This window comes from Pangasianodon hypophthalmus, chromosome 24, assembly GCF_027358585.1.
Source record: "Pangasianodon hypophthalmus isolate fPanHyp1 chromosome 24, fPanHyp1.pri, whole genome shotgun sequence".
Classification (NCBI taxonomy): domain Eukaryota; kingdom Metazoa; phylum Chordata; class Actinopteri; order Siluriformes; family Pangasiidae; genus Pangasianodon; species Pangasianodon hypophthalmus.
This window is the reverse complement of record NC_069733.1, coordinates 9293358-9581715: the sequence shown is the minus strand read 5'-3', so window position 1 is coordinate 9581715 and position 288358 is coordinate 9293358. Positions and strand designations below refer to the sequence as shown.

The following is a 288358-nucleotide window of genomic DNA, read 5'->3' as shown; positions in this document are numbered from 1 at the left end:
GTAGGCTGTAGACAACTAGACACTGACATACTGGCCTTTTATCGTGTTATAAATATTTAGTGCTTTAATAGATGTTGTTTTTAACATTTGTTTTTGTTGCTTTAAATTGGATGTTGTTGGTATTTATCACTATTACAAATTGCATATACAGTATCTGAAGGTTTGGGTATTTATTTTATTATAAAGCTAAAAAAAAATTACTGGTCTTTGTTGGATATCTAAGATTTTAGACTGATAGGTAAAAAGATAAGAAGAATTAGTCATAAAGGAGAAAATCAGTTCCCTTATTATGGATTAGGTTGCTCTGACAAATCCTAGCAGTGGGATATTGAAGCAAAAGTCTTCCCACAGGAACTAGAGAGAATGCCTGATATCAGTTCCCTTAAGAGAGGACAAAAAGGAGAGGAGGGTGGATGATGGGCCAGTGTGTATGTGTGTGTGTGTGTGTGTGTGTGTGGTGGGAGGAGGTACTCATGCAGCTATCCAAACTCATTTTAAAAATCAGAACTTCTTTTTCTTAAGTCAGCATTTCGAATCAGACCGTGTCTGCACCCAATTAACGCGCCATTTTGTAAAACGATAAATTTACAAATTCGACATACAGCCCCTTTTTCTCAGCAGAGATAGGGCCTAGCATAAGGGAGAGAAGAGCGAGGAAGATTTAAGAGCATTTCGCAGTGTCAAACATCTAAACCCATCGGGAACCTTGGCACAATTAGACTGGGGTGAAGAGGAGGAGGAGGAGGTGGAGGAGGAGGGGGGTGCCAATGAGAATGTTCATGCGGGCGGCCTTATTTCTCTCTTACAGTAATGTGGTTATCGCGGGTGTCGCGGGTGATCCTTTTAAACGGTTTGTTTGCGGGGATAAAAAGCGCATGGAAGAAATAAACTTAGTTCTGGCTTAAATCTGCAAATCCTCGCTGGTCATGGAAGATGATCCCAATTTGCTTCTGAGCAGTGCTGTCAGATCTCACAATAATAAAAAATTAAGATTTTAAGCACCAATTATGTTCGATTAATGTTGGAGTGCACGGACTGTGCAACAGCAGGCAGATGTTTGGGTTCTCTTGATCGCTTGTTTCACCTGATGAAGTGTATACCCCATGCAACAGCCATAAAACATTGCTTAATCCTTTCCCATGTTTACTTGTATCTGCAGTGCAATCACGCCATAAAGTGATTATCACAGTGACTCAATTGCCATCAAATTGAAATCTTCAGACTTGCATGACATTTGCCCTAACTGCAGTTAATTTTAATTCGACATTCTAGACATTATTTATGTAAGTCAGTGAGCATGTTTTAAGAGTAAAATACTACTGATTAGGTTACGCTCTACTCTGGATATAAAATTAGAAACATCGGATCTGTTTCCAACCAACAGATCAAGTTAGTTGCTAATAGTTCGTCCATAGTTCATCGCAATCCACCTCCATTTCAGCATACTGATGTACTCTGATTGTTTATTAAATATTTTGTGTAAGATTTTTTTTTCTCAAAAGTTAACAAACTGGACAATATGCTAGTAATAATAATTATTTACAACTGAAAACGGACTCTTGAAAAACTGATACCTTAATAACCGCTGAAAACTGTTAGCTCTCGCTAAGAGGTTTTTTTTAGTCGTCTGTGTCATTTTTCCCAAATATTTGCTTCATACAGCTTCTAAATTAACCTTAGCTTGGCAGCCAACTTGCTAGCTGAGAGCTGAGCTATTTTTGTGCTGATATCACCAGCTAGCTCAGATGGCTAAGCTAATTTTGCAGACAATTCAGTAACAACTTTAAATTCTGTAGCACTGCATCCAATTGTTGCTCTCGATGGGCTTTAAAATTGTGTTTTTGCATTTTAATTGTCTGAAAGATTTAGTATTTGAGCTGATTAATTAATCTAATGAATTAATAATATTACTTCACCTGATTAGACCCTTTTCTTGCTACATACAAAGCATATATTAGAAAACCACAAGAAGGCAATATCATAATTTTTTTTATCATCAACTGTAATGCTATGGATGAGAAGCATCTATGTTTTCTTGTCACTGATATTTCTCCAGCTTATATATTAACAGAAAGACCTGACACCTCAAACTCATGTGCATGCATGAATAATTCATATAATAAGCTCACATCTCAAATGGCCGCCTATATACTACATACATCTATGTTCATTGCTTAATGACATTATAGACACTTTGTAGTGCATTAAATCCAATACCATTTCATATTTGGCTGCAGAAATAGAAAATAAAGGATGCCAAAAACGATGAATTTATTTAAACCCTTTTTCTGAATGGAAGCATTTGCCTAAAAAGTTTATTAAACCTAAATTTCGAAAGATTGCATTAGGTAGATAAAATAGTTCATGGGATATTAAACATCCAATTTTGTAAGGAAATGTCATGGAAATTCATTTCGACAGACACATTGTTACTGTGTTGATCATTGTGTCTACTTCTAAGGAAGCTAACAAATGAAACGGAAGTCACACACACACACACACACACACAAATAAATAAATAAAAGTACAACTTGTGAATCACTTGTGCATTTGAAAATAAGGTGAATAAAATGAAATCTTCTTTCTGGTCACTATTAATCAGACTGATTCATGATTAGGATCAGTTAGTAAAGTTATAGCAATGTGAAAGCATGTCCTGTTACCTTGTAAGCCTTTATTTGTTGCCTGTACAATCATTACCCGATCCCACGGAGCCCGAGCATCCACACTGACAGCTCCGCGAACCTCTCAGCATTAGAGCTCAATGATAAACTACGCCTCAGAAAAAAAAAGATTAAATACTTTGACAAGATTATCCCACTGGCACCATGAGGAACATAGCAGCTGTGCTGTGCAGTAACAACAGCGCAGCAGAAACAGCGTCTCACCTATTATTTCACGGCATTTTACCCACATCCCTCTGATCAGCAGCACAAACAAACAGGAACACATGGAGATAAGGCCGCACAGCCAGAGCACAATGTGGTCTTGTTTGTTTTTCCACAGTGTTGTTTGTCTTCTCCATAGCCTCGTGTTGATCTTTTCGTTGTGCAAAACTTTGCCTTAGATGACAATGTTGATGTCAGTTTTCCTCAATGTCATGATGAAGTGCATTAGACAGTTCGGCAAATGTGAAATTAAGTGTCTTGTAAATAGGTGATAAACATTATTCTGATTATCTCCTACAATTGACGGTATAACAGTGAATATTTGAATAACCAGATAGGATAAGATATATTGAGCTTATTACAGGAGTTGCTTTAATACTGTATACTGACTTTTGCTATTTTAGGTAAAGTGTAATTGGTTATTTGGTCATTTCTGGGGGCTGGACATTAATTTATCGATAACACAATAACAGCCTTGACATGTCTCTCTTTTTAACACTGATACATTATCCCTTATGGAAAAATCACATATGCGTCACATGTGAACGTTTTGACATCATGTGAATAATACGTGATTGCATATGATAAAGAATCTGAAACATAAACCCACATGTGCTACATATGTAAAACAAATGAATTGTGTGAGCAATCACATTTGAATAAATACACATGCACTCTATATGTGTGTATATGAAAAGTCCCCATGTGAAAAATGTGTGAAACGTCTAAAAGACACATACTTAGGTAATTATTCAGATGTGTTCAAAGTTCATGTAACTTTGTTGTAGGGTCAAGTCAAGTTTTCTTATTGTCATTTCAATATACAGCTGGTACAGTACATGGTGAAACGAAATAACGTTCCTCCAGGACCATGGTGCTGCATAAAACAACACAAAACAACATGAGACTACACAGAACTAACTAAAGACTACACAGACCTACACAGGACTACAGAAAGTGCACGTGTGCAACATGTGCAATCAGTGCATGTACAAATTTCCTAAAACAGGACAATAGGCACAGTAAAAGACAGTGCAGCGCCGACTAGTACCCAGTTCTAGTGTGGATAAAGTGGACAGAGTGTTATATGTAACAGATAAGATATAACAATATAATAGCAAAAGGCTGTGAATGTAATATTGCATATAGCATATATAGCAATATAGCATATTATGACACTGTATTAATGATTAATAGAGTGTTAGCAGTAAGAGTGCAGGTGGTACGGTACAGCATTCTGTGTACGGTTTTTTAGCAGCAGTTTAAGAAAGCGGACATCCAAACCTGGTTTTACTTTAATTGACACACACAGCAGTAAGTTTTCAACTTTTCTTGGTGTGAGTTTCATAGCGCTTTACACTCTGGCACTCACTTTCACACTAGGAAGATGCTGAAGCTTTGAGAAAATAGAGGACCAGGCATACAGTGGCATACAGTCTTTTCATTTAATACTGGAAATAAACAGAAAATGTAACAAATAAATAAATAAATAAAACAAAAAAATATAAGTTACTGTATAAATATATAAATAGAAATATGTAAATAGAAATGTAATTATATAAATTTCACCTTATAAATTTAAGCAAGTTTTGTTGGATATGATCCAGCATGGATTTTGTGTATTCCACAGTGTCATTAAAGCAAAAGTGGGGCACACCAGATACAAAGAAATTCTGAACTTCTACTTTTCATTCAAGTTATTGCTGATAATATAATTTGTAATGAAGATTTTTGTGTAGAAATTAAAAAAGAATACAAAATTGCAGCATTTTCAGTAGTGGTCTCTCTACTGTATGTAGTTGCAAACTCATCAAAAACAAATCAGGTAACACTACAAAATGTGATATAATTAAAAATATGAAGTTCTTGGGTCCTTTCTTGGATCCTCAAGTTTCTTTATACATGTAAACTTGAGGCAGAAAAAAGTCACATCAAGCAAAAAGTATTGTGGACATGGAGCAGTTACCTATTAACACAGTTTGGAGAGAGTCATTTAATAAATCCCAGTATTAGCCCCAGGCTAACAGCTGATGTAAAATGTGCATTAAGTACCTTATGCTAAACAGGAAAACTATATCCAGTGAGTTTACTGCAAAAATGATGTGGTTTAATTTCTCCTTGAGCACTCTGTAATATAAGACACAGAAATTAATCATTGTTTCTGAACAAGTCCTAATGTATGCATACTGCTTATTTTACTTTTAAGTATCTTCTCTTCTAGCTGAATGTAAAGACCCTCTGAAGAAATATTGATTTTAATATTAAAATTTAATATTTAAAATGCCAATGGTACTAAAAATATATTAAATAAAGTATTTTAAAATATTTAAAATCAGTCAGTATTTAACAAAAAAAATTAGTCATGATTTAGAGTTTCAGCTATAGTAATTATGATATATACAGTACTTACTTGAAGCAATAATTTGAATAAAAAATTCCCAGGAACCTCATCACTTTATCGAAACAACAGTCTACTCAAAAATACTTAAAAAAAAGCATAAGAGATGGTCTAAAACAGCACAATCTTCTACCCAAGCAAAGACATTAAAAAAAATCAAGCTATCACTGTCAGTGCATGCTCCAGAAGGAAGTGTTAGAAATACTTCCCTGCATGCATTTGTAAGTTTTTTTGGCAGCAACTCGTGTTTGCCTTGAAGAGTCCCTGGCGCTGTTGAAATGGCAGCAGGATGCTGGACCCACTGGAATCCGCGTTTGAATGCCTGCATTCAAAAAGTAGCGAGCGCCCTTCACATGGCATCACGATGGCCACGGCCAGTCATCTGACTGCTGGATCTCCATGAGACAGCTGCTGTCTTGTGTGGTCTCCTACAGAAGATGGCATCCACATATAGCCATGTGCTGTCCACCTATCCGCATATTACTGGTAAAGAAACCACTGGCCTGCCAAGCGGATAGTCTCTAGGTTCTGGTGGCAGAAAAACAGGTCATCGTGTGATTTTTTTTAGTTTAGTTTTGAGGATGTGTTGAGACGTTATGTTTATGTAATAGGAGTTGCGTATGATTTAATGCGATTTTAAATCATGCTATTACAAAATGGTTTTCAATCATTTGCATCTTGGTGCATTTTGATTCTGCATGTGGTGGCTTGTTTTTCTTTTCTTTTTTTCGTTAACTGTGTGACCACTTTTTATTTTTAAAGCATAAAGTTAAATGATGTACCTTGGCTCCAATGCATGCAGCACCAGGTTTTCAACAAAGGTGTAAGGCCTATTTTCTAACTATTTTACAATGAAATGTGAAACTGACCGGATATTTCACTTTGCCCTCTCTGAATTATGTGGAAACTTTGCACTTGCTTGATGACGATTGGTGATTATGCATCTTTTTTTTTTTTTTTTTCCCTATCTTCTCCCCAATTGGATGACCTGCCAATTCCCACCCACCAGACAGCTCTCCCCTATCACACATCAGCAACCAGCTGAGGAAGATGAATGCTAACACATGCTTCATCCGAGACACGTACAGCCAGCCAGCTGCGTCTTTTCGAACTGCTGCTCTTGCTGCATCACAGGGCAGCATAACACCCTCGGAAGAAAGCGCTATCTGCCCTCTTCCGTATACATGATCTCACAACTGGCTGATGTCATTGTGATTGTCAGGGGTGAGAGAGTATGTCATCCTTCCCACACAGAGAGCGTGGTCATGGAACTTGCTACTAGACCTGTGGTAAGAACTAGACTTGTGTCAAGATAATAAATTTTGGCCAAAAATAACTGTTTATTTAAGACTTGATTCACATTGTATTTGAATTTGATATTTTATTTTATATTTTATATATTTTAAAAATCTGATTATGGATATCTATGAATCCATGCAGAATCAAGAGAGAATCAAAATGCTCTCAGAATCTATTTTTTTCTCACCGCTACTATGTAATCAGATCATGATGCCAAATTTAATCACAGACGCTATGGAGGAAATTATAAATATTTACCCCGTGCATGCAAAACCAAGGTGTACCAAGTGGTTTTGACAATCATTTGGATGATGTATATTTGTTTTTTCCATGAATGAAGCTTATTTTTGTATCTCACTGAATTTTCTGAAAATTTTGAAATGTGTTTTTCTGCTACTCAGTGGGTTTGTATTCAGCCCTCAATCTCCATGGTAAGAAACTGGGAGCTCTGGTATGATACCACTGGAAATACGTCACATACTCAAATACCTCAAGGAATTTTATACTGGGACAATTTTCAGAAGAGTGAAGGCACTAAGTTGAACGAGTTTCCAGTGAGATTTTATTCCCCCCATTCTATCTTAATATGGAGCAACCGTTGTGCAAGGAGAGAAAAAAAGACTTTCAGACATGTCTCGCAGCCATATAGATGGGTTCAGCATATAAAAGTTAACATAGCATATAATTCCACCACTCCCCTCTCCTCTCCTTCCCTGCGGGTGTGTGGAGAAAATAAGCGTATTATCAAATTCAGCATAATTTCTTGTATGCGTGAAATGGCCACCTCTTCTGGGAACACGGGGCCTAATGATGAGTGGCAGCCTTTTTGGCTTCTGTGGCACGGACAAGGGCCGAGCCAAAGGAGCACGACGCACACCAGTCCCAGATGCTGCTAACATTTCCACCAATTAAAAGCACAGAGGTGACTGTCTCGCCAAAATGAGCACCAAGCACCAAGAAAAAAACAGTGGCCTCGTCAAACAGAGTTTCTTTAGAAAAAGTCTCTTGAGGGACACCAGAGTCTGATGAAGAACGGAGGATGGGGGAAATTACAGGGTCTTGTTGCTTGGTTACTTAGCAATTTGGGAACTTCATCAACTTCCAAGAAAGAAAGAAAAGACACACGAGGGGAAAAAAAGATTCCTCCCAATTGCCTCGCACAAGCTGGGCACATGGCACTGTGCTGGAAACACACTATCCTTTGTGTGACACTGTAATGTGTCCCTCCTATTTCCTGTGCTGAAGCCACTGACGCGTGTCCTGCTCTCGCTGCCTCTTCCAGTCTGCTGGAAGTACTTATTTGTCATTTCCTCTCCGGACTGGGGGAGACTCAATTCCATTCTCCTGACAGTTGAGCAAGTGAAGGGTAAAATGATGAGGGGGTTCTAAAGTAAACACATTAACTGACTTTTCAGACGAGAAAAAGACCCTAAAAAAACTGCCACTGTCTTCCTATGCATTGTTAAAAATGAGTCCCTTGAGGAATGATGTTCATTTCTACCAGGGGGCATTCATTTTTAAACAAATAAAAACACTGCTGAACACAAGGATGTGGTTCAAGGTTACTGTAGATTTTTCTTCTGACTTACGGGAAGTCTTTATTGTGTGTACAAATTTGTGGGGATTTTTACATAAATGATGCATTGTTTTAATATAATTCCTATTCTTTTAGCATTTTTTAACAGGTGCAATGCCTTTTTCCAACTAACAACATTTCTGTGTAATCACTATCCCTCGAAATACAACAAACAACATCTCAAAAGAACACCGACCCATATTGTTTAGGCCAGTCCTTGTTTTGCAGACAGGACATTGTTAGAGTTGTGAAATTCATTGTGGTCTCGCTGAGGCCTCCTCCTCTCCATCGTCCTCATTAGGCCTGGAGCAGGCTTTGGGATAATGAGAAAGCAGAATCGAGGGTGGTGGCGTGGATTTGGCGGCCACTGCGAGGCAGCTCTAACGTCCACATCCTGACAGCTCTTTCTGGATGATGGGCTGAGCGTAATTTGACGGCCTTGTGTATAAGTACACCATATTGTTTGGGAATTAAGTGCAGCGTCAAGGCCTGTAATTACACGCTTACAATAACGGGTTTTCAGAGATGCTGGAAATAGCTTGCAGGGTTCCGGCCTATGTTCCAGCCGCCGGCGAACTTCATAGCAATGGGCCGTGCTGACTTTCAAATGTCAAATGGTTCTTATTTTAGAAACAAAGCGCCTTCTTTTACCGCTTGCTGATGTGGGAGGGCAGAAGCCTATTGTTTAAGTGTTTCCTGATTACATTTACAACAAGAGACACAATGTGTGATCATTGCCACAGGAACTACTGTGTGAGAGGGAAGGGGCTGGGTGAATAATATTCCACTAGGCAACCAAACACGGAATCTACAGTTTAAACATCTGCTCGGGAAAATGTCTTAATAAGCGCTTTTGGAGTCCTTTTATATGCGTTTATTTGTATTTGAGAAAGGGGGAGTTATAAAACAACAGAAATATATGAAAACGACAAATGTCCTGGCTGATAAGTAGACTCATCTAGTAAGGTGATGGAAGAGGGTGGCAGTCTAGGTGTGTCGTCTGTCTGTGTTGTCATTGGCTCGAGTGCTTCTAATAGGCTCCCCAGGCTGTACTTCTCCCAGAGACATAATCAGTCAGCGAGCGCTCCTCTCCCCTCGGCCTAGGCCAGCGCTGCTTCAGGCCAGAGAGAGGCGGCTCTGTCCAGTCAAATGGCCTGCTGGGACGATCCACACCACCCCCGTTTAACAGGCCGCCTACGGCCCTCAATGACTGGCCAAATTCAAGGACATATAGCAGTAGACACAGAACAGCTTGTCTAACTTTACCCAAATCAGGTGCACTGCTCGCATTCTTTCTAAGATATACAGGTGAAAAATAAGAGACTGAGTGTAGGGACAAACTTAACACAGCCACGTTCATTCCAACAACCATTACATCCATTGATGAGATTGATGTCTTTGTAACATGAGGTAAATTTAGGTCAACCTGACGGAATAATTCATTCATGTTCTACATTATAATACTCTCGTATAAACTGCAACAATTCTAGTCAATTCCCCTGCCTTGATCCAATGATGATACTCCACCAATGCTCATTATTCCATGATGATGTAGAACTATTCTTGGAGGTAACTACTAATGCTACAAAATAACATGCAATTTGACGGTTCTCAGTGGCGTAGTGGTGTGTTCCTGTCAGATAGATCTCAGTGCACCAAGGTAACCACATAAGGAAAGGTGGGCGTCTGACTGTAGAGCTCGTCACCGGGTTCAGAGAGAGTTCATGTAACCACACTGCAGAGTCTGACCTCCACCCTCAGTCTCATTTTAAATCGAGACCAGTAGAGACGTGTAAGCAAACAAAAAGCAAACAAAAATGATTGATCTTGATACCTGTTATAACATTGTGAGAGCTATAATGGTATATGATTGGTACATTTTTTGTAAATTTTTTGAAAATCTTGGTCAGGATAAGGGTTTGGTCTGTTAGACAGGGAGTGCAGTGGGCATTTTTATTTTTCATATTTCGTAATTTTTTTCATATTTTTTCATATATATTTACAGACTAGACTGTAAAACTAGATAAACATTAGTCAATATTTTATTATTTTTTAATAATTGAGTGGAAAACTTAATTAATTCCATGTTTTAATGTGTGCCAAGACAAACAGAAATAAAATAGAAACCTTGTTTTCCCATTTTCATTTTGAAATGAAAAACGAATGAGCACAACATCCACAGACCCAGACTGTGTCCCCAATACATTTAATAGTAGGGCACTCATCTATTTAGTGTGTACTTGTGTCTTTTATATCAAGGCTTGTGTAACCAAAATCAAAATGTCAACATGACCTGTTCTTTCTTCAGCCTCGGATTAGAGGAAAAGGAGGGTGATACTGCTCCGTCTACATGCTGAGAAATGACTTACATAGTAATTATATACTTACATCATATTTTTTTGTTGATTCGCCAATGGCAGGGGTGCCTGCACAACTGCACCACACAGAAGATCCATTTCTCCTCGGTTGGGTGATGGTATGAACTCAAGGAATGGAATTAATTTACCAAATGTGAAGTAAAAGCCTGCAGGCCCATTGCAATTTCAAGCCTCTGAGTAAACTTGCATAGACACACAGGCAAACGTGTACCAGGGTTACATGGATCACTTGTGGTTTCCTCACTACAGGAGGAATCATGGTGGATCAACGTAATGCAGTGATTCTTCCCACAAAAACCCTTCATCATCTTAGAAAGGCTCCTGTTCATTCAGTATGTATTGTCTCTCTTTTCAGAGTTTACAGTTGTTACATATAAAGTATGTGCTCTAGTATTACAAGTTTATGTACATATGGGAGCATTGTACAGCGGTCAAGAACAATACACCACTGAGAAATTCGGTCTACTTGTATGTTCTAATTATTATGCCACTAAAGTCCACCCAAATTTTCTTAGTGTCTACTGGAGTGACTCATGCACTTGGCTCTAGAATGGACATGGCCATGTACTTCTGTCAGGAAGGTCGCCATGTCTGAAAAGTGGGTCAGCAGTAAAATATTCATGTTGCGGATGGTTCGGGACCAAACCTCTAGACCAGAAACCTCTGATCCTGGAGCCAGGGGCCCACTCATTAGGCTTGGCTTGTCATATGATCACGTTGTCATGGGATCAGGTGACAACAACTGGGTACACAACATATTAGCTTGTTTTTTTCACATGAAAAAGAGCCACTTGTCTGAACCACAAACTGCCATAAATGATTAGGTCCACTATTTCAAAATTGTGTGTACTATAAGGGAACTTCATTGGTCCTTCATTAACGTAGGCAGGGGTATTTTTAAATGCCCAGTAAAGCAATTGTATCCATATTTGGTTAAAAATAAGTTTTATACTTGTGAAGACTATGCTAAGATTCTGAAATATGCACTGCTTTAAAGTAGAACAGATATTGCTACTAACATTCTTAACAACTTTACATGCATTCTGACTATAACAGTCTCAGGATTCAAATTAGATTCATCCATATATTTATGTTCTTCCACCTACCAGATTAAAATTCATGTGCTCATGTATGACATATGAAATGCAATGTCTTTAGTCAGGGGTCTGAGAAATTATTTTTAAGTGAAAGTATAGGTCAGGTAGTCAAAATCAACTACCTACTTTTCAATGCACTCTAGTATTAAAAAGTAAAAAGTAAATGAATTTAACTGGTGAAATTAAATAATGTCATGTTTTCATGTGAAAACTACCAATTTAAACCTGTTATAAGCGAGTACTGCCTGAAAACACCATTCAATCTCTGTAAGTTTGCTTGTCATATGTATGACTAACACTACGTAGTTGCTATTGAATTAATCAGGAGTAAAATATCGTGTAAATAATCAATATTTACTATATACAAAAATTACTGCCTAGTCAGTTACATTAGCTACTGAATCCATGCTAGACTAAGCTAGAGTTAGCAAAGAAAATTGGCTAACTCCGTTAAATATAGCCAGTTAATGTTCAAAAAATTAAGCATATTAGCAAAACCAGGCAAAGAAGACACCTTATTATATATGCTTACTCCAATATATTCCATATATTCAAGTTCCATACTGCAGTCTGGGAGCTTATCCATCCTCAAATGCACACGGATAACTATAGCATTAACTACAGTGTGCAGCATGAGAAGGTCACAGCAGATGATGCATTGGAACATTTCTTTATATTTTTTTTTACAATGATAAACTTGAATGCTTTAAACAAAAAAAATGTATTTTTGTTTAAAGCATCCAAACCCATTCCATTGACGTATAGCATACAGTCATTGACTAGATGAAAGACCTTCAAGATCTGTAACGAGTACACTGAAGGTCTAAATAAAAATTTAATAATACTAATGTCAAATTAATGAGTAATTTCAAATTTTTTCTTGGAAATGTAATTAAGTAAGAGTACAAATATTTAATTTCAATAGCACTCAAGTAAACTATAAATACAGCAAAATAATACTTAAGTATAATAATAAAATACAATTATTTAAGTATTTTCTACCCCTGTCTGTAGTTTACTTTCTTACAAACGGCTTCCACACACTCTAAAAAAAAAAGATGAGCTGGGTTTCAGACTGAGTAATGCCAGTCTTAAGCTTTCTGACTTCTCACTTGCTAATGCTAAGCACTCGGACGTTATCACAGAAAGAGCTTTGACTTCATTGGGTCACTAACAACCTTCAGCTCTTTGCCCCTCGCAGAACGGTACTGTTGCCTTGCAGGGAGTGCCTGGAGGCAAGTTTGGCTCTTGTGTTGGAGAAAGTTTGCACTAAACCTACTTTTCCAAGCCTATGGAACACCCATCCTCAAACCTGTTTACAGGAAAACGCCACATCACAGAGCCCACTGAGGGGTAATTTTGGAAGCGACCAAAGGCGTGCCATCAGCGTGGCGTTCCCTGCCGTTCTCTGAAACACTCATAATGAGAAGCGAAGAAAACATTTTTTTTCCCCGACTCTCCTCCCTACAGTGCCATGAAAATGCAAAGGACTCCGGCTTTAACGCGATGCTGCACAAAGCCCGCGTTCTATCTTTCTGCCGTGAGAACACAGAAAGCATAAAACAAACAAATGCACTAAAAATACTAACTTTGCCTATGCAAACATTCCCCCTTAATGAGACACTGCGTTTAGAGAAAGTGGCAATGCTTGCTTGGCTGTCGGGAGCCTGTGGTTTCACTATAGTGAGACGACCTAGAGGAGATCAGAGGGGGGTGGTGGGGGGCTGGGAGGGGGGTTGTAACACAGGCAGACAAATGAAAGAAGTAGAAAGGAGGAAAGGAGCGAGAGGAGGAATCAAACAGCAATAGCAGGAGTGTGTGCATGTTTCTCATATCTCAGAGGGGAGCTGGAAAATGGGAAAGGGGTTGGGGTTTATAAACTTGGGGTCTTGAGTGCTCTGGAGCATCCTATCCTCTTTTAGTCACACCTAGAGGCCTTGCATTTCCTCTCTACAGGAAAAGCAGCATTGGCAAACCGTGATCGCATGTATTGTTCCAAAGCTGCTGTTCAGGGTGATTTGGCCTCAGGGCTGAGTCTGGAGAAGTGTTGGCAAGATTCCTCTCTTTGTGGAGGAAGCTCAAGATATGTTGTGTTGACTGTCTTAGCTTTCTACCTTATTATTATAGCTGTTTATATTACCAGTCAGATATGGAATCCCCAAAAATAACAACAACAAAAAAAAAAATCTGATGCTATCTGATGAATTAAAATTACAACTGAATACAAAAAAGTTATATTTATTATTACTCCTCCATTTCTCATTTACTGGTTCTTTTCACTGTTTTTTATTTGTTAATATTTTATTTTATCGATTCCAGCTTATGTATTTTAGTAACATCAGTTTACTAGCTGAGAGGCTTTTTATTGTTAAGAACATTAAACAGACTAACAAATGAGAAAAGAATCATAAAAGAAATAATAAAAAGAATCATATGTTTGTATCTATATCAAGTACATTATATACTTCAGTAGTCATTCATGCAAAATTGGTAATGTGGCCAAACATAACAAGTACAGAACTTACAGCATCCTGTGGCAGTTGAAATAGTGAAAATATAGAGTATTATGGGTAATTAACTGAGATGTACCTCCCGGTGGAAAAGCTCAAGTTGCTAATATTCTAGCTGTGGCTATGGTTTAGAATATAGCTAAGTAAAAAAAATAATAATAATAAAATAAAAAAACTAGGCACTGATAATATAGTAAACAATAACTTGATTATATATATCTTGAGTAAATCAGTAGGCAATATTTCTAAAGTTTGCTTAACTCTTATAGCTCACATTCACTATTATGTAATTTAACCCATTAGCCAGTTTCACTCACAGGCTAGCCAGTGTTATGATAATGCACCATTTGGAAATAACTGTAATAAATCATCTGGTCATCTGGTGAAAAACTACTTGAGTGATTACTTTACCAGTTCCCTTTTTACATGTTTACAATCAACACAACTAATCCCAAAAATGTTCTATATCTGAATGAATTTTTGAACAACTATACTAACTAACCAAATGATCTATGCTTAAGTTAAATCCACCTTGATCATCAACAGTCTTCAAAGAAAGATAACCTTGTGTCGCTAGCTAGCTTAGCTAAATGCTGTTGGGGTTTCAGGGATTTTCAATGCTAGGCTCATTAACTTCTAGCTAGCTCATGTTAATTCGTACATGTTTCTAGCTACATAGTTAGCTATCTAGCAAAGATGCCGCTTACACATTATCCTGAGTGTTAGACAGTAGCAGCACTTATATAACACAACAGGACAGCAGCAGATATATTTAACACAACAGGTGATCACTACAGAACAATGTAGAGATGTCTTCGTTTAATACAGTGCTTATCAAAAGAGCTGGTTAGCTCGCCTAGCACACACAGGTAGCTAATAGGTTATCTCCACAGGTTTTGGCTTGCATAATTTGCAGATAATTATCATGTTGTTTCCTTTAAAGCATGTAAAATATAAGACACCTTATAAAAATGGGTCAGGGATGCTCATCTGTCTCCACTGTCTCAGATATTGCTGCTGTTGACTAAGTATTTAGCACCTGAAGTGTAGAGGTCTAGCAGAAAACTTACTTACATAAAATTAAAAGTTTTAAATTAGGATTTAATTATACTACAAAACTACCATTACAGTGAATCATGTGCTCAAGTACTGTAATGAGAGTCCATGTACGGTAGCTTGTCACTTTCTGGTCATAGGCCATTTTTATAAACTAAACTGAATGCTAACATGTGAATATAAGACAAAAAAATGGGCAGTGTACTCATCTTTCTGAATTCTCTCATGACATGAATGTGTCATTGTCCAACTTTGCTAACAAGTCTTCGCTCTCATGCTTCCAGATTGGTGGCTGTAATGCGCTACGGCGTAGGAATTTGGAATGACTAAACTGGGTGCAAATCTAGTACATTATTTTTTTTCTATTTTTACTCAGGTGCAAATAGCTTCTGCATTTAATATATCTCCCTATTTGCGTGCATTACCTAACTAAGATACTTTGTCTCGAATAAAACGCTTGTTCAAACAAATAGAAGGTAACATAAAGATGAATGTATTTACTATAACCGCATATCGGGAGCGCTTATTTGGCTGGATGTTGTTCACATTCTGTGGTCCACAGCATACATAAAAGAAACATTGAGCAAAATCTGCTCACTCACAGGGCAGCGCATAGACGGGGCAGTATATTGCAGCCATATACTATAACATCTCCTTACTTGCCAGCTATATACTGGCCAGATGTCCTGGCAAAAGTGTTGTCGACCATCATCCTGCAGAGAGTCCTCCAGTTCTGTATGCTGCTAGGGTGCACAAAGATCTCAGACCACTCTTGCTTCCTGAGCTCTTTAATCCTCATTCAACTTCTGCTGTGGGTTTTGACTTCATTACTGCTTGCTAAAAGGCTGAGTGTGCACTTAGGGACCTGCAGCCCAGCCCAGGAGTGTTTCAACCTAAAAAACTTTACACACAGCTGGTTGAAACAGAACATTTAGTTTACAGCCACGTAAAAGGTGGCTACAGTGGGGAGGTACCTTAATCAAAGCTGATACCGCTTTTTTTTTTTTTTTTTGGCAAAATATATATAGTGTGAAGCTATTTATATCACTGCAAAATAACTGTCACAAAAGATAAAAAGCAGTGAAAATTACAGGAAAAGTAAAGAAAACTTGCTCTAATACAGATTACTCATCCAGCTAGATGCTTCAAAGCAATTGTGAAAATGTAAACAATTAACCATTGGACTGGGAATATGTTCATAAATAATGTATTCCCCTTTTATTTTTCTCTTAGAAAATAAGTTTCGAAATGAATAACCTTATATAGATCGAAAAGTTTTCCTGCTGTGAATTGACACACAAGATATTAGCCTTCCCCCAAAGGCCAACAGAAGAAACGAAAAAAAAAAAAAAAAAAGAATAGCAACGACATCCGTGCCTAACTAAACAGACAGGCAATTACTGCACAAAAGCTGTGCACCAAATGTGCAGAAATGAATAATAAACAAATTATTAGTATTCTTCACATTGAAATTAACATTAAAAAGATATGCAAAAAGCCATGAGACACATCGATTAGAATTTTATCATTTAAAAACATGTACCACCTGTTATTTCAGAAAAAAAGAAAAATAATTGACAAAAAATTTTTGAATATTACTGTAGATTTAGACTGCATTATTTGGTGTGGTTGAGGTTGTAAAAGTTCATAGTGATTACAAGCATTACAATATTTTTTTTTGCCTTCATGATGATACTTTTTTCATGTGTGACTGACTGAAGATGTTACGTCCCCTGTTTCTTTGTCCGGAACGTCTAACTTTCCTTCCTCACAGCTAAAGGTTAAGGCGTCTCCTTGCAAGCAGCACACAGCGTATAGAGCTTGTTAGCCAGACCACCTGGCACTGATTAGCTCGGCTTTACAAAACCCACTGTGCACTTTAATCCGAGGCCTGCTACTAGGCTTGTGCGTGCTGAAATGTTTAGCTGGATTTTCAAAGAGACACTTCAAAAGCTCTAAATTGATCTGTTTTATACGGTATTGAAAATAACATTTTTAAAATTCATGTTCTAAAGATTTAGTCGACAAACTGGTAGTTTCTGCCTTTATGAAATGGTGTTCATCAGTTTATTTAACGTGAGTGATAAGACATGACAGGTACCTGGATGTCAGTGACTTTTAGAAAAAATTTGCAGTAGATTTTATCGCCATTGCAGGTTGAAATGGGACGATTCCCACAATTTCCACTGTTAAAAGTATTTCCTGTTTAAACCAAGTTTACAATGCACTATTTCTTTGTCCTAAAAAACTGCACATTGTAAAATAATTATTTGGTCACGAATTAAGATTGGGAGTCTTAGAATGCATAATGTGAGAAAGCCGATTTAGTGCCATGTCAACCAAAAATTCTGGTAGGTTTTAATTTACGATTAAAATCTTGTTAAAACCTCCACTGCTATGACGCTTATCTAAAAACCACCAATAAGAGGATGACAAAGGATTATGCGAAACTCATGGAACAGCTACAAATACGATATTGGTGATGGCAAAACATAAACGAATAGACTAATGGATAGAACAATATCTTTATAACTTCATGCTGGCTGTTTATGTTTTGTTCACTTGACCCCATTATGCGCACAAGCCAGGATCTCGCTGAGTGATGATGTAAGCAGAACCTACTGTGTTCTGTAATGACATGACATGGAGAAAACATGTTATAGAATTCGACCAAGAGTTTTACTAGGTTACAAGTAATAATCGTAAAAAAATTGCTGTAATCACACAGCATAAAACCAGCTTTACAGAGATAGACTGATACAGCCGTAATTGCCTTTTTTGGCTCGCTAACTTGCAATCATTTCTTTGACTGTTCTTCAGCACTTGTTGACCAAAAACTTTCCATCATTACATATTTGCTGATGATTGTGTATATTATTACGCATAACCTCTGTAACCCCTATGATGTAATGGTCAGTACTGTATGGGATAATAGTCGCTACTGAATTGTCTAAAGCCAATCACTCAGAGCATTGAGGTCTCCATGTGCTCGACACTGCCTAAGCTGAGGTCTCTTTCTTTCTCTCTCGCTCTCTCTCTGATGAGTCAGCCCATTCTCCTGCTCCTCGACCGTCCTGTTTGTTTGGGATTTGTGGGCTCGGCCAAAAAGAGGGAAAAACAGCAGAGCCAGGAGGGAGGAAAAAGAAGGTACGGATGGAGAAAAAAAGAAATGTTGTTCAATATTTGGAAGTCTTCTGCCTGTCTGCTTAAATATTGCCCCGTGGCCGTCGGGATGGAGCCGAGAACAAGGGCTTCAGTAAGGCTGACAGGGAGATCTCTGTGGCGATGAGGCCGAGTGTTTATCTGTCTGTCTGATGGTTTATCGGACTGTCAAATTATCCTTCTCAGCAAACACCATGGCTGCCGCGTGAATGTAAATATGTGCCACGTTAATCACGTGATTTCGGCAAGTGCCAGTGCCTAATGTAAGGCTACTTAATAACACTGAGAGCCTTTTGACTACGTTTCTTAAATAAGTGCAAAATATGTTTTTCAAATAGGTCCTAAATTACATACATAAATGCACCATGTTCCATACACTCCATATTCCACTATGTTCGTCCCCACAGAGAGACGTCTCATAAATCAGTATATGCACATGCAAAGTGAAGGTGTGAACTTATATACAGTGTGCAATATTGCTAAATGGATTTAGAAAGAAATATAAGAAGCGTGAAATGAAGTGACAGAGCGGCATTATTTCTAACAGGCGCATAACAGTCGCGGCTGAAGTTCTGAATGGACCTGGAGCTGAAGCGTTTCAAGCAGAGAGAAACGCTTGCTCAGCCAAGAGCAACATCTTGACGGGCCGCCTGTCAGTGTAGCGTCTCTCTCAAACATTATGAGACTTGTTCGAGTTGCAAGTTGCTACAGTTAATAAACCAAATTGCACAAAGTGCGCTCCCAGATTGACAGCAACTTTCATTAAAATCAGATCACGCCGTATGAAAATAATCCTCCGTTGAAAAATTCTGATTCCACACGGGTTACCCAGTAAATAACCTGCAAACAAAAATAAATTGTCTAGCAGTGGTATGATTCATAAGCCTGGAAATCATCATCTTGGTTTGTGGACTCAAATGTCAATATGTCTATTATAAATCACCGAGATGTGTGGCACAAAAGGAGGATATCGTAAAACCGCTATGAGATATCCAAAGGAATATGAAATACAGCCCATATAAAAAGGACTTCACGGTGATTAAAAGATTTGGCAACATAACCGAACCAGGATAAATTATTTTTATGCTTGGTGCAATGAAGTCGTGCCCGGCTGTGAGTGTTGGGATCCAGCCAGAGCATGAAATTCACTTCCATTTAGCCTCAGAAATAGTTGCTAAGGAGTCAGTGTATTGACCAAACATCTCACATGCTGCCATTCAGACAACTGTCTTAGATTGTCACAGCCATGTTATTTATTGCTCTTGACACGCCTGGTAAGAATATATAAGCAGTGAGTTTGACAAGTGTAAACAGACACGCTACATGCTAAACCAGAAACCGTTGCAGTCACTTTAAACCCCAAAAAATTAAAAGATTTTCCACTGGGTTCATTCATCCCAGTTTGGTTTAACATCGGTGTCAGTCATATAATCTACTTTTGCAGCACTGCATGAGTCCACGTCCATGTGTCTTTGAATACTTTAATCTATATACAGGCCGTCTGATGTTCTGATGCCTATAGTTTCCTATAGTACAGATCTGTTTAATACAATCATTAAATTGTTTCATAATCTGCACAATTAATTCTGTTTTATTTTTTTTAAGTGTGTTCTTGAGAATAATGGATGCTTAAACCTTTAAGCTCCCAGGACCTGTCATCAGGTGCCTTCATGGTGCCTTGTGAGTGGTAATTTGCAAGTTGTAATAATGACATTTCCCACCTCGACATGTTCGAAGTGGAAAGTGGAAAAAGAAACATGGACACCTCCACGAAAGCCTGTCTTTTGTTAGCTCTGTCAGAGCATGTAAAGCTCATAAAAAGCTACTTTAACCACACTTTTACAGTTACAGACATGAGGAGCTATTGGTGGTGTGCTACTGTAGTGACCTTCAAACATTCATGCAACATTTTAGACTGAAATTGCAGTACAGCAGCAACAGAGAACAGTAGTGAATAGTTTAGCAACAAGCTAGCCAGCAGACAACAGCAAGTAGCATTAGCAACAAACTAGCTGGCTAATGTTACTGATAACACTAACGTTGATGATTACTTTTTTCAAAACAGTGTTTACTATGATGGTCATTAGTATGGTCAGTGTTATAGATTTAACCAAGTAGTGTGTCTGTATATTAACTGGTCTAAAGCCAATACTGCTGTAAACTAATTTAAAAGTAGAGAAGGGGCACTTTACACAGTGTGTGGCCGTGTTGATTAGATGCCAATCCTTAAACAGAGAAGTAACCAGTAGTTGAGAAGACTACCCCGAGTTGACAAGTTGAAATTTCACGTCGGGGGGGCTTTTTCAGTAGTTTTTACCAGTTGTAGGTAAGGAATTACAAGTGGGAACTTCACCTCAGATGCATTGTTCCTTACTCGGTACCTTTTCTGGGTCATGGTTGATCCAGAGCCTATCCCAGGGAACACTGGATGTGAGGCGGGAACACGGGATGAGATGCAAGTCTATTGCTGGACACTCATTCACTGCTAGGAAGTAGCCAGTCCACTACTGGGTAGAACGAAAACCAGAAATCCCAGAGGAAACTCACACAGGCACAGGGAGAACACGATAAACAAAACACAGACTGTAACCAAAGCTCAGGATTGAACCAGGGACCCTGGAGTTGTGAAGCTGTGAGGTAAGTAGTTTGATTGAAGGTACTGAATAATATGCATTAGGATAAATAACTGACTTTAATAAAAGTAACTGCTTGAAAGGCAGATTGCAGAGATTTGCTTAGGTAGTAAATATATTTTGGACAAAATGCCTTAAACTAAGTTTAGTATCAGGATAAGTTCTGTAATTCTGTAAATTTCCACATTGCCCATTTTGATGACACAACATGCTCTTGGCTGGAAAGTGTCACACCACTGCGGCTAGCTGTCTATGGCCATTTGGTTCCAACATCAGATACAAACACGACATCCTCACATAGGAAATTTCCTTCGTATTGAAGAGTGAAAAGGAGGATAGGGGTACCCCATACCACAGCAACATCAGACCACATCTTCAGGTCATGCCAGGATGTGTGGATGCCATCACTATGCAGCAGAAATACGCCCAACATCTGATCTGTCCTTTGGTTTCAGACAAGGAGCCAAGTCATTTCTGCAGATCCCGACATGAGACACTGTCTGCGTGTCCTTTAATAACATGTACTGTATGGTTGTGTTATTCTGGGATTATCGTTGCTGTATTTGTGTCCATGGAGATGAAAGTTGTGAAATAGCTCAAAGAGTTAGAATCTGGAGTAGATCTTACTGCATTCCAGATCTCACTTTAGATGTCAATCAGCCAAACTTTCATTTTCTTGTTCCAATAACCCACATGATGGCCTGATGCTTAAAAGGGCATTTCTGTGTCCTGTGTGTATATGTGTATATGTGTGTGTGTGTGTGTGTGCTGCTGGTGTGGAGACTGAAATGAAATAAGAGGAGCTTAGTTTATGTGTGTGGGTCTGTCTTTTGAATTTGTAGGTGGAAGTAATGTGTGTGCATGTGGAAAAGCTGCGCATCCTGCCTGGAGCTCCAGCACCCGCTGGCCGTGCCAAAGAAAACTGTGGTCGGAAGAGAGCGCTAATAGAGCATGATGCACGTCACCTGAAACTAGAATCATCGGCAACTGAGAAACCACAGCGAGCAGCCATCCTCCTGCTAACGCTGGCCAGGAGCTCCTGTTCCAGTTCCAGCCCCCTGATCTCCCTACACCATTAGCTCAGCTCAGCTTCCAATCGCGTGCCTGCTTCCCCCCTGCTAGGAGCTGGCCAACAACGCTGGTGACGTCCGGCCTATTAACACTTCCTCTGACTTCACCCCTTTGAATCTCCCAGAGCTCCAGATCTCGAGCTTTAGTGAGGAGCTGCTGCTGTGCCAAAGCCATCTGCAGCGAACCTTCATTGTGCTGTGCACTCAGTAGCGTTGGTGCGTATCTCCTTGGACCTCTTCATGGTCTAAAGATAATTTAGACTGGGGCTGCTTAATATGAGCCAGCTATCTTTTGTGCCAAAACACTGAGTTGTGGTTTTTATGGAACGTGCACAGGCCATTCAAACCGCTTCATGAGTTCCCCTACTGTCTGGACCTTCTGGGTCCTGTCAAAGTCACGGTCATTGCTCTAGTAATGAGCCCAGAATGGGAAGAGTCAAAGCATTGGCAGACATTTCTCTCTGGAGGAGAGGTAATGTGCACAAAGAGTTCAGAAACACAAAAAATCTGGCTTTCTTTTACTTTTTCAAGGGTTGTCAAACACAATAGTCACTCTGGGTATCACAGTATATCTGTTAAAGGTGCACTGGTCAATATTTTTATAGTTCTCACTTTTACAAGTAATGTGGAAATATCAAAGGAACATTACAGCATTATTGTTGAAACAATCTGATCAAAAATTCTATGAAGGCCATAAGTGCATATAATGACCCATCAATACATTCACAATATGTTATAATACGTGCTTTTATGAAGCATTGCACACATTGTTACTGTTACTTGTAAGAAGGCATTAGAGTTTTAGCAATGTTTATAACCCAGTATTGGGCTGATATCAGCAAAAAAACTGTGGATCAGATATCGGATCCTGTAACAAACAGCAGAATTGAATTTGGAAAAGAAATTTATTTTTGCTGCTTAGAAATGCAAACATAATTAAATATTATTTTGGGGGAAAAACAAAGAACTAAATCTAGGAGCTGCTTAATTTGACATAGTTTTAGAAACCTGCTGCACACGTAAAGGGAATAAAGTTAGACCCCAAATTAGCTACATATATCTTGGACAGTTAATACAATAATTTAAGTTATAAACTGGTATAATGTTTGGATCAATGAATGCAGAACCAATCAGTAAATTATTTAAAGTGCCTTTATTTCCTGTATTTATATAACTATATTCATCTCCATCCATACATGTCCTTCAAACACCCAACTTCCATCTACATCTACATTACATAACGTTACTAATTTATTTTAGTATTACAATTTAGTATTTAGTATTGCATTTATTGCACATTGCACATGACATCCCACAAACAGCACATACCCCCTTTTTTTTTAAATCCCTTCATATATTTTTTGTGTATATATTTTTTTTATATTTAAGATTTTTCTTTATATTTTTAATATATGTTTTTATGTATATATTTTTCTTTATCTTTTTATTTTTAATATTTTTTTAAATTTTAATATTTTTCTTTATATTTAATACTTTTCTAGATTTTCTTTTTTATGTCGGTACAGCTGTATAAAGCATTTCACTGCAAGTCGTACTGTGTATGGTTATGCATGTGACAAATAAATTTGAATTTGAATTGAGTTTGAATTTGACTTTGTCATAATTGGATGAGTACAATGAGACATATAGTGCTTATAAACTAGTTAGCCAGATCAGCTAATGCCGGAAGATCCCAAAGGTGCCTAAAATATACTGAAAACTTTCAAATCTGCTGTTCTCTTAGCCATTCAGAGTAATTCTTGCATCAACGAATATGTGTTAGTCAGTATTTTGAATGTTTATTACTAAAATTGTCAAGTAGAATGAAATAATGGAAAGTTAGCCAGGTGGATAAGCAGGGGTAAAATATACCCTGTTTTATTGCTTATATTGTGTGGATGCGGGTTCTTTTTGGCTGCTGTGAGTGTAGCAAGAAGTCTTCTGCAATGCGAGACTGAAAGCTGCAGCACAATGTCATCATTCAAAACGAGTTTTGGGGGAAAGCCATGGGACAAACACACGAGGCATCATGACACGTAGAGCCCTCCTACATCATATATCGAATATCTGTCTGCAAACGTGGGCGTAAAAGATGTTCTACATATCTTCTACATTTTGAGAAACTTTTTAAAATTCCACATGGAATCATGACCTTTCTTGAAAGTACGGCAAACTGAAATTACATTCCAGAAATAGCTTCATGAGCTTGTTGGCATTGCACCACCCCCAGCATCTTTATACTGGTATGACTGTGCAGGCTAGACGTTCCAGTTTCTCTCTGTCCCTGCTCCTTGCACACACGCGCATACATACACACACACACACACACACAAAACACACTTCAGTTCTCCTGATGACAGCCCGTGGGTGGTGGAAGAGACGAATCGTGTCAATAGTGTCCATTAAAAAAGGAGCCCAGTCTCTGGTCACTAGCTCCCTTAATGATGGATGATTATCTCAAAGTGTGACAGGTGTGGGAATTGTACAGGAGCATGCCTTCTCTCTCTGTCCTGGGTGTGTGTGTGTGTGTCTTGTCTCTTTGCCAGGCTTTCTTGCATTTCTGTGTTTATCTGTCACCCCCTCTCTGGCCCATGAGCCTCTCTCTCCATCTGCATGCTCTCTCTCTCTTTCTCTCCCTCTCTCTCTTCCTCAACTTCTCTTTAGACTGCTCACTGGCATGTTTGTAACTGTTTGTAATCCACATGAATGGATGTGACTAATAATATTAGACTAGAAGACTAGACACAAGCTCAGGTGTAATCTTAACCACCCTTCATGGCTCTATCTAAAACTTCCAGTCTTTCAATCAGGAACATTACCTTCTTCTTTCTTTCTCCTCCTCCTCTCTGTGTGTAGTGACACTAGGCAGATAACTCCATGGCTAATGAGGCTGACTGTGTGTCCTGCCGCCTGCACTCTGTCTCCTCACGGTCCAATCTCGCTGTCACACTCAGGAAAGTGGCCTATCTGAGCCATTACAAGCCAGCCATACGGCAAATCTGCTCAATACACACTCTCACACTCTCACACGCAGACACATAGTCTATATTATTAGCTTTATGGGACACTTCCATGGACTTATACATTTATTCTAGCAGGTCCGGCAGCAGGTACCAGACGCAGTTATCCTCTTCTTCTCTTCCTCTCCTACAGTTCCGGTGGAGCTCAGAAGCAGGGCTGTTATGAGGATTGAACCTGCTCTCAAGTCTCTCAAGTCAGCTAAAGGTGGAAATTTCAGCAGAAATATCTCACCAGCCTTTTCTCCTAACCTCTTCTTCTGACTTAAGTATTCACAAATCTCTTCCAGCACAGTTTTTGCAATTTTTACACAATGAGCAACCAGTTTACAGGAATTGTAACATGTGAAAGCGATTTTGTTATATTTCATACAAAATAAAAATGCAGTGCGTACTTTTCCCCCCAAACCTTTATAAATTGTGTTGGTCATGATTATATCCTTTCAAGGCAATTATTAGGAAAATTGTCCATGCAGCTATTTGGGTGCATTCTTTTAAGGAACTGGGGGGAAAAAAATCACTGGAAAATATGAGCTTAAGGAACAAGTGTTGGAGCATTAATAAAATATGACGAGGCATGTAGTTATAGGAAAATAATCAACAACAAGGTAGTGTTTCCCTACAACAGCACATTCTGAAATGCGTTATTCCACGTATACCACAACAATTTGACTGGATTAACAATTTCTATTAATAACAGAATGACATGCCATATGTTTTATTTGTTTATAGTCACATTTAATGTTGTGGAATATAGTTAGTTTCTGTTATCACTTATGTAATAGCAGATATAAAAAGATATTTCATCATCAACGTCTCTTTTTCCTCTCTCTTCAAGTTAAGAAGACTTTCCGTGTCAGAAATCTTAAAGAACAGCTTCACCACTGATTGTAAGAAAGTGCTGACACTGAAGACTCCTTCCAAAAATTTTTTACCTTATCAATAATTAAACACTTTTCTAGTTCACTTATGTGGTTCATTCACCATAGAAGTCCCTGTACATGTTGTTACTATGGAAACAATAATGTATTAGATATAAACTGTGCATTGATGCATTGATATAAACTGTGCAGCCAGAGTACTGTCTGGTGTGGTGTTATAGAAAATTAATCAATATCTTATGACCAATCAGAAATGAGATGGTAAAAAAATAATAAAAAATATAATAAAGTATAAAAACTAATCATGTTTCAATATGTAAATGTACGACAGGTAAAGTTCTTCTGTTCAGTGTCAGTCCTCGCTCCCTCATTCCACAAACTCAGAGTCTCGTTTCAGGCAAGATGCAGTAAATATGCCTTACTCAATGCTTTTGTGCTCCAAATCAGCATCCATAATCATCAATGTGTGCCACACAGCTTCAGAACTGAATAATTAAATTTAATACTTTTTTGGACTTTGCCACTTGGACCTTTTGAACAGTAATTTATTTGAAATTCAAATAAAAAACAACTAGGCATTGTGTGCAACCATGGAATAAAAGTGTAAATAGTTCCTTATTTGGGAGGTAGAGATGCCAAAGGCCTTGGGCATCATAATAATATAAAAAAAATTAACATATATATATATATATATATATATATATATATATATATATATATATATATATATATATATATCTTATGACCAGAAATGACATGGTAAAAAAATAATAAAAAAATATATATATATATATATGTATATATATTATAAATCAATGACCTAAATTAGTCATGACAATTCTGTATAGCAAAAGTAAAATGAAATAATATAAAACATGATGGGGAGACTTTCCAAAAGATAGGGGTTATGCCAAATCTGCTAGATCCCAAAGAGTTGCAGTAATAAATTTAAAACAAACAAATATATAAACATATATATAAAGTATTGTAGTGGGAAAATTGTATATATACATATATATATATATATTTTTTTTTTTACTTGGTGAGAGTTATATGAAAAAGTTTGATGCTGAATGTCTCTTACTATGTCCCTTATTCATTTATTGTAGTTATAATATGAATACTGAGAGCCAAAGCTTAATAACACTGAACTACCAAGAATCAGTACAGTTTCCCCCATGTTGTTGCCTTTTACAAATCATGAAGACTTGCTCAGAATAATCAGCCGTAGTAAAATACATTGCCCTATTTTATCAAAAACAAAAAGAACAAAAAAAAGAAAAAAGATGGAAAAGAAATGAAAGCATCCAATTAGCATGAGGGAATGCCTAAAATAAAAATATATACAATACATTCATTAGACAATGTCGAATCATGTTTTTTAAGGAAATTGTAAAAAAAACAAAAAAAATGAAATCCCATGATAATACGGTTTTTCATTAAATACATGCTAACGAGATATCTTAGTCATAACAATAATCTGAATTATTAATATTAATGTTTGTTTTCTGTATTCCTGGGTGTAAAAAAAGTTCCTGGGTGGAAAAGCGGCTCATAACACACAAGTAACATACAGGGGAGAAAATAAGAAATTCCATAGCCTATATAGTAATAAAAATAGGCTTCACATCCTAAAAGTGCCTAAATCTGGTTCATCAAATAATTCTATGTATAATTCATCATAAAACAATCAATATGAACTTTTAAGGGAAGAACATCTTGTCCTAGACTCACTCACTTCAATTCTCAAGGTACCAATCTGAAGCGCTCCCATGATGGCCTGATTTTGGAGCACTTTAACTATGTCATATACACAAAAGAAGATTAAATAAAGCTTCTGCAATGTCCCCTAAATGATGATTCATCTCTTTTCTTAGTTAGATAACTGTTTCTGAAGTTTTGAGTATGATAATATGCCTTATGTTTTTTATGAATAATGAATAAAATTAGGTTGAAATTAATTCACATATAGATGGGGACAGTAGTTATAGACTATAAGGAAAGAGCTGTCATTTCTCTCAGCAGTCCATTTCATCAGTGCTGATACTTGAAAGAAAGTAATAGTGCATGCCCTCTTCACTTTATTCTGTCATTAGAGCTAAACTATAAGGACAGGGTGTGAAATGACTTGTCCACCCCTCTGCCCGTGGGCACATGGTATCTCCCTGCTCATATCACTCCTCCTAAACTCACTGTGAAATGACACTAAAAGGCATTGCAAATGATAAATGATAAAGAATTAAAATAATTAGGACCACATTACTGTAAAGAAACTACTGTTTCATTCTCACTCTGTATTAAAAGTAAAATTCAAACTGATAAACCCGTTTTCTCATTATGTGATGAGAAGGGTACTAATGATACGGTGCAAAAGATTTAAAAGCTAAGAAATTGACTGGAAATGGCTGTCATTTTTCTCAACTTCAAAGCGTACCATTGTAGCTTATTGAAACTGTCATGTGTCTTCCATATAGCCTAAATACAGCAGTGAAGATCCCAAGCAAATTTGGATACAGTCTGTCTCAAATCCCTTTTTCTATTTGGACAAGAACTGAAATAAAGCCGATCATCCTGAAAGCAAACTATACGTTCTACATTTGCGTATTGACCTGAATTAATGAAGTCACATTTGACCCCCTCTTCACTATTCACCTTATTTGAAGGCCTACATAACACATACATAAGCGCTGCATAATGTCTTTATAAAGCACTATTGGAGCATTTATGAAAGGCTTATGTCAAATCTCATGAGGTGTCATAGAGGTTTTATGTACCGTAGCATGACTTTGTCTCTTTCACAGAAAAAAGTGGAGACTAGAATCCTCCATTATCATTACAGAAATGTTATATGCTTGTAAGTTACTGGGTTATTTTTACCAACAGTGCATTCATGTAGCTTTGAGACAACTATCCATTCCATTCCCATTTATTCAGTTGACATTTTTGTGGCATTCTGGGAAAACCCATCGGATGTCGCTTGTGGATGAATGAACTACATGCATTCAGCGTTACGACGCATTTCGGTTTTGAAATAGTGCGGTTCTCGCATTTCCATCAGCGTTCTTTACATTCGTCAGTACAGTGAGACAGCAACTTGTCCTTCAGATTTCTCTAACAATTATCCCTATATTTATATAATGTATTTATATGAGTTTATATGTATTTATACTGTATATAAAATAGCTACGTAAAATACTTATGTATGCATGACTAAGCATACATTTTGAAGACTTTCTTCAGCTTGCTAGAAGGAGCTTTGCAGGTATTCTTACATATCTTCAGCAGCTCTTACAGAAACCAACTGTAAAATATCTCCACTGCAATGTAGTGAAAGAAACAGAAATGCAGGAGCAATACAAAAAAGAACACACAAGTTTTTGTGCAATTAACCCTTTCTGGAAAACAGCCGAAAACTGCAACAAAAAAAAAAGGTTTTAACCAAAATGTTTTCTTTTCTGCCAGAAATACTGTATATTTTGACATCTCCAGTTTAAGAAAACGTAAGTATCTTTTACCAAAACTTCACAGAAATGTTTTATTTAGGTTACTTTCTAACCTTGTCTTGACTATCTGCCTGCAAAGATCATGTTGTGTAAAGAGGCAGTTTAACAAATGTAGTGATAAAAACAGTCATTCAGCCTGATAGTGTCTTAAACCTTGATAGATAAGTGTTATTTTCTCACATAACAAATGTCAGGCTTTGAACAAGGTTTTACATAACCACGTGCCATAGTAAAATAAATTACAAACATCAATTTGTAATCAGATCGCAGCTGTCAAAGTGTCCATGATCCTCCTGTCATCACATTGTCATCAAAAAGAGAAAAAAAACTCACACACCTTGTACAGTGGACAGCGATGATGAAGTTTGTGTTGAAGTGCTTTGAGTGAAGTTATAATTGTAGAGGTCAGCCAAGCATCTTTCGGTGGAATTGGCCTGGACTATTTGAAGGCAATTTTCTCCCTTTTTGGGGTAACCAGAATTTAAAAATGCTGTAACATTACTTGTGATTGAGATGTGAAAATAAGACACCAACAAAGGTCGCTGTTTGGGTTTAAATAAGCAAATACTTAAGAGCCTATGATTGGATCATTACTGCAGTGATTAATATGTTTCAGCTGGTAACAATTCTTTTAACCTTAACTGATGCAGTGTGTAGCTTCTCATTTCTTAAACAACCATGGCAGATTACGTATCCCGTGGTTGTGGAAAAGATGTTACTGAAGGGGAAAATGGTTGGCCTGCATCAAGCAAAGAAAACAACTAAGGAGATTGCTGAAATCACTGGAACTGGGTTATGAAATGTCCAGTGCATTATTAAAGCCTGGAAGGTTAATGGTGAACCGTCAACTTTACAGCAGAAATGTAGTCGGAAAAAAAATCTTGAATGATTTTGATCGGAGATCTTTAAAACGCTTGGTGATGTCACATCGTAAAAAATCGACAGAACTCATGGCTATGTTTAATAGTGAAAGTAAGAGCATTTCCACACGCACAATGTGATGAGAACTTACAGGATTTGGACTAAACAGCTGTGTGGCCACAAGAAAGCCATTTGTTTGTGAGGCTAATCGGAAAAAATGACTTCAATTTGCTCTGGAGCATAAAGACTGGACTGTGGAGCAATGGAAAAAGGTCATGTGGTCTGATAAAATCAGATTTAACCTATTCCAAAGCAATGGGCGTGTCAGGGTAAGAAGAGAAATGCATGAAGTGATGCACCCGTCATGCATAGTGCCTACTGTACAAGCCTCTGGAGGCAGTGTTATGATCTGGGGTTGCATCAACTGGTCAGGTCGAGGCTCAGCCTCATTGTGCGGCAATAAAATGAAGTCAGCTGAGCACCTGAATGTACTGAATGAGCAGGTTATCTTCCCTGACTTTTTCTTCCCTGATGGCACAGGCATATTCCAGGATGAAAATGCTAAGATTCATCAGACTTAACTTGTGAAAGAGTCATTCAGAGAGCATGAGGAATCATTTTCACACATGAATTGGCCACCACAGAGTCCTGACCTCAACCCCATTGAAAGTCTTTGAGATGTGCTGGAGAAGACTTTACGGAGTGGTTAGACTCTCCTGTCCTCAATACAAGATCTCAGCCAAAAATTAATGCAACTCTGGATGGAAATAAATGTTGTGAAGTTGCATAAGGTTGTTGAAACAATGCCAGGATGAATGCATGCCGTAATCAAAGTTAAATGCAGTGCAACAAAATATTAGATTGTGCAACTTTTTTTTGGCCAGGCAGTGTATTTGACTGATTACAAAATAGATTACAACTTTAGTTTGAAGATATTTAAATTTATTCATTATGACATACATTATGGATTTTTCTTAAATAAGGAAAGTTATTTTGGAATGCAGATATATACTTAAGGAACATCTCAATCAAGTAAATCTACCTTTCACAACAACCACGTCTGGGTCACTTCCTTGGGGGCAGTCGTGGCCTAATGGATAGAGAGTCGGACTTGCAGCCCGAAGGTGAACCTGAAGGTCGTGGGTTTGAGTCTCAGGTCCAGCAGGGATTGTAGGTGGGGGGAGTGAATGACCAGCGCTCTCTCCCACCCTCAATGCCACGGCTGAGGTGAGCCCCTTGAGCAAGGCACTGAACCCCCAACTGCTCCCCGGGCACCGCAGCAAAAAAGGCTGCCGACTGCTCCGGGTGTGTGTGTGTGTGTTCACTACTGCGTGTGTTCACTTGGATGGGTTAAATGCAGAGCACAAATTCCGAGTATGAGTCTCCATACTTGGCCACAAGTCACTTCTAAAAAAAAAAAATAAGATGATGAGTGAATACTTTAGAGAAGATACACTACATTGGCCCAATGTTTGTGGACACTAACCCTAACCCATATGTGTGTCTTCCCCAAACTGTTGCCACAAAGATGGAGGGACATGATTGTCTAGAATGGCTTTTTATGCCATTAGGATGGAAAGTGAAGGGACAGTGCCCCATGCAGAAAGTAAGTTCCATAAAGACATGGTTTGCCAAGGTTGAAGAATTCAAGTGGCCTGAAAAACGCCCTGACCTCAACTCCACTGAACACCTTTTACTGCACCCCAGGCTTCCTCGCACAACATCAGTGCCTGATCTCACTAATGCTCTTGTGGCTGAATGAGCAAAAATCCCCACAGCCATGCTCCAGAATCTAGTGGAAAGCCTTCCCAGAAGATTGGAGGTTATTATAACAGCAAAGGGGGATGAAATTTGGATTGGGATTTTCAAAAAGCACATGAGGATGTGATGGTTAGGTGTCAACAAACTTTTGGCAATATAGTGTATCTTAAATCAGGAATATTCTGCTAATTAACTAACGATTTGTAAAAATAAGGATAAGAAGTAATTAACGGTTTACTTATAATGATATATAAGGCTACTTCTCTTTTTCATGTAATGAGAAAAGCCTTAAATACTCCAACACTGCTTTACTAAAAATTACACAGTGCTTATGAATGTGTTATGAAGGCTCTATGTAGGTACCATTTAAATAAACTATTACTGGGTAGTTTCTTAAATCTCACAACTTTCATGATACATTTCAAATATATTTATATATTTTTATTTTACAAATTCACATCACTGTAAAAACAGACCGGTTGACATCAGAGAACAGTCCTCCTGACAGAAATCAGACTCGTCCTTGAGATTATTTCTAATTTAATTTTTAATTCGGTAAGAAAGCTCACTCTGAAGTGTATCCCACTCTTTTAAAGTATTGCATATGGTTGAGTTTTCTCCCTGTTTGACGCGGCTTTGGAAATAAAAAGTAGCAAAGAAAAAAAAGGAGCAGAAATGATGAGGGAGGAAAAGGAAAATGTGAGTGATTGATTGTGAGGGAACATTACACTGATTATTTACATCCAGTTTGGAGAAATGGTGCAAGCCTAAAGCCTTAAAACAAACAAAGAGCAGAGAGCCCACATTTCAGAGCAGCCTTTTCCAACACAGGGTGAAAATCCATTATGTCAAATTTCATTTCCTTCCTAGCAATACGAACGGGTTGTTGTACAGAGAAATGGCTAAAATGTGTAACTTTTTTTTTTTTTTTTTTTTACAAATGTTTTTTTAAAAAAAATGCAGCTTCCTACTGAGACCACCTGGGAGAGTGAGAGAGAGAGAGAGAGAGAGGTGCTTTTTATTTTTATTTCTCTCCACAGCTCGGTTGAGAAAAAAGCAAGGATGATTATCCTCTCTGAAGTTCTACACTGGAAGTTTTTAGTCCTTCAGTCTTTCATATGTTTGGATTTTTGCCAATATCCACACACACACATGTATATATGCAGTTAAGTGATCCAAATGAGACAGTCAAGAGCTCAAATTTTCTGGGTGTGCACATCTGTCAAGGAACCTGAAGGACTCCTGGTTTTCCTCAGCTGCTTAAACCACACTCTCTGATCACTGCTTGCACCTATGTTTAGTTTGTCTCACTTGTGATATGAGTTGTTGTGATATGACCCTAGTCAGTGTGTATCTACTCCTGTGCTTGTCCTTTGCCTTGTGTCACTTTGGGCTCATGATTTCCAGGAGCGCTGTATTCTGTCTTCAATATCTTCAATGTGTTCAGTCTAAAAGTCTGCATTTACTGTGGACCTCATCTGGAGCCTGGAGCTTCAATACTGTCTCCTTATATATATATGTGTGTGTGTAAAACTCATCAGCTAGTGATACACCACTATGAACAATGCTGACTAATTGCTGAGAATACTGAGAATGAAAATAAATAAATAAAATCACGATACCCAAAATGATGTTTCATATTTGTGGCTACACTTATGTAAGATTACACCACACTTAAACCAAGTTTACCATGCTTTTTTAACAACATTCCCTCATTCCTCCATCCAAAAGTGATTTCTTGAAAGTATTCGACTAACTGATCTTACATCTTTATATTTAAAATTGAAAGAACATTTTTTATTTGAAAATTGATCATCTCCATTTACACATAAAGTCTAAAAGAAAAAAAATGAAAATGCACAGAACATTTAGAATTTTGAAACAAATTTAAATTTATGACAAATTTATAGAAATTGGAATGAACAGAAGTGATGTTGAATTTTTAAATTCCTAAGAAAAGATACAAACCCACGCTGACAAGTTGTTTGAGAAGCTAGAAAGCATAAAGTTAGAGTCAGGGTGGGTTTGTATCTTTCTGTTCATTCCAATTTCTACAAATTTGTCATGATGTCAGTTTGGCTTAGCACATAATCATGCATCTTTTTCTTTTTTTTTTTTTTTTTGGTAGCTGTCCAATGCACTGGACAGTTCAGCAGCGCATCCCTTTTAGCAACATGTTTACTATCTATATACAGTAGAATATATTCTAGTATACTCTGGAATACTGCTATTTATAATGGTTCATTATGGTTATGCATTTGTTCTCACAGATGGCCAAATATGATTTGAGATGCAGGTGTGTTTAAAAAGTTAGGTCATTTAAAAAAACTTATTTTTTACAGTAAATAAGCAACAAATGTGTGTCACAGATCTTTGAAATGCCAAGCAGTATTTCATGATCTGAGCCACCTGATTTTGGACCACAGCATACATAAAAGATGCACAATTTGAACGGTGAAGTTGTTCATCAATTCTTTTTGTTTCATATCATTATTTTTTGTCCTGTTTATGTTTCTTTTTTATTATAAAGTCCTTCTTGCACTGATACAAACATATTAAGACTTATAGCAGTCATTGTTAACCAAAAATCGTGTTATTATGTGATTTGTAAAAAGCAGTCTTTAAAGTTTTTAGAGCATCTGGGAAAAATATAATTGAACTTGTTCAGGTTTTAAAAATGACATGGATATTTTTAGATTCATGTGGAAGTTGGCAATAAGAGTAGTGTTTTTTTGTGTAGAATCTTCACTCATTCTTCACTCAGAATGTGTTCAGTCTGACTGTTTAACTCGCCATAACTATATGATCCTTACCCTTGCAAACAAAATTTGCACTGTAGTTCTCTGTTCCTTTATTACATTGTACTGTACAGCATGAATTAACATGCTTGATTAAGATATAAAATGTTTTATATTAAGATGTTCAGTCAGTAATAAATTCAGAGTTTAATTCCATGGAGAGAGAGCGGTACTGAGCGAGACCTCACGTGGACAATTAATGATGTTAACAGCTGACCCCTGTGGCCTGAACAGTGGCATTGTTCCAGCGTGTTCCGCGCATAAATCTCACAACGGCCAAATCAACTTTTTGATAGTTCACCAAATAGAACTAATGACCTTGAATAAGAAGCAAATTAGCAAACACACAGAGCCATCTGTGTGCCCTGCAGGCAGTCAAATTAGTTCATCTTTGCCAAGGTAACCTAATGAATCTCGTACATTTTACATGCAAATCTTGAACTAATCTTGCTCTTCTCCTCCGCCAAACGTCGGAGGCAAATAAATATATAAAACCCAATTATGATTTAATTAATAGAAATCTCTTGTTCCATGGAATGTGTGCCTTAGCTCAGCTGTTCTGACATGGACATGGGTTTCGGCTTCATCAGCCCATGCTGTTTTAACAAGCGCAGAGGTTCAAGCATGGCATATCTGAGCAATGATATTTACCCCTTGACCCTGTGTGTATGTCCAGAGGGACTGCAGGGGTTCCAGGCAAGAAAGTGCCATTATGTTACCCAGATGCCTTTTTTAAAGATTCAATAAGATGAGCCAACTCTAGAATAACTGTATGAAAGTTATGCTAGCTCAAGCTTCCCAATTAGATAAACCATCATTACGTCACATACTACGATATAAGAGAATACCTTTGCTAAGGTTTTCAGAAAATCTATTTTTTTTTATTTGAGCAAAATGACTAATTCGACAAAGAAACCTAGCTAAATAATTGACATCACATGCTCCAAACTGCGTTCTGACTCCTAGCTAGCTGCTTGCTTGTCAAAAATGATGTTGGGCTAGCGTTACATTACTTTATGGCTTAGCCTACAGTTAGCCTTAGTCATTGTTAATTATTTTATTATTAGATTATCTCAAACATTTACTACAGTTCTGCTTCCTCTTCTTCATGGTTTCTCTTTTTTTCTGGCTTCCAGACAGGAAAGTTCTGTTCATTTTGACAATTCGAATTAAACTTGAACAAGTCCCACATGCTACTAAGATGGGGGTCCCTTTAGGGTGGCTCCTGCTATAGTGCTGCACATTAACCAGCAGAGGTTTTGGACATTTTCATGGATTTAGTGTCGGCCTTCAGAAGGCCCCCTCAAAACTTGTGGTCCCAAGCAACTGCCTGCCTTGCCTGTCCTGTCACTAAACCTCTGTGTATATGTGTGTGTGTGTGTGTGTGTGTGTGTGTGTGTGTGTGTGTGGCTCAAAGCCTCAGATATGCCAACATTACAAACAGTTGCAATGACTTAATGTTTATTGGATTGATGCCGGAAGCACTAACACCTCATCACTCAATAAAACACCAGTTCAACTATTTTTCCACACATGGGCTACAATGTGTTGTCAACCAATCAGATTTTTGCCAGATCTGTTATCCTTTTCATTGGCAACCTCTAAATGTATGAAGCTGTAGCAACATACACTGCAGACTACTCACTGCATGAACACTGCATGAACTCACTTTATGATTGTGAAAATATGCATTTTATAGAGTAACTGGGTATTTTTACATGTAAAGACATGACGTAGTATGAGCAGCAGTTGCGGTGGCTAGCTTCATGTGTCTGGGATGAAGAACATGCTATCCTTCACCCTTATCAGTTGTGACATGACAGGAGAGAACTAGCAAGTGGTTGAGAACTGGCCCATGAACAAATTAGCAAAAAACAGGGTAAAAATTGTAAGAAAAAAAAAAAAAAAATCCTTTCCGGAGTTACACACATGCAAGGGGTGTGTTTAATGTCAACATTTCCATATTAATGAGACACATGAATTCTGTCAGCTCACTAATTCAGCATGGTAGCAGTGTTTAATTACACTGTTAGTGTTTTTACCAAGTCATAAACAATAAATATTCTTAGTGAACAGACTCAGAGACAAAATTTGTAATTGTTTTTACACTCCATATACTGTACATTTTCCATTTTTGTTAGCCAAAGCTTTCTTCGCTGAATGGTGAATATTAAATTCTGAGCTAACTTTACTTAATGAATTTGCATAGATATAACATCACAATTATTTAAATTGTTTAAAATATTTGTGATGTTATACGTGGGATGCAAATTCATTAAGTAGCTGGACTTTTAAAAAGTAGTTGGTAGAAAGTAGAGACATTTATTTTGAAATGTAGTGAGTAAAAATGTATTAAGTGAAAGACAAGTATTTACAGTAAATATTAAAGTACAGCACTTAAGTAAAGTAACGAAGTAATTGTACTTCATTACTACCCATCTCTACATTGTGTGTATGTGTGTGTGTGTGAGTGTATGTGTGTGTGTCCACTCCTGCTCACCATGTCTCTCTTTTGGCTCTACTGTTTGAAGACACACATCATTAGGCACTCAATGACACTGTGTTCTTGCAGCAAGTTCCTACTGTTACTGCTCATGTAATCCCACACTCCTGTAGACCCACACTACTGCACAAATTCACATCCTGCTCTAGCAACTGCATCAACTTTGAGAGTTGGACCAAATGGATTGTCAGTGTGGGCAGTGAGGTCAGGCACCTCTTATGAGGCAGAGCCAATTTTGCCTTTTTAACACAGAATGCTGTTATTTTTGCCCATACAATCCACTAGCCTCTGGACAAGCAAACTACTTACTTTGCTACAAAAATGCAGTCACTGGAGTGTAACCTTACATGCACACACATATGATAGCAGCAGTCCCAGTCCACATCTTAATTCTGAATCGTTTCTTCCACTTTGCAGCTTTGTTGGCATGAATCCTATCCAGCTGGAGCAGTCCTCCACTCCTGGAGTCAAGTGCAGCTTCTATACACAGCAATCCCACAACACACCTTCATTACACATCAAGGGCACTAGGCCCATTAGGATAAATACCCTAAATGTCCTGACTTTACTAATGGCACACAGCATGACAGCTCACTGATTGACTTGGGGAGATGACTGGATACCTTTGCACTGCTTTGTCCTTTTGTCTAATAGTTTTACTACTGAATTAAGTATGATAGAAGCCTTGAGAGATGACTGATTATTATTTAATGTAGAAATTCTCTTTTTTTCCATCCACTTTCCTGCTTTCCTTCTCACTTTCTCTCTCACACACTCTTGCTTTTTCTCTCTCGTGCCACTCAAACCCATATACTTGATGTAATGGATCCCCCCCCAGCCAACCCCCAATTGAGCTGAAAGATATGAGGAGACATGGGGCAGGTGGGGGGTGTAGAGATACACCATCCAAGTCTAATCCCCTCTCTTCTCCACTCCTTACAGGCTGTTAGTCGAGGATCTGATGACTGATAAAGACAAATTTCCCAAGGCAGCAGGTACAGAGGGGAATCACTGGCTGCTATCAAACCCTGTCAATTAGCCTCATGCTAGCACGATAAAAGGCTCTTAATGGGCCCTTCATATCAGCACTGTGACTTGGATCTGTCCCATGCGCGACAGAGAGACCGATCCCCCCGACGCCTCCATCTGATAACAACAGTTCCCCCTGTCTAATGATACAGTGCAGGGTTCCTTACTACGTCTTATCTTTCAGACACCTCCCAGGAACCCCAGGCATTCAGCACACCCACACAGACACCTTTTATTCTCTATAATTCTATTGTCATGGGTGTAAATTACAATTAATACAACTGATTTCCTTTTTATTTCATAGTGGAGATGGGTGAAGGTTGGTGTTCCATATACTGAATGTATGTCTGACAAATTGATTATATAGATACATATAGAGTCCATGTGTTTAGTGTCCTCAAGAAATTTGATTATTTCATATAAGCCATAGATACGTTATATTCGCTTGCAAATGTGTCTTCAGGACATATGTGCCATTAAGGGATAAAAGCATTCCCAGTAGCATTTGCTAACATCTCACTTGTCAAACTCACTCTTTCCAATTAAGTTCCAGCATTTGTTGGTTAATAAGCTGTTTTCTGTTTTGTTTTGGGTTTTTTTTTTTTATTATTATTTCTTTTTCCACTCATGCACCATAGAGACAGATAAACACCTTCCACCCACTCTTACTGTTCCCACTTTGCAGCAATTATTAGGAGCTAATAGATTTGCAAAGTTGCAATATGCTTATCCAATTACGGGATCTACATTAGCAATTAACTTCCAGCTAAAAATAACAATAATGCCAATTACATGCATACAAAATCATATAATCAGCATGCACTGTCACTACACAATTATTGTGATTACCCCTCGGTATATGGATTGCTTTGCCAGAAGGGTATGTACGCAAAGAACATTCTCATTTTCCTTCCACTTATAAATTACCAATTTCATTTCCCGCAAAGAGCACAAAGAAAAAAATGCAGACAGCTAAAATACCCTGAAAATGGACATTTATTTAGTGTTAAAGTGAGGGCTAATGGAGTAGTACTTTTCTACCAAAAAGTCATTACCAAGGCGAACATTGGCCTAACAAATCACACTGAACTGCAACAGGTAAAAATGACTATAATTGCCTCAACCTTAACCTTAGCACAGTCATCAAATGTCAAAGTTTACACCAGTAGTGCTACATTTTACTTTGGGAGCATTGGGAATTTTTTTTTTTTCTTCAATTTTTTTGGAGCCCAGTTTCCTGGGACTGGCACAATGGTTTCCTCCATTGGCAGGGAATAGAGTGCGGCCTGCAGGGATGTCTGCAGTCAACGTTGGTGGTCTGAGAATGGTAGCGGATGGAGTGAATGAGTTTACTGTATGCTGGGCTGCAGGGTGGAACGAGGACGGGGCCGTAGGTGCACGGACACCTCATGAGCTCGAAAACGTTTATTTATTATGAACCCATTGTTATGTCTCTGAGATTTTTCACCAGCATACACTTTGTAGTTTGTAGTAAGTGTGGTAGAGCATTGGGCTTAGATTCGGAAACACTAGCACATAGTTTAAACATACAATTACTTTGTTAATATATTTGCACACTCTTTTACGTATTCATTAAAGACAGCAACAGTTTCAAATGGTGGCTGGGGGTCTGGATCTGAAAGAGTTTTCTCTGGCTCTAATCCATCCTCCAACACATTTTCCATTTATGTTAAGTAACTAGAACACCTATAATAAAGATGGACTTAGCTGTATAAGTACATATAAGCGAAATGAACTCTGTCTTGCTGGAGACGTGTGTGTGTGTGTGTGTGTGTGTGTGTGTGTGAAGGTGACATGAGAGTAGGACTGCAGAGCAAAAAAAGGAAAAGAGAAAAAAAACACTCATGTGAACAGCCAATAATGCTATCGTTAGCTATTAGACTGAAAAAGATGAGTGCTGTTAGGCCCAGTTTTTCGGGGAAAAAGTAAAAAAAAAAAAAAAAACAGCGAAGAGCGAGAATGTAAGTGAGGAAGTAGTGAAAAGGGGAAGAACATCATTAGCAGGCCCTACAGTTTTAAATGAGAAGACCATCCCAGTCCATCAAAGTTTTGTGAAAAAATGTGTTGGGCATTGGTGGTTTTTTTATGTATTTGTAATAGTAGTTTTAAATGAGATTACCTTTTAATGTTACTTGAGTAAAAGTAATGACTGAAAAGTAAAGACCAAACAGTATTTCCTCTTTGAGAATTTGACCCCATGTTAAATCTAACTGATGACCACTGCATTAAAGCATGAGTTCATTTTAGGCCAGTGAGACAACTGGAAATGTGATACCCAAGTGAGTATGCATACTCAATTCGTGTGCACTATATATATATTTTTTTTTTAAAAGTTACAACACAAAGACCTGCATTGTCTATTGTAGTCATATGACTAGCTTAGTCACTGATACCAATTTGAATAAATCTCATAAAAATGTGCATAGTATTAATGACACGTGATTAGATTCTTTATTGTGAGACTTTAACCGATGTGGCCCCATCTCTGGTCTAAAAAGTTCTGAAAAGTGTTTTTCCTTTATTATTCAACCTGATTAAATATTTGTTTAAAGTAGAGCCCATTAAATTCACAGCTTAATATTCAGGTATTCATCTTAAATCATATTAGTAACTGCTATGAATTATTCAGAAACTACACTGAAACTAATAGGGAAAGAATGCAGTTATGAAAGTGAGGAATGTGAATCTAGACGCACCAAAGAGATCTGCAAGGTAAAAATGATCCAAGCTCCTCAGAATTAGTCAATAACTGTACACAAGAAAATCTAACCAGTGCTACCTTTCCAGGCTACATGTGATACCACGTGATAAAAAAATCTAAATAAACCCTCCCCTATACTTCTAGTACATTTTTGCTTTGGCACTGCACATTAGATTCAACAATTAAGTGTACAGAAAAACACTAAATTTTAGCTTAGAAACTACCATATACTCCAAATCAGACTTCTTTTAGAGTAACAGCAGTCCCCTTCACTGTGTTACAAGCAATGCAGTCAATAAAACATACCTAATATTGTCTACATGCATTTTATTACACTTCACTATGTATTTTTCTTTGATTGTTGTCTTTCTGTTTTGGTTTATTATGTTTGACTTACACAGCAAAAAGACAGAAAGTACGCCAGTAAATACTGCCAGCAGAGAAAACACAGCCTAAAATACCTTGCTAACAACAGGCTTAGAGAACTCATATTCCTTGGCCCACTTCACACTAATTTCCCTTTGAACCGGGGCCTTGTGTGGCTGTTTGGATGGACTGGGGAATTTATCATGGTCCTATATTTTAGGTGATTAAGAACTATGCCTTGGTTCCTCTAAGTAGAGTAGGAGAGTGGGCTGAACTGGCAATGTTGACAATCAGCCAAGTTTCTGGGAATGCTTAACATAAAATGACCAAAGTTTAGCTGTTTTGCCTCTGCAAAGAGTATTAAAGCTAAAGAAGTGGCCTTCTTTGGCCAAGCCAGCGTACACTGAATGTGCCGTCTGCTCAGGACACTCTGTCATTCAAAAGGGGAAGGTTATAAATAGGCAGTGAGCAAACAGTCAAGGTCTAAAAGTTTCCTACGGCGGCAGGCCTGGCTTGGATTACATAATGGGATAATAACATAGTATAGATTATAACAGATCCTCTTTATTTATCTATAATAATGTTTGCCTGACTTATGGCAAATGAGTCACCAGTGTCACTCAAACTGAGTGGCAACATGCTAAAAGTGTGTCATCAGTGCATATGGTCTTATGGAGTTAAATGAATTTTGGACTTGTGCTTGTGATAATATTGTAATAGTATTGCACTTATGGCCGTATAGTAAAGCAGGCACTAGTGTAAGTATATCAAGGATAAAACAACAACGATAACATTTGAATCAGGGTTCAAACAATGAGGGAAAACAATTAGGAGTTAAGACAGTGCTGGAACATTTATTGTGGCCATTAGACATAAATCACCTTATGCTTCGCACAACCGATTACAAAGCACAGTTGTGCTTGACCACTACTAGTTCTTTTTATAAAAACTCGACCTTCAATTGTTTCCACAAGAATTAAAGGAATTTACCACCCGCACAAAAGTCATGGATTTGTTGCAGTTCATATAATTTTGGTTTTGGCATCACGGTAATTTGCAAGCGCACACTTCAAATGAAATGGTTTCGTGCAAAGGAGCTGCATGTTGTGTGCGGTGGACGCTTGTCTGGAGTCATTTGATATGCACCATTTGAAGGTCCAGCCCTTTCACATAACACAGTGTTCTGACATGTGCAAGAACCCACGCTATGCCTCCTACTGACTGCCCTTAAATGTAGTTCATGCTCTGAGCACTGGCTCTGAGGGTGAATATTGTGCTGCAGTTGTAATATTGTAAGTAATTGCCCTGATAGTGTTTGTGTTTGAATATATGCGATTATTCACCTGACTCACTACATTGTCCTGTATGACTAGAGAAGAAAATGGCCTTGTGTAATGAGCAGCTTATCGTTCCCATTCCTATAAAACACCAACCACAGACACACAAGCCCACAGTTAGCATTTTAACAATAGCTAGCCTACATCTATTGTCCTCATTATTGCATCCATTTTAGTTCTTGAAGCTTTCTTAACCACAGACCTGCACCCGCCCACCAAGGAAGTCTTGAACTTTAGGCTTTGAATCAGCTGCATTCACAGACTGAGAAGACAAAAGAAGATGCACCGCACCCCAGCATGGGTTCATCCTGAACTTCCTGGCTTGTCGTTTGTGGTGGCGGTGGCAGACGGCCAGTCTCTGGCTCCAGTCCCGTAGTGGACATGCCCTGACATGGGGTTGAAATGGATATTTACCCATCCTTAGTCTCATAAGTCTTAACCTTGTACAATTATAGGGTTACAATGCACTCTATTGTGCTCTGGACATGGAGGATGATGGATATAAATGGACTAAAACTTGACCTGAGAAAACAAATCAAACTGGTCTGGTCAGTGAATGAATGTCCAGCATAGGCCACATCCATGGATAAGATTTGGTTTGAAATGCCAACGCAATCTCACGCAACTTTTACGCAAATTCTACCAAACAATAGCAATTTAATTGACTTTCAGAGAAGTCATAAAAAAAATCTTAGACCCCACTGAAGGACTAAAAATAATTATTTAGAAATGTTCACATGAATTGACACATGTGAGATAAAAATAAGCAATATGGCATAAGACTAATTTGACTCAAATTCAGCTATTTTTTTTCTCCCAGAGAGATATAACAACAGTTTAGTCCATGATAAGGACAAGGATCTTGTCCGGGACTCATGATTAATATAAACTAAATATTTATAAACAAATACTGAATGGGAAAACTGATTTATTTCTTATATTTGCACAGTGCACATTAATGATCCAATCCGATTCCTTAAAAAAAAAAAATGTAATCAGGATCAAACATACACAGGGCTATAAGGTGACGCAGTGGATAGTGTTGCTGCCTCACGGCTCAAGGGTCCCTGGATCGATCCTGGGCTTGGGTTACTCTCTGTGTGGAGTTTTCCACATTCTCTCCATGTCTACATGGGTTTCCTCTGGGTTCTCCAGTTTTTTCCCCAACTCCCAAAAACATGCCAGCAGGTTGGCTAATCTTGGTATGTCCCTAGGTGTGAATGGTAACCTGGCATCCCATCCAGGGTGTATTCCAATCTCATGCCAAGACCAGGACCAGGATAAAGTGTTTACTGAAGATGAATTAATGAATGAAAGTGCCCACCATCAATGACAGTTAAAGGTGATGGTCACTTCAATGTCTGCTACAATGAGACTTTTCTAATGATGAATACCACACAGTAGTAGAAGTTCACTTCCTAAACAAGGCTGTGCATCAACAGAGATTATTCCTTCCTTTCACATTTACTATTCGTCTAGACATTTTACTACAATTTTCAGTTGGGGGGGGCCGCGCATAACGCTCTACTATGATATCGCTTTGACTATGGTATGCCCTCATGAATGGAAACAATGAAAGTTGCTCTCGAGGTTGTTGTGAGCAGAGATGGTGCAGACAATGGGGTCCTGAGGGTTTGAAGGGAATTAGACCATACTACACGACTGCCCATGTGTGCCACAGCTATGTCACACCCCAGACGCCGCTCTCATGTGGCATCACCCACAACTGTCCGCATTCCACTGTGTCCAAACATGTTGACCACTCAAGTTGTGCCAGTCCCTATGCCACCACCCACCGCTATAAAGCCATAGTGATTCCACTTGATGTCACTTCAGCCACCTGTGCACTGACTAGCATATGTTTCCCATTAAGCCATGGTCACTCAAGCATGTTTTCCATTTTTGCTAACCATTTGCGTAGTTACCATTTGTTGTTCGGTGCCAACTTTGCGTAAACATTCCAAACAAACCACAACTATGCAGTAATTCAAGCTTCTTACTTGTGTCTGATCAAGTCGCCATAACACAGGAAGGCACAATATGCTGCCGGGCTTTGTGTTCAGCCTTGAAGAATAGTTTTACACTTCTTTTCTCCGTCTTTAATTTGATAGATAATCAATGACGCCTTCGTGCAGGCCCTGGTGAGAGCTCAGAAGAAGGATCCTAATTGAATCTGACAATAATTTTCACATCGTTCTCATGCCCTGTCTCCGATGCCATTAGTGACATTACTGTGCTAATGGTTGCCATGACAGCATGAGCAATGCTCATTAATGGCCTCAGTGGCAGAAATGTTCAGAACAATTTCTTTTTCCTTTTGCACTCTCCTATATTTCTGTCACAACTTCTGATTTTTGAGATCTTGAAAATGCATCAAGGGAAAGTTCAGGTACAAAAAAAGATTTGGTGCCAGTACCATCCAGTCCTTTTTGCTTGTGCTATGCAAAAAAAAGTGGCTTATATTCGCATTGAGACAACGAAAAGGAATTTTTGTTTCTTTCGGCTTAGTCCCTATCTTTATCCTCTCTGCTCTCGCTGTGCCTGCCTCCCTTTCAGTTCCCTTTGCTTGCTTTCTTGCTTTCTATCTTTCTCATTGTGTGTTAGTATTGTCTCAACCGCCTTGCCTGCTTCCCCACAGCAAAGGGTCTCAAATGGACACAGTGGCTATTCTTATCAAAATCAGCAGAACCATGCAAAAAAGAGACAACATAAACAAGCATCTGTTGCAGATGGGCCGGCATTTTTCACCGTGGTCAGGCTTTGTTTAACAAGCAGCACCGCTCATATCCCACTGAGCTCTTTCTGAGGAAAAGAGCTGCGTTCTACTCAGGACAGAGTGCTCCAAGAAGTGTGGCATTCCCGTTCTCGATGGTCTGTAAACAAGCTGAGCTGCCGTGCCCAAAGTCACATTTCACATTTGGAAGACGAGAAAACAGTCAAGCACTGGCTTTTGCTCAGGAACAAGCAGCTGGACTGGAACGTAAATTTTCACACAGCCCTGGAACACAAAGCCTTCCTTACTGTGACCACTGGCTGAACACACACAACCCCACCCCAAACATCTTGGACACATTAGAGCCAGTAGACTACATGAGACAAGTTGATGACAGACAAAGTTTTCTCGTTGCAGCTCATGCAGATTATCCACATAATGCCCTGTAGGCGGGTTTCGCACAGTTATACATAATCAACCTCTGATTTCTTCATAACACTTAACCACCGAAACATACCACATCTACACTTCCTGTTGTTGTTCTTCTGAGATGGAGTACTCATCAGCTACATTTAACAGCTGTGTAACTCATGCCAATCTATTATAAGTTAGTTTGCTCTCCGAGTGCCTTCTGCCTTTAACCGAATGCGATACATTATTCAGAATGAACCTATAATGTTTAATAAAAAGATACAAATACAGATACGTTTTTTTTTTTCTTTTGGAAAGCTTGCCAGGAAGCTTCACAGGGCATCTGCTTGAGACTAGAAGTGTGCAACAAGGGGCTAGGGATGCAATAAAAAGTTAAGCTAGTGGAAAATTTTTACTTTCATGCAGGTGAGCAGACAGATATGAAGCTCATGGCCAAGAGTAAGTGGTCAGATGTGAAGCTGAAGATACCAAAGGAAATCACACATTAAGGTGAACGTGTGATGCATTTACAATGTTCATCCATTCATCCTTAGGAACTGCCTGGTCAGGGCTGTGCTGGTTTAAGTTAGGCTGTCAGTTTCTTTATATTTGCTTATATGGCTCATGCACATCTCTAGTTGAGACCAGTTATGAACCTGAGTGATGTAGCTGAGATTGAAGGAATATTAGAGCCAGAATTCACAGACCACACTGACGGTGCCAGCATGTCTATCTTCTGGTTCAGGCCACACCTACTTCAGGTTTAAATCCAAATATTTGCTGCACTAAACAGATACAGATAGCAGCACTGCATTACACCCCTGGCCTGTGCACATATTTATATAGACTTTATGATCACTCCTTTTATGACTGTTCATATTTATAGAGCTACATCATAACACTGATATTTTGCTTAACATTATTAATATCTTTTAAATTATCCTTTATATACAACAAGTCACCAGCCTCAGCCATGAAAATGTGTGTTGCATCCACCTCACTGTTTTAGAGTTATATCTATCAATACAGCATTAGATACTTTTTAGCCAGTGAGTTTTTTCTCTTTTAGAAAAAAATGGAATAATAATGCACAATGCATTCCTAATTGTTAATTTACCATACCATTTATCATTAATAATTAATAATAATTAATAATTATACCACAGTGCTGTTGAATTCTCAAATCTGATTAGCTGGAAGATGTTACGTTTCTATAACAGCAGCTCTGTCAGTAGCTATAAGGCAAGTTATGGTCTATATTAATGCAATTGTTCTAATATGGTATGTTCTATAGTATTCTATGGTAACAACTAATTAACTGTGGCTAATAAGACTGATGCTTACATAATATAAGCCTAATAATAAATGGATTTAAAGGAAGGAGCGTTTGTAACAGTCAGAGATAAAGTTGTTTCTTCACAACATGAACCGTCTTCTGGACGGACAAATATGGCAAGGTACTTTTTTTTTTTTTTTCTTATTAAATACAAGAGAAAGAAAAAATGAAGCGAGGCTGGTGGGGGAATGACTGTTTATAGCTGTAAATGATAACAAGGTCTCTCAGATAACCACAACATTAAATGTAGTTATAACCTGTTAAAAAGTCCAATGTGTCGCTCCTCAATGAACAAAAGATGGCAAATTGCTATGGTATAAAAGGTGTAAAATATTTTATTTTTTTTATTAGTTATAGCAAAATCACATTTGGGGTGGTAATGCACCACATCACCCCATCAGTGATTATTTTCCTATAACAGCATGCCATGTCAAGTTTTATTCCTTACACACAGAACCCAGATAGGCTGAGGCTGATAGGTTTCCTGTATTTTGAACATCAGATCATGGTAAAGAAGATATTTAAGTATTTCTCTGAGGTTGTCACTGTGGTTACAGGTGGTTATAGGTGGCTAGTGAAAGATGAAAGCTGACTGACAGCTGGTACAATGGTGCACTTTGGTGAGGCAGGCAAAGTAAAAAAAAAAAAAAAAAAAAAAAAAGTCCTCGAGGGTGAATGAATAAAAACTTGGGACACAGCATCCATTAACAATACACAGTTCCACTAGCATTCCAAAAGCCTCGCTCAACAGTCACTCCCATTAGTAAATCCAGCTATAAATCCTAAACGGTGACTGCATGGATGTTTATGAGCCTGTGTTTGATTATAAAACTGGACTAAACTGCCAATACACTTTGCAGTAGCTTTTAGGTGACAGTGTCTTACATTCTCACATGTAGCCTGTTTAGCTTAGTTTTAGCCTCATCATTCACAAAGAGCCAATAGGAAAATGAAGCTGTACTTTTCACAGAAGAGATCATCAACAGTCTATTTCACACTCATCTTCTGTGCATGAGAATAAAAAAAGACATGATGGAAACTATGGTTGGCTATGAATTTAAACTGTAGTAGTGAAAAGAAATGCAATTTCAGACAATTTTCAACAATATTCAACACAGTATATAAAAAAAAACACTATGGGATGAGAATCTGTAATTGGGATGGACAATTCACACCAATCCAAAAAAATCTCCCCCAGAAATCTGTGCTTACGTGTTATTTAACCCCAAATCAGTTCATCTTGCTTGCTTTTAATATGATATCAAAAGCACATCTAGATGTCTTGTTCATTTTAACTTCTGAGATTATGCAATTGTCTTTCCTCTAATGCACCAAAGCCAGCTTTCATAAAGCTTCAGACCGCAGACAAGAACAGATTCAAATATATAATCACTTGTGCTGGCTGAAGTGTAAGGTGTTATTAAGTTATTTATTAAGTTTTAATAATATATTCATTAAATGAAACCTTAAATCAGAGTGTAAACTACAGGAAGAGCAGTTAAACCCATGAGATGAGACACGAGACATGAGCAATAATGAAAATAATATTAAATCAGCACTACTTTCTAAGTCATTCTTTTCATCTTTTTTTAAATGTTGTAACATCACCCTGTTTTACATCTTGGAGACAATAATGTAATGAAGAGAATACTTTTTATGAGATGCAGCAGTGATGCTGATATATTTGGGCATGCTTTCATATTATGGAATATGGATTTAATTACTGTTAGATTTCACTTTTTCATTTTGTTAATAAGCATGCCGGTGACTGACAGTTGGTTTATTGCTGGATTTGGTGAAACGTCTCTTTATTTCCGAGTGACTTTATTGCGGTTGGAGAGGCAGCCGAGTGCTTTGGCTTGGTTAGCTGCCAGTAATGGACAGATGCAGATGCCAAATTGGGGAAGTGAAAGTCCTGCTTTCTTTCTCTCTTTTTCCTCTTTTATCTCTCGCTTGCTCTCTCCATCACTACAGAGCCAGTAGAAGCACCAGACCACACACACGCGCACGTGCACACACTCTTGCAAGCACCTCACCCCATGTTAACGAATCCCTGACTCGAACCCAATGAATGTAATCAACTGTCAGAGGTTTGCGGGTGTATCTGAGCCTCAAGGGACTGTTTTGGGGAAAGACTAAAGAGACAATAAGACTGTGAGCATGTTGTTTATTAGCAAGTCAGAGTATGGTTGCAAAATGTTTTGTAAAACACACAATATCTGGAAGTATTTGCTTGAAAATCTTGTCAGAATTTATTAACTAAGATTCCATCTTTTTGCTTCTTTCTGACATTTTGGTTCAGGAGCAAAACTATGTCTACCATATAATGCTTCTTTATTAAATATCCATCCATTCATCCATCCATCCATCCATCCATTTTCTGTACCGCTTATCCTACAAAGGGTAGTGGGGGGCCCTGGAACCTATCCCAGGGAACTCAGGGCATAAGGCGGGGGACACCCTGGATGGGGTGCCAATCCATCGCAGGCACAATCGTCCAATGTCTTTGGACTGGGGGAGGAAACCAGAGTACCAAGAGGAAAGGCAAATGAGGTGTGAGGCAAACATGCTAACCACTAAGCCACTATACCTATTGAATATTTATTTATTTATTTATTTAAGACTGACAGTACAGTTAAATATTGTTACGTAGAATACAACGGATCTGATGTACATAGCACTTCTAGCAACAGCTAATTTGCAGCCCCTGTCTATGGTTGAGCTTTTAAGACAGCAGTTGCTAAGTCTGAGTTAAGACATTGTTTATTAGCTTCTCTTGTTGAATATGGTCATACCATCACAAACTCTTAACTATCTTTTCCTCATACCTGTTTCTGACCTGAAGCATCTGCCTCACTGGACAACCAAGTTGCATAACCCATAAGTTAGTGACGTTTCACATTTGAGCTAATTAACATTACCTAGAATTCACACTGGATGTGATGTGTGCGTAGCGTACACAACTTTCTGAACACTCCGCACTGCTTACAACACATTTGTGTTCTCTAAAGGCAACCAGTGGAAACCCCAAATGTCCAACAGTGCCAAAGCAACATGATGGGTCTGTAATTACAACCGAGTTCACTTCAAAACATCACATGAGAAAAAGAAAGGAACAGCAAACAAACAACATAGTTGTGCTTATTTTGGTATAATGAGGATCATTACTGTACAAACACTTGCACTATGCTCTGCAACTACAGGTCAGAGTAATCAGAACCATGTTTTAAACAGAGGTTTCCGATAAAGTTGAAAGAATACGTGGTTTGAATGGATCACTTCATGTATCTATTCTGTGACATGGACAACAACGACAAAAAAAATGTTTAGAAAAGCATTTGGCCTAAATGCACATCTAAATCTACATCCAGATTTCTGTAAAGCTGTTTTGTGACATGTCTTGTTAAATACAATTGAATTCAATCGAATTGAGTTTCTGGAATGGGTTAATGCTAATGACAAACACAGAAAACCCTACAAACAATACATTCATGCAAAGTAGGATGGCCAGTTTACTCATATAGCTTGAGTGAGTATACATTTGACCCCATGTGCAGAAGACATCAGGGGAAAAAAGCCCTTGATGCTTTGAAATTAGTTGACAGATTCCATCAGTCTCCGTCCTCTGACATGCACATCCTGGTGAATTAAGTTTAAGAGAAGGCAGAGCGGGTTTTACTCTGCCTGACTGAGCCAAGCACCTAGAGGGCATTTTAAGGCCCGCAATGTGATTAATAATTACAGGCAAATGCTCGCTTGCAAGCGGCCACACGCACAGAGTAACACACAAAAAACACATATACATGCATGCACGCATGTAAATAATCACACATATGGTAATGAATAAAATGTAAAGACATATTTATTTTACATATAAATGTAAAAAAAAAAAAAAACACACACAAGAAGTTTATAGATATATGCATCAATGAAATAAAATATTGCACACTCCAAAAAATTTCATGTAAACACATTTTTGTTCAATCAATGTAAAAGTACTTTCAAGGATACAACAAAGGTCCAGCTATGTGCCTTAATGTTCCTCTACAATTATGTTCCTCTGAAAGTACAACCCTTTAGAGAGACCACTCAGTGACTAGCATTAGTACCTTATTTTATTTTAATTAATATAGTATTTACACTTATTGTCATTCACTGGCTTTCAATTTTCTGACTAAACCAACAAGCTGTACATGTAATTTAACAAAACAGAAAGCATATATTGTTGCCTTTGCCAATAAGGTCATTTCTCCTGAAAGGAAGTGAGACAGGAAGTGTCCCCGGCAGGCAGTTTAGAATGAGTGTGTCCTTCCTGCATGCAGTGGATTACACAAACGTCTTTAGGAGAAAGAAAGAAAAAAAAATAGAAAAGGCTACAAAAAGTCCCATGTATCATCACTGTATGTTTCATACCCATATAAGACAAGATCTAAAGTTCGACCACATTGTTGCAACCACAGCATGTTTTAGGAATGTATTACACAATCATCAATGTAGCTAAAGAGACTGCATATATAATGTGTGCAAGTCAGTGTGTATTTCTGCAAGTATAATGTTACCAATCACCTGTAAATTACCAAGCACATTCATGGCACAGTCGATTCGCTTTTAGTGATACCTACAAAATTCAAAGGCAAAGCTCACAGAGAGCTGAAAAACAACACATTGTTGACTAAACAGTGAAAAAGCACTTCTTCTATTTGCTTAGTGTCAGCTACAATAGACGCACACTCACTCTTCCTCCTTTTATAGGGTACCATTTCTTTGGTTCTGATTGGCTAGTCTTATTTGTGTTAATTTATGGATTCCGTTTGGATTGCTTTATTTCAAGTCACTAATATGGAATGACAATACAAAATATTTATTAAATTTGTATGCTCAGTTGAAACACATATTTAAACGGAACGTAATTTAATATATATATAAATCAAGGTTCACATTACGGTCTGAAACCGTAAGGTTTCCATATACGTACATTTACACAAACTCAGGATAAGATAAGTACTAACTGATTTTCCTGTATCAGTGCCGAAACTAGATTGCTTCTGGCAATAATTGTCTCACACACACACACACACACACACACACACACTGGCACATTTGTCTTACTAGCCTTGTCAGGACTTTCCATTGGCAAAATTATTAATCCTATGCCTACACTCAGTAACCAAAGGCAACCTTTTGCCACATTTTTTTCTTAATAAATGCTGCAGTTTTGGTTAAAAAAATCTCTGTACCTCATGGGGACCAGACAAATGTCCCCTCAAGATTCTTGTGGGGATATTTAGTCTCCACAAAGACATAAAAACATGCCAACACACACACAAACACCCACACACACACCCACACACACACACACACACACACGCACACACACACACAAAACCAAGTGAAATAGTCGGGGGAATAGAGCACTTAGATCAATGAATCTAAAATCATCCTAGATTATTGTATTACTCTCATACAGTAACCCATTTACTGCCAGATCCTCTTTCCTTATGCACAAACACAGGGTGTAAACTCTACCTGACAGAATGGGGCCACGGCGCTACCCAGGGAATTAAGGTGTTGCTCAAACGCAATTATATAATTATAAACTTCCTTTGTTGTGGGCTCATCAGATGAAATCCAGCAGCAATCACGGGAACTGCAGCATCGTTTAAAAACCCCTGACATTCTGTTCACTTCTCACGTTTGTTTGATGTGGTCAAACAATTACATATATATATGTGAGTGGGGTTCACTCACGTCTCTGAGAGTGAAGCCAGTGTTTAAAGATTGCATGTTGTCACTACAGTGTAAGTTTTGAATGAGTTGAGTGAAAGCTGAACTAGTTCTCTCTCTCTCTCTCTCTCTCTCTCTCTCACTACAGTTTCTTGGACTACTTGAAAATGTCATGCAGGAGAATATATAGTTCAAAGCAGGGAGAAAGCGTTTGTAAAACGTAGAAGGAACTTTTATATGGCTGCTGGTGGCATTTTAAAGCTGCAGTCTGCAGTGTGTAATAATCTACACTATTAGATTTGTGGGCATTTTGAGAAATTGCAACAGGACCTCGTACTTTATTATTTTTGCATAGTTGTGGTACAATATTATTAAAAGGGTAAATTATAGCACTGCATTATATGCACCTGCTGGAGTTTAGGCACTGTGTGTGCATTTTATGTGAATTTGAGTAAGTTACAAACTGTAGGATAGTACAGTTGAAAAGTTTTGATTTCATACTGTTATTACTGTTATTAGTGACCAATGACAGTAAGTGTCATATGCAGTATTTTACAAAGTTACTGTTACTATAAAATATAGATTATATATGTCCAGTGCCCAGGGAAAACACTCCATATTTGGACATTTTCTGCTATATACAGTTTCAAAAACTACAGGTTTTTGATATTTTGCATGTGTCTCAACCAGAAGTAAAGTTACAGTATTTTAAAATCTGCTTACTTCCAAAAGTGAAATTAAAAAATTTGGACGCATTATCATGGACAATTGATTGGCATTCACTAGGTGAGAAAAATCACATTTAGCTAGCAGGTTTTACACATTTTTAGGTTAAACTGACTCCTTACACAGCATGGTCTTTGCAGAAGGCAAGGTTATTTAGTAAATAAAAATGATGAAATACATTAATGTTGCCTTATAATTTTGACCAAAACCTGTTTTTTTTTCTTCTTTTTTTCTTTTTCATTTAAATCAATTCAGACACAGTGACATCTGACAGGTTATCCCAGGCTGACCCAAAAACAAACACACACATGCACACATTATTATTATTATTATTATTATTATAATTATATGCTAATTATATTATTAGCACAAGGACCACTTTAGAACTTGAAGAGATGATACGATTCCTCTTGCAATGCCACATGCACATGATTCATCTAAGATCCAAGTACATGAGTAGGTGTCTTCCAGTACAAAGGGAACATGAGCAAGACATATGGATACTCCAGCATTGCTGTTGGCTGAGACATTCTTTGGACGTGCGATATTTCACACTTGTGTGAGTGCACAGATTTTATCCTCTTAGGCCAGACATTGACTGAACACTTTTAATGTTTGACAATGGAAAGACATAAAAAGTTTACTTTAGTGCATATAAAGCACACTTGAATGTGTGTGTGTGTCTTTATATACACATGGTTTTGTCAGTGGAAGAACTCCAGCACTGCTCTATGTCAGGTATTTACTTTAAAAATAAATCCTTTTTTAATCATTCAAAAGTCTCACAAGCCAGACAAGGTATACTCTCACTACCCACGTTGTGCAGGTCAGATTGGTTCTGTTTCATTAAAGTCAGCAAATTGAATATCAGGGCCAGAACAGGAGCTGCATACTCTCTTAATTATGTCTAATAAATCTGGCTCCTAATTGCCCCCAGGGAGAAGAGAGACTGCTGGGTAATGGAAGGACTGGAGTGGCACATTAGGATTTGTTATTCTACTCTCACAGATGAAGCAGACAAACTAAATGTGGACGATTGTCAAGGCGTTTGCTGTGTTTGTTTATGTGCTCGTTGCTGGAGGGGACTACCATTCTAATAAAGCGCTCGCAAATGCATGCTAATCTGACATGTTTGCTTAGCACTGAGCATGAAGCTGCTTCTGTTTGCCTTGCTTCAAATGCATGCCAGAGACTGTGAATATTTTGACTTCAAGTGACAAAGAAGTAGATATGCTTCATTAAAACTATAGTTAAGTCACAAAAATGAAATTTACACAATTCTCTCGTACCTTAAAGTTGATCAGTCAAGACATGTTTGGTGTCTGATATGTGCTTCTTTTGTTTTGCACTCGTGCTACAAGGCTAAAGTTGCTAATAATGAATGGAAGTTTAAAGTTAGCAGTTTAACATTATGCACTGCATACTTGTGTCAGAATAGTTTGGCTAAATCATACAATTTGTAAGTTGCTGCACACACATCTCACAGTTAAACTGCAATTATTCTAATCTGATTCACTGAACAATCCTTCCCTCAAACTTTCAGCCACACTCCTACGGGAATATGACTCTAGCTTGGAGTGATTCTGGCATCAAAATGGCTGCTATTACTATTTTTAGCCATGCAACATCCTTTGTCCATTTTTATACTTGCACAACACTATATAGGGATATAAAGCTACATCCATTTTTTTCTGTAAAGCTGCATTGTGAAAATATCTGTCGTTAAAAGCGTTACACAAATGTGTAAATGTGTGATGCGGTTTACATAGTGCTAAATTGGCTAACTGCTTGTTAGCAACATTAGCATCAGAGTGGAAAGCGGAAAAGCAAGTTTACATGCTTGCTTTTACATTTAAACAGCAAACATGTTTTTGTACACTTCTCCTGAGTCTCGTTTTATATTAACCAGCTATTTTAGCTTTTACAGTAACCTTCTTCCTGTTTCAGACCTTTCTTTCCACATATAAAATAAATATTTTTACTTCGAAATTGAAGATCGTGGTATGTCAAGAGTACATCTTGCATTTTGTTGTATTTGGAGTTGATATTTACAGGAAACTAAAACTGCAGTATTAGATATGCACACTGTGTACAACATATTAGGCGGCCAGACCTAAAGTCAAGATAATCAACCCAACCACAAAACAAACTGTTATTCCCTTTTCTTTTGGATTTTCCATTGTCGAGTTTGTAGATATTACTGTTCCCCTAAACCAATCTGTCTTCCTCTGACCGCATATGAGTCAACGCTTTAGTTCCTCATCTCAGCCACTGTCTAAAAGGAATCAATCTCCAGTCTGGATTTGACTCATTAGGCTGTGGGCTACTGTGTGCCTTTGTTTACGCACATGTCTCGATGCCAAGGGTTCCTTATCATTAGAACCTGCTCTCAGGAGCTGTAATGATAAAATAGGATGTATTAGCAGTAGTTACTCACCGGTGACTGCCAAATGAATCAGGATGGCTGCAGACATAAGGAAGGGGTGGGATGTTGGGGGAGAAGTATTATGTGCAAAAAAAAAAAATGTGTTGCAGCTGTTGGTCAAGAGTTCAGCTTTGCCAGTAATTGTAAAGAAGAGTTGTAAATAGATTACATTTTAGCACCTATTTACCCACACACTTGTAAATGGATTACACTCTTTGCAACCATCTGTAATCAATGTTTATCTGATTATGTGTGAATTCAGTGTGGAACTTTTGCAATATTGGTTGTTCCCTGAGTGCATCCCAGTGCGACTTTTCTGTTCTTTTCCATCATGGCATGCCATCTGTATGTTCTTAAAGCATTCATTCATTCATTCATTCATTCACGCATCTTCAGTAACCACTTTAGCTTGGTCAGGGTCACGGTGGATCCGGAACCTGTCCCGGGAACACTGGGCATGATTTGGGAACACACCCTGGATGGGATGCAGTACACAACAAATTCCTAAAAGCCATACTTACAATTTGAGACTTCCTACTTCTACAGGATGTTTAGAATGAAGACAAAGGAAAGTACTAAAATTTGCTGTCAAGTTGCATCATCTTTTTTCATTTCCACAAAATAAATAAATAAATAAATAAATAAATAAATAATTTTTTCTTTCAGGACTCTTTTCTGTAGAGTCCAATAAGTAAAAATCCTTTTATAAACTACCTCAGGGTTAAAAATCCAGTCATTTGAAAGTATGAAACTGCAGGACAGGAAGCAGAGAAATATTTGGGAAAATACTTTCAATTTTTAAAAAAAGTACATTAATGCTATACCATAATTTGTTCTTCCATTTTGTATGTGTCAAAAGACCCATAAGGAAATTTCTTTTGAAATATTTTTGTCCATTTTATTTCAGGATTGATTGTTGCATTGCTTAGCATGTTTTTGGTATATCATTCATGATTTTGAACTACACCAGTACAATACAAAATATGAGTAACAATATTATTATTTAGGCTAAAATTAGCTCAATGGTATTTTTCCAGTTCAGTGATTGATTCTGTGTCTCTGTGTTGTTCTTAATCATACTGATTAATGCTAAACATATGGATATAGAGGGTTTAGATGGATATGTTTATAAGCGAGTGATGTGGAGAGGCTTTATGTGCAGCCCATCAATCATACGATCTAAGACAAGAGTAATTTCATTCTTACTGATGTGGTAATTTGTCTCTACAGTGTCTTGCATAAGTAATCACACCCCTTGAACTTTTCACCATTTTGTAGTGTTATAATCTGAAAACGAAACAGACGTAATTGGGATTATATGTCATGAATCTACCCAAAATAACCCATAATATGGAAGTGGGAAGAATAAATATAGTTTGCAAAATAGTTTAAAAAAAAAAAAAAACATAATCGTTGTGATTGCATAACCGTTCACCCCCACTGGTGTGATACTGCAAAATTAATTCTGTGCCACCACTTACCTTCAGAAGTCATATAATTGAATGGAGTCAACCTTAGTGCAATTAAAGTGTCATGTGATCTCATTATAAATATACCTGTTCCTGGAAGGCCCCAGAGTTTGTTAGAGGAAATTAATCAGAGAAGCAACCTAGAGGCCAAGTACAACTGTCAGTATGATGCTATCACCACCACGCTTCAATGTTCTCACCTTTGCCACCAGCCAATCTTAGAGCTAGTTGACTCTGCAAGTACAGCAATTTACACAATGAAGATGATGTAAATATGATACTCACACCTAACCTTTAATGTGATCATTTAACAAGACTATCTCTGGAATGATTTTGTAGTCTCTTATTTTAAATGTTGGGCATGAATGTGGCAAGCAAACACTTGGGAAGTACATTATGTTGTGTGATCCAAATACTTTTTTTGATCCTTCTTTGGATGCATTTCATACAGAGTGTGTGTGAATTCATCTCAGATTTCACGAACCTCACTTTGACCCAGCACATCAATAGGATCTCCATCCCCTCTCTGCAGACTTGGGCCAACACGAACTCCCTCTGTACCTGTGAAAATAAACGAGCCCTCAGGCTCCTAGGCATCCCAAGCACTGTTAACACTCCAAACATTCAGAGTCATCGACCGTGGACCCAGCCACACTCTTTAAACACTTGTTAAACTTGCACGTTTTTCCTGCAATGTCAACAGCTCCCAATCACCCTACAGGGAACACCACGGCAGCTTCTAGGCAACAGTGCAATGAAAGCAATCGAATAGAAAAGGGCATGTAGGGAACGTTCATAACGGAAGTTTCTCCCCCTTCCTTCTCTCGCATGAAGGGTCTGATTGAGAGACGAGACGAGAAAGCTATGCAACCACGTCGACTTCCACATCACCAACCCCACAGGTGAAAAGCCCCAAACTAGACTACAGAGACTAGAGATCAGTGTACCCTCCCAGTGCCTGTGATACATTGGCAGCACCCCACAGCCCAAATGGAAACCCTGGGCAATAAAACGAGCCAAGCCTGTTTGCACTTTCCCCGCAGATGGATGGTGAAAAGCAATATGAGACGGTCATGGCAGCCCCTAACGTTTCCTCTGGAAAGTGTAGTCTGCTCAGTTTTCCATTGTCGGAAGACTAAGAAATGTGCAGACCACCATCAATGGTGTCTAGATGCATCACTGTGACGACCCCATGTCACTCCATCCAAGTGGCCCATAGCATGTGAGATTCTGCAGACTCTCATGCATTAAATGCCTCTCGCTTGTTCTGGAAGAGTGTGTGAGAAGCAGAATGGAGGAGAGCTGTGTGCTGCTGGACTTCCCAGAGCACAGCATATTACTGTTCCATTGCATCATTGTGAGCCCCAATTCTACCCTCATTCTATTGTGCTTTCATGAGACCAGCACCAAAGACAGGCAACCTAATTGGGCATATGTTCTCTAAATGGTTACAAGATTTATTTCTAATGGCATGGAAGTGATAGTCCAAATTCTACCTAAAATACATATTTTATTAAATCATGAAATGAGCAAGACAAACAACAAGGATCCTACATCTTGAATAACATACAACAACATGTAGCCAATTTGTCTTGTTTGGTGTTCAACGAAGTCATTGTGATTGCCAGAGGTGTCAGAGAACGATGGAGAAGAGATAGAGTTAGCCCTGCACTTAAATAAACAACAAATAAATTGACTTCTGTTTTTCAAGCCTTTAATGATGTTTTTCGCCTTTCCCAACATTACCAGAGAGAAGAGTAATTCATTCCGAGATCTGCAATAATAAAGCACTCCTTGCCTCCCTCCAGCTCTCTGCCAATCGTGGCCGAAACAAACGAAATCATTCTAGAAGAACAGGAGTGGTGAACTTAATAGAGGAAATCATTTAGACATTACAGTCATTTTAATGTACTTATGTCTGCTTAAAATCACCCCGGAACACCATGCTGTTCCAAGTCACACAGTATTAAAACAGTCAGAAGCTTTTGAGAAGCTGACGGCACAGGTGGCTGTGAAAGATGGAGTTGCCACTTTTCTCCCTCGCTAAATGTCGCTAAATGCTGGAGAATGTTCCTAACCCAACTCAATGGCAGATGACTTTTATAGCTATTTTTTCTTCCCTGTGAGAACCTTGAGAAATGTTGAGTGGAGTGTTAGATTTGAACTCTTAAAGGAAAAATCTACCCTGAAACACATTAAATATGTTTATATAGAAATATTTCTGATGTGCTTAATGATTGTAATGATTCCAGTGCTGCTAATTTGTTGGTTGGCAACATTGCTAGCACAGTTAAAATGACCTTTAATAGGAGAAAAAAAATTACACAATCTCAAAGATAAGTGATAACGATCAGGTTTCACTGTTAGCTCCTAAAACCAAATAGACAAACATAGTGATGAATGAAAAACAACAACAAAAAAAAAGATCATGTTAATTATAAAGATGAATATTCAAGTGGATTTTTCCTTTCTTAACTCAAAGGCAAGACTTGTGTGGCTGTTAATTTCCCCATAACCTTACTTAACCTGTATTCAGGAATAGCAATGCATGGCCATTGTGTTTGCACTCCAGGTTTGCACTGTGAATTTTACACAACAGCATCACAAACCTGGCGGTACTGATGAATGGCCTGCCAGGTTTTCAGCCAGTTCTTTGAGTCATCATAAACGATATTTCTCCAGCCGAGCACACCATGCAAGTCATCCGTCCTCATATTAGCCTGGACTTAATGCTTATTCAGCACCATATATTCATTTTATTTGTCAATTATGAGTTCAGGGACGAGAAAAATAAAGCAATTAGGCATCTACATTAGCTTACTCACTACCCAATTTGGGAATTGTTTCAGTACAACCTTTGCCAATAATAAAGTGGAAGCCAATCAAAGCAAATAGCCCAGTGGATCTTTACCATATAATTGGGATACATGTAATCATTAACCTTGGTGCAGAGCAAGAGAGTTAATGAAACAAATCAATACTTCTCTCCTCTGATCCATAATTATTTGAAAAGAGATGAAAAATTAAACAGACCCGGCCTGTGAGGTTATCATGCCATGCAATTAGCTTGCCGGAGGGAGATTATGTTACCTAGATACCGTCGGGAAAATGTAATTTCTCTTTCAGACTACAGTTTTTTAATGAAGAGCACAATTACCTAAATAGGTCAGCAGAAGACATGCAGGCAGTTTTATCCTTACCTGTAACGGAGAGATGGGGGTTGTGCTAGAGACTGGAAGAAAAAAAACGCTTCCATTAGTAAAGCCTAGGAGTTATTCCATACACACCAATCCCGCCACCCTTCTGATTTTGTGCTTATGTTAGAACTCATTATCTTTTCAAGTCACTGAATGTGCAAGCTACAAAAAATAATGTTCATTATGCTGCAAAGAAGTGTGTGAAACAAACATAGGTTTTATATTTATACTAATTTACTTGTAATTCATATTAAAAAAATAGGCCACAGCTATATTTTCTGTTTGTTTTGATTTTTTTCATATACTTTAGTGAAAAGGATCTGGTTTTGCACTGTAAAGTATGCCAACCTTTCTATACCTTCTACTATACCTTCTATACACACACTGTATACAGTGGCTTGAATGGGGAGGGGGGTGTTATCATGTTTAATATATATTAAGAAGATATGTGTTTTGAAATGCTGTTCCCTGACTATAACATCTATAACATTCCCTCATCCTCTCTCTCTCTCCCGCTCTCTCTCTTTCTTCCCCCTCTACTGTGACCCTGCTGTTTGCTGTAAGGGTCTGTCTTTGTGCTACAGATTAGATCTGGGATGATTGGCGCTAGGAACAAACACATGACAAAAGGCAGTGCTGGTCAGCAGCTGGTCAGCGTTGATGTGGACAGGCACACATACACATACACACACAGTGGTCTAAACTAGGTCAGACAGGGGTATCATCTAGACTGGCAGTTTCCTCACATGTGACGCCTTTCCCTTACATGTTGTCATTATTTTCCCCAAACACTGTCAGAATCAATAGATTCAACAGCACAGCAGCAGAAGCATGGTTAAAGGCCTTTATAGTTGGTTGGATCTTTTTGAACATTGTGTCAAACACAGTACACATCTCACATCTGCAAATTTGGCAGATGAGATCAAGACAAAATCTAAATCAATTAAAGGAGGAAGTAGCTATAGTAGGAGGAAGTAGTAGGATAAACTATGTTTGTGTGAAATATGAAATCGTGACGGGACTTTTTATATGCTCTCATACTTGCAAATTTTAGGGCTAGGATTAAGGTGTGGTTTAGCATTTTTTACAATTTGTATAAAAAATTAAATTCAATCATTTCAATCATTATTTTGTCTGAATTGTAACAATATTTCTTATATATATATATATATATATATATATATACATATATATATATATATATATATATATATATATATATATGTATATATATATACATATAAGAGCCAGCGACAGTGCAAAGATCCATACTACTAACCATACAGGCTAATATGAATTTGACTGCATGTTTTAAACATTTTGACTGATTGAATTACAACATACTGAATCGTGGGATTTGTAATGAATATTTGGAAAAACTAAATTAAAATCTAAGGCGTAAAATGTGCAATGTTTTTGTTTTCATGAAAATGTAATTTATCAAGAGTTAAAATTAATTTTCAGTAATACCCAGGTAGAATGATAATATGTAGAATAACAATGTTGAATTACTTAAGCATTGTCCACTACTGCAGATTGTATAAGTGACAGTAGCTCCAGTTTAGAAATATCATAAGTAGTTGAACAAAATAATAAATGACTTCAACAAAAATAAGTATGCAAATATATATTGAAAATGATATTTATGGAGGGTTTGTTCAGCACTGTATAGGCTTTTGTGTTAACCCATGCCTCCCTCAACCCTCACCATGCAATCTGCATGAACTACAAACACCCCCTTTAATTCCTATGTTTTATCTACATGCCTGTGATGGATTTACACTTTCGAAACATTATATTTTTCATTATATATTACAAACCATTGCTAATGGTCCATCTAACTATAGAAGCTCAATACACTGGCCTTCATAATACTGATATTGCATTCTGAGTAACCTCAGACCTTCGAGATGAAGGGTGTGATCAGTGATCAATTGAAGCACTCACATCATAAACAACAAACAAATAATTTTGTCCAACATAATACATCAGACATCAGAAAAATAAGACATCAATGGTTTATTAACCAAAGTTAAAACCATTTAATCCAAGGTGCAAGTTATATTACGATATGCAGCAATGTAGTTGCAATGTTATTTTGTCTATGGCAAGATGTGTGTAGTTGTTTAGGACTTTCTGTTCTAGTTTACTCATCTACTCATCCAGTAAGCAGGGCATTCAGGGCAGAATGCTCAGTGTCTCGCATTTAGGCTAACTTTAAAGATATAAATGTGCATAACGGGATTTCTTTGAGATGGTCACTTGGTCTAAATTCTCTGGCTGCACCTAAGGAATTGGACTTTACACCACATGTTTGTAGAAATCCACCCAGGACATGACATTTCCTAAAAGGCAGTTGTGAATCTGGCTTCATATTTTTTAAACTAGAGGTAATTAAGAGCTTCATATTTTTTTCAATTAAGATAATTAAGGGGAGCATTTCAACCTGAGTTGCTGCTGTTGTAGTCCTTCCACTGCTTTCAGTCTTCATTAGCAGGAAAATTGAACACTTTAGAGTGTCGCAATATTGCAAAGCAGTTTGGATGACAGCTAAAATGATATTCCATGTTCACTCTTTGCACCCCATGGTAAACATATCTTTATTTATCAGCACTTTTATATATTTCATGTTTTTTACATTACACTTCATTTTAAATGCAATCCCTGGAGCCACAGCAAGAAATTCAAAATAAAAGTCTCAGTGTCAAATCAGTCAAAAACAAAAGCCACGGACGTGTCAATTATCTCATATTTAGTCAAATTAGTTGGTTACTCTGTTTGAGAACTGAACGCTTTTATGTGGAAATAGCCTAATAATTGCAATTTAGATTCTGATTACTTTCTACAGCTCCAATTAGGTAATACACCTCATGGAGGCTAAACTCTTCTCAGCGGGTAGCTAATAGTATGAAAGTTGAAAACAGAATGCATGTTTTAATGATGCAAAGACCAGAATTTTCAAAAAAAGCTTTTTCAAAACATGTTTGCAGGGAGTATATAACAAAATCCCATAAAACTGTATAAGGCATAAACAGAACAATCAAGCCTATAGGGTATACAGTATACAGCATATATACTGTCGATTTCAATAATGCATGTACATTACTGTCTTCAAGTACAGCCCATGTATTGAGGAGCACAGTTAGTAGAACTGCAAGTAATACTTTTTCAAATCATTTCGTTGCTTTTTAATAACAAACTAATGAAAGTATTGGTTTTTACAAATATCTAGACATGGTATATAGTCGTATAGTATAAAAAAACAGTGGAACTTTTGTTTATGATCTATTAAACTTATAGGCAGCGATGTAAATAAATGTTATGAGTTGTGTTATTCCTGGAACATACATCCCCTGTTATATGGCAGCATAAAGACGTTAGGGTTAATGTCAACCTGCTTGCGTGGCTCCCCTCTTATTTTTTGAATGGCGTGATTGCCTGGCATGTATTCCCCTCACATACAGTACACATTCCATATGAACCATCCGACCCACCAAATGTTCTCAGTTTCAGGTTTGCAGTATGGCAGGTGCTTCAGACTTTAAGACGTTGTGCCAGCAAGTGTTGTTTTTCCTCCTGAAACTTGGCAGCGAGGATATGACAGACTCTCGAGCTGTGACTTTAATAACAAGAATGCAAGAAAGTAGTCGGAAAGGAAGCTTTCAGGGACATGGAATTAGCGGGGATCCGTGGTCCGTCTGTGCTCGGAGCGCACTGTCACAGAGCTGGAGACGCTCTGGGAGGCCTGGGAGCAATGACGAGGGCAGCACATTCAGCTCGATAGACAATTCTCTCCTAGAGCAGATGTGTCAGCCACCCACACTCTGAAAGATGTGGACTGTGTGTGTGTGTGTGTGTGTGTTTTTTTTTTCCTTGCCAGAACCTTTAATTTAGCTTTGACTTTGTATGGCATGTTTTGAATTCTGCCTACATGTCAGGTGACGACAGCATGATCAGTTCAGTAATCTAATCTTCAAATGCGACCAAATTGTCTCTTGGATAAAACGAAGCAAGAAATAGCTAGTAAGATGACACATTAGTGCTACAAGCTATAAACTTCATACATTAAGATACTTTAATGAGCATTGTGACACTTTTTACTTCCTATTTCTGCCTCCCTGCTGTCTGGTGAAGTTTTCTTGCCCTTTTGAGCTCCTGTGCAGCCGCAGAGGCCCTTCCTGAACAGGCGATTAAAGGAAAGACTGCCCCCTACAGAAAATCTAGGGCACAGCCCTCAGGGCTGACCCTCCTCCCTCCGTGTCCCACGTGTCCTCCCTCTCCCTTTGCTGCTCTGATCCACCCTACACCAGGGAGCCAATGAGACATGACCAGGTGCCTTCTCTGAGGCAGCACAGCCGTGGGGTGTTTCTCCTTGGAAGCTTTATTATCTTTAAAACCGAGAAAAAACTACTCAAGGAACTGACAGAGGCCTTCAAGAAACATCCTGAGCTCAGTGCAAGAAGCAAACAAATAAAGCAGCGGCACATAGAGAAAGAATGGCTTGCACCTTGCTTCGATTCCATGGCTGGAGCAACATCACACGGCTCTTGCCAAAGCAAGGCTGCACTGACTATTGACAAGGGAATCTTTAAGAGCGTTTCTTGTGCAAAACTTGACAAAACATCCCCAGATTGATTTTATGTCTGACTTCTGCTGCCACTTAAGAGACAGGGCGGTTTTGTTTCGCAGCTGAACCCCACATGCCGACTGCTTTTCCTTCAGGGCATTCTCACTGTGTTGCAGGCAGGGAATGAACTCTTGGGCAAATCTATCTTGTGCAGAAGAAGCGCACAGCTCAAAAAGTGCAGGCAAAGCGTAATGAAGTGAAAGGTGGAGCGAGAGCAAGTTTCTGCCGTTTTTCAAACACCCTCAGCCATCAAAGACCTTGTGCTGCTGCACGCTTGTGGAAAAGTTTTGCATGTTGATTCCATCTCCAAGGCAATTTTTTTTGTTTGCTCCTCTCTCTCCCTCTCTCTCTCTCTCTCTCTCTCTCTCTCGATTTCTCTCTCTCTCTTTCTATCTCTCTCTCACTCTCAAATGTTTCACTGTGTAGGAGTTTGACTCTGAAGATGGCAGGATGGCGTGTCTCGTTTTGGAGTTTTGTCAGCTTTATGCGCAAGCGCGGCAGCCTACTCCTTTGGCACTCAGACGCATGCTCTCACTTCCTTCTTTGCAAACATTTGCCGTGGGTGGGTTTGCTTGGTTTGCACCGGCAATGATCTATCATTATAAGGTGTGTGAGCTTGGTGGCGAGTGTAAACTTGGCGAGCTCCTACTGTCGCGCCACCAGGCCCGAGCCCTGTTAGCTCAGCGATTTCTGAGTGGTCAAGTCGTCTTGCCACAATCGCATGCTGGCGCCACAATCGCGTAGCCCAACTGCAACCCTTTGACTCGGTAATGAATACATGCTGAAAATACACTCAGCCGTCTTGCTCTTCCCCCGCTGCTTGCCGGTGACCAGAGAACTGGACCATTCTAGCAGGATGAGCCGCAGGCTTGGTCACCTGGACCGTGTGGTCATGGGACTAACACTACTACACTGACAAACCGGGCTAACCGCTGACCTGCAAGGAGACCATTGGCCAAAGCATGGGGTATATGAAACGATACCATGGAGAGGGGAAGAATGGCGATGAGTGTTGATGGCGGCCGTTCGTGTGTGTACACACATATGAAGCCCCTAACCCACAGGCCATAAATACATTTGGTTAAAAAACCTCCTCAAGCCTGCTGGCCACTGCAGGTATCATCAGGCCAGTAATTTTCCATAATATCTTCTCTCTTTTTCCCTTTACAGGTGCTTGCTGCTCATTTTCACCCCAAACATGCACGTTTGCTACAAGTCATTAACAAAATCATAATTACAGGAGAAAATTATGTCATAAAATATTCTTAAATAACACTTATTCTTGATAAGATAACCACAGAGCATTTGTGTTCACTTATTAAGTGGAGTTAAGTAGACAGCTACACATAACAATGCTGCTGATTTCTCCAAGTGCAGAGTGTGTAAAGTGATTAAAATCAACCGCATGAGATATTACAAAATGTGTTAACTTTAGAGCAAGGTTCAAGGTTTTTTTTATGTAGATTTTCTCACCATACTGGAATAACTATACCATCTGATACTTTATTTACTAATGCAGATTCAGGCTGCTGCTTTTTATGAGTAGGAAACCCTACACTCAAACACTTATTTTTCACTGTTTAGCAAATTTTTAATTTGAAATTTTTCAATTTTTTTCACATCTGATATTTGCCATACTTTATGAACTATACTTTAATTCACGTACTAGTATTAAATGTTGTGCATAGGACTATCCACTTAAAATGTATATAATGCAGAGAGATATGGATGAAAAGGATGAAAAGTTTCAACAACAGAATTTTTCACAGTTGTGATAAATCATCCCTTTGACTCCATCACAGGGTGACACTGGTCCTCTCCCAGTTTTTGCAGTGGTTTATAGACATATAGTGAACACCTTCCTTTTCCATGGCAAGACCTATTGCCTACTGAGCCACTACTGAGCCACTGAATGCTGCAGCAGTCTATGTCTGTGCAAAGAAACAAGAGACATGCTGTATGAACAGCACTTCTGATTTATTTAGAAGTAAAAGAGGAGAGAGATGAGGGGGGAAAAAACCTTCCATGCCAAAAAAAAATGCTGACCAAACAAACACACCAACAACCAGATTGGCCACTTGTGGGTATTTATAGATGGCATTTGGCGGCACTTGAAGGCAGCCCGGAGATTTTAATTGAACGTTGCTATTCCAGTCGCTGCATCAAGATAGACGTTTTAGTTCTCCCTACTCGCTTTAGTCTTGGAATTTGCAATTGTGCTCTTTATGTTTCTTACCAGGCCAGAAGAAATTGTTTTGCAAATGTTCCCAGTAATAATTGGGATACATCTATAATTGGGAGATGTATAATTGAATTAGGACCTTTGTACAATTATACAATTGAATCAGCTGCCTTTAGATGACTTATCAATTAGTGTGACTTTTGTCCTAATTATTGTTAGTTTAAACATGGTACTGGCATATATATTATATATATATATATATATATATATATATATATATATATATATATATATATAAAATAAGAAGCATGTATTTCTCAACACCTTCTATGACATGGCAATTAATTTAATCTAACAATAAACAATGATCCTTAAGTGTGAGATTTTGACTTCTGATAAAAATCGAGCGAATTTGATTTGTTAAATGTCAACTGAGAGTTTGATATTTGCACAGAAAACAGGACAGTTTAGCCATTAAGCTGATATTCCTTATGGCATTTTGAGCTTTATACCTCCTTCATATTTGTAAATGACATCACCTGAAATGACAAGCAGCAAGTTTTCATTTCCAAGTAAGATATAGATATAGGTTTGGTGTCAAGTGCTAAACAGCTGTTGGGCCTGAAGACATAACACTTCGTAGCTGTTCACAACAGTTGTGGAGGACATGAATATGATGTAGACTCCCCTACTGTTCTGAATTTAAATTGATACTGAAAGGGTGGGTTTTTTTGGAGTTTGCTTTTCACCAATAGGTTCAAGTCTTCCACACCAACACGGGAGTAATGGAACACTCTTTCACTCTTAGTGTCTCTGGTTTTCCTCTGTCTCAGTCTTTCTCTCACTTTATCATCTCTTTCAGGGGACCCTTCAAATTATTTTCCCGTCATGACGGCAAGTCCTTAGCTTTGAAGGTATGGGAAACCAGAAGTTACTGTAGTGCTGCATTCATGATAATATGCTTGCAGTGGTTAACATCGTTCCCGCCTTTCTTAGTCTATAGTGAGCCTGTTTTTCCTTATCCCACTTCCTAAAGACATTCACATGCATGTATTGTATGTTTTGGATGTTAGGGTGGGAAGGTGTGTGGCTTGGGTTTGTTTTCTCTTTTTTTTTTCATCTCTTTTTTCAGTTGATGCAGCATTCCCAAATGGGGAAACCTTTTTTTTTTCTCTTACTCTATGAAAAAACATTCACATAAGAACATGAAAAACAATAACAAACAAAGCAAGGGGAAGGAGGCGTACGCATGCCTGTCTAGGTTAATTAGCTACATGTTGATTAAAATTCAGTGCTTTTGAACCTTGTGCTCTTGATAGCTCTAACTTGCATTGAGAGTGGATACATCGTCTTTATTCTTAATTGCAAACCAAAATTAGCATTCAGATTACTTAGAAGAGAAGTGGTGTGTAGACTGCGAGGGAAAATAAAGGCAGCGTCAACAAACGCTGATAAGGAAGCACACATGGTAAGAAGACTTACAGGGAGGGGTTGTAGGCATGTCCTAATATGACTAAAGCCTACAGTGGAATCAGTGGCTACTTGGAAACAATGTGGACTGAATATATTTATGATTCATTTTATTGGTAATGAGTTGGTAAAAAAAAAAAAAAAAAAAAAAAAAGAATTACAATCTATACTTTTGCCTAAACATTTTAGAGCATTTACATTTACATTATACATTCCCACAAATTAAAGATCTGGATAGTTTTTTATTCATTAAAGTGCATAGTGTTCAATATTATTTACCTTCTATCTTCAGTGTGTACAAAATGTGAATGACATAAAGAATGGGTGCAGCGTGTGACACATCCGTGGCTAGCGGTAATGAACGACAGCCCTCACAGAACGCTGCTCCAGCCTCAGCTCTGACTCACTCAGCCGACTAATAAAGATGACACCTGACAGCTAACAATGCTCGTCAAAATCCCTGCGATTCCTCCGGAAGACAAGAAGCTGGGCGTCTGCCTGCTCCTTCCCTCCCCACATCTGTCCGCCAGGCCTCTTTCTCTCTCTTTTTTTCTACTCAATCCTTTTTCTCTTCTCTTTGTCTCAGAGAACAACTTGAGGAGCATAAGCCTTGTTTTTCAAGCTTGGCCTTTGACTAATCCAACCACTTGGTGTATTATCGAAAAGCCCTGGCTGTTTTTATTTCACAGCTCCATGACTGACAGCTGTCACACTTATTTGTCTCCTGGAACCACTTGGGATGGAGATGGAGAGTGTGGTGCAGCCCAGTCATACACAAGCCATGGGGCACCTGTCGCCGGGCATGTCTGCACAAGGGCAAACAATAAACAGTGAATAAAAAAAAACTTGAGGGGTGGCTGTTGCTTCAGCTTTCGTTTTTTTTTGCCCCAGTGCTACCCACTCACGCCCCCGCTCCGTATGAGCGCCAACCCCCAGAAATCACTACTGTGGTTGGCCACAGGGCCCTACCCAATCTCGCCTGCCCTGAAACCACATGAGGGTGTGGTTCCGGCTGGGGACAGGGAAGCCATTTATTTTGGGTGCATCTCTTCTGACTGACTCATGTGTTGACTGGAAAATTGGCCTCGTGCCTCCAAACGAGATCAGCGTTCAATGGGATATCAGTCCATTGCCCTTAGAGGCCTCTTCTTCACTGTTTTGTTTAGTGTAAACTATCCAATACCTTCAGCCTGAGTGTGACAACACAAGCGATAAGTTAGGGATGCCATGTATTATACATAGTGTATTATTACAGTGTATTAATACAGTACAACCTATCAATATTAAGCATGCCCATAATGTGTAAGCAAAAGGAAATAGATTACTATGCTAAGTTTGCTTGCTCTTAAGACGAAAATGAAAAAGAGAGTTTAGTAAGATAAAGAATGTGCAAGAGTACTGTGAGAGTGTGAATAAGTGCTGTGGGTACCATCAGATGCAACAGCAGATGCTGAAGGCTTTGTGCTATCTCACAGCTTTGACAAGCCTGCTGCTTTGGCCATGAAAGCATGTTCCTCAAATAAAAAAGAAGACCCATGGAACTGCATATTTTTGCTTTGCTGAGCAGTTTTTAAATGGATCTGGATAATGAATCAAAGCAAAGAAAAAAAAAACTGCGTTATGGCTGATGCAATCAGTTTAATTATCATCTGACATTTGCTTAAAAACATAAATGAAATCTTTTTTTGTATTAGAATACAAAATACACTTAAAACACATAATGTGTATTTCCATTAATGGTAGCTTTCCAGAGTAGAATCGATGTCAGTAGATTATCCAAAAAGCCACGCGAGATATTCTGGCTTTGCTTTCTATTCTCATCACCGCGTGTAAAAATGTTTGCTCTGCATCAGCTTCACAAACGTTTATTCTACGTTTTTTGTGTTCCATGGGTACTAGTCTGGAGAACATTAGCTCTTGAGAGGCACTGACAAAAGGTCTTAAACATAAAGCTTCACAGCTGGAACATTCCAGATGGCGGGAGCAGTCAATAAAGAGAGGGGTGAGAGGCTCATAAAAACACATAAAAACATAAAACTCACCACCATAAAAACAGAGCAAAAACTCTAACAAGGCAGTTATTTATCTGCCTGGCAAGCCAATACTGGAGTGTCCATTTAAAACCATTGGCCTTAAATTAATTCTTCCTCAATATAATGTTATTAGAGGATGGAGGCTTTTTTTTTCAATTTTGCATAAATAACCATCCACTTTTGTGTGTGGTAATTCTATTGTTATGGAGCGATATGGCAATAATGCAATATTATTTAAATTCTCAGGAATGCAAGGAAAATTATACAACATATCCAGAGCAGTGCCATAGGCTCCAGTTGAAATCATGTGATTCATGGAAAATAAACACAGGAGACATGGGAGACTGCATGTTTGATGTTGGGCTATGATGGTAAAATGGGCGGGGGTAGGTTCCTTTTCCTTTGGTCATATTGTCGTATTCTATCATACATGTATGAATGGCTTCAAATGGCTTCACTTTCCCTTATGGAAAATGTGGCAGCAGCAGCTCTACATGAATTATCATTCCACGGTCTCGACAGTGCCGGGCTGATCTTGCACATCTTTTGGTTGGGGGAAGGCAAGCCTGTGCAGAGATGCACGCTTACCCATCATAGACAGGCTCTCCCACTAACAAAAGGCAGACGCTCTTTGCTTGCCTGTCCCCGCGCCTGGGACATGTGGCACGCTGACATTCCCGGCACCCACACTGGCAGGGGAACGTGCCAATTAGCGGCCATCTAAGAGAAGGGGGTTGCTGGCTAGGGGAGGCTCTGCAGAGGAAGGCTGGGTGGGGATGTATGGGTGGATGGATGGAGTTAGAGAGGGGTGGAGCAGTGGTACAAGCCCAGACCTCAGGAATGCCTCATGCTTAGACAGAAGGTGTAATTAGCCGGCTGTCCTTGGGTGTCCGGGCCACATCAACGGAAACCCCAGCCCATGGGTTTAGTGGCATTGGTGGACAGGGTTGTGACCTGCAGCGGCTCCACCCGGCACAGTTGAGACACAGCAAAGGCGACCAAGTCTGTGCTTCTGAAAGAGACTTTGGGGAAGGCTTTAACCAGATCTATGCAATCTTTCACTGTCAGAGTCCCAACACCCACTCACTCATCATATTTACTCCCTCATTCATGCTAACATGCTTGGTAAATGCACAGATATATGCAGACGCACTTTGCTTGACAGACCACCTCCCTCCACCACCATACTACCCTCCACACCTCCCCAGACTAAATCGCTGATTCTCCCTTGACAGCTGGTAGACAGTCCTTTAGGAAGAGAGCAACCAGGGTGGGGGAGGCTTGGGCAGCCAGGCTGTCTGCTCAAGCTTCTGGGCAAAATACACAGAGAATCATAATGACGTCCCTGCCTGTCTTCCCTTGTGGTGCAGGTGCCCTAATGTGGGAAAAGCAGGAGATTGGGGTGAGATGGGTATTGCATGTGGGTGGGACATGGATCCCCTCCAATTACTCAGGACATGGCCAATCCACAATGTTCTCCAAAATCATAACCTATGAACCTCATTTTGTCGCTAAAAAAAGGACATGGATATATAGAAAAATATTAGAGAGAGTAGGAGCTGCAGATTTAGAGGGAGAAATAAAGCAGAAAGATGAGAATTAAGTGTAAAAACAGTGTGACAATGATATGATGAAAAGGAGAAATTAGCTGGTGCTCAAATGGCAGTAACACAATTAAACATTGATCATTAGCAATGCACCCAGGTATCAAAGACAATTACTGTAAAATTGGTACTTATTGAAGTACTCTGTGAAAGATGGGTAATTATCCACATAATTGCACTACATACTGGAATTGTAATGTAATTATAATATAACCCTGGAAGAATGCCACCCAAAAGCAGTAGTAGTGTCTCACTGTATTGGCAGTTAGTTTTAGCAGTTGAACTGTTGTGAACCTCCTCTGCAGCATCCGCTCAACAGTGACCTAATTGAACAGCTGCTGGCTTGGCGGTCACTAAAGACATGGACCAACTGGGACAGATGTGTGCTGTGAGACTGGTGCCCAGTGCCTGGAACACAGCTCCTCACGTGTCCCTAAAATGTCAAGTACCATCGGTACCACCAAAAACACCACCAATAACGTGGTGGTGACTAAAGCCAACCATGCTAGGAAGCTGAATTGACAAATACAGGACTATATGACAGACATGTATGATAAATAGCATAGCATCTGCTGTTCATGTAACTGTACTTAATTTTAATTCAGCTTCAGCAAATTAAGAATGCCTCCATACAGGGTTACAGGATCTTATGGTGCAGGCAAAAGGAGGCTTTAGAGGATGGCTTGGAGCGAGGAAGACAGTTGTTATTGACCAAACAGCCACCATTCCTCTCATTAAGTTCTATTAATCCATTTACCCTTCACCGGTGCCTGACACAAAGCTTCTTACTGCTCACTCCTTTCCGAAGCTGAAATGACACAGGCACTGCAGGCTACATTGGAAGCCATGAGGTCATGTTGCTGATGATGGTGTTGGCTAAGGGTTTTGAGAGGGGATGGGTAGCGCCTCAAGGGCTGCAGACGAGAGAAGAGGAGAGGAAAGGAGAGGAGTGAAGGAGCAAGCCAGAGGGATTCAGGAGTGTGAGATATTCATTAGCAGAGTCAAGCTGACACACCCGCCCCCTCATAGCTTCTACCAAGGAGCCTGATCTGGACCTGTTATCATCTGAGATCAGCAGTGTGGGAGTGTTCATGTAGGTAAAGTAAACTAAGGCTATATGTGTACAGTATACAATAATTTATAATAGTTCCCCCATGCCAACTCATATCAAAAGTTTGAAAGAGCAAAGGTTAGAACAAGGTTTAGCAGTTGTATGATTTGGTTCATATAAATTCAGTGAAATCTCTCTTACTTAGTATAATTCAAATACATTTTTTGTGAGTTACCATGTTGGCACATACACTATAGTCACTATTCATTATTTATCTCTGCAAGACTACCATTGTACTGTATAACTATGCCAAAACACAAGATAAAATAAATAAATAAACACACTCACACACACGCACACACATGTAGGACTGCACATGAGCAGCTAGTCTAGCAAAAGCTTGTTCAGCAATTGAAGACAAATGCACCAGACCATCCCTTTGTGCACTGCCAAGCCACATCATTGTTATAAAACCACACTTCTTTTTTTATTAAAACCTTTACACAATGACAGAGGCTACAAAGTCAATTGCTGCCTGATTATCCTTTAGCAGCTTGCCAGGGTGCTTGTTAACACGTTCTAATGAAAGTTGGAGATTGCCAATCCGAAGAAGTGAGAATACTGTTATACTTTCAATATGAATTTCCAAATAGTCTTATGAAAACAATCATGTTGAAAACACTGCAGCGTCCAAGCTGAGATTTAGATTCAATAAGCAATGAGCCAAGCTTTGTGGAGACTTAGTATTCTGTATTAATTGTGTGTGACAGTGTATTTTGAATGAATCTGAATGGTTCAGCAGAAGTAGCAAGGTACATTAACTCTGCACTTGTCAGGCTTGTTTTGGCCCCTTAATCTTCAGGAAATACTTGCATTTTTTTAAAAATACCAATCCTCTATAAATACCACTCCTCTATGTTTTGCTTAAATCTTCCAGACTTAAGCAAAGAACTGGTCATTTGAATGTGGCTTTGCATTATATTGATTTAAGTATGGGATAAAAAAAAACAATAGGGCATGCTGTTATATGAAAATAACAGGATAACAAGATCAATAACAGGATGTTCTGAAGTGTTTTATACCTCTTATACAACAACACTTTGCCAACACTAACATTTTTTATTTATTAAAGAATGATATCATACATTTTAGCCATTTATAGTTACATTTATCATGTAGAACATCTGCAAAACATGTCAGTTGCTGTCATCACTTATGTGACAGCAGCTACAATAAACAGGCATTTACTCACTAGCCTCTCTTTCTTGGTCTCTCTTGAAGTTACTAAGACAAAAAAAATCAGTTTGTCATGTTACTGAAAAACCCCAAAGTCCTCTGACTTTCCTATGTCAGAAAACTTAAAGGAACTGCTTTACTTCTATTACAAAGCACTGACACTGGAGACTCCTTCCATTATCAACAATTACACATAAAATTAGAACATATTAGAACATAGTAACATTTTAGAAAGTAATGTATAGAATGCATTAATACTATATATTGTAGCCAAAACGTCTATCAAAACTGCTGTTATAGAAAATTAATCAGCATCTTCTGACAAATTAGATTCAACAGAGCTATGATAAAGTAAGTATGATACTGAAATATTCTCTGAAGAGAATTTCCAGACAATAGAGACTTTTAAAACAGGCTATAAATGAGCCGAACATCATTAGCTGTACCTATGCCAAAACCACACGCTTAATACACTAATTAGACTGTTTCACCATATTCATCATTCAACTTAGTTGATGTACAGTCGACCTCCGGCATATTTGGTGTGTGATGAAGTCATTATGAGCTTCATTGCACTAATTTAAATTTTTTGTCCAAGGTCAAGCTTGACAAAGATGTAATGTGACCCTTGCAGCCTGGGAGACAAAGACATGGATCACAAACCTCACACCTGATCATGAAGGACTAGCCTGACACAGCCAAAGAGGCCAACAACATGCATTTCTCAGACAGAAAATAGACTCTGCTGATATGAATTCAAACTGATTTAATCCACAGACTTATTTCCATTATAGAAGGAAAGGGTTTTTTTTTTTTTTTTTTTAGGATAGCTTGATCCCAGTGATAATAATGCTTATACCCAAACACCTATAAATATTACAATTAGCCATTAATATATTTGAGATTTAGATTCTTTAAAACCCACAGTCACTGTGCACTATAACACCCTCCTGCAAGCAGTTCCATTTCTTCCCAGTGTGTAAGAATGTAGGGCGCTCCATGTTTTATGCCCAGCCCTGGTACCTCTCCTCTTTGCGCTTATCTGGTGCTGGGGACCATGGGGAAGGACAAGTCCTGGCTGTCCTGGCTCTTGACAGAGGAAATAAATCACGGCGCACACCGGAGGATATCCTTCCAGGCTGCAATCTGGGAACTTCATTATCCCGCCCCTGCCACCAATATTCCTATGCATATCGGCTGTGATTGGGCCCAGGCCCCGCCGTAGTGTAGCCTACTTCTGTCAGCAGCTGAAGAGCGGGAAATCAGTCTTCCCACCGCAGACTGATAGAGCGAGGGCTTTGGAAAAGGATGACTTTGAATGAGCCAGGAAATCCTCTAGAAGATGCTGTACATGAAGAGATGTACTTGCAGAGGGAGATGGGAAAGACTGAGTGGGGTGGGAGCAAAATGTGATTTGAAAGAAAAATCCTTACTAAGCTTGCTGACTGTGGTCCTGTTATAAGTCTGTTTTATTTGTTTGCAGAGTAGGCAATGCTAGATGAGTTTAAACATACATTTTTGACCTCCTACAGCATGTTTTTTTGGCAAACTTATAGCCAAGGATTTGTTACACAAATTCTGATCATTGTAAGTAAATTCACATACTTATTTGATTTGTATTACGTTATAATGGTGTTCCATCTCTAACCACTTACCACAATATATATGGCGCTTTTCAAAAGTTCGTGTTTATGTGTGTATATACCGTATATCTGTGTATGTGAGTAAGAGAGAGAATGAGAGAGATCGTATTGTGGAACTCTATCATTAAAGCCTTTTGCATTACATTTGAAGACTTTAAAATGCAGCAGAAATTCCGGGCAATGTTCTGAGTGGATCGACTTTTGCTTGTACTCTACAGCTATTGATTGTATGCGTGTGTGTTTATGCATGTGGATGTGTGCTTGCTGTTAGTTGGCTCTATAAGTAGCGGGTAATGCTGTTGTTAAGTATGGAATAAAACATGATGTGGCGTGCTGCAATAGGAAAATAATCAACAATGGGGTAGGGTGATGCAGCTTGACGCGTAGTGGAGAATCAACTTCGGACCTCCCTGAAGTTCCAAAGTTACATTTATAGCTATTTATAGTAACATTTAATATCATAGAACCTCCATAGGACAGTTTATACCCCATTATCACTTTCATTATAGCAGATATAAACAGTGCAAAGTTCTCTGTCCTGAAGACTCTCCCATGGTGGAAAAATTCCTAACGGTTACAAAGACTTGACGGTGGAGACTCCTTTCATAAATTTTTAATAAACATGCTGTCATGGTGCAGAAACCTTCACCACATTACTGACTATATGTTTTTCTTTGTTAAATAACAAAACATTTTTATTTGTTTATTATTAAACTTAGATTATGTGGAGCATCTGCCTTACAAGTCCCTGTGAATTAGCTGTTAATATTGACACAATAATGTATTAGAACAAGTGATTAATATAAAATTGTCATTTGAATTACTGCCTGCACTACTCAGGGCTGCTGCTATAGAAAATTAACCATCTTACCAATCAGATTAAAGAATTCAGTGGAGCTGCAGTATAATATACAATAACATACTGTATACCAACTAAAATTCATGCTTCATTTGTAAATATCTGTTTGGCATGTACAAGTGAAATAAGAATTAGATGTGACCAAGAATATACAGACTTGCACAGATGAGAATAAAGGAAGAAATATATATATATATATATATATATATATATATATATATATATATATATATATATATATATTACTGTGTATTTTTCTTTTTCATTTCATCTTCACTTGCAGAATTGTTAGTCCAGCAGAAAAGGCTTTGCTGGTCTTGACTGTTCATCTGTGTCTTACTTTAATGAAAAATTGAATGATATTAAAAAGACAGAGATGGAATGGATTTATAAGTATGAATATGTCATAAAGTTTCCTATATAATTTTGCACTACCTTCCGTATTGCTGACATTAAAATAGTTTTCATTTGAAGGCCTAGTTCTCTATTGGAGAAGGAAATGAGCAGAGACACAGACAGGAAGATATTAATTTCACTGTAATCCATGAAGCTTTTTTTAATAAAGGTTGTGGGTGTCAGAGAGGCCTTGCCTTGCAAAGAGGTGCAAAAAGCTGAGATCAAGTATCATATTTTTCTAAAGTGTCTATTAGTCCTGGACCAAGTGTTAAGAATGGAGATTAAGTATAAGTTTTTGATTTTGAGATTTTGCAGGTTGGACCTAACAACAGGTACCAACCAGTCAAAAGCTGCATTACTTGTCAAAAACTTGTTTACTTTATTTACTGGATCTTCTCACAGACTTTGTGTTCGGACATTTACCATACAATATGTCAGAGATGACTCCACTTTATTAGACACATTAAACCTACACAGTAGCAACAGGAAATGACTCATTACGCTTAATATGAATAGAACATGTAATATATGCAACAATGTATTAATTTTGAACACATTCCCACTAATGACTGGAAAGTTCACTACTATGTGATTTACTGTACCTGATCTGAACAGCTTGCATGACCAAAGACTTCATACAGTTTTATTCTCCCACACAGCAAACGCCAACTTCCATTCAAGTACGCTCTGTTGAATATGCTGTTGTGTTGTTGTTTTTTTTCCTATAGTGCCTTCTCAACTTCTTTTTCTGTGAAGCCTCCTTGACTTCTTTTCCATAGCCCTCTCTGTGATCTTTATTCTTGGCCATTTTCATAGCATCAATTCCACAATCGCTCACCCAGAGGCCACAGGAAGAGATCAATCCAGCCACAGGAGAGCAGTAACCCAATCACATCGACCTTTTTCTCCCTTTGCCTCCCTCTCCTATTGGCTCCCTCGCCAAGCGGCCCACACAGGACCGAGCCAACACCGGGAACACATCTCTAAGGTGGCTTTTGGGTCAATAATGTTGTCAGCAGGAGGTGTGTTTGGTGTGCTGAGGGGGTGTTAGGAGAGAGCCATGGTTAACCTGGAGCTAAGAATTAGCAGGTATTCCGGGAATCTGACTCAACACTTACCTGGATCACATGACCTGCGTTCCGGGAATAGAAAGTCAGATGGGAAAAGGAAAGAGATGTGTGTTTGGGGAGGGAGATAAAGCTAGGGAGAGCATCAAACAGCCGAGCCAGGTATGGTGTGGGGAATCCTTTGGGTCTGGATGGGCTAATTAGGGTGAGCATTTGAGAAAGAAACACAGGTGTTTTAGCTGGAGCTGCTCGCCATATAGAGTAATGGCTGCTCCGTTACCCTGCACACCCCCAGTCATTTGTCGCCACTCTGTGTAGCCATGCATCTCGCTGCTCCATTTCCGTATGCGTTTCATTAATTCTTTTTATGTGCCTATTCATTCTTGTTATTTATTGCCCACACAATGTTAACACCATTAGCGGGAGACACAACCATGACTTTGCCTCTGTAGTCCTTACCTGAGCCATGGGGAGCCCACATAATATGGTTTATTGGGTCAAGGTGTTGTGTGAGGCAAAGACTCGGGACAAGGGTGTGTGTGCGTGTGTGTATGTGTGTGTGTGTGATAGAGAGACATGAACACAGTCTGCACTTATGGAGTGGAAAAAAGTCCTCATCACTTAGTAGTTAATTAAGTATGATAAAAAAAAATGTTTGTGTCATAGTGACATTTAAATATAATAACACTTGATTCCAAAGATCACACTTAATAACAGCAAGTTCTTTTCTATTCTGTCGCTGACAAAAATTCCCTTTTCTCCATACTTTCGCCAGTTTAATAATGAATAGCACATCTCATGTGATATTTATGCCCACAAATCGACAGAGGGTTGAGAAAGAGGGGAAACGAGAAACACACACACATACACACACAGTGAGAAGTGCATACAGACAAACTAACTCAAGAGGAAGGATGCAAAAATGTGAGAGGCAGTGAAGAGAAGACGCAGCGTGTGTGATAGGTGGAGAGTGTGTGTGAGAGAGAGAGAAAGAGAGAGAGAGACAGACAGAGAGAGAGGCATAAATGGAGCTTAAGTGCTAGTGTTCAGGCAGAGAAGACGAAAGAAGAACACTCAGAGAACAGAAAACACTCTCTTCGATCAGGCCCTGTTCCAAACACTCATCCAGTGCTCACCTTAACTAAACCTTTAATAAAGAAATGCCTCTTCTGAGTCAGCAATATACAGTAGTTCTACATTTTCATTTCATCCGCATTAGCAAAAACGAATGCTTACAGTGCGTTCCAGTTGCAGGACAGCTTCCTAAGCAAGCAGCATTTTTATGGACCCACTGAGGTGCTTTATATTGGCCAAATTTTAAATCAGTGTAGGCAATCCCACAATCACTAACATAACACAGCTTATGAAGCTATCTTATGCAGCTAACACACAGTAAATTAGCCAGCTAGCTGTTGTTCAGTAGTACTCTGGTTATGTTCTATACAGTTTGAGTTCGTCATGTTCTCTGTAAATAGTTTGTTATTAAGCTATAGCTTGTAAAACTTCTCCTCTGTTTGTTTTTTCTGTTCTCAGGGACCAAATAGGCTAGCAAAGCCGTTATAAAAGCACAGGTGAGGGAAAAGAGCAGTTCACAGTGGACAAATACTTATTTAACCACAAAATATCAATACTGGTTAAAATATAATAGTTTTCTTATACCTTTAGAGAGAGGGTGTCTGACTGTGTTGAGGGACAAGTGAAATAAGCTAAAATAAGCTAATATATGCTAACTAGCCAACTTGTTAGCAGAAATGAAAAGTAATTATAATGTGGTAAACATTATAATTACTTTTCATTTCTGCTAACAAGTTGTAATATGTAATATATATGGAATATACATGAGTATATACAATACATCTTATTCTTAAAATGTTCCATTCTTCCATTATCAATTCTCATAGCAATGTCAGCAGCAGACACATAGCTCCTGTCGGTTCGAGATTCATCCTGAGGTCATTTAGCGAGTGATGTGCCTCACTAAATGATGTCTAAACTATGTTCTAAACACAGTGTCTGACAAGAATTATTTTTAGCTAAAATGCTGTCCAGTCAGGCAGTTACTTTATAAGGATGGAGGTACTAAAACAGCTGCATTCACAATGAAATGAACCTGAAGTTTGACTCAGTTGGTAAAACAAATCACCTTTTAACTATTTGATATATTTTTAGGAAAAGATCCTTTTAAAAAGATTCTAATTTTAATATTTTTTAAATTTTAATATTTTTTAAAAGATAAATCTATGAATCAGAATTTTAAGACATCAAATACAGCATCATCTTGTAAACTGTAATCAGTAAAAGAATATAAACAGTCATCATCAATATACTGCTTTATTGTTGTTTATATTACAATTAAATACACCAGTAAATTCCAAAATGAATTCAAATTCTAGCAACAGTAGCTAAATTTGGAATCAATCTTACTGTTGTTTTCTGTTCAAATGAATCAACGTCTGGAGACAGATGCTAAGGAGCCTAATGGTGTGCTATTTTCTGAGTAAAAAGGCAAAAGGTGTATTTTCCGAGTAAAAGTGCAAAAGGATAAATATAATGTGACAACATATAATAATTTTAAACTTTTTTATACAAAAGGTTTTGAGCTGGTAGCACTGTGGCTAGAAATATTGAAATTGTTGTAGTACAAATTAAAATAATGAAAGCCTAGCACTGACAGAAAAGTCAATAATAATAATACTTCCAAGTGTTAAAAAAGTGTTAATCTTTATAAATGGTACAATTCGTCAATCTAACTGTGAAAAAAAGATTGCTGTGAGACACAGGTGTAACTTTTTTCTTGGTTTTCCTAGTTTTCCTTCCTGTACACTGACACATTGTACAGCCCTGAAATAGGTCTTTTCAAAAATGTTTGTCCTTCCCATGCCTGTGTGGGTTTTCTCTGGGTTCGCTAGTTTCCTCCCACCTCTTAAAAACATGTCCGTTGACAGATTGGCTACATTAAATCGTCTCTAGGTGAGAATGAGCCTCACGATCAGTGTTCATGGGATAGGCTCCAGATCCACTACAAACCTGACTAGCATACAGCACTTACTGAAGATGAATGAATAAATGTATGCATGATTGCTTGCATGTACTGTATATATAGAATTAATTCTGATTTGCTAGTATACAGTATAATCTAATATGTGAACTATATAGCAAGTGTGGTTTTATTGATTAAGCAGACTGGAATATATTAAATTGCACAGCTCAATTGATTTGAAAAGTTACAAAGGATAGGGTTAGAGTTAGGGACATAGTTATTGATTATACTTCTCACAACTTCATTCATATGAAATCAAACAAAATTTAACCACATTGTCCTTACTAGCTCAAATTCAAACTTTTTCATGAGATCAGGGTGTAATCATCATTGTTTGATTTTTGGTTTCGTTTGCAGCTTGCTCCATTTGGAGCACACTTCACAAACCCACGTTGAAGAGATGTCTATAGAAAGAAACACATCAGACGCTCCTCAGCTGCACCTTGACTACAGTAACACGTTTAATTGACATTCAGTAATGGTGTCAAAAGCGCTAGCAGGCGCACAATTACGCCAATGAGAGGTCTGAAGCTTCCTCCAGTCGCAGGAGTTGTGACATCTTGACATAGCCCCAGCAGTGACACAGTGCTGATCAGTAGGTATTTCATCTCCCCGGTGAACACTGTTCATTTGCACCCCATAAGAGTGGGCTTGGGAGGGGAGCATCAAGCTGCTACCAAACTTTACTTTTATTTCTGAGTTCACTGAAGTCAGCTGTTTCATGCTTTTTTTTTTTTTTTTTTTTTCATCGCACCATCTGTGGTTTCTAGAAGTAACTTTCTGGAAGGATACAGAACTATCTGGACAGTTTAGTGTTAATCTGAATCCTGAATTGCTGTTTAGTTCAGCGCATCCTTTAAATTATAAAAGTATGTCAACTGTCAAATTATTTAAAAAAAACTGAATTTGAAATATTTTAAATTCACCAAATTTAAAGTTAGAAAGCTACTTTGAATTGATGCTTTTTGCAATGTAGAAAGTTGCTAATATAATTATATACTATATGCTGTATAGTATTTGTTTACTGCTAGTCCATTTTTACATTTCTGCCCATGCTTCCTTATATTATTAATGCATATTTCAACTACTAATCAATTAGAATGCATGATTTAAACACATCCATTGCTGCTGAAAAGCCCGTACAACCTGCGTTAATGAAGTGTCTGATCCTTCTATCACATTTATCATCAAGCATGTTAAGTGAACTATAATCAGTGAGGTGGCATCACATCAGGGGTGCTGAAGCTCTGTAGGTGAGTGAATTGGTGGTAATCAAAAACCAGGTGTCACTTTTTATTATCCCTGCACATAGGTCATTCTGGAGAGGAAGACCTCAAGGTGCATTGAGGAATGCGAGAATAAAAGGTGTGCTTCCTTTCATGCAGCTTACGCACCCACACATTCAGCATGAGGTTGCTGGGTGTTAAACAATGTGCTGGATCAATGATCAAGCAGCATTGGATGATGTTATGCATATAATTCCATATGGTTATAAATTGTTCAAAAGTTTTTGAACACCTGGAGCTTCTTATGTTTTATTACAAGTTAAGCATTGTTATTGCCAGAGACCACAAAAAATAATACAGAGTAGCAATTAATAAGGAAATCTAAAAACTTATTAACTGCTCACTCTCAGATCCTAATGAGACTTTAAATGAGTACTGTATTAAAGATAAGCGCATTTGCAGGGTAAAACCGTTAAGCCTACAGAAAAACAGACTCAGACAGTGCTAGGAATAACTCTATAACATACATGTTGGTGTGTGCCAGTGCTTAATTAGAGTGATTTTTGGTCTTTTCTTTCTTTATATTTTATTAGATTAGATCTGTTCCAAAAAAATAAAGTCTTTGATTCACCTACTGTATATCTCTTCCTTTGTTAGATTTTCACATTTTAGGAGAATTTAAATTGAGGTCATGTAAACAAAAATGTTAAAAAAGAATCTAGGGTGTTAAAAAAACTTTTGACTGAAACCTCGTTAGCAGGATTGGACTGCTGAAAATTTGTCGTTTCTCAGTTACTCAAAGCTGACTTGTCTGATTTATTGTAGATTCATAATCTCAACCTTGCTCAGAAGCAAGCTCATTATAGACAAGATTTGATCATCCATTTACACGGTTTACTTTTAAAGTCCTCCATTTTGCTATTTCAAGATGGCAAATTTAAGAAACAGTTTGGTTTAATAACATTTTGGTTATTTGTGTTGTACAGTATATTCACTAAAGAAAACATGCCACACAATTGATTCGATAAACTGAGTAAGCAGGTTGCAGCTTAGTTCAAGTAGTTGAAGTTCTCCAAGTACAAGTCTCCACTATGGATAGAGCCGTTTAGTAAAAATGTACTCTGTGTTGCACATATATTTTGAATTTTCTATAATTGATAGTCAACTTTGACTAAAACTTTCACTCTTGCACTATAAGACAGTTTTTTGCACACTACTCTCCTCTAAAAGCTGCTAAGCATTCCTCCAAGCTGCTAAACATATTTTTACATATAACGTCCATATTTTGTCAACTAGATTCTATTCTATTTTTTTTCCTATTTTATTCATTATATTCTGCTTTTATTATATTCGGCTTTTATTATATTCTGTTTTATTTTGTATCACTGTTGCACTGTGGGACAAAGCACTAAGGAAAAACATTTCACTACATTAATACATCACATGTATGTAATGTTTGTGACAAATAATGAACCTTGAACCAACTTAAACTAAATCACACACACACACACACACACACACATACACTATATTACCAAAAGTATTCGGTCACCCATCCAAATGATCAGAATCAGGTGTCCTAATCACTTGGCCTGGCCACAGGTGTATAAAATCAAGCACTTAGGCATGCAGACTGTTTTTACAAACATTTGTGAAAGAATGGGCCGCTCTCAGGAGCTCAGTGAATTCCAGCATGGAACTGTCATAGGATGCCACCTGTGCAACAAATCCAGTCGTGAAATTTCCTCACTCCTAAATATTCCACAGTCAACTGTCAGCTTTATCATAACAAAATGGAAGAGTTTGGGAACAACAGCAACTCAGCCACGAAGTGGTAGGCCACGTAAACTGACGGAGAGGGGTCAGTGGATGCTGAAGCGCATAGTGCAAAGAGGTCGTCGACTTTCTTCACAGTCAATTGCTACAGAGCTCCAAACTTCATGTGACCTTCAGATTAGCCCAAGTACAGTACGCAGAGAGCTTCATGGAATGGGTTTCCATGGCCGAGCAGCCGCATCCAAGCCACACATCACCAAGTGCAATGCAAAGCGTCGGATGCAGTGGTGTAAAGCACGCCGCCACTGGACTCTAGAGCAGTGGAGACGTGTTCTCTGGAGTGATGAATCACGCTTTTCCATCTGGCAATCTGATGGACGAGTCTGGGTTTGGAGGTTGCCAGGAGAACGGTACATTTCGGACTGCATTGTGGCGAGTGTGAAATTTGGTGGAGGCCCCTTAGTTCCAGTGAAAGGAACTTTGAATGCTTCAGGATATCAAAACATTTTGGACAATTCCATGCTCCCAACCTTGTGGGAACAGTTTGGAGCGGGCCCCTTCCTCTTCCAACATGACTGTGCTCCAGTGCACAAAGCAAGGTCCATAAAGACACGGATGACAGAGTCTGGTGTGGATGAACTTGACTGGCCTGCACAGAGTCCTGACCTGAACCCGATAGAACACCTTTGGGATGAATTAGAGCGGAGACTGAGAGCCAGGCCTTCTCGACCAACATCAGTGTGTGACCTCACCAATGCGCTTTTGGAAGAATGGTCAAAAATTCCTATAAACACATCCTCAACCTTGTGGACAGCCTTCCCAGAAGAGTTGAAGCTGTAATAGCTGCAAAAGGTGGACCGACATCATATTGAACCCTATGGGTTAGGAATGGGATGGCACTTAAGTTCATATGTGAGTCAAGGCAGGTGACCGAATACTTTTGGTAATATAGTGTATATATATATATATATATATATATATATATATATATATATATATATATTTTTTTTTTTTTTAATCTTTTAGTGTTCTCCTGTAGCATTGTTCTTAGTCAAAAGTCAAATGCTGACTTGCTGATCATAGTTTTGAGTCTTGATATATTTATCATTTCCTGTTAATACAGAAACAAATATCTCAGTCAACTCAATCCACTTATGTGGATCCAGTTTACATCTGCAACCAAGGAAGCAAATTAACCCATTTTTAATTGTCACAATTTCCAAATCTGGTATACGTCATCTCATCTCATATTTGTTAAAAGATGTATTAAAATTGTGGCTCTAATCTGTTTGGGCCTACTGTGGTTAATCTAGTATTAAATACGTACATAAATCGTTAAATACAGAACTGTTTTGGAATAATAGGTACACGTTGAGTATATTTGTTTTGAGTAGGATCCCACTAATGCCACTCAGAGCCAAACCTAATCCCATCCATTTAGTGTTAGTGATGTGCCCTATTTACCCTTAATGGCAGTGGATGTATTGTCCATTTTGGCAATGAGTTTGATGTCCCAGCTACAACAGGTTGGAAAAAATAGAGCCTCTTGAGTTGGTCTTCCAGCCACTCAACAGTAAAGGGACCTCATTTCTCTCCAAAAGTGCATCACACAAAAAGTCTAATCCATATACTCTTAAAAGCACTAAGCAATATGTTGACCATTCTGGCATGGATTTCCATGAAAGAACGAAAATTTTTTAATGTGGTTTAAATAAATGAAAAATAACAGTTCATATAGCTTATTTAATGTTATTTCTCTTCCTGATAGAATGGAAAAAAGGTTTATGACCATTTTTAATACAACACCTACATATGGCATTACTTTACATCTGCACAGGTACATTTACATTTTTACCTTATTATATTTATTTTTATGATGCTCATTAAATTCAGTAAATGTTTTTCTTGTCAGAATGGATTCTGTCAGTCCTTCCACACTCCTCTGCTGTGGAACTATCAAACAGTCTTCATTTCAACATTCGAACATAAATCAAAGCGCTCTGGCTAAGGCTTCCAAAAGAACTTCCACAAAATGTCCATTTAGAGGCACAGAGCCCATGTTTGTCTGGTTAGGACACATGCCCAGAGGCTAGCTGCCTCCCTTAACACTGGTGTTGTCTTGTACGGCAAGAAGAACACTCTGTACCCACAATTCATTTCCCTCTGAGTCACGCCACCCTGTTGGCGGCCTAGCCAGTTTGGCATTGACACGAACAGTCTCCCTGGGCTTTCGCTCAGCGTGAATGGACATCTATTTTAGCTTCTCAGTGGACCTGCCAATTCACCTGGGCTTTAGATCTCATTTTACCGCCGTGCTTTAACGTGCCAATGTCTGTCATTTTACTGACAGAATACTTCACCAAAGAGGCAGTCCTGTATGTTTCTCTATGTCCACACATGTTTCTGACACCTGAGGAGATGTTTTGGTGGGATTTCTTCAGTCGGTTTGATCCTCAGCCACTATTCAAGAACTGCAACTCATCTTCCAGCACACATATACTTCATGATGGAGAAAGAAAATCTAGAAACAGTTGCTCAGAAGAGGTGTGACATTTTATTCTACCTACACGCTGAGCACAAATAGATCTAGAGTATGCAGTTGCTTGCTAGCTACCATAGTTGTGGTGAAAATAGTTAACAGATGAATACGTTTGTGTAAAACGAGTTTATCCTAATTTGTGTAATTTCAGAACTTTGCCCATATGTCATCATTTCTGAACAATAATACAAACAACGGATACGAACGGATTCGTAAATTCATTCGTAAATCATTCGTAGGAGCATTTACACAACAAATTTGGTATTCATGAAAATCCTGTAAGTTCAGAAAAATGCTTGTATCTTTCTCATGCTCCTGAGTGTATGTATATTTATACATAAGAAGACTAATTAATGTAAACCTCAATCGATCAGCTTTAAATTATATAATTTCAATGAGTTACTTCACTTTTATATGCGAATTATGTGCGAATTAATTCAAGTTTAAATTATTTCAATTACACACACAAAATATTAATGTAAACCAGTCATTTCATATGAACAGCATTAACTAAAGAAATAATAAATATGAAATCATTCAAGAAAGCAAGCCAACACAAAGCCATAAATTGAAATAAATAAGACCAGGCATTCAATTAAGAAGAAACACAGCTGTATAAAAGATAAGGATGACACACTGCAATGGCTCAGTGTATAAATTGAGTCTGAAGATGCCACTGCATCTTCTTTTAAGTGCAACACTTCATTTGAGCCAGCACTAGGTGACCGATAAGTGACCGATCTGGGAAGTTGCAAGCTGCAATCTGCTGTATAGTGCTGTGTCTCCCTAGTGTGGTGCGGACCATCCACTTCCTTATGACACACGCCTTTCTGCTTTTCCAACACAGCATCGGGGAGGGCACGAGGGATTTCTCACTGAGAGTCACTGAGACATTTTCATCAACATACGCCCGCAAGTATGAAAACTTTTGCAAAACATTCCAGCATTTCCAAAACTTTTGTAAATCCTGCAGACATTTTTGGGTCAATTTGGCTTTCACAAGCATTTACACTCAACTTTATTAAAATATTGATAATTGAGGCCCAGTATAATTAAAATACATTACATTTCTACTCAGACAGAGCTTAGGCAACAGGCCTAGATATGTGTTCTTGCACTGTGTTACTGTCATTCTCACTACCTTTCAGCAACCACTTTATCCTGGTCAGGGTCAGGGTAGATCCAGAGCCTATCCTGGAAACACTGGGCAGAACACAGGGAACCAGTCCAACGTAGGATGCAACACACACACGCACACACTGATGGGCATTATCTTAGCCAATCCACCTACTGGCATGTTTTTGGGAGGTGGGAGGAACAAAGAGAATCCAACCAGAAACCCATGCAGAGCTGGGGAGAACATGCTCAGAAACTCCACATACACTGTCACCCAAGCTCAGAACCAAACCCAGGACCCTGGAGCTGTGAGGCATTGATGCTACCCACCACTGCACAGCCCAAATTCTTTTCGAATACAAGCCAAGACCACACCTTCCACAATAAACAAATTTACACTTTAGGTCATTTCACTGATGGAATCTCTTGATTTCGAAAAGATTACATGCAAATGAACTATGACAATCATGATTGAATAAAGAGCTTATTGGTCACATGCATACTCTAACTTTTCTGCCAAGAATCACGACCAGATGTGAGGTTTCTTTGTTACCCAGGTGATAGTGCCACTTAAAAATGTGCAGGGACAGAACATCTAAATATAAATAGTCATGTAAATAAAGGAGTAGAAAAATTGTCATTTTCAAGGTCTTCAAGCTTCTGTATCTTATATCAAAAACAGCTTAATTAAGAAACAACTAATTAGGTCGCATTTACAAATACCACAATGTCGACAAAAATGGCCTTCTTTACGAAACAGTGATTATTTTGAGCAGCAGGTCCCTATATGCAGGAGAACAGGAATTTTGACTTGACCTGAAAAGTACTGGCTTAATTTAGCTCTATTTAGCCATTGGGCTCTTTTAGTTGGGGGATTTCCAGTTCTTGGCCAGCTCCATTAGCTAACGGGAGCTCAGGAAAGATGGTGGTCAGGAGGTTAATAAGTGGATGACCATTCATGTTTACTATTCTCATATCCTTTGGGATCTCTGACGAGGAACTCATCCACGGTCCCACAAAAAATCCCAGTGAGATCCACTCCTACGCAGCAAAAGACTTCCCAACAGAGTAAGATTTAAGACCAGGGCCATTATGTTTCACTCCCTCTGCCTTGAAAAAAGAAACTATAGTACACTTTTAAAGCGAGATAAATGCTGATGCATTTCAGTTCCATTTTTTAAAAACAACTATGTGGATCAGTGTATGAAAAAAATCCTGCACACTAAATTAGTAAATACTTACATCAAAGTAAGACAATAGTATTTAGTTAATAAGGCGTTTGAGGTATTTGAAGTAAATCACAGTCTTATTATTCAGCAGTTGCACAATAATGAGTCTGCTTTTCTTTTTATTCCATTCCAGTTTTGCTGCCGAATACGGAACAGTTCCATTTATTCATTTCGATGATTTGTTTAAAAATAATTTCAACCGAGTTCTAAAGGTTTTAGATTAGCAGAAAGGTTTCCGAAAGTTTTCTGAACTTTTGATGCCTGGATGTTCCGAGAACGTTTTATATAACATTCCTACAACACTGATGATCTATTTTTAGTTGTAGGAACCTGAACACATATATTTAAATATGAACACTGTATGAGCAACATTCTAAAAACATTGTAAAGCAATGTACAATTACATCATATTTTCAAAACATTGCAGGAAAGTTATTTTTGTAACAACCTAACCTTCTTAGAACCTGTCAAAATATGCCTGAGCATTTGGATTATGTTCTTAGTTTTAAAACTGTGAATGACTCTACATTCTCAATTTACACTATCACTATCTGTTAAATTCAGTAGGCTGGCCAGGAAATAACACATATTGAGAGTTATTCCTGTCTTTACAACAGTTCTGCTGGCTGCTATAATACAGTTACAGTTGACCTAATATGTTTGTTGCTGTGGTTTTCCTTATATGGTTCAGATAAAGTCGTGTAATATGAGTGTGTAGAGTATGTGGATTTCTCACACACAATGTTCAGTCCTGATTCTGATCAGATTTTGCACAGTGGGCTCCTGGCATCTCTCAAATCCAGTGTAACTTGATAAATAGTTGGCTATTTGTCACAATGTGGCGCAGCGCTGATATGCAGAAAGTCTCTGCCGTGGCCTCCCAGTGTGCCCTTCTGCAAAGCTCGGGTTCATGGGAATGGCTAATGGGAAGTAGTGCGGAGCCACTTCCCACAACCATGAAACAGCTGTAATCCTTAACCCCCTAGACAAACACACACACACACACACACAAATAGTCATTTATGACTATTTTCTGTCAAATATATAAAGTATTTGGAGATTTATTAGTGGATCAATGTGCACATCCTAGAAAAGGAAAAAAAGACAATTAAAAAGACACAGCATACAGTACATACAATACATATAAACTCAGTCATGCTTTCACATTCATACACATACACACACACATACACAAGCCCAAGCATGCTCTAACACGGGTGCAAAATTTATGACGCTTCCATTGCAGTGTCCTAGATCGGCTCAGTGCATTCATCACCTGAGCCCTGCAAAGGAAGTGCTGAGGCCACTAGTCGTCATTCGGCCTTGCTCTCACTTCACCATGGTACTGCTGATAAAATAAACAGTACTGGACTGGGAATGCTGGCAAAAGAGCCAACCTTCTCTTGTTCTCTCTCTCTCTCTCTCTCGCTCTCTCTCTCTCTCTATCTCGGCTGCTGTGCTCTCAAAGGGGCTGTAATCCAGAGAATTGGGTTGCTGGCTTAAATGAAAAGAGGTCGAGGGTTGTCTGAGCATTCACATCTCCGTGGACTAAGGCTGAAGCCGAGACTATTGAGAGGAAGTGGTACCAACATTAATCTCATTAACTTCAGCGCCGTCATCGTTTTGCACCATGCTTATTCTCTACTCTAGCTCAAAGCATTACGCACATAGAGCTGAGTGTTGTAGAATGTGTGAATGTTGAGAATTCAGGCTTTTTATAATTGGGTTCTGGCATTTCACTATAATCCAGGATGGACAGTACTTCTGATATCTGTATATTGTAATATGTATTTAATGGTTGGGATAAAATATGTATGTAATATGTAGCAAAATGCTTTTGTTTTGAGTATGTGTTGTTTTAAATACTCACTCAACTGATTCTGGTGAATTTTAGAGCAATTTTAAAAACAGTTCTCTGTTAGCACCTTTATTGGTGAACAGTCCATGTTTAAAATCAGGGAGAAAGTGTAATTGGCTAGCTAGCCTTACCTGCTAGCTAGTATCCAGCTCACATGCTAGCAAAAAAACTCAACTCAGATCAATCAGTCAGTGTTGGAACAAATCAGTCAGTGTTGCTCTGCTAGTACCTTTGTTGGTCAACACTTTATTGACTAGTTTGTTTCCTTTACATCTGAAATACTGCAAAAAAAAAAAAAAAAAAATCACTGGTTGTTATTGAATGTATTATATGTGTTCAAAAGACTTCACATGGTTAGTAATGTCATTTATTACTAATAGTGTTTGCTAGCTAGTGAGCTGGATGCTAAACCTCTAAGATATTGCGGCTATGCTAAAAACAAAGAACAAAATTATTACAGTATGCTAGCATTCATAGAACAGCAATACATTAAGAACCAAAGAGACAGTATATGATCCTTTTATGGTTTACCTGACACCTAGTGTTAGCATTAGCTTTCCACCAGAATGCTAATATTTCCATTCTGTGCATTACCTCCACTACCTACCAACTGAAATGGATCTGTTGTTTCTCTAACAACACTTATTTAGTTTTTAATACATTTTAAGTTGCCTTTTTTTTTAGTTTGATGTATTTTTGCGCAATGCTGACAACAATAAACTAGCAGCATGTATGAGCTAAATTATCAAAATGGGTCAACACAGCACCCTGTGAAATATCTAAAATACCCTCTCAAAGGCAACCTAAGCATATTTTTCAGCCAAATTACAGATGGTATCTGCTCTTTTGACTCTTTTTCTCTACAAAAATAAACATACAGCATCTGTCCACTCTAGTCATTCACAACTCTGAGTCCTAGGTGCACGATCTCTCCAAACAAATGTGGCGAGGCATGAGACTCATCTAAGTTGTGTCATTAAAGATGGTCAGCAGAGAGGAGCCCCGATGCCACCCAGTGTGAGTTAGTCACAGCTGAGAGAGCTGGAACCGAATCCCCTGCTGCGAGCGACATGTGTATAATGAGAGGTGAGGAGAGTGAGCTACACATCCAGCCTGAGTACCACAGGCTAGAGACAGGCTAAGGTAATTGAGTAAACACCATCAGAGGCAGCGAGTGACACTACAGCCCTGAACCCTGCATGCTGGAGATCAAATGACAGCAGGAAGTCATTTAGCAGTTGTATTATATAACAAGGAGGTGGTAAGACCCGGCTGTGAACATGGTGAGCTCGTTATATCATGATGTGTGATGACTGGCCGCTTCTGTGAGGATACACACAATATGCCTCCCTATCAAACAAAAATTTCACACAAGCTTTCCATTTCATTCATTCATCTTCAGGAAGTGCTTATCCTGGTCACGGTCATGGTGGATCCACAGCCTATCCTGCGAACGCTGGACATAAGGAAGAAATATATCCTGGATGGGATGCCAGTCCATCCCTGGAACCATGGAGGGAGGTGAGAGGAAACTGGAGAGCCAGGAGGAAACCCACTGAGACATATGGAGAACATGCCGAACTTCCTACAGACAGTTACCTGAGCTCAGAATCGACACAGAGACCCCGGAGCTGTGAGTTGGCAATGCTACCACCATGCTGCTGACAAAATAATGTGTTCTGAACCGCCTCAGAGGACACTATTTTGTATTTAGTAACCGTTACAAAGGATGTCCTTTCTGATGTCCTCAGAATGTTCTATCTTGCTGGGAACATTTACGATACATAAGACCAACACAAAGCCAAGTGTATATGTTGTTAAGTGTCCTCTCAGTATTATAGCGTATCAGTAACATTCATAAGACTACCAGTCTATCTAATATTTTCTGCATAACTTTATGCAGCAGACGAAAATGGACATTTGTGGGGATTTCCCTATTTCACTGGGAAGGTCGTCTGGGCAGTGGCTTTGATACACCAACATTTGATCCATAAAGTTTGACAAAAATAATCTTTTCCAGCCATAACTCACAAATGTCACTTTCAAAGACTGCTATGTTTATAGACCATGGAGTGTCAGACTATAAATGCCCATCACTGAAATCCTTCTTAAAAAGCACAAAATGCTTGAGTCAAGCAATGTTTTGTCAGCTCTGATGTCAGGTCCACCCCTCACTTGCATGCTTCCCACTTCCCACTGTTTTGGACATGTTCGTGTCTAATAGCATTTGTCTAACAGCATTAGTTTGTTAAAAAGAAGGCAACAGAACCAGCATTCCTGAGAGCAGAAGACTTAATAATATCTTCATTTTGGCTCTTTAATACCCCAAGAGGAGTGCAAGTTCTGGTTCTTTTCCCATCATATTGTTTGCATGAAAGGAGCCTTAAGGTTGTGCTGCCTACACGTGCACACAAAACACACACTTTCTCATCCAGCAGCAATGTGGCATCAGACATGGAAGCCGTGAAGCTAGGTGAGTCAGACTCTGAGGTGGGTGGCATGAGGCATGAGTGGGTGGATGAATACACTTCCATCCCCAGGAAGCGCTTGTGTCAGGACATAATCCTGATACGCAGATCAAAACACCTCAGCCTACATCAATAATGTCTTTGCAACAGGTTTCTTTGTGAATTAAAGCTATTAGACGCCTGTGTATTAGCCTTAATTATAGCAAATGAGGAGGCATTGGGAGGATGAAGCAGGAATGAGCTGTAAACTGAAACAGGGAACGTTTTAGAAAAATTCTAGTCTGTAATGCAAATATCACTTTGAAATACGTAGTTCAATTTAGACACAAAAAAAACCTCCATTGCAGTTTCCATCGAAGATTAGAATTGCAAAATCCTTTAACAAGAGGTCTTAAAATGTCTGACTTCATCCAATTGCACAGAGACACACAAGATAAACAAGTTAAACTGAATTGGAGTAAATAAACAGCCTGTACATAAGGTGTAAGCTTCACAAGAGAGAATGTAGAGAGAGCACTGACAAGCGAGTGCGCAACACATTTTATATCTGTTAGAGTCAGAGGGATGACAGCAAGAGTCACGATTAAATCAACCTGACATTGCATTTGCTAACCTTTAGAGGTAAGTAGGCCCTTTTTCCAGCAGTGAAATGATGATGTATGTCCTGGCCCTTTTTGTAAGTAAAGAGACTCGAACATGTGCCTGTAGTGATGGATTAACAAGGGTCTGATTGTTAGGAACAGAAATGTGCTCTGACAGCCTAAAGTGACTAAGTAACATTGCATGCGTGCAAAGCAGGGAAAATGCATCAGGCTAATCTTTTGAACATGATTAGCACATAATGTAGCTGTCCTAGAAAGAGTGATTCACCATTTTGAGGCAGAATATCTTAAGGCCATGTGATTTTTCTTCCGTTCTAAAAACACGGACGATAAGGGTTCGCTCTGTGAAAGTTCCCTCTTGACATTTCAGGTATGAAAAGAATAAAGGTCATTGATAGTGCGTAAGCAGTGATACCAAATCAAAACTCTTATTATAAGTCAGATATTTCTCATATGCTCTGTGAGCTTGCTTGAGATCATGTTTTTAATGAGAAAAATTCGTTTTCTAGCTCATGTATTTGTATGTATGCAGGGTTCAGTCTATTTTCTAATGAGTTATTTTGCTAATGAGTGACTACCAGAGACTAATGGATGGCTAATAGAATGGCATGACTAGGAAAAATAAGTCAGGATCTTGAAATTATAAGGTTGTATCTTTTGTCTTTTTCTGACTCTTTTGTTTTTTACTCTGACATTAGTGCTGGGTGCAAGACAAATTGCAGGTGTATATGTTCATTCTAATGCATCATTGTTTCTATGATAACATCTAACTGACAGGGACTTGTTGTCAGGCAGCAGATACAGACACAGATGCAGGTAAACAAAAGCTTTATTAAGCAAGCTTGCAGGCTAATCCAAAACGTGAGACAAAAACAAGGTCAGTGAACAAGTAAAGGTCAGGCAATGTACAAACAGCACAAACTAGGCTAGGCAAAGAGCAAAGACAAGGAAACCAGAAGAGACTTTGACTAAATATAAGGCTTGGTAACAACTGGTACAAAAACACAGCACATATACTTCAAATGACTTGAATGACTGTGTGTCCTTATATACTATGGATGAAATTGAGTCCAGGAGTGCATGATTAGTAATCAAGTGAGTTTGAACATGTGTGATTGGAATTGGAGTCCTTGGCGGCCATGTTGGTAGACCACATTGTTTTATGGGTACTGTAGTTGGACGCTGATTCCTGCGTAGACATGACATTTGTATGGTGGATGCTCCACATAATCTAAGCCTAATAATAAACAGATTTTTTTTAAAATGTGCTGTTATTTTCTAAATTAAAATTAAATTAATGTCTAATGTCTAATGGTTGATATGGTGAAGCTTGCTGTAAGGAGATGTTAATTTAACATTTATATAAGGAGTTTCCAGTGTAACTAACAGTAACATTGTAATAGTACGTTTTCTGGAACATGATCAGCTGCATTTTTTTTTTTTTGTCTTATTAACTTCAAGAGAGGAAAAAGAGAGTCTGGGGAGGGACTGACTCAATGTTTATAGCTGCTATTACTTAAGCAACAAGAGGAACTAAGGTCTCATGGACGTTCCACAGCATTAAATGTAACTATAAAGAGTTGAAAAGGATGATGTTGTTCATTAATAAATAAACAATTGTAATTGTTGCCAAATTGCTGCTGTATAAGAGGATTAAAGATTTCGTGTTGTTCTGTTGTAAGAAAATAAATCAGCTTCAGGATGACAAGGGCCTTATCCACCCTTGATTATTTTCCTATAACACCGCAATATGAAATTTTCTGTTCCTCACTAATTTGAATGCCACCATATAAATCATAAGGGTTCTACACCAAAATATTGCTTAAAAGTATTCTCCTTTGACCTTTTATTGGGGACCAAAATATATGGCTCATTATATTAAAACCAGAATAGGAGCTTATAGATACTACTATATTACTAAATCTAAAGAAAAGCATAGCACCTTCAACCTGGCATCATGACATATTCATATAAATTCACAAGAGAAGGTGATGCGGTCATATTATGATCAATTTCATACAAATTAAGAGGCAAGAAATGGTACACATGCTAATCGTATAATCCTGACCTGATACAGATGGTTGTGTGAATTGTTTTGATTATTAAAATATTGCATATGAAAAACTATGGCCTTCTTTATGTTGGTCTGTCAACAGATGTGTATATTATTTATGATATTACTTGTTTTGAGGAATATAATGCCAGGACTTTTCCTTGGCAAAACTGCTTAGGTGGCACATTTTAGCTCAGTCTGTGCAGCTCTGCTGTGCCCTTTTCAACTTTTGAGCACTTACATGGGAAAATGCCATTCCTCTGAGCACATGATGAAAACATTACCTCGAAGAATGACCCTTTGCCCCACACTCCCGAAAAAAAAAAAGGAAGTAAAGGAAAACATTTTAGGTCGCAGGGAAAATGGCCACTCCACTGTGAGAATATGTACAAAAGTAAACAGCAGAATGTTTTTGGCTGGCTCTGTTGGGGTTTCAGCCAATCACATTTCCATAGACTTGGTGTATGGATAAGTAAGACAAAACACACAAAAGATTGCCTTTGCCAATTACGTTAATTTCACAATTAGCATGTCAGTCATTTGTCGCATTTCTTGTAAAAGATTAGATGTAAAACAGGTTTTAATTAATCTTTAATCAGTAGGAGGTTCATGTAAATGAACAGTTTATGGCCCCTCCCATAAATTAGCTGTTTTGATTAATGACATTCATAACAAAGGGATAATTTCAGGGTTCATTAGACTTCTCATGATGTTCTAGTGAATTAACCGAGAGTGTGTTTATAGAGCCTTGCTATTTGTTCAATATTTTAATATTCCATATGTAATTACAGAGAGCTACACATCACTTTACCTTGTAATCATGCATTTACTTTCTAACCAGGGCTCAGTGTGAAGAGGAATGTGAGGGCAAATTAAGAAATGGCAAAAAAAAAAAAAATTGTCCACCTCCTAGGATTATAGATGTTATGCATAATCACTGCCGATTACCGATATTGCAATTGCACACTATTTGAGGTACACACCATATTGCTGACAGTGAAGCAGAATTTATTCTAACTAACAGTAAAGTGAGGATTAGTATAAAGCATGCATGCACCTGCGGAGGAGGCCGTTATGTAGAAGTCAGAGTTGCCAGATTTCAGAATATTTGCACTCCATTCTTTGAAACATTCTCATTCAGTTTCACATTAGAGCTAAATTACTTAGAATTTAAAGTAAATCCACTAAGGTTATTTGTGCCCAAATGGGATTAAGATGAGTGGTGGAGCTATTAAATTTTATTTGCAGTAGACCAGCAGACAAGTAGTTTCAACAACTAGAGAGAGAAAGAACTCTTATTGGCTTTGATATGTATGTATGTCTACATGTAATTCACAGATGGTGTAACTACAGTGGATATAAAAAGTCTATACAGCCCTGTTAAAATTGCATTTTGTAAATCATGTCAGATCATTTCTACCTTTAATGAAATCTAAGTGAAAATAAAAAAAAAATCAAGTGAAAAGCAAACAGAAACTTTTTAAAAAATAATATATTTTTACTAGGTTAAATCACGTTTTTCTTGTAAGACAGCACTCAGTCTTTTAGATTTGACAATTTTATTACACTCTTCCTTGCAAAAATGATCCGGTTCTATCAATTTGCCAGGGAATCTCCTGTGAAGTCATTCCACAGGTTTTCGATAGGATTTAGATCTGAGCTCTGACAGGGCCATTCCAAAAGGTTGATCTTCTTCCTCTGAAGTCATTCCTCTGTTGACTTGGATTTGTGATTTGGGTCGTTATCATGCTGGGAGCTGAATTTTTCTTCATCTTTAGCTGTCTTACAGAGGTCTGCAGGTTACATGCCAATATAGATTGGTATTTGGAGCTATCTATCATCCCCTTTATCTTGACTAGAGCTCCATTCCCAGCTGAAGAGAAGCATCCCCACTGCATGATGCTGCCACCACCATGCTTCAACCATGGGTATCGTGTTCTTTGTGTGATAAGCTGTCTTGTTTTTGTGCCAAACATATCATTCATAATTTATCAAAAAAGTTCTACCCTGGTCTCATCAGACCATAACAGATTTTGCCACATGGATTTGGCAAAACATAGGCAGGCTTGGAAGGGTTATTTTTTTTTCATGAGAAAGGGCTTCCGTCTAGCCATCCTACTCCATAGCCCAGACATGTGAAGAATACAAGAGATTGTAGTCACATGCAAGGAGAGACCAGTACTTGTCACATATTGCTGCAGCTCCTTTAATGTTGTCGTAGGTCTCTTAGCAGCCTCCCTAGTAAGTTTTTGTCTCATCCTTTCGTGAGCTTTGGAGGGACGTATCACATTAAAATCATCAGACATAATTTATCTTTGTTTCATTTTTTACATCACAAAAACCTGCAATTTTAACAGGGGTGTGTAGACTTTTATATCGACTGTATAACGTGTGCTTCCAAAACCCAAGTTACTCCAAGTAACTTGCTGCACTACACACATCAGCTGAAGAGTGATCTGACTATACATCTATCTGAGTATACAGATTAATTAGTGTGTACCGATAGCAGGCAATCTTTTCTGAATCAGGAGCACACAGTATGTGGAAACACTGATGAAATCAAGCACAATAAAGTCCAGAGCAAAGCTGTCACATAACTATAACAATGCACACAATACGTCACCTCACGGATAAACATGCTGAGAGAAAATAAAGACTCTAGGCAGACTGCAATATTATTTTTATATGTGATGCAAGGAGAAAACAACACAGGTCATAGACGAAACATTTGCCAATGACTTTTTGTCAAGAGCTACATCAAAAGCTCTATGGCTAGACACTCTGCCTCTCCCTGGGAATTCGTATATTCTTACATATTCTTACATAGTCTGGATTAATGCCTGTTACTAGCTGACTATCTTGCCATTATTACATTACATTAGCTACCAATTTTTAGCCTAGTCAATGAGGTGTCTGGGCAACCAAAACATGTTCACTCTCTTTCACTCTCTCACTAAGTTTTTTTCTAGTCACTTTATTCTCTCTCTCTCTCTCTCTCTCTCTCTTCTGATTGGTGATGGTGTTTGATGTGTCAGAGCTGGTGTTTGACATATGCATTAAAAAATTCCCACCAATTCCGAACTGACACCCCCAACACAGCCCTCATTTTAACCCACTGTCTTTTTTTTCTTTACCATTGCTACTAAAGAGGGTGTTTTCTTAAACTGTAACTGTCTGTCATCCAATTGTTGTGTCTGATTCTACAGAATAATGGATCAAGAAGGGATAAAGGGCAAGATCCTTCCCTTATGTTTATTGCATGAATCAACTCATTGAGAATCTGACACTATTTCTAAAGTGTGTCAACAAATACTGGAATATTTCTACTAACTGTTAGAGCGATTCCACTTCTCTTGTGCTCATAACTGAACCGTGCTTCACAAGGCCATAATTCATCAAGCACTGGCTTTTATCTCCCCAGATTAGAGAGTGCCTGTGTTATTAGCAATGGGTAAATTGAGATGTAGGTATTATCTGCTGTGCGTCTGACCCTAGGGGACCTGGGCTCTCAAAGAGGTGCATGTCAAACCCTGGGGGCAAACAATAACGAGCCTGTCCTGAACCTGCAGGGGATAAGGAGCAAGAGCATCACCCATGTCATTTCAGTGTCCGCCCTAGCATCGAAGCAGAGGGGCTCCATCAAGCCCCACCTGACAACAGCGACAGGGAAGGAGGTGTGGAATGGCACACTCTCTTGCACACCCGCACATGGGACTGGTATCCCAAGGAGCTGTGGAACCATAATCATCATCATTGTGTTGAAGATGTGTAATCATTGACTCAGGATGACATAAACGGAAGCCACTTCAAAGTAGCACACTTGGTTTGGCCTCAATCGTTGTGGAGGAAGAAGACTTTTGGAGGAGAGTCAAGAGGAAATCTTATGTAAATTTATGTGTTGGTGTTCATTGGTTTTATGAGTTCTGTACATAACACCATCAAGGTGTTTCAGTTTTCAGCAATAACAGACCACTGACCCATACAATACCATCTTCTTTTGGCTGGATATAACTATGTTAAAACAATGCCATGCATCACTGTGAAAGCAGCATTTAAATTCCCCAGATTCACATTCATCAGCACTGCACCAGCACCCTGGGTCAACACCACTGGGATTTCGCCATGCAAACAGATGGGCCTCGTGAACAGGTATTATATACATAAGAGAGTGTTGCTCCTAGGAGATCTTTAACTCCAGCTCAAAGAGATTGAATGTGGAAATATCTTTGTGTACTTCTTTGCCTCTAAATCAAACTATCACTACAGTACATGTAGCACTGAAATACAGATTCTCGAAGTCACTAGCTTTGCAAGTTATCTGGATAATTCTGCATGAATGCCCCAAAAGACCACAACTGAGATCATATACTGTATTAGTAAAGTTAGTTTAATCAAAATATTTACTATTCAGTTTACATAAGTGCTGACTACTACATATATAATCTATATGAGAAGCCTCCACTTTTCCATGAGCAGTTCTAACACATGTATTTAAAATAAAATAAAATAAAATAAGAATCTTGAGAGATGGCAGGCCATGTCTAGCGCTGCTAGGGGGATGACGTGGGAGGACTGAGGGATGTTGAAAACAAGTTGTAGACCTTTATTCTGCATCAGTTTTAGAGGTCAAATCACAAGCAAGGGAAGATGCACCAGGAGCAGGAGTTGCAGTCCAATCTCAAGATGGCAAGTGACTAACCAAGCAACTGAGGGGCCTTCATGGCAGGATCCTCTTGATGCTGTAAAGGAGAAACCTGCACAATTGAATCAGGTTAGCAACATGAGGAGAGATTGATAGTTGGTAGTCCAGACCTACCACACAGTTGGATGCGTTGTCAGGTGGTGTGATCCGAGAGTTCTTCAGGGAGATCACATGATCTTGACATGGGAATGCAACTCCAGGGATATACAGAAACTCAGTCTTGCTAGGATTTAGTTTCAGGTGATGAGCTGTCATCCATGACAAAATATCTGCCAGACATTTTGAGACATGTGAACTGAAACATTAGTGTCAGAAGGAGGAAAGGATAGGATGGGTTGAGTGTCATCCAAATAGCAGGGTTATGAAAAACTATGTGAAGGTATTACCTCACTAAGAAAGTTGGTATAAAGGGAGACTTATGAGACCCCAGAGAGACTGCATGGAGCAGATGTAAATCTCCTTCATATCACCTGAAATGACTGTCCCTCCAGGTAAGAGTGTTTTGTGATTGACTGATTTTTATCATTTTTATCATTTATATCATTTTGTTGAAATTTCAGATTTATTTAAGATGCATAGTAGTTGGCAATATTATAACAACATATTAAAACAACAGTATAACTATAAAACTGTAGCAATTTTTTTTTCAGTAATATCCTTATCAATACAGTATGTAGGCCTGTATATATACATTTTTGAACTCTATTTAAAAATACAGTTCAATGTGCCATTACTGCAAGCAATTATAAGAGTATGCATGTTGTAAATATTAATTACAGTAACTGCCTGGCAAATCTGATGCCACTAAGTTACTGTAAATTCACTAGGTAGGTTTTTTTTTTTTCATGATGCATGCACATCATAGCAGCTGTCAAACATGTACTGACTGTGTATGTACTGAATACACAGTTCTAATCAGTATGTTGCCAAATTGGTGACAGTTGTTACTAGGTGTTTAATAAGTGTTAAAGGGTTTCACATGATCTGCATTGTCCTTTGTTATTCATCCTGCTTTTGCTAGTCAGCAGAGTGAATCCTAGCTAGAACTTGTAGCTGTGTAGAGCTCTTGCCAACACATGGGAGATATATAACAGCCCATTAATATTTGTGGTCAGTAAAACCAAAACAATAATTGATTGACCCTTTATGATTTATTGCATACCAATAAAGTGTGGTTTTGAAGAATGTCTTGCATTAGTGTTTTTTTTTTAATACAACTTATTGTGTTTGATTTTTTTTTCAGTATTTTGTACTTTATTTTGACACATTTACTTGCGAGGTACTTTGTGTCAGTGTATTAAAATGTAATACATTTGATTTGCCCATCCCTGTTGATGTATGTTAGGATGTTCCAGCAGGATGCCTTACAAAGCATCTCTTCAGGATTGGCATAGGTAGCAGATTCCTGCTTCAATCAGACAGCTCTTCTAGCTCTGCTTTTTTAGTATTTGCCAAGGAACATATGGAGAAGCGGTGAGATCTGGCTTCAAGAAGGGCTCTCTGACCTTCAAGTGGCATGCCGCCCATAGCCCGATGCTCCCACTCAACATGATTGGTGGATCTTGGCTGAATCCATGGCAGAGATAATTGCGCCTTGTGTCCATGTGAGAGAAAGATGTTTTTAAGGACCTTTTCTCGCGACATTTCCACTGTACTGACAGAACAGGCATAATCATCTCCACGATACCAGCGGATTATGAAGGCTTCTCACTTATGGTTGGGACCATAACAAGACCTTGTTATATCAATTTCCACATGTTCACATAAGATGACAAAGACTGTGGTCTACATGCTGTGTCTCCTCTGTGGACACAGGGAATGTTCCTGTAACACAATAGCACATGATTAAGAAATATGGTACAAAGGAACACATAATAGCATTTTTATTTCTAAGCTGCAATCGAACTACAGAATTTCAGATTGGGACAAGGAGCATTGGCACCTGGATCGGCAGATGTTTTCTCACCAGATGTTTTCATTTTGCATTAATATTGCATATTCTTGTTGCATTTGTTCCTAAGTGTCATGTTTTATTGTATATCTATTAGCAAATCAAACATTGCCTGTGTACTTAGGAACTTTTAGTATAGTTTACATGATAAAGGTAAAGGAAACAGTAGCATCTTTATTGCTTTTAATTGCCCATCTGGCAAGTTGTATAACTTTCAACTTAATGGATGGCAGTCAAGAATCCATCTAGTTGCAGAGGAGCAAACATTGCTAACAGAAAATCATAGCAGGCAGAGAAGAAAAACAGAATGCATACATAAATAAATAAGTAAGTAAGTAAGTAAGTAAGTAAACAAATAAATAAATAAATATTTAGAAGTTGAATTGTTATTAAACCATAATTTACCAAAAAAAAGTAACTATTACTTTACAGATAGAAAGAAACTATCAGAGAGTATACAGTTATTCTATACAATTATTAAACTAGGCAAAAATAACCACAAAAAATGTCTTTCATGCCCCAAGTCCTTTCACCTTTCCACTCAGCCAAGTTTATTCTCCCTACATTATTTACAAAAATGCACATTTTACAGGTGTCTTCCAAATCACTGTAGCAAATGGTCAAACATCATAAATGCAAACTGCAGATGTTGGCACTTCTCTATTCGTGTGAGACACTCACCCTACTGAGCCTATTGTTTTTGGAAGAATGAATTCATTTCAACATCATCCATAGGCTTAGGCCTGAGAACTGATAGGACAAACAAAACCAGGAAACATGACATAAAGAGAGTTTACCGACTCATTAACATCCAGGAAAAATACCCTTTCAGCATCCTTGTCTATCCATTATACTGAGAAACAGCCACAGTATACTGAATACAATTAATGAACTCATATCCTTCGGAAAGCACCTTCCTACTGTCATTCATGTGTGACTTTTCTGAGAAGCATTGGCCAGATATGATCTCTGAACCCGCTGTCTACAGAATCATTTTAGAGAGGCAGCATTGCAACAGTAATTCGGGTAAGAATAAATGTAATGTTTGCAAGAAATACTGCTACTGGATCACAGTATAACACACAGTTTGCACAAATGACATTAAACATTTAGTACTACATCTCAGGCATACTATTTACATCAGCATTTCAGCCAATATTTAAGTTGCTGCTTGTTCTTTGTATGATTTAATATTGAATATTTACGTGGAGGCACTAGTAGCGTACATTGTGTACTTTATGATTTCAGTCACAGTAGCCTGATACCATCATATCACCAGTACATAACATTGTTATGCATTAAAGTGCCTGTTTGGATTTATTGTTATGGTGGGTGTATTATTGGACCTTTTTGGTAGAGACTACAAAGCACTGAATAAGTTGCTATGGATAAGGGCATCTGCTAAATGCTGTAAGTTAATAATTCAGAAGAAATTCAGACAATAATATGATTCGTCTCCTGCCTTGTTGCAAACATTGTTTGCCAAGGAAGAAAATGTGAACCTGATGTATTGGACTCCTGAGTCAACTGTTTATTTACAAGATTGTATTAAAAAAACACAGACTGTGAGGTTTTATTAAAGGTGCTAAGGATGTTAATTATTATTACTAGTTCTAAGTTTTCATGAGTAGTCAATCAAGTTATTGAAATGTTATCCAAATAGCAAATCTTGAATTAAAGGGGCTTAAAAATCCTAAGAAGAAGAAGCTTAAATCCTAAAGAAGCTTCTTAGTAAAAAATCCAAGAAGGTGCATGGAAGAAAAGAGAGCAGTGCATTGTAAGATTAAAGAAACATTAAAGAGAGGAAACGTATATATAATGATAAGTGCATGAAGGTAGGAAAGCTCTAATGTATGCTGCATTATGTTTGCTGATGAATGGAACATGTTTGTAGATTTGTCACTGAGCTAATCCAAAAGGATGAAAAATTACAAGTGAGGGCAAATTAGGAAAACAACTCCTTAAAGCTAAACTAAATCTAAATGTTTTGGTATCAGCTGTACACTGTCTTTCCAGAGAGACAATACCTTACACCTTAATGAACAATGCACCCACTGAAGGAATTGAGTCATATACATATTTAGGGGCAGAAATAGATAATAAACCCTGGTGGAATTTACCACTGCAAGGGCAAGAAAGAAGAACAGTGAATGTTTTCCCCATTTTTCTCCCCAGTTTGGTCACCTGCCAATTCCCACCCATCAGACAGCTCTCTCGTATCACATGACACCTACCAACTGGGTGAAGGCTAACACGTGCTTCCTCTGAGACACGTGAACTAGCTAACGGTATCTTTTTGAGCTCATGATGTATCACAGGGCAGAGTAACACCCTCAGAGGAAAGTGCTGTCTACCCTCTTCTGTATATATGAGCTCATGGACACGTGTGATTGGCTAGTGTTGCTATGAATGACGGGAAAAAGAGAATAATGCCATCTCTCCCACCCAGACAGCACGTCCAATTGTGCTCCCTTGGCTCCCGGTCACAGATAGCTGTGGCATTATCGGGATTCGAACTTGTGATCTCCCGGCGGCAGGGAAAAAATACTTTTCTGTTGATTAATTCATTTTAGAAATATTTTTAAAGGCTGTGCTTCAGAGTGTACTGTATTTTGCTCTGATTTGTGTTTTCACTATCATGTGTCTATTATTATATGTCTATTATTGTATTAATATTAAATGTAAATCAGTTATTTAGCTTCAAATAAGTAGCTGGAAAAAGCTAAGACCATGAGGTTATAACTCCTTTGTCCTTGTTATTCATTTACTCATCTTAAAATATAGTATTCAATAACTAGTATGAATTATTCAGTAAATAGGGTGTAACTAAAAGATAATGCATGTAGTTGCAAGAATTGTAAATGTAAAAGTGTTGACCTATGGCAGGTCTTGGAATTATAGATATTATTGAAGAGGTTGAAAATAGATATGAACAGAGGCTCTTAAGGGCTGTGTTTTATTCTGAATCTTTATGCATATTGTGGAGTGATGCATTATATTACATGTTTGTTTATTTATTCATTAATGTATTAATTTTAGCCGTTTACTGTTTACATATGTGCAACGTTGTTATTTTGTTGTGTTGATATTATCTTGGTCATGCACTATGATCATGTAAATTTCTATATTTAGGGATAATAAAGCTTACCAAAGTTTGCATCTTGACCTTAATTGCTGAGAACTTAGTTGAAACCTCCTTACCCAGGTAACTTTGGTTATGCCACAAACCCATGATCACTTTTCCTGTTGCCACGATTCCGTACAGCCCTTCTGCGCGGACAACAGCAGCACGTGTCGGCTGAACAGAGGTCAGGATGAACCCTGTCATTGTGGAGTGTGGAGCAAATGAGAGGTGGCTATTAGGTTCACCCCTGGGTGCCCTCTCTCCTGATGAAAGCTCAATCAGCATCGCTGCCCTTGTATCTTCATTCACACTCACAACACTCATGACTAACACATCACAATTAAGCTGCAATTATCTTACACAAGAGAATCAGACCTCAGCTGGCCTTTATGATCGTTGGCAGACGTGCTGAAATTGTAAAACTGCAGCGTCTTGACCTGGCACACCTCATTTAGTGCAGCATATTCCATTCATCTGACATGTACGAGTGTTCTGAAGGATCTCACATGGCCAGCACATGTGAGCATGCTTCACATAATAGCTTTGTTTGAAGCTGTCAATCAGTTTCAAGTACAGAAAAGACTTGACCTCAAGCGAAGCACTGGCCTAAAGGCAAGGAATAAAGAAGTTATTGTTGCTCCAGACATTTACTTAAAGCATGTAGAATCTCCATAAGACGTGCACACATCAGCCACATCCACCTACTCACAAGCAGCTGGTAAATCCTTGCAGGCGATGGCAGCATTAAACCCTTTTCTTCTCTGAGCTGAGGATAGAGCTTTATTGTGACTGACATGAAAATGTTCTCATATGAGGGTCTCCTTGGTAACCACATGCTTCCTCTCGAAGGCTAGTCTCAAATATTTAATCACTTTAATCACCCAAAATTAACATGACAATTAAATCAACAACACAAACATTTAAGCAGGGAGTTTGTAATTCGCTATCCTGCTTTGCATGGCTGATTTCAAGCTTAGGGAAAGAGGAAGATGTCTTCTTCAAAGAATAGAAAACAATAGGCGCCATCTGCAATGCCTCAACCTGTGCTTAAACCAAGAGTTTAATGTTCCAACTGAAAACCACTAGCTAACAATCTTGCATCCCTTAGGGAAAAATCTAAAAAGAAATTTACTTATTATCTTTATAGTTTCTCCAAGACAGCATTGATGTGAAACGGAAATAAAAAGGAGATGTCTGCTTAAGTCTTCTGTCTCTCAACTTTTTCTCCTGAGACAAAGGACCTCAGTAACCTCACATCTGTCTTCTCTTGAGTTTCAGTAGAGATCGCAACAATATCATGCAAGTGAATTAGGTTCATTCAAATATACTATCCAGTTTACTACAGGTGTACTAATGTATATTTGGAAAGGTTAATTTTTGATATAATATCATGTCTAAGCATATTTGAAGAGAAATACACCTTTCTTTATTCTTGATGTGCTAGTTTAATTATTTGGAGAAATGTACACTAGTGTCCTTTTATTGTGTATGCTAGTATTTCTATGTATACTTGAAGTGAAATACACCATTTCCAAATATTATTGTAGTTGTAAATGTAGTAATACTGGTATAAAAATTAAACATTTAAACATTTTAAATTGGATTTGGAGAAGAGATTTAAATTCTGTTTTACTTATATATCATTTTTCTTTTTGTTTTTTATTTATTTTACTGTACAGCTCTTCGGCCAGCATCTGAAAAATAATTTAACTCGATTATCTAACCAATGAACAATACACAGAAAAAGGTTTTTTTGTTTGTTTCTTTTTTAACAGACCAATTGGAGATCAAATTGTCCCATTCTGTTACCTAATGAATTTTAGGAGAAACGTTTGTGACAAATTTGATACCTAAATGAACCACAAGTGAGGATCCCATTTAAATATCCTGATATATTAAAGAGAAACCTTTAATTTTCCTCTGGGATCTCACTAAGCACCCAAAAACTTTTAGTTACAAACTATGTGGTCTTGTGCTCAACTTCTCCTTTCTCATTTTGACTTCTTTTTTTTTTTGGCCTAGTTAACTTAGGCACTAATGACAAACATTCCCACTGCAGTGTTCTACAGTAGGCAGTCATAAATATTGCAAATGTCAAGTGTCTGCAAAGCCATCCCATTCAGTCGCCACATGACTAGTCATTTTCTTGCTCTTCTTACTCCCCTGTGGTGAGCAAGGCCTTTGTTATCAAAAAGCACTTGGCTACCATATAAATAACCAGCACATCTACTTATGTCCACTGCAGTGTGCTGGAGAGTGCAATCAGGCCTAATGGCATTTGTTTCTGGCGGAACTGTAGGCAGCTCAGCCAGCATCAGCTCTAATGTGTACCTTGGCCAGTCCGGGAGTGCAGTTAGTTTGTCCAGTGCTGCCTGATGGAGGGTGGAAATCAAGGCAATAATTGGGCTTGTTTATACTGAGAGGGTGGCAAAGAATCATGTTTAGGTCTTCTATGCTGAGGACAAGCAGGACCCATTTCCAGTGCTTGACATTTAAGTTTGTCAAAGTGAGCTTTCATCTTCTACAAAGAGTAATTATAAAGTGGTGCTAGTTTATTCATCTGCTTATAACAATCATAAGTGTGTAGAAAGCTTCTAAACATGAAGAAAATGAAAGTCAAAGTGATGAAACATCAGTCTCTCAGCATGCTTCAAAAGATGTGTGTGCGGAATGCCGCTGTGTTGGTTTGGCACACTGTGGAAAGCCGATGTCAGCATGTGTCAGTACATCTCAGGCTAGAACCTGTAAAAGTCCTAATTAAACATCCCTTCAGGTCAGATTTTCAAAAGATCACCTCCTTTGTGACAGCAGATGTGTGCCCTGTTTCACACAAATATACTGGAGGATTGAATTGCTACTGTTTCACAGTGCCATGCGTGTAGTTTTGCATGTTCTATGCAAGTAATTAACCAAAATCACAATGCTAGAGAAGCAGACATTATTAATAGCAAATACATCTTAGAAAATACATCAAATTAGAAATACTTTTCATGGCCAGATGACTGGTAAATCCAAAAGCCCAAAAGGTTGATCTTTTTGAGCAGAGTGTACAGATGAGGTGAAAGAGCTGGACAGACTAAATTAATACAGCACTGCTGCATTGCTCTCTTAAGGCAGAGATGAAGCAAGGGCTGATTTCCATGGGCAACATTATCAGTATCTAGCTTAAAGGCATAGAGGTTAATGTGGTAACTAAAAAAAGGCAACGCATTTTCACTGCAATGCCATTGAAAATCACTTAAAATCATTGAAAGTTGTTCAGGGTTGAATTTTTTTAGACAGATATTTAGAGTTTGAGACAACATGAAAAGAAATGGCCTAGAAAATACATATACCTACCTTTGACAGGCTATAACAGAATGTGTTGGTTTGAGTTTATTCAGAGCTACAACACTGTTGGGTTTTTGGATCCCTTTGGATCCCTGTGTTTCTGGAACACCGTGCCATGTAGTGCACATCCAGCCATTGGCAGGATTGCAGGTTTGCAAAAACCACTAATTGATGAAAAAAGCAAAGGAAGTAAACATAAATTGGTCACCCTGGTGTGGGCTACCAATGGATAATGGATGCTTAAAAATGGGATCCTTTGGTAAACATCTCGTGAGTTCTAGCACCAAAGCACTGCTTCTAAAATATTGAACCTACCAAGTGTCTTCTAGCACTCTGAAAGTGGGCAACTCCTCCTGGGTCTGCTGCCCAGAGGCTCGAAACTTGTGGTTTAGACATGTACAGAGGAAATGACCTAAACCAGGCCAACTAAACATCTTGCTCTCAGGACCTGTGGGCACTAAATTCTGACCTATTTTCTGATTGACTGCTTTTTGAGAACTGAGTGCCTATACAGTTACATGCACAGAGTTTTTGCATCATTCTGTACATGCAGGACCAGCTAACACATCGCAGCTAGGCTCCACAGGGATCACCTGGTCATGTGCTTGTCCTCCAAGCCACAAGAAACCAATGAGTCATTGCTTTGGGTGGAAGCCAGGGCAGATCCATTGCTCTGCACATGATACGGCAGGAAGAGGTTTTTTGACAAATGCCTGTGTCAGAATTCAGTTACATTCCCAAGGGCCACTGTCCTAGTCATGAAGGCCAGAGTGTATAGAGTCAGTCTTTGTATTTGATGCCTGTGTAATTACACAGCACAGAGTAGAATGATACAAGTAGGTCACCTCAGAGGGTGACAGCAGAGGAAAGATTGGAGTTCATGTAAATGTAATATTGAGCTCCAAGACAGATATTATCAACAACTTTTCAAAAGATAAGCCCTATGTTTGTTGATGAATGTGCAGGATATGGTATTATTGGGAATGGAAATGTTCATTGTCCTATAAATGATGACAGTCCTAACAGGAATGATTTTTCTTGCTGATAGTGAGTAACGGGACAACAGTTATAATGGTATACCATATACAGCAATTGAACGCCCCTCCTCACAGACGTGCCCATACACAGTAAATTCCCACAATCCACCAAAAAGCTCATAGGGGCTTGATAAAGACATCTGTGATTCGTGGGTCATGTGAGCCTGAGGAGCCACGTGTGAGCAAGCGAGGGTGAAAAGTGTGGGAAGGAAATCAAAAGAGGCTCTTGAAGAGGCCCATCGGCTAGCGTCAAGTGCTCCAGCCTGCTGAATTATGAATAAGCCACTGATATCCTGTGACTGGGGGTGGGAGCGAGTACTTCCTTTCGGGCCAGAGTGGAGCTTGAATACCCGTGCATTATTCATGGCCCAAGTGCTCCTGTTAAAATGACTCGATATTGGGAGTCAAGTATGAAAATATTGCAGCCTTTTGTGGCAATAGACTTGAGAGATTGGCAACACAAAGGACCATGTGCAAGAGGAAGCAAGTGACAGATGTATTTACTTAACTTTTGTTCTTCTTTATTGATTCTGTGATTTCGCCAGTTATGTACTATGCTGCAACACTGAAAAAATTCCTTCAAGAAAGAACTAGGATTTTGTTATTCCTATAATAAGACTTGCAGCACTAACTGGTGTTCATTTCAGTTATAGTTCTTATATGAATGAAACTACCTCCCCAATATAAAATTTGTAGCCCTCAAATATCATCTCTGTTTTATTAATTAAGTATCTACCTTTACATAAACGTGGAAAAATACTCTCAGCACCTGTCTACATACAGATCAAATCCCCAGGATTGGATTATGATGTGTTTACTTTTTATATATAGTCAGTTGGCTCATGGATAGGTGGATTTTGGGCCTCTGACAAGATTAACTCCAATTTGACACCAGGTCAAGCTTAAGAATATCTGAAACATCACATTTCCCAACTGCCCCAGCTCCCTAGCTAACTGTTAATCCATGTGTTTGACACATTAGAAGCTTACCGCTTACTTTATTCAAGGGGGGGGGGGCATACTGGAGCTTCTTCTGCTCAGTCTGTTTTCTTTTTTCTCTTTCCCATCTTTTGCAATCCAGAAAATTATATGGGAGTCCAGGGGATTTGTCTAATTGGGTTTAATTAGGCTTGTGTCAGGGCTAGCGAGACTGGAGTAACTTAGCCATAAAGGAACTAAAGAGATAGCAGAAGCCCCTCCAGATGTACCCAGACCTCCTTTGCCAGATGCCTATGATGCTGACAGGCCAATTAGAAACACCAAATCACACAAAGCTCTTTTTTTTTTTTTTTTTGGTTTTTCCTTGAGGTAAAATCGATTACCACAAGCTTGAGTGGACCTCTGCACTCTTTCTCTACAGACATATCTATTACTCACAGAACTAGCAGTCGAGAGCCATAACTAACAGGGCCATTGGTTAGGCTTAAGCTGAATTGTAGGTCAGAAAGTCTCTCCTTCTGCTTGATATATCCCAGCAGACATCAATTCACCCGCTGACGAGAATTAGCATAGCCTCACGCTAGGCTTAGTACAGGATTAAGTGAGGCACAGTGCTGTGGGGTTGGTGGCTGGGAAGAGATGATCAGTTTCATACGCTTCCATTATGGATCATAGTAGCTTGGGATTGTGGGCTAAATTTGATGATTAAGCCAGGGTAATGTAAATAGTAAAGACTTATAAAAGGACATTAAGGCAGCTAGAATGCCAGCACAGAAAATGGGGATCTTTCGCAGACCACATCAACCATGTGTGGATTTTTGATTCGACTGCCGAACCCCATAGTGTGCATATAGAATAGCATGGAAAAACCTGAATACATCAGAGCTGGACTTACTGTACAATTATAATTGCTCATGCTATACGGTTAGAAAAAACAGAACAATAACCCACTGTTCAACAGTAGCATAACTTCATGCAGGACATCAGTTTCTGGCTCCTCACATGAACATTGGAAACAGGGTTACGTAAATGTTTAGATTTCTGGAGACTGTGTCAGGTTCTCCACATAATTATGCTTGTATAGTCTTACTCTAGTGTTTAATTTCATAATAAAGAGCATATTTTGAATTAAAAAAAAATCAAGTGAGTAAATACAGTGTATTTCAGTAATAATTAGCCTACAGAGGTGGGAAGGTTTTGCAGAACATCACTGTTTCTCAAGAAACTTGGCATTCCTTCAATGGCAACGTCTTTATTTATTATGAATATAAGATTAGGTTCATGCAGAAAGGAAGGAACAAATAACATGGTATTGTAATTTATATGGAGGTATGATGTTAGAGCTACACAAGACAGGCCTGCAAAAAGTAATACCCCACTCACAGTAGTACTTAAGAGAAGATACCAACTCCGACTGTGCTTCAATGACCAATTATTTAAATCCAAGATGAACTCAGTCATGGAAGGCAGTAATTACAGGCCAATGGCTCAAAATGCCACACGATGAACAGCTAAATAATAGCCTTGGATCCACAGTAACATTTTGAAAGAAGATTATCTATGTAATATCTTATACCACAACACAGAGACAGGAAATCATCATCGTACGAACGTTAAGGAGTTAGTCCCTTGTGAAAATGAGAGCAGAAAGGAAGAGGGATTGCTCTGACCACTATTTCCCTGACTGATGGATTAATGCCATTAATACATTATGGTTCACTGTCAGCAGATGCACCATGACCCAGTCTATCCATAATGCTATTTAAGCATAGAACCAATTTGTGTTAGATGTCTACCTGACCTAATAAAGCTGATTGTTGATTATGATGGATAAGTAAAGAACATTCTTACAAATGGTTAGGTGCAATGCTTTATGCTCCAGGTACATATTTAGCCTAGGTATGGTATATTTGATATATAGTTTCTTTTTGTTTAGTTTTGTTGTTTTGCCTAGTTTTTGTTTGTTTGTTTAGTTTTGTTGTTTTCTCTAGTTCTGTAGCCTTGTTTTGGGGATTTATTTTAACATACGGTAACATGACCTATGAATCTTGTATTGTTAATGCATTATACATGCATATGGGAGGTGTTATATAGCATAATACCTCATTGTGTGTAACATGTAATTTCTCATAGGAAGTTATAGTTCCACACATACACTTTATAAAATTTATGAATGTCAGAATGTATAATGCAATATACTGTAATATATGGTTGTATAATCTACTATAACACAGGTTGTGGTATAGGATCTGTACTGCAGGATATAATGCAGAACATGTGTGGTGGTCCAGTGGGTAGTATTGCCTCCTTCCAGCTCCAGGGCCTCTGGTTCAATCCTGAGCTTGGGTTACTATGTGTAGAGTTTCACATGTTCTCCTCATATCTCCTCATATCAAACTGGGTTCTCCAGTTTCCTCTCATCTCCTAAAAACATGCCTGTAGGTGAACTGGCTATGTTAAATTGCCCTTAGGTCTAAATGAGTGTATGGATGTACGGCGTGTTTGTATGGTGCCTGACAATAGCCTGGTGTCCCATCCAAGCTGTATTTTCACTTCCACCACCACCAGGGTAAAGCGGTTACTGAAGATGAAGAAGTACTGTATACTGTATATGTTTACACAACACTTAATTCGGACCGTGCAAAAACTGTAACAGACCAGTATATCTGATAACAGAACAGTTTTTTCATCAATCTGTATCATTCTACTGACTACAGGTAAGCAACAGCAACTGTTGTGTTACTTCAAGATGTTTCTAATTGATATCCAGCAAAATGATAAAAGATTAAAAAGTATTAGAATAGATAATATATGACTTGCATGACACGTAACCTTCTTTATTCAGATTCAGAAGATGAGTGTGACATTATTATTATTATTTTTTTAAACCAGTAGCACAAGCTGTAACTGAGACCATGTTATAACTCAGTAATAAATGTTTGTATCTGGGCTCCAAAACAGCCCACAGCAGTTTTAACTGTCCTTTTAGAAATAAGTTGTTATTATTAATACCATTAATAATACAAGCACAGTTTTTTGTGGAATTGTTCATAAAAGAACAACCAGAAACCTGATATTGTTAAGTTGTTACTTTTCTTTCACCATAATTAATTGAAATTAGTTAAAATAAACACACCTAACACACCTAAAACTCTAAATCCCTAAAACTATTAACTGGATTTAATCTACTTAAAGTTCACAGGTCAGAGAGTCCACAGGCTTTACTGAATTTGTTCTGACCAAACTCAGATTTTCAAGATACATTCCAACACTTTCTATTATTCATAATCAAGCTGAAAGCCTCTGCCTGGTACACCATTTGTCCATTTGCATCCATCGTCAGGATAACTGTCTATTCAATCCCTCACGTTGCATTTGAAAGGCTAGTGAATATTCCAGACCAGGCCTCCTCACTTTAGGCTTTATGCAATGACCACTTAATGATTTAGATGATTATCATGCACTTTCTAAACAACTTGTAATAATATTAGATTGTTATATATGATTAAAGTTTTTTCTTTTTCTTTTTTACAGGTATTATGTATTTTATGTGAAAGTATTGTGTAATAAACAGCTAGGTTCTAATGATTTTGGGCCAGTAATAATGAAGATGGCTTTGAGGGAAGAAAATAATTTTTATTGTTCTATGTTCAACATTTTTACAGATTGGTGAATAGGTCCAAAATGGCTGGACTAATTTCTTTAGAGGGACTAATGTCTTTAGATGGATTAAATGTTTTAAAAAGTCAAATGGATATGTTTGAGTTTGTGTTCATAAGAAAATGTAATTACCAATAAAAATTCATTGGCTGTGGGTTGGGATTTGATATGTACAATTAGATCCTCCATTTCTTTAGAGTTATAGTAATTATATTAACTCTGTATGTTGAATTAAGGCCAAAAAAGTGAGTTCAAACTTCTGAAGGTCATAAATCAAAAGCAACTGGTAATCTAGGTTTTAGCTTTGGTGAAGGTTTACCTTACAACCTTGTTTCAAATATTCATAATCAAGTTTGGTTTTTTTCCTTTTTCATTTTACTTGGTTTTATTTCATATTGGGTTTTTTTAGGATTTCTATTCCTGCATCTCTGATAATAAATAAATAAATAAATAAATACTTTGATGATAACTAAATGTTAATAATTTTTTTTTTATTACACAATAACCCTCATTTTCATGAACTCCAATTGCCAGAATCTTTAACCATGCCCAGTTTACAACTGCTCCAGTTCACTGGCTTTATTCAGTTCATCTGTATCTCATTAGAATCTGTGTACATATACTCCTCATGTTCACCTGCTCTTTGCTATGTCTTGTTTATATATCTTTACCCGCATTACTAAGTCTTTTGCCACTCATGATCAGGGCTGTGTTTTGGGGTTTTTCTCTGTTTGCCTCATGAATAAACCTCATTCTTATTTTTATCATGTGTATGTATCTGCTAGCCTGATCCAAGCCAGACAACTTTCAGTAGCCATAACATCTTCTTTTCATGTATCTCTGTTAAAACCCATCAAACCAGGTGTGGTATGAGGCATGGCCCAGAGGAGAAAATTCAGGTCCCAGCAAAAGATATTCTTGACCCCAGATTTAGAGACTTCCACCATTCTCATCCTGACAAACCTGCTTCTTGTCCTCAAGGTCATTCTTGTTTTCGGTCCCATCCCCATTCTCTGGGAAATCTAATTGCCAGAATCTCCAGTCTGAACCCATGCCCACTTCCCCTAGTCAGGGAAACTATAACTGATTGAGTTAATTAATTGTGTGGTGGTCTGGGAAAACCCATCAGTTGTATGTCACTGTGGCTGAATTCTGGGTTTTTCTGAATTCCTGCCTATAACATGCTTTGACACCTGTACTTTAACAAAAGATAAATATATTTCACTAAAATAATGTAAAAATGGTTTAATTACTTATGTTATCTGCCTGCAGTGCTTTAGGTACAGAGACAGTTTAACAGCTAGGGGCATTAAAATGGTTTGCCCAGTGATTTCTGTCAACCAAATGACTGCAAATATTCTGCACCAAGGTTCTGCATGACTAGTTTCTGATCTACGAGATGATAAGTGCAGTGGCATTGATGGCAGTATAAGCATGAATGACCATCAGCAGGTAGTCGAACGGCAATGTGGGTAATGTAGGAAACGACTAACCAAAGTGAAAATAGACCAATATGTTGATAAAAGAAGTTCAAACCAAATAATCAACTCATTAGAAAATAAATCTTTCATACCAGTGATCACATATTGAGTATAACTGCTGATATACGAGTTGTTCAGCATGTTTTTTTTTCTTTAATGCTAACCAGCTGAAGGTAACAAGACAGGATTTTTCTAAAATGCTTGTTTAATTTCCAGGTCAGCAATTAGCACTGTAAAGTCTCAGGTATAAAAACATGCTCTAACTTTGACATGTTTGTTCATTACATTTCCTTCTCAGATATGGAGGAGACAGGCTGGTGTCGCCTATAGGCTTGAAAGCGTGTGGTTGTTGACCATTCAGTACATGGATCCAAATATGAATTTATGTTTTTTTTTCCCTAACTATTTACAGCCATATGTTTCCTCATCTCTCATCTAGAGACAGCGTTCCTTCCATGCTTAAGAAAAACATCCATTTTATTACCTAGTGCTAGTCTGCAGTATGGTGTCTTAGATGTGGCCTACAGAACAGAGTTTGAAAGTCAGCTTACAATCAACATACACTTTGCAAATTTCCCTGCACATATTATCAGATGCAGATCTCGTTTATTAAACTTGACCATCGCTTCAGCTGAGTAATACGGCTGGGCCTCCAGTACACAGTCACACCATTGAGACCTGCGGTGACCTGCGCTCTGTAAAGGAAACAGCACATGTAATTTTGCAAGGCAAACGTTCGGCCGACCTGCACAGTGTCCTCAGAGCCCAGCCTTTAATGGCTACAACAGGGCCCCAATTTTGTTGTCATCCACAGGAAGCCTGCGGAAAAAACAACACGGACTCTTGACAGCCGTGAGGACACCTAGACTGTTATTATTAATAGTAGTGTTGACTATGACACTGAACAGACTGAGCCCTTGTATGGCTGCCTTTTATTTCCTCAATCCACCTCATCCCCCTGGTTTATGAAATATGCACAACGCAAACAGAGGTGGAGCTGATGCACAGTCCTGTTTCTACAACTACTAACCACTACATGTCCAGGGCTATTACTTATTTATAATATACACCAGGTAAGTGCCAAAATTGGCACTCGTTTTTATTCCCTCCCTCCCTAGTGCCCTATAAGGGCACTTTTGTAATGCTGTGTTTGCATTAGGGCACTGCTAAAGCGATAACACACACAAGAGCAAAGAGATGAAATTAGTTACACTGTTCAGGGGCAAGGGCACAGCAATTACCATAAATATTTGGACATGTCATCAACTGAGACATAAGTTGCGGTACTGCTGTGAAGTGTCTGTGGTAATGGTGGCCAGCTAGTTGTTTTAAGGAATTACTTTTTAAAACCGATTTCAGACGAAAGGGACCTGGACATTACCAAACTATTACAGGGTGTGTGTATGAGTGCTAAACTAAACACATTACTTACTTTGAACTGTACCACAGCTTGAAGGTGTGTAGTGAGATAACAATATTAGCCCATTTAGGTGTCACATTTAAAACCTGTGATTATTGGACCCTCTGTTACATCAATTGGACCATCTGTTACTCAAGACACAACTGACCTCACTGTAAATCTTTATGTTAAGTTGTTTGGGGAGTTTCCTAACTTCTGTTAACTAAAGTAAGTACATCTTCTTTTCAATGAACCAGTCCAGTTTTCATTTGAAGAGCTGCTCTGGAGCACCTTAATATGTAATGGTAACAAATCATGTTGCCATATCAACAAAACAGCCTTCCACTTTAGTCTAGAGACAAAGGCATCATCAGCCAAATCCTCAACGTGGAGTGAAAAGTCATTCTAGGTCAGAATAGGCAAAGCTGTTTGGCATATGTTAATTTGGTTGCCCGGAGCACACTTTCTCCTTTGGAAAGCAAACAAAGATTTATGGCCCCTTCACTCCATACAGTTGTGCCAGAGATTGGCTCTTCAAATTGTCAGAGTGCATCCTAACAACAGAAGCCCAAGGGCTCAACCTTTCAGCAGGCTAATACAAGACTCTCACAGATTTGCTTTAATGACAGTGATGTTTCCAATTTCTCAGCTCAGGTCACTAATCTGAAGGAAACAGTGCAGAGACGATGCCCTTATGGCCTATTTTGGTCATTTCTATGTCTTAATGCATGAGCATTAGGGGTGTAATCCAATTCCACTATATGTATGTGTATTTATTTAGTGTTCCAAGTATCCGTACCTGTATTTGTATTTGTATTAAAAAGTGTTCATTCCTCAACCTCAACTACATCACTTGAGTTCAGTTAGAATGTACAGAACTGTTTTTTAATCTCAATCATTCAGTTTTTATTTGTGTACACCTCTGTTTATGATATTTTCTAACAAATTGATTTGGTTCTGCTTCTCAAACTATAAACAACTTATTAACCAAATAAATGACTGCAACCCATGCACTTACTAAGGATGCTATAAATGCATCATGCGGTGCACCACATTCATGTTGTTTGTCCCATGAGCTTCGTATCTGACTTCTCGCTCATGTCTGCATGAAAGTAAAAGCCTCCCACATGGGTGACTTTGTTGCAGCCCATGGAGTCCCACTCTCAAAGGAGACCTTTAGTTTCAACCAGATGTCCTGTGAACCTTTCTGGTAATCTTCCAAAAAAAAGTGAATAGTTTGCCTCATATTCATATTTGTAACCATTCAGAACACATTATCTGTTCATTCTGAATAATGTATTCATATTTGGTTGGTTTCAACTGGCATTGAATGGTTATAGGTTTCTGCTGCTTGCAACAACTTCCTCTCATTATCTATTCTTATGACCTGAAACTAATGAGGCCAACGTTGTTAGATTGTATCATAAAAAAAGTCATAAGAAAAGATACAAATATGGCCCTAATCCTAATTTAACCTTTAACTTTTTCTAACTTCTGGAAAATTATGTGTGCAATTTATGGATTCACCTGATCTTTGAGCAGTATAGCAGATAGTTCCCCTTTAAAAAAATTTGTAAAAGTATCCGTATATAGCAAATGTGAACAAAGTGGTAAATGTGCCTCCAAGAAGCTTCAAGCCCCAGGCTTGTTTAAAAATCCTTAGAAAATAGTCAACAGCCACAGTCCTTAATTGCTTAAGAGGCTCTGTCTATGCTACGCTGTGCGTTTCTCACAATGTAGGTCAGTCTTTCCTCACCAGTCTCCTCCAGTCACTTTAAACCTCATGTACTGTACATTACTAAAATATGGAAGTTCCACTGCAAGCTGTTTCTTTGGTTTGTAAAGAAAGATACCTCATTCTTATTCTTATTTTGTTTTAAAATGCCCAATATTTCATATTTAGCACTTAAATATTACAAACAAAATAATTTACAAATAATTAAATCTTGTAAACCCCCCCCCCCCCCCAAAAATCCCTGAATGTACTGTTTGTAATATATCTATGATCTTTAAAATATTATATATGCTTATGCAAGAAATTCAACCAAGCGCATGAATATTGTTTTTTTTGTTTTTGTTTTTTTTTTTGTATTTTACCACTTTTAGTGAAACATTAAAATCCCAAATGTCATCATGATATTTAAACATACGTTAAGTCCATCCACCAGCAAACACCATCATTAAGAAAAAGGCGCACTCCGTTAGAAGCCCTGCCAGTATGCTCTCAGACAGGATTCCACAACGCAACCCTCCCTGGGCAGCACTGCCACCACCATGCCAGGCTGCTCGCATTGGCACTCAAGGAGCATCTACTTTGAGAGACAGACAGACAGACAGACAGGGAGGGAGGGGACTCCTCTCCTCCTCTCCACGCCTCCTCCTCCACCATCTGTCTCCGGGACAAGTGAGACATGTGTCTGCCAGAGAAGACGCGGGACGTCCCGAGGAGTCGAGGAGCACCGTCTTAAATCACTGTCGTGGCCTCCTCCTCCGTGATGGATCTGCTTCATTTAGCAGGAGCACAAGACGCACAGGGAGGCAAGCTCTTCGGCCCGCATCGTACAAAAGCACAAAAAAGCTGCCAGCTGCAGGAACAGTAGGGTTCTCAATTCACACACATTTTTATTGTCACCGAGAACACTAGGGGCCAACATGCAGGCTGTCACGATTTTGATTGCATTAAATTCAAAACAAGGCACTCTGTATTTGCTGTCATTATTAAAGAACAGTAAATTGCTGGATTACTATCTGTTGATCACATTTTCTTTTGTAAAACAGGTTGTCTTGATACTTCTGATTTCTTTTAAGCCGTAACTATGATAAGATGTCACTATGTAACACAAGCCATTAAATAAAACGCATACTGGAGTGGCATATCTACGCTAACATTTTCAAGCTCTTTTATCTTTTGAATTGCTTTCTTGTCTCTGAGTAAGTAAAATGTAGAGATTGCACTGGTTGAACTGTCCAAATGAAAACAATTTTCCTTACAGGAAGTGGTCACAGCTACAGTTGCTATTTGGGGTATTACATCACTTTCAAATGAAGCCAGACGAGCAAGGTTCTGACTTCTCAAAGCTCTCCTTTTTAACAGGCTTACTGTTAGTCTTTGGAATTGATCCTCCAGTACACTTTTAACTTTTTACTTAAAGAGAAAGACACAAACCACATCACATCCATAGTTTCTCATTCTAAGAGGTCAAAGAGAAATGACTGCTCCCTATTGTAGCCCCCTATATGAGCTGCGGGTGGTGGGTAGGGCATGATTTATGGTTAACATCAAACCATTCTTTTTGCAAATTGTAGTGGCAAAAAATGTGAATCCAGACCAAATGAAAATCTTTTATCCAATAGAAACACTAGAATGACCATGATGATAGCCAATAAAAGTTTCTCCACAGGGACCAAAAGAAGAGCTCCACATGTTCTGTGTTTTTGATGTATTATTTAATCATAGTCCTAAAGACCACTTGCTACACCATCACACTTATGGAAAAAGGGTTCTTTGGAAAGTTAAATGTTCTTAGATTCCTGGGGGAACCCTCTCTGATAAAACATTATGTTGTAATGTTCTACATAGACCCTTTATGGTTTTTCTGCTAAACAAACAGGCCAAAGAACCATTAAGGGTTCCAGATTTAACCTTTCTTTGGGTGTCATGGCCTGAATGGAAAAGTACCACTGTTCATGCAACACTTCTTTAAGGGTTTTTGAGGGGTTGGATAGATAAGGGTTCTTAGCAGGGTTTCACTAGAGGTTTATGGATCAGAAGGCTACGTGTCTACTAGGATGGGTCTGGAAATACCACGTTTGACCTCGAAATGTCTGTATATCATCAATATTTAAAGTAGCAACAGGCATAAAATTAATTTTAAAAAATATATATATGTGGCCATTTGGTGAATCTGGCACATAGTGGATCTGTTTCTTCATACTATCCATCCATTAACAGACACAAGTCAATCCATGCCATCTCCTCTCTTTTAGATAAGTTGAAGGCCCAAAGTATGTTATTGAAATACGCAGACTTTAGATACTATATATGGTACATATTGTATAGTGCATTTAGAAAGTGTGTGATATTGCTCTATAATAAAGTGGTCACCTGTTTAATATCAAGTGACAGAATTTCAAAGGTTATAGAGACATTTGTCAGCACGAATATTAAATTTTCTCAATTAAAATGTTATTTATTCTCACAAATGTTTTATATATTAGGATATATTATAGAGAATAATATATCTACAAATAGAAAAAGTCCACTGCATCCCCAGCCAGAAGACAATAGAGCTGTTAGCTATTAGTCAAAAAACACCAAATCAATCTAAAAATAAAAGTCCTTTAGTTTATGCCTAGTAGGAGCCATAGGACTATGCCTTCAAATTCAATATTAATTTTAACTGAAAGATGAAACAACTCCCACTCGCTTACTTCTTGATCACGAACCTCAATCAGACCTGCTCCTTCAGCTGTCAGTCTGCTTTAGCTTCTTTCTCTCAATCTCCTTGCTTGTCTTTAGTCATATGTTATTTTTTTTATTAAACTCAGATTTAAGAACACAAGGCTTGATGAGAGGTCAGTCAGCTACAGTTTTTTTGTCTGAACTGACTTTCTATAAAAGAAATTTCATATATCCATTTATAGTTTGAGGAATTATAACATTTTCCTGACATTAACTTATTGTAAACAGCAATCTGTGACTATGATGTGATGTACTGAATACTGAAGAGATACACAGTATGAAAGCAAAAAATGCTGCCAGAAATATTATTTCTATCTATTTCACTCACTGACTCTCACTATCTGTGGTGGTTCATAAAATTACTGTTAAAATAGGCTAAAATGGTGGGCTCATCAGCTAGCTAACTGTAAATGCCCCATTCTTTACCTCACATAAACGTTAGCTAGCTAACAGCAAGTTAACAATCAGGTAAAACTCGAAAGCTAAGTACTGTATATTGAACATAACTTCCCACAAGTTCATATTACTACCTATTATTCACTCCCAGTATGATGTATTTTGAATGAAACCCAATGCTTTTTTAATAAACGTTTAGCCTGTGACAACTTGCGACAATGTAGTCTTGTTTTTCAGCAAGAGTAGCACAGCCAAGGCAACACTGAATTAGAGCATCAGCAGCCTCCCCTAGGTTCATTTTGAGATGTCATGGTGGTTGAAATATGAAGAATGAATATGAAAAACTATTACTGGCCTAGCAACACTCCTGTTTCTTAGCATAATCCAAAGAAATGTTCCAGATTCTGGGTTTAACTTTTTTGTTAGAGTGAACAATTAGAGGCCTTTATCATTATGAGAATAGTTAATTAAAATATTTAAGAACAAGTTTTCTGTCTCTCAGGTCACATTCCTGCAAAGAAACAAGAGATATTTAAAAAGGAATCAACATTATAGCTTGGGTAGTTTCCAATGGGCCAGCCAAATGCAAAAAATAACCCTAATCCTAACCCCTGCTTAATAAGTATATACAATCAGATTCTTGTATGCAGCCAACTCAACACCATGCCAGAGGAAAGAATTTCTGGAAGTTAAAGCTCTGTTATGCTTTTGGTCATCTTTCCTCTTACTCTCTTTGACACTACACCCACAACCACGCAAAGCCAAGGAAAAAGCACAATGCCCCCTCCCGCCCTCCAAATTACGTTAGTAACAGCCTTCATTCCCTCACTATTCGAGTAGGTGTCATGAATTTGAGCCAAATAGCTTAAGACACTGTAGGGCGTTAAGAACTGTGTGAGAAAGACACAAAGTTTTGGATGTAATTTGATTACAATTTCAAGCGTTGTGTACATGGACTCACTCTAACACTGTACATAAGCAATAAAACATATAATGAATGTGCTAGGTCACAGCGCACGCATCTATTTCTCAAAAAGTTAAAAGGTGAGACATCTGTCCCTTAGGTCCAAAGGTTTTTTTTTTTTAACTAGAAAATCAATTAAGAGATCCATGTATGGAAACTATTAAAAGCTAAATATAAGAGTAATAGTCCACAGTTTTAAGTTGAAACTGATGAAATCAGAATAAAAATTGTGAAGAGTTCAGCTTGCATAAGATCTGCCAGTGCACGATAATTCAGATTAATCTGCGGCTGTTTTATTTCAGTAACATTAGCATTTCATTCAACAACTCAGAGCAGAAACACAGCAAATCCAAACCCAAATGTCAATCAGTAAGAGTTGACTGCACTTCATCATCCTTTCCTACCTTCATCATCTCTGTTACCCCCCTCAAGCTCTACTATAATGAGAGGGTTCACTTTGGAGCTGCACAACAATCAGCAAAACTACATCATATGTATGTATTTCTCCCTCACTCTCTCCTGCTTTTTTTTTCCAGACGATTAAAATAATGTGAAGAGCGAAGCGGGGAGCACCCCGCAAGGCTCAGCGGGAGGTATGTTTAGTGTTGCAGCAGGCGAGCTGGAGAGTTGAGTGTAGAGAGGACGCAGGCAACGGCTCTGGGTTGGGAGTGTTAACGAGATCCGATGGGCCCCTCTGTGGGCCTGGCCTGTATTAATCCATTCCAATAAATAATTAAAGCAGCCTGCTGCCTGGGTTATGGCTGCATTATCCTGCTACAGAAGCGCTGATGTGCAAACAGCATTGTTGTTTTTCCACATGGGAAAATAGAGCAGGGCAAAAGTTTATAGATTTTTTTTACTCATTTTTCGGCAGCTAATGGAAACACTAAGGGGAGCTATCACTCTCAATTAACAGCATCACATACAGTGGTCCTCTCAGCCTGCCTGAAGGAAAGCTATAAAACTCTGGCTTTTAAGCTAAGAAAATATTATTTTGTGCCTGTTTTCTGAGTAGATGATTGATAATTTTCAGTACAAACATGTAAATAGCATTTGAGTTCCAGACTATTTAAGCTGTTTGACTCCCATTTTAAGGGAAATTTATAGTGAAAAATAGAGCGCATGTAACATTACAAGGGGCCTAACCTCCTTCTCTTGCAACACGCCTGAAAATTACATAGGGAAGAACAGCAAAGTGCTCGTGTCTGGTCGGCTAAATGGAGGGACCAGTCGAGCTCCTTTTTAGCGCTCAGTTCAGCCACGCAAAAACACTGCCAAGATGGACCTCAGTGTTTAAGTGCAGCTTTTTTGCTCTCACCATGGAGAGAGAGAAAGACAGAGACATGGAGGGAGTACGAGGAAAAGGAGGGAGTGTTCAGAAAACTGTGCAGCTATATATGCTACAGACTTCATTTCAGACATTGCTTTCCTCTCCTCCCTATTTATAAACTCTTCACTGTATCATTCCGGCCCTAAAAACAACTTTCATTCATGTCTCCAATGAAAGCCATCTGCACCATTCAAATATGCAATTTTACTCCGTTTTGTTCATTGTAATACTACCTAGCGTTCCGAATGCCCAAATTCACCACTTAGAGGACTTAAATTAGGAGCGTAGGATTGTAAAGATTCAGACATGCAGCCTGCCAGGTCCTCCTCTCACATATTGCTGAAAATCTGTTATTTTGGACATTTTTAGAAAAGGCACCAACTAAAACAATGAATAAACATGAAATGCTGTTTTTCTTTCTTTTTTTGTCATTTATTGTGTCCTTCTCTCAGTACTGTAACATTTTACATTCAGTATCAGATGGAGGGATTTTTTTGTTTTGTTTTATTGTAATTCTTCCGTAAACTAAAAAAAAAAAAACAGCCAAACTATCTGTGGCTTATTTTGAAATGCTTTTTGAAAAATAGTTATAATTCTAAATCCACACTGAAGTAGAGAGAGAGAGAGTGTGTGTGTGTGTGTGTGTGTGTGTGTGTGTGTGTGGTCCCTAAACCCACTTCCCCACGCAGAGATAATAAGCTGGCTTATCAGTACAGGACATGGCCAGCCCCCCTGTGGAGTGACAGGTCAGAGAGTCCAGGCTACCGAGGATTCTGTAGATGATAAGGCGAGAGAACGAGGGATAGTGAGACAGAGAGAGACAGAGAGAGACAGAGAGAGAGAGAGAGACTCGGGGAAGGAGAAGCTCAGGCCCCCAGAAAGCAGAGGCAGCTGCTCAAGCCTATCAGGTCCACCAGGAACGCTCAGAACTCATTAGCATAAATTCAAATGACAAATGTGGCCGGCACTGGCAGAGACTAATTAATTCACATAGGGGGAAAAAAATCACTGGCATTAGACACCAAATCCTCCACCGCCAGAGGACTGAACAAGTGTTAAAGCGCTATGGCCGGGCTGGGCGTCTCTCTCTCTCTCTCTATCTCTCTCTGTCTCTTTTTCTCTGTTCTCCGTTTCTTTGTTCAGCTCTTTTCCTTCTTTTCCCGTGGTGGCCCTAACAGTCTGTGAACGCAGAGAGACAAATTCAGAGAGCATGCTATGTGTCTGCGTGAGAATTACTGACATATGCTAAGAGGTTGTGATCGCTTGCATTCCATCACACCATTACCCAGAGTTGTTGTAGCGAGGGAGGCCACACAGCTGTACACAAAAACTCATACAGTCCTGCTGTGTACAGTTCCTTGCACGGGACCAGTGTTTCTCTCTCCATGACTGCCATCCACATCACAGGGGAAGGATAAGGGCACCCCCTTGTGTTCCTCTAGAGCAGAGAGTTACCCTGAAACACGCACTCATATGTGTACTATACAAACATTTAGCACAGCACATGTACTACATGTACTAAATAAAATTTAAAAAGGATACTTAAAGTAGAATTACAGTGTCTGTACTGTATATCAAATATTGTTATATTTCAATTACATAAAAAGGACTCTCTCTCTCTCTATATATATATATATATATATATATATATATGTATATATGTATGTATATATATATACATATACATACATATATACATATAATGTAATTGAAAAAAAACATCATCCTCTATTTAAGGAACATCTTTCGAAAGTGATTCCCGAAGTGACGCGCATAACCGATATGACTGTAACAATCTGTTTTGCTAAATACAGTCAGTGTGGATGAAAAAAGGGAAGAGGATAATGTTTCTGAGGCCATTTTTAGTGATGTATGGCCTTTTTTTATCAAGGGAATTTAAGAGAGCAGCCAGCACTCGCGGACTTCCCCCTTGGGGCTTTTGTGATAAATTTCCAAGCAATTATTAATAAATAGCATTCAGAGTATGTAAAAATTAGGCTAGGGGAAATCTGTCCTTTAGACAAGAGCTACTGGATTGGAAGCGCGACTGAATGTGATTACAGAGTTAACTGTCTGGTTTATGTTTTACCAAGAAGATCATTTCATTGTGTTTGGTTTGGTATTTACAATATCATCTACTGCAGATCTCAGTGCAAAACTCATCGCAACATCTGGATCCTATCAAATCCATGTTTTTTTTTACAATATTACAGGGATTAGACTGTAATGCATCTCACTTTCTGTCTTTCCACAGTGTGTGTGTCTGTGTGTGAGTGTATGTGTGCTTTTGTTTATTTGTGATTCATCCAAGCGCAGTACTTACTCTTAATCCTTCATCATCATTTTTTATTCTATTTCCGCTTCTTTTAAAAGACTGTAATTTTCATTTGTACTTGTACGTGTAAGTTTACTCCACTGTGTCATCTTTATTTTAGGGTCAAATATTATTTCATTTCATAAGTATTTTTAAAACTGGAACATCACAGGGACGCATTGACGCTGGACTGCTTTCTATTTTATCCAATACGCCAAGCAACACCTGCAAAATGCATTATCTTTAGCCAAGTTTTAAATACAGCAGGAAGGATCCACTATGGTGGACAGTTAGACTCCTTTGAAAACAAGGCCATAAATGTTCTGAAAAAAAAAAAATGTCAAGCTATTATGTGATTACCAATCATTTTAATATGAAGACATCATCCTTTCCACATTTGTATTATTCCATCAAAGAATGACCTTTTGACATGTACGTGCTTTACTTTACAATGTCTCTGATGGTCAATTAACTTGGTCCTGTAGTGTCTTTTAATGTCTTTGGCTGCCATGGCAATGGCATAACATGTAGTCAGGCTAGCCTTCTGAGTTTAAGTCACTTAGCTAACGTGAAAATAATTTACAGAAGCAATGGTTTTCATTGCTTCATTGTTAACTGTGGTTAATTTAGACCATCCACCAGAACTCCCAACACACACACACACACACAAAAAAATAATAAAACATGATGGAGGCTGCTGCAAACAAACAGAAATCCAAAGAGATAATCATATCGTGTATTGAGGTTTTTTTTTTTTTTTTGGTCCTCAATATCGTTTCACTTCACCTGCCTGCAAAAAAATCTATCCACGTTGTCTGGGGGAAAAAAAACTAAAGTGCCTAAGAGATAGAAAGTGAACAGGACACGAACCAGGGCAATGTTACAGTAGCAAATGACAAAAATAGTGCGCAGAAGGTTGGATTTTTAATAGTTACAGGGTTGTGTTAGTGATTGCGGTGTCACCGCGGTGTCTCGTCATGACGTGTGTCTAATCAGTGACAGCACAATGCAGATAATCTGATGCAAGAATCTTGTAAAAATGTAGATGTTGTAACCTCTGCAAATGGCTTCATTAAACAGTATGATGTAAAAACCCATGCACATCCAGTCATTTGCTTTCCCATTTCTACAAATAGGGAAAACATTCAATATTGTTCTCAAATCAGTCCATTAATCTTTTTATACACTTATATTAAAATTAGAAAAAAAAGATAATGTTTCAAAAAGGTAAGAGGATCCCTGTATTTATTAAATAACAGAATGTTATCTCTTATCGCTCTGTGAACACTGTCTACGAGTATGGAGTGTTTCCCTGAGCGCAGGGTGAGGTGGTCTGTCTGTGTCAGAGATAAGCCCAAAGTCCTGAAGTGAGGAAGAGAAATGGTTTCATGGCTGACCTGACGGTTTGTATTAGCATGTCTGAAATGTGCATCATCTGCTAACACTTGGACATGGTGTTGCTGTGGCTCGTGGTCGGGCCCCATAATGCACCAGCCACAGGCACCGGGGCCTGTCACTCTGATGGACGTCTGGCTAGCCCTCACAGGCTTCAGTCTGCCAGTGACGGGAACCGATGTGACAGAACGCAGCGTGTCCTGCTCTCATCTGGCAAGAATATGAAAAAAAAAACAAAAGCTCTACTGTACAGCCTACTGTCAAGCTGACAAGTTGTTTCTCCATTATATCTCTTTCACTGTAGTTTCAGAGGGTTTTTTTTTTCAACTTAATTGCGCTTCTTAAATTTCCTGATGTCAGCATGTTCATGTATATGTACAGTTTGTTTAGAGTGTTGTAGGTATATAAAATGGCATATTTATACATTATGCTCATGCAGTGAAAGATCACAAGCTTAAATTCTGTCGATGCTGTAAAGTTAATAATAATTATCATACATTTGTATTATAAGACACTGAAATAACTGTACATTTTAAGTACTATAATTATATAACAATACATTATTGTATATATTACTGTAACTGTTATGCGGTATACTTCTGTAAATAAACAGTAGTTTTACAGGAAACCATCATAAAACCTACATAAATTTACTGCAAAACTGACATCACAGTTTACTTTAATTTTAATTTAACTCAAAACTGCTATTTTACATCTTTTACATTGTTGATTACTACAAAATTCTATACATGAACACTTTGATTTTAAATAAGATTAACACTACTAGTTTAATTTTAAACTTTCAACAGGAAAAAAAACAGATGTTACTTAGACAAAAAAAAAAGACAATAATGTTTTTATATCAAAAAATTACAATTACCATTTCATCATACACTTAAAAAAAAAAAAGCTCATGGAAATTACGTAATTCAGACATCAGTTCCACTTGATTGAATTGGGTAACATTAATAGAATTTCTTTTTGTACATCCAACATAATTTGATCATGTATTCTCAATGCCCTGAATAAAACCCGAATAAAATATGTGAATTGATCACGCTCACTCTACATCTAGTAATTCAGTTCAATCTAATAAATAGAAACCTGTTTAAATTAAGTTTAGTATAAGCAATGAAATCACAATTTGATGAGAAACTTTATATTTTCATGTAAATTCTAAGTAATATATTCTTTTTTTTCAATAGCTAATAGCAATTCAAGGTACAGCAGCAACTCACCAACTTCTGAGCTGAGCTAGCTAACTCAGTAAAATACACAATAATACAGGGATTCCCAAAAGTTTCCATACATGGGGGACTATTTATGACAGCACCACGTCAGTTGTGCCTTCGTCAGTGGATGTTCGTGGACGTCCACTTCTCGGTTGGTCTTTTTGAACATTTCCAGTCTTTTTGAATTTGTTAATAAGTTTGGCAACTGTGTCATGTGTGATGTGCTTGCCGTGTTTCCTGTTAAAGTCCATTGCAACCTTGCGACAGCTTCCTGATCCAGCTTTGAGAATGATTTCAATACATTCTTCTTTTGTCAAAGGCATTCTTAAATGCCTTTTTCAAACAAACCCCCTTCTATGTGAATGACAAAGTACACTTTTTTACACTTTTATATTTACACTTCTGAATTTGCAGCAATTCGAACATCTTAATTCATATAAAAAGGTTAAGAACATGAAGGTTATGGTTAAGGGTGGAGGAATCGGACATAACTTTTTGTATGAATTCATTGATAAAATGTCAGAAAATCCAATCACATCACTGCCGCTTGTTTAAGTTCTCATGGGATCTGGTTCTTTTTTGCCTCTACAGTCATTTTGAGGTGTCTTGATCATACACTGATCATGCCATGGATAAAAAAAAAAAATTCATACTTTTTTTTAACAAAGTAATCACAAAAGCCTATGCATTATAGTAGCTAATCTTCTCTACACAAGGACTAATGCATTTTTTGCTGTATTACATGAAACTTTTTTTTAAAAACAAAATTTAAGCACTGATGTAATGATGTCACACAATCTGTAATCCAAACGTCCTCCTCTTTGGCCCTGTCAAAAATCTCCTAAAATACCTGCGTCCATGCTGTTAGCCGGAGATATGCTCCAAGGCGCCCATTATATTCACCCGCGCCAGTTAGAGCAGCAGAGGATCATTATTTATTGGCATGGCACTCTTTTGCGCTCTACGCATCTTACCGAAAGTGGATTTGAGGGGCTTCGGCTCCAGTTTATCAGTGTTTACACTGCCGCTATCGGTCATGTTCAGCAAGCCGCCTCCGTGGCAAGGTTGGCACCCTTGTCTTTTTTTCCCTGTCTGTGTCATCGAGGTATTAATCATTAGCTGTTTGCCCCCTATCAGCCAGCTGCATGAGAGAGGGTGACATTTCATATTTCGCTACAGACACGGTTAATATCTGCCTCTCAACTGTTAGTGAGCGTATGCGATGAGGTTGAGACGGCGCCATTTTCTTTCTTAAAATGATGAGAACATCTTTTTGGAGTGGCTTGAAGACTAAAAATTAGCTGGCCCACTTGTGACAGTATTTCAACATATGAGAGTTCTCAGTACTGACTGCTCCAGATCTTAAAAATTCAGAAACCAAGTACTGAGATTGCTTTGCTGGAATCACCAGTAATAAGAAAGGGATTATGAAATAATAAGTAATAATATGTAAAAGTACCATTAATCATCAACAAGCCCGGTTCCATCTCGCATTCGCTTATGTGGCTTCCTCGCCTGTTTTATGGAGGGGCTACCATCACCATGCTTCCTCTATTACTCACTCTCTTGCGCGAGGCCCTGTGGATATGCCTGAAAACACCTCTTCATTATTTCCACTTGTGAAATTTGTCTGTTTGGTGGAAGGCGCAGTAGCTGGCAGCAGAAGCGTTTGGCCCTCGAGCATCCTGACATCTCACGTCCACACAGCGCCAGGAGTGATGATTGCTTTATTATAAGTGCAATTCCATATTTCTAAAATTGTATCTGTTAGGCAACGTTGGGTCATTACCAGATGCTCTGGTTATACTGGTCAAAAATGTCTGTTCATACTCAAATCACCTGAAGGTCAGTATTTTATGCTTACAAATATATTTCAGAAGACAGACAAGGCAAGTTTGAAGAAAATACGTAAATACAAGGCAAATCAATGCCATAGAGATGTTTCTCAGAAGACCTCCTGCATGATTTCTATGGAACCTGAAGATTTTATTACAGTAATTTGGAAATTTATAAAAAATAAATAAATAAATAAAAAGCAAATGAAATGGGTGGCATGGTGGTACAGTGGGTAGCATTGCTACCTTCAACTCCAAGGTCTCCAGTTCAATCCTGAGTTCGAGATATTGAGAGTGTGGAGTTTTGTGTCCATGTGGGTTTCTTCCAGGTTCTCCGGTTTCCTCCCACCTCCCAAAAACATGCATGTAGGTGGATTGGCTAGGATATGAGTGAAAGTGTGTGTGCATGGTGCCCAGTGTGTATTCCCGCCTTACACGCAGTGTTCCCAGGACTGGCTCCAGATTCACCGTGACCCTGAACAGAATAAAGCAGCTTCTAGAGATGAATGAATGAACAGTTGAATAAAATGAAATCAAAAAAGGCTTCTTGAACCAAAAAACCAAAAGAAACCCATCAGAAATTAAGGTGACGTGATGTCTGATGGTGGAAAGAGAGAAATGGTATCATGAAATCCCTCAGTTATGAAAATCACAACAGGGAAATCCATAAGCTGAAACTGTGGGCAGCTTTAACAAACCAGTGGAATACAATCTCTCTCTCTCTCTCTCTCTCTCTCTCTGTTATTTTCTCCAAGACAGACTGGTTGTCTAATCCCTTAGTCTCATTGTTCAGTCGAGCCAGGCTCCAGTTGAGTGAAATTACTTTTCAACAGCAATGGTGCAAAGAGACCAGGTTTGAGAGTTTCTCTTGTCAATACACTGCTCTTGGGTTACATTAGACAACATAGATGAATAGATTTTTTTAATGGCTAACCAAGAAATCCGCATGACATAATTCTGCGTTTTGTTAAGACTCCAGTAATTGGCAATGAACTCCCAGTCTGTCAGCTCAGTTCACCGGGTGGATACAATAACTGTCATTCCTCAGCAACATTAAACACCATTTCTCATTTAGCTGAAATTTGCGCATGACTAGCCAAAACCAACCTCTCTGCTAAAATCAACAGATTAACAGGGGCCAAAAACGGTGTTTACTTTTATGAACAATACAGTCCTATTCAAGATACCACCCCAGTTGGAGACGTTAGCGACCCAATGAAAATCACGTCGCATATAAATCACCCATTTTTCTGACAACAGGCACAGCCCCTGTATTCTACAGTGGGCTGATAGGATTGTCAGCCAGGGTTTTGAGAAAACCTCCCAAGTGATGTCATTTCCTCTGTTGGAAGCGTTCTGACCGAACAGGCTCTACTGCAGACGCACTGTGGCTAGCCGTCTGTCTTTCATGCTCTCTTCAATGTTTAATCCATAACACTTGTCGCATGGCATTAATCCAGTGAGCACCACTGACCAACCTGGCCTGGATTCAGCTGGCCTATAAAAATATTATTGGTCCATTTTAAGATGATTCTGGTCTGCCTTGCTCCAGCCCCTAAATATATGTCCATAACTTTTTCGTCTTGTATATGACCACAACATTCGCCTACATCAGTTCTAATCTTTAAAAGATTTCCACTCTCTATATATTGCCTCAGGAATACTGAACTAAATGTTGTTTTTACATTTATTAAATGTCTTTGTGTTCACTGGAAAAGATGAGCATAACTTTAAAGGGGGTATTTATTCTTGATCTGCGACCAGTTTTGCTGTTTCGTTTCCTATAAGAGTTAATGGAAAAATCTACTCTGAGTTCATTAGATATTCATCACTATAGTTAACATGTGATCGTCAATGGCATTCAGGAGTTACTGTGTAATGAGTAAATTCTGAGTTGACTAGTTTAGTTTAGATTTCTATCATCAACATGTAGTTTTTTTTTATTTTACTCTAGTTTCCTACATTACCCACAATGCTGTTTGACTACCTGCTGATAGTGGTGCCAGTGGGAATTAGCTCTTGTTTCATCTCTACTTTAAGAAAGTGATGCAGCAGCACTTTAGTCCTTTATTCTGTCCAGCTCTCTCACCTCCTCATCATGAAAGTTTCAACTTTCATATTAATCCCGCAATCACCACCATCATGCTCTTCATCTCGTAGATCACTAACCAGCTGAGTTGAACTCAGCAAAACTGTCATATAGCTGCAGTGCATTCTGGAACTTTAAGTCCAATGTTTGCCTTCGCCACTACATCTATGTCAGATTTTTCAGTAATATGACATTGCACACTTCTGGAACTCTTTTGTTTTTAGGAGCTAACAGCAAAACTTGACTTTATGCCCTTATGTCACAAGACTAATGAAACTACATCACCTACCAATGAAATAGCACCAGAATGTCTAAGCACATCCCAGATGTTTCAGTATAAACTTATATAATGTGTTTCAGGATGGATCTGGACCTTTAAGATCAGGATCTGTAATTTCTACAGAATGCTGAACACTCAGGACATGCGTGTAGATGTGATCCTTGTTTTTGCAACGTGACCTGAGGAGCTGGGTCAGATTACAGCTCGGTTACGGTCCTCTCACTCCAATAACCCCACCATGATTGACACTTCCCTCCTCTGCCTTCACCTTGGCCCCTTCCCACACTCGTCACGGCGGGCACCAGCGGGCACACCGGGCCTGTCAATTAGCAGCTAATGTAGGGTGCAGCTGTATGTCAAACAACGCTTTCCCTCGTGGCCAGCCGCGCATCAAATGTCCATCTGTCTGCCTGTGGGATTGCGATGTCTTGTTACTGAAGAAGAACGGAGGGAAAAAACAGCCAGCGGGAGAGGAGGACAGACGAAGGGAGGCTGGCGCATTAGTCACTCGCTCTCTAACACTTGTCCTAACACAAAGAGACATCACAGTTCAATTGTTTTCAGAGCTAAGCTTGTGTGAAAGAATGATGAGCTTGGATGTATTGGATTCTTCCTGACCACTCGAAAAGATAATGTTTTATAGAAAATTCCAGAATGTTTTCATTTTGTGGTTGATTTCTGTTTTAAGTAGGACTAGAAATTAACAAAACCCTTACAGATATCTGTATCTATCTGTAACGATATCTGTGTTAACTCTTGGTCTGACCAGCTGCCAAAACACAGGCTGAACTGATCAAACTGGTGGAAAGGAAATAGTTTCTGAATTAGTGCTACTAATGTAACATCGCAGACAAGTTTTTTTTTTTTTTTTTTTTTTAAGAAAACAACACAGTCATAAGGAGATTAGAAAATCAAACATTTAGACAAGTAATAAGGAAGCCTGAAAATACTAGCAGGCAAGGATAGTGTATGAATTTGGCCTGCTTGGCCTGTGTTTTGGCAGCTGGGAGCTGGTCAGACTAAAGATCCTTAGACCAAATATTTAGCCAACTTTGTTTTGAACCACTCAGGATGAGAACATAAGCATTCGGAACATATTCACATTTATCTATTAAACTTTATTCCCCATACTTCTCTCACATAAACTAACCAAAATCTCACTCATTTCCCTCTGTTCTCCTGTGCCTTTTCTCCCTGTAACACGATCATCATTTCATAAGAGCCCTATCACCTTTTAAAAATAACAGTAATTACCTCTCCCAAGGCAAAGCCAGACAAAGAGTCCCCTGGATATAATTAGTCATCTGTCAACAGCCATCAGTTTCTCCTGACTGAGGAGCGTGTCAGACATTATACCTCTGAATTTCAGCCGATATGTGCTTGCCAAACGCACGCACTGCAGTCGCAATGCCAGAGCTGCAGTTTGCCAAAAATATTTAAGGAGTTTAATAAGAAAATTACGCATGTCATACCCTATCAATCATTATTAGGGAATTGGGCTTGCGGTTATTGACAGGTAAGAAAATTTCAGCTTTTAAAAATGAGAAGCATGCCAACTTATAAATGTGAGGAATTAGATGTGTAGTAGAGAGCCAAAGCACACTGCCTTTTGTCAGACAGAGGATTGTTTTGATCATGGTGTGCTCTTTCATGGAGTTAGGTTTAGGCAAAAATAAGGTCAATGTCACCCTCTAGTGGTAGTGAAGTGACAGTGCAATGTAGCCAATCGGAGACTCTTAACTGTTGTCCTTATTGAAATGTATTGCTCACTGACTGACTGACTGACTGACTAAATAAATAAACAATCAGACAAAACAGGGAACAAGTAAATACTAACAAGCAAATATTAAGCTGGACAGTAAGGAACATGGAAAAATATATAGCCTATTGAGGAATGAGAACTTTAGAGGAAGTAGCAAACAGAGAGATCTCTAAAGGGCAACATAAGAAAAGAAAGAAAGAAAAAAAATGCACCCAGCTGCCTGGCCTGTTAGTAGTCTTATATCCTTATATTGATTATCATTTGTAAAAATGTTCATATTATTATTATTATTGTTGTTGTTGTTGTTGTTGTTATCATCATCATCATTATCATCAGTAGTAGTAGTAGTAGTAGTAGGAAAATACTAAAAAAAAAAATTACGAAATACCACTCCACATCTGCACTTTATAAAGCTGCACAGACACTTTATGGAACACTAAATATATCGCTGCTACCCTACAATAGTTTAGAGCCCATGTCCTGTGTATTTATTGCTGTGTATTTATTGTCGTGCGGTCATCTCACACCGTTGTGTATTTAGACTTTATGTAGTCTTGCGTACTGTTACGTGTTGCATGGTCCTGGAGAAACAACATTTCGAATGAGACAATTAAAAACCCACTGGTGGTAATAGTAGTAGTAGTAGTAGTAGTAGTATTGTCTTTGTTATGCATTATTATGATGTTTATTTATATTGCATTTTTTTAATTCAAAAAAGTTATATAGAAAGTACACTATATTGCCAAAAGTCTGAGGACAACTGATCAACACACCCATATGTGGTTCTTCCCCAAACTGTGAATTGTACAGTATGTCTCTGTATGCTGTAGCATTACAATTTCCCTTCACTGGAACTAAGAGGCCCAAACATGTTCCAGCATGACAATGCCCCTGTGTACAAAATGAGTGCCATGAAGACATGATTTGCCAAAGCTGGAGTGGAAGAATTCGAGTGTCCTGCACAGAGCCCTGACCTCAACCCCACTGAACACCTTTGGGATGAACTGGAACGCTGACTGTGTGCCAGGCCTTTTCACCCAACATCAGTGCCTGACCTCATTAATGCTCTTGTGGCTGAATGAACACAAATCCACACAGCCACGCTCCAAAATCTAGTGGAAATCCTTCTCATAAGAGTGGAGGTCATTATAACAGCAAAGAGAGAATAAATCTGGAATAGGGTGTTCAAAAATGACATATGAGTGTGATGGTCAAGTGTCCACATACTTTTGGCCATATAGTGTATTAGGAGGTTGGAACAAACCACCTATTAGATAAATTAATGTAATAATCTGTAGTTACAAATGAGCTGAGTATTGATAATTGTTGATTGTTTCAATACTGTACTTTGATTTCAGCTTTTGAATAGTTTCAGCATAAATCAGTTTGATTGATTGGTATAAATGTATAAAGATGAAGATATTATGCCTATTTCTTCTTCTTATTATTATTATTATTATAATTATTATTATTATTATAGTAGTAGTAGTAATTGTAGTTGTAGTAGCTAAAGTAGTCTTGTCTGCAGTAAAAATTCTTGCATGTTAGAAAATATTAATTATAAATGAAAAGAAATCGTGAGCACAACAATTCAGAATAGAAAGCCAGTATATTGTACATTGTTATACAGGTGCCTGTGTATTTCACCAGCTGCAGCTACAGCAGTGTGAGGTATCATCGGTGTGTTAACACTCAGAGAGGCACTAAATATAGTGTTGGTACAGTATAGCTCTGCTCGAAACGCCTGATTTTATATAGGATTCCTGAGCAGCAACCCAGTCCAAATATACAAGCTTACAGCAGCATTAACATCAACACCACACAGTAACACTACACATGTCAGTTACTCATATGCATATCTGGCAATGCAAATGCCACTCGTTCTCAGAATTATGCCTTGTAATAGATTACTTTGAGGTATAATACAACATGAAGAATGCAGCATACAGTAAATCCATGACTTTCAATCTCAATATGGCATGGCATATACCCTTCCATGGCCATGCAAAAGATCTGCAATGTTTTAAACCAGAGACAGAAACAATGAATCACAAACATCATCATATATCCTTATCCTTGCAAAACATGTGCACAACATCGAGCTAAACTGGATGTGTGTTCAATTTCTGTTCAACAAGGTATTTGCATGGTAGATGAGGAAGCCTGGTTCATCAACACTCACACTATCTGACCTTGTTTTTTTTTTTTTTTCTTCAAAGAGACACTGCAAACAAAAGGAAAAAATGCGTAACACTTTCTATGAAGGCTGTAGAAATGATATAATGATATAATGATATCATAGAAATGATATAATGAACATGTTCATAACATTACAATGCATTAATAAGGCATTATACACATTGTTATAATTATTTATGAAAATGCATTACACTTTATAGCAATGTCCATTATGCATGATGAATTATTACATTAAATGTCTCACTTTACTTAGAGCTCACAAATACTATTAATACGGAAATTATAAAGGTAACAATTTATAATATAAAGTAGGAAAAAAGAGAGAAATAAAAGAAAGACAATACAGTATGCAAGCTGAGTTTCTTTGACACACATGATGTGTTATGCACACTACTTATTCATAATGCATAACAGGCATTACTATAATAAAAACACTATGTGCAACACCTTATGAATGTATTATAACTATATAATGTTATGAATGTATGTACAGACCATTATAGATGCTAGAAAGTGAAGAATAACTGAAAAATGTTTGTGCTTGTAGAAGGAAAATAAAGTGCAGTTTCTGCATCGCTAAACACACGTATACCATGTGTGGATGAAGAGTGAAAAACGAAAAGAGGAGGAGAGAAAGAACTTGAATCATCTTATCGAATGTTCAATATTGATATAACAGTCCAACTCAGCGTTAATTAATCACATTTAAGAACACAAACAACATTATAATATTGTTATTCATCACCAAATTTCTGACTCAAGATTCATTTGAATTTTTCTGTTAGTGTCTGTGCTTTATAAGTGTCGCAAAATGAACACAACAATCTGCACACCTTACTCAACTCTGTATTCAACAACTCTACCCTGTCTCTATTTCAGCTAACATTTACTATTTACATGGAACTTCCGCATTAACTAGGTTTCGGAAAATAGTGATGGAAGATTTTCTCCATGTCAAGTGACAAATTGTTGTAATCTGATTACTCCGTTCACCTTTTCAACCAAACAAGCTTTAAATTCCTCACACATCACATATCATTTAAATTACCGTATACAGTATGCTCGTACTCAGAGCATGCTTTAACAGAAATACATTCAGTTGGTACATAAAATGTGTTAATATTAAGCTACATCTACTTTTTTTCCATCTGTCAATTCATATTTAAGTCCAAAGAAATTTTCTGTACATTTTCAAATCCTATGATAGAATCATAACACTTTCGCAACACTTTCGGGATTATCCATCCATATGTGATGATGTAACTGTTGTAGTCTGCATGTCCTGCAGATGTTCTGGATCTATTAAACTGCAAGATACTCAACCGAACTGGATTAAAGATGTATATGAGGCTCACACTGAAAATGTGACACAAACACCAGGCTTTTTCTTCAACCATTTTCAGTTATGAAGTGAAGCAGATGTTCAGTTGGATTTAAGAAAGACTTTACATCATTCTTTAGTCTGACGTAACTGACTAGAGACACTGAAGGAGTCTCCAGTGTCAGCACTTTGTAACGGACAGTATTAAAGCTGTAAATTTAAGTTTTCTGACACGGGAAGAAAAAAAGAGAGGTTGGTGATGGATCAACAGGTTATAGCTGTTATGACATAAGTGATAACAGGAACTAACTTGTCTCACCGATGTTCCACAACATTAAATGTAACTATAAACAAAAAACAAAAAGTTGTTAGCATTGGCTCTCAACTGACACAACAGAAAAGCATTCACCCTATCATCTGGAGATTGTGAGTTTGAATCTCTACAATCCCAATGTAAGTCCAAGAAACAAAATTAGCTCTCTCTGGGTGGGAGGGGTGTCATACTCTCTCTCCCCTGTCAATCACAACGACACTAGCTAATCGCGGGCATCTGTGAGCTCGTGCATGCGGAAGAGGGCGGACAGCATTTCTTCCGAGTGTGTTAAGCCGCTTCACTGAGCAGTAGGCAAAAAGATGAGCTTGGCTGGCATCACATGTATCAGAGGAAGCATGTGGTAGCTGTTGTATGATAGGCGAGACCGGAGGGGGGAGGTTAGAGGAGTTGTTATCTTTGGAAAAGTGCTGTAGTGTTACAGGGATAAAAAATACTGCTACACACCATCCCATCACTGATCATTTTCCTACAATATCTCACCCTGGTGTATTTTATTTCTTACGTGTTCAAGAATTAACAAGCAAGCTGAACAACTGTTCTGTATTTTTGGTTAAGTAGCATTGTTGAGGTGCAAGAAAATAACTAAAGTGTATAGGTCATGTTGATATGCAAGGCTTTACGCTGTAGCGTGTGCATAAATTGTGGTGAAAGTAGTGTCTTAACTAGCTACAACAGCAGTCAGTTATTGAATATAGAGCAGTGAAGAAAAGTAAATGCATCTCAGTAATACCAAAACTATAACACCATGGCTGATAATCTATGCTACACTCTGTAAAGAGCTCTTAGAACATAGTTTCATAATGTAAATAAGAAATAATGCTTCATCTTAACCTAACAGGGAACAAATCTTGGTTAACATAAATGTTACCATTAACACTCAATACCAGTACGTCATCCTGCTGACACTTTAAACACAAGGGGCATTATAAGTGCAGAGTTGCGCCTCTAGTGATCTGGCAGAATGGGAAATTTCTAAATTTCGTACAAATGCCATTTTGCCCTAGATGCATGTCAGCTTAACTCTGGACTTGACCTTAATTGGCTGAGTTTTAAATAATAATGTGATGGACTGAACAATATCTATACCTATGCCTTATAATTATCTTTTCATTTTTAATTCCAATCAGGTGAGTATCCAACAAACACTTCCTCCATGCTTACGTCTCGGAATACGGACGATCCTTTTTGCTCAGTGCTGGATTTGTGCTGTACATTGTTGCATATAGTTCGAATAATTAGTAACAGGCACAGCAGGAGTTGGAAGCCCGAAGTGCCAGGCTGGCTACAGACTTCACTGCACAGGTTGTCAACCTGTGACACGTTCCCGCGCTGGAGATGTAGGTGGAGGCCAGCCGGTGGAGCCTCTTGGCCCCGAAGGCGTTATAGTGGCCGGGCATGACCTGCTCCACCTCTTCCTTGTCCACCATCTCTACAAGCCTCTGGCAGCTGCGCACATAGTCGCCGACGGCGCTGTAGGGCAGCCAGTCGATCATGGAGCCGTCGTAGACCACGTCTCCACTGAACAGTATTTTGTTGTCCTTGTCATGGAGGCAGATGCTGCCTCTGGAGTGGCCTGGCATGTGGAGCACTGTCAACTGCCGGTCCCCAAGGTTGATGACATCACCTGAAAAAAATGAGAGAAACAAGGTGGTACAGAAACTGGATACGAGACTGCATTGCAGCACTGACACTGCATAAGCTGTATTGACCAAAGCACAAATTATTAGGGGAAATGGAAATCAGGTGACGTAATGCAACACAGCTACAAACAGAGACAATATGTTCCATTAATTTTGCATCTATAAGTAATAATGGTATAGAGAGATTGGAAAGATCCTGAAATACTGCTTAGGGGTTGTTATAATCATAGCCTGATTATTTTCTTCAGTTTTTAATCAAATTTAAGAATTTGACAACATTTGGAAAGGTGTACACTGCTGCTTTAGGAACAATACAAATATGCAACTTGCATCTAATGACTCCAACCAATATTGAAATAATAATACTATAATATAATAAATAATAATGCATGCAGTGGGGAAAAAAAAAAAAAAAGAAAACACTGACAGTGCATGTTTCAGTGCATGTTTCTGTGCATGTTCTCCCCAACAAAAAACAAAAAACATGCTGGTAGGTGGATTGGCTATGCTAAATTGCCCCTGGGTGTGAATGAGTGTGTGAAGGTCTGTGTCTGTGTGTGTGTGTATGGTGCCCAGTAATGGACTGGTGCTGCATCAAGAGTATATTCCCACCTCACACCCAGTGTTCCCAGGATAGACTCTGGATCCACCTCAACCCTGACCAGAATAAAATGGTTAATAGAGATCTGTTCTAAATTAAAAAAAAATAAATAAATAAATAAATAAATAAATAAATAAATGCAGACCTCTTGACTACGCTTTACAGATCCACTTTGGGAACCGCTGCTGGTGGTACATGCTTGTCACATGACTACTGCAACCCATATATGAATCTGGCCACAGCTACTATCTGTCCCTTGGGCCCAATTCAGTGCAACATCACTCACCTCTGCTTCTGATAGTAAAATTACATTACATCAGTGTCGTCTCTGGAGAACTGCTTTTCTAAAGACTTTGGTATCTGGTCTTGATAATCACCCTTATTGATGAGGTGAATGATGCATGTGGAATTTGGGCTGGGACTGAATTCTGAAAGAAGGCTGATAACCAGTGCATTAGTATTACTTCATTCTTCAGCATTGGATCCTAACAAAATCAGGCGTGCTCTGTAATGTAGAGAGCTGGTGTAATTGATTTACTGACCATCCTGCAGTATAATTGTATAGCCTACCGTCTCAATACAATTCAGACAGATGAGAAAACCACATTAGGCAGTGGGCTTGGTTCTCTGACCACGTCCATGCTCCTTTAATATTACTGTAATTCAATTGAGTTCGATTCTACCATGGATCAAGCAAGGGTGGTCAAGAGCCCCGGCGTCCAACTGGAGGAACGGTAAAACTACACTCACAGCAGACAGGAAGGGATTAAAAAAAATACAGAATTTGATATTTTTAATCTCTTTCTTTATGTTGTAAACTAAGGTGGCATGGTGGTGCAGCAGGTAACATTTCCGCAGTCTCACAGCTCCAGCTTCAATCCTGAGCTCCGGTTACTGTCTGTGTCCAAGTTCCCTAGTTTCCTCTCAAAAACATGTCAGCAGGGAGACGAGTGACTCTAAATTGCCCTAGGTGTGAATGAGTGTGTGAATGTGTGTCTGTACGGCGCCTTGAGATGGACTGGCATCCCATCTCACTGTATTCCCACCTCACATACAGTGTTCCGGGGATAGGCTCCGGATCCACGCATCTCCGACCAGATATATAAAGCGGATACTGAAGGTGAATGAATGAATATAATCTTAACTACACGAATAATGGCAGAATAAAGAAGATTAGAGACAACTTTCCTTTCAGCAAAAATGCAAGCGCTATGTGTCCGTATATTTCCTCAGAGTATTAATTAATTAATAATAATAATAATAATAATGCAGTCAATGGGTGAAGGCTTAGGAACAGTTAAAGCCTATAAGTGACATCATCTGACAGAGATACTATAGCTACTCATAGGTAGATGATTATAGAGAATAATTTGGGGGAAAGGCGTGTATTATCAATAACACCTAACTCCTCCAGTGTGTAATCTGGTGTCGTTATCACACAGGAAGCACACGCCCGTGGATTTCTGAAGCATCTGCAGCGTGCCGGTGATGTGGCTCTGATGCTATTGGTTCACACCTCACTGCATCAGCTCAGGATGAAGCACAGCTGAGCGCCAGGACCGCGGCTGCACCGCCATGCATTACACCACACACCACACTCTACACACCTTCCTGCAGGATGTGGGTGGGCTGCACGGGTTTCACTCTGTACTGCCTGGCCGTCCAGCCCGGGCACGGATTCTCCACGATCTCCCTGTCAGACAGCCATGTCACCGTCTCGAAGTTGTCTCCGTTGGCCAGGGCATCGACCTCAGCCTCGTGCACGCCCACCTGTTGGAACTGGTGCAGGCCGCCCGAGTGGTCGAAGTGCACATGCGTCCCGATAGCCAGAAGCGGATTTCTCCTCTTGGCGTCGTCTCCCAGCAGGCCTTTCGCGCTGATGTACTCGGGCAGACTGCGCAAGCCGAGGCCGGCGTCGATCAGCACGTCCTGGTGAGATCCGCGAATCAGCCAGATGTTAGCTCTGTTCCCAGATTCGTAGAAACGCTCCTGGATCCAAAACAGGCCGTTTTCGAGCGACTTGTGCGCATACCAGTCGGTCGCAGACATCACAGTGCATGTACGTCGATGGCGTTACGAACAGAGACGGATTAACCCCAGATACTGGAAGACAAGTCCGCTTCACGGGTCTAGCAAACCGTAATAGCACCTTTTCCGTAAGTGGCGCTTGGTGGAAGCTGTCCTAGTGTGACGCAAACAGGAAGTGAAATATTGATTGGCTGAAAATTACAGCAGGCTCCGCCCACACGAGGCGCTGAAGTATATGACCGCCAGGCGCGGTCTGAAATCCAGGTTCAGGAGTCTTTTATGTCTTGCTCTATTTAGAAATAAACCAGTCTGTTAGGTTTGTTTTGTAAACGTGACAGTATCTTGTATCAGCAGTCTCAGTAAAACAGTATTGCTCTTCAGAGTAAAGAGAAGTATGGCAGGGAAAGGCAGAGGCATAGCAGCTTTTACATTCAGCATAGAGGCACTGGGTATCACCAGAGGATCCATGCCTGAGACTCAGCGTGGTCCACAACCCTTATTTCCTGTGAGCTGTTCAGAAAATTCTACTTTGTACTAGTTTCTTGTGGGCATTTGTGAGATTGCCTGTATCTTAATATTCCAGTATTAGGATATGTTTGTTCCCTCTATCATTGTATCTCTCTTTGTGGCCACACAGTGTGATGGATCATGCAGCAAAACTAAACTGTATTTTATGTGTTCAACAGCAAATGGAGTTTAAACCAGTGCCTCTAAAGGCTGGTGAGGATGAAGACTACATGTTAGCTTTGAAACAAGAGATTAGGGGGAGAATGAAAGGCCTACCTTTCAACATAAAGCCATGCTCAGGCAGGAGTGGTGGGTTGTGTCCTCGCAGATTAAATCACACTAACACAATGCGCCATGGCTTTCATTAGCAGCACTTAAGATTGCTCACTGACCCACACATGGAACACATTAAGTCGGATTGGTGTGCACACCCCTAAGGATATTAGCCTCCATTTTCATTACAGACTTAAGTGAAAAGATCTCAAGTATTTTTGCAACAATTTGAACAAAAAAACAAAAAAGAGTCATGGTGCTTGTCATTTTTTTTTTCAGATGTGGAACGGTATAAAGAAAAATATGTAAGAGAATGCCAGAAAATTGAGGATGAAGAATGGACACCAGGTAACATCTCTACTATAAGTGGAGCTTATGATGTGATTTTGTAATTACACATTTAGCCTAAATTTGTTTTGCAGACTGGAACCGTCTTCCAAAGGAGCTAATGCCCCAGAAGAGGAAAATAAGAAAGAAAACTGGTAAATTTCCAGATGAATACACATTAATGGATTTGTATGTCATTATTAAATAAAAATGGAAAATCATTTACAGATCGTAAGAAACCTAGAAACGTTTCGAGCAAAGATCAGGAGGCTTTGCTGTCTAAACTAGATGTAAGTTTATGATTATTTCCAATTCACTTTTATACCAAACCTACACTCTTAGAAGGGAAAACCTCAGAGATTTAATACTTTGTATGCTTCAGTAGCCCTGAAGTCTGAATTAAATTAAATATTTCTTTTATTCATTGGAGATCTTTAAATCCAAAGCTGAATTAATGTATTTATGTTCCCTATTCCACATTTGGGTTGTATATTTTAAAGGAGCTTGAGAAGAAGGGTGATAAATCAGATGATGAGAATGAAAAGGAAGAAAAGGAACAAAAAAAGGGTGATGAGGAAGAAGTTGAAGGGGACGAATATGATGAAGAAGAGCTTGAAGAGGTAAAAGAATGGTTAGATCTTACAATGAACTGATAATTCAGACATGAGCAAAAAGCAGACTATAAACTGAGAAACACATATGACGATTAATAATCTGAGCTTAAACATAAGGAGATAGAAACATAAAAAAAAAAGAAATTCTATGCCTGGGACTGTCTCTTATGGCTGTGAAAAACAAAAGGCTTTTACCTATAGTATCTACGCTCACATTTATACCCAAGGAAAATGGGACATTAATAAAGTCATTGGCCCCCCGAGAGCTATTAAAAAATCTATAGAGAAAATACTATAATTAGGATTATTGTAGAAACAAGTACTTTGAGAATGATTTGGATTTCTCAAAATATGAATCAATTTTGCCCATTCTTTTGAAACATGCTAATAATTTTGGAGTTGATTGGATGGCACAGGAAATAGCCAATGCTACACTATATAAAAATATTGGCTAGAGTGCTAGTACAAACGTCTTAACAGAGTGTCAAATCCAGCCATTTACAGCAAATCTACTCTAAATTTTTATAATGTTCATCCTCAAATTTACACTCTCACCAAATCTCATTTACTGCTTATTGTATTAGGAGAGCAGAAAGAGAGCAGCACTCTCGCAGCACAGTAACTTTCGGCCTGTAGCAATCCGAGGGACGAATGATACACACACACAGCCCTGTCTGATTTTGCACTGAGTAATTGTATAGGAGCATTTGTTTTTTTTTGCTCTATTTGTATGTGATTTTTGCTTTGGCAGTACTGTAACTGCCGTAACTGTCAGGCCAATAAAGCTCACTGAACTGAGTATAGACAATAGACAATATTAAACTCTGGCTACTATTATTAGCTAATCACACTCTACAAGACTGTATATTGGAGAATACTGGTCACTTGGGTAATGATGTCTTTTTGAGAAACTAAACTTGATATTCTTTTGTCAGGAGAATGACTACATAGATAACTACTTCGAAGATGGTGATGATTACGGAGCAGGCAGCGATGACAATATGGACGAAGCCACATATTAGTTTATGACCAGAGAAGATACTGGCTTTCAAAGGAGAAAGGGAACTTGTAAAATATTACTGGTGAAGCACTTGATAATTTAAATATTACCACATCCTATATCTGTGTTCTGTTACCTACAACTACACATTAAAGTACAAAAAAAGGTAGTAAAATATAATTCATTTATTTTCAACCTGCAACTACATTCTACAGGCTGAAGGCACATACTGCTCAAATTCATCATTTAACAAAAAATGGTCATGGCTAAAGAGATTACAACTTGAATTTCCACAAGTATTAAAGAGTTCACATCACTTTGTCAAGAGTTAGAGATTTCAGCATTGTAGTTGGCAAACAGACCTTTCAAGCAAAGTTAAAAAGAAATCACCATCAATACTGTTTTTGCAATTATGACCATTTTCTAGAATAAATTAGTGTGTGTGTGTGTGTGTGTGTGTGTGTGTGTGTGTGTGTGTGTGTGTGTGTGTGTGTGTATACACATCCCTGACAAGAGAGACAATCAGTCATCCGTGTGACGTTCTGAATACACATTTGTGCTCAATGCTGAGGCAAATATTACGTTTAATACGGTTTCGTCACACACGGGGTAAAAACTGTGCAAAAAAAAAAAAACCTGTGGAAATTACCTAAAGGACTGAGTCAGGTAGAGCTAGTTCACACTTTGTGCCAGAGCAGTTCCAATGGCACTGTTAATGCCCAATTAAGTGCAGTTATGGCATGGCAGCTTGAGACTTGCATCACAGAACATGTATTCATTTCATTTCAAAGGATGAATTCAATAGATTTGAACCAAACGCCCAGGCGATTCACAACAGGACAGCCCTAATGCAAAAAAGTGGACTTAAAGCAATAATTATCTTCACAGCTACAGCTTGTTCAATCTAATAACTGAATTATTTTGAGAACATTATTTTTAAGAGTTTGATGGTGATGAGAAAGGTCTAGACCAATTGTATTGGTAAAATAATATGCCAATACCAAGACGGCATTACTGTGCATCCATATATTTCACTGAGGATACACTTTTCATCTTCTCCAGAAGCTTACACAAGTAGTTAATTTTAGCCTTTTTAAGTAGCGCACGTCAAGCACTTGTTCACAAAATCACTGCTTCGTCCGTAGTGAAGTGGTTCAAAAATATTGAGCATGTCCTTTTTAAGGTCAAACATTTATCACTACAAAAGTGGTTTTGTTTACAAGTCCTTAGAAAAATCCTCAAACTAACACACTGGTCCACATCATCCCTCTCTACGTTTTCTGTTCCTGTCCCAGAACAGCTGCTGGATGTTCAACAGCTGGATGTATGAGGGAATCTTGGTGAGGAACAGCCTTAGCTGCTGGCAGAGCAGGCGCACCACCAAAGTTTGAGAGTGTAGGCTCGGGCCTGATGGACTCTGTAGTAGTGTGGTGGCTAACGTCCGCTTTCATCAGCACCTCGTAGTACAGCAGGTAGAACACCGGTGTGACGATGCCCACCACCAGCATAATGGCTACCGCAGTCCACCACCTCATACCCCAGTCCGCTCCGTAGTACGGGTCCTTCCTCGCGGATGACCTGCGCTCTGCCTCTCCCTGAACAGGCTGCTGGGAGCTCAGCGAGGACACCACCTCGCTCAGACTGCTTCTGGACGGGCTGGAGTATTTGACCAGAAGCTCAATGTCCTTGTCCTTCTCCTGCAGGAAGCACTCCACGCTGTCGGTGGAGGAGGAAGAAGACGGAGGGAAGTCTGTGGAACCTGTGCTCGGCGGGATCTCCAGGACTCTGCGAACACCGCTGGGCGAGCTCGTTTTGTGGGGAGCCGTGCTGTGTGTTTCTGTGAACAAGCTAAACTTCTTCACGGGGATTTTGATGGACCTCAAGGCGAAGAAGTCCTGCTCTGTCAGGAGATTGTTGGCTCTCTTTAGATCAGCGACCTGAGACAATGCAACAAACCAAGTCACTTACAGTCATCACTAGGGATGCATCGATACCAATTTTCTCCGCAGACACAGTATGCTTTTAGTACTCTTTAATACTGATACTGATGACAAAATCAGTAACCTACTTAGTATTAAGCAATCGGGGCATCATGGAACATTTTATTTAGCTCTCTGTTTATGCTGTGTGTTGCTAGCAATGTTTAAGATGTTATGGCTTTTAAACAGTATCTTTAATGTGGCCGATCTGAGCATGCAGAGCTGTATCAGTGAGTGGCCATTAATAATGTGCGGAAGGTGCCATGAACTGCACCTTGACTCTGGAGCAAAGTGTAGTCCCTGGCAAGCGAGGGTGTGTCTCGGTGCTCACAGAACTCACAGAATTCTCTGCGTGCACAGAATTCATGGCACCATACGCTCATTTTAATGCCCACACTCACTGATACTGCTCTGTGTGCGTGCAAATCGGCCGCTCTCAAACCCTCTCAAAGATACCAACAGCAAATGTTTTATTATTTTACTTGTATTGAAGGAATATGGTGTAGTTCCTCCTTTTGATACTTTCTCAGAGTCGTCTGTTCATTAAAGCTTATACTAGACTTACAGCACACATGATACTGGATGCTGCTATCAGCCTGCGAGTACAACTATCAATGTATCAATATATTTTCTACACAGAAAAAAGAAAAAAAAAAAAAAAAAAAGACACCGTAGTGTTGACTTACAGAGCAGAAATACTGCAGTGAAATGCTAATCAACGTGTCCCCCTCTTTAACATCCCTCATCACGTAGACAATGTCATCCTTTCGCTCTCTGGAGGTACTGCGCCGGAGCCTCTCCCTGCCTCTGGAGCGGAGCTCGTAGCTCTCGCCATCCTCCTCAGAGCACTCCGTCTCTGAATTGTTCGCGAAGATATAAGTGTGACCCCCAGTTGCAGGCTGCATCGTCGTAGCTGACTGGAAGCCATTATATTGGTTTCTTCCAGTCATTTTCTCCCTGTTTGCAAAAGCATAAGCGTAAAGGACCATACACACACACTAGAGATGAAATTTACATAATTAAGACAATGGTCAAATAGCATATATTAAGATAGACCACAGAACTGTTTAATTGTGCAATTTGATTGGTCAGAAGGTGTTTTATTTTCTACAACGGCTGCTCTGACAGTAGTGCCAGCTGTACTTCCAATCACAAGCTTATATTAATGTGCTCGTTCTAGTATGTTACCGTTTCTTTCCATTTTCATTTCTACTGGTTTCTTTGTATCATACACTGTGGGGTTTTTGTTGTTGTTGTTTTATTAACTACAAGACCGAAAAAAATAGAGGTTGGTGAGGGAACGACTGTTTCAGTTTCTATTATATAATTGTAACTAACTTGTTTCACAGACGTTCCTCAACAATAGAAGTAACTATAAATGGATAAACAGTATGATGTGGTGGTGTTAAATAAATAAAAAATGTAATCATTGACTAATTTATGTGGTATAAACCAAATAAACAATTGTTACTGGAAAATAATCAACACGCCACCCTGTTGTTAATTATTTTCCTATAACAGCATGTCTTGAAGTGTTTTATTCCTTACTTAATAGTTAAAAAAAAAAAAAAAAAGAAACTGATTTCTCTTTAGAAACTTTGCATCTCTCTTTTCTAAATGTGTTAGAACTGTCCTTTGATAATTCTAATAATCTTAACCGCCTTCATCCACTGAGCAGCTTTTGGATCCTCTCAGCTGTGAAATTTATCACCTCAGTCTTCCTGACTTATCTGTTCGAACGCTGCCAAATTCCTTGGCCAAAGTGGGCCAAATGTTCTTCTTCACATTTGCTGTAACCAGTTTTAAACACTGATTTAAAGTAAACATGGAGAGAGTTTTTGTTACACAACCCAAAGTTGTCATAGACTATCTAATAATCTACCAAGTAACAGGAAATGACAAGCTGTTCTTCTATTTTATCTTCTCTCTCTCTCTCTGCACACTAACCTTAACCTTTATAACTAAAAATGTGAACAAATTTTGAAATAGAAAAAAATATATACTTCATGCACTCAATTCTTCAATGCTGGATACTGAGTGCTTCATGCCAAATCTTTGACTTCTCTTTTCAGACAGTTTTTCAGGTCACTGCGCCGTATGTTTTGGTTATCTTGTTACAGAATACACCCACATGTCCTAGCCAAGAAAACATAGGAAATGCAAACCTTTGCACTTGGCTGTGCAAGAGAGGATTTCTCACCAGGTTTATTCCAGATCTGTGGGTTTCAGCTCAGTGTCAGTTCATATATGTAATAACTCACATCATCCAAGAGTTTGAACATGATAAAACATAACCTTTGCTTTTTCTCTCTTTGAGTGTTTAGCAAGAGCAGCTCCGTTAGTTCTGGGTCCTAGATAGTACATCACAATAAACAAATATTATTTACTAAGGGAAAAGATACTAACCCTGACTTTGGTCATTAGTTGAATCTGGACTAATTGCTCCAGCAATAAGGAATATTAGTTTACTGTTAGTTTCCGTTTATTGATGTTTCATCTACGGCAACTTGCAAGACACAAGCAAGCATATAACTTTAAAGATCTGACAGTAATGCAGAACTGTTTATTAACCAACTGACCAAAAACAAACGCCAGATAAGTTTAGAAATAACACAGAAATAAAGAAGTAAATAAAGTGGTTGGCTAAACTTAAAGTCACAGTGTCACAATAATGATAATAATAATAATAATAATAATAATAATAATAATAATAATAGCTAAGGACTAAAACATGTCAAGGAATGCTGTTACAGGAAAATAATCCACAATGATTCGGTGTGATATGGCCTGATATTTCTCAAAGTAATTACACCAGAGCAATTTGTCAAACAATTATATTTACATAAAATTTAGTAATGAATGACAAACCATGCTTTTTAACCGTTTATAGTTACATTACTGTTGTGGAATATCCGTGAGACAAGTTGGTTCCTGTTATCATATATGTTAATGCGGTGATTGTGTGATTTGAATTACTACTGTCAGAGCTGTGCTGTTAGAGAAAATCAATCAACACCTTCACACCAATCTGAATTTAACAAGACTTTAACAAGGCTGTGGTATAAAAATTAATACCAAATAAGTAGCACTGCTTTACTTTAAAGATCTCATACCCATAATGTAAGAAGGGTCAAACAGTGTTAATTAAGAAATTAATACTAAAAAATTAAAAATGATACCTCCCTTTGTAAATATGTTATATATTATAAACACCCTCTAATAACTTGTAAGCTTACATTTTATCTTAATTGCCTTGATCCACTGAACAGCTTGAAATATTGATCAGCTCAGTCTTCCTGATGTAGCTGTTCTAGCTTTGCCAGAGTGCTTGGCCAAAGCTTAAAGTATTCTTCACATATTTATTTATTTATTATTTATTTACATGTCAGAAAGAAAAAGGTAGTTCTGGAGGAAACTATACAGGGATTAATAAGAGAGAATGTAAATTTCAGCCCAGTGGAGTCCTTGTTTAAAGTTCAGTGTGGCGTCATAACGTCTGCTGACGTCGTTAAGAGCTGAACTCAAGTTTAAAACAAAACCCCACGTAACACCCGTGATGCTCTAAAAACAAACCGGAAACACAATCCAACGCGATTCAATTCGTTCATGTTTGCTAACGAAATCTAGGCAAATCGGGTCTCATGAACGGTGCATTAGGTTCTACAGCTCTACAGGCCCTCAAACCTGTTTAACCCAGCAATCAGCAACCCTGTTACTGTAATTACATTTACATACAGATTAACACCTAAGAGAAATATCCAGCCACACACTAGCCGCACGCTAGCCACACACTAGCCGCTGCACTTCGCTGCTAAGATCACTAATTCCGTCATGCAAGTTTACTTTAGCTCCACAGCCCCAATATCCCTAGCTAGCATTGTTAGCGTTAGATTATTCAGCTTAGTTTACTCACCATCAGAACATTTCAACATTATAAACCCTAATTTACACAAACAGCTGCTGTGAAACATACAAACAAATAACTGGTACCTGATACAGTCAGATGAATTCACAGGTTTTTAGCTAAGCCATTCTTCTCTCTAGTGAAAGCGCCGAGTGTGCATTTGCTTAGCCGACTAGCTTTCTACGCCACGTCAACACAATCCCGGCGTCATGACGTATGGAGCAGTGGGCGGGGCCGAGCACATGCTGCAGGTCAGAGAGGATGTGTGAAGGTGTTACACAGACAGACAGATAGACAGATAGATAGATAGACAGATAGATAGATAGTCAGGAATGAATTTGGAGGTGCATAAGGAAACATACCAAATAAAATCACTGTGTGATCTTGGGTGGATGCCACACAGTAGTAGAAGTTGTGGTGATGGTAAGAATTAGTTATTTAGCCTAATCTACTAAGACAGGACAACCAATCTTGCCATGTTAATAACGTTACCATAAAATACCTTTATGCCACTTCCACTAAAAAAGGATTAAAACAACATACTAGTAGCTACTGCAGGGAAAATTACATTTTATCTCATAAAAACAGACGTACCCTTCAGATCTCTGAGCTCAGAGTGCATCTAGCTGATTAGTAGCTTTCAAACAGAGACAGGGAAAATGCATGATTCTGATTGGTTAATTCTGTTTCTCACCATGGCAGCTGGCAGCTAATAAAATGTGACATAAATAAGTAAGAAAACAAATAATAATATATAATAATAATAATAATAATAATATGTCTTATTTCTGACATTTTGGTTCCAACGGTGCTTCCATAAAACTAATAAAAAATAAAGAATGCCTCAAATGATTATCAGTAACACCAAACAGTTAACATTTGGGGAGGTTAAATAGGTTATGAAATCATAATGATGACCTCCTTTGACCTGTATACTGTGCATGTTATCCATCCATCCGTCCATCCATTCTCTGTGCTGCTGATCCTACACAGGGTTGTGGGGAGCCTGGAGCCTATCCCAGGGGACTCGGGGCACAAGGCAGGGGGACACCCGGGACGGGGTGCCAATCCATCACAGGGCACAAGCGCACACCCATTCACACACTACAAACAATTTGGAAATGCCAATCAGCCTACAACGCATGTCTTTGGACTGGGGGAGGAAACCGGTGTACCCGGAGGAAACCCCCGGAGCACTGGGAGAACACGTGCATGTTATTTGTTATATAATGTTATCTGACTGTCAGCTATGTTTGTTATTTGCTCACAAGCAAACCTTATTAAAATCTGGATTAAGCTCAGGAATGCATAAATAAAGGCACCAAATTCTTACAAATCTGCTGTTAAAATTACACCCTGCCTATTCTGTAGTGGATATGAAGTACTTCTCATCTGCAGAGGAATGGCAGTATGCGTTTTATTCAGCTGTAATGATGGAATGTTCCACTAGGGGGAGGTATTGGCACACGCTACCTTATACACGTGGGTCCTCTGGGGCTTAGATTACAGACAGAATACAGTAAAGATAAGATAGGATAAAATAACACTTTATTCATCCCAAGGGAAAATTAGAGTGTTCCAGCAGCATACATAAAAGGCAAGGCACAAATGCACATAAGAAATAAAGTAAGAATAAAATAAAGTAAAATAAATTTTGAAAATATTGAGAAATAAAATAAAAAAATATTTTCAGTATGAATCAATACCTTGCAAAATGTACATGTTGTGAGGTTAGAGAATTTAGGTCGTCATTCCGAGCTCGGGCATAGACCAGACCTAATAATAACTACTATCTGATCCAACTCATTCATTGATTCATCCATTCCTTCATCCATCCATACATGGAACTGTATCCTGGTCAGGTTCTTGGAGGATCTGGAGCCTGTCCCAGAAACACTGCAATCCAGATGGAAATACACCCTGGATGGGACACCAATTCATCGCAGGACCACATGAACACACACACACACACTCATGCAGGATCAATTTAAAACACAGGTTCTCAACCCTGGCCTTGGAGTACCCCTTGTCCTGCACATTTTAGTATTTTCTCTGCTCCAACACACATCTAATTCTACTAATCTGCTAATGAACAGTCCTTCCTGAGTTGAATTGGGTGTGTTAGAGTAGGAAAACACTGAAATGTCCAGGAAGAGGGTCGACTGGAACCTGTGATTTAGAGTAGCCAATCCACTTTCTGACATGCTTTCTTGGGAGGGGGAGGAAACCAGAGAACCGAGAGAAAACCCACACGGACACCATAAGGACACCACACGGAAACTCAGACAGTAACCTGAGATCAGGTTTTATGATTAGGAAAATGTGTAGGCCTATAATTAACAACAACAACAACAACACTACACTGCTGGGCAAAACAAATGGGCCCAAAATGGCAAAATATTAAGCTTTTAATGGTCTTAACAACAAATCATTGCTCAGAAAATTAGCAAGAAATAAACAAATGCACTCTTAAGACCTCCTGTGCCACCATTTTCTCGTTTACTTTTGCTGCACTGACCTGTTTTGGGAAAAAGAAAAAACAGGGAAATTCATTTATATACTCTTCTTGTACGCAAAGGTAAAATCATGATAATGATTAAACGTTTTGATGTAAAATTCAAACTAATGTCTGGGTGTAGATTTGGAAATTTTGGAAATCCCAAAAATATCTTCTGGGATTTTTTTTTTCTTAAAAGATTTCATTATTTCATTATTATCTGCCACACCTGATGCAGCCCATCAAGGGCCATAAGACTTAAACATATAAAGAAATAAAAGGGAAAAGCTATCCCATGTTATCCCATGTTATTATTATTATTATTAGTAGTAGTAGTAGTAGTAGTAGTAGCAGTAGTATACACCTGGGCAAAATAAATAAACAAGGGCCAAGCCTGATGCAGCCCATCTAACTTCCTTTATCTATTTGTTTCATTCTTGCTAATTTTCTGACCAATGATTTGTTGTTAAGACCATTAAAAGCTTAATATTTTGCCATTTTTGGGCTAGGCCCTTTTTAATTATTTTTTATTTTATTTATTTATTTATTTTGCCAGGAGTATTATACTACTACTACTACTACTAATAATAATAATAATAATAACATGTCTTATTTTATTATTATTTATTTTATATTATTTGGGACATTTTGGTCCCATCCGTGCTTCCAGGTATTCTGTAAAAATAAGGAACACCTCAGATGACTGTCAGTACCACCAGACAGTTGAGGTTTGCTGATAAGGATGAGCTTGAGCACTCTGGCTGGAAGGGGAAGTGCGCTCACACCAATCTGTCGGCAAAGTTTTGAGCTAAAAATGTCCCGTTTCGGGAGCGGTGCACCACAGTTTACTGTCTCTTCCCAAACCCTGGGCTGAGCGGGACGCGTCGCTGGGTGGAGCTGTAGCTGTGTGTAGCTGTTTGAAGCTGTTGCAAGCTGTTTGGTGCTAATGCGATTAGCACGTCTCCGTGTGTGAGCAGACTGCGCTGCTGAAGTGCGCTCCGAGTTCAGTCCGGAGACGCGGCATGGCAGCGCGGCTCCCACCACCTTCCACCCGACACTTACACACACCAAGGAGTCACACACTGCCAACTATCCTTCCTACTCTCTGTCCTATTTGGACTGGATGAAACTTGGCTTCTTTTTTCTTCTGCCTGGACACAGCACACGCGTTTGGCTGAAGCGCAGTGAGAATGCGCGGATGATCCGTGAGCTCACGCGCACACGGACACGCGCTTGTTTTGGTGTGAGGACCCCCATGCACGCTGAACTCCTCCACATCCTCTGCTCTTCACCTCGGATCGTTAGTGCAAGGTATTAGGTGAGTACCCATAATTCATCATCTTATGATAGCTGGATGCTGAACAGGTGTTTGAAGAGGAATGCACTTTAAAAGCAGCGCGTCATGACACTATTCCTGTTTCAGTACCCATGTGCAACACGTAGTAAAGCCTCTGAGCTCAGCCTCTGCGTCCTGTCTGAACACACACTGGTTGCATTATTATCATCTAATGCTGCATTGCATTGCATTGCATTATTCTAATCTAATGCTCTCAATGCCATAAGCTGCAGTTTACACAGTGCATGCAATTACATAATAAACAATAGTAGATGCACGTGATTGTCTCACGTGCATAACATGCATCTTTCTTTCTTCCTTTAAAGCATCATATTAAATGAACTCTTACAGTAGATGTATATAAAGAGGTATATCCTTGGCGAGCAGTGTAACTTTGGGTCACCCATGGCGAGGCGCGTGAACCCGAGGAATAGAATAATATTGGTGATGGAAGGCCATCTGATTGGCGTTTCCATGGTTACTCGGCGGCGCCCTTGCAGGGACGGTGCGCTTTGTGCGTCTCTCCCCCGCGCGCCCATTCAACTAAAACAACAGGGAACCTCCTTTAAAAACACTCAATTGTCACACCATAAACCGTTTAGGTCATGTTCAGGCGTTTTGATTTACACTCATGGAAGAGTTTTAGCTGCTGAATCCACTGAGTGACTTTCTGAACACGCACCTGTTTTCCACACAGGGTTTGAGGCGGCTTCTCTTTGTCCCGTTTCCTCCATTTTAGAGTGATTTAGGCGCTAGTGTAATCCTAATAGCTGCGCGCGGGGGCAGGACACGGGGTCATAGGTCACACTCGTTCCTTATCACAATTTTTTTTTTATTTATTTATTTATTTTTTTGTTATGCTGGTTATTTAAGACCAGTTACAGATGTCTTTTCTTTTCGCTTTTTTTTTTTTGCTTTTTTTTTCGACAGAAATGTCCGGTTGTGTTTACTCTTTTCTTTCACTTTTCTTTCTTAAAGACAGCCTCTGTTTTTTAAAGCCTTGTTAGATCATATTTTGCACCAATCATGAACACTTTTACAATTCACATTACAATTTGAAGTTTTACAGTTGTTTTTGTTCACAATCCTGCATTACTATTAATGGCTTGCCTGCCTCTAAACACTCCTTATATCACCAAGAGAGGAAAAAAAAATAATATGAACTAATAATGTCATGATTCAGCTGCCTATCCCCTGTCCTCCAGCTACTGTATCATCGACTAATGATCTGAACCTGTTTTACTGTGTTTACTGTTTCTATAAAAGTTGTTAGCGTGTGGAGTTTGTACCTACGAACTTCTGCTGTGATCATAAAGACTGTCCTGTGCTCATCCCAAGAGTCCTATTTACAATATGCTCATACTGAACGTCCTTTCAACACATTTGTTTGACAGTTTTATTTTAAAAAAACAGAGTAATGATTTATAATTCCGTTATCTGATGTCGCTCAGAAGAACCCTTTTTAGTTTGGGTCACCTCAAGGTTTCTTCCTCCCGTCGTCTAAGGGTTTTTCGTTGCTACTGTTGCCTCTGGTTTTCTCATTAGGGATCGACATCTACATCCAGATTCCTGTAAAGCTGCTTTGTGACATTGTCTATTATTAAAAGTCCTATACATATCAAATTGATTTGACTCAATATGATGAAGCTATTGCAACATACTGTATATATGTAGGCCTACCGTACAATGTTTAGTATCTGTGACAGTTGGTTACGACAGTGGAGTAAGTGGAGGACCTGGCTTGAAAATTTAAAAAAAAGTCCAAATACCAGTACATATTAAACCACAATGCTTCCTGAAGGCCATAGTAAGCTCGTGTTTATATGCTTTTGGGGGAGAATTAGCTAATATGTTCAGTCTATGTAGTTTATTCAGTTTGTTTAGAGTCTGCGGTGGTGTTGTTACTAGCAGGCGGCATGGGTTGTGAGATACAAGAACACCTAAGTGGACAGCTTTATTTTCTCAAAACCTAAAGCTTTGGCTTTTAAGATTTTCAGAAAGTCATGAGTTGAAAGCAAGACCCGTAATCCTCTACTCAACAATTGTGTTTTGTCTCCGTTGTAAGTCACTTTGGATAATCATCAGCCAGTTACGGAAAAGTAACATGGTCAGTTTTATTTATTAGCTTTTAACAGGAGGTTAGCATCACAGCTCCATCATGAGTTGAAACAAATGACTCAATGTTAGTGAAGTTAAATTTATTAGCAATACCGTTGTGCTAGCTTGTTACCTACTGTTGTCATTGGTTGTGATCATGTGCTTTTTGCATGTATGTGTATTACTGTAACTACTCACTATTTCTCGGTTTGTCTTGAGCCATTGAGTTACACTTTTGTGCTATAGCCAGAGTGTGACATGCCATAAACAGCACCCCCATTGATGAGGTGCTAAGACTCTGATTGATGTTTGTGGGACATAAACAGACCACACAAGGGCCACACATGATGGAAGAGCAGCAGGTGTACTGAAACAAAAGAAAGCGCTGTCTACACAGCACAGTAGCGCAGGCTAAGCTAATGGCTCCTCTTCGCTTGCTGTGAAGTAGCCAGTTTGGGCCGTCTTTTACCAAGGCTAGTGTAAGCTCCAGCACTGTGGAGGACAACAGAAATTTCTTTAAGATGTTTTACCTATTCACCAAGCTGACTTTCTATCTCCTCACCACCTCTATTATCCTACATCAACTACATGTTTTTTTTCTTTAGCGCTAGTTTGGCTAATCCTGCCCTGTGATGGGCTGGCCCCCTGTCCAAGGTGTCCCCCGCCTTGTGCCCCGAGTCCCCTGGGATAGGCTCCAGCTTACCGCGACCCTGTGTAGGATAAGCGGTAAAGAAAATGAATGGATGGATAGTTTGGCCAATCCATATGTTTAAGTCATTATTTGAGGGAAATTAAAAGTGAGGCTAAATGTGATGTCTGTTGAGTTTTTTTTCTTGACATTTATGAGTAAAATAGGAAGGCCATTTATGTAGAGATATGATAAAAAAAAAAATAATATCTCTACACAGTTTTTAATTTAAGCCTTCACACATGCATTTATAGCCACATGCCTATTTAATAATGCAGTATCATAGTATAATAGTCATAGTAGTACCATAGTGTCAAATTATTTTTTTCTTTTTTCTCCACATTAATCAAACTCAAAATGACACCTTGTCAATCTCTGATGTAATGAGTATGAATTGATGAATAAATGACGCAAAACCTCACATCGCCCAAAAAGAAACAATTCAGAAACTGACCGCACTTTCAAGTTGGCATTAGTTCCAGTCTGGTTGAGATTTCCACACCTTCTGAACCGAAATAGCAGGGTTCCAATCTGGATCCTCCTTTCCCACCAGATTGGGGCCTCCGCTAAAACAAAGTGGCCACGCAAGGCGCTGAGCTCTGGGGAGAGGATGAATTCAGCTGGTGAAAATACTCCACAAAGACCGTGCACCCGGAGCAGAATGGCGACGCAGTGGGAATATGCCATTGAGCTTTACTCTGCGTCTTGTTATTGAATACACAAGCAGCATTTTGTGTGAAATATCTATATGATGAATGTTAAGTGCTTGACTCCTGAATATTTGTCACTGTTATTATTTTTGTACCTTTCCTACTAAACCTGTGCCATGCTAGCTATCACAGACCATAACACACCAAGTTCCTTTCCTTAAGACAGTACACTTTCAATATTTTTATTTTTCCAAGTGCCTCTTAATGTTTTAGAAGCCGTCTTATTTTAGAAAGGGTTTAAATATATTAGAAAATGTTTATTCCCGAAACAGTCAAGTGAAGATAAAAGAAATGAGAAATTATCATACAAAGCTGTTCAGTTTATTTAACTGTAGAATAAAAAGTTTAGTACTATAAAACTTAGAAATGACCCAAAGTTGTTTTCTTAGAAAGTGCATGTCTGATTTAAAAGAAAAAGCATTAGGAATGAAAATATTGGTTGGGAACATTAAGTGAAGAGATCTTTCCCAATCCCTTCTTAATGAGTCATTCTTAAGCAATAGTTACTGAGTTTGTATAGTGACCTGAAGAATTCCTTTAAAATATTTGTGAAGGGTCCAATGAAGGATTTTATACAAATTAATTTCCACTTACAAAATCAAAGACAGCCTAGTCATTAGTCTTAGTTAGACTAGCTTAACTTTTTTACATGTCTTTATTGATATCATTTATAGAGTTCATTTGGAAGAGTATTTTCCTCTAAGTTTAGAGTCAAAAAAAAGGAAAAGTCAGAAAATGTACAAAAAAACTGATTTCACTGCAATCATTTAGTAAGGTTAATAGAACAGAATGTATTAAGCGTAAATGTTAGTACGACTTCGAAATATAACATGTTACAAATCATTAAAATTGTCAGAAATAGTCAGAAATAGAACTGCTAATTCCAGACACTGTTCCCTTTGCTCTCCTCCAGCAAATATTCAAATCTTATTAAACATTTCATGGTACTCACTAACCGATTGAATATCAGTCACATTTTTCACTACCTTGGAGTTTGTTAATTAAGTTTCATACAAAAACATATAAATGAATATTTATATAAAAAAATCAGTGTACATATTAAAATCTACATATAATTAATGAAATTGTAAACAGAAAGAAAGAAAGAAAGAAAGAAAGGCAATTTGGTTTTGATACGGTGTGCCCTGAATTTTTATTTTAGGGCATCTCAAAAAAAAAAAAAAAAAATGTCTTTTATACCTAGAGCACTGACCTGTGACCTGTGACATCAGTTGAAATGAAGCCATGTCCAGCAGCAAGCAGGATTTCTATTGAGCTTGATCACAAGTGTTTACTCATAGTAAATACACAGGGCATGGATTACTTTCCCTTGCCTTTCTTTCTTCTGTTGTATTTCTGGGAATAAAAATGTTTTCTTAGCATTTCTGGTCTATGCACACAGTTACATTTTAATTATTTGGCTGATGTATTTATCCACAGAGACTTACAATTGAGACAGGATACAGCTGAGCAGTTCTACAAGTGATCTAACAGTGGCAGCTTGGTGGTGCTGGGATTTGAACTCATAATCTTCTGATGAATGGCCCAAGAGCCATCTCTTCCCACTGTTACTTAATATAAGTGTACATAAAGCTACATAAACATATAAATCTAAAAAAAAGTACTTTTGGTGGTCATTTTGGTGGTTACCTTACTGAATTTCCCTTTCATGAATAAAAAGCATAGTAATATTTTCAACATAACAACTGAAGTATATATAAATCCAGGTCTAGGGCAGAACAGTAGCACAGCAGGTTGCTATGCCACCTCACAGCTCCAGGGTCACCGGTTTGATCCTGATCTTCTGTGGATATTCTCCCCATGTCTGCGTGTGTTTCCTATGGGTTCTCCATCTCCCAAAATATCTCATTAGGTTGATTGGTTACACTAAATAACTAGGTGTGAATGAGTATGTAAATGAGTGTGTGAATGTGTTTGTGCATGGTGCACTGCAATGGACTGGCATCCTATCCAGTGTATTCCTGCCGTGCACCCAGTGTTCCTGGGATAGCCTCCAAATCCACCATGACCCTGAGGGATAAAGCTGAAGATGAATGAATAGTGGAAGTCTAGATGTACTCTTCTCATATATTTGTACTTGTTTTTCTTCACTCTTCTCCACCATGTTCTATGCAAAACTCATAGTTGAAATGATTCAGCTGGATTTCAAGAAAAGTCATAAGGAGTCACTATCCTCCCTTATATAGAACCCTAACCGTAACAGGTTTAGTGTCCTAATGCAGAGGGGTGAAGAGGGGGTCATGAAGCCAAACTTGTTCTGGCCCTCACCTTCATTTTCTTTTTTCATTTATTTGCCATCACAGGGAAAAGGGCATTATCCCTTCAGCCACAAGAGGTAAGTTCTGTAGTGAAGGGTACAAACGCCAGTGATTTGGAAATCTGCAAGTATGGATGGAGGGCTCAGGGATTAGCGAACCACAAAGCTGAAACTGTTATGAATCCACAGAGATAAACAGTAAGCTCAAAGGAGAGGTTGGATTCTTTTTTTTCCTTGGCATTGTCCCTTTTTTGCTGTGGTATCCACAGCCACTCTTTCTCCATCCTTTCTCTATGGCTCTTTCTTCTTCCCACCACGAGAAAGGTTCCTCCCCATTGTGTTTCGTCATGGTGAAAGAATTTCTGAAGTGGAAGGATTTGAACTGAATCCGGGATCATGCAAAGACCCGCGCTGACCAGTGAGTGCTGAATTCAGTGCTACTGCCTCCTCTGACAACACATGTTAACAGAGGATGACCTTCTTTATAGAAAGGGATAGTCATTACTGGTGAGTCAGACTAAATGACAAAACAGGTGATGGCATTTCGAGGCAATAAAGGAGTGTTGACTTATTTCCTCAGTCATCAAGAAGTTATCCCTGATTTTAAATCAGCTCAGAGGGCTCCGCTTGCTCAGGCATTTTTTCCCATCCTCAATCCAGCCATCTGTCCGAGCGCTGGCAAACTCGCCAGATTGAAGAGACCACGGCAGGAATTTCCCACACCTCTCCTCTGCTGAAGGGGTCTTGGAGGGGAGACGGAGTGAGAGAAAGAGACCTAACTGTCTGAATGGGGGTTTGATTCAGGCTAGGAGGAGTTCTCGTGTGGAAAAAAGGGGCGTTGGAGTGGAAAAAAAAGAAAAAGAAAAAGAAAAACAATGTTGCAAGAAAAGAAAGAACACAACAGTGAGATTCTTGGTTTAAAAAAGAAGGAAAAAAGTCTGCACGTTTTTGTGTGGTGGTCAGTGAATCGAGTGCTCCCTTCTACTCCGCTGATTCTCTCTGTCTCTCTCACCAGACACACACACACATACACACTCCACACCCATCGCTTCTGTGTGTGCAGCTACAAAGAAAGGCAATTAGCATTTCAGCCAGGCTCAACTGGCTATGTCTGATGAAGTAATAAGCTTTATAATTTTTTTTCCTCATGCAGGCTGCCATTTGTGAGGCTGGCCCTTGTTTAATCCTATAAAAGTAGTTTTCTCTTCCCTTCCAGACATTGTTTGTCACAATAGCTAATCAGTCATGGAGCTCTGCGGCTCCAGGAGCATTCGCAATGTGAAATTCAATGGGATCCTTTCTTGTGTTCGCAGCTCACAAATTGAGAGCAAAGAAAAGTCATTGTGTTTTTGGGAACAAGAATAGGAGATGCCTTTGGAACAAGCGGAATTGGGCAGAGAGCAAACCAGAGACAATCCCTTCAAAATGTAGCCTGTATTTCTCCCATTCCCCTTCGCTTGATTGGCATTTAGTCCTTACAAAGGAGGTGAAACACTTGGATAAAAAGTACCATATGACGATATATGACAGAGTTGTTCATGCATTTCTAGAAAAGATTTTTGTTCTCTTTCCTCCCTCTTTATGCCCCTCAAACAGAACGACATCTGCTCCCACTCAATCCTCTCAGCACTCCCTGTATTCAAACGTACACAAACACACACAAATGCACTCACACTTTTTTTTCCCCCTTGCGCTCTAATTCTAGGTTCTCTATATGGTCCAAAAATAAGAATGTTTTGGGCAGGGTTCTGCCAAATTAGTGTCTAACTGATGAAACCTTAGGGGTTACAAAAACTCTTTCACTGGTTTAATGATGTATGTTTTAGCCATAGTCCATTATTAAATTTCTTAATTTCCCCCAAACGCAAGATGCCCAGTACACCAGCTTACCTAAAAATACATTAGGGGAAGCGTGAGTGGCAATTACTGGCTTCTGAGACCTCCATATAGATCAGCTCTGAGGGTTGCCAGAGCCCCCCCAAAAGAGGCTGGTTACTGAGGCAACAGAGCGTGTCATGAGAAATGAGAGTGTCTTATTTTTGTTATATATCCAAGAGTTAGTGCACAAATGTTTCAGTGGTGTGGTTTCCATCATGTAAATTTCAAGTAAGAGCATGAGAAAACCTGGATGGAAATAAGAGAATGAAAAAGGCCTAGATATCACATAGATTGAGGGAATTGAGGTGGTAGGTGTCAGAGGTGTCAACATCTGTGGTATAATTGTAAAATTGTTGCTGAAAAGCCAATTCACTGAAGGGGAAAGGACATGCCATTTGTAAAAACACACAATTCCTTTCATTAGTGGTTATTTTCACCTTGCACTGACTTTGTCTAGGTGAATTTTTGACCTGTGAATTCACAAGGGGCTGTTTTCTGAGCCGGTCAAAAACAAGAAGGCAGGACTGTGGTCTCATTGGTCAGTAAACAAGGGAGGAGCTGATTATTATTAAATAGTGGTCACACCAGACTATTGCCTTGCTTTTTTTTTTTATACTGTTGCTTGGCACAAAGCTCTGGGAAAAAATGTCCACCAACATACGCTGGAGTTTTTGTGGTAAAAAAGTTTTTTTTTCACTGCCTGTGAGAATTTTCATGGTTAGCAGTGTTGGCATCCCTGAAGTACAATGACTCGTATTGTCTTTTGCACATCTTTCTAAAATTTGCTAAAAATCTGAGCAACATTTGGATGTAAGACTGCCTACTGCCTTCAACTTTCCCAGTAAGAAGTAAATTAGTTGCATTCTCAGGGTTTGATGGCACAGATGGAGGTCAAACCTGAATCCCAGTTGATTTTGCCACATGGTGCTTTATACAGTTCCAAAAGCTCAGCGATATTCAATGGTGGATCAAGATGCCAATGTCCTAAACAGCCCCAATTGTATAGACTTTGTCATGCTTCAATTGTATAGACTATGTCTTGCTTATAGTGCTATGAATCTGCTTAGCTCTCATCAATTTCTAATCAGAGGGATACAACAGCAGGGATAACAATGTTCAGCTACTACAGGCTGAGTCAAGTAGCCTCTAGTTGCTGAGTCACCAAGGATCAGCTTTGACCAACATAACCTTAGAAGACCTTGTGCAAGGATTAATCGCCAGAGATCAACTGGCACCTCAAGCTACAATAATATTCCACCGCAGACATCTAAGCATTTTATGTTATTTTGTCAAGATCTGGTCTGTACTTTGGTGTTTCACTTACCTGATAGACCAACCACTTGTATTAATAAAGCTTGACTCTATATGCCTGCTTTAAGAAAAAAAAACATAGCCACAAACTCCCTTATCATTGCCGAGTCTCACGCGCAAGTCTCAAGATTTGGCGATTATGGGTTCCATATGCACGTTATGCACTATGACTTATTTGACTCGTCAGTTGCTCAAGCTTGCCACAGCCTCATCGGTCAGGTTTTTACAAAAGTAAAGACACCATGAGATGAAGACGTCTGTAATTTTCATTCTGCAAAACACTTTAAATCAAGATTAAGCGTGATGTGGCATTTTTATGGAATTTTATGGAATTTTTATGTTTCTTGCATTTGGTTGTATGTGGCTGAACTGTGCATGATCATTACAGTATCAAAGCATATCATCTGACACTTGCATACTATTATTCTGAAGTCAGGGAGCATAATCTTGTGTCTGTCCTTTACAAGCATGCACACCCTACCTGAAGTGAGCAGCAGCATCCTGGAGCATACCCACACACATGGGTTGCTCAGCACTGGCTGTGAAGGCTTAGTGATTGAATAATTGATGCTAAGATTACAGATCCTAGGGGTAACCCAAGAGGCAGGCACTGGGCTACAGAGCAAGGTCGTAACCATACACTTCATCACATCTTCAGCCAGCTGATCTAGTGTAATTGCTTAAGTCTCAGTTACATTACGGCCGTGGCTGCCATTTGAACCTGCTACCAAGTCACCCTCGAGGGCCCTAGGGTCAAGGCCTTCCACTGTTTATTACGTAGGATGGCAATATTTTTTTAATATATATATTTTATGTAAAAATCAACCCCCTAGAGTTACCCAGAGGGGTGTTTTCTCTGCAAACTTTGATCTGCTAATCTTCTGAATTAAGTAGCTTAATCTGCATTAACAAAAAAGTGCTGAGGCCATTGTAATCAAGTTTCCTGGCATGAGCAAGCAGGCATTTTTAAAAGAGGGTGGTAATTCCAGAGCACTGTTTCTGAAAAAAAAAGAAAGATATAAATCTTCAGAAGCATACGGCAATGGAAAGTGAAGGACGTAGAGGAAGCTAGAGTAATTTGTGCGGCTGTGCATGAATGGTTGTCTCTTAGCTGTCAAGAAAGAAAGAAAAAGACAAAGAGAGTGAGAGAGAGATAAAAGAACTATAGTCTCAACCACCCACCCACTGAATAGATCTCCTCTGTTGTTTGCCTTGGTCTTAAGCATTGATTTTGTATTTTTTGACTGTCTGCAGACCTGTAGTAGCCCACAGCCATCAAATAATTGTACAGCAGTGTTTCCCTATCCCGGTCCTGAGGTAGACCTACACTGATCGTTGTAGTATTTTTCCTACACCCACCACAGCTGACTCAGCTCATCAGCTTTTTAACAAGCCCTTCTTGAAGTTATTGGGTGTGTTATAGCAGGGAGAATACTAAAATGTGCAGTGCAGTTGTACTCCAGGACTAGGATTGGGAAACAGTTGTATGGAAAACAGCTCATGCCACCTGTCATACTTGCTTGTGAGGGACCATGTTGACCTCACTTGTTGGCAGAAGCATCTCAGGAATTTTCTCATACACACTAAGACATCTGCACAATAGCTGGTCCTGGGGTCAGTCAAAGAGCCAGGCTGCCAGGTTCTTGGCCACTCGAGGGCCTCCTGGTCACTGATAAAGTGTCTGATGTGACTCTGGCCAGTATGTCCTGTGGTGGGCTGGCAGACGATGAGGAGATCCTCACAGAGTCTTTATTTATCAGTGTCAAGAAGCTTTGGTGAAGCTCCCATGGTGACCTTTCTGATGAAGAATGGCTTGGTTACCTCCAGTGAACCATTACAAAAGTGACAGGACTGAAATGTCTCGTGATCTTGGCATGATATAAATATGTGACATTGAGAGACTTAAAGACTGTTAAACCATTTGAAGATGCACTGATCATTTCATTTTGTTTTATGGCTTTGTTTAGGCTTTTATATAAAAAGGTCCAGTCTATTCCAGAATGTATACCCCATTATTCAGACAAAACATAAGCACAGAGAAAATTTTAGCGTCTCTTAACATATTCATATTAAACACATCAGCTGAGGTCATGATACCATTTAGCCCCTTAACCAGGATTGCAACGAAATCTGTCAAATTTTGGGCATGAAATCTGACTGAAATGAAAAATGAAATAAAATGAAATAAAGGCTTTAGAAATTGGTTTACTGAATAGCATTACCAAAGTATTACTGTTATTATTACAATTATTATTATCATTTATATTGCTTTTTGGAATGTCCATCCTACAGCATTAGCTGTACAGAACATCTGCTCGCTTAAACGAAATGAAAAGCACAGAACAGAAATCAAAAGAAAAAGAAAAGAAGTGCAAGATTGGCACATTTTCATTTAGCGACATTATTTAAGCTAACCAGCTACCTAAACACGGCGCTGCACTAACAATCATGTCATTAAAGCAATAGCAAGCTAGTAAACAGTAGGCTATTATATTGTGTAAACCAGTAGTCAAGTTCCATAACTAGCTAACTAGCTAGCCTTGGGCTTACTTATATTGTTTAAACAAGTAGCTGATTGCATTTGCAACATTAAGCTAGCTATTATGTAATTAAACTCACTAGGATCACCAGGATCCTTATGATAGCTAACTAAAGGCTAAATATTACAGCCTGGATCATCAGATAGTGGCCCATGGGATGCATCCAAGCGAGTTTTCTCTGACACCAACCCATTCTCCAACACACCTTCAGTTTTAAATAAGATGACCATCTCAGTCTGAATGTTTCGTGTAAAAAGTGTTGCACAAGTGTCATGGATTTTCATCAGCATGGATTTTACATTTTACATGGTGTTACATTCGGCTCTGTTTTTCCACCACATTTTTTCTGTGGCCGAATATCAAATGTAATGTATTGGGTAGGATGTGCAAGGCAACTATACCTATTGCTATACTTTCAGAAGAGCACATGAAATGGAAGCTTGGTCTGTTTTTCAAAATGAAACATTTCAAACCATTGAATGTTGATACCCTATTACAAATACATTGTTATTTTCAACCCTTGTAATTAGCAATGTTAATGTGTGTGATGTGCAGCAGAGGGTGATAAGAGGATACGAGTGTCCAAGAATTAGCAGTGTAAATGTGGCCGTCTGTTTATGTGTTAAACTATGTGAAGTATTGAGGTGTTTAGTCTGGTGGGTTGGTGGGGGTGGTGGTACTCTTTTGTCCAAACAGTATTTGCTCCATAAGAATTTGACCCCATGTCAAATAAAAATGATGACCCCTGTATTACAGTATATATTTCTGCCTTAACATGGATGTAAATAACTTCTGGCTATCTTTTTTTCACCCCAAAAAAGAAATATAGATATTAGATGTAAATTACAGAGTTATGATACACTCAGTAATCATATTCAAGTGACTACTCAATAGGAGGCTTTTCTCTCTAATTCTCTTCACTATGTGCTGACCATAATCACACAGAACCAAATGTGAGATAAATAAAATATCAAAATATGGCTGCAGTTAGTCATCCCTCTCAATGGTAAAGTACCTCTACCAGTATGTCTAAAATCACACTAGTTCTATACAAGATAGCATAAGCAGAATCATCTAGCACGGCACCTTGATGAAAGCCCCTCGGCTTTGAATACCCTTGTGGCCTAAATTAGCCCCAAATGATCTACCAGCAATGGAACATATGAAGAAGTGGAGATTTCCAAAGTCCAACTTTCCTAAGCAATCTCCCTGCTGCAGAAATAAATAAGATACATGCACTCATTCATACCAATGCGAGCACATGAATGAGGAGATGCCCACAAATCAGCCCACGAACGCACACACTTTTTAATCTGTTTGTTTTGCTAGCCATGACAACTGCCGTGTAGCCGCCAAATATACTAGTTAAAGTAAGAGAGAAACCCCATCATTTTTTTCCAAACCAAATGAGGAAAAAGATCCCACTGACAGATGAGACGTGATTAACTTCTTGTCTTGTACAGAAAGAAAAACCCACAATAAACATGACCAGGCTGTAGCAGGTCATGCATTCAATGACCTTGTTATAATCACACATAATAAAGCAAATAAGAGATGCTAGTTTAATCTTAAATGTGACTTGAATAATGCTTCATGGAATGGCCACATGATTATGATAGTCCTGTCCAATTGTAACTAAACCCAAATATTACCATTCAGTCCAAAAAAGGTTTAAAATTCTCCACAAATATTAGCACCTTTACAATTCATTGTAGTTCTTATACACTGATATGTACAGTATGATAATATGCTTTTTAGAAAAATCAGATTAAGAATGCTTAATTTTGTTATAAATATCTAAGTTTGCATTATAGATATTTACCTATAATGCAGCTATTTAAACACCTGTATGCCTCTCCATTTTGCAGGAATGCCAGGGGTCCTGGCTCTAGCTGGCTTATTCCTGGTGCTCCTCTTCCCCGGTGCCAGGTCAGAGTCTGCAGAGCTGAGGTTCCAGGGCCAGACGGAGTTTGTGGTGAATGAGAGCAGCAGAGCTATAGTACGCCTAGTGGTGGAGAGGGTCGGAGACCCCATCAATGTCACTGCTCTAGTCCTGGTAAGCTCTTCCGAACCGGATCGGGTTTTGCGAGAAGTAATTCTAGCTGTAGTAGTAGTAGTACGAGTAGTTGGTGCTGTCTTGTAGAAGTGAGACTTTACAAGTGTAGGTGTGAAGGTGTGGTATCAATACTGGTCTCCACACTGAATAAATAATAATTATTTAAGACGTTATCACATTGAGGTATTTTAGAGCAATGCTCAGACTGTTAGGAAAACAAAAGATATAGGAACTTTCTTTGTGTCCTGCAGTAGTCAGGAAGATCTGATCTAGGAGTCTATTTATTCACATTATAGATAAAGTAGAATGCAAAATTTTGCATACCCTCAGTAAAGTGTTCGTGATTTCTCCACGATGCCACAGCTATCTGTGGACAGGAGACCAAGAGAGCATAACTGGCTGTGCTGTCTGGGTGGGAGGATGACTTACTCTCTCCCGTCTATCAGAGTGAAACTAATCAATCGTGGATGTCTGTGAGCTTTTGTATGCAGAAGAGGGAGGTTCTTTCCTCCAAGTGTCTAGCTGTGTAGTACTGTAGCATGAGCAGCAGTTCAAAAAGATGCTATGGGAATTGGCAAAATGACCAAATTGGGAGACAATGAGGTAAAAAAAAAAGTGTGATAGGTTCCACAAATGTTCCTTCATTATCACAAAAATGGTGAAATTGTCTGTTAATGTTAAACATTATGTCTTAAAATTATTATTCTCTTGATTTTGCTCGCTTTGGGTTGTTGTCTAGTAGCAGATACACGCACATTTCATTGTTAACATCTTGAAATACTATTTTGTTGTAGAGAAATTGTAAAAGAAATGTCCCAAAACCCACTGAAGATGCAAACAGTCAGACTGATAGATAAAAAAATAAGAAAAAAAGATTATTGGTCAAGAATAAAGCCATGCCTAAGACTCGGATCAAATCAAAAGTGTGACAAGGAAACACAGAACATATATAACACTAATAAAGATAATGACGGTTTATTTTAAGTTTAAAAGATAAAGTAAATAAAGATAAAGCCTCTAAAACTAAAGGAAGAGTATTCATATAAAACACTCATTAAAAGTTTATTTCTATAAGCCATTCAGGTCAATGGAAGAATGAATGCAACCCGTTTGAGGCAGCTAAGTTAATGTTCAGCAGTGACAGTGGCATGGTAGGCAATGTAACTTATAGATGATATCAAAGCAGGCTCGAAATTTATGAAAAAACAACTGGCTACATAATCCCCATTCCCATTGGGACTACAACTGTAATTCCACATAAATATCACCTCTCGATGGCAATTTTTACAGTTGAAGACACAATTCTTTGAGCAAATGTGAGCAAAGTGTTACAGAACTGTGCTAAGCAGATGTGCATTACCAGCAGGGTGGATTTCCACACCCAACCATCTGCTTGCTTCTAACGTGCTAGCTGACTGCTGTGCACATCTGGCCATAATTAGCGTAACAACGCAAATCTGCCTACTGTTCAACAAAGAGTGCTAAATGTCACGCTAAGCATCCTAGTGTACCTCTTCAATCAAATCGTTCATAGCGTAACAAGAAGGGAAGTTGTATGACCTTTTTTAAAGTGAGTTTTATTGGGTGGCATTATTGTAAATGTTAACTGTCATCCAGATGGAACTGTTCTATGCGGAGAAAGCTTTCAAAAATCAGAGAATTTCCCACTCTCTTTGTTCTTTAAAGCTGAAACTATTGCTTTGCACGTCACACGTTAAGTAATAGTTATATCTCTGCGAGGCTGTTTAGTTCAACACTGCACATTGATTCAAATGAAAATGGAGATTAGTTTAATCCATTTACAGGATTCTTTTTTCACCAAACATAGCCAACTGTAGATTTATATTTGGTGTGTAGACTTATTTACAATGGGTGTCCTACCTAGACCATGAATGTAGACTACATCTTTGATGAAATTGGATGTGACGGTAGTAAAAATGTGGTTTGTGGTGACGCAGCTGCAGGGTGAGGACACTGGAGACTTTGAGGCCACGACTGCAGCTGCTTTCCTTCTGTCCTCCGAGTCAAGCAAAACCATCTTCATCGCCGTGAAGGATGATGATCTACCTGAAGCCGATGAAACCTTTGTGTTTAACCTCCGACTCCAGGTATAATTTCGTGGATGTGTGCTTTTTGTCTTAATCCAGTAATCTAGAACAAAGTCATTTTTCACAGTCGACTCCAGAATTATTGGAACCCTTTGTGAAATTGAGCATAAATGAATGTATAAAATGAATAAGATTGAATTGGTAATATTTTTAGCTTAGCTACTTGCATATGGGGATGCACTGAAGTATCAACACACCTATAAAGAATAAAAGCATCTTACAGTAATGTCTAACATAGTTGGAGACATTTTTAAAGGGATCTATGGCCAAGTCCATACCTTCTGGCAGAGGCAACCAGGGTTTAAGTGTCTTAAGCCTGAAACACCAGCCCCAAGGCATCAATGATCACCACCGTATCTTACACTGTGTTTGTTGGCTTTTTTTATGCAATTCTTTTTTTTTTTTTGACAAACATGCTGACAGTGTTCATCTGATTAGCGCTACACAATTCTTGATGCAGTAGGAATCATGATTTTTTTGGCTTAGAAATGAGATTACAGTACTCACTCTATAATCTTTGACTATTTTTGAAAGGAACAATATTTATTGAATTCGTACATTACTGTAGCAGACCATGGTAGCTACATTTCTTAGTGGATGTTTGTGCATTTTCAATTACTGACTTATTAGCAAATTGGTACTGCAATAGCCCATATCCTGAGCAAACAAAACTGCTATTCATTATTAATGGTTAATAATATTAGGGTGCAAAGAGCACAATGTCTTCTTGAAAAAAAGAAGCCAGGAATATTAACCACTGCATAAATTATTAGTCATGGCAATATTTCTGTATTTCTGATAGCCACTTGTGGGCAAAAATCTATCTTGATAAAAGTCCTCTATGCATCACTGGCAAATTCGGTGCGTCCCATTCATTTATTTCATACACTTATTTGTTGTTCAAATAGATCATATTAAACATTTGTTTAGGACAAATTTGTTCCTTCTCACTACAAGTGGATGTTTGGGTCATTTCAAAATTCACTCACAGGTTTCCAACGTTGTTTCTCCCCTTTTCCATCTGTAAACTCATCACACTTCAGGTGCATGTGTGGTCATGTGTCATCATCTTGGCAAGATTATAACGGTTCCAAATGTTTTTAAAAGTTCCTGACCATCTGTCTCTTTAATATTGATGGGTTTTCCCCATGATGATAGATGATAAAAGGACTTTGCAAGTGTGCAACCTCATATTTACATCCCAGGGAAACAGGACATGATCATAGGTTCCAGGAGGCTGGAGAGCAAAGCAAATTAAGCAAATTAAAAACAATTTAATATTGTTAATAATTTAATATTTTTGAATAATTTCATAAATTAATGTTTGTTTGCTTTTTAGGAATACAAATAATTTTTTTTGTAATTTTTGTAGTTCTTTCAAAAAGCATTTTTCTTTCAAAAGATAAGCACTTTCTCTAGTAGTTTTGAGTGAATTATTATTTTTATACTAATTATGTTTTGCCCATTTTCTTGAAAGGTGCCAATAATTCTGGAGTTGAGTGTAGCGCTGGTTGCCATTCCTCTCTTTGGGAGGTCTACGTTATGAATGATTTCTTTCTTTAGTTTCGCATGCATATGTGACCATCTGCATGCTCTGTTTTTTTCAGACTTCCCTCTTAAACTCTAGCTAGCGCACTACAGATCTCTCTTGTACTCTTGTTCAAAACAGAAGAATCTCAAAGCGATTTTAGACACGGCCTAACTGAGTGCTTCTCATTTGTTCAACTCTGGTCAAAGGAATCATAATCTCTAGCATGGCCTTTGATGTCTATTCTGTAGCTCCCTTTTCAGGTTTGAGTCATGCCACTTCAGCAGCACGACTGCCTTAAGCATCATCTTCTTGTGAGAGGAAACCCATAGTGACAGGCAGGACTCCTCTGACTATAAGATTAAAGGGAAATGATGCACAGCAAATCAGTATGAGAAAAGCACTGGCCTGGAATTAAGCTTCCAATGACACACAATGACTGAAGAAGAAAAATATAAATTCTGAACAGGAGTGGAAAAAGTACTGAAACAAACTGGAAGTATAGATAAGGTGTCAAAATCTTACTCAATTAAAAGCATAAGTATCCAGCCTAAAATGTACTCAAGTGAAAGTCAAAAAGTTTGCTACTTTTAAATGTACTCAGGTATTTAATACGTTTTTTTTATGTTTTTAACTGATATTTTTATTGTTAGAAGATGATTTTCACTCTAAAGCAACTATGCTGTTTTGCCTAAAACCATCGTTCAATCTCTGCAGGTTTGCTGGTCATAACTAACGATACATAGTTTGCTAATAAATTAATCTGACATAATATATACATAATAAATAACAAATATTTACTATTCGCTACAATTTGACTTGCTGTCTAGTCAACATACTGTATGATAGCTACTGGGACTGATGCTGGAATTAGCAAAGAAAACAGGCTAACTTAAATATAGAAAGTCAATGGTAGAAAATTAGTTAATTCAGCTCAACATGCTTTTTCAAATTAGATGGAGTCCATGCTTTCTAGGGAAGCAAAAGAGACACCTCATTTTATACAAGTCTTTGCTTACTCCCGCATATTGAAACATTTAACTGAGGTAGGGCCAGGGCGCTCATCCTCAAGTTCCACACTGCAGTGTTGTGGCTTATCCATATTCACATGCACATGGATAGCTATAGGATTAACTATATTGTGTAGCACGAGAAGGTCACTGCAGATGACAAAATGGCACAATTCTTGACAGTTTTTCTCCATTAATGAACTTGACTGGATGCTAAACTGAAATGATTGGATGTTAAACTGAGCCCATTCAACTGTACAGTCATTTGCTAGATGAGAGAAGAAGAAACCTTTGTGATTTGTAATGAGTGCTTTGAAAAATATAAGGTCTAAAAAGTATATTTTTGTTCTTGGTATGCCAAAATAATACTTATGTATATTAATAAAGTACAATTACTCAGGTATTTTCCACCCCTGATGCAGAATACCTTCAGCTATGGAGAGGCTGCTACTGTATAATATCATGTTAAGGGCAAACTGTGTATTGATTCTTTAGGATCCTTTACACTGAAGATGAAACTTTGTTTGTAACATGAAGACAAGTATTAGAATATTTGCACATTGCGCTACATGTGTCTCAACAGAGACCCTGTTCAGCATGGTTCCATTAGCAGTTGTCAGGGTTTGATTAATGATATTATGTCTCAGTTTCTTGGTGTTCCTGTCTGCTGCTGACAAATGAGCCTCAGACTGGAACAGAAAAGACAGAAATCATTTAAAGAAGGCAGGGGTCCTCTGGTATCGTGAGCCTTGTCTTGGTGATTCATAGTAATTACAGTAATCGACAACATCATGGTAAACTTCTCATCAAATGAGAGTTGGTCGATTCTACAGATCTCTTCCATACCTTTTCCACACCATTATTTCAAGTTCAACATTAGTATCCAAGTAGGAATTTGATTTGGTCTATGGTGCAACACTCCACCAAAAATACACAATAAATGGCAACTAAAAATCCACCGTCAAGTGCTTTTCAGCCACCCTCGCACTTAGACACACATCCACCCACACACACATGCACATGAGAGACTTCACCACCATAAGATTTCTAAAATGTACTAGTTGATTATAAAATATGATTGTGAGTTTTTTACAATAAGGCATTTGATTAAAAAATTATTAGGACATACTATATTACAGTTAATTCTTTGTAATATACAGAGAATTATAGAGGTGAATAGAATAATTAAGGATGCTCATGTAGGATCATGTCATTATATTTGGGGAATATGTAGACCGGAATGGCTTTGAGGAAAGGGGGCCGAGCTTGTGGTGGCGCTGTGATTGAAGTCATGGTCGGCAGAATGGATTGTTTGAGTGTATGTGTTCAGTGTCTATGTGGACTGCTGCAACAAGAGCTTAGTGCCTGAAAGAAAGCTTTGTTACAGCTGGGAACAAGCCTCACTGAATTACACAGCTGAATGCAGGGGTTTTGCCACTAGGGTTAATCACAGAGCTGTTTTTTTCTCCTCTCTTTGTGTTTTTTTGCTCTTCTTTGCAAATCTATCATTTGTACACACAAACACATATACTGCTGTTTTTCCTCTCTTTGTAGTCGCTTAATACTGCTAGACTTAGACCAAATCCTGACCCTATCCATAACCACAGAAATGAAAAAGAATCATACAGCGCCTTTTCATTTTTGAAAATAAGTTGCATGTTTTGTAAACGAAGATTTCCATGACGCCACCACAGTATAACATGATTTTTCATATTTTCATATCATTGTGGTGAAATTTAGCCCAAACAGAGAAAGAAAAACACACGCGCTCGCACGCACACATACACACACACACACACACACTCACACACATACGTTTTCTCTTGTGATGACCTTCCACTGACTTGATGAAACTAACCCCTAACCTTAACCTCAGTACGCCAAAGAAAACCTTTTGGCTCTTTTAGTTTTAAATAAAAAGCTGCAGGTTTTGCAAAAAAAAAAAAAAAAAAAAAAACGTTTTTTGTGTGGGGACCAGCTAAATGTTCCCACAAGGTCAAAACTGTCAGATATTTCTATCCTTGCAGGGGCATCCCACACACACACCACGCACACTCACCCACACATGTGCAACTAAACTAACCGAACCAAAACTAATTTCTAGACCTGACCAGAGTCCTATTAAAAGAGGTTGGTTTGCTGGGTTGAGCTTCCCAGACCCACTGCAGGTTAAAGGTCAAATTTAAATGGTAGAACAAATTAGAACCTAGACTTGTTACAATTTACACTTAACACTATCTGTACCATATTCTAATTCTCTTACTTTTTCATACATTCTAACCCTACATCACTCATGTAATTTCAGAGCTCGTCGAACGGTGTGACGGTTGGAACTCCAAACACAGCCAGGATCACCATCTTATCCAATGACAATGCCTTTGGAATTATATCCTTCAATTCAGTAAGATTTTGGCATTATAACATTCTAACAATTATAATATTATATGTAATATATATTTTTTCTGCCTTTACATACATAGGCAAGTAACCAAAATATATAACTGCCAGCTACAGCTGAAAGTTGCCACGGTGACTCCTGCCCAGAATTATTTTGCATGTTTATTGAAGGGTAATTAAAATCTAAGGGGTGGAGGGAGATGAGGAAATGAGACTTGGGGGAGTCAGCATAGTTGGAGGGAGTGGTTGTGGGGTGGAATGCCTTTGCAGAGGGGTTGCTCAGGTGGGAGACTATTGGGTTGCTAGGGTGAGTAAAAATACACACATGAGCAGTTTACTGACTGGATTAACTTGTCAATGGAAGTTTAGATATTGTCATGAAATTGAGTTGTTCTGCCAAGGAGCCCCCACATTTTTTCAGTCATCCCTTTGATTTGATTGTCAGTAAATGACCCGGAGACACAGCAACACGCAACATTTGAAATGAGAAGTCTAGGCAATTTAAGTGTGACTCAGTAAACTGATAAATCCAAGCAACCAGCTCCAGTTTCAGTTCCTCAAAAAGGGACATAAGTCACTCTTGCATATTAGGTTTAGCAACAGTATAAAATACATTTTAAACAAAAGTAACATAGTGATGTGTAAATCTTACAGTAGACAAGGACAGCCGTAGCCACAGCTAGTACATGCTAACAGTACTAACTCAAGCTCTGTAACATTGTATGAAGAAAGGTGCTCATCATGCATGGAAATACATTCACCAAGGTAGAAGAGATGGGAGTCTGTCCCCCACTTTGGACTACAGGATATCTGTCGATCCAGCCATAGCTTTAAGCTGCTAAGCAGATAGCTCCATAATGTCTATTATTATTCTGTGTTCTGATGTGTATGAGGCGAGAAGAAGAAAGGAAAAGATGAACGTATTATTAGACAGAATCTAATCAGTTCAGGTCAACATCAACATATTCAGTGCCTAAATACTTATTTTGAGAATTTCAGTATTTAGCTTTTCTTTTTCATTCCCCAGACCAAGTTGATCACTGTGGAGGAGCCAAAAGGCAGAAACCTATATGTGCCTCTCACCCTTATCAGAGAAAAGGGAACTTATGGATCAGTAACTGTGAATTTTGAGGTGAGCCCCAGGAATACTGTCCTATACTTTCTCCTTTATATTTCTAACTGATTTAAAGAAAATAACTGAGGACAGACACATAACAATAAACCATTATAATGAAATATTGTTTCCTAATCTTGTTTTCATACTCTATTAATGTCATTTCATGATGAGAATGATTCACACTGACAGATCTTTGGAGGACCAAACCCAGCCAGTGAGGATCTGAGTCCAGACAGAGGAAACCTCACTATTCCCCCTGGTCAGGCAGTGGTGGTCTTTAGTATACTGATCCATGATGATAAGGTAGTGTTGCTTTTATAACTTTTTTTTGTTGTTGTTGTTGGACAATTTGTAACAGTAACATTTAAAGCCTACACATGCAAGAAAATATATAAGCAAACAAAAATTAACTCTAAAATGCTAAAATCATACACAGGGTTTAGACAAGAAAATATAACACACAGAGACTAAAATAGTATTGCAACATTTCTTTAGTACATGAGAACTGTAACAACTGTGACAATTAAATATATTTAATGACTTGATTGACTTCCAAAGTTTAGGCAGATGTCACTTATAATTAAAATGCTGGTTGGTGCCAAACACCATTTTAAAAAACTGTCACCTCCAAATATTTAATACAGCTACCGAAAACGACAAATAAATACAAGATTTTAATGCCATATTTACAGTACAGCATATTTATGACTGTTTTTTTTAAATATGGCCATTACCAGAATCTAACAATAAAAAGACATCATATCAACTTTGCGTGCCCTTTAGGCAAGTAATAATAGACTTGTGTTTTACACATGCAAACTTCATTTTTTTTTTTTTTTTGGTGTTTAAGAGTGAAAATAGCTCTACTGTATATGGCAGATTACTATTATCTAATATTCAGTTTATGCATTATGTATTACTAATTTTCAATATTTATTAGAATTTTGAAAGACAAACATTAGTTTATGTTAACAATGTTACTTTAGCAGAAGTTAGTATGTTTTTTATAGGTCTCCATATCTATTCTGTCACCTTTGCTGACGTTGCGTCTTCTTCAAACAAGGTTCCAGAAGATGATGAGATCTTCACCGTGCAGTTGACTGGAGTAGCAGGAGGTGCCTTACTAAACCACAACAGTACAAGTGTGCAGATCAAAATCTCTCGTAATGATGCCCCTGTGCGCTTCTTGCAACCCTCTTTTGCTGTGTCTGAAAGTGCCGGTGTAATAAATCTCACTGTTACCCGTGGAAGAACTGATGATGGCTTTCTCATTGGCTCTGATGATGGAGAAGTGTCTGTCATGTATGCTATAGTAACTGGGAATGGAGCAGCCAGTGCTACACTGTTGGAGGATTTTGTGGATCTACAGCCCAAAAGGGTGGTGATTTTCCCCCCAAGGATTTATGAAGCAGTGCTGCGTTTTAACATAATTGATGATAGAGTTCCAGAAATTGCTGAATCCTTTCAAGTGGTTCTTCTGGAGGAGACGCTGGTGGGTGATGCAGTCCTGGTGTCTCCTAGCTTTGTGCAGGTGACTATCGAGCCTAATGATAAGCCGTATGGTGTGCTGTCAATCAGCAGTCCTCCTCCAACACAACCTGTCATGATTAATGAAGACACAACTATGAGGTAAGGAGATTTTTGCATAGTATATTTTACAAGTTCTTGCATCATTGCCATATGGACATACTGTTATTTTTCAGTTCAAAGACCGTTAGATAAAGTTGGAGTCAATACAAAATGGCAATATAAATCTTTATGATTTACCTTCTTTCCCCCAAGGTTTGAAGGCATTACCATAGTGAGAAATGGAGGAACCCATGGTATTGTCTCTGTGAACTGGACTATAACACGGAACTCCACAGATAAGACCCCTGTTTCTAGTGACTTGTCCCCAGTCTCTGGAACATTGGTTTTTGCAGAAGGGCAAATGAGTGCTATCCTGCGATTAAACATCACTCAGGATGACCTCCCTGAAGAAGCAGAGGCTTTCCTGCTCAGACTGATCCCTCAATCAGTGCAGGGTGGGGCTGAAGTAGATGAACCTATGGAGGTAATTGAGGATGACCATAATGTTTTGGTCTGGGGTTCTCTTAATGTCCTAACTCTGATAAAGGTAGTTTAGCAGGAAGACTGTTCCATGCATATGCATAGACAATGATGGATAGATCGTTAAGGGTACTATGATATGAAAATAGGTTGTCATCTTTTCTTTGTTTTGGTCAGACTGAGTGTGATGTTTATTATATTGCACATGAAATTACATGAAAGAGGCCAAGAGCTTTCAAAAGAACTAAAATGACTGCACAGGAGGGGTTTTCCATGGGTTTTACATTGTGGCTCCCATCCCAGGGGGTAAAAAGTCTAAATTCTGGGAAGTTATACCACCTGGGAAGTCACCACAAATCCTTTTACCACAGGAAGTCATGTCAGGCACATGGCTTTTTCTTGAACCCTTTTGCTGAGGTCTTTAAAGAGTAGACCCAGGATCCATTTCCCCATCAAGTTAATGTTTCAGATGAGAACTTGAGTGGTGGAAAACTGTTTTTAGATCAGTGGAAAACTTGTAATCATCTGGATCACACTTACTGCCTGCAGAGGGATGTGGTCTGAGAACCATATGCATCTGTCTGGCACAGTGACATCAATGCAGTGTTGGGTGCATTAATAGTCACCTGTCTGTTCCCTTTATGTGGTCCTAATGGAAAATAAACCTGCCAGATGAGTGCAGAAGGCAACTGCGTGTGTTCTGTCCTAACTTTATAACTGTTGTACCCTGATTATGTGCGAAAGCAGTGGGTAGATCAAGTCCTTGTTTACTTTTAAGCCATTAAATTGCACTAGTGCATAAATGTGGTAGTTTACCCCCACTGATACAACACTGCTCTGCTGTGCATATGGCTGGCAGGAATTGACTAAGCAACATGTGAGGGCTGAATGTAAAGGAGCAGATTATAGCTTGTATATGTCAAGCACCCGTACATTTACTCCGAAAAATCATCCCAGCAAGTCAGAAAGCAAAATATTGAGACAAGTCTCTTGTCTTGTTCTAAAAATGTCTGGATAAATGACTAAATGGGTAATAAAGTGGTTTGTGAATGCTATTTTTTTACTCTGGGGCCTAATGAAAGAGGGAGGCTTTATAAGATTAGTACATAAGTCTTATGCAGATGAACTTACATTAGATGTGTGTTAATGTGTGGAAGAGAGAAACTGCTCCAGCTTTGAAAAGTGCAAAAAAAAATTCATGCTACCAAGATTATATTATTGGTATGACTGATTTCTTTTTCCAATAACATTTTTAATAGATTTATTGCTACTGTATGTCTAAGTAAGATCTTCACTTTGTCTGCTATCATCCCTAGATGGTGTTCTACATCCAGGACAGTGATGACGTTTATGGGCGATTTGGCTTCCATCCACGTGAGAGACAGAGTATTCAGAGCCAGCCTGAGGGGCGCTTCCTATCCCTTAGCTTCCTTCGTGAAGCGGGCACTCTAGGGGAAGTGCGCTTGGCCTTTACAGCCCTCTACGTGCCTGCCGGGATCCTGGATCCTGCAAGGGCTCGGGATGGCGTGCTGAATGGCACCAGTGCCAACAGTCTGCTGTTCAGTTCGGGTCAGTCAAGAGTTCAGCTCACCCTGCCCATCCGTAATGATGCCTTCTTGCAGAACGGAGCCCACTTTCTCATACAGGTACTTTCTCAACAAACTACCAGTGTGAAAACATGGCTGAATACCTTCGTGTTTTGCATGGCACTGGCTTTTAATGTTTGTCTTTATAGCCCCTGTTTATCTTTCCTGTCCTTTCTGGGTCTCCCAAGATTTGAGACTTGGGACAGCCTCAAGTGTCTTAACAATTTATTGTTCTCTAGTACAAGAGACTCTCGATCAGCTTGTCTGGTAATTAGCAATCTTGAGCTGTGGTTATTTAAGTGGTTTGGCTTATGGCCATAGGATTTGTATTGGTGCCCAAACAAATAACCCCTTCTTCGAGCAGTGCTGAGAAATAAACACGACACAAAAAACTGGCACAGTAGGAACTAATCAAGAGCTCCTTCAAGGACACAGACAATATACACATACTTACACACATATACACAGGAGTGCTGACTGACACCAAGAAGCAGCTAGTGGAAAAGTCCCACCATGTTATGTAAGATCTTGTTAATTGATGTGATGAACATGAGACAACACTGGACGAATACCAGCTTGATATACTATAAAGCAACTCCCTTTTACATATTGGTGCAAATGTTGTAAATTTTGTTCAAACTAACAGTTTTGAATCAAGTAATTTCAGCAATGTATATTGTTTCTTTCTCAGCTGGACAGTTTGCAGCTGGTGAACATCACTCCTCCTATTCCTTCAGTGAGCCCTCGCTTTGGAGGCGCTATCAACATCTCCCTGATTATCACACCTGACATTGCTAATGGAGAGATCGGGTTCACCAGTAACCAGACAGTGGTGGCAACAGAACCTGAGGAGTCAAACACCAGCATGGTATATCAGATCGTTTGGGAAAGAGTTCTATGAAAACAATTCGATTAGTTAACTTAAATCGATGACAGGAATGTATCATTGCAAATGTATCAGTGTAAAAATATATCAGTCCAAATTTTTTTAATTCTTGGAAAGGCAAACACTTGGAGGCAACAACTAATCTCAACTCATTTAACCAAATGATATTAAAGGTGCAGTCTGTAATGTTTAAAAGTGCTTCCAGACCTGTAATAATAATATAATTTACTATAGTATAATAATTTATTATAATATACATATAATATATAATTTAATATAATATAATATAATTTAAATATACTTTAGATATTTTGAGTGGCAAAATTTGCATTCAGCAAATATATATATATATATATTAAAAAAAAATAGCTCTGCCTCTAGCTGGGACAGGGATACTCAATTCAGCTCTGTTTCTTCTGTTTAAAAAGAAGTTCACAAAGCATACATGTAGGTTGGGATTGGATTGGAAAGCTTGCCATTGTTTTTCATTACTATGAAATTGCAATTCACCACTTTCAGGCAGCAGAGGGCTTTAAAATGAACTGATGAACTGCTCCTTTAATTTCAAACTACTCCATTCTTAAATAGGTCAATGCATAGAAAACTTTTATTTGACAAACTTTTATCAGTTTTCCTTATTATTCCTTAAATAAGTCTCAGAGCTCAAGAGACATATATGTACATCTCCTTCTGAGCATATTTTGTTCCTTTCTAGATCATTCTTCCCTTGAGGCGAGATGGGACAGATGGGCAGGCTGTGGTCTTCTGGAGTGTCCGACCTGTTGGAGAGAACAGAGCTGATGTTACCAAAAATGACCTTTCACCTTTCACTGGTTCAGTCACATTTTTATCAGGACAAAGTGAAGCAAACATCTCCATCACCATCATGGCAGATAATGTTCCAGAGATCAATGAGACAGTCATACTTTCATTAGACAGGTGCTGTGCGCTTCTTACATTGACCATTTAAGAAATAACCACTTGTTTTCCTATAACAGCATGTTCTGAAGTTTTTATTCTCCTTATACCACTGTAATTTACCAGCAATTACAATTTGTAATTACAATGTTTAAATTAAAGTACAACGTTAATTTAAACACCACCCAAAAAACAAATTAGTTCCATTTATCACTGATCAGTTTATCACACTTTATCAGCTATAAACTGTCACCGGCGCAAATTCTTTTGTCCTGAAGACTTTCCTGTGGCAGAAAAGTTATTGACTGTTACAAAATGCTGACACCGGAGACTCCTTCAGTAAATGTTCAACCAATGTCTTGTTAAAGAAGGCTTCACCATATCAATAAACATTCATTGTATTTTGTTAACCTGTTTATCATTAGCCTTAGATTATGTAGAAAGTCTGCAATAGAAGTCCCTATGAATTAGTTGTTACTATAGAAGCAATAATGTGTTAGAATGAGTGTATTAATATAAACCTGTGATTTGCCTCGCAACCAGAACTACTGTCAGAATTGCTGTTATAGGAATTTAATCCACATCTTCTGACAAATCAGAGCTGAGAATTTAACAGTGCTATGGTGTAAATTTCATTAGCGAACCCTAAATCTGTGTGGTTCTGTGTTATTTCTTATTTATGGCCTCAGTGTTGCAGAAAGTGTTGACTATAATGTTGATGTTTTGTCTAATTTCAGTTGTTTGTGCCACATTTTGTCTATTTAAAGTGTTTTATTTATGGTAGTCTATATGTATTGTCTACGTACTGGAACGTTTCATGTCAGTTACCTCAGCCACATATTTAGTTCTGTGTAGACAAATATGAGACAAGAAGAAGGTTCCCACAAAAGGTTTCCATTAATAGCCGTAAGACATGAGTGTGGTGACTTAAGCGCCCCATTCGTCGTTTTCTTTAAGTGAAGACCCCTCTCGTATTAATGAGTTCTGACGGGAACGCTCCTTCCCCTTGCCTCCCACTCTTCCCTTGCAGGGTAGAAACTGCACGCTTTGTAGTGTACTTCGGGTAAGTGTACACTGAAGAGATTTTGCCCTTTTGTTTACTGTGAATCAGCACTTTGTGTGATGGACCTCTTTGGACTATGCCTTAACATTTCGATGGGTGAAGTCTCTTTCATCAGGGTGTGTGAAATGAAGAGAAAGGGTGTGTGCCTGTGTGCGTGCATGCAAATTGTGTGAATCAGTCAGGTCCAGACCATTGCTCTCTTTTCTCATTTAGCACCTAATTTACCCACTTCCTTTATGCTCTGCTGTAAAGCCATCAGTGTTTGTATGCATGCGGTGCATCCTGTGAATACGTTTGTTTGGAATGCTGCTCCCTGTCTAGTCTTTGTCTGCGATTTTACTAATTATCTGGAGCTTCAAGCATTGGCGCAGCCCAAGCCAAGCTCAGTTAACACACTGGCCCCCCTGCTGGGTGGATCTATGCTAGTAGGCTGCTCCAAAGCATGGCTAGTCAAAGCAGCCCCTACCAGCACATCTCAGAGATGGCTGTCTACAAACTACACAACACACAAACTACTCTAATATCAATTTTCACACTAATGTTCTCTATCCCTATGTGTAAAGGTAAAATCTCTGCTTCTCTATCATGCAGGACAAATGCAGAGAACCAGATTCTGAAGCCTGGTTTCACCAGCCAGGAGATTGTCATACTAGAGAATGATGACCCTGGTGGAGTCTTTGAGTTTTCACCAGTGTCTAGAGGCCCCTGGTTTATCAAGGTAAGAATAAACTACCCTTGGTGCACCAGTCTCATTTTGCTCTTTCAGCTGTACTTACAAAAATAGCAACACATTTCCTCTGTATCTGTACTCTCTACAGGAGGGAGAGACGGTGGAGCTGAGAGTTATCAGACAGCAAGGCCAGCTGCTGAACCAACTGGTGAGATACACAGTGACGCCCTCCGGAAATGAGGATTTTTATGGAGCCACAGGCATCCTCGAGTTCCAGCCTGGAGAAAGGGAGGTGGTAGTGGCTCTTGTAGCCATACCTGATGGGCTTCCAGAGGTAGGAATTGTTGCCAGGCTTGTTGTGTCCGAAGTATTTTGGAGTTTCAGATCTAAGATGGTCAACAGTCACTCTACGAGTCCCTCGTGGGGGTAGTGGGTTGATAAGGATCCTGCCACTGACAGAGCTTCTTCTTTTTGTCTTATCAGCTAGATGAGATGTTCTCAGTGGTTCTCAGCAGTCACAGCACTCCGGCTAGTCGCCTGGGTAACAACAGACAGGTCAACATCACTGTGCATAAAAGTGATGACCCTTTTGGGGTCATCCAGTTCATACAACCACAGCTAATGTTCTCCATCAATGAAAGCAAAGGAATGGGCATTCATTCAGGTATCTACCTGTGTTATCTCTTTACAATACCAGAATTTTAACAATAGGAGAAGTTCGAATTATTCAAAATGAAGTGCAGTCTGGTTACCACTAGACAGACCATCACTGGTTTCATTCTCATTTTTGGATCTTGAAAAATATAGTGTGCTTACCTTGATGTCTTTATATTTGGAGAGATCTATGATGATTTTTCTATTACAGCATCCTACCCCATTGTGAGGGAGAGGGGCCGATTTGGGAATGTGTCAGTCCTCTGGATTCTTGAGCCCACCTTCTCAGGAGATGTCACCCCAGTCCAAGGGGAAGTGGTCTTTACTGCAGGAGAGTATCTGAAAAACCTAACTCTTTTCTCCAAGCCTGATGAGGTAAAATTCTTCAGAATATTTGTTCATCCCTAACTCTTTTACTACAGATAATATAATAATACTAGAGGTGTGCACGGGACTTTTTTAATCCAACTCCCACCCACTCCCCAAGGAATTCTGCCCTCCAATCCTGCCCTCTCCCACTGTCATTATATTTATTTATACCTGTCCGCAATATTTCCTAATCAACTTAGGTGGTGCTATTTCCTAAAATATAAACACGAGTAATTTAAACCACACCAGCCCTGACCAGAATAAAGCATGTACTAAAAATTAATGAATGCATGAGCAAGACACTGCATCCAATCCGCTTCTCCGTTAATGAGCAAGCTTCATACGGTATCTGATCACCCGCTCCTGGCTGTATGAAACTAAAAACTTCTGCCTGTATGAAAGTCTGTTCTCATGATTTTATTGTTAGGTTGAACAGGTCTACCGGGATCCCAATCCTGATGCACACCTCTGCATCATACTTTAAAAATAAATCTATAATTTTCTGTCAGGTGCCAGAAGATGTAGAAAAATTCACCATCACACTCATCAATGCAACTGGAGGTGCTAGACTGGGAAATATTCTAAACGCATCCTTACAGATTAATAAGAATGATGATCCCATTTACTTTGCAGGTATTATTTTAGAGCATTTTTTTTACTAGAAAGAAGTTGATGTATTTCCTTTTCAGCCACTATTTCACAAGATTGTGTCATATTGATCTGTTTTAACCTAGAACCGGTCATACAGAGGGTCAGAGAGGGTGGTGTGGCAAATTTTAGCATTCTGAGAGCTGGACTGGCCAATTTCGTAGCTACAGTCATGTACCGATTTGAGTTTGGAGACTCATCGCCAGGAGACTTTATCCCTTTAAGTAATAACTCACTGCTGGTGTTTGACTACGGGGAATGGATGAAGAACATATCAGTCGTTGTACAGGATGATGACATTCCAGAGACAGATGAATCCTTTTATATTGTGCTGTTCAATGCTACAGGTATGTTACATTCCCTGCATTATAGACCATGATGAGTACAGTGTTTTAATGTATATTGCATTTGGCCAACCATGTCTCATTTAGCAACTGAAATAAACCTTCTTTCATAGAGCGTGTTTCCATCTTTGCTGTGTTTATCTATGTTGGTGAATTGAATGTTTTAAAATACCATTCAGAGAATCAAATAATGCACTTCATTTCCATCTCTTTCCTGTACAGCTAATTAATCCAGTGCATTTGACATTTGTTTCAATACACAGAGAGATCTGTTGATTAGGCCTGACTGGCCTGACCCTGAAAGCCTTCCCTAATCCATGTATTGTGTAACACACACACACAGTAGCAGGGTGGAACATTGTAGGATGTTAATTACAGACACTGAACTCTTTTTCTCTCACTCTATACATCACAAAACCAACCCACCCAAGAGCTTTTATCTTTCTGTGGCTTTACTCCTGCTCCCAAAATCTAGGCTTATTCTTAGAGAATATGTAAAGATTACTACAACCTGCAGCTGTGCCATTGTTTAAACTGCTGTCTTTATTGTGTAGTTTGCTATATAACAAGGTCTTTTGTATTACAATACTGGTGGGACATTAACAATGCTTAGATATTGACCATATGTGTGATATGTGTATACATTGCTTAAGAATAATATGAAAAGGATTATGTACTCGTCATTTATGATGTTAAGTATGAATTATTGGTTGAATGATATGTCTATTTTGTGTAATATATCTTTTCGCTGTTTCAAAACTATCTACACTACTGACTGGAGACCTGTGTGTGACCTAGTGTGTATTTGCGTGCAGGAGATGCTGTGGTTTATGGAAAGGATACTGCCACAGTAGTGATTCAAGCCAATGATGATGCCAATGGGATATTCTCTCTGGATGCCACTGAGAAGCCTGTGGAGGAAGGGAAGTCCAACAACTTCTAGTGAGAAACATAATTTTTTTTGATTTTCCATAAACTCATACATATACACACAACTCACTGGAGTTAATAACATGCACAAAATGAGGGCAATGACATAATTCTACAGCATTAAATTCAACCTTCCCCATCCTGTCTGTTCTCACTGTTATTATTTTATCCAGTGTTATTAGGAATAGAGGGCATTTTGGCAACGTCACAGTCTTCTGGCAGCTGTTTGCCAATTACACCCCTCTTGAGCCGAGTCAGGAGTTTGTCAACACATCTGGATTTATAGTTTTCACCGCGGGAGAGAAAACTAAGCCGATAGTCCTGGAGGCCATCTCAGACAAACTCCCAGAGTTCAATGAGTTTTTTGAACTGCGCTTAATGAACATCTCAGGTCAGCACCAGTCAGCAACTGAATATGTGTTTTTGGAAAAGCATGGTTAGGAAAAAAAACATATATCTTTCATCAGTGTGATACTGGACAAGTATTTCAGTGAAGTCAGTGAGAAACTTTTCTTGGCATGTATTTGGTTTCCAAAATATTTTAATGACACTACTGTTATTGCTTCCTTTGTCATACTGTTTATACCTAACAGTATTTAATGTTTTGTTCTATAGGTGGTTATCCTGGTGAAGGTGGCAAACTGGCTACAAAAGACCTCAACGCTTCTGTCCTCATCCCTTTCAATGATGACCCTTTTGGGGTGTTTGCTATAGACAAGGACAACTTGGACCATGAGGTGGCAGAGGACGTCTTATCTGTGGATGATACATCTTCAGTTACGTCCTTCACTATCCTCCGCCAGCAAGGAACTTTCGGAGCTGTCCGTGTGTCATGGGAGATCCTATCCGAAGCCTTCCCACAAGGTCTACCACCGATGCAGGACTTTATATTGATGGCCACATTCCCCGAAGCCGTCAAGCTCCAGCCCCATGCGAGAAGGCACCATTCTGGAACGGATGCCTTCTTCTTTTCTGGCCTCCCTGGAAGTTATGGAACCATTGCTCCAAAAACTCAGCCTGAAGATATTCCTCACAAACTAGCTAATTTCACATTCTCAGCCTGGCTAATGCCCAGACCCAACACGGATGGGTTTATTGTTTCAAAGGGAAATGGCAATGGAACTATGTATTATGGAGTAAAAGTCCAGACGAACGAGTCTCATGTTAGTGTGATGCTTCATTACACAGCCATAGGCTCTAACAGCACCCAAGTGGCAAGAGCTACAGCAATGAAATTTGTGGAAGATAATGTATGGGTTCATGTCATCATTGCAGTGGAAGATGGAATTATTGAGTTTTATTTGGATGGGAACCCAATGCCTGGAGGAATCAAGAGTCTCAAAGGAGAAGCCATTATGAATGGTGTGTAAACTGGGTCTGTTTTAAGGTTAGGATCTAGTACTAAACAATGTTCTATCCCATGGTGATTAGGACTGTTGTATTGCTTCATTTGTCTTCATGCAGGTTGCTCAAAATTGGCACATAGCACCAGAAGAAGAGAATTATGTTTTTTCTAGCACATCCAACCTTTAAAGTCTTTCAACATACTGTATTATTTCCAAATGTGTCCTTGGAATTTAACACCACCAATCAGGATTATTTTTCTCCTCACCACTTTATACTTTATTATTGCGAGACCTGTCTAGTAGTCAGTCATAACAAGTGTTGTTTAGCTTCTCCCAGTGCCTGTGGTCCACATCTGGCAAGAGTCTGTTGTGCAAATCTGGTGCTATTGTCTAAAATTTCACAGTGCTCTTATGCTTGAGCGAGTATGTGAGTGCTACTGGACATTGTTAGGCACAGATGAAAGCAGCTAGTGGTCATCCTCTCAAGTAATGGAAAACAATGTGGCTTTTATAATATAGTGAAGTTTCCTAGGGAGACTCTCTTGACATATCTTTTATTAGTTTCAGTCAAGTGGATAGACATGTAAACTGTTAGCATAATTGACATTGTATTGGGTTGATAGTTTAATGAACGGTAGCAGGCTTTGTATAAGTGTTTTGTCAGCGCTCAATCAAGCATATTTCCCCAATTTGTACAGTCACTGTGAAAGCCAAGAGATATTTTCTCTTACATTAATAGCAGTGCCTGGTGAACCTATTCTGACCAGATTTAAGCCTTCAGAGGATTGCATTTTAGGTGTTTTTGTATCTGTGAAGTGTTCCTTTGATTGCATTTTATACTATAAGCTAAACCTATTGCCACTAGTAGTACTACAGATGTCTGTTTCTCTAACTCACTCCAGCTGCAGCTCCTGTAAGCATTGGCTCTGACCCTGATGGCCACCAGCTCTTCACAGGTCTGCTGCAGGATGTGCGTCTCTACTCTATACGTCTCAACCAATCAGAAATCCATGAGCTCCATGGCCAGCCTGCGAAGACTGACTTCCGTAATGTGGCTGGATACTTGGAATACTGGCAGGGAGAGAAGCTCAAATCATTTGTTGTGGAAACACGCGATGACCGGGAAGAAGAGGGAGAGGAGGTCTTTTACCTGCAGTTGGTGGCCGTTCACGGTGGAGCCCGGCTGCCCATGCCTCACCCTACTGCCAGGATCAGGATTATGAAGAGCGACAATGCCAACGGGCTGTTTGGGTTCACTGGAGCATGCATTCCTGATGTAAGCATGTAGTGCATTACTGTACTCAAACCATCTACTAATATATGAATGTATTGCTTTTTAGAAATTTAGATTTAATATTCTGAAAGTCATTTAAAGCAGATGCCAAATTTTCACAATATTTAGAAATGTCTTTGAAAAAAATGTCTCCCTAATATATATTTTGACTTTGCCGCAAATAACTACTGTGCCAATGTGTCTTGTCTCCAGTATCCTTACGTAGCATCCCAGAGAATTAGTTGATTAAATAGTCCTTGCTGGTTCATCAGTGTTTGGTTTGGCTCCCTAGAAAGCATGTAACGCGACCCCCCCTGGTTGTGAGCGCATGTCCTCATGTATATTTGATTTGTCTTCACGCCTGGTTGGAAGGAGTTCACATTGGTCTCTTTAGATTGGACTCATGGCATCTCCGATGGCTGATTCGATTAACAGGACAGATGGCAGCCCTGGACAGAGCATTCCTTTACAAGAACTACTTCTCGCTTACTAACAAAAGTGACACTATGGCATGTGGCCTGCTGATGCTTTCGTTAACATAGACACATAGCCACTTTTACAGCATTGTTGGAATGTTTTTGGTGTACTTGGACTACATCCTACTCTACTTTGCATATTACATCAGAACAGAATTTTAAAAAGAAATGATATTGCTAGTATAAAGCTAGTTTGAAAATCAAATGCAGTAGGTTGAACTGGCACCAGAAAGCAATTAGATCTTTTGTAGCAAAATCAGCTGAACCAAGAGGCTCACTAATTATCTTGATTTGTGAATTCAGATAGAATTATAGCAGAACTATTCCACAGAACTATTCTATAGAACTATTCTGACAGACAGGTTCAACAGTCTAACTCAGGATAATGTCATGTCAAGGAGTTTTTGTCATCTTATCACTGTCCTTGTCACCTCTGGCTTGCTCATTAGTGATCTAAATCTCCATCCAGATTTCTGTAAAGCTGCTTCATGACTATATCTATTATTAAAGTGTTTTACAGATAAACTTGAATTGAATTAAATTAATATTTCAGATAAGTTTGAGTACTCAGGACTCAGGCATACTGTATAACTTTCTATCCTATCTATCTTATCTTATCCTCAGATATCTGAGGAGGGCTCCACTGTTTCCTGCATAGTAGAACGCACACGCGGTGCTCTGGACTCTGTCTATGTAAACTACACTGTGACACAGCTCGATTCTCCTGCTAGGGCACCCAATGTCTCAGACTTTGCCAAACCTGCAGGCTCCATCTTCTTCCTCCCAGGCCAACGCTCTGAGGTAACATGACTGATGTCAGTTATTTATTATTAATGAGCAGGGGATCTCCTGTTGGGGAAGCGCTTCACTGAGCATGCTCCACGTCTGAAGAAGAGGTCAATGAGGTCTTACAAAGTTGTCGATGTAGTAACTTATAATTTAATGCCCATCTGTTTTGTGATTGATGTTGTATCTCAGCCAGGTTGTAAGCAACTAGCTCCATCTAGTGGGTATGTTTGCTCTAGCTGACTATGTTTGCTCTTGTCATGGGTTCATTTAAAGGACATGTATACATTAGGGTTGTAACGCAGTGCAACAATCTGTATCTGTGTTTGTGTCTGCGTAGTGCTCCAGATATTTGTGTCTGTATTTGAAGCTGAGGTGGGCATGGCTTAAAGCTGAAGGGAATTCTTTTTAATTTAATTAACAATGAACTTGGAAACACTGGGCAAAATTGTAGCCTAATTTAAACCACTGTCACCATGACCACACAAGGATCCTGTATGAATCCTGCAATGCCATCCTGTTAATAAACATATTTTTTTTTGACCACTCACTCGCACCTAAATGAAAGTAAAAACTTTTTTGTTGAGTCCCACATGATCTAGTCTTAGCCCGGTGCCCTGTGAAACTTTCTGGAAAGTAATGGGATTAGCTGTGAACCTCTAGGACCTCACATCATTCTTCTGGATATTACAGGTTTTGAACCTCCAGGTATTAGATGATGATCTTCCAGAATTTGATGAGTATTTCCAAATCAAGCTGGTCTCAGCCCAATCAGGAGATGGGAAAAGAGGTTCTACCCCAACCAGTGGAGCCAGCATCGATCCTGACAATGCCATCAATAATGTTACCATCAGGGCCAGTGACCATCCTTATGGTATGCATGTCCGTACTTACATTTGCTATTATTTTCTACATCATAATGACTTTTTGTAAATATACTCAAAAACACCTGCTGTCTTAGGTCTACTGCAGTTCCAGACTGCTCCTATCACTCAGGCGATGATCAGACCAGCTCTAGAGGAGGCCCATATAACTGTGACAGAAGAGGTTGGTGTGGTCGGACTACCGGTGGCCAGAGCGCAGGGCCTGCTGGGAAGAGTGTTAGTGGCCTATCGCACAGTCCCAGTCACTGCCATTGACTCAAAGGACTATGAGGTAATCTACTATCTGCATGCAAAGCAAAATAAATTCTTCACATGAAGTTGATTGATTTGTTGCTCTTTATTTAATGGAAAGAAATGGAAAGCCCTACATTAATTTGTGCCCCTTAAATTTGCCACAATGTTTTCTTCTGGGTTAGAACGCAGAGGGGTTGCTGGATTTTTTGCCAGGTGAAAGGCTCAAATATATCAACATGAGTATAATCGATAACTCAGTGCCAGAGCTGGACAAAGTCTTTAGAGTGGAACTTTACAACCCACAGGGAGGAGGTAAGAGACCTCACAATCCAAGCTTTCATTGCACATCATCTATCACTAACATAATGGGACTGAATAGTTGGTAGTCTCCTATTCTAATTAATAGGCTGTCTATACATTCTTCTGCTTTAAAAAAAAAATTTGCCAATGTTCCGTTCTCAGAAATGTGCTGCCCTGGCCATTTTCCATGAACTTTGCAGCTATACATATTCCATCCATGTGGTCTGAACATGATCATGGAAAATTAAACATCTGTTCTTTGTGTGATTCCGTTTACATTCTGTGTGAATCCTGTGTGCTTCTGCTTGCTGTGTGGTGATTAAGTGGACCTGTTCTTTGGGAGTGGGGACAGTGCAAGTGGAGAGAGTGACACTGATTTCTTCCTTCCACCCTTTCACTATCACCCTGGTAAGGTCCCTGTCTCTGTCTAATGTTCCTACTCTGATATCTACCCTGAAATGAAACTAGACCAACTGCATTCCCAGCTAGGGCTCTATTATTGTCATCATGGTACAAGTGCAAAAATAAGGCATACGTTTTCATTATTATATATTTTACATGTTTACAGCATGTAAAATGTGGGTGTGGGAGTACTTACATTTAACCAAATGATCAGTATACTATAAATTGTGCTTGCATTGTCATGAACATAGAGCCCCTAATGTCAGAAATGTCCAATGTCATTCACTGAGAAGTAAACACAAACTTGAATACAATGAACACATTTCTTTTGAGTGTTTTAGAAGTGATGTTGTCAGGTTGTGAACAAAACATCATGAAGTTTATTGAAATCAACAGTGTTACAGCTGTCTTTTTCCAAGTGTCTACCATTCATGCTTTTAAGTCAACCCTGGCTTAAACTAAGCCATGTAGCTGCATTTGGTGTTTTGACAAAAGCCCAATTAGAGTTTATGCTAATTTGCTGTTTATTGCACCCTTGGTTGATTTTCTGGACACTACCGAACAGCTTTCAAATCCGAGCTCTTAGTTTGTAAATTCCAGATTATGAGCTGTAAATGTTTGGAGACCTTTTCCACATTGATGCCCAAGTAAAACAATCTTTTTTGGACTTTGGGGTTTAGTGGCCTCCTGCAACTTCAAGCTTAGTGTCTACTTCGCTATTTACATTGCACTAAGGCCAATGAACACTCAGAGGAAAAATGTGGGAAAAGCAAATATCCATTATATTGAGAGGATAGCAGCAGTGGTGAGTGGTTTATTGAAAATGTCAGGAGGTTCATTTTTCCCATAGGGTCTCATTTCAAAACATGTATAGTGTGCTCTCTTTAACTTGGTGTTAATGGCTGGCATTGGGCAAGATACTTTCAGGTCTGATTTACCAAGCTGTCAATATATATGTGAACTGTTTCACATGTAACACACGTGAACTGTTTCACATGCAATCATTTAACCGATCATTGAAAATTTTTCTGTAATGGTATGTGTTAGCTGTTCATTATACCCTTTGCAGTTTGATGAGTCACTTTCCAAATTGAAAGATTTATCTTGAATGGTAATAATATAGATTTTTTTTTCTCTGAAGCTAACCTGGGACTTGCATCGCACATCACTGTGACCATTTCTGCTTCCGATGAGGCTCACGGGGTCTTCCAGTTCAGTAATGATTCTATCTCAGTGAACGGTACTGAGCCAGAAGAAGGTTGGAGTAATGTAATGCTAGAGGTCAGGCCTTTTTATGCTAAAATAATCATTCAACAATACAGCAAAATGTTTGGCCACCAGAGTTTGGTGTGTTTGATCTTAGACTTATTTCCTTTCCCTCTCAGGTTATTCGTACTTTTGGCGCTCTCTCCAATGTCACTGTGTACTGGCAAGCAGATGCAGACTCACAAGGAGAACTTATCAACAGATCTGGCAACTTGACCTTCACTGTAGGACAGACCATTGGAAATATTTTCCTTCGTATTTCCGAAGACGATATTCCTGAACTGGATAAGAGTTTTAAGATCCGTCTGTTAAACGTTTCTCATGGACGGCTTGGGAGCCAGACTGTTTCCACACTAACTGTACTGGCTAGTGATGACCCCTATGGGCTGTTCTTGTTCTCAGAAAGTAGCAGGCCAATCAGAGTGGCAGAAGCAGACACTCTGGTTGTTTTGACAATACAAAGGAGGAAAGGACTAATGGGAAGGGTGCGAGTGACCTACAGGACACTGAGAGATACAGATCCAGTGCCCTACTCCACACCCGGTGTGGGCAGGGCAAGTGCTGGGAGTGACTTTGTACCCATTTTGGAGTCAGTAACATTCTCAGCCAATCAGAGTGAAGCGAATGTGACTGTGAGGATTCTGGATGACAGGGACCCTGAGAGGATGGAGTCTGTGTTTGTTGAACTCAGCAGTGTCACACTGGTGGAAGGTGCACAGACACGACCAGGTGAGTAGGAACTCTCTTTTAATGCACATACGTTGCTCAGTGGCTAAGATTTTGAGCTAAATGAAGAATTGTAATTTCATGATTTTTGGTTTCTACAGTTGCTCTGTCACCTCGGCTTGGCCCGAGAAATGTCTCAGTGGCTCAGGTCATTATTGAGGCCAGTGATGATGCCTTTGGTGTGCTCCAGCTCTCTTCTCCAGCAGTAAGTGTGCCTGAGTACTATGTAGGACCCATCATAAATGTAACACGCACCGGGGGGATTTTTGCCGACGTGTCAGTGAAGTTCCGGGCTGTACCCATGACTGCACGAGTTGGTAAGTAAAAAAATATTTAAAAACATATTGTAAATGCCAAGGCAACTGCTGCCATAGGACTACAACTTTAAATATAGCCAATTTGCTTTTTAATTATGGGCCTAGACAGCACAATATAACAAAATGAATATTACACTTTGTAGTGTTTGAAGCAAAATATAGGCTTAAGGGTATCAAGGTTTGCTTACAATTGAAGATATAAAAGATTGCAAATTAAGATCACTAAATTGCTCAAATTTAGTACCACCTTTTTATTTGCAACCTTTTATTTGAACCTGAAAAAACACCAGAAATGTTAATTCACCTATTCATTTGTATTGACATGTTATTGCAGATAGCTTGACTCATATTTCTTATTTGGACTACGATTACTGACTATGCCTATAGGTGAAGACTATAGTGTGGCCTCCTCCGATGTGGTCCTTCTGGAAGGAGAGAGCAGTAAACCAGTCCCTATCCTTATAATCAATGACATGATTCCTGAATTGGATGAAACCTTCCGCATTGAGCTTCTTAACCAGACGACTGGGGGAGCTTTCCTGGGCGAGCTCACTCAGGCAATCATCACTATCCTGCCTTCTGATGATCCATATGGGTCCTTTGGTTAGTTGAAATGTCCAAAGTCATGTTGGCATTGATTAGATTAATTTCTCCAAAGGTTTGATAACTTGATCTTGTTCATGTTGCTCAGTTTTTCAGGCTGCATCAATTACTGTAGAGGAGCCAATGATGAATGCTTTTGAAGTATCTTTGCCCATTGTGAGGAATGCTGGGACTATAGGTTATGTTAGTGTCAAGTGGCGTGCGACCATCAATGGCAGGCCTGCAACAGGTGACCTTCAACCTCTGTCTGGAGAGGTCAGCTTTGCTCCAGGTGAAACTATGAAGACACTAAAAGTAGAGGTTTTGGCTGATGATGTGCCAGAAATTGAAGAGGTAAGTACTATTTTTTTCAGCTGTCCTAGGAATTGTGAAGGATTTCCTGCCCTTTTTTAATGAGTGTATAAATCTATGTTTTAGATCATCAAGGTAGAGCTTACTGGTGCCACAAATGGTGGAAGCATCGGTGTTGAAAATGTGGTGAACATCATCGTGCCTGCCAATGACAATCCCTATGGCACAGTGCACTTTGAGCAAGCGGTATATCGAGTACAGGAGCCTTTAGAAGGCGCGTACCTTGCCAACATTACTGTTCGAAGAAGGTGTGCAATGATCTTACCGAATTTTAAGGTATATGACATAAATTTATATCAGTAAAAGTCCTAAAAGATTTTTTTTCTTTTCCAGTGGAGGTAATTTTGGTCTTCTAGAGATTCTGTATAGCACCTTTGAGATTGATGTGGTGACTATCGCCCAGAGGAACGGCCATAACTTCCTCATCTATTATGATTCCCCCTTGTCCGGGGCACCCTCTAGTGCCATACGAAGGCCTGTCAACATCACCTCAGCCAGGGACCCTCTGAACTCCTGTGGAGCCTTCTGCCTTAGGGAACGTGCCTGCCAAGCCTTTTCTTTCACTAACGCCTCCACTGCAACGTGCTTCTGGGTAACCACATCCGCAAACCAGCTTTCCACTGCTGCCCAAACATTCACTTATATAAAAAATACCACTGCTGCTGCTTCTCTCTTCAGCTCACAGGCGACTGCCGGGAGTGACTATGTAACCGTGATAGGGCAGACAGCAACCATGCTGGATGGCTCAAGTATTGCCAACCTCACTGTGCCAATTCTGACAGATTCTTTGCCAGAGATGGATGAGAGTTTCATGATACAAATTTTGAAGGTTAGCCTGGTTAATATGACTGTGGCTGAGAAACACTTGCCCACCATTAGACCGCCAGACACCGCTACAGTGACCATAGGGATGAATGGAGATGCATTTGGGGTGTTTAAACTATACAGTATAAACCCCGGCGCTACTCAGAATGGATTGTATCTGGAGGTAAGAGAGGAGCCTGGGACTAGAGTGCTGCTGGTCATCGAAAGGACGGGAGGCAGTCTAGGCCGTGTTACAGTGGAGTGGATGAATGTTGGTGGCACTGCAAAGCCCAATGCTGATTTTAATGGCACCGGGGAGACTCTCATCTTTGCAGAAGGTAGGTCTGAAGAGCAATACCTGAATTTGTCTTCCTCATTATTCTAAATCTTTAGTATAGATTTAGTATCTACAGTTGAGTACAAATGTTTGCATCCCTTATGGTTTTTGAATGGGAAAATGAATGTACCTCAACTAAGTAAAAAATGCAGCGTGTAGGGCAACAGAAGATCTGTCTATTGAGAGTTTGAATGGCAATGATGCTACAGCCATCCATAGTTGTGAGCCAAGGGAACAAAATTGGCTGTGCTCTTTAGGTAGGAGAGATGGCATTACTCTGTCAATCACAGTGACACTAACCAATCGTGGACATTTGTGAGTTCTTGTATGTGGAAGAGGGCAAATAGCGCTTTTCTCTGAGTGTGTTATGCTGCCCTGTGATGCAGCTTGATCAGCAGTTGTGTTTGGTTGAAAAGATGTGTTTGGTTGTGTGACATGTCTTCGAGAAAGAACTTCACTCTCCCTTGTTGAAAGCTGTTTTATGATAGAGGAGAGCTGATTGGTAGGTGGGAATTGACAGGCAGCCAAAATGGGGGAAAATCCAGTATATTTCACTGTGTTACTTTTGAAACCATGGTTTATGGTTCTTTTGCAATTTGAGCAAAGCAGGAACTGAAATCAAGTAGCAATTGAACGTACTGAGCTTACTCCCAATTTACTGAAATTTACTGGAGCCAAACATTTTAATTTGTTGCAGTGAGAAAATTTTAATTCACCTGTCTCTGTGCCACAGTGTTGCTGTGCCACTTACCACTATTGTCAAAGTTAAAACAAATTAGCATTATGATCTGTAGAGAAATTCTGAATTGCCTTCAATACATCTCCTGTGTTACTTCCCCTCAAAGGTGATGTAAAGAAAACAATTGAGTTCCTCATCACAGACGACACTGAGCCAGAGGACAATGAAACCATGCAGATTGGTTTAGTGAGGACTGAAGGTGGCAGTCGTATCCTGCCCAGCTCAGATACCGTCACCATCCTCATTCTTGCCAATGACCATGCAGCTGGCTTGGTGGGCTTCCACCCAGCCTCGCGATCAGTCATAGTTAAAGAGGGTGAGTAAATGGTTTGGTTGAATTTCACGTCTATAATATACCATTACACATTCACTAGCCCCTTGATCTCAAGTGACACATTCTATTAATTTGGGATTGATTAATTATTGATTTTGCCTATCCTGTAGGTATATGTATAGGTATTTGAAACCCACCTGTGCATGATCAGGTATCAGTTCAGCACTTCATAGTGACCAGTGACTGTTACAGTGAGAGTAGAAGAGTCTTGTAACAGCTGGCACATTGGAACATGAGTTGTTAAAGATGCATGATAGAACACGGATACATTCCTGTATGGATCTCAGTATTGTAGCTTATACCACAGTGCTGCAGAGTTCTTGATTCTGATTGGTCAGGTGTTTTTTTTTTTTAACAGCAGCTCTGACAGTACTGTCGGCTTCAAGGCAAATCACAGGTTTATGTTAATGCACTCATAATACGTTATTGTTTATATGGTAAGAACTCATTCACAGCGACTTCTATATAAAACTATAGTCCACATTATCTAAACTTAACAGTAAATAGATTAAAAATGTGCTGTTATTTAACAAAGAAAAATGTATAATCACTGATATTGTGAAATTTTCTGTAAGGAGACATTTAGTTAACTTTTTTGGAACTTTTTTGGAGTCTCCAGTGTCAGTGCTTTGTAAAGCTGTTCCTTTAAGTCTTCCACCATGGGAAAGACTTCAGGATAGACAATTTTCTATTTGTGTTTTCTCAGTAACATGACAAAAGGCACTTTTTAGTCTTTTTAGTATTAATTTCAAGAGAGAATTAAAGAGAGGCTAGTAAGGGAACAACTGTTTATAGTTGCTGTAAGGTAAGTGAAAACAAAATAATGCATATAAATGATATTAAATTATAATATATTATAATATCAAAGTAATAAAGTATCTGAACATTTTGAGACTAATGCTATACATCATATAATGAACACTGAGAAGAATCCTGTCTTTAGATCTGTGTTTTATTGTATAACAGGTGAGAGTGTGCCATTACTTGTGCAAAGAACTGCTCCTGCAATAGGGAATGTCACTGTGGAGTGGAGAATTGAAGGTCCTCAAGCCTTACTTACATTTGTGGAAACCTCTGGTGTTCTGTTCTTCACTGAGGTAAGAAGAAAATATTAAAACATGTAATATATAGGAATGCCGAATGCCTTTTAGGACACTGATTAGTGCTTTACTAACGGTTGGTTTTGTCCTGTATTCTATTCTACACTATAGCGTATGTTGAATGACACTATAGTGCTGCAGCTGCTGGATGATGGCACTCCTGAGGATAGAGAGGAGTACAGAGTTTTCCTCTCTAACATTCAGACTAAGGGTAAAATACTAAATTGCCACACAGCAAATTAAATACTCAAGCTTACTTTATTATTGTTTTTATGGTTACATACTATTAAATATGTCATTGTTTGTATTTTGAGTATACCCTTAGGTATAGTAGATAGAAAAACGATGTATGTTCAGCATAGCTGATTAACTTCTTTTTCCTCTCACAGGTGTAACAGCCACAGGTGAGGCAGCTTTGGACGCTGAAGGTCGTGAGGCAGTGGTCAGCGTAGCGGCCAGCGATGAGCCATTTGGTATGCTGAGGATTGCTCCATCCTCTCTCAGCATATCCACTGAAGAGAAAGACACCAAGCTCAGGATTTACATTAACAGAGAGTTTGGAGCCTCAGGTGCGTCCCTATGAAGAAATTATGAAAAAAATTATGAAAAAGGCTTCCTGTTCCAAAATATACATATATATATATATGTATATATATATATATATATATGTATATATATATATATATATATATATATATATATATATATATACATATATAATGTAATACAAACTTTTAATGTTCGCACTTGCAAATTTGTAAAATTCATACTCATATGAAAAAAAAATATGAAGATTGAGGTTCATATGAAGGTAAACGTTTATTTGATTTTGCTACTCACAAGATTGTTTGTCATATGATGTTCATGTGATGTTCATGTGTGACACATGATTTGTCACATGATATCACGATATATATATTTATATATATGTATATATATATATAATAATATATCACCAATGCGTGGTAATAGTTCTTTAACTATTAATTCAAGTTAATGTGGGTCACTTAGTATCATGCACAGACTTATGCTCGCTTCATACTAACTAACTAACTAACTAACTAACTAACTACCATTGTTTTCAGTGCAAAGTATATAGATGAAGTATTCCTTTATCTGGCCTATAGTCTTAATAAAGCAATGACAAAAACTCATTTTGAAACACATCAATGTCAAAAATGTTGAGATTTTTATTACAAAGGTCTTTTGAATGCCACTTGAATTTGAATTGATTACATTTCCTATTAACTCCATAGGATCAGTGAACATCAGCTATGAGACAGTGAAAGGTTCCCTGCAGGACCTGAGGCTGATTGAAGCGGCTCTGGCAGAACCTGGTCAGGATTTTCAGCATGTGTCCAGCTTTGTGGTCATGCAGGATGGTCAGACCTCTGTGTCCATCCCAATCACAATTATAGATGTAAGTGTTAGTCAGGAGCAGGAGCCATTTTGTGGTCTGTTTGAGTTTCATTAAAATTACAGCTCCTGAATGGTGGAAATTGGTTTGACACATGATTTTACAATATACATTTAAGTGTAAAAGTTTGCATACCTTTAGGACAAAATGAAAAAGAGAGGGAAATTTAGTGTGTTAGGTTTAACAGTGTTCCATCATTATCACAAGCCACAAAAAAGGGTTCAACAGTGTATATTACATGTTTGTTCTAACTCTGCTTGTCCAATCTTTGCCTGTTCTGTTCTAACTCAGATATCATCCTTTTTCAAACCTTTTGGATTGTTGTTTCCAGACAAATCCATCTTAAAATTCTACTTCTTTACAGATGACTTGTAAAAAAAAAAGTATATTATCTTTGTCCCCAAGTAACAAAGCATGGATGATGCAACCTTTGTAAAATATTTAAGGAATAAAACATAATGAGGTGTGCTGTTATAGGAAAACAGTCAATGAGGATGTGAATAATCCCAAAAGAGATCATTTTCCAATAACAGCACATCCCAAAACGTTTTATTCCTCTTATACCACATCAATTTGCCAGCGATTACAAGTTTTTAAAACTTAATAAAAGAATGACACGTCATACTTTTTATCCATGTATAGTTATGTCTAATGTTGGGGAACATCTGTGAGACAGGTTAGTTCCTGTTATCACTTATAAACAGTTTATAAACAGCAGCTATAAACTGTCATTTCCTCACCAGCCTCTCTTTTTTACTCTTTCTTAAAGTTAATAAGATGAGTAAGAGTGCTGGAGACTGGAGACTATTTCCATGTTAAATAAACGTCTCCTTACGCAAAGCTTCACCACAGCAACAATTTTACATTTCTCTTTGTTAAATAACAGCACTTTTTAAAATCCATTTATTAGTCAAACATTACTACTTGGAGCATCTGCCAGGCAAGTCCCTGTGAATTAGTTTAGAAATTACTATAGAAATGATAACATATTAGAATGAACATATTAATATAATCCTGTGATTTGCCTTGCAGTCAGCGCTACTGTTACAGAAAATTAATAAACAGATCAATCAACGTTCAAGAACTTTAAAGTGTTAGCGTTTATTGTGCTGTTTCTATTTCCTATTGTGTTGAAATATCAATCTATGTGTTTAAACAGGATGACATCCCTGAGTTGAAGGAATTTTTCCTGGTCAACATAACATCAGCTGTTCTGATAACTACACTCCCAACTGCCCCTAAGCTAGGTACACTGACAATGTCATATCTCTGATCCCATAATCCTTAATACTTCAACGTATCATGCAGTTATTCATTCCTCATCAATCACCTGTATACTTTCATCTCAACATTTTCTTCTTTCATTTCTTTATATCTTGTCTTCACCTTTCACTAGAGGTGCACTATACTTTAAAAGGTAATGCTGAATGTCTGCTTTCCTTCCTGTTGTAGTCTTCTTGGAATTCCTTCAACCTATAACTGTAATCATATTGTTTATTTTTAATTCAAATACCACTGAAGTATATTTAAAAAAGAAGTCTAACTTTTTGTTATTGGACTGAATATGTAAACAGATACTCAAGGTCTGGTGGCAGAAATTAGCATTAATGCTAATGATGGAATCCAGGGTATCATCAGTTGGCAAAGCATAGAGTAAGAGCACTAATTCACAACACAGGTCATTTATATAATGTCATATTTAGATCATGGGTCATGATTAATGCATGTATGTGTTGTTTTTTTCCACAGTTATGAAGTGAATGAGACAATTGGAATGTTAACTTTAGTGGCTTATCGGGATGCTGGGACATACGGGAACGTCTCCGTCTTCTTCTATGCTCAAAATCTAGAGGCTCAGTTGGGTCTGGACTTTAATGCTACAGCTTCAGTGAGTCATAAGTGTAAATTTATTTTTTATTGTCTAGTGTGCATTTTGTGAAATTGTTATGATTTGTTCAGAATAGTAAATCAAATATGATTCCTTTGTTCTGTAGGTTCTGCATTTTGTGAATGGAGAGAGGTACAAGTTTGTAGAGGTGGTGATCTTGGATGATCCTTTTCCAGAAGGAGATGAGAAGTTCCAGCTTATTTTAACAAACCCATCACCAGGGCTCGAGCTAGGAAAGAATGTTACTGGTTAGCACAAATTAAGAAGAAGAATGTGTTGAACTATTGTGATCATGAGTGCTCATGTACAACCTCTTACATGTTCCTTCTTTTCATGTTTAATAGCAACAGTGACCATCTTAGCCAATGACGATGGCCACGGAATCATTTCCTTCAACAACAGTGAGCACTTCCTGTTGCGGGAGCCTACCTCAGTGTCAGGTCTCGGCCAGAGTGTGGCTACTTTGATCATAGTACGAAATCCGCCACAGGGGATATTTGGGACTGTGACTGTGCAGTTCTCTATTAGTGATGCCAATGGAACCCTGTACACTGAAGACCTCACACCCTCTGAGGGCTTTGTAGTTCTGGAAGATGGGGTCAAATTTAAGGTAAGTAGATGTATGCATACACTACTGTGCAAAAGTCTTAGACAGCCTATTTTTTTATTTATTTATTTTATGACTTTTACATTATCGAGTCAGTACAAAACATTTTAGATTTCCAAACGTTAGTTATCCAACAAAAAATTAAATGTTACAGAAAAAAGTTTGTATGTAGTTGGGCAGATGTTAATATGTTGGACTTCTGCTCAGAAGGTCATGAGTTTGAATCTCAGTACCGCCAAGCTGCCACTGCTGGACCCTTGAGTAAGGCCCTTAACCCTTGACTGCTCAGTTGTGTAAATGAGATAAATGTAAGTTGTTCTGGATAAGGGCGTCTGCCAAATGCTGTGAATGTAAGAAAGTAGCACATTACAATGAGACCACTTTTTAGACAAAACACATAATGAAGGCTGCTGGGTTTTGCACGCAAAAATAAGAAGTGCGACAAAGTCTCTAGAAGAACTGTGGCTGGTTCTGCAAGATACCAGCTTTTTTTTTTTTTTTTTTTTGTGAAAATAATGGATCGTAACTCCAAATATTGACTTTGTTTAATTTATTATTATTTACTGCTCTTTATAGTAATTTTTTAATGGAGAAACATTTAATTTTATATATATATATATATATATATATATATATATAAAATTGTCTATTTACTAAATCTGTTTGGTAATAATTTGGCATATAATTTACTGACTGTTTTTACTGCCTCCTTACACAACATGATTTTGTAGGAAGAGGCAAGATTAGGCAAGGCAAGATTTAATAACAAATAAAAACATTTTCACTTCAATTTGGTGAAATATTTTTATGATTTCTGTGAAGTTGAGGTGCCATGTTATGCTAGTAGTCAGAAAAACCCGATTTTGACCAAAAACAGATTTTTTTTTTTACCTTTTTTGACACATTATATGATTTTATTATATTATTTGTACATCTTATTCCTTAGCTAGTGTTTTAAATGAATTCTGTCCTTGGTTCTAGACTCTGGAGATCTGGGCAGTTCTAGATGCAGAACCGGAAATGAATGAAACCTTCAGAGTGTCTCTGTTCAACCCCACTGGAGGAGCACGACTCGGAGAACCTACAGAGACCTTTATCACTGTGTTACAGAACCAGGCTCCACTGGGGCTTTTCAGAATATTTCCATCTAGCAACAGGTATATATATGTACAATATATATATATATATATATATATATATATATATATATATATATATATATATATATACACACACACATACTCCCCTTTAGTCAAATATCATTTAAGTACTGGTTTACAATTTTATATATTGTGCCATTGTGGTGTGTGTGTGTTTGTGTGTGTGTATGTTTAGGACTCTGAGCTCTTTAACAGTAGAAGAGACTGTTGGGACTGTGTATTTGACAGTGGCTCGCAGTAATGGTCTGGATTCTGCAGTCAGTGTGGAATTTGAGACAAACTCAGACACAGCCTTTGGCATGCGTAAGATCATTATTTCAACATCTACTTGCTTTCTTAAGGCATATGTCACACCACAGTTTAAACACTGGCCACAAATCTACTGTAATGAGTATCTATTACATTCTGATGTACTTAGAAAAATAAACACTGAAAGTTTGTATTGAAATAAACTTTGTATTGATTTGACAGGGGGTGATTATTCACAGCTAGCTGTGTATCAGCGCTTCAGGGACACCTGGCCTGTCGGATGGTGTTCTGTGTTTAATGGAGACTCCCCTCTGGTTTTGATGCTCATGCACGACCAGGTCACTCTCTACAGGTGGCAAGGAGTATTTGTGTCCATTCAGGTGTGTGACTTCTAAACCACTGCATGATAAATAATAAGAAAGCATTTGAAAAGAACGGTTTAAAAAGCCAGGAGTTTCAGTATTTCTTTTTAAGTCAAAAATCATCTATAATTTGGGATGCACTCTCTCTAGAAGATGTGATGATCTTAATGCAGCAACACTACTGAGAAATTAGGCCCAAATCTTTTCTTTTAATTTGATTGAAAGTAAATGTGGATGATGGGAAGATGAACCAGTATAAATGTTTGAAAGAGACATGAGAAAAGCAAATGCCTGTGTCTGTTTTGCTGTTATAGAATGTGAGTGTGCAGAAGCCGGGCTCTTGTGTGGCTTTTACAGTAAATGGCACCACCTATGTGGCAGTGGCCCATGAAGACACCACGAAGTCGCTTGCTGCCAATGTCAGCATATTCCGCCTCCAGCCAGACCTCAATCTTACTCTAGTAAGTCCACTGGTGTGGCTGTTTGTGTGTTCACTTGCCACCATGCACCAACAATAGCTCTCCCTCCATTCTGACACATTAAGATGCCTCAGTCCTTTTTAAACTACTTCAGTCTTGGTATATTTGTTGCTTACTATTTTTCCTGGTTCTCTTTCTTTTCCAGGAGCATACCAGGGCTGTGGGAAGCCGTGATGTTAAACATTTCTCTGGCCAGACTCTGGAATATTTCATTGCACTCAATCAGGTTAGGGAACTTTCTGCCTTTCTTTATGTGATATTACATTAGTGCCAGATTCAAGAAATGGTATGCTTATTACAGATGTGCAGAATGGCATGTGCATAATTTTTTGGGCAAATTTATTTTGTCATGCAAATGATAAACCCAGTGAGGCCTAGTTTATTCATGAAAATGAGCAAATATATAATTATTTTTGCTCATTTTTATGAAGGGTGCCTTCATAAATTTTTATTTTGGGGCGCATTGTATTATAGGCATATTTTATAAATGTTCCATGAATGTTGCCAATGTTTCGTTGTATGCAACTGAGTTAAATTTTTTAACGAAAAGTTTGGTTCCATTTCTCTACTTAACATTAAAAAAATGGAACCGAGAGTGACGGTGAATTAAAGGTGTTAGTAAAATGACTGGTATTTAAAATTATGAAACAAAAAAATTTTAGTCACTCATTTTTAATATATTCAGAAAGCTCAAAGAATACAAAGCAGTGTGTTTTGCTCTTTAGAAAAATATTGTTTTGCCTACTAAAATAAAAATAAGATACCTTGTTTATTTAGAAATGACAAATTGCTAATCTTTCCTCTGTTAGATATTTGTGTGGACTGGAAACTCTCTCTCCCTTCATCACACGCTGGAAATTCAGGACATCACTGCACTCTTTCCCTTTACCCAAGCAAACAGGAACATCCAGCATTTAGTGGCGTGCAGAGGCAGAAATTCATCCGGCTGCCTCGTCTACCAGTGGATTAACGGCAGCTTTCAAAACCCCCAGCCGCTAGCAGTCAGTGCCAGAGTCAAACAAGTGGAGTCCATACACACGGGAGGGGAGACATTCCTGCTAGCTGTTACAGAAGGTAATTTCATTTTGAAATGTTAGGAGAAGAAACTGCTGTGTAATTTAATGGACGATTGAACTCAGAACTAACAAGGTTAAGTGTAGGCTATGCATTGTTTAGCGGCTGAACTCTCTCTGTTTGAAGTTTGAGTGATGGTGTACAAACCAAACATGCACTATGTTCTCAGGAAACACCAGACATGTAGGCTCCAATGCATATTTAGAATTGGGTTACACAGAACTATAGTGAGGCACCAGAACAGATCTTAAGCGTAGTAAATGGCTGATTCTCAGCCAGGCTTGTTTCTAAGACCGCAGCCAATCGAGAGGTTTATAATTTTACTCGGGGGTAGCAGTGTCAGTGCAGCCCCAGTCTGAACCACAGCTACACTTGAGGCAAACGGGTGTGTATGTGTGTGTTACACTTGTAATAAAGCTCTACTTTCACCTCTAGCCTGAGTATGTCTGACTCAAAAATGTTTCTTTTTTTTTTTTTTTTTTTTTTTGCCGAAGGCCCAAATCCCACATGCGAGGTGTTTTTATGGAGTTCTCAGAAAACCTTCTTTCAGCCAGCACAGTCCATTCCTTTCCCAGGCCTTTCTTCAGTCCACGCTTTCACCCCTCCATCTGGCATACGTATGTTAATATATTTTATCACTTTTGCTTTACATGTTGTCATATGGCATACTGGATTCATAGAAATGGAGCAGTTATGCAGCATACTAACAGTGTATGTATTTCTTAGCGCATCTCTTTCTCGCTGGAACAAACGACTCGGCACTGTACATGTGGAAACCTGAACTGATCCAGTTCACTAAAGTCCTAAAGTCCTCACCAGCTCAGCAGTTCCTCTATCTGTCTGTCCTGTCCCTTAATGTGACAAAGAGTCTGATCATAGCTACAGAAGGATCAGACTCTGTCATATATGAGTTGATCTCAGTGTCCAACCAGTCCGACTTCATCCCCCGGTAAAGTACATTAAGTAACTTCTTCACCATAGCTATTGTATTATAACAACAGTAATATGCATGCATTGCTAATGAGATATAGCCTTTCAATATAGTAAACATTATTATCTTTTCTGTGTTGACATTTTGACTTGTTGTTGTTAGTAGTTTTTACTAGTTGAATTACTCAGTAATTCAAAACAGCAGTCGAGTATTCATCTGTTATGTAATTAAAGCAAAAACTGATTCAGGACATTGCTAATTTTAGGCTATTTCATTAGAGCAGTTAAATGCTGATAAACAACAGTTGTTGAATAAATAAATCAGTGTAATATTCAATTCAATTCAATTCATTTTTATTTGTATAGCGCTTTTTACAAAGGTCATTGTCTCAAAGCAGCTTTACACAAACAAAAGTAAAGTGAAGTGTGTGTGTGTGCCGTCTCTGATGAGCAAGCAATCAGATTAATATGTGTATTAGGGGTGTAATGCAGTGACACTAACTATATCTGCATCTGTTTAGTGCTCCAATAGTCCATATCTGTATTTGGATTTTACCAAGTGGGTGTGGCCTAAATCAGACTTTTTTTTATTATTATTGTTAATTAAATATGAACCCTACCACTATGTCCCTGAAAACACTGGAAAAACCCAGAGGTAGAAATGCCAGCACTGTCAGCATGGTGTGTGAATTCCTGCTGTGACAGTTCCTCAACCTCAGCTACATCACTCGAGTTCATATCTAACCACACGAAAGTGAAAAACCTCCTGCTCACACAGGAGTTGTTGCAGTATGCTGGATGCCAGTCCCGACGCTCACCACTAATCTCAACCAGATACGCTGTGAACAAATTGTTGTGGCAACAAAATAATAATTATAGTATCTTTTTTTGTATCTGTTCAGAACACATTATCTGTTCTTTGCAAATAATGTATTTATATTCAGTTACATTCCTACTGTGATGATATTGCACTAGTTAAGGACATACCAATTCTTGAAGTGTGCTCTTGTGAACGAGCTAGTGGCTCAGCTGAAATAGTTCATTCTGAAACTGAGAGCGTGGAGCATGGAAGCTCATCAACAAAGCCCTCCTTAAAGCACAATAACCAGTCACGGAGGAAGGATGCTATTTCTATAGCTGCATCTGGGAAATCTTTCCATGCTGACTAGTCAACAAGTCATCCAGTCTATGCAACCCTTAACTCTTAGCTTGTATGCATTATTAATTGTACTTGATTCAGTTTTTATGTCACTATAAGAAATTAAAAAAGTTTTGTTTTGTTCCCATTTAGTTCTGCTGAGCTCTTCTTCCAGCCTGGAGTGAGTGAATTAGAGATAGCTGTGAACATAATCAATGATGATACGCCAGAAGTGGAAGAACGTTTCCGTGTGAGCCTCAAGAACCCTAAAGGAGGTGCTGAGATTGGCTTTCGTGGCCAAGTCACTGTGATCATTCCAGCTAATGATGATGCCTATGGCATTATTGGCTTTGCTCAGGTATTACATATTGGGATCAAACAATGCATACTGACTTAAGATAGCTCATTTATGAAACCTTATCAATAAATATACATAGATTATAGGTTAGCAGGTTTTAGACAGCTGTCTTTGTATGAAAAAGCTAAGGCTATCAAATAATAATTTGGGGATCACAAAGTCATATAAATATGTAGTCAATAATATACATAACGTCTAATTCATGCAGTAATATAATCTTAATGAAAAAAATTTAGATTTAAAACTTAGATTTTGAACCCTAAGGCATGCTTCAGTTTGTTTCACTGGACCATAAACATGTGGCAGCCTGAGAAAACCCTTTGGATGTCACTGTGGCTGAATTCTGGCCAACAGCCAGACATGACAGAAAAACTGGATTTGGCCAGAATTTAGTTTTTCAGCCTATAGTTTTCAGAACTATATTTTGTACAAAATGTTACAATTTCATGTTTTCTCTTGCCACCATATAAATGTTGTCTGTAGAACCATAGAGCAGTGTTTCACTTTCATAAGCCTCAAATAGAACCTACTATAAAACTAATAAATACAGGTTAAGGAACCTGTATGAGTGGGATGTGGTTCTCTATATGGAAATGTGCATAATTTTCATTCTCTGAAGACTGATCTGATTATTGTACTTATTATTCACTATTTATATATACTATGTAATAAGTTATAATACTATGGCAAATCTGGTTTAGCTAAGAATATTGCCTGTGAAACTGAACTGTAACTTTGCTTCCTTTTTGTTTTGATATCTATATATTTCTTTCAAATGGTAACTTGTTGTATATATATATATATGTGAAACCAGGCCCTGAGTGTCAGACATTCGTAGTCTGCTGCATAAAGAGTTTGACCATCTTTAAGCTCTGTTAAACATTTCACCCGTCTTGTGTTTGTGCCAGAACTCTCTGTCTCTGGAGGTGGATGAGCTGGAAATGGATAACCTGTTCTCTCTGAGTGTGGAGAGGAGGAGAGGCACTTTTGGGAGGCTCACTGTGCGCTGGGCAGCCAATGGAAGCCTGGAGGACATTTTCCCAACATTAGGAGTGGTGAGATTTTATAAAGCAGGATCTGAAAACAAATGATAGCTGTCATTCTGGTATGAAAATAATCAGTGGGCCAGTATCAAGAGCAATATATCCTGATATGATTTGTGTGAATCATGGACCATTTCAAAAGGCATTGTAATAGTGCCAAGTTCTCATTCACTCCAGTAACAGGCAATAGATTTTAACTTTAATAATTCTTCTCACAGGCTAATGGCAATGGTAGTTATTTCTTTTTCTTTTTCTTTTTCCTAGGTGACATTTTCAGAGAGTCAGACTATAGCCACCATCTCACTGTCTGTATTAGCTGACAGTACTCCAGAACTAGCAGAGAAAGTGGCTATCATGCTAACAGATGTTACAACAGTTGGAGTTGTGGATCCGTCCATGAGAGCTGTGATTGACCCACAACGTGCCAGAGCCGAGGTCACCATCAAGGCTAACGGCTCTCCATACGGAGTGATCGGATGGCACCTAGACTCCCAGTATTTCATCACAAGCGAGCCTCCAAGTAAATCACCTCTGAGCATATTTTGGCCACACTAATATAATTAAGGGCGCCTAAACACATATAATAGCCTAAACCCACATTATTGTGGTGTGCCACAAAGAGTCAAGTCTCTCATTTGCTACCATTACGATGAATTGATTGCTAAGAAATATGTAAATAGCTTGCACAGATCTTCATATATATGGCATTACAAATTGAGGAAAATAATATAACAATGAATCTGTGCACAACCTCATCATTTATTACTCTATGTTCATTTTTACACTTGAGCTCAGATGTTTAGATTTCTCTTCCCACTTTTAGAAAGCCCAAGCAATATCACATTGAGCATTGTGAGAGATCAAGGAGCATCTGGGAATGTGGTGGTCCACTATACAACCAGACCTGCACTCTCATTGCCATCGGTCAATCAAGCCAGTGAGGGTCAGGACTATGTTGCCAAACAGGCAAGAGTCATCATGATGGAGAATGCAACTGTTGTCCTCGTAACCATCACCATCTTACCGGTAATTGGTTCATCACTGTTTCCATGCAACAAAAAGTTTTAGTATGTACTATATTCTTCAAATTTGAACACTCAAATTAGGGCTTTTTATTTGGAATCTTAGGTTCACACATACTGTAATAATTTGCATATCACACATAGCTTCTTGTATTCTTTATGAGAGTAAGTACAGAGATGTTCATAGGTCATTTTTCTATGTTTATTTAGCATTTAAAAATATTGTAGACAATGTACTATTTAATAAAGAATAAAACACTATGGGACACCATGTGATAGGAAAATAATCAACAAGGTGGTGCTGTGGTGGGACCCAAAGCACAGCAGAGTTATTTTTTACCACCTCATTTTTTTATTATTTATGTAACAGCATGTCTGAAGGTGTTCTATTCCTCTTATACCCCAGCAGTTTGCCAACAGTTAAATATTTTATTTATTATATAATGACAGGTTGTGCTTTTTATCCATTTATAGTTACATTTAATGATCTGGAACATCCAAAAAACAAGTTGTCACAAACGTTATAGCAGCACAGCCTCTCTATGTTTCCTTTTCTTGATGTTTATAGAGAAAAAATATAGCTTACATTACTGAGAATTGGAAAGTTCTCTGTGCTGAAGATTTTCCCATGTTGGAACACTTAAAAACAGCTTTACTTCTGACTGTTACAAAGCGCTGACACTGGAGACTGATTCCAAAAACTTGAGCAATGTTTATATTTTTAATCACCATGTTTAAACACATTTTAAAAATCCATTCATTTAGGCCCTGTGTAAGTTATTACTACAGAAAGATAACAAATTAGAACATTACTTAATGTATGCATGTATTAACATGCATTTATTTAAACCATAAATCAGCCAGAACTACTGAATAAATATAAATATAAATAGTTAATCAACAACTTCCGACCAATCAGAATTGAGCATTCAACAGCTCTGTGGTATAGCATATTTTAATGGCTTATGTTACACATTCAGGGATACTTTAATAAGAAAAGCCATTTTCCAAATCAAATTGTCATTACTAGTTTTTATTCATTGTTAACATTAGTGGTATTTTAAGTTATATATTCCTTGAAGAATATGTTTCTTTTCTCCTAGTACCGCAGTTTTCAGATGGCTCAGGCCATCTATGCTAAGCTGTAACCAAAGCAGTTGGTTTAAGTTGTTAAACAGAGAACCTAGCTTTTCAAGCCAGGGTCATCATCAAAACCACTGAAACATTGCCTTTTTAAAAATTTCCTGAAAAATATCTGTCCCTTCTGCAAATTGCAGTGATTATTGAGTATTTTACCCTCATTCACTTCAAGCTTCATGAGTTTTGTTTGGACTGAGAGGACTTGATTGTGTCTCCTGGCAAACGATCACATGCTTTGGTAGAATGACTGCAGTTTTAATTCTGAGCTGTTGACACCTCATGATTTTGAAGTCAGATGTTTCTTCTGCCTGATTATGTGGGCGCTTGTGTATCATCACAGGATGATATTCCAGAATTGGCTGAGACATTTTTGGTGAATATCACTGGTGTGGAGTTGATGGGAGATCAGAGCGGGGCAGGCCAGCCCAGAATCAGGAGGCCCGGAATGGAGATTGCTGAGATCACAATTCAAGAAAACGACGATCCCAGAGGAGTCTTTCAGTTTAATGTGTCTAAGGTGTAATAGTAGTAATAGTAATAACCATCTTCTATTTACACAAACACCATTGATGCATGTATGAGAGATAGTTTGGGTAATTGGGTGCTTTTTTCATTAATCATGGAGAACATCTGTATTTTCAGGATGCTTCTGGATTAGTGTTTGCCTATGAGGTTCCTCCACCTGGTAATGTCCTTTATCTACCAGTGGTGAGGCTTGCTGGTAGGACCGGTCGGCTTGTGTTGTACTGGGAAGCTCAAGCAGTCATTGCCACTACTGACGACTTCACCCCGTCTTCAGGCAACCTCACATTTCAAGATGGACAGGTATATATTTTAATCTACAATTTTAAATATGAGCTCTGTTAAAAATATGGAAACCAGATTATGCATAAATTAAAGCAGCATCTCCAGTCAACATGCAATGTGTCCATGGGTGTTTACTTTGTAGTGTATGAAATAAGAAATTGTCCAATATTATTACATCTCTACTGTCTTTGTAGGCAATTGCCATGATCGAGATCACCATTATTGATGACACTGCTGTGGAGCCTATGGAAACCTTTCTCGTCAAACTCACACACGTGATAGGAGGAGCCAGACTGGGAACCGACACTTCTGTTCTGGTCAACATCCCTGCCAATGATTCACCTCTGGGTCGCTTTGGATTCCAGGAACTAACAGTACATATGATATAATGATACTATTGTATAACAACATTCCGCTATGCTCACTGCACATGCCTTGTGCCTAACATGCCTTAAAATGATGCTCTTATTCTCCAGATCACTGTCTCTGAGCCCCAGTTTCCTGGTGACCCTGCATCCATGGCGAATCTGACAGTGGTGCGAAGTTCGGGTGGAGAGGGAACAGTCTATCTCATCTGGCTCCTGGAACAGCAGGGGAGAGATGATCTCCAACCTCATAATGGAACTCTTGTGTTTAATGGGGTGTGTTTTGAGACTCCCTACTAGAGGAAATTCATCAGTCATCCTCTATTAACAAGTTTAGATTTTATATGTTTGGTTTTCAAACCAAGATTGAGCATGATTTATGATTTATGACTTGAATTATTCTCCTATGATTGGAAATTTAATTAATCAATTTAATTGCTATATGAATTCTATATTTTGCTGTTTTAATAGATTATATTTGTATTTTACTAACTTTTATTATTTTATATTGTATATAATAATAATCATCATCATCATGATCATCTTGTCTTATTCTGTCCAGAGTGAGTCGATAAAGTCTGTGGTGATCCAGGCTCTGGCTGATGCAGTGCTGGAGGGTGAAGAGAGGTTCACGGTCCAGCTTCTCTCTGCCAGAAATGAGGCTGTCATTGACCCCATAAGAAGTGAGTTTTTAGACTATACTCTGCCATTTCTAGTAGTTGTAAGTCAGCATTAGTGCATTTCTGGCTTAATCTTGAAAGCTTCTCAGAGCCAGTGAAGCCCCTCAGATGAGTGTTGAAGTGTCCTCATGATACTACTACAGAGATCTTGCAGAGATCATGACTTATGGACTTTGAATATTCTATTAGTGCTTGTTAACCTTCATGTATGCTCCATTAGACCTGGCCACAGTTGTGATTAGGGCTGACCGTGGAGCTCTGGGCATCGTTGGCATTGCTGACTCTTCCAGGAATGTACTTATTGGAGAACCTCAGGGCATGTACAATGGCACAGCTCTCATCAGGTATAACTTCACCAGCCATTTTGTTGTTGTTGTTGTTGTCATTTTTCATTTCAGTTAACCGTTTAATAATATGATGTGTCTGTGTGTGTGTGTGTGTGTGTGCGTGTGCGTGTGCGTGTGTGTGTGTGGTGTTACAGTCTTGTCAGAGGGCCAGGCATTTTTGGTGAGATTGAGATATACTGGAACATCACACCAGCCGTTGCCAATGAGTTTGTGGAGAACTCTGGGAAAGTTATCATGAGAGATCGCCAGTCTGCAGCAACTATTCAGCTGATGGTAAGAGAACCAAAAGATACTTTTTATGCAAGTTAAAGGTCTGAGTTCTAATGAACAATTTATATTATCAAATGTATATGTTAAATTATTTCTAATTATAAGTTAGGTCACTAGTAACTTTTATTTTTTTATGTAATATGGAAACGTCATTCCAGATTAATTACAAAAACAGAAAATTGAAGCTAGATGCTACATATGTGTGTCCTTTTCATTTTTTGTTTTGTCTTATTTTCTCTTCTAGGCTGTGGATGATGATATTCCGGAGGAAAAGCGTCTGTATGAGCTGAGTCTCACCTCACTAACTCCTGGTGCAGATATCAGCCTCAGTCGACAGCGCGCCACCATCACCATGGCAGCCAGTGACCTGCCTTATGGCCTCTTCTCCTTCTCCCAGTCCTCACTGAGTGTAACGGAAGATGACAGATCAGTGAGTTACCTTTTTATCCAGTGATTGTCTAACATATAACCACTCTACATGGCGGTGAACTGGAACAAACAAGAGTGACAGTAGATTTACATCCTGAGATTCTTTGACATTGTGTTATGTGTTATGGTCCTATTCCACATAACACATCTGAATAACAGTGAGGTTATACTATCAGGCCTGAAAAAATTGCCTTGCTATAAGGATATACTGTATTTCTGATAAAATACAACCCTGTACTTCTCATATCCGTTCCAGCATCAGGAGAGATTCAAAGAAATGAAGATGGCCTGTCTACAGGACTCTCCCTAGAGCTTTGTACCACATAATCAACTCATACAATGAATCGGTCAAATACAAACAGATAAAAAAAGCTATATTCTTAATGAGCTATCTGTGTCCATTATAAACCAACCCCTTTTTACAGATGTGCTACTCTAAACCAGGGTACCTTCACAGATGCTCATGGAATTATTGAAAATATATCATGCACTGCAAATTTGTGCCTTATTTATGGCATGGTGCTACGATCTGATCCAGGTTTCTAATGTCTGCGCTTTTGTTCCTCCAGGTGAACATCACAGTGGTACGCTCCATGGGGCTGCTGGGTAGCGTGTTGGTGAGTTACCACACAGAGGGCCAGACTGCAGTGAGTGGGCTGGACTTTGAGCAGTCATCAGGTAGATTACTGTTTGGCCCAGGCCACAGCTCCAGAGTTATTACGCTGAAGATTGTGGATGATTTACTAGCAGAGGGACCTGAGGACTTCTACCTTAACATCACCCAGCTGCAACTCCTCAATGACAGGTAGAGTAAAGAAAACCTTCGCATCACTTCAGTATAGCGTGGCATGTGTGAAAGAATGATGGTATGAAAATGACAACACATTGAAAAACCACATTATATAGATGAGAATAGACGATAAACATAACATAAAGGATTTTCAGACATGATTATTCAAAAGAGTCAGCTGTCTATTGTGTATGATCATTGTGGGTTTTTTCAATCTGTTCCCTATCCTTAGTACACTCAACTTCACCAAAGGAGAACATGGACTCCAACTAGATCAGCCTCCAGCCATAGGCAATATCTCCGCAATCATGATTGTCATCCAGAAGAATGACAATATCGAAGGCATCCTGGAGTTTGACCCTTCCTACATTAACATTACTGGTACGCACATACATTATTCGCTTGCTTCAGTTTAAATGCAAAGTCATATTCAGAGTTAGAGACTTAAAACAGCCGCTTAATTTTAAAAATATAAATCAGCAGATATACAGGAATACAGTTATTATTTTGAGTTTACATACTGTGTGTGGTGGCCTGGGGAAAGCCTTCACATGGTGAAAATTTGATATTTTCTACTATATACAGCTCCAAAAACTACAGATTTGAAGTAAATCCTGAAATAAAATTTGTTTCTCTTTCCCATGTAGCTCAAGCACAAGTAAAGTTCTAGCATTTTAAAATCTTGACGCCCAGAAGTGAAAAGGGAGAAAATTGCATTTAAAGATTCCTCCTCTACTACAGAGCATTACAGACAACCAGTATCTGATTATAAACTAAATTGATTGGACTTACATACAGTATGTCCATGTCACTATGTCACATGGCTGTCCTACAACTTCATCAAAGCCTGACATGTACTGTGTGAGGAAATCACACTTACCTAGCATGGTTTTAGCCAGCTGTAGGCAGACTGACTGCATTTACCGCTGTATTTCTCAAAGCAGCTCCTTACCCAGTGTGCTCTTTGTAGGACTATAGCTGTCTTTTTGCTGTTTGCCAGAATTCACAGCAACATCAGGTTATTCCAGACCACCACACATTCATTTGTTCAGTTCACACCTCTGAGTTTGCCAGGTTTTTCTTGGGTCTTAGGGAAATGAGTTTTTCAGTTCCCCCGTTAAAACAAGTACTTAAATTTAAGCCACAGTCCCAGATGGTCTAGCAGCTAAGGATCCCGTGCTCTCACTGCCGTGGCCTGGGTTCGATTCCAAGGCAGGGAACCAATGCTGTACTCTCAGGGCTGTGTCAGGAAGGGCATCCAGTGTAAAACGTGTGGCTGATCTGCTGTGGTGACCCCTAACAGGAACAGCTGAAAAGAACAACAGCTTGAATTTAAGCCACAAAAAAACAGACAATGGAAAATGAACACTAGTAAATTGCAATGCAGTGTTGGATAAAATCGAGTTTTAGCAGTAAGATTAAAAACGATGTGATATCTTGTTGATTATCTGTTTTCTTTATTATTGGTTTTAGTTGAGGAGGATGTTGGCACTTTCTCTATCCCTGTCCTGAGGAGAGTGGGCATGTACGGGCAGGTCAGCGTCGACTACATAACCAGAAGCTTGACTGCACAGTCTGGCTCAGATTATGTCCTACCTAACGGCACTTTAACCTTCAGGCATGGCCAGAATGTCAGCCACATTAATGTCTCCTTAGTGGACGATTTGGACAGGTGAGTGAGGTTTGGACCTTTCACGTGTCAGTCAATTTAACATTGTGAAATATTTTGTTATTGTGCGGGATTTAAAATCTGAATATCCTGTTCATTTAAAATGGTTGTGATACCTCATATTTTATATGAATGGTAACACAAATTAAATCAGATGAGATGAGATGAAATGAAGTTATTCCCATACATTTTCACAGGGAATATAATGAGGTGTTTGAAATCCAGCTTACCGCAGCCTCAGGAGGAGCAATCCTGGGCACCCGACTCATCGCTCAGATTACCATTGCTAAAAGCGACTCACCCAGCGGAATGGTGCGATTCGTCAATCAAAGTGTGATCTCCATCCCAAACCCTGACAGCACACTGAGGCTCAGCCTCGTTCTGGAGCGCTTCGGGGGGGTGGTGGGTAATGCCACGGTGAGCAGCATCTACATAATGACCTCATAATGTCATAACATGCGCACTTCACAAGTACTCCACATATGGGGAAATGATTTTAAAAACCTTCCATTCGATGTTTCCATTGCTTTAGACATTCAGCAATGTGATAATGGGGGTCAGGGATTGGACAGCTGACCGAGAATAGATAGATGACCTGTCAAGTTAATGAGAGGGGCAGCTGAGTGTTGGATACCACAGTGTTAACTTTATGTAGGAAATATACTGACTGATTTAAAGCTCTAATTATGCAACTTGCTGGACTAGGCAACATTTTCAGTAGTGTAACCACAGATGTGTTTGAATATCAATAATTCCTTCATTGTAATGCATAATAAGCATATTCTGCTGAAAGCACAGAGCTTATGATGGCCTATTTCAGATTTTCCTGAATAAAACTTTAACGCATTTTTAAGAATATTAGCAGTATTTTCTATTATCAATAATAAGAAGAATTAATTAACTAATTAATATGATAATAAATTGCTCTATATGACTTGAATAATATACTTGACACTGATTTAAAGTCTAAAAGTCAGAGGAAATGCGTTTATCATTTACAACTTTCCAGTTCTCCAGTTGTTACTTGTTTTGTCTCTTCAGACAGTAATGCTAATTGTGAAATGTTATTGCTCTCTCTCAGATAACGTGGAACATTCTAGGACCCAACACAAATGAAGTATTGCCATCTGTAAACACAGATTTTGGTGAACCTGTGAATGGATCGTTCCATTTCAGAGATGGAGAAGGGGGAACACGTAGCATCGAGCTCCAGATTCTGCCCCATGGTGAGGTGGAAGTGGAGGAAACATTTGTAATTAGACTCAGCCACCTGTATGGAGACATGGATGTTGACCCCAGAGCAGGCTCTGTCACACTGCGGGTATGTTACTGATACACTACTGACGGAGCACAGTATTAATATATTTCATAATGTTATTGTTTGGATGAAATATAATTTAATCTGTTTGTTGCTCATAGAAGTGATCTCAAAACTGGTGCCCTGTAGAGCATGGGTACTCAAGTCAAATCTGTAAAGGTCCAGCTATATAAAATTCCTTGCTTACAGTCCAGAAAGTCAACTAACATGACTGAATGGCAAAAACAATTTCTTTAAAAAAAAGATTTAATGGGGTTTAGAGATCAGGGGTTCAAGCCCCAGCACTGCCACTGTTGGGCCCTTGAGCAAGGCCCTTAACACTCTCTGCTCCATGGCTGCTGTATCATGGCTGACCCTGTGCTCTGACCCCAGCCTTCTAACAAGATGGGATATGCAAATAAAAAAAATTCACTATGCTGTAGTGTGTATGTGATAAATAAAGGCTTCTTCTTCTCTTCTAGCACAAATCAATTTGATATTATAATTTTGGTTTCACGGTGGCATTTCATGTTTTCACGCGGAGAATATATGTATTGTCTTTAAACATCATCCTTTGTCAATGACTTATTTTATTGTGATCAAGCCATGTTGTCACTATACTAATCCAACCCAAGAGGGGAAATTAAATTAAGAAAAATCTATGAAAGTCTGTAAAAATGCTTCCCTTTCTTGAAGAGCTGACTGATCAGCTAATTACTGTCAAAACCTTTTTTTTTTTTTTTTAAATACACTTATCTTTAGATAGACTTTACTTAGCACTCTACATAATGAATTCTTGTTCTTTTGTGTGTGTGTGTGTGTGTGTGTGTGTGTGTTTGACAGATTGCAAAGTTTGGTGACCCGAATGGCATAGTGCAGTTCACTGAGCAGGATCTGAGAGAGCGTGTTTATAGTGAACCTGCAGACCATGAAGGTCCGCTTAACATCTCCCTCCTTATCACACGCAGAGAAGGAGTCATGGGAAATATCACTGTAAGGATAATGCACACTCACACAACTCTTTTTGAATAAAAGATCTCATCCTCTTTCTATCTCATTATACCAAGGACATTTTTATAGTGTTATGGTAGACATTTTATGTAGGACTTTATTAGTAGCAAGTCAATGTATTAGTAGTGGCCCATTTAAAAGATTATATGACTATATAAGTCCAGTCACCTTGATTAATAGTGTCTGTAATAAGAAATAGCACTTATAGAAAGTTTCAATATGACACAGATAACTAACATTTTACTGAATTTTATGGAATATGTTATAATACACAATAGGAAAATTGTTTATTACATCCAGCCCTATTGCTTTTCCTCAGGTGTTCTGGGAGATCCTCAGTGACACAGACACAACAGGTGACTTTCTCACCCTTCATGGCTCAGCCACAATTCTGGCCGGTCAGCGGCTAGCAGAGATCATCCTTACCTTGCTGCCTGACCCTGTACCTGAGCTGGAGGAGGTCTACACAGTCCGTCTGAGCTCGGTGGATGGTGGTGCTGAACTTGATGTCAACCGCAGCAGTGTCCGTCTCCGGGTCCGAGCCAACGACGAGCCACATGGAGTGTTTGCCCTTTTCAGTGAGCTCCAGAAGCTGCTTGTGAATGCCACTGACCGCAGCAGGTACCTGGCGCTGAACATTAGCAGGCTGGCGGGGACGTTTGGCAGCGTCAGTGTCGGATACCAGATCAGCTATCCCACTCCTGGCCAGAGCTTCACTGAGGACAGATCTACTGGGACTATTGTGATCAAGGATGGAGAGAATTCTGCCCGTTTCACTGTGCCACTTAGCACACAGGTTTGTCATGCACATATTTGGATGGTATTATTTTAATGTACTGTACATGCTTTCCATTTTACACAATTTCTTTGGAGAAAATCTTATTCTAATTATGCAGTGAAACAAAAGAAAAGGGATCTAATGAGAATGTAACTAAAATGTTAACATCTCATGTAAAATCAAATAGATTAAAAGTGTAGCTTTGAAAGAAAAGTGTAGTGTGAAGATTGGAGAAAGACCAGGCAATGTTTTTCCAATCTTCAACTGTCCAGTTTCGGTGAGTCTGTATCCACTGTAGCCTCAGATTCCTGTTCTTAGCTGTAAGGACCACAACTCAGATGTGGTCTTCTGCTGTTGTAGACCATCCACCTCAAGGTTTAACTTTTCTGTCTGGGCATTTTCCTCTGATCTCTCTCATTAACAAGCCATTTCTGCTACCAGAACATCCACAAAGTGAATGTTGCAAAGTTAGTTTCAGAAATATTCAAATCTGACCAGAGAGCACCAACAACCATGCCATGGTTAAAGTCACTGAGTTCACATTTGTCCACATTCTGATGTTTGATGTGAACATTAACTGAAGGTCTTGACATGTATCTGCATGATTATATGCATTGTGCTGCTGCCACATTATTAGATAATTGCACGAATGAGCAAGTGTGCAGGTGTTCCTAATAAAGTGATTGAATCCAGGAAGTAACTGCTGTGTACTTCAGTAAGTAGTAGATGCGTTGTGTTGTTGTGTGGGCCATGGTGACTGGACTGAAACCATGCTTATGAATAACTTCATACATATAGAGAAGTTGGAGACAAATCTACATTTCCATTAACATCCTATTCTTCTTTGCAGGTTTTCTTTGTAACAGGTTTTAACATCACGGTGCAGTTGATGAATGTGAGTCTGATAGGACCTTTACTCAGCTCTCCTCCCCGTGTGCAGCTGGATGCGAGGATTGCCGTGGTGTCTGTGCCTGAAGAGGCTGCCAATGCTGAAGTCAGTTTCCATATTTATTATTCAGCTAAAATGCAAAAATACAAATAATTTGCCACCAGAGGGCACTCTAGTTACACATACACTATGAGCAGAAGTGTTTTTTTATATTTGTACTTCTAAAACTGATATATTTTCACAAATGTGTTGTAGAAAATGCAGTATCACAATTCTTTGTAGTAAATTAATCACCTTCTTTCCAGGTGGGCTTTGCCTCCTTGGATCTGCAGGTGTCTGATGTCAGGAGCGGCCGATGCGATGCGTTAGTCAACAGGACGGGTCTCTATGGAGATGTGACAGTGCAGTGGAGAGCTGGATTCCCTCCTGGACAGACTCCATCAGGCTACCAGCCCGGAGCAATCACTCCCATCTCAGGTTAGTTATCATCAAACTCAGACACAGAGGACATACAGATATTCATACCGTGGAACAAGTCAGAGACTGAGGATATGAAAAAAAAAATTATTGCCAAAGCTTTAATAATGTAAATTTCTATATATTGTGGATATAGTGTATAGATCCCTGCAGGTTTCACTTTTCCTAGCCTTGCTTAATGGCGTGTTTGCTTTTGCATTTTGTCTGTAGGCACAGTGACCCTGTCTCATGGCCAGAGGAGCAAAATCATATCTTTTATAGCTGAGTATAATACGTCAGTGCCTGTTACACATGCAGTTCACCTGACCACTATAGACTCCTTGTCACCAGGAGGAGCCAGATTCAGGTAATACCTGCATCATGCATCCTTTTAAATTCGTGTAGTTATACTTTTATTTTTGTTGTCATCATTGTATCCTATTTAATGAAGCTGAGCTCAAATGATCCTTGTGGAACTGTATATCAAAATTTCTTTTTTTTTTTCATTAATGTATTTAATAAAATGGCACTTAAAATTTTTTGACAGAAATCATTCTGACTTCCATCAAGTGATCAAGTGTTCCTCATATATATTCTCATCATATTATATAATACATATCAATAGCTGGTGCATGCCATGGTATACGATGACATTGATACTATGTTTACATATTGTGTTCCTGTGATTGTTCAGACCTGGTTACACCGTGGCAGAGGTGGAGTCACTGGGACTGTATCAATTCCATCCTGACTCTCAGAAGCTGGCTATTACAGAGGACGTGCACACCATCACTATCTACGTCCAACGCCTCTATGGCTTTCGCACCAACCGCACCCAGGTCTACTACAAGACCTGGCCAGGTAGTGCCCTTCCTGGTGAAGATTTTACCCCAGTGCATGACGGGCAGCTGCTCTTTGAAGGCCGCCAAACAACTGCCGCCATCAACATCTCCGTTCTTGATGACTCACTGATGGAACCTAATGAGACATTTTATGTGAACTTGACTGATGTTCGCATTATCAGTGCAGGCTATACCTCTCTTAGTGCTCGTCCACGTATTGTAGCTGAAAATAGTATTTCTGCTATCACCATTCTCGCCAATGATGCCGTCATTGGATTTGGATTTTTAAGTATTGGCCCAGCGATCAGCCGCATTTCTGAAGACAGGCTGGAGGGGGCTCCAGCTCAAAAAGTTGTCCTAAGAGTACGCAGGACAGCAGGGCAGACAGGGGTGGTAAGTGCCCAGGTTCGAGTTTATGATGGTGGTCTCGTTTCTCCGGAGCTGCATGGGGCTCCATTCCTTCAGGAACACAATGGGACATGGGCGAGGGAAGGGGACGATTTTACACTTGAGTCGCAGATGGTCACTCTGCTGGAGGGGCAAACAGAGGCTGAGGTCAGCCTCTTTATTCTAGATGACCAGGAGCCGGAGGGGCAGGAGGTCTTTTATGTCTACCTCAGTGAACCAGAGGGGGGCGCACATATCGTCAGCTCGCCGGATGAGAGTGGCGTCACTTTCTTTGCCAAAATCATTATTCTAGGTAAATACATTGTTTGTCCTGTGCTGTCACTCCATAAATAGATTTGTTTGACCATGAACTGACATCTGCCCTAATGTCATAGCCTGCATTCCAGTACTTTCTTTAATGCACACTTGTTGACTTCCCCTTTACCCCCGGTGAATACCAACTGACATCTTAAGGGCCATTCTGATACTTAAGGGCCATTCTGATACTCATTTAAGCTTCTTAAATGAGGCTTTAATGAGTCAAGGGATTGTGTGTACATAACTATAGATTTTGCAAGTAGAACTTGTGCAGAAATATTTGTGATATGGCACAATTACCACCCCATACAAAAGAGCAAAGCTTTGGAAAAATAGAAAGCAAAGTGTTCCTATATCTAAAGTAGTCACATATATTTAAAAAAAAACAAAAAAAGCCTTAGAAAAATTGACATGTGCTAAATTTAGGCTTTCACATTTTCTGAAAATTAGCTCCACCTTCAGGCCAAGCAAGAGATGCTCAAGACCCTTCTCCTAAAAATCAACCCACCCATATGTGAATGAAATGGGAATGCTTGTCACAAAATTACAAACTGCTCTCTGTACTAGTCTAAGCAAATGTTTGACCAGTTTTGTATGATGACTGCTTCCTATAATGTATTTCTCGCAGGGAGTGATTTTCACAATGGAATTGTGGGCTTCACTTTGAGTTCTCAGTCAGGCCAGGTTCTGGATGAAGACTCAGACAACAGGACAGCCATACTCTTCCTCCAGAGGCAGGAAAACAGGTAAACGTCTTCCACTTCTTCGTCTCTTAGTCTGTATAGCATATTATTATAGAATATATAATGTTAATGTTGTTGGCCAGAGTTAGAGTGCTGGACAGGATTAACACTGGGTTTGTGTGTATGACAGAGCATTTGAGGATGTTTTCGTGTCCTGGCGGGCCACGTTCAGCCCCACAGCTCCAGCATTGCTCAGTCAGGGGGTTAATCTGACACAAGAGCTGCAGCAGACCTCAGGCAGGGTGCTGTGCAGGAGAGGACAGGTTCTCTGTCTCCTCCATCTGGAGGTCCGACCAGATCAGGTACAAAGGCAAGAGGAGGCTGTCTGAGAAACTAATACCAGCTGTCCAGTCGTCTATCTCCTTCTCTCTTGCATTCATTTTCTCTGATGCATCTTAATTTCTTCCACAGCATGTAATGCTAGCTTTAAAGTTTTCTCTTCCAGCCCAGTTCCTCTAGCCAGAACAGCCCTTTAATTGCTAGGATGTTATAGTGTCGTAGTAGTGTTTTAACTATTTCTAGACAATTGTCAGTTTATCAATAGAGACCTAAACTCTACTGGTGCCTTGTCACACTAGGTGTTATACTTTCACTTGTCTAGTGTTATAAACTAGGTCTAAGAAATGATTCAAATAATTAATAATTTAAACAATCATGCTTAATGCACTTGTTTAAAGTCCACACATGGATCAAAAGATCAAACTAGCAGGATGGCATAATGGCATAAAAAATAGTAGCGTTAATCCATTATTAATGTGTTAGTTTTGACAGCCACTCTACTCTACAAGATCTTTCAATCTTCTCCTGTATTTTTGCTGTTTGCAGGAGCCGGAGTTCCAGGTGTGGTTCCTGGTTGAGATCTATGAAGTAGGAGACGGTGCTGCTATTAATCAGAGTTCCCGCTTCGCTAACATCACCATGCTGGAAAGTGATGACCCACGAGGGCTGGTGTATTTTGCCGTGGGCTCCCGGCTGCCTGTGGCCACGCTCCGAGCAAACAGAGTCACTCTGCAGGTCTACAGGGAGGGCAGTGTGGCATCAGCTATATCTGTGAAGTACCATTTGCAGGTGAGGTGCAGTGACACATACATACCCTCACACACAAACACATGGTCATTGAGATATTATATTCATTATCACACTGCTGATGAAGGGGTGGTAATAACCCACTTTGGTGCCCATAGGTTATTAGACAGACACACACACACTACTTTACTCAGAATGCAATTCTACACCAGGTTATATAATATGACCTTATAGACCTTATGAATAGGGTTAAGAATGTGACATGAACTCTGATCTTGGACTAAATTAGACAAGTCTTAAGTCTTAACCCTTCACTTCAAAGGCCAATTATATGGTTATACAGTTCAACTGAATTTGACAAGCTGAAGACAGAGTGACTGTATCAGCCTAAAGGATTACTTCTCATGTCCTCTCACTTCTCTCTTTCTTTCTTGTTTTGATTTGATCTCCACTCTGCATAGGTTAGGTCAGCTTTTTTCTCTCAAGTACTCTTGAAATTAGAAATCAGATGCCCTGTTTCTATCCCTGTAGCCAATCCATCAAGCTTTTTTTTCAATAAGGTTTAACAATTTATCAAAGGAGGTGTCCATTTGGCTGTTTTTCAGTCAGGTATTTTGCTGTCTGAATGATAAACAGCTTCTCAGACCATACGCTGTTCAATGTCTGAAAATCGTTGTGTCTGTTGATTATATTTTATTTGTTTCTCATAAAAGAAACCACCAACATTTCTGTATGTGCAAATGCCACATAAAAGTATTTTGACACACTTTCCTGTAAACACATTTATGTATAATAGAAGTCCAAGAACATTAACTGAATACTTTACTTTTTTTATTTCGTTTTATCCAGCTAAACTGGAGAAATACCAAAAAAAGTGCTTCTGTCTACTTTTTGGTTACTTTGAAAAAACACTGGTTTATACTTTTATTTCTCCACAGGAGTTGCCGAAGGCTGAGTCCATTGGTCCCACTCTGATCTGGCCTGCCGTGGCTGACGTAGATTTCATCATGGCCAGTGGTGAGCTTATATTCGATATTGGCCAGCACAGTGCTGGTCTGGACATCACCCTCACACCCAGCGTCGGCTCGTCAAACCCCACACCCAAACGCTTTCGCGTAATTCTCTCCGAAGCCACTGGAGGTGCCCGGGTTCACCCAGCGTATGGCATGGCAAATGTGACTCTGGTTTCGGACACTGAAGCTCAGGCCGTGTGGGCACTGCTGGACCAGCTCCATCAACCACTGGATGAGACACTGATCAACCGTGTACTGCAAGGGCTTATTAATAAAGTCAGCGTAGACATGACGCACGAACAGATGACCGCTGTGCTGGACGCAGCAGGGAAGGTGAGGATGAGTGTGTGGGTTTGCCATTGTGTATGAGTTTATATAAGTAGCATGTGTTTATATATGTTTTTTAAAATGTGAAGCTGGGCAGAAATTGTGTTCTCTGTAGCCTAACTAGGGAGATGGTGTAGGCAAGCCCACAAGAGGTTTTCTAAAATGTGGACACCCCAGAACTTGCTCATCAATATCATCAGTAAAGAAAACTAGAGCATGCAGTGTTATAGTCAAGTCACTTAGACTTGAAATCCATGCTGAGTCTCCAAGTTGCCACTCAAGTCGAGTTCATCAAGTCTTGAAAGGGTTGTGTGAAATGAGAGAGAGGATGTTGCCACCATTAAAAATTACATTTAAATTACTTTAGCTCCCTTAATGAAATGTAGTAGTTCATAATAGTGTAGTCTGATGTTAATTAATTAATGTTATTTCAATGTTGAAGAAACAGTAATTTACACTGACATTATGTACTTTACTTAAACAGTGCAAGTCAAAGTAGGAGTCTCATAAGCCCAAGTCAAGGCTTAGGTATTAATAAAATTGAGTCCATGTATAGGACTCAGGTGCTGTTCATCCGGTCTGAACTTCCTGACGTCGATGAGGAGCTCTTGGTCTTACTGGTGTTTGGAGGATTAGATTGTTATTCCACAAGGTTATGAATCTCCTCTGAATAAATTGATTCATCTCTGCATGAAATCACCAGTGTATCGTCTAGTGCCAGGTGAAGAATAAGCTAAGGCCTTGGCCATTAATTTATACAGTGGCATATTAAGTAAAATGGTGTTAAGCAGAGAATTAATGATTAGACTAAGAGCTAAGTTCTCTGATTTCCAGATTTAGAGTCATATGTAGGGCAGTGGAGGTGTAGATGATGTCCTCACTAGATCTGCTGATTCTGTGTGGCTGGGTTAATGGCTTTCGTATGAGGCAACACTAGGTATTGATGATAGAAGCAAACAGCAACTTGGACTTGTTGGACTTGGGAACTACATGTAAAGACAGAGATAGATTAAATATAATGCTGTATCAGCTGATCAGCACAGAACATGCTAGAGGAAATAATCATTTACATAAAGATGATATTATTGGTTAGCTTTATGGATTGGAATGGATTATATTTTGAAAATGTTCTCATGCTAGATCTTGAGTGAGGCCGAGCAGACTCCTCTGAAAGACAGCAGTCACGCTTTGACCTATGACCTCCTCTGCGCCCTTGCCAAACCAAGCCGCAAAGACACACGAGGCTTGAGTTATTTGGCCACAGTAGCCGAGCGTTTTGCCTTCTCACTGGTCAGTGACACACCATGCAGCACAGATGGCCAGAGGTAAGAGTTTCAAATATACCATTGCATGATTTAAGTTGCTGGAACTATAAGCCTCTCTGCTGTACCAAATGGGAAATTTTGCATAAAAGTGATTAATCCTAATATGGCTGTTATGGTGGGGATACATTGCTGTGATCATATGTAATGCTAACTGACCATGACTGGCTTGAGGCCTAGTTAGCATTTCAGGTAATGTAGTGTGCAATTAATATGTTAAAATATGTTTAATCTTCATATTCTTTTCATCAATTAGCCATGGATCCAGCTGTACTGTTTGAAGGTCCTGTTCTTCTCTTTTGAGTATTGTATGTTAATTTCAGTTATATAAGCAATATAAATAAAATTCCTGGAAATAGGTTAAACCACCCACACGCTTAGTAATCCTCCTGATGGCTGCTGTTTCACGTTTATGATTTTTAAATGATGTTTTATGGTCATTACTGAAATTGAGCCAAGCACCTGCAGGGCAAAAATCTCTGCTATGCTATGCAAATTAAGTTTTCCCCTGTCAGTCGTAAAACCATTGAGGGGATAGGTTCAGGTGAAGGTTAAATGTGTGTGTTAATTTTATTAAGCAGATATTCAATTATGTAACTGAATTATCTGACTCCAGTTTATAAGGTTAATGTAACTGATTCCAATCAATTATCTTGTCTAAATCTCTCAGTCTGGAATACTGAGCTTTTCACTATTTGATTCACTGGTCTCAGAGGCCTTTATTTAAATTTTAGTCATGTAGTGATTAATCACAGAGTGTCATTATAAATATGCAAGCAGTAGCCTGTATAGGTGTTTGTCAGAGGTTAGAACATCAATTTAACTTAAAAAAGAATGAGTTCTGAGGGAAGAAATCCATTCTTTACCCAATACAAAGAAAAATACAAGCAATAAGTAAAATGGAATTAAAACATACAAGACCATGAACAGAGCTGAACCAAGAATTGGATGAAGTTGGAATAGCATCAGTGACAGATGGAAACAGTGTCTGCACTGAGATGGGATGATAATTTTTCTAACACACTATGTGGTAGATGGAAGTCTCTCACAGCTTAAGAGTTGCAACCTTTTATTCCCATGAGTGAACTTTCAAAGTCCTATATTGTCCTTGACCAAATGGAGCCAGGTTGGTATTTTTTAGATAAGGCAGCTGGGGGAGACCAAATGTGATGACCAGAGTGATCAAAGGAGTCCCAAGTGGGGGAGAACACAGATCACCCTTGTGTGTGTGTGTGTGTGTGTGTCACCTCAAATACAGCAGAACATATGGTCATATTGTTTAAATGTTATTTCCTGAATTGTTCACTGTGAAATATGTGTTAAAATGACACTAAATATGACAGAATATACTGGTATGATGTAAATACAAGTGATCAGCTTAAATCCTTTGATAAAGGAACTTGCCTTGGGGTGTGAATTGACTCAGACCAGCACATCAGACCTGCCCACCCCCACACAGCACCCTATGCACTTGTAAAATCAGCCCTTTTGACCCAAACAGAATACAAGGGTTAACTTTGATTCCTCTATGCAGTTCCTACAGAGGAAGGACCCTGGACACATGCCCTTACTTCACTATCACAGCGCACCACTGGTATCCCACAGACATCAACGCACACAGCTTTACAGGCACGAACGGCGATACCTTCACCCTGCCCGATGCCCTGCTGGAGGTGCCAGTACTGCCTGGGGGTGGCATGTCTCCCTTCGCCTGCCAGAAAATACACTTCATTGAGTACCACACTGAGCACTGGTTCCTCACTAACACAAAAGCCAGCGCTCTCAACAACAAGGTGAGCAAAGCCAAATGTGTTTCATTTTCAAATCAGCAGGCAAATTACCTTACATTACATATTCAGTACATGAGAAATTCTGCTGAGAGATGGGTTTGGTACATTTTTAAATTTCCAAATGTTTGCTCCTAGCAATTGATTGTTTGGCTCTGAGATAGATGTTTATTAGTAAGTCATTGATCCATGACCTTTTATTTATACTTCCTGCAGAAGTTCATGTTTCATGTTTGTGTAAGGAAGGTTTCATCAGATCCTATTCATATTTCAGGTAGTAGCTGCAGGATTTAATTTAAATGCATAGCTTAAAAATGTAGGTATTTAGGTGTGTTTAATTAAAAAGTTTACAGATTTCAGCCATTAGTTTTATAGAATAGCAGACACACCTAGTATACTCAGTAAAATAATAACTCAGTCGTCATAATAATAATAATAATAATAATAATAATGATGATGAGAAGAAGAAGAAGGGAATACTATTACCATCATAATAATAAAAGGGGAAAGGATGAAAAATAAGGTTCAGTTTTCACTGCAAAAAAAGACATCTAAGGAAGTGAAAATATCTTCAATATAGTCATATTTATCTAGTATTTCCTATTATAATATTACCATAGACCTATTTCTATACTTTATTATTATTATTATTATTATTATTATTATTACTAATTTCAGGCTTGAAATAGTCTTGTTCTATTGGCAGATAATTTTACCCATTTTAAGCATTAATTTCTAGAAAGAAGCAAAATGACCTGCCAATAGAATAAGAAAATTTAAAGCTTAAAATCAGTAAAATAATCTTAAATCTTGGTTTACTGTAATCTTACAGTAGGAAATACTAGATAAATTTGACTATATTCAATATATTTTCACTTGCTAAGATTAATAACTAAGATTAATAACAGTGTTTAAACTAGCACCTTTTTTCAGATTCTTTTATTACAAAGTTTCAAAAACAGTCACACACTTACATTAAAACATAATGGGCACTTACTCTTGATTCTTAAATATACATTTTTAATGGGAAAATCACAACTGGAATTAAGAAGATATCATCCATATAAGAAACTTGACCAATGCAATACAGTAGAGATCAACCAAAACCTCCGTTTGATTGGCTTTAACAACTGTCCAGATGGTGGCAGTGTTGTTCAGTCAGTGTGTTAGCAGTGAGTGGTTCGAGTCATGGCTCTTCTCTCTTCTCTCTGCATGCTGTAACTGTAATTTACATGTGTTGTTTATTAAAGGAGAATTACAGTTTGTCAACACTGCAGTTTCCCAGAAGAAGATGTTTGTGTATTCCTGGTATTCTGTCATAGATATAAACTTTGCCAGTTTGTTATTTATGAATATTTTTGTTTCTTGTGTGTGTGTGTGTGTGTGCACACATGCGTATGTGTGCAGGTATTCTCTGTAAGTCTACAGGGCCGGGGGTCCAGACCTTTAACAGATGGTAAAGAGGTGGTGTACCGCATACACACACCAGACCGCCGGCTAAAACCCCGGCAATCTCTGTGCCTTCTGTGGAACCAGGCAGCTGAGAGGTAAACACACACACACACCTTTGTCTTATTATCATTGTGAGGACCTTTTACTGACATAAATATTAATGCAGTTAATTAATGCTATGCAACACCTAAATCTATCTCTAACCCTAACCTCAGTAACCAAAAGGAAACCCTTTGACTCTCCATTTATTTATTTATTTGTTTATTTATTTATTTATTAAAAGCTGCAATTTTTCAATTTTCCTTGTGGGTAGCAGCCAAATGTCCCCACAAGGCCAAATCTCTCAGGTATTTCTATCCTTGTGGGGACATTTGTTCCACTGATACGATCATTGGTCATAGAATCTTGCATATTCAGTTTAAATCTGTGTGAATATTTATTTTATTGGTTTCTCTCGTTCAGCTGGCTGTCTGATGGTCAGTTCTGTCGAGTAGTAGATGACAGCGAGAACTTTGTGGAGTGTGCCTGCTCACATCTGTCCATCTACACAGCGTCCGCTGAGATCGACTCTCTGTCTTCATACAACGAGGCTTTCTACGCTGCAGGCTTCATCTGCATCTCAGGTTCAAGCCTGATTAATTCTTTAAACACACCACAATAGACCTGGCGAGTTAAGACTCGCCTTCTTCACAGTAACGTGTTTCATTAACCTCACTCTTTAGTTACAAAGATTACAAATCTGCTTTGTTTGATATGTGTTGTGTCTCCTTTCACAGGTTTCGCCTTGGCCATCATATCTCATGTGCTGTGCTCCAGATTCCCCATGTTTGCTGCCAAACTGCTCACGCACATGATGGTGGCCTGCTTAGGGACACAGGTAGGACAAGTTCTAAATGAACAAACTGTTCAAAAAAAGTCACTTCAAAAAAGTGCAGTTTTGTGAGAGGCTTGTTCCTTTTTCTCCATCCGTATAGGGTCTATTTTTGCAGACGAAAACATAACTTAGACTGTTTTTTCCTGTTTTTGCCCAGTTGCTATTCTTATGGTCAGAAATGAACCCACCTACACTGACGTGGGTGGTGCGACAGAGAGCATGACATTTGAAATTTGCTGACACAAAGATATTTTTAAACCCACTTTGGCCCAAACTTGTGCAAACTTTACCATCTTTCAGGACCTCCTTTTAACTCAGACACAACAAAGTAGCCTTAAAAAGAAGGCTTAAAAGTCCATTCCCATTTCTTAGCACACAATTTTGTAGATATACAATAAGATATATACTTGGATGCTTTTGCCAAGTATTAACTGAATCATTTTATTCATAATAAAAAAGAACAAACAGCTCAGCGACTACTAAATATGATTCAGACAGTTCATGGTTCGTTACACCAGAAAGACATCATGTCTGACTAAACAAATTAAACAAATAGAGCTGAAATAAACAATGTCCCAGAGGCTCACAAATGTAAGTTAAACACCCACATAAACACATCACATGGCAAGAAATGCATTTGTAATGAAATCTCTAAGTGAAATACACTCACCATCCACTTTATTAGGAACACCTGTACCAGTCCTATACAGGTCAGTTAATGTTCACATCACACATCAAAATGTCAGTGTCATGACCGTGGCATGGTTTTTGGTGCCAGACAGACTGGGTTGAGTATTTCAGAAACTGCTCATCTCCTGGGACTTTCACTTTAACAGTCTCTAGAGTTTACACAGAATGGTGCAAAAAAAAAAAAACGAACATTCAGTGAGCGGCAGTTCTGTGGATGAAATGCCTTGTTGAAAAGAGAGGTCAGAGGAGAATGGCCAGAGTATTTCGAGCTGACAGGAAGGATATAATAACTTAAATATCCACTTTTTGCAACTATGGTGAGCAGAGAAGCATCTCAAAATGCACAACACACTGAAACTTTGAGGTGGATGGGCTACAACAGCAAATGACCAAAAGACCACATCAGCTTCAACTCCTGTCAGCCAGAAACAGGAATCTGGGGCTACAGTGGGCACAGGCTCCTCGAACCTGAGCAGCAGAAGTTGGAAAAAAAAAAACAGGTGATGTGTTTCCAATCATCAAATGTCCAGTTTTGATGAGTTGCCTTATTTTTGCATTTGCATTATGATAATGAAGAGCCAAGCTTTATGCAAAAGAGTTTAAAAATAACATATTTAAGTCCAGGTGTAGCAGTATAGAGCAAACATCTGCTGCTTTCTTCTACACTGGCCCAAACGACTATGCATATCCTTAGTTTATAACAATCTATATGAGACAATATGAGATGACGTCCAGGCCCAAAAATCTTCAGCTTAACAGTTGACTACTTTGCACTTTAATCCTGTCCATTATTTTATTGCAGAATGGGTAAAATAACATGAGGTTATTCAGAAAGATGAAAGAATGCAGTGTAGAACCATGTAGTCTTCTTTTTGAAACCATGCTCACCAGGTGATCCTTGCGTACCTCTTTTCTCCACGCCTTTAATGTCCATTCATAGAAAGATATTTCTAGGAATTACATGATAAAAGCTTGGATGAACACATCTAAATAAATCCGTTTGAGCTACCAGGGTGACAACCCAGCTATCTCCAGTCTCCCTTCCCCATAAAACCAGAGGAAAAGGAGGGGGGGGCAAGTGGCTAGTGGACTGATGCTTGTGAACAGGTGACCTTAACCAGAGTGGGGATTTTCCACTGGTCCTGAATTAGTATTGTGAAGCCGAATTACATGACGATGCTCATGGCTTTAGCACGTCTCCAAAAACCTGTATGCATTCTGTCATTCATTAAGTGTTTTTGCTTTTTCTCTCTTGTCACGCACTGTTTTGAATGGAAAATTCCATGCTGGCCATTTCGAGCAGCTGTGCGTCTTACAGTGACAAAGGCTGAAACTTGTCTGTCTTGTCTGCTTGTACTGTCAGTTTTAATGCTTTCTATTTGGAGAAGGAAAAATGGTCACACTTTCTAAAAAGCCCAGTTTTGTAAATCACTATAACTGTGCTTATAGTTTTTTTTTGTAAGTTGGAAATGATTCCTTGTCAGCATTTTATAACCTTCAACAATAGCTTGCGTCACTTGAAGAATTTAATGATGAGTTTTATAAAGATTTTATAATAATTCATAAATATTACAGTTGCTTTATAATTATTCAAAAGTTATAGAGCTTGTGCAGTAGATAACATGCCATTTTAATGAAAAATGCCACAATGATTGTTATCAAAGAAGTACTTATTAGCACATTATTAGGGCTTTATGGGGCATTATTAGAGTTTACAAAAATGCTTAAGCGGAAACATGACCAACTTACAAAGAATTTTAAACATATTTTAAACACATGCTTCATAGAAAGTGTCATCAAAGACAACTGACACAAAAAAGTTTAGAGTTATTTTTTTAACTGAAATCCTTTTTGCAGTGCAGTCTATCAGTAAATTGACAATGAAACCATTTCTGGTGTTTTGGCTTTGCACTTTGTACTGATGTACATTGCCTACAAAGATTTTGTCTATATATAGTCCTGCATTTTATTGGTTTATCTGTAAATCAACAATCATGTGGTATTTGGCTGCTCAGTTGTTTTCTTGGCCAGCTCTGTCATTGTATCATTAGTTCATGCACAGCCAGGCTAACCAAAGGTCTAGATTTGATTCTGGCTGTGTAATTTGAATGTGGAGTTTGTTTGAATTGTTGTCGTTCAACATGAGAACAGAGACGTGGCAGCACTAGTGAAGCAGACCATCAGGAAAAGCAGATTAAATTTGGATATGTCAAAAATCAACTGTTTGGCAAAAAAAAAATGAAGAGCGCATTGGTGGGGTAAAGACTAAAATACATTTAGGCATGAAAAACTATCTAGGATGTCAGAAAAAATGTCAAAGTTTACGGTACAGAGAAGATTAGAGCAGCGTGACCTCAGAGACTTCACAACAAGATATCACTGGTAAAGCTTAAACACAGAAAGGCAAGGTTACGTAGTGTCATATAGCCCATTCTGGAGTGTTAGAATGAGGAAAGTGTAGAGAGAAAAGGAACTGGTCATGATCCAAAGCATTTTATTTTATTTGAGAAATGTGCAGGAATATGCATAAGGCTCATTTGCCTACAGCTTTAGGAAAAAAATATTCCATCTAGCACTGTAAGGCAGGAATGTGAAACTAAAATTTGTAAGGGTCCAGGTACATCAAATTCCTTGCTCACAAGGTATGGATAAGCAACTAACACACTGAATAGCAATGATAGCTAAAAACACAAAACGTTTGAGTAATTTTAGAGATTTTTTGTTGAAGTCTACTAAATATATTAAGTTATGCCACAGCACAGTTGTGCAGATCTACAATCTGCAGAAAGTTTGTCAGAAGGTATGCATTATTTTGTATAATCACACAGCTTGGACAGAAGACACTTTGCTAATCAGAAGAGAGAGTATAAATAAAGTGTAGTGAGAGTCGAAAGTCGCTGAACTATGGCCAGTATTTTTTTTCATACGTTGATCAGCTCTTTTTTCAAGTGTTTAGTTTGATCCAGTGCAATATTTAGCTGGGACACTTTCACGTTCTATATAGAAGACTACAACAGAGGACTCAGGAAAGGTTTCAAGCAGAACCACTTTAGTGAACTATGCTAAGAACTATGCTAAGCATCTCACATGACTTATTCAAACTGAGGGCTGTCATCAGTCACACATGATTTGCAGCCAAGTTATGTATTTCAAAGGTTGTGATTCTTTAAGGATTAGTCATAACAGATGTAAGTACCTGTGAATTAAAGTTGTTTTTTTTCTGCACTTTTTGTCATTATTTCTTTTAAAGGTTTTAGAGGACAGGGTCAAAGTATGCCACTCACACGTGCTACTGTAGCACACTCATCCTTCAATTTGATCTCTTTTTTTTATCTGTGAGCTACAATATCATATTCATGGGGTATTGCTAAAATAATTATTTAGTCAGTTTAGTAGGCTTCATTCTAATTGAGTTTAAACCAGCATTCTTTACAGGACAGGAAGGCAGTGGTGGCACATCCATATGGGCACGTAGGGCAGAGTCTGACTATATATATCAGCCATCCAACAAATATTAATAAAGTCCTCATTCACAACTCCATACATATTCCACTGAAATACCAATTATTCCAATGTTTTTTTAAAAGGTGCTATTTGACAGATATAAGCTAGTTACACAGTCACTAGACAGCACATGCACTGCCCCACTTAGCTTCCATAGCATTATTATTGCACCTAGTGGTCAAAAATGGGAGCTACAACTAGTGCAAATAGAGATCCGTTGGGGCAGGACTTTCTCTGCCCCATGATCGTTCTATGAACATTTTGGTTGGGGAGGAGGAGTGGACAGGACAGTTAATGACAGGGTTGCCAGATTGTTTAACAGTAGTTTAAACAGACTCAGTGGCCACCAAGATCTTGTTTTATAACAAACAATCTGAGTTAAATTGAATAAATTTCCACAAAATGGTAATTGCAGACCGTGTGTCTATGATGTACGGAACCACTACTATTGCAAAGACTGGGAGAGGAAAAGGGAGATTATGGAGTGGATAATGTTCATGCATGTGAAATACTTGTTTCCCATGCAACGGCTAAGGAGAAGAAGAAACATGTCTCCCAGTGCCCAATTATTTGGTTTGGTTTCAAGTGTTTTGTGTGGTTTTTAAGATGTAGCTGGGCTGAAAATTTTGTTGAAACCTGTCAGCTCTGGTTAGTGATATTACCTTGAACACAGTTGAAGGTACGCCTAAAAGCTAAAAGCTCAAAACTTTTGCTAAACTGTATACTGGATGACTGCATGTTGTCGACTCTCAACTGGCAATTACGGAGTTACTCTAAAACTATTCATTAGATAATAGCCTGTAGCATAAGTCAAGTGTGATAGCCTCTCGACTTAATTTTGTTTGAGGCTACAAGCCCAAAATGGCAAAATATTAAGCTTTTAATGGTCTTAAACAACAAATCAGAAAATGAGCAAGAATTAAACAAATGCAGTCCTGAGACCTCCTGTGGCACCATTTGCTCGTTTACTTTTGCTGCATTGAACTGTTTAGGGAAAAGCTAGAAACAGGGAAATTCACTTATATAGTCTTGTATGTAAAGGTAAAATCATGAAAATGATTAAAATCTTTGATGTAAAATTCAAACTAACACATGTCTAATGTCTAACTAATGTCTGGTTGTTCAGAATTTTCCAAAAATATCTTCTGGGATGTTTTTTTTTTAAAGATTAGTCATTATTTGGTTATCTGCCACACCTGATGCAGCCCATCAAGGGCCTGATTACAAGCTCATATATGGAACCAGGATGGATAGAGCAGGGAGAGACAGTACCTGGCTACAGTATTTGTTTAATTCTTGCTAATTTTCTGACCAATGATTTGTCATTAAGACTATTAAAAGCTTAATATTTTGCCATTTTTGGCCTGGCCCATTCTTTTTTTTTTTCTGCCGAGGAATGTTTGTCATTGCTGTAGGTAAGATTAAATTCTTCCCTACTTTCTGATTATTATCTGCTTTAAACTATGAACTCTTCAACCTCTTATAAGGAATATGTTAGCAGCCAAGAAAAACCTACTCACAGCACTAAGCATTCCCACTTGATAATCTTTGAGAGAGAACTGAGACTTACACATGACTCAGTTTTTCCTGTAATAATAAGTACACAGTAATAGAAGAGTACAGCTCATTTTTTCCAGACTGTTGTATGATTTGATGCTGCGACGCTGTCGACGCTGTCAACCCTGTCGCTTAGCTTTGAGCATTTTTCTCAGGTTGGCTGTGTTTGTAATTAATCACTGCTAGTGCTCTATGCAAGAAGAAAGTTCATCAGCATTCAGATTTATCTGTTGCTGTTATCCACTGACCGTAGATTTAACCCAAAAGATTCATACAGTCCTTTCTGTCAACTGGTAACTGATTGCATTGATTTCTTTGATGTCTGCGTTTTGGCAGATAGTAGCATGCACGCATTATCATAACTATGCAGTTTGGCTGCCGGCCGAGCATTGACCTACATCAGGTACACAGCTGATAAACAGGGGGCATCAGTGGGTTACCTAAAAAAAAAAAAAAAAAAAAAAAAACGATCAATATCAGCTGGAGAGGTCAAGCCACCTGTCTCTCCTTCTGTCCTTCCTCTCACAACTGAAGATTGTAGTGAGTGGAAAGTTACCCAGTGAAGCTCACCTGGCTTTGTGTGTCATCAAGGCTAGGGCTCTTCATATGAGCGGCAATAACACATTTAACTAGGGCAATTAGCTAGCAAGCCTGGGCAATAAAAAGGTCTTTAGCTTCAAATGTATGCAGGCTGCACTCAGTGACAGTGCAAGGTATAGAGCTACATGAACACACAGAGACGTAAACATGTACATGTCAGGAACATAAACAGGTGCAGTACCCACGTGTGTGTGTGAGTGAGTGGTTATGCAACGTGAAATCTAAGCCTGTCTTCTTTTTTTAAATCTAAAAAAGCAATCTTCCTCAGCTCCTTGGAGATTTCAGGTCCAGGATTATGTGCACAACATAAACGTCTTAACTCCTACATGACAGAATTTTATATACAGTTTTCCAGAGTTTTATAAACTCTGCAGCTACTACTGAGTACATGAAGTCAAATATTTACATAAGGATATCTTATAGCACGTATGTACTGTACATCATGTTTCTCACTTTTACACAGGGTGGAATAGAAACCAGTACAAGCAATGCTTAAGGGTGCTTAAGGGACACTAACATCAAAAACATAAATGTATACATGTAGACAACTACACGTAACAAAGACTTTATCACTTTAATGAGCTGATAACCTTTAATCAAGATGCGTGCGTTATTGTTTTATATGTTTAAACAATTATACAAATGTAATTAGGATTTTTTTGGCCAATACAAATGACAGCTGCATGTTAATCCATCCTCAAGTTTCTACCCAAGCATTAACGTTTAACACAAAGTAGACACCTTATTGTACAGTATGGTAACTACACACTAATTAATGAGTAAATATGAAGTAATTACAGGTGATGTCTGGTACACACATTTCATGTTGACTATTCAGGTACACAGAAACATGGATAAAAACTCCATGTTTTGGGTCTGCTTAGATGGAACTGTCATTGTAAATCAAAACTGAGTGATCAACTTTATCCTGTGATGAAATATTTTCTGATGAAAGTATTGTCTTCCAGGATGACAACATTCCCATTTCCAGGACATGAAAGATCACTGAATGGTTTAATCAGAAGGAAAATGATATGTATGTAAATCATATGCTATGACCTTCACAATCACCTAATCTCAACCATGTTGAACACCTTTGAGAGATTTTAGAGTGGCGTGTTAGACAGTGCTCTCAATCACCATCATTAAAACACCAATCGAGGGAATATCTTTTGGAAGATTGGTGTTTATTCCTCCAGGACAGTTCCAGAGACTTGTAGAATCTGTGCCGCTGTGCACTGAAGCTGTTCTGTTGGCTTGTGGTAGCCTAACACCTAAAACACTCCATGTTGTTTTTAATTATTTTAATTACTAATTATTTAATTACTGAGCATTTAAAATAACTGAGTAATTATCGTACTACTGCACAAAAAAATGCTGTAGACCGAGTAGTTTTTCATTTAATTTGTCACCCATGTATGTATAGTTGTTGAAACTAATATAGTTGGTGCATATTTGGTGCAAATTGAAAATGTACATGCACAAGTAATGTGAAATGAATACCAGGTATAAAGCAGTACATTGTGAATGGTGAATAAGATCCATATTCAGACATGAGATTATAAACAAAAACATATATACTGTCAGGTCAGTTGTTAAATGATTACATATTATTATTATTATTATTATTATTATTATTATTATGTAATTAAAGAATGTCTTTTCAGAGTAAAATGTGGTGTGGTAGTGCCACTATTATGTTACTTCTTAGCAGTGAGTATACTTGTTATTAATTAATGCTATGCTACACCTAAATCTATCTCTAACCCTAACCTCAGTAACCAAAAGGAAACCCTTTGACTCTCCATTTATTTATTTCCTTACATTTCTGGTGGCAGAGGACTATTTTTCTTCTTCTACTCATTTTGTTTAGACATAACACATTGCTCTCAATGCTAATCAGGTAAATTTTCACTCCAGGCACCGCAGGCATTTTTCTCAGAAAAATAGGTACTTTTTTGAAAGGAAGTCGTGAATTCTCAGACCCCATACTCGACTGTAGTTGTGTATTATTACAGAATGCTTTACACTTGGCAGAGTCAATGAGTCATTTATTTATTTTTAGGGTTGTAAATTAGCCTGGCTTTCACACGTACAACTTTACCACATCTGCTTTCTGTAATGCAGCTTCCTCTCTAACTGTAAAGTTATCATGAGAGTTATTTCTCCTAGCAGGACCATTGCATGTATCATTTGTTTGGATTCATTTATGATTAGAATTTCACTCCTAACTTGGTGGCTAGTGAACTGATTTTCTGGAGCCGGTGCACTTTATTTTGAGATCTTTTGACACCGATGGTTTCAGTAGTAGTGTTTCTTGGCACTTCTCTTTCTCAGGAATAGAAAAATGGACAGTTAATTTATCTATGTATGAAGTCCATTAATTTCTCATTTGTACATTTGTATAATGTGGTTCTTATTTGCTTGCACTTGTATGTTTCCATGTATATACCCATTTAATATGCTCTGGACTCAATTCCAAACCATATCAACACTCTTATCAACAGGAACAACACTTTTCAGAGATATTCTTCCTGGCCTGACAAAACTGCATTTATTATTGCCCAAGACAGGAAACAGATCAAAGAAGTGACCAGAATAAGCACTACCCTTGTCTAAAGTACACTAAAAGCTCATGTCTTACAGGAAGTGAAAGTATTGTAGTCATGACGTGAACCATTTTGTTTATATCTGCTGTCTGGCTCAACTGTTCAGCCATGAGAGGCAGACTCAAATGGCCGAATTCTGCGTGACGCATGTGAGCGAGTTTATCCTGACCGCTCATTTACTGTAATGAGCCAGCCCCAGATTACGTCAAGGATAGAGAGAGAGAGAGGATGTGTGAGAAAGCCAAGAGAAGGGAAAAAGCAGTCCGGGTCTCTACGTCCTCATCTCGGCCTCTCTTCCTTTGCTTTTGCTGAGATGTGTGTGAGTGTGGGTATGTGTGTCATTACACTCCCACACTCCCACAAACACAGTCAAGTGAATCCAAACAGCGCGTTGGTCCCACGACTCAATCAGATTAGGCAACAAAGGCCATTCTGGGTTGCCAAATCAAACATAGCCATTTTCTCCTAATCTAATAGGACTCATGCTTGTTCATTTGACATAAATCATTCGACTTGTTCTTCTCATTTAGATGTCTGGTTCAAACTGGTCAGAGCCCTGCACCGTTTTTTTCCCTTGTGTTAGGGAAATTGGATGCACACTGTCCAGGTCAAGACCTTGCTGCTCCAGATCACGGCGTACCTCAAACTAATTGCTAACCCCAGTGCGGCACTAACATGATCTTCTCTAGTGGGGGTGAGGGGCCATTACAGGATGGCTAACGTTACCACCTTGTGTCGCCTGGCCCAGCTCAGGGCCTGTCATCAACCAGGCAGAGCGTTTTCTGATATCATCCTTCATGAGGTGACCAAGGAGGAACACAGGAAATAGAAACAGTGCACTGTATCTCACTTTGTCAAAACACACAGAAGAGTCATCTTGTAAACTGCTGAGCTTTTGAGGTTTTCCCATGAGGATCAAGCTAGTTGTTGCATAACAGTGAGTGTTTGCATGACATGACATGACACAACAGCACATCTTCTAGTAACCTCCTATTAGAACATGATGCTGATGACAGCTTTATGCTCTTCTACACTGTACAGTGTCCACATAATTCTTATATAAATCTGTCACTTTGAAACCTTCATGAAGCATTGTATCTTGGCTAGTGCTTTGCTGTAGCTTCTTTAGTATAATCTGAATGTGGACTCATAATCTTTCTGATATTTTATGGTGCTTCACCATAGCTCTGGCTATGCAGAGACTCCACTATGGCAATACCAGTTGTTTGCAGGTGATACCATTATTTAAATTCAATTCAAGGTTCCATCTAGTACCCCAAAGGGTTCTTCAGTTTGTCCCTTCAGGATATATCTCCTCTTATAGATCCCTTGAGCATTCAAAGCACCCTTCAGGAACCCACTTAAGATTAAGATTGTAGGGTATTAATTTTCCTATTGAACAATGTTTCACAGCTTTCAGGTTAGTGATTAATGAAAAACAGCTTAAAGGAAAAAAAACACCTGAATGACTTACATAATAATATTTATAATTAACATGTGATCTTAAGTAGCGTCCAAGATATATTTTGTAATAAAATTCCAGGTTGACTTTTTAAAACCACATTGTAACTGCACTAGCAATATGACATCAGACTGGTAAACAACCACTAATATGTCAGTTATATCAGAAATCCACCACCAGCCAACAAATTAGCACCAGATTCGCTAAGCACATTACAGATATTCCAATATAAACATATTTATCGTGTTTTAGGCTGAACGTTTCTTTTAAGCTAGCTGTTTAGAAACTCAAAACTCAATCAAATACAGCCACTTTCCTTGTTCTCTCTAAAGCCACTACCCCAAAACACATACCCACAAGCTGCAGAGGCTACATCTAAATGCAAGTACATGAGGTTGAGCATTTTTAATCTACAGGCCAGTAGATACGCCTCCTTCTTCTGATTGGCTGGATGTTGGTTGGCTACATCATTTGGTTCTGATCCCATTTCCAGGACCTGTGATAGCCCTAGTGTTTGTAATTTTTTTTTCTCTGAACCTTTTTATTGACAGCTGCTAGAATCTGAGGAGAACTTCATCAAATATTAAAAAAATCACAATATGGAGTCAGCAAACACTGCCCTACCTTCCAAATACCTGACAGCTAATGGCATTTCCTTCTTTGTTGAAGTTGTGTAAGAATACGAATTAATAATGTGCATAAAAACTCATTTATTTGGCCGTAACAATATCAGAGGAATTTTTTTATAACAAGTAACAACATATATCATTCTGAATTGCACACTATGAGCTTTGCTCTTTAGGCCTACTGTCTGTGTTTTCTAATATGATAACCTTTACCCTTCAGACCTACTTTCTTTGTTTTTCCAAAGAGAAAAGAGTGTATGTTTGAGAGCAAACACTGACATACCATTAATCTATGTCCATGTGTATGAAGTCAAGAAGCTCAGACCATATTGCTTTCTCTACCAACAAGCAGCAAACTCAAAAGTGGACCACATAGAACCTTGAACTTGTGTAAAGAGGTTTGCAAATAAAAATACTGATCTGACCTTTAACACAATTCTCTTTGCTCCAAATACATATTAACGAGGTTTAGCTCAGGTTCTAGAGTTTTCTATAACTTGTCAAATCTTATTTTCAGACAAATGCTAACCACAACTTTGAAGTAGCATAAGTTTAATTTACACTATGGATCTCTCAGTTCATCCCTCTATTGTGCATCTGTTGCTTAACCACACTTCTAAACTGCAGGCCAGATTTTGGGAAATGTTCTTGATCTCCTGCAGTCTTGCATATATAAATGAGATATCATTTCTTAGTCGCATACATAAGCGCTGTGCTTTGTCAGTCATTCCTACAAAATAATTTCTAGTCTCAATTATGCAGGTTGTCCATTCAGCTTTCTCTTTGCTGGTCACCTGTCTGTGCAGCTGATCACTAGCCCCTCGAACCACTGGACAGATTGCACTGGCTGAATTATTTTTGGAAATCCCTATACATGTGGGTGATCCACTTAGCCTGAACTTTGGATGGTAAAAAGGGGACAAAAGTCCAGCTTCACCTCACAAGCAGCCCTACATGTCTGTTGATTACATGTGGCCTTATGCCAGTAAAACTCAGCTGAGTGAATGTGAATTATTCAGGCAGTAGAGCATACTACACGTCTGCTGTTCTGAAGTTGTAACACATTCACCTAGATCTGATTAACCATCACAATAGGTAATCAACTGTATGTATGCAGTTAGGTTTATCCAAGCTTCTGGGAAGTACTGACTGAATGAACTTTTAGCCTCATAAGTGAAATGGGCTGTTTAAAGTCCACTTTTCACAGTCTTGGATAGTGTGAAGTGTGTGCATCTTGCATTGACCGTCAAGAATAAACGGAAAATACACTGGAAGCAGATTAGAATATAAATAAAGCAATAAAGCTTAAGCCAGAGTATACAGGATGTGCACATGCGTCTACAGGATGTGCATAAAGACATGGGAAAGGAAAGCATCAATGATTAATTTTATTAAACCCTATGGCTATTTTGGGATTCTTTTGTCTCTGTTCCTTGACTACATGGCAGTTTGGTTGGTGTTACGGCAGCTGATGCTCTGATACTCTTTGTCCCGTTGCTAGTCAAGCAAGCAGTCTGCATTTTCTGCGTGAGCTTTTCGGTATATGTTTTTCAACAGTTATTTGAGTGCACCTGTAGGGGTCACTCTATAGCCACACTCATCACTGAAACACATTGTGAAAATGGGTCCTTGCTGATCTGTCCCAGAACGAACTTCACTGCTTGGAATACATTACTTGGAGTCAAGTAATCCTCCAATCTTGTATGTCATCTAGCCATTAATTAACTTTTAATGAATAACCCCAGTAACAAGCAGTGAACAAACTGATTAAGTATCACATGGCAGGTTTGACATGATTGCATCGAGATGGCATGCAAGGTAGCACAAAAACAAAAGTTATAAGGAATTACTATACAGACTTCGTGAGAATACTGAGCTTAATGGCTTCTGGTATATAACAGCTGTGTGTGTGTGTGTGTGTGTGTGTGTGTGTGTGTTATAGCTTAGATTGATTAAACTGAGCCAACGTGGTGAGAACAAATGCTGTTATAAACTTTTACTGTTTTATGTTACTGTTTTAAAAAGCCTAAAGTTAACTTTAAAACAGAGCTGAATATGTTTTGCCAGTATTTAATGTTCTACCATGTTTTATAGGTTAGACATGCAATTTCAACTTCCCTGTATGCAATCTAACCTAGTGGTTAATAGGGTTAATAAATACTTAGAATTATGTAGATGTGTCCCATAATTAAATGTGAACCAAAAAATAGGGGTTCTGGGGTAAAAGCCAGGTTTTTATGATGCTTTTGAATTTTGAAGACTTTTTGTGTGGGGGTTTCAAGAGTTTAATCACCACAAGGACAGCATAAACTGGTCCCTTTATGAGTGCACTCCCATGGTCACCTCTATGTCCAGTCTGAATCATCATTCACTGAGATAGCCAATACTGTGTCCATAGACCACCAACTTGATGTCAGTGATAAATGCATGTAATGGCAGGGAAATGGCAGAGAACATCACCAGGTGTCTAGAAGCGTTGCAGTGAGGTTTTCAGGGAGGCTAACTGCCCATTTGATTGTTGTTGATGAGTCAGTCTTTTCAGGGGATAGTCCCATCTTCTTTCTTTTGCAGGTTCTCCAAGTTAAATGGCAAACTTATTAAAACACACAGGGAGAAAATGACTTGGAAGTTAAATATGTATTGTTCAGGTTAATATGCAACTTTAATAGCTGATATGGTGAAGCTTAAAATAGAGGCTGATGGGGGCACAAGTATAGTTGCTATAATGTAAGTGATAACAGGATAACAGTTGCTGTGGTATAAGAGGAATAAAACACTTCAGGATTTGCTGTTGTAGAAAAATGATCAAAATAGCCATGTTTGAATGTGTGCTCAAAAAAGTGACAGGGAAATGGCCAGGTGTTGAATGTGTCACTAAAGAGAATGAGCTTGCAGTACAGCTACCTCCTGCCAAGTGCTGTTTACTCTAGTAACAGTACAGTGTAAACAAGAACATTTGCTAAGTTGGTCAACTACCCAAGAGTTACTGGACCAGCACAGAAATGGGCATATTTGTGAATATATAATTTATACTAACCCATGTTTTTGCCATACCAAGTCTCCTTTACATAATATTTAATAAAAGTTTTGGTTTCCAAAGATTCATCTGGAATTATTTAGCACATTTGGTTTTGCGTGAAATGCTGGATTTAAAGGTGCAGTCAACAATTTGTAACATTTTGTACTATTAGGCAAAGTTCTCATATTGCAGCAGCTGTCATTAAAATATACAAATTAAAGGGAAAAAAGTGTGTTGGTAAGGTGTTGGGCCTGGTAGACTGTGAAAGATCTAAAAGATTCCTTCAGATTCCCAGAGCACTGCCTAAAATGTCAATCCAAAATCTCCCATAGGTGTTCAATTGGGTTGAAATTTGGGGACTGAGGGCCACAGCATTTGAAGTACATCATTTTAATCCTCATCAAACCATTCAGTGAGCTCTCCTGCCATTGTGGATGGGGGCGGAGTTATCCTGGAAAAGACCACTCCCATCAGGACAGAAATGTTTCACTATGGGATAAAGGTGGTCAGTTAGAATAACTTTGTATTCATTTGCAGTGACTCTTCCCTCTAACTTTTTCAGCATGAAGCCTACTTCCAAGTTTTGGTTTTTTTTTGCCGCTAACTTTGACCAAAATTGCTGACTACACCTTAAATGAGGACAACAAGGACACAGAAATCCAGTTTTTCATAACACTGCTCCTTTTTTTAGGAAATGACACAATCAGAATGCCCTCCTTAACCTGAAACCACCTAAACAACTCTGATTACAATGTGTTTCTTTTTTGGCAGAAAACTTCTGAGACATGTTTCAGATGCTGCCCTCCCACCCAATCTTATTAACTCAATCGAGAGACCAATTTCTTGGGAATCCATTACCATTACCTGTGCCCACACGTACACAAATATACACACAAGTGTGTACAAGAGTTGCCTTATCCCACAACTACTGTGAAATTAGAAGCCTTGTTAGGTATTTCCTCCCATCAGACCCGGAATATAGTTAAGTCTGTTGGAAATAGCACAAGTGGTAATGTAGGATGGGTTCTGACTTAGGGGGAGACTGAGAAGAGGGACATGAAGAAGAGAGACAAAGTGATGTGCATAGGAAGATGACAGAATAGTGGTGAATGCAAAAGCCTTAGACTCAGGTCTGTGAGCTACGTGCGGCACACTCAGCTTCTCTCGCAGAACAAAAGCAGCCGAGGAAACACCCACGATGCTGCCGAGGCTGGAACCAGCTAGTTCAGACCGGTATCTGTTAGGGGAGGAGGAGGAAAGGGGGTAGAGGGAGAGCGAGAGAGAGAGAGAGAGAGAGAGAGAGAGAGAAAGTCAGTCTGGCAGTGTGCTGTACTCTCACTGATGTCATCTTTTTGGCCAATACTATTAATAGTTCAGCATTAAAGCTGCATCAGCAGTGGACCAGTCGTCTTGTTATGATTATGTAGCGAACACATATTGCGGCATGACTGCCATAGTACATGTATGACGTGGTTAGTAAATAGCTGTGGTTTGTACTGCTGTATTGTGCTGTATTGTCTGATATAATGGTATTGTATGGTATCTCTCCTCCTAGATTCAGTACAACTAGTCTCTGACAAGTCACACTTTTACGTGTCATTGGTTGTTTTCATTTCCTGCGTCTTTGTTGAGCCTAGCTCCAGACATAATTCAGGGTAAAGGTCAAATTATTAAAAAAAAAAAAAATACAAACTACGCATTTTGTCTCAAACACAAAAGTCAACACGCAGCATCAGAAGAGAACAGAAGAGAAGTGAGACCTCTGATTGCTCTGTGCTTTTAGAAAATTAGCCAACGGTGAGCCTTGAATCGAACGCCACGGCCTCGGTGCTTGATGACAAACACACATGCTGTCCTGTCTTCTACACAGGAAACCACCAGGACATCTCCTCTTCCTGAAGGAAGAAAACAGTCTAAGTTTGACTACTGTGGTATTATTATCACAGTGGGTGTGGGTGCGGAGGATGGGCATTTTACTTCTCAGTGAAAATGTGAGTAGGGCTTTGCAGCTCACCAACCACTGGGGCTAGCTGATTTCCAAAATAAGTATGCATTTCACTAATTAAAAAAAACACCACACCACCTGTAACTGTACACATTTTTAGATGTAAAATTCAAATGATTTAATTAATTATTGAATATTAATGTATTCTGTGAGATTGAAACTACATAATGTTACTGCTAAGAAACTGGGTGCATATCTGTGCAGTTTTCAATCCTGCTAAATTGAAGGGAAAATAACCATAATTCATTGTACCAACTACCAGTGATGATGTTTTTACCTTGGGATCTCATTTCCAATGCTATCACCAACCATCCATGTTGAAAGAACATTAGCTTCCTACCTGCATCATCATACACATCATACACCCGACACCACATCATTAAATCATCACAGTCTAGTTTATCCTCTTCTCATTTCTTGCATGCTTTGTCTTCCCTCACTATAAGGCTGAATGTTTTTACACCCACAATACCTCGTGTTTAGCCTACCTAAGCTTCTATGACACAAGAAACAAAATTATATAAAAATGTCCATATTTACTTATGAATGAATGAAGAAAAAATGTGTATCCTAGAAAAAATGTGTAACCTTGCCAAGACCGTGGGTTTCAAACAGAACTGAGTGACATTTGATGGTATCAATTTTTGTAGAAGTAAGGCATGGTAAATGCAGTGAAACGAAAATAATGTTATACGATATATGTAATACGGGTCCTTTAGGAACTTTTAATTCTGCTATATTAACATGTATCATTTAACATTATTTTATACATATTACAAGACATTTTTCAGTGGTAGACATGATTTTGGAGTAAAATACACAGATCAGATTTTAGAATTAGGGTTTTATTGACTGTTAAGCAAGTTGTGAAGTGGCCATTAGGAGGATTTTATGACCTGGCAACCCTGCCATTTAGGAACAACTCAAACTTTTCTCAAACTGGTTTGACTGTTGAAGAAAAAAACTGATCACAAATCATAATTCAGGCTGTTTGTACAGTGTCTTTGAATAACTTTAGTATGAAGTTTGTGTGCATAGTTACATTTCCTTGCAGCGTAATCGTGCACAAACAGCTCGACACCCCTGGAGGATTAGCATTGCAATTTACCTGTCTGAGAGCCCAGAAGCGGAAACTGGCCTGAGGGTGCAGAAGGCCCGACTCTTTTCACAGCTGTAAGTGGGGGAGGTGCTCTTGTGACAAACACAACAATCATGGCCATAGAAGACAAGAGGAGCGAACGTGTTCTAGATTTAACAGGGCATGCCTGAACTCCTTTATGATTCATATAGTGAGTTACACTAATTTATCCATTTAAAGGTTGTACAGAATTCATTGATGGTTTCACGGATCATGTAACGGAATGGAAATTAAATCTCACAAGACCAATGTGCCAGAGTTCCAAAGAATTCCAGTTCGTGTCAGTGATAAAGCCTGTGTCATTTATCTAATGTTTCATTGTTGCAGGATAAACACGCAACCACACATCAGGCTCTAACCTGCGATATCTTGCTTTTAGCTGTCCAGTCATCCTAGCTAGTCCCTGTCATCTATACGTCAGTCACAGCGAAGGGTCTGTAATGCATGAACTTGGCTATTTTAAGCCCGCATGGCTTCTGTCCTTTTCACTCAGCTTGTATCTGAGGAGACTGCTTCTCGACTCATCAACAGCAAACAGATCAGATTAATGTGAATGAGAAAGACTTGAGTCTTGAAACTTTCATAAAAAGTGACCTGTTGTATTTGCTACTTTTACTCACAACTTGAAGGAATTATAAGACAAATGAAAAAAGTCATGGCTTTAAAGAAAAAATAATGACCTTAATTGCGTACCCTGAGCTTTCACTAAGTTCCCTGTGTCACTCAGTTCTGGCTTGTCATTTGGAGGCTGATAATAGTGATCTGAGAAGAATTGTGAATGAGTCAGCTTTCAGTGCCTGCCCCTGAGCATCACCGTCACATTGCTGTCTGCTAATGATAGAAATCAGTGAGGAAGCAGCATGAGACTGAAGCCCACTGTCTCTAAACCCCTTTATGCACTGAAATTTGTTTAAGAAGACTGAACATTATTAGATACAAATTGGGGCCCATATATTGTTCAGTCTAGTTTAGACGGTTAATTAGCAAGATCTTATAGAGCAGCTAATTTAAATGAAAAATTATTCTTCGATATTGAATGCATGATGGCTTATCTCCACTCCCCATCTGCTTTATCAGACTGTCCATGCAATGAATTCCAGGCCTAGGCTGTCTAATCTCTTATCTATGGCCTGCTGTCATCTCCAGGATTAACTGTTATAGGTTTTGGTAATTGTTGTTATGTTGCACTGTATTATGGATCGTTCCACCATTTTGCTACACTTAGTTCTTTGTTTACATGCTACAAGCACATTCACACACACACATGAGCAAGCTTAAAGAGATCTGGAATTGTCATGCTTAAAAGTGAAGTGGAATACTTATCTGGATATACTACCTCCTCTTCCATTTCCAGAAATCATATCTGGTGTGTGGCTTAGTGCCTATTTTTATTTTATTCCATGTCACTCAAAGTCCATGTACAGTGTACAAATGAATAAGTACAGGACCTGCAGCGCTACAGGAAGCCAAAATGTGATAACACAGTTGATCAAACGTGTATGCAGCTAACATTATAGTTACATTGCCCTTATTGTTCTCCATGGCAATTTTATTAATGTTTATTTTATTAATATTTATTAATAAAATTAATAATAATGTTCATTAATGTTTGCGCTACTGTGTTATTGACGGTTAAAATAAGCATATATGTTTAAGCATGTAATCATATATTTAACCAATAAATAAGAGTGCAGTATTCTGTACGTACGTTTTCCCGCTAATAAAAACAGTAAAATAATAAATCACACTTGCCATCCCTGTGTCAAATTGAACCTAGTGTTATTGTTATTTACATTTTGCAGCATTTGGCAGATGCCCTTACAACCTTCCGATCAGAAGTCCAATGTCTTAACCACTGAGCTACCACTTAATTTGTTCCTTTTTCCAAAACAATTTACGAGACCAAATATATTGTGCTATACCTTAAAATCTCTATTGATAGTGACAGAACCACTACATTACATGAAAACTGTGGGTGTGGGAGAAGCATTACAGAGGCTAATGCCAGAGGGTTGCCTTGGTTATTTAATCATTCATGTCAGTCTATAACTGCTTTTACGCAGAGAACGCAACAGAGTATTAGATTAGATATAGAAGAAATATTAAAATGTAATTTCACTTAATGTTGTGCCAGTTATTTCAGCAAAGAAATGCAGTGTTTGGAATGCTGACAGCACATTCTGAAGAGACAGGGAAGTTTTTAAATTTTCTTTATACATTTTGGTTTGTAAGTCGACTTTAGTCCAGCCAATCATCACAGCCTGCAGATTTCATACATGTATGTATGAAATCATGTATTTTTGTAATATCCACTGAAATGTGGACAATGCCAACATGCAGTAGTGTAAAGAATAACGTTCTCCTTCATAACCTCAGAAACTTTGCTTCCATAGTTTTTACTGTCCATTTTGTATAAAAACTCATTGACTAGTTAGGCTGACTATCTGACTAGATGACTGACTAACCCTGCCAAATTGAGACAATACACCATTACATCACATTCCCAAGCCCTATACCCTCCCAATGTCCATGTTACGTCATCAAAGTGTAGTATGTCTGTGCAAGAGGGTCCAAATGAAACTGGGTAGCCAGAAGCTTAATGAACCATGGTAAGGCTCTGTGTGCACTTATTGCAATATACTGTATGCATCAGAGCTTAAACTGGTTAGTATCCATCAGCAGAGTGCTGTCTTTCCAGCAGTTCCTTTGTTGAGGTATTGCATGTGAACTAGTCTAAGCTACCTTATACCTTCATCTCTCCTGGCATGCATCTGCTTTTTCCTGTTGTCCTGTTCGTTACATAGAGTGTTTGGATCAATCCTTGGCCAGAGAGTGAGCCAGAAAGGTCATTAGGTGAATGAAGAGGTCCTCCTGCTTCCCACAAAGCTGAATCTAATGTTACTGATGTAATCAATTCAGTGAGCCTGGGAAAATAGTTCATATCAAGGAGAGGGTGGATTTGAGCTCCACTCCCCTGTTTCATTCACTTCAGCAGCTCGCTGGGGAACACTAGGTTGGCACAAACATGTTTTGTGCCTTAGCCTGTGTCACAGAAGTTGTCTTTATAGGCTGTATAAGTAATACAGGAAACGCTGTTTCTTTTCATTTCCTTTACTATAAGTAGTAGAATATTCATTATAGGAACTTTATTTGTAATATGGTATTTCCTTAAAGATGTTATGAGCCTCAGAATTTTTTGGTAGTGAAAGACACCATCAAACAGACATCATAACATGTTTAAACCCAATAGTTTGAAGAATAACATTTTTCTTCCCAAAATGAAAAAAGTATAGATTTTTCTTTTGATATGTAGTGAGTAAAAGCAGAGATGCTATGAGTAGAGACAGACCACTGCTGAAAAGGAACAAGTGATGAATAAATGAATGGGGGCTGTAATACATAGGTACCACCCCTCAGTAAAAAGAACCACTCTCTTTATTTTTTAGACACATTTACTTATTATTACACTGACTCAAGGATAGATATAAGGTGCTTTGCTCAAGCACGTGTATGAACACTGAAGCTGGAGCAACCTGAAAAACCATGTTCTTTCCTGTTATTGGGGCACAAAGTGCACAAATAATTTACACCATTTTCACCATTATTTATGCCATTTCAAATCAGGGTTTCAACATCATCTTGTTTATTTCTTAATGGTATATGTGTCATTCCCCATTCGATTAGATAGGGGGTAGGCAAATATGAACTAAAGCTAACTACTGACAAATATATCTTTAATCTTGAACACAATAGCTAGCATGATGCAAATTAATACACAGGTTAACAGATAGCTATTACAGTACAAACTGGATAAATACAAGATACTAGATAAATTTTAAATGTAGTTAATAACAGATAGATATTTGTGGCCGTACATATTGGGTCACCTTATCTCTATGAGTTCTAAGGAAGAATTCTTGAATAGCAAGAGCTCAAGTGTTTTTTTTGTTTGTTTTTAGTTTAAGACAAATGTGCTTAGATATTTGTGAACAAAAAGCCAATTGCATATGAATTACAGGAGTTTTACAAATGAATTCATGGAATACTCACCTTTCTGTTCCTCATTAGAGTTTATATTTTTTAGGAATTTTAATCAACTCTTACAAGCTGCCCGATGCAAAAAGTCACCTTATGTTTTTAAAACTATGTACATTGCAGAGTAACCTTGTACAAATGTGGGATGTTTTCTCTTGAGGTATAGTGAGGAAAAGTCAAAAGAAAGACTCAAGGCCAGATTATTTAAAACTCTATTTATGTACAGTGACAACACTGTTGATCCTTCCCACTTCTACCTCTATATCCCTTGGGAATTAAAATGTAGGCTGCAAAACCTCAGTGTGACACAGAAATTGTGAAGACTTACACCGTACCTGGGGGAGAGTTAACACTCTGGACCTTGCTGTTGTGTCCAGAAATGCAGCAGCACTCTGATGACTAAATCAGAGTGAGCCTTTGGCTTCGTTACCATTTATTACAGCTTGAGTCACCTACACATGATAACACACACCAGCATATGATCTGATCAGTATTTGGTCCTCGGGACTTCCTGGCTTTGTTTCCTGCCTCTGAGCCTCCCACATGTTACTCAGCTCTGTCAGTAATACAAGCAGGAAGTTGGCAAACCTCTTCAAATAACTCAGCATTTCCAGTTCATGCAGCACTTCTTTGAAACCTTTTGGAATTTTGACTCAGAGCTTATTGCAGTAATCATGCGAAACATGTTCTCTTTTGTTTGCGTCGTTCAGGTCATATTGTTACAGATTATAATCTAGTTCCCTTCCAGACCACAGCTTTGTCCTTTTCCAGCAGTACTGACAATTCAGTTATACAGTATTACTCTGTATTAAAAAAAAAAATCTGTATTAAGAAAAGTACCAGCTTCCAGACATGATATTAACGTCATCCAGGCTTGCTTTCGGTTTGCTAAGATCTTCAGTAATTTCCTGTAGCCAAGTTGCCAAACACAAATCAGATGTCTTAAATAATAAACCTGAGTGTGCGGTAAGTGCACTGTGTTATTCAGAAAGGAAGACATTTCTGAATATCCTCTTGGTGTGAAGTATTGTTAGTATCATGCAGTGACAAGGTGACAATTACACAACACTATAAGTGTTATAATAGCTAATTAGAGTGGCATTGTACTCTTTACACTCTGCACCCATTCACAGATCTGTTTTATTACACCATTATTATTTACACTGTAGAGAGGGGTGTAAAGCAGTGTCATTATCTGTATCTGTATCTGTGTCCTGATTTAAACCCAAAATAGGCACGGCCTAAACCAGAATGTTTTTTTCTGGGTTTTTTTTTTTTGGAATAAAATATTAACCTTACCAATCTGCCCCTGGAAACACCGGAAAACACTGCAGGAAAAACCCAGCAGTAGAAATGCCAGCACTGTCAGCATGGTTTGTGAATTCCGGCTCTAACATTTGAGACCTATATCAGCTACATCACTCAAGTTCATCTTTCGTCTTAACTACACACATTTACAGCACAGGACTGTTATTTTAATCATGCTTGTGCAATTATTGCTTTTGTTTATACCTACCTGAAACATTTTCTATTAAATTAATTTGGTTCTATTTCACAAAATATAAACAAACTAGTAGCCTAATTTAATCAACTTTGACTCTGACCAGGTAGTTAAATTACTAAGGATGAATACATGAACATTAAATGCATCATGCAGCGACTCACATTCACGTTAATGAATGAGATCTTTCTTTGTTCCATGAACTTCATATTTGACTCCTTTGTCACATCCATGAGCTTCATATCTGACCACTCAACAACATGGATTTTAAACTTCCCACTTATATGATTTTTTGTGCACCTGTTGCTGATGCCATCAGACCAATTCAAACACCAAATACCTCACAAGCAGTAATTCCCATATTAACACTGCGCTGTACCACTCAACCTGATCTTGCTATGATGGACCAAGCAGTAAATCTACAGTCTTATGCTCTGCTATATAAATCTGTAGCCAGTCATCTGTCACAGCACAGCACACTGTCATTTTGGCTAAAATGCCTCCATATCAGCCCAGATAGAACCCCTCCAGAGAGCAAGTGCATGAGTCATCTGCTTCAGTCTGCAATATTACAGATGCTCAGCATGCAGCAGAAGAAACTGCTCCTTTATAGTTCAGACAACTTCCCTGTCTGAGTCAGCTAAACAGCTGAATAATACTTTAGAGTGAGCTGGATATTAGAAAAACTGATTAGCCAGCAAACTGGCTATGATCAAAGCCATTAGTGTCACCTTGTGCTGATTTCTTTATATTTATCTGCCAGTTGTGATGTATAGCCAAGACTTACAATTTGATAAAGAAATGTTCATTTCCTACATAGATGAAATTTGGTAATAGAGTAAATGTCCAGCTGAAATCACAGTACACAGTGGCTTGGGTTATATGTGGGAAATCAAACCTATTCCCATTGACAAACCGAATCCCTGAATGAATGAAGATAAAACTGGTTAAGGATTAAAGTATTGAAGTATTATATAGCTCCTTTTGTTTAATATTTGTTCATCCTCAATAGTTCATTCTCTCTCTTACTTCTCCTTTCTTTCTTTGCTAACTGAACCCAGTGTGTATATATACAACGATCAGCCATAACATTAAAACCACATGCCTAATATTGTGTAGGTCCCCTTTGTGCTGCCAAAACAGCTCTGATCCATCGAGGCATGGACTCCACAAGACCTCTGAGGGTGTGCTGTGGTATCTGGCACCAACACATTAGTGGCTGTCATCCAGCCACAATCCAGCCACAATTTGCAATTTGGCCATCTGAGCAAAACCATTGTAATGAGATATTCAATGTTATTCACTTCCTGTCAGTAGTTTTAAATATATGCAATATATATATATATATATATATATATATATATATATATATATATATATATTATAAGAGATGACTGTATATATACAGTGTTCAGTTTGCAAAAAGAGAAAGGATATTATATTATTTATATATAAGGATATATATTATTTATTTGTTGTTCTGTGTCCAGACACGCTACTGGCTCTGCTTTATGCAGGATGATGCCCTGTAGAATACTGGATAAAATATGGCCTTGGCTTCATGGTCTCCCTTTTTAAAAATGTACAAAATACATAGCCATAAATCATTTAGCCATGTTCTGAGAGTTATGAGGAACTATGCCATCGAAATGTCAGGGTGAAAAGTGTCACTGAACTGATCCATGGATCTGTATGTATGTGTATGTGCAAGTATTTCCTGCTGAATAAAACCATGAATGTCCTCCTGGCCCAAACTGGTTTATGGCCATTTTGTTTGACTTCTTGGTAAAGCTGCTTCTTGGTTTTGCTGGTTGTTTTGTTTGTAAGCAGTATTCATTATGTAGGTCATGCTGGTCACCAGCTGGTTTTTTTTCAGCAAGCTGTGTGTGTCTGTGTGTAAATTCATTCTGAAACCTTTGTATAGACTATACACCATAAATTCCTTTATGCATTAACGTGTCTCCCTCTTTCTTTTTGCCTCAGATTTGCTTCCTGGTGTCAGCATTCAGGGGTCGAATGTTCTCAGATGACAGCTGTGCCACCCTAGGCCTCTTCTTCCACTATTTCCACCTCAGTCAGTTCAGCTGGATGCTTATACAGGTAAAAACAGAAAACTTACTGTTATGCAAACTTTTTAGTAGTTTGCATAATAGTAATTTAATGACATTGAGGATAAGTGGAATATTTTATTGAAAATAAACTGCTATTAAAATTTGTATGGGTATCCATGAGAGAAAAGAGAAATGAAAAGCTAAATTTCCTTCAAGGTTTATTTTTATAGGTTCACCACATGTTTGGTATGTGCATCTCTTTATCTTTGTCCTTTTCTTTCAACCATCTGTATATCTTAGTAGGAAATTAAACTTCTCAGAATTTCAGTGAACCACTGGCAATCAGATATCAAAGGCATCAGAGATTAAATGTTTAGCAACCTCTAAACTTCTAGTTGCTTATGTATTATTCTTGGCCTGACTAATTTCTTCCACACTTAACTTAGATATCTTCGAAGTTTAAACAGGAATAGTGCCCATTCATTCCCTGTCCTACTTATCAAACACGTGGTTTTACACAGTCCCATGCACAACTTGAGCTACGTGTATTTCTGCTTGCACAGCAGTTGTGAGGGAGTTGTTTGGACGTGCCTGCGGCCACCTCTCCCAAATCCTCTGCCAACTCCAAGAGCACCTACCATTCTTCAGCTCTTCTCTTCTGTGAACTAATATTAGAATTAATGGCAACCTTAGGCTAGATTTTTGAGCAATCCTAAACTGTAATCCTCTGTGTTATTCTCTTCATGTCTTATTAGGTCACATCACTCTGTACTATATTTCCTAGTATTGTTGTCATTCACATTTTGCCCTCTCTCTCCCTTGCTTTCTGTTTGCCTTTTGTGTAAACTGTTTGCCTTCCTTTATCCTTATCTTTCTGTAGGGCAGCACTACATTTCCATCTCTACTTTTAAAATACAATCAATGAAGACCATTGATTTGAGAGATCCCTGCCTTTTTTATGAATCAGATATCAGTGTTTAGCCAGTGAGTGCCTGTATTTGTTTCCAATAAATCAGAATTGGGTGGCAGAGAATCATTATGGCAGGGTGACAGCCATATGACGTAAATGCATTAGGGGCTCTGTAGGCATCATCTAGCTTTCATTGAGTCAGTTCAGAGTTTCACAGTGTTGAATAACAGGACACTAGTAATATTCTCCTTTCAGTGAGTTTTGTCCAAATGCCAGCACAGCAAAAAAGGTTTTAATGTGTCAGGTTATGTCATAATTTCTAGGTTTTGTAATGTCAGGTCTTGACTCCAGCAGTGCTCCATTTCTAAATTTCTGAATCCAGAGTGTCTGCTGTTCTTAAAAATTCTTAAATTGTCTGAAATCACATTTTACAAATTTAATACCTTAATAAGTATTACTTAGTCTTAAATTCAAATATACAGTATGTGCTCTTAAATCTTTTGATACAAACATTTCTTAGACGTTTTTTTCAACTCTCTACCATATCCATAGTGTGTACTCGGTTACTATGGACAACAATTTCAATATGTGCTTCCTGGTATTCATAAGATAAAGCCTGTAAAATGGAAAATCCATAATCAGTGTGGCCTTTTAAGCTCGTTACGCCAGAAATGACAAGACAAACTCAGGTGCAGTTAGAACTTTTGAATTTTAACTGATAGCTAACAGGTAGCACACTGCTACCATAGGACTACAGGCTGAAATATAGCCATGTACTGATAAGGTTATAGTTCCGAAATGGCACAAGAAAGCATAAATATTATATTTTATAGTTTCCAGCTAGGAAAAAAAAATACACTTTGTGTACACATCTGGTGTAAAAGCCATATTGTTTAACATAAGCAGCAGTGCTGTAGTGCTCAACCCAAGCACCTTGACACCTTGTTCAAATGTACTATCACACCACAGTCTTCTGCTGTCTACACTGTAATTCTAAAAAAATAAAAATAAAAAACAAACTACAGATGTATGTATCAGCTGGCATAATGGGCAAATATTAGTAAATAATAATATGTAATGTTAGCTATGTTCTTGTCAAGCCAAGGTACAGGGCTGCAAATTAGCTAGCAGTTGTCACTAATCTAATTAACAATCAGGAACACAACAATGGTATTGACTTAACCTGAAACTTCAAGTCTGTGGGAGAGAGGTCTGTCAAAATCATATATGATCATGAGCTCTTGTGTGTGAGTGTGCGATTTTTTTTTTTTTTTACATGATTATGGTGCCCTTTATGTACTGTAACATATATTGCATGTGACATACAGTACTATATGACTCTTACTGGCTTTTACAGAGCTTTAGCGTATGTGATCACTAAAATAAACAGGACGTCCATCCAAAAAAAGATTATACACAGACTTGTACATTTTTTCCTTTCTAAATACCTAGAAATGTGAGGTTTTGTATCATCACTGTAAATTTGGTCTTAAATTAGACATGAAGGGGCATTAAAATGTCTTTAGAAGTATTTGATTTAACTCAGTAACACCTACAGACACATTTGAATCATATAAATATTTAAATACATGTTCTAAATGCTGTGAACCTTGTACTATCAGCTGAAATCCAAGAGTAAAACTCCTACAGATACTCAATGTCAAATGCAAATCTTAACTCGGAGTTGCAAATGAGACTGCTACTGTCTCATACACCATTGCAAGTTACATTGCTTTCTTTAAATAATAAATTCACATTAAATATTTGGAGACATGACAATGAGGGTACTTTTGCCAATTTTCCAGATTTTATTCATCTTGTATGTTGCGTTTGCCCAGGCTGTTAACTTCTGGCAGACCCTGGTGATGAATGACGAACACACAGAGAGACGCTATCTGCTCTACTTCCTGCTGAGCTGGGGACTTCCTGCTCTGGTCATCATTATCCTTGTCACGGTGCTGCTTGGTGGTTACAGTTGGAGCATTCATGATGTCTATGGACTGGTACAGGGAGAGCTGTGAGTGTACTGTCACATACAACAGAGTCCAAAAGTCCAAAACCAAGAACTGTTTTTATTTCATCACTTATTAAAAACAATAATTCAAGCTACAGTACATTAATCCAAGTTGTGCTCATTTTGTATTAAATTAGGATTACGCAGAATCTTTGTGTATAATTAGGATCTTTGTGCATAAATTAAAAAAAAGTCATTGTAAGTAGTAGTGATGATAATCAATTATACACAGCGGATAATATTAAAGCCTTAAAGTCTTAAATACACTGAACATAGTTAACACCATGTTATGACAATAAATGTGTTAACAATTGAATGAAATGCATTTGGCATCAGAAAAAAGGTTTCAACACAAAGTAAATAGTGTATCAACAGGATCTTCAAATATTTAGATACAGTTATAATTTAGTAGCAGGATTCCTTAAGCATTAATGAATTTCCTTCATATTTTATATTCTTTATTAATCAGTGTCAGTTGAATCAAATGTTTGAGAAGTGACGAAATAAAACCACTTCTTGGCAGTGGACTCTACAAACATGTGTCTCACGTAGGTCACCACCTCACACCTGCCACACACACACACACACACACACACATACGCTGTAGGCACACAATGTTCTTTCTCAACCTTAAATGGGATGATTAATCTCACTTATCCTGACTGGTAGAATAAGTACTTCTTTTGTTGTTAGTGCAAGTGCCCTACCCAGAATGAGTGGAGGTGGGTTCTGCCGTTTGTAGGGGTAGTGCGGCTATTTTTAGTTGCTCTGTGGTTATGAGGTCACAAGTCATGACTGTGTATACATTCAGTTTCATACCCGCCCAGGCTCAGGTAATAGTGAAGAGCTTTAGTTTCTCCCTCCTCCCTCTTTCGAGCAACATTTCTGCGGTCTCCAGGGTGGCTACACTCCCTGCCTTTGCCGGAAAGGTAAATAACCCTCTCTTGGTGAGACAAACAAGTGATGTCATCTCACCTCATCTCACATGGCTTTCCAGTTCCCGCCTCTTCACAAGGAAGCAAGTTTCAAGGATGTGTTTTCAGAGAGGGAGCTACAGTATGTACCATGTCTCAAAGAAGCTTAATCAGAGAAACATGTTTTTACGCATTCTCGTTAAAAAAGAAAAACAGGCATGTTGATAGGACAGCTATGAATTTCTGTTCTTATTTAGTCTATGCTAGAAATAAGGACTTTGTATCATTGGTATATATGTATAGTGTATATTGTATGTAGTGTACATATTATCACAAGTAATATCATGAATTTGTGTATTAGACTATTATGTATTAGAGTTCAATAACTGAAAAAAAATCTTATAAGGAGACTCTCTCACATATTAAAATCATCTAGTACAATCAGTTTATTGTTGCAAAGGAGCAACTTATTGTGACATTTTGTTTTAAGTATGCAAAATTGTTGCTCTAAAAACTTAAGTATACTTGTAAATGTAAATCTTTAGTGTATATCCAGACAGATCACATTTAAAGGAAAAAACATCATAAAGTGTCTTAGTAAGGTGTTTGACCATGATGAGCTGCCAGAACAGTTTCAGTACACCTTTGCACATAGTCTCTGGAACTGTACTGGTGCGATGGACATGATTCACTCAATTGGTGTTTTGATGATTGTGGAGGAGAGCGCTGTCTAACACGTCACTGTGACTGGGAACCGCGAAGGCCATAGTATATCATTTACGTCCTTTTCGCACTCATGCCCTGTGAATGGGAGTGCTCATCCTGGAAGAGACCACTCCCTTCACGATAAAAAAGTGTTTTATCATGGGATAAAGGTGATCAGTCAGAATAACTTTTTATTGATTTGCTGTGGTGCTTCCCTCTAAGATGACAAGCGGACCCAGCCCATGCCAGCAAAATTCCAACAGCATAACAAAGTCTCCGGTTTTTCCTTAATTTATCACCTGTCTGTATATTTCTTGTCCTTTATAACTTTGCAGAGAAAAAAGCAGGTTGAATGTTTTAATACTTTATGTTAAATCCTTTTTTGCATATTTCCTGTCTGGAAAACCACAAGGAACTGGCTGTTCACTTCACTGTACTGAGCTGATTGAATGGACCCACATAGCTGCTGCCAAAAGCTCTTTGCTAATATTAAGCTTTAAATCATTAGCTACCTAAGTTCGGATTAGGCAGAGTAAATTTGTTTGCTGTTCATAAATGTTAGAGCAAAGCAATCACTGGGGATGCTAAAATCTTATAGTATTAATATGTGATGTGGTGGAAAAAGTACAAAACATACTGACTTGTGTAAAGGTACTCCTACTGTAGTAGTAATTCACTTGAGGAAAAGGAAAAGTAGTGATCAAGAAAATTACTCAAGTAAGAGTAAATAAGTTTTCTGATGAAAAACTACTTGACTAATTACAAATGATTTTCACAACTAATATTCTATATCTGAGGAATGCATTTTTGAACAATTATATTAACTATGCAAGTGAGCTATGCTGAAGTGAACACCACCTCTATTATCAACAGTATATACAGAAAGATAAAGTTAGCTGGATAGCTAATTTAGCCAAATGCTGTTGGGGTTTCATTACCTTGCTAGGTTTGTTAGCTAGCTAGCTAGCTCATGTTAATTCATACATGTTTCTAGCTACATAGTTAGCTATCTGGTAAAGATGCCCCTTATACATTATCCTGAGTGTTGCCTATAGGCTATAGCAGCACTTAGATGTATTTAACACAACAGGCAATCGAATAGCAATGTTACATCTTAGGATTAATACAGAACATTCATACACTAAAACATCAAAAGATCTGTTTAGCTAGTCTAGCTCACTCAGCTAGCTAATAGCTTACCTGTACATGTTTCCACAGGTTGGCTGTTGAGCTGTTAAATGCCAGTATCTTTACTGGTTTTGACTCACATAATTTTCAAACCATTATTGTGCTGTTTAGCAATTGAAACTGAAGATACCTGATAAATTGGGCCAGGGATGTTCATCAGTCTTTAGGGCCTAAGTATTTAGGGCCTTTGTAGACTTTGTAGGCAGGAAACTGCTTTATTTTGATTAGGTTTTGAAATTGAATTGTTTTAACTTACTGTACTTACTGTACTGTACTTTAAATGTAGCAAAATTGAATATTTTATTTTTTACAAAACTCAAGTAAAAGTACTATGATTTAATTATACTTAAAAAGTACCATTACAGTAAATCATGTACTCAAGTACTGTAACACAAGTACATGTAGCTCAATACTTTCCACCCCTTGCTAATAACACGCCATGGAAAAGATGTCAGGATGTCAGGACCTCTTGACGTGTATTATTTTGCTTTGCTTTTTTATTTTGTTTCCACTTTACTTAAGAGGTCAGGACTTATTAAAAGTCAATCATTAGTAAGTCATTACAGTTTTATTATAGAGTATATTATGGATTCCCAGTACTCTACACTGATATTTATGACATGCTGATTTATTGTAGGTGTCAACACAGTGGTGTGTAAACTAAATCCCAGAGAAGCTTTTCAAATCAAAGGTACTTTTCGATGCGATAATGCCCCTACATCTTTCATGCAGTATGTAAATATGCATATGAGTGGAAAGCATTTTGTTTACTCATGCAGTGATTAAGAGCTTGCTTTCCTTCTTTCACCACTCCCTGGGGAGGTTTATCGGGCAGTGTACGTCAGCTTGCTTTGTGTGACCTCTGTGTTTTCTTAATCTGTCCTCAATCTGTCCCTCTCTCCACCCTTTATTGTTAGGCAGCAGGCCTCAGTTATAGTTACAGCACTACCTCAGCATCATTCCATCCTCCCCGAGTGGAGCTAATATTATGGCAAAGCCATGGGACTCCACAGTCGCCACTGTGGGATATTTGACCTTCAAAGTGTAAAAAGAGTAACTTGTTTACTTCTGCGACTTGAAGCGTGAAACATAAAAGACTAATGCCACCCTGGTTCCACTTATATTGTGGAGGATTTTGCATTATGCTTGTGCGTGAATGTGAAATAACATTCCATGTTTGGATTATATATAATATAGTAGCAATATCTGAGTTCTCCTAGTCAGACAGAACCAAACATTAAGTTCAAAAAGGGTTTTCATCCTTCCATATAACCTTTTGCATGCTTTGAATTCTAATACAGATATAACATAACATTCATCTCTCCCCTATAAAAATGACTCTGGGTTTATTTGTTAAGCTTGTTGGGCCCTGTGAACGAAGGGCTGGTCCTTACTATTTGGACATCCATCACGTCAAAACAAAATCAGCCCCCATTGCACTCCCCAAGCTTTCCCATGGCAAAGGCCAGTATGAGGCTTGCTAATTGCACAGTGGTGAAAAACAAGTGCAGATTGAAAGAAATTCCTGAGATAAAACAGGAGGATGGGAAAGTGTCAGAAAGAAAGAGAGAAAGATTGTATAGCTACCCAGGAAGCAGAAAATTAGGCTGAAATTTGGCATTGTGTCTATTTTTCAGACATAAACAGCAGTCGTGACCTTAAGGCAAGCAGATTTACACAGCACAGACATAGACAGCACATACACACTGTATACCACACAGACATACACAGCACAGGCATGCACAGCGCATAAATATAACACACAGGCATACACAGCACGTACATATAACACACAGGAATACACAGCACATACATATACCACACAGACACACACAGCACATACATATAACACACAGACACACACAGCACATACATATAACACACAGACATACACAGCACATACATATACCACACAGACACACACAGCACGTACATATAACACACAGGAATACACAGCACATACATATACCACACAGACATACACAGCACATACATATAACACACAGACATACACAGCACGTACATATAACACACAGACACACACAGCACGTACATATAACACACAGACATACACAGCACATACATATAATACACAGACATACACAGCACATATAACACACAGACACACACAGCACGTACATATAACACACAGGAATACACAGCACATACATATAACACACAGACATACACAGCACGTACATATAACACACAGACATACACAAGCACATACATACAACACACAGACATACACAGCACATACGTATAACATACAGACACACACAGCACATACATATAACACACAGACATACACAGCACACACGTTTAACATACAGACACACACAGCACATACATATAATACACAGACATACACAGCACATACATATAATACACAGACATACACAGCACATACATATAACACACAGACACACACAGCACGTACATATAACACACAGGAATACACAGCACATACATATAACACACAGACATACACAGCACGTACATATAACACACAGACACACACAGCACGTACATATAACACACAGGAATACACAGCACATACATATAACACACAGACATACACAGCACATACATATAATACACAGACATACACAGCACATACATATAACACACAGACACACACAGCACGTACATATAACACACAGGAATACACAGCACATACATATAACACACAGACACACACAGCACATACATATAACACACAGACATACACAGCACATACATATAACACACAGACACACACAGCACATACATATAATACACAGACACACACAGCACATACATATAACACACAGACATACACAGCACATATATATAACACACAGACATACACAGCACATACATATAACACACAGGAATACACAGCACGTACATATAACACACAGACATACACAGCACATACATATAACACACAGGAATACACAGCACGTACATATAACACACAGACATACACAGCACATACATATAACACACAGACATACACAAGCACATACATACAACACACAGACATACACAGCACATACGTATAACATACAGACACACACAGCACATACATATAATACACAGACATACACAGCACATACATATAACACACAGACACACACAGCACGTACATATAACACACAGGAATACACAGCACATACATATAACACACAGACATACACAGCACGTACATATAACACACAGACATACACAGCACATACATATAACACACAGGAATACACAGCACATACATATAACACACAGACATACACAGCACGTACATATAACACACAGACACACACAGCACGTACATATAACACACAGGAATACACAGCACATACATATAACACACAGACATACACAGCACGTACATATAACACACAGACATACACAGCACATACATATAACACACAGACATACACAGCACATACATATAACACACAGACATACACAGCACATACATATAACATACATATAACATACAGACACACACAGCACATACATATAACACACAGACATACACAGCACATACATATAACACACAGACATACACAGCACATACATATAACACACAGACACACACAGCATGTACATATAACACACAGGAATACACAGCACATACATATAACACACAGACATACACAGCACATACATATAACACACAGACATACACAGCACATACATATAACACACAGACACACACAGCACGTACATATAACACACAGACATACACAGCACATACATATAACACACAGACACACACAGCATGTACATATAACACACAGGAATACACAGCACATACATATAACACACAGACATACACAGCACCTACATATAACACACAGACATACACAGCACATACATATAATACACAGACACACACAGCACATACATATAACACACAGACATACACAGCACATACATATAACACACAGACACACTCTGATAGCACTTTGTTTCTATGACTTTGGTAAAATAATTTTCTCTGTGTCTCTCTGTATTTTTTGGCTTCTCCCTCTCTCTCTCTCTCTCTCTCTCTGTGTGTGTGTAGGTGCTTCATCCCGAATGTGTACACAGCTCTCTGTACAGCTGCTTTCATTCCTCTTAGCTGTGTGGTGGGAGTGTTGGTGGTCTTCATCCATGCTTACCATGTTACACAACAGTGGAAAGCCTATGATGATGTCTACAGGGGCCGAACCAACAGCTCAGGTGTGTGTACACTAAGCCTTAATGATATATACACTCACCAGCCACTTTAATAGGAACACATGTACCCCTGCTTATTCATGTAATTATTCAATCAAATTTGTATTATATTAGTCTAAATTTGTATATACATATGTACTGGAAAACTATATAAGTGATATTTAGATAGCTAAATACATTAAAGCCCAGGTTAAAACTCTTTATTCAACACTATAAACATTCCTGATCATGTTGGTCACCATTATTAGTAGCCTTTTATATCTCCTGTATTACAACAAACTAACCTATGAAACAATGCCTGCCCTTCAGGAAGAATTAATCCATGTTCATATTCGTCAGTAGGGCTGCTGTGCTCTTAGCTTTCTCAGTAATAATTACAACACACAAGGCTAATCCATAATCACACAGCTATTTTAACAGTGGACTACAGACCTGTCACTGTGACTGCTTTGCACATAGCATGCTGCCACAAACACACACACACACACACATTCACTTTGACTTATGAGGCAAGACCCCAAAGCCTCTAAACAGCTGGCAAGACCTCAAACCTCTGAGCCTGCAAACAAACAGTTGTGTCTGATTACTCTTCAAACCAGAACAGATTTACGTATTTAGATATTACTTTGTCACTGCTGTCAGAATTATTCAGTGTTAAACCATTATCTTCTGTTCAACAGTGACCTAGGCCATCTGTTTTAACCACATTTTGGGCACAAAATGGCTGCTAATATATCCTATCCTCATAGTAGTTATTAGCAATATAGACAATATTTACTGAAATAGCCAGACAAAACTGACATGCTTACATGCAAGTGTGCTCACTCTATTTATGTTAAAGTATTTAAAAAGGGTCATTTCATAATTCTGCAATATAAAGAGGATTGTTCATATTTGTTAGACAAATCAAACTAAATGAACTAAACAAACTAAATGACTAAAGACAAATCAAACTAAATGAACTAAACAACTAAAGCTTCATGTTGGAAAACTTATTTTAGGCAGTGTTTCACATAAAAAAATCAGCTTGAGCAGAGCAAAAGGGATAAATTATTCTCAGATCCTAATACACAGATGCTTCCAGACGCCCGTCTGTCTGTAGTGACGAGGTCAGTAGTTGACTCAGCCTCCCCCCTCAGAGGCAGCGCTGCTGACTCAGCACTCCACAGCATACTGCCATCTCACATGCAGGAGAAGGCAAGCTTGTGGTCAGGGCAACCTGTGTGCAGAGAGCTTGAGCCAAGGCTGCTCAGTGTACCCTGTACTATTGAAAACTGTCGAAAGAGCAGCTTTACCCTTGAGATGTGCTGATAATCCACCATGCCAAACCTTCCTTACCCTCAAAACAACTTCTTCATAACTGAGCAGTGATCTAGCCTTTGGGAAGGGATGTGCTTTGGGAACGCTCTGTGGAAATAATTACTATATGACAGCCCTATTTTTAAAGATTTAATTTGCTGATTAGAAGCTTGAGAGAAGTGGAGAGCTTACAAAAACATAGAAGATGTTTCCTGGAAGCACCCTGGACTTTATTTGTTTATGTCTAGCCTTCTGTAATGATCTGTGGTTTGTTGTAGCCTAATAGTTATTACTATGTTAGTTTGCTCCTAAAGCAAACAAAGAAGCAGAATGGTTTGGTTGTGTGAAGAGATGCACGACATACTAGAAACTTTGTTGATGTTTACTGCAAGTATTCATTTTCTGGGGCATTGGTGGTACTCAGAATTTCACAATTTCTTTGGCTTGTAATGACCTAAGAGCATCCTGTCCTTTGTAATAATAGCACAAAATGGATAGCAAGTAGCCCTTTGATTGAAGCTAAAAGGGTTATGTGTCATTATCTCTAGTTTACAGAATAAACATGCGCATTTGTCACCATATGATCCATTTCCATTATGGCTGCCAGTGCTTTGTATGTGGAGTACTGTTATCTAATGGCCCTTTTAGTCATCACATCAGAGTTGGGCTTTCTTCCAGTGTGTGGGTTAGTCTTCAAAATATACAACTATTACAGAAAAGTAGATAAGAAATTGAACAATGGCATCATCTGTGGCGTTATGAAGAAGCAACAATAACAAATTTAAAAGGAATAATAAATTGATGAATAATAAATAAACAAACTGTACTATATACTTTTATGTAGTAATTAGAAATCAGTGACTATCTAAAGTACACATACATAAATGTGTATCTTCCTTGGAAATGCTCTGCCAAGCCTGTAATGCAAGGCTTTTGGAGCTGTATTGCCTTCTGTCTTGTCTTCAGAAACTGAGATGCATACCCAAATGGGTTGAGGACACAAGGGCATTATAATTTTCAGGTTTTTATCCTGTTGCTAGGTGATGCATTGATATATTTGGCTGGATCTGGGGCAGCACGGTGGTGTAGTGGTTAGTGTTGCCACCTCAGATGTCCAGTGTGCTTGATTCAGCCTTGAGAACAGGTTACTGTGTTTGGGCATGTTCTCCCCATGTCTGTATGGATTTCCTCTGATCTAAAAAAAAAAAAAAAAAGAACATGCTAACAGGCTGATTGACTTTGCAAAATTACCCGCTAGGCATGAGTGAATATGTGTGCATGTGCATGGTGTCCTGCAGTAGACTGTTGTGCCATCCAGGGTGCATTCCCACTGATGATTAGATCTGAACAGATTCTCCTTTATACTCTGGAATTTATTCTGCTGCCTCTGTCAGATGAGCCATGCTTTGGTTCAGCACCAATTTCTCCACGTCTTCCTCATCCCACACTTTGGCACATGATATGAGTATAACTGATTTGCTCCTGTTCATGTACTTATCTAGATTCTTCATGCTATCCTGCTGTAATGGCCTTGAAAATGCATGTACAACAGCTGATAAAATCTAGTGCGGCTCTTGCATCTGTTGCATTCCTTGAGTGAAAGAGCAAGCCTTCAGCTGATAAAGAGGAACATACTGAAAGTCCCTTTCAGCTGTACCTGCTTTGGATGCAAATAATCTGTGGACTGACGTCAGACCAGATCAGATTCCTGGATGTAGTTTCAGGTGCTAACAAGCCAGGAGGCCGTCTAAGCCAGAGTTACCCTACATACCCTCAACCTTACCTGCTGTGATTCAAAAAGAAAATTCTTATAATGCTATTAACACAGTTACGTAAGAGGAATAAGTTAACCAAGACGGGGTTTATGGCTAGATATCTATCTGAATAAAAGGGCTTTTTGATAGGGCAGACAGTTTTTGATAGTGAGCAAAGAACACGTCTGTTTTTTTATGACTGTAATTGTACTTTGAACTGAAATTGCTCTTATCTAGATTTACAGTAACGACTAACATTTGAAGGTAAATGAGAGAGGAAAAAAATTAAAGTGCTTAGGCAAAGTGGTGCAGGTTGTTTCCCTAGTTGTTAGCCTAAATATTCATGCTCTTATATAGTTTTAGATTTATTTTAACGTGATTAAAGCTATCCGTGGTATAACAGCAGTCTTGAGAAAGCAATTCCCCTCTGTGTTTTAATGTATTCATTATTGAAAGGTTGGTTAATTTTTTACACAACTTTGGCATCAGCATTAAACTCAGCTATAAACCAGCTAGAAATATAGACATTTGACTCTCAGGCATTTTGATTTTTGATTGCTTAAGACACATTCAAGCCAAAGCCATATGTTGCTATATTCTATCTAGTCTGTTTGTCTTCTAGTGCTCAGAACACCATCTGTTTGAAATTACTCCACCATTATGCTTTTACAAGCCCATTTAAGTGTTTGTATCACACACTAAATGCACTTATTATATAATGTTGTTTAAGTGTAGTTCTGTCATTTATTGATTTCCTTCTATGGAAGCAGTAGAATGAAGAAAGGAAAGCCAACAAGTCAACAGAGAAATCACTGACTGCTTTAGTAGAGAACATTCATGCAATCAGCTGCATCTTTATCATGTTCAGTCATTAGTCTTTACTACAAAAGCAATAAACAGAACAAGGGCAATAGGAGCTCAGAATGGATGGAGATATACAAAGTAACTGAAGCAAAAATGGAAAAAGCAAACATTCACTGTGCACTTGTCAGGACAAGTTGTCATTATTATATATCCTTGATAGCATCTTTTCTGCCACTTTGTACCTTGCACGTTTTCTGGAACACAAGCTTCGAGGACTATGCACTGAAAACAGTCTTTCAGGTTCATTGCAGGCATGCATGATGCATTGCTGATCATGGATACACAGGAGAATTTGACTTTTGCGTGACCCAGCGTTTCGTGTTTTGCATAACGCTTCAGCAATGTGTTATTAGTTTACCCCAGAGAGACAGCAGGAATTAGGGAACATGGTGTATGGAACATCTGCTAAGAGATCTGTTGCCGCCAAGAACACTCCCCGTATACCCGGCCCAGGAAGAAGAGCGGGATGTCCAAATGCCACATCTATTCAGCTCACATAACCAAACGGACAGATCAGAGTAATTGTACATAGCAGGAAGAGAATCACTGTAATCCTTATCTTGGGTGTTCTTCTACACTTGCTAACCTGTGTACTTACTGTTCTTCTGTATCACTTTTCATCTTCCTTCCAGTCCTGGTAATAACACATCAGCATTTAATGTCATGGGAGATTATATAACCAAGACTTCTTTCAGGCTGAGCTTAATCTGAAATCTGAATAAACTTTGCAGTAGAGTCTGTGCATTTCTTCTTCTGCAGACGTTATTCTATTCACTAATGCTTCTCTTTGTATACCTAAAAACCTAAAATCATGGATTAAGTGGCTTTCAGTTCTTCTTAAAAGCATCTTATTTTACTCTAGGAAAGCCTTTTCACTGTACTCGCCTGATCACACATTTCTTCCTCCGCTCCCTCCTACAGAAGTTCCTTTTCTTAGTAAAGAAAGAATCTGTAATGCTGCACTTGAGAGGAGATTTACAGACAATGTATAGAGCAGATCATATGACCATGGAGTCTCATGGGTAAACATGTTTTTCTTTTAAGCGGCAGCTCTCAGGTCTGTTCTGTCTGTGTAGAGAGATTACTCCTCAGGGTTTTGGGAACATGCTGCTTCTGTAGAGGCCAATTCCTGACCAAAAGAAAGGAATGTGCTTATAGGGATGGAAAGCAAGGGCAGGCGACGAGGGAGGGAAGAAGAGATGTTTTGGCTGAAACAGATGAAAAAGGAAAGGTGAGGAAGGCTCACCTTCCTCTATTTACCTCAAGGATGATTGATGTAAATAGAGGAAGCATCAGAGCAGTGGAAGTAACACTTCCGTACTAGCCCAGTGGGTAAATGCTGACTTTTGCAGCCTGTGTTCTCTGTCAGGTGAGGAATGTGTGACCTACGTTTCACATCTAGGTCCAGCCAGTATATCACCCAGTCAGACTGCTCAAACCTCAGAGACAGAAACCTGCCTTTTGAAACAAACTCAGTAGGTGTGTTAATTCTGAAGGCAGCCGCCTTAGTAGCCACATCCTTCAAAAGGTATTTGCCTCACTGGGGAACATTTTAACCAGAAAGGAATCTTGGTAGTTATGGCATTCAGGACCCCTTTTAGAGTCATCATACACAATCACTTTTAGTACTTAATGTAACACACCAGACTGCTGTAGGCTAAATAAAGCAAACTATATATTTTAGAGATTTAAGCAGTGGCGGCTTATCATGCTATTGAATTGAAGGGCTAACAATCTATCAGTAACTCTGTTACTGTTATGAAACCATTATCGTTGAGCATATAGGCTCCAGGCTACCCCGTGACCCTGCGTAGGATAAGTGGTACAGAAGATGGATGGATGGATGGATGGATCGTTGAGACTTATAGCATGGGGTCTCTTCATATGCATAAAACTATTATTAATTATTATTATAATACTATTAACTATTATTTATGGTTGATATTTTTGTAAGGCAATTATTTCAAGTCTGTAATCATGCAGTGTCTCTTCCAAAAGCTGCATTGTCATTAGCCAGGTCTTTTGTTCAAACCACACAAATATTACAGCTCTGCCATTTGTCCCTTCATGTAGTTTGTACTTGATTGGACAATGTTTGCTTGATCAGTTTTACCACTAGGTTCATAAATGTTATGTTAGATATATTGGAAACAAGCAAATCACTTACATATGTACAACATACTCCTCTGTGACAGCAATAGGTTGGTCCGCCAAAAGCTTTCAAAGAACTCTGGTAAATAGAATTTTGGGATTACCTACACCAAGAGGGATAAACAATTGGTTTGTCTTTCAGATTAGGCACATCAATGGTTAGCTGCCTTCCCATTGGGATAGTCTTTATTTCAAGAACACAGAAATGCTGCCCAAAATGCTGCCTACCTAAAAAATCTACCTTCCAATTGGAAAGCACTGTATGAGTCAGTCTATCATTAGAGTCAACATGTACCTCCGGCTCCATTATGATAAAAGTTTTCCAACCTGTTCCCATGGACCCAACAGCTCTTAATGCTGGTGAATTAGCTCAGAAACAGAGCTGTTACCAAAACATAGGGCACTATATTCTGAAAAACGCATAAGTGGTCCCTACTGTTGGAAATGTCAGGTTCCGCTCAGATTCATTTGTCATTTGATACATTTGAAAGAAATTTCTAATGGCAGTTGCTGGTTTTGGGCTGCATTTATGTACAGTAGCAGTGGGAATACACTAAAATCCTTTTCATGGTGATTGAAAAGTTGAGTTTGGATTTTGATTATGATACAAATGCTAGGACAAGACGCCAAGTGTACATTGGTAACCAGAGAACAACTGCTTTAATTTATTTTTTTTATTGTACATCTTCATGATGGATTACATGGGAATACCCTGTGCTGTTTGTGATTTTAAATCTTTTGAATTTTATTTCACTAGCTAACCGAAAGCTTTAAGCTTTTAAGCTTTAGGCATCTTGAAATGGTGAGGGTTTTTTTAGACAGTGACTATAAACAGATGTACCATGAACAGTTAAATAATGAATTTTCACTCAAACAGCTTTGGACTTTGAATACTGATGCCTCATTCATCAAAAGAAACCATTGATGTGCAAACAAAGCCTATTTTGAGTTTTCAGAAGGTTTCAAATGCAATACATCGCAGCTGAATGGAAGTAAGGGAGGTGTTCCAATTCAAATGAGAGTTAAAGTGGTTTTTGTGGATATTGTTCAGGGGGTGGTCATTATTCTCTGGTATTAATTGCCGGTTTGTTGTTGGGGTTTTAATGAGGGGGCGAACATAATTAGTGGCACTATAGTAGCACTTCTTAATTCTGTCATTAAATTCATATATAAAACAATGTTCAAGGAGTAGGTCAGGAAGGTGAGATAGGGCAGAGCTCATATAAAACTATGGCCCATGAATATTATCACAACATTATCACAAATGTTTTCCCAGTACACATTAGGTGTGAAGTAACATGGATATAATAAATTGATTGCAAGTTTTTGGCCAGAGGTTATTATAGGTAAGGGTAATGGTACTTAGTGGCGGACGTGCAGCATTGAGATCAATAGTCATGGACTAGTGACAAGATTGATCATTCAAAGTGTGCCTTTACACGTAGTCTGTGTCACACCTTATCCAAGTCATCAGGTCACTGTGGGTTGTTAAGTGGGTCTGCTTAATGAAGAGGCTTAAGATAACATATATGATGTCAGGCAAGGTTCAAACACACCAATATATTGACCTCCAGTTACAACTCTAAGATGCACATGTGCACAGTTTTGTAGGAAACTGAGTGCTGATGTTATGTTGTAATGGCAATAAATGTTTTTTTTAAACTTTATACAAATGTGTTTCTAATCAGCTATCTTTGATGGCATCATTCACAAGCTTTCAGCTTACCTCCACTAAGACCAATTGGAGTTGTTGTATTAATTTGCTTGATAGCTTCCCCAAAATGCAGTTGATTGATTGTCCACATTGGGCCAAGCCCCACAGCTCTTGAGTAAAGGCTCCTAATTAAGACTCTTAATAAATTCACTTGCCTTGCCAGTCATCTTGGGCAACAGTCCAGGACCATAAAAATACCCACTCATCTACTTTGCCAAAGCAAAGGATGTTGAATACTATGGAAAAACTGACGTGCCAGGGTATTCCAGGCCAGTTTGCTGCAAAAAGCAGTGAACCTGTGCCCGTGTCTGCTAAGCCGTCTTCCTGTAGAGCATGCTGACTTCTTGAAAAGATTGAAAAGAAATGTCAAACTAGATGATAGGTATACTAACTTGTCAGGTGTTTCTTTGTGTTTGTTTACAAGTGTGTCTTGGCTTTTGTCCTCCAGAGGTTCCTATGGTGTTGTACCTATATGCCTTGGTCTCACTGGTGTGTCTGTGGGCAGGCCTGCACATGGCATACAGGTATCTCTGGATGCTCATTCTCCTCGTCATCTTCAACATCTTGTTGGTAAGTATTATCCATAATCCATTTAAAGCAAGGAACAAGCTGTGCTTAGCCATCTGTTGCCCTTTGACTTTGCCAGTTTGTCATTCACTCACCTGTAATGGTGTTAATCCATGTTAATCCATCAATGATCATTTCAATGCTTATTTTTCACTTCGCATGTTAAGGGTACATGTAAAACTCAAAAACATAAAAATCCTGACTAATTACTTTCTTATTCAGATGGAAGACAAGTCGGGCTCTTACGGTGTTTTGGATGAGCTAGGAAATTATTTTTGTTGTGTAATTCACAGAATGACAGGCCTTCAATATCTTTATGTTTGTAAAGTTTATTCCATCTTATCAGATTATCTTATCTATGTGTTCCTGCAGTATTCATTTTAGCACTGGTACCAAGCACCAACTGATAAAGCATTCTGCAAAATGTACAGTCATATGTGAGAAGAATTATTACTATACAGTACTATAGGTAAAACTGATAAGGCATGGTATTTGTCAGCACCTGATTGAACTGCAAACCAAAATACGTTTACACGCTTCAGTAAAACACTGTGCACAAATTGTCCCTATCATTGAGACTACATGTCATGTTGGATCATTTTGTAAAAGTGCAAAATCAGTTAAACTTGGCCTATATCAGAGCTAAGTAGCCAAAGTACCTCCTTACATCTTTAGCCTATCGATTTTTCTGTGGCCCACTGAGGACTCTTACATAATATTGATTCCTTAAGCAACTGCATACTGAGAGTGAGGAGAGAGTCGTTTTAAGCATCCAGAGTTGTCAGCAGTATCTACAGGTGAGTTTCAAAAAGAGGAGGCATATGCTGAAATGGCATGTCCTTGTGTCAGACTGTATCTTTACAGCCCTCTAATCAGTACCTAAACAATTCACATCATACAATTTACATTTACGATCATATTAAATTGTTCCATGGTTATAAAAACTATGTCATGCAAACACATGCAAGACTGCAACAAAGATACAATATACAGCAATGACTATATACAACGAATAGGCTGGCAAAAGAACAATAGATAGATAAAACAAACTAGATACAAGTCTGATAATCATCGCCATCAGAAGCAGAGTTCCAACACCTGTCACTACCATTGCAATCCTATTTCTTAATTTTTCATGCATTCTTTTCTCTGAGTCATGTCTCATTCAGACACAGTGCATCTGGAACAGAGCATGTCTAATGAGACACCTCAAGGGAGATGTATCCATGACTGATGATTACCTAAAAAGCAAAGTTTTTGACCCAGATCTGTATTACAGCACTTCAGTTCATTAATTAGAAAATACTCTAAAGAAAAGGCATTGATTAAGCTACAGTAAAGAACAATCCAACAAATATTACTGGGTTAGTAGTGTTTAGAGGAGTGGTTAAAGAATACTGTGGACATTGTTTGTTATTTATTGTATTGTATTTTATTATTTGGTCACACTTTGTGATGTGAGTTTGTAATTCATATTGACTGATCGTTAGCTAATCACAAAAAACAAAAAAAAAACAGGTATTTGGGTAAAAAGGCAATGAGTGTGCTGGGGAAATGTGAGGCGGTGAGTGTGCCATAAATTCTTCATTCTTCATCGTCTTATAATGTTTACCAGCTGACTATTTTATGAAGTGATAAAGTAAATTAAGAGCACACAACCAAATGAGCAGATGTGAATGCACTGTGCCTTTATCACATAGTGAACTGATCAGCTTCGTGGTATTATGGGATGCTGTCCTGGGCCTCTCACTTACCCCGCTGATATATAAGACCTGGGTAAACTCATGGAAGTCATTTTTCATGAATGTACTAATAATGAATAAGTCGAATACTTGATCATGTTCATTATTTCACATAAATGATGTGACATTCACAATATCACGTTATTTTCATGGTGTAACATTATTTTCATGATTATTATTCATGAAGTCGTGAATAAACTGTTATTTAAAAAAGCGGAAATTATTTTTATACTAACCTGTTTTTTGCACGCACACACACACACACACACACACATACACACACCTGATGGAGACGGATAGTGTCTATCTATAAATGCAGGTTTATCAGGTTTTGGGATGGATGAGTCCAGGCTTTACTCTAAGATTGCTTTGGGACAAAGAGCAGAAGATGATGCATAGCAGGTTATAAAGTACACTAACAACTGCAAACTTTCAACACATTTTTTTATATTCTTTTCACTTTTACATCAATTGTATTTACACATGCATAAACATTTAACATACTTATAAATGTAATTTTATTTACACCATGCTATGTGTATCCATGACTTTCTATTAGAGAATTTCAAATAGTAATAGCTTGTTATACAGCTCTACCAAAAAAGCATGCCAATGTGCAGGGGGATTCAGCAATGGTGCCAAATGCAAAACTATAACAGCACATTTGTTTTGTCTTTTCTGGATGTTTCCTTAAACCTACACATAAAAACGTCTGCACTGATGACTAAACGGACACATGCACGGGGTGGACTGAAATGAGGAATGTACTGATCAAATACTGATCACGCTGCAGCACAAACACTGCAAAACAGACCGAAGTAAAAACATTTATCTTTAATGTGTTAAAGAATTATTTGCAGTGTAGCTATGGTGGAGGTATTTCAACCTTTCAGCAGCTTTGCCACATTTGTATTTTTCAGTTGCTTTTCTTGCTGCCGTTGTAGCAGTTTGAATCTGTTTTCAATAATCTTCACTTCACTTCCCCTCTCTTTTCATGGAAGCTTTTTTTCCGTGACGCCGATTTTCCATGTTGATCTTGTTGTCTTTGTTGTGTCCCTGTTGCGTTAACTGTAGTAGGTTGTTTAATGGTGCTGTTCTGTCTGTTAGTGTTTAGGCCTGTAAGAAATAGCACCTACGATTTTGTGCCAAGTGTTATGTGTCTAAGATGCATTTGTGAGTACAAAAGCAAATTTATACATAACCGTACAGTGTGTTATTCTTTCTTGGTCTAGCACAAATGCTTGAAAGGATCCTTTTTTGCTTATAATCATAGTTTTTGTTATGTGTATATGTCTGCTTGTTAGGTGTTTTGTCTGCTTTTTCCATTGATATGTCTGTGTGGAATGTGTGTTTTAGCAATAATGGAATGTGAATGTGTTTAGATTAAAACAGGAAACAGTCATTTAAACCAAGAAAACAATATACTGCATTCCTGAGCTTTTAATTAATCCAAGTGATAGTACATGGCACAGATGCAGGTTGCAACACGTCTGTTTTTCCCTCACAGTGTCTCAATAGCAAATACAGTCCTGACAGAACAAAACTGCATGTACACACCAAATGTCCATCTCTGTTTCAACACTTATGGCCAGATCCTGGATGGAAAATATCATGTGATAAATATGAAGATAATTGTACTGTCACGGCACTATTTACGTTGCCAGACTCTGTCTTTGCTTTGTCTGTAAACACTGCAGCACTGTTTCATTACCAGCATAAAACAGGCTTTTGATTGATGGAGCACATGGCCACAATTAGATTTCTTTTCCTATTCTTGGGCTCGAAATCTATAAATAGATCCATCTTCATTGGGCTACTCGTCCTGCTATTACTGACATGAGCACTGTGTCAAAAGGATATGTCATGGGCAGTCTGTTTATTAAACTAGCAGTACACGTTTATCCTCTTGTATGTTCATTCATTCATTTGCCTTATTATATAAGTCCCTCTTACTCAATCGCTCACTATTGTATCTTACTCTTCCTATAAGAGTTTCGTCTGTGTCCTGTTTCTGTACTCACTGACCCATCAGCTCGATCTGGAGACATGGTTAGATGAAACACAAGGGTAATTAAGCATGCAGCAATAGCCTCTAGTCATAGTGTGCTATTTTGCTTGGAGGAGAGCTTTGATTATGCTCCACACACCTCATCATACACCATTCAACAGAACTTAGCAGCAGTTTATGGTTCAGTAAAATGGGATAATGCAGGGCTATGTGTGTAGTCGCTCTGTATTGCCTAACGCCTCATTTGTGAGGACATACACACCTATGTGTATTCGATTTCCTGGACTGGAAAGAAGAAGATTGTATCTATTGGGTATTGGTGAGAAAAATCTTAATGGTTGCTGAATCTTAAGGAGAAATACATCAGTTAAAAATCAGCAGCCAAAATATACCTGCTGTTAGTATCAGACCATTGTTTCCACCAGGAGAAAATCTATCTAGTGATATTAATTATTCGCTGCTTGATATGTTTTCAGATCTTTAACAGGACACTCAGTAGAGCACATTTTAAGATACCCTACACTCTTAGAAATTGGTCTTCAAACATTGTCTTTTGATATTTATCAGTTCTGGCTTTATGAGGATGGCTCAACGTGTAAGCTTTTGTGAACAGGAAACCCTATTTTATAGGGTTCTACCTGAAACCCTTAAGAGTTTCCCCTTAGGGTATGAGATGCAACCATTATGCTCCCTTTCCCAAGCTGAAAACTAATGTATGGTATGTATTTAGAGTTACTTTAATCTCAGCCATAAATTCTTAATTAGCAAATACAGAACCCTAAAGTGTTACTGAGTTTGTCTCTCTGGGAAACTCTTAATAGTGCAATGCATACATAGAGTGCTTCTCTATCAAAGAGGGTTCCAGGTAGGATCTTTTTAGGTTAAGTATAGAACCTCAATGGGAATTTCAGTTTGCCTTTCTTACTTTTTTTTTTTTTTTTTTACTATCAGAGAGGGTTCCTGTAGAATTTTTTAAAAAGCTAAGAAACTTTAACTATCCAAAGAACCACTGAAGAACCCTAAGGGTATAGGCCATTCCATACTCTCTCTGCCAAGACTAAAACTAATTTGTCTGTGGTTAGAGAAACTTTAAATTCAGCCATACACGCTATAGAACCTCAGAAGAAGGGTTTTTCCATTTACCTTTGTGTGGAAAAGATCTTTAGAACCCTTGAACAGATCATTTCTCTATCAGAGAGAGTTCCTAGTAGAATCTAAGAAATCTGGAATAAGCTGAACAGGTTGCTGTACTTATTAACCATAATGGTGTGAAAGTGCAATTGAAGATCAAGGCCACGAGGAATTGGAAACATCTTCTGTAACAGCTTCCTGGGCCGTGAAACATCTTTTATATTCATCATATACAGTACATTTTAGCCCATAGTCCTTTTCACCGCATAGTTTGCACTGCCTATCTTATATGTACTGGGTTTGTGCTGAGATGTTTAGTGGTCGTGAGGTATTTTGCACCTGCATGAGCTCCCTGATTATCAGTTCAGTGCTACTGTCTAAAATGATGTGCAAACCATGACCTTACCAACTAACTATTATGTCATGCTGACGGGAATGACGTCATGCTGTTGCAAAATGTTGTGTGAGGAATTTCCTGACTATGTGATTTGTAATCTTTGCTCTCTAGCTGCAAGGCAAATATGGACCGTTCCACAGATGGACGATTTATAGTGACTTTGTGAAATAAACTATGCACCATAAGGTGAAGGTTAATTAGAAAAAACTCTGTTTCAGTGTTTATACTTGTGTATATTCATACTGGAATTATTACTGTGAGCAAGCTTCATGTGAAGTTTTTAATTTAAGTATAAAATAAAATTTCACTACTTCACACATTTCAATCTGTTACTTTGCGTCTGCAGGGTCTGTATGTGTTTGCTGTCTACTTCCTCATGCATAACCAGCTGTGCTGGCCTGCCAAGGCGACTTACACAGTGGAGATGAACGGCCATGACGGTGCTGACGGAGTGTTTCAGAGCAGTGGAGCAGCCACAGTTGGGGGAGGAGAGATCAGCAAGTCTACACAAAACCTCATCAGTGCCATGGAGGAGGTGTGAAATTTCACTTATCATTCAATTTACTGGATATAATGAAATATATTTATATTAGTATTGATATAAATGCAGAAATTCAGTGTAAGTTACCAGTAATGGCATTGATTGGAAATTGCAAATTATTTCGATTTTATCACCACTGACAACAATTCATTGGGCAAATACAGCTGGTCACCGGCTGTTTTATTGGATACACACTGAGATGGTTAGTTAAGTTTGTTGACCAGATATCTGAATCTTATTTCTAACACTTTCAACACACATGCAATTGGCTGTATGTAAAGTGTGTGATTGTGTTACTCAAAGCCATACAGTCAGTAACGTATCTCAGCCACCCAGAAGGCCTTGATTGCTATGTGATTTGTTGACTCAAGTGTAATTTTCTAATTACGTTGCTGGTAAATTGCACACACAAGGCCTTGTATCCAGTTCCTGAGGTCTTAATCAGTGGGTAAGCTAACTTGGCATCTATCCAGTTACTAGCAAGGACAAAAATCCTGATTAGATCATTCTCAATTCTGTGTCAAGATTTTAACCCTTCATTTGCAACCAGAATTTAACAATGCAATGAAAGACTGTCACTACGGTTTTTGCATAGATTAAGTGAGCGTAATTATTCTTTCTATTTTCCTAGGGATGACATAAGACCTTGGGAATTTCCCTCAGCTTTCATTTTCAGTTTATTCTGATTTCAGTTTCATATTACTTACAGTGCAGCTTTTATATGAAATGTTAAATGATCCAAGTGCCAGAGTTGTCTCCTCTCAGAACATGAAAACACACACACACACACACACACACACACACACACACAGTCCCTTACTATAAATCTCAAGGGAATTCAAACTGCTAAAATCATAAGTTTAAGAGTAAAGAAACTTTGTTTTCTTTAGTGGTATATTGCAGCCTTATAATACAATTATCCAGACTTGGTTCAAATAGTTAGTCTAAAAGGGTAGATTAGAATCTAGCAGGAACTCAAAAGCCTGACTAATCCTATTCCATTAATAAGAGCACAAACTCTATCTTATATCCAGCCTAGAGAGGAGACAAGGTGGACAAGTGGTATGTTGTGGAGTGGAGATCTAGCTGTCTGTTTAGCCATTATAAAAGGATATAATAAATGTGACAGCATCTAATTTGCTTAGCTTTGGACAATCTGTCCTGATTATGCTCTTCACTAATGGGCCTTTCTACCAGATTCTGGTGCCTGGGACATGGAAAAAGTGGAGTGGCTTTTGTATCTTTTACTGCCAATACTGCCACTTCCTTAATTTGACAAGAAGAAGTGAAGTCGTCAATATACAGAAACAGAGAGAACTAATTCTAGATTCACTTCACAAGATTGATCACTCACATACCTGGCAGAACCAATGTGTACACCCAGTAGTTCCTCACTCTTCTGATAGGTAGCTATAAAATGTTTTTTACTTGTTGTTGTGTGTATGGTTTCAACCACCGATCATTTATCAAATTGGGTGTTAATCAGGCATGAATCATTTTTGATGCAGCTGGACTATGGGAGCGAGAACTTTCTATGGGAGAGAAGCAAGCCTTTTTGAAGCTGAGAAAAGAAGGAAAATGTATCAAAGCCATTGCACAAGCTTTGGTCATAGCCAATACAACAATTGGAATATCGTGAAAACGAAAGAAACTATCTTTGCTGGTGTGTAAAAAAGCTAAAAATAGAAATAGTCTGTCATAAAATGAAAACAAAAAAATATAATTGTCAAATGAAATGTATGTAAAGTATGTAAAGTATTTTTTTGGTTGTTGTTGGGGAGAAAAAATATGCCTTCTTCCTAGTAAACTTCTTATAAAATTTCATCTCTCTATATGTGATGAAGTTTCTGCATCTGCCCCCACTGTCTCCTCTATTCAACAACTCTTACCCAAGACTATTCAGCACAGGGCCTGGATATCTAGCATAAAACAGAAGCCACCCAGCACTGCAGACCGAGTTCTCAGAGTTCTTCTCCCATTACAGTTCCACAATCACTCAAAAGGCCATTTAGTTGAAGGTGTGGTCTGCAACCCCTGATGCTGTACTTGGAGACAGAACATAACAGGAGGGTTAATGAATGGTGTGTTTTTTTTCTTCTGCTCCAGATCTCAGCAGACTGGGAGAGGGCTTCTTTAAGGCCCAGCATTGAACCCAGCAGTGTGTTTAAAGAGGCCCCTCAGAGTGGCGCTTACCCTCCTGAAGGTGGCTTCGTTAACACAAATCTCGTCCAAGATGAGGAGTCCCAGGAGTTTGATGACCTTATATTTGCCTTAAAGACCGGTATGATTTCCTCCCAAAGCATCACATACTGCATTGTCATACTTTACTTTTTGAATAACATCTAACATCAGGGTTATTCTCTCTGTGCCTCTGCAATGTTGCTGATATGTTAGTGTACTCCTCTTAGTAAGCAATCTTGTGTAGACATTCAGTTTAGCCAGTGTGAAAGCAACTTGGGGTCTGCCATGGGAGACTGTGCATCACTGTGATATATTATGGTTCAGCTTCACTATTTCCCCATAATGGAGTAATTACACTTTGTCCTGCGGGATAACAACCCTTTATAAATCAGTATGTGCACACTTAGTTTTAGCTCAGGATGTACACAGTTTCTGGTTTCTATAACTGAATCTGCATTTTTTTTTAAATGTACAAATTTTTACAAAATTGCAAAGGGTAAATGTTTCTTAATGCCAGTTAGCAACATGACCTTTGTCCAGTTCATCATTTGAAGTACACTTAACCCCAGTTAAAGATGCCTACTGCCTGAAACTCAGTCTGTGTACCCTGATAAACACACACAAGGAGACATTTGATTGAGTGGCCTGGAGTAAAATCGGCTTTAGCTTTTCAAAGGATAATCCAGCAACCCCATCCAAATTATTTCTCCAAGTCTGCAAAATAGATACGTTTTGAAAGCAGGACCATGTTTGGACCTGAAATAAATCATTTTAGATACACAGGACATATTTCATAAAGTTAGTAAAATTGCACATCTTTCAAGTTAATATTCAAATAAAGTTGTATGCCTTTGTCTATTTCTGTCTCTCTGCATGAAACCTCATGCAGAGACTAGCTTAACTGATAAGCTAATTTAGCTGGTGTTGAAAGCTCAGGCGTCTCTGCAGTTTTAGACCATTCTATTATCAGTATTAAATAAATTCTGCTGTAATCATGTCAGCAGCTTCAGCTAGTCACCAGCAAAGGCAATGAAATATTAAAACATAGGTTCAGGGTGATTAGCTACTAAGTTTTATGATTAATAGAACTTTATTTTTGCATATTTCCATCCTAGTTGTTATATGGGCATTTGCTAAATATGTTCACACTTTGTAACAGTATAAAAAGTTTTCCAACAATGTTTTCCTGACAAGGAGCTTTGTGGTTTCTCGGTAACACAAAAAGCTACATTTTTTGTATTATTAACTTTAACAGAAATAAAATAGAAGCTGGGGAGGGAACAACTATTTATAGCTGTAATAATACAAGTGATAAGAGGACCTATATTGTTTTGCAGACATTCCATGATATTAAATGTAACTATAAATGGTTAAAAATTATGATGTGTTGTTCTTTAATAAATAAAAAATTGTTAGTGTTGGTGATTTGCTGTGGTATAAGAGGAATAAAACACTTTATCACAACACCCTGATGAAAAATGATTATTTAATAGAGAAAGAAGACTTAATAATTAATTATTAAAAGAATAATTTAATTAAATTTAATAATTTTAATTGATTAAAAAATTTAATTTAATTAAAAAAAGAATTAATAGAGAAAGAAGACTGTCAAACTCAAAAAAGCTGTATTCTAAGAACTTCTATGATCTATTTGTACGTGCAAAGACCATCTTCTCACAGTGGGAGAACTGACCTTGAGGAAGTCTGACACTGAGAAATGCAACAATAATTTACACCAAGAACAATATGTGATTTTGTTTCTGTCCTAATTACACAAAATACTTTGTCTGTGATTCATGTCTAAGTAGGATACATGCACAACTCAATGTCTTCGTAGAAATTAATTATTAATAGCATTGTGTGTTATAATGTAATTAACCTGTAGTGAGATTTGTATTATTTTTACTAGTAAGATGTGCAACATACATTAACCCAGAGTGAACCTCTGAGAGGTCAGGGGTCACTAACTCTGATTTAAGTAATAATATTAATCACACTGTATATAATCTATATTAAAATAATGTAACAATAATGTAATAATATATATTAATAATTTATACATATTAAGCATAACATCCTTAATGTCCTACATATTAAGCAATCCCGCCCAGTAAGCTTGACTTATGACCTTATCATAAAATAAGCTAGTTAAGAATGCATGAATAATTAATTTTACATCTAAGGAATAAAACAGGATGGGGCATGCTGTTACTGGATGATGATGATAATAATAATAATAATAATAATAATAATAATAATAATAATAATAAATGAAGGGGTGGTGTGATAATTATTTTCCTGAACCCGAAGCATTTTATTCCTCTTATATATATATATATGAAACAGCAATTTGCCAATGATCGCATTTTTTATTAATTAATAACGTCTTACTTTTTAGCAGTTTATAGTTACATTTATTATTTATAATCCTCTTATGACTTATAACCAGTTCTTCCACTTGAACTTAATGAGACAAAAAAAATAGCTTTTACAGAGAAACCAGAATGTACAAAGCACTGACATATACAGTACATATACATATACAAATACATACATATACATAACGATATGTGTTTAGTGGTGCCTTTATCGTTAATGGACAGGTTAACTGTATACCTACAAAGTGCACCTGTATAGTTGATGGACCTGATAAAATGGCTAATGAGTGCTATGAATTGCTATGAAGCGGCCACTGAGTGTGTGTTAAGACGCTATATGATCAGCTCTTAACAGTATTTATATGACAAACTCCACAGGTTCCGGTCTTAACCTGAGTGACAGCGAGTCGATCCACGGCAGTCACGATGGTGCGAGTGTGGCCAACTCCCAGATCGTTGAGCTCCGGCGCATTCCCATCGCAGACACACACCTGTAACCTCGCTGCTTTTATACTGAATCCATATAAACCAGCCAGCAGTATTTTTGTACTGGTACCACCTTTGCACTAAATTTACCACAGTTTTAATTTCTCGTAGATTTTGAGCTGTTTTTATACTTGGAGTTTTGTCAATACTTCTGATCTTTTTATAAATACATATATATATATATATATGTGTGTGTGTATATATATATATGTATATATATATATATATATATATATATATATATATATATATATATATATATATATGTATATGTGTGTATATATATATATATACATATATATATATATATATATACATATATGTGAATTGTCACTACAGTCATTTTGTGAAGTTTATAACAGATGTAAATATCACGTATTGTAGGTTGA

General features: G+C 38.5%; 4 protein-coding genes across 6 annotated transcripts; 2 read left to right on the top strand and 2 right to left on the bottom strand.

Annotated features, from left to right (window-relative positions):
- Positions 1–139033: 139033 nt before the first annotated feature.
- Positions 139034–144885, bottom strand: mblac2 (metallo-beta-lactamase domain containing 2). Its single transcript, XM_026931310.3, has 2 exons — positions 144306–144885; positions 139034–142081 (listed from the first exon to the last, which is right to left on the bottom strand). Exons 1-2 carry the CDS (start codon positions 144745–144747, stop codon positions 141693–141695), a joined length of 831 nt encoding a protein of 276 aa, XP_026787111.1. The 5' UTR covers positions 144748–144885; the 3' UTR covers positions 139034–141692.
- A 111-nt stretch (positions 144886–144996) lies between these two features.
- On the top strand, positions 144997–147525 carry polr3g (polymerase (RNA) III (DNA directed) polypeptide G). Its single transcript, XM_026931311.3, has 7 exons — positions 144997–145231; positions 145413–145542; positions 145786–145854; positions 145929–145988; positions 146062–146123; positions 146334–146453; positions 147383–147525. Exons 1-7 carry the CDS (start codon positions 145121–145123, stop codon positions 147467–147469), a joined length of 639 nt encoding a protein of 212 aa, XP_026787112.1. The 5' UTR covers positions 144997–145120; the 3' UTR covers positions 147470–147525.
- An 89-nt stretch (positions 147526–147614) lies between these two features.
- On the bottom strand, positions 147615–153568 carry lysmd3 (LysM, putative peptidoglycan-binding, domain containing 3). 2 transcript variants are annotated; one of them, XM_026931309.3, is made up of 3 exons: positions 153417–153568; positions 150113–150383; positions 147615–149384 (listed from the first exon to the last, which is right to left on the bottom strand). In XM_026931309.3, the coding sequence occupies exons 2-3, from the start codon at positions 150374–150376 to the stop codon at positions 148719–148721; spliced, it is 930 nt and encodes a 309-aa protein (XP_026787110.1). In that variant the 5' UTR covers positions 150377–150383; positions 153417–153568; the 3' UTR covers positions 147615–148718. The 2 variants fall into 2 exon arrangements, with proteins under 2 accessions (XP_026787110.1, XP_053084981.1); XM_053229006.1 differs by lacking the exon at positions 153417–153568 and adding an exon at positions 152663–153399.
- A 3151-nt stretch (positions 153569–156719) lies between these two features.
- Positions 156720–288156, top strand: adgrv1 (adhesion G protein-coupled receptor V1). 2 transcript variants are annotated; one of them, XM_053228924.1, is made up of 91 exons: positions 156720–157145; positions 170534–170721; positions 172680–172829; positions 177673–177768; positions 178792–178896; positions 179071–179184; positions 179945–180510; positions 180664–180934; positions 182247–182576; positions 183208–183384; positions 184118–184341; positions 185351–185383; positions 185975–186101; positions 186202–186387; positions 186537–186717; positions 186919–187082; positions 187586–187709; positions 187811–188071; positions 188884–189010; positions 189172–189389; positions 189614–190360; positions 191247–191620; positions 192718–192894; positions 193573–193753; positions 193841–194034; positions 194180–194309; positions 194622–194705; positions 195841–195980; positions 196085–196694; positions 196793–197008; positions 197396–197611; positions 197700–197944; positions 198029–198210; positions 198296–199104; positions 199949–200158; positions 201143–201273; positions 201388–201487; positions 201666–201845; positions 202533–202696; positions 203853–203940; positions 204268–204346; positions 204443–204581; positions 204688–204829; positions 204926–205191; positions 206170–206345; positions 206524–206651; positions 206820–206977; positions 207274–207420; positions 207584–207664; positions 208248–208512; positions 209007–209129; positions 209239–209461; positions 210734–210938; positions 211847–211993; positions 212246–212501; positions 212805–213007; positions 214484–214660; positions 214786–214968; positions 215145–215324; positions 215427–215591; positions 215878–215998; positions 216216–216339; positions 216477–216615; positions 216857–217042; positions 217611–217846; positions 218064–218212; positions 219305–219503; positions 219698–219917; positions 220582–220821; positions 221641–221790; positions 222128–222604; positions 223437–223580; positions 223781–223952; positions 224163–224298; positions 224626–225473; positions 226107–226224; positions 226352–226523; positions 227047–227289; positions 228186–228593; positions 229728–229912; positions 231453–231702; positions 233104–233243; positions 233611–233771; positions 233925–234025; positions 258752–258868; positions 261568–261746; positions 268602–268759; positions 276987–277108; positions 282730–282918; positions 285031–285205; positions 287862–288156. In XM_053228924.1, the coding sequence occupies exons 2-91, from the start codon at positions 170536–170538 to the stop codon at positions 287978–287980; spliced, it is 18639 nt and encodes a 6212-aa protein (XP_053084899.1). In that variant the 5' UTR covers positions 156720–157145; positions 170534–170535; the 3' UTR covers positions 287981–288156. The 2 variants fall into 2 exon arrangements, with proteins under 2 accessions (XP_053084899.1, XP_034155081.2); XM_034299190.2 differs by lacking the exon at positions 185351–185383.
- Positions 288157–288358: the final 202 nt, after the last annotated feature.

What these genes read in the sequence shown, in the direction of transcription:
- mblac2 (XM_026931310.3), bottom strand. Translation starts at nt 144,747, where the DNA reads ATGTCTGCGACCGACTGGTATGCGCACAAGTCGCTCGAAAACGGCCTG. An exon ending in CACCCACATCCTGCAGGAAG is followed by an intron (nt 142,082 to 144,305) that starts GTGTGTAGAGTG and finishes CATTTTTTTCAG; the next exon opens with GTGATGTCATCAACCTTGGG.
- polr3g (XM_026931311.3), top strand. Translation starts at nt 145,121, where the DNA reads ATGGCAGGGAAAGGCAGAGGCATAGCAGCTTTTACATTCAGCATAGAG. An exon ending in GTCCACAACCCTTATTTCCT is followed by an intron (nt 145,232 to 145,412) that starts GTGAGCTGTTCA and finishes TGTGTTCAACAG; the next exon opens with CAAATGGAGTTTAAACCAGT. An exon ending in CTTTGCTGTCTAAACTAGAT is followed by an intron (nt 146,124 to 146,333) that starts GTAAGTTTATGA and finishes TATATTTTAAAG; the next exon opens with GAGCTTGAGAAGAAGGGTGA.
- lysmd3 (XM_053229006.1), bottom strand. An exon ending in CACTGCAGTATTTCTGCTCT is followed by an intron (nt 149,385 to 150,112) that starts GTAAGTCAACAC and finishes GCATTGTCTCAG; the next exon opens with GTCGCTGATCTAAAGAGAGC.
- adgrv1 (XM_053228924.1), top strand. Translation starts at nt 170,536, where the DNA reads ATGCCAGGGGTCCTGGCTCTAGCTGGCTTATTCCTGGTGCTCCTCTTC. An exon ending in GAATTATATCCTTCAATTCA is followed by an intron (nt 177,769 to 178,791) that starts GTAAGATTTTGG and finishes TTCATTCCCCAG; the next exon opens with ACCAAGTTGATCACTGTGGA. An exon ending in GAACTCTTGTGTTTAATGGG is followed by an intron (nt 215,592 to 215,877) that starts GTGTGTTTTGAG and finishes TATTCTGTCCAG; the next exon opens with AGTGAGTCGATAAAGTCTGT.